Below are 261,096 nucleotides of genomic sequence, written 5' to 3'. Positions count from 1 at the left end.
GAAAGAGAGAGGGGAAGAGGAGGGAGGCGACTGGGGGGAAGAGAGAGAGCGACTGGGGGGAAGAGAGAGAGAGAGCGACTGGGGGGGGAAGAGAGAGAGAGAGCGACTGGGGGGGAAGAGAGAGAGAGAGCGACTGGGGGGGAAGAGAAGAGAGAGCGACTGGGGGGGAAGAGAGAGGAGAGCGACTGGGGGGGAAGAGAGAGAGAGCGACTGGGGGGGAAGAGAGAGAGAGAGCGACTGGGGGGGAAGAGAGAGAGAGAGCGACTGGGGGGAAGAGAGAGAGAGAGCGACTGGGGGGGAAGAGAGAGAGAGAGCGACTGGGGGGGAAGAGAGAGAGAGAGCGACTGGGGGGGAAGAGAGAGAGAGAGCGACGGGGGGGGAGAGAGAGAGAGCGACTGGGGGGGAAGAGAGAGAGAGAGCGACTGGGGGGGAGAGAGAGAGCGACTGGGGGGGAAGGAGAGAGAGCGACTGGGGGGAAGGGAGAGAGAGAGCGACTGGGGGGGAAGAGAGAGAGAGAGCGACTGGGGGGAAGAGAGAGAGAGAGCGACTGGGGGGGAAGAGAGAGAGAGAGCGACTGGGGGGAAGAGAGAGAGAGCGACGGGGGGGGAGTGGAGGGGGGACGGGGGGGGAGTGGAGGGGGGAGGGGGGGAGTGGAGGGGGGGAGGGGGCTGAGGGGGGAGTGGAGGGGGGAGGGGGGGAGGGGAGGGGGGAGAGGGAGTGGGGGAAGGGGAAAGGGGGGAGGAAGTGGGGGAAGGGGGAGGAGAGGGGGGGAGGGGGGAGTGGGGGAAGGGGGGGGAGGAGTGGGGGAAGGGGGAGGAAGAGAGGGGGAAGGGAGGGGGGAGTGGGGGAAGGGGAAGGGGGGGAGTGGGGGAAGGGGGGAGGTGTGGGGGAAGGGGAAGGGGAAGAGGGGGAGGGGGGAGGAGGGGGAGGGAGGAGGGGGAGGGAGGGGGAGGGGGGAGTGGGGAAGGGGAAGGGGGCGATGAGGGGGGAGGGAGGAGGGGGAAGGGGAGGGAGGAGGGGGACGGGGGGAGGGAGCAGGGGGAAGGGGGGAAGGGGGGTGGAGGGGGAGGGAGGGGGGAGAGGGGAGGGAGGGAGGGGAGGGGAGGGGGGGAAGGGGAGGGGGATGTGGGGAGGGGGGGGAGGGGAGGGGAGGGGGGAAGGGGAGGGGGGGATGTGGGGAGGGGGGAGGGGGAGGGGGGGAAGGGGAGGGGGATGTGGGGAGGGGGGAGGGGAGGGGGGAGGGGAAGGGAAGGGGAGGGAGGGTGGGGAGGGGGGGAGGAAGGGGAGGGTGGAAGGGGGGAAGGGGGAGGGGAGGGGGAAGGGTGGGGAGGGGGGGGGAAGGGGGCATGGGTGGGAGGGGGGGAAGGGGTGGGGAAGGGGTGGAGGGGAGGGGGAAGGGGGGTGAGGAGGGGGGGAAGGGGTTGGGGAGGGGGAAGGGGGTGCAGGAGGGGGGGGAAGGGGGTGGGGTAGGGGGGGGAAGGGGGGGGTGGGGAGGGGGGGGAAGGGGGGGTGGGGAGGGGGGGAAGGGGTGTGGTGGGGAGGGGGGGAAGGGGGGGGTGGGGGGGAAGGGAGGTGTGGGGGGGAGGGGGTGTGGGGGATGTGGAGGGGGGAGGGTGGGTGTGGGGGGTGGAAAGGGAGGCGGGGAGATAATTAAGTACAGGAAACTTTGTGCTATCCGGCACCCACCCTCTCCAGAGTTAATGTTGAGAGATACGGAGATTCTTATCTCCGTATTTGACAACAATTCAATTCAATTCAATTCAAATCGTTTTATTGGCATGACAAGTTACATCTTATGTTGCCAAAGCATCAAAAAACATTCATGTTTGTTCACAAAAATACAGATCTATCCATACAGTGTATAAACAGATATATCCCTGAGTGTATAAATATACTTTCATATAATTTATATATACTCTTTTCTTATGTTTAGTGGTTGTCCCTCTGTTTATGGCAAGCTGTAACATAGTGTGCCGCTAGTGTTACACAATTTCTCTCTTCCCCTAGTAGGTATGGGAGTTTTTGGTCGTCATTCAAATTCCTGAATTCCGGGCATATTTTTGTGAATTTTGGGTAGAAATTCTCCCTTATGCCCTGATATTTTCTACAAGCTGTGAGGAAGTGCATCTCTGTCTCCACCACTCCCTGGGCTGCAGTGAGAGCATATCCTGTCCTCTCTTGGTAGCCGGGTCTGCCTGTCAGGTTATGTTCACTAAGTCTGTACATTGTCAAAGTTTTTTCTCAGTTTGCTATCCTTTACCATGGTCAAGGTAATCAGCCATGTTGTATTGTCTGTTTAGGGCCAAGTAGCAATTGAGTTTGCTTTGGGTTTTTGTTGTTTCTGCCCAATATGACAGATATTTTTCCTTTTGCTTAGCGACGATTGTGTTGGGTCAAATTCTTTGTGTTACGCTGTCACTGTCCTGGGGCTGGTTATTGTTAGTAGTGTTAGTAGTTACTTCACTGAGTCCCAGGACTAGTTGACTGAGGGTATTCTTCTTTATGGTCCTCTCTTGGCATTTCAGGGCTTCGTAATGATAGCATTGGGGGTTGCTAATTTCTAGGTGTTTCCAAAATTTGGTGGCTCCTTTTTGGATAGTGATTATTAATGGATATTGGCCTAGTTCTGCCCTGCATGCATTGTTTACGGTTTTCCTTTGAGTCCGGAGGATACTTTTACAGAATTCTGCATGTAGGATCTCAATTGGGTGCTTGTCCCATTTTGCAAATTCTTGTTGTGTTAGCGGTCCCCACACCTCACTGCCCACACCTCACTGCCATAGAGTGCAATTGGTTCAATTACTGATTTGAAAATTTTGAGCCAAATGCTAATTGGGATTTCTATTTGGATTGATTTTTTAATGGCATAGGAAGCCCTTCTTGCTTTCTCTTTCAGTTCATTCACAGCCAGTTTGAAATTTCCCGTAGAACTGATTTTTAAGCCCAAGTATGTGTAGTTAGTGGTTTGTTCAATTTTGGTTGTTCCTAGTGTGAAATTTATTTTGGGTCCCTGATGTCTGGATCTTTGCTGGAACACAAGGACTTTGGTTTTTTGGGGATTTATTGTCAGGGCCCAAGTCTGGCAGTACGACTCCAGCAGATCCAGGTTCTGCTGTAGACCCTCCTTAGTTGGTGACAGCAGAACCAGGTCATCTGCATAGAGGAGGAATTTAACCTTGGATTCATATAGGGTGAGGCCGGGTGCTGTAGATTGTTCAAGTAGTTTTGCCAATTCATTTATGTAAATATTAAAGAGTGTCGGTGAGATTGGTGAGCCCTGCATCACCCCCCCGCCCCTGTGGGAAGTATTTTGTTTGTTTGTCTCCAATTTTAACTGCACATTTGTTGTTTGTATACATTGATTTAATTACATCATATGTTTTTCCCCCTACCCCGCTTTCGATAAGTTTCAGGAATAAACCGTCAAACACTGTTGCTTAGCAACAGCTTCTAAACACTCGGGTGTGGCCCTAAGCCTCTGCAGCTAAAGCTGTTGCTATAGCTACAGACCTTGCACAGCTTGGCTGTTGAAACAAAGGAAAATAAACAAAGAATAAAAAACGGCTGCTGATTTTTGTGGTGGCTCCAGATTGCCGGATAGCTCACCTCCGGATAGCACAAAGTTTCCTGTACTTATAAAACATTTTTGGTAAATCTTTCTATAACATACACTTTACAACCTCACCAATCTTTTTATTAAAAAAGGGGTCCTCACCTCTCAGTGTTGTACCACAAACAATGGTCGCCGCTTGCTTTTCAGTTGGAAAGATTAGGCCCCGCCCACACAGCCGATTGTCTGTCTCGGTCACCAGGACCCGATTTGGAGCACAGAAGCCCCACCCACTCTCTGTTCCTGTACTAAGATGGCCGCGCAGGCACTCTGTTACACACTGAATCAAAATGGTGTCGCACTGAAACTTTTCGCCCTCCTTGACAAAGATGGCTGCCGTTAACCTGGGGCTGTCTGCAGAAGAAATTTCCTCAGCTGCAAACACAGGATCTTCAGATTATTATTCGGTGGCTTGCGACCTACCCCAGTTGCTTATGAAGCCTCCCCACCTACTGACCCTGGGAATGGAGCTGAGGCAGCACACCCTCTCTCCTCTGCCAGTGTTTGTCTTTGCCTAGGCCGGGAGCCTGGGTCTAGAGTTGCACTGCTGGCAGTTGGAGAAGCCTAGGCCCCGGGCCTGGAAAAACGGTGAAAGGTAGGACAATTATAGAGGTTAGAGAAAAGATTTACAAATTAATTAACTTTTTTTAAAAACAATTTGTGTTTTAAAAGCAACTTTTTTTTTGCTGGAAATGTATATTTGAAAAGAAACACGCAGAAAGCGGGAAAAATAAATGAAAAGTTTAGAATCAAGATGGCGGCGACTCACCTCGGTTCAGAACGATAAGGCCCGCCCACACATGCACCGATTGGTCGACCGTCAGGTCACCAAAGCGTAGGATTGGTCAATCGTCCCATCACTCGACCGTAGGAGGGCCCGGCCGCACGCGCCAGGAAGCCGCCGTACGATTGGTCGACCTTGACGTCACTCGATGCTAATGAGCGGATAATGAGCGGAATGTTGAACGTTTTTTGGATACCGCGGGCGCAATTTTTGTCCGGCCGAAACGTAAATACGCTTAGGACGGTTCTGGAATCGTCAGCTTTCTTTCGACGTAACACACGTGTAGGTACGCTCTATAACTTTCGAGTTAATTCAATACAGACAGACAGACGACATGACAGACAGACAGAAGAACCGTTTTATGTATATAGATACGGATACTTGTGAGTGAGTTACAACTGGAATATAATCATAGGAAAACAAGATAAATATGAACAAAAAAGGCTATTTAGCCCATCTCATCGCACCCATCTAGAAAAACAACAGTCACCAATCACAGCATCTAATTGTCTCTTAAATGATTCCAATGGTTTTACCTCCATTACTCTATTCAGAAGTCCATTCCAACTCTTGATCACACTTTATATGAAGAACTTCTTGACATCAGTCTAAACTTGCCTTTCACCTTTTCGAAACCTGTGTCCCCTTGCCATACTGCCATGGTTTTCCTTAATGTAGTGCAGATACCTGCAAATCTTTTCTTTACCTTTTACTCTTCTGTATCTCTATGAGGTCCCCTCTCAGTTGTTTCCTTTCAAGGCTGAAGAATCCAAGTTTCTCCAGTCTTACCTCATAACTCAATCCTGTGATGTTAGGAATTAGCCTTGTGGCTCTTCTCTGGATTGCCCCCAGTGCTTGAGTGTGTCTCACTGACCAAAATTAGACATGGCACTCAAAGTGCAATCTGTCCAGGGCACTGTACCATGTCCAGCTTATATTCTACTTCATTCGAACCATTTAAGAAATAACTAGATGTTGCAATGGAAAGACACTATTCGGTAAGATGAGATTCTGAAATGGCAGGTCAATGTCCTGGGTGTATGCCCTTTGTCAGAACTGAAACTGGATGATGAGTGAGCTTATCTTTCTTATATCCCAGTTTCCACTTCCGACCAAAGGTCAATACTCAAAAAACATTTGCAGTTTCTTTTTCGTTTAATCAGAACAAAGACTGGGTAGTTTACTACAGCCATCTGAACTGTTTCATGGAGTTTCTTCTTTCTTTACCAATGGCAGGTTGCGTGGTGGGCAGGAACTCCTTGTAACTGGAACATGACTTGCTGACTAAAATATTAATAATGTATAATCAATACAAAGTGGTAGTCTCCAATTCAGTAGGAAAAATAGTGAGTATATATTATAAACAGTGGAGCATATTATGCAATGACATGTTTCTTAAAACAGTGTGCCTTGCCCTCAGTTGAGTATGTGATTTACCATTTGCTAGTTATATGTGTTTCATAAATGTATACATTCTTTATATAAACAGCAATCAACACACTTTCAGAGACAGTAGTGGAGGTAGTTGTTTTTGTATCTTAATGCTTCCCTTGGAGAATAGTGTTAAGTAATGAAAAGATTCGTTGGCTGGTTAGCAGTCTGACAGGCTGCAACATGAACACTTCGTCCATGGTCATCTTTATACCAGCCAATAGGTTGGTTAGACCTAGGTGGTGGGAGGTTCTACGCACACTCACAACGCATACGAAGAGGGGGAAGCCACCCACACCTAACGGATGCAATTATCATGCTTGAGATGTCAACTCAGAATTCAGAGCCTCCACTCATTGGGGCTGTCAGCAATGTTCCTTCTTAACTTTTTTAGGGTGCACAGCCCCTTTAAGGGGCTGCGCAGCCCAATCAAAATGCCGCAAATGCGCGGTTTTTCACATTGGAAAGTCGGCTGTGTGGCCGTGCAACTTATAGAGAATATTGGCTGTTGGGAGAGCACCTTCTGACACAGAGATGGGAGTGCAGTTGAGGTGAAAACCCTACAGATAATTTGATGCTGTAATGGGGAACAAAGAAATGGCAGACCAACTAAATACATATTTTGGTTCTGTCTTCACAAAGGAGGACACAAATAACCTCCCAGAGATGCCGGGGTGGAACTGAAACAAATCTGTATTTGTAGGGAAATGGTGTTAGGAAAATTGATGGGACTGGAGGCCGATAAATCCCCAGGGCCTGATAATCTACATCCTAGGGTACTTAAGGAAGTGGCCCTAGAAATAGTAAATGCATTGCTGGTCATCTTCCAGAACTCGATAGACTCTGGAACAGTACCCATGGATTGGAGGGTAGCTAATGTTACCCCACGATTCAAAAAAGGTGGTAGAGAAAAAGCAGGGAATTATAGACCAGTAAGCCTGACATCGGTAGTGGGGAAAATGCTAGAGTCCATTATAAAAGATGTAATAGCAGAGCACTTGGAAAGCAGTGACAGGATCGGACAAAGTCAACATGGATTTACAAAAGGTAAATCATGCTTGACTAATCTACTGGAATTTTTTGAGGATGTAACTGGTAAAGTAGATAAGGGAGAACCAGTGGATGTGGTGTATTTGGACTTTCAGAAGGCTTTCGATAAGGTCCCGCATAAGAGATTAGCGTGCAAAATTAAGGCACATGGGATTGCGGGCAAGGTATTGACTTGGATAGAGAACTGGTTGGCGGACAGAAAGCAAAGAGTTGGAATAAACGGGTCATTTTCCGAGTGGCAGGCAGTGACTAGTGGGGTACCACAAGGATCGGTCCTAGGACCCTAGCTGTTCACAATATATATTAATGATCTGGACGAGGGAATTGGATGTAATATCTCCAAATTTGCAGACAACACAAAGCTGGGTGGGAGGGTATGCTGCGAGGAGGATGTCGTGAAACTCCAGTACGATTTGGACAGGTTGGGTGATTGGGCAGAAACATGGCAAATGCACTATAATGTGGATAAATGTGAGGTTATCCACTTTGGTGGCAAAAACAGGAAGGCAGATTATTATTTGAATGGCAATAGATTGGGAGAAGGGGAAGTGCAAAGAGACCTGGGTGTTATTGTGCACCAGTTGCTGAAGGTAAGCATGCAGGTGCAGCAGGCGGTTAAGAAGGCAAATGGTATGTTGGCCTTCATAGCAAGAGGGTTCGAGTACAGGAACAAGGATGTCTTGCTGCAGTTGTACAGGGCCTTGGTGAGACCGCACCTTGAGTATTGTGTGCAGTTTTGGTCGCCTTATCTGATAAAGGACGTTCTTGCCATGGAAGGAGTGCAGCGAAGATTCACCAGGCTGATACCTGGGATGGCAGGAATGACATATGAGGAGAGATTGTGTCAATTGGGCTTATACTCACTGGAGTTTAGAAGATTGAGAGGGGATCTCATCGAAACCTATAAAATTCTGTCAGGCCTGGACAGAGTAGATGCAGGAAGGATGTTTCCGATGGCCGGGGAGTCCAGAACCAGGGGTCATAGTCTAAGGATAAGGGGTAAGCCATTTAGGACTGAAATGAGGAGGAATTTCTTCACCCAGAGAGTGGTGAACCTGTGGAATTCTCTGCCACAGAGGGCGGTGGAGGCCAGTTCATTAAATATATTCAAGAAGGAGTTGGATATATTTCTTAAGGCTAAAGGGATCAAGGGATATGGGGAGAAGGCAGGGACAGGGTACTGAATTTGGATGATCAGCCATGATCTCATTGAATGGTGGAGCAGGCTCAAAGGGCTGAATGGCCTACTCCTGCTCCTATCTTCTATGTTTCTATGTTTCTATGTAATGGGGACGGGAAACTTTTTTCTTAATTTCCCATCCTTCGTTTGTTGTTCATGTTTATTTATGTACAATTTCCCAAGATGTATAACGAAAAAAAACTTGCATTTATATAGCGCCTTTAATGACCTCAAGACATCCCAAAGAGCTTTACAGTCACTGAAGTAGTTTTAAAGTGTAGTCACTGTTGTAATGTAAAAAAACGCAGCAGCCAATTTGTGCACAGCAAGGTCCCACAAACAGAAATGTGATAATGACCAGATAATCAGTTTTAGTGATGTTGGTTGAGGGATAAATATTGACCAGGACACGGGGAAAACTCCCCTGCTCTTCTTCAAAATTGCTCCATGGGATCTCTTACAACCACCTGAAAGGACAGACACTTTAACATCTCGTCCAAGAGACGGCACCCCCGGCAGTGCAGCACTCCCTCAGTGCAGTCTGGAGTATGTGCTCAAGTCTCCAGTGGGACTTGAACCCACAACTTTCTGACTCAGTGGCGAGGGCATTGCCACTGACACCCAATGAAGAATATAAAGGGGGGAAAGTAATCCCACAATACTTTTTTTAATCTGACGGCGTCTATTTGTGATCCGAGGAGTGTGCACCGTTCCTGGTGAGGCTCAGACAAAAATCCCTTCAAATTTATGAGCCCTTCGATTCATAGTAACGAGCCATAAAGCAAGGGAACGTCTCTAAATGAAAACAATCTCTGAAATGCAAGTCCACGGACGGTTTCAGCGAATGAAATGGAAGTCGTTTTAAAGGAATTAGTCTACTATTCCCTCCTTGCCTTTAACCCTCCCCGGAGATTGCAGTCAGTGATTGACAGGGAAGAGGAACTTTCGATAACCTTTACTTTTTATAGAGTCATAGGCCTAGAAATTGGGTATAGCCCCGCTTGCGGCGTTAGAATTGGCGCAGCGCAAAGTTTATAGCCAGACGCAACTTATCACCACCTGGCGCGATATTGGGTTGCATCGCCCCTAAAGGTGATTGAGACGCGAATTCAGGCGTTACACGGGACTCCTAAGGCGCTAAACTTCCAGCACAACCCAATATCGGAGCGGACGGGCGCAGCGCAGGTGCTCTCAATTACCGATGACCACGAGACTTCCAGGCACCGGCCAGCTCTTAAAGGGGTGGGTCAGTCAGCTTCAGCATCCACACTCTTCGCCTTGTAGGCCTCAGAATCGGTGCAGGCCCTTCTCTGGCGCTAAAAACTTGGACCAGATGGAGAAGGTGAGACAGAGAGCAGAGCGCTTCACCAATGAGGCTCTGGAGCAATTGGTGGCCGCAGTGGAGCGCCGGCGAGATGTTCTCTACCCAGACAATGGCAGGAGGCCGAATCATAAGGACTACCGACGAGCTTGAAGGGATGTATGCCAGACGGTCAATTCCAGCAGCATGGTGACCAGGAGCCCTGTCCAATGCAGAAAGAAATTCAACGACCTCACTCGGGTCGTGAGGGTGAGTATTGTTTCTGCAAACTTCTGCATCCCTTCATTTGCACCTGACTTTATGGCTGCAGGGTGGGCTGTGCCCCATTGGCCATCTGCCAGCAAGCACCCATGGCCCTTTCTGGGCACACACATGCACATTTGACTCAAGGCATCATGTAAGGACTCTTGCACCATGGGGGGCATGAGATGATCACTCAGGGCATCGTGTAAGGGCTCTTCCACCATGGGGGGCATGAGATGATCACTCAGGGCATCATGTAACATAACTTCCCCTCCTTTCCCCTGCAGTCCAAGCTGGCGAGGATTCGCAAAGACCAGCTTCGCACCGGTGGAGGACCTCCACAAGTGGTCACTCTCATGGATCTCGAGGAGAGAGTCCACCAGATTCTTGGAGGACGTCTGAGTGGTCCTGTAACCACTGCAGCTGCCGACCCCATTGTCGATAGTGATGGTAAGGTTCTCACCTTTTACAACTGTCTCCTTCCACTTGTTCCCCCCGCCAGCATGCTTTCTCACTGTGGACCCATGTCATAGCCTTGCCGCAATCTGGCATCCCTTGCTGCCAAGCTGTCCTTTTGCTAAAGCCACTCTTCCACCTCCCTGCTTTCAGATGCTGCATCACCAGCTCGGGAGCTGGGCCCTCAAGCTGCCAGTGCCAGTGCCTCCAAAGGCTCAATGAGAAAATTACTGTCCAACAGAAGGTCAGCAACTCTCTCCAGCAACAATCAGAATGGCCAGCCCAAATGGCTGCAGCTTTTATACTAGTGCTGTCACCTTTAAATAGCGCCCCCCCGAGTCCGAGAAGGGCCTGGGAACGCTCCATCCAACTGTCACTAATAGCGCCAGGCGGAAAGGTTGCAGGCGCCACCGAATATCCGGTCCGGGGCGCCAAAAAGGCATTGCACACTGAAATTACGTCATGATCTGCCTGCGCCCGCGGGCGTGTGCAGAGTGTTAGCGCCGGTGCTAAAAGGATACTCAATATGGGAGGTGGCGCTATATTCACTGCGCCCGCCTGAAAATTGGGTAACGCCCCAATTCTCAGGCTCTTTAGGTGCTAATTGCTGGCGCTACCAACCGGATTTCTAGGCCATTGAGTTATACAGCACAGAAAGAGGCCCTTCAGCCCATCGCGTCCGCGCCGGCCATCAAGCCCTGTCTAATCTAATTCCATTTTCCAGCATTTGGTCCGTAGCCTTGTATGCTATGGCATTTCAGGTGCTCATCCAAATGCTTCTTGAATGTTGTGAGGGTTCCTGCCTCTACCATCCTTTCAGGCAGTGAGTTCCAGATTCCAACCACCCTCTGGGTGAAAAAGTTTTTCCTCAAATCCCCTCTAAACCTCCTGCCCCTTACCTTGAATCTATGCCCCCTTGTTATTGACCCCTCTACTAAGGGGATAAGTTCCTTTCTATCCACCCTATCTATGCCCCTCATAATTTTGTATACCTCAATCAGGTCCCCCCTCAGCCTTCTCTGCTCCAAGGAAAACAACCCCAGCCTGTCCAGTCTTTCTTCATAGCTGACGCGCTCCAGCCCAGGTAACATCCTGGTAAATCTCCTCTGCACCCTCTCCAAAGCAATCACATCCTTCCTATAGTGTGGCGACCAGAACTGCACACAGTATTCCAGCTGTGGCCTTACCAGCATTTTGTACAGCTCCATCATAACCTCCCTGCTCTTATATTCTATGCCTCGGCTAATGAAGGCAAGTATCCCATATGCCTTTTTAACCACCTTATCCACCTGTTCTGCTGCCTTCAGGGATCTATGTACATGCACACCAAGGTCCCTCTGATCCTCTGTCTTTCCTAGGGTCTTAACATTCATTGTGTATTCCCTTGCTTGTTAGTCCGTCCAAAATGCATCACCTCACACTTTTCAGGGTTAAATTCCATTTGCCACTGTTCTGCCCATCTGACCAACCCATCTATATCGTCCTGTAGCCTGAGGCTTCCCGCCTCACTATTTACCACCCCACCAATTTTCGTGTCATCTGCGAACTTACTGATCATACCTTTTACATTCACATTCAAATCATTAATGTAGACCACAAACAGCAAGGGACCCAGCACCGATCCCTGCGGTACCCCACTGGACACAGGCTTCAAGTCACAAAAACAACCTTCCACCATCACCCTCTGCCTTCTGCCACTAAGCCAGTTTTGAATCCAATGTGCCTGGATGAGTGCAGCTCCAACAACACTCAAGAAGCTCGACACCATTCAGGATAAAGCAGCCCGCTTGATTGGCACTCCATCCACCACCTTCAACATTCACTCCCTCCACCACCGGCGCACTGTGGCTGCAGTGTGTACCATCTACAAGATGTACTGCAGCAACTCGCCAAAGCTCCTTCAACAGCACCTTCCAAACCCGCGACCTCTACCACTTAGAAGGACAAGGGCAGCAGACGCATGGGAACATCACCACCTACAAGTTCCCCTCCAAGCCACACACCATCCTGACTTGGACCTGTATCGCCATTCCTTCACTGTCGCTGGGCCAAAATCCTGGAACTCCCTTCCTAACAGCATTGTGGGTGTACCTACACCATATGGACTGCAGCGGTTCAAGAAGGCGGTTCACCGCCATCTTCTCAAGGGCAATTAGGGATGGGCACTAAATGCAGGCCTAGCCAGCGACGCCCACATCCCATCAGTGAATAAAAAAATTTTAAAAAAATTTAATCCCATGGGCTCTTACCTTCCTGACCAGTCTCCTATGCGGGACTTTATCAAAAGCCTTACTGAAATCCATGTAAACCACATCCACTGCACTACCCTCATCCACACACCTCGTCACCCCCTCGAAAAAGTCAATCAAATTGGTCAGACATGATCTTCCCTTGACAAAGCCATGCTGGCTATCTCTAATTAATCCCTGCCTCTCCAAGTGGAGACCAATTCTGTCCCTCAGAATTTTTTCCAATAATTTCCCTGTGATAGAATTCTTCATTAGGATGGAGAGTGAAGTAGTTGACTCGGAGACTAGGGTCCTGAATTTAAATAAAGGAAACTACGATGGTATGAGGCGCGAATTGGGTAGGATTGATTGGGGAATGTCACTCAAAGGGTTGACGGTGGATAGGCAATGGCAAACATTCAAAGACCGCATGGATGAACTACAGAAGTTGTTCATCCCAGTTTGGGATAAGAATAAAACAAAAAGGGTGACTCAACCGTGGCTAACAAGGGAAATTAGGGATAGCATAAGATCCAAGGAGAGGGCATATAAATTGGCCAGAAAAAGCAGTAACCCTGAGGATTGGGAGCAGTTTAGGATTCAACAAAGGAGGACAAAGGGATTAATTAAGAAGGGGAAAATAGAATATGAAAGTAAGCTTGCAGGGAACATAAAAACTGACTGTAAGAGCTTTTATAGATATGTGAAGAGAAAAAGATTAGTGAAATCAAGTGTAGGTCCCTTGCAGTCAGAAACAGGGGAAGTTATAATGGGGAACAAAGAAATGGCTGACCAATTAAATGCATATTTTGGTTCTGTCTTCACAAAGGAGGACACAAACAACCTCCCAGAGATGTTGGAGAACATAGGGTCTGATGAGAGGGAGGAACTGAAAGAAATCAGTATTTGTAGGGAAATGGTGTTAGGGAAATTGATGGGATTGAAGGCCGATAAATCCCCAGGGCCTGATAATCTACATCCTAGGGTACTTAAGGAGGTGGCCCTAGAAATAGTAGATGCATTGCTGATCATCTTCCAAAATTCACTGGAATCTGGAACTGTACCCATGGATTGGAGGGTAGCTAATGTTACCCCACTATTCAAAAAGGGTGGTAGAGAGAAAGCGGGGAATTACAGACCAGTAAGCCTGACATCGGTAGTGGGGAAAATGCTAGAGTCCATTATAAAGGATGTAATAGCTGAGCACTTGGAAAACAGTGACAGGATCGGACAAAGTCAACATGGATTTACAAAAGGTAAATCGTGCTTGACTAATCTACTGGAATTTTTTGAGGATGTAACTGGGAAAATAGATAAGGGAGAACCAGTAGATGTGGTGTATTTGGACTTTCAAAAGGCTTTCGATAAGGTCCTGCATAAGAGATTAGCATGTGAAGTTAAGGCACATGGGATTGGGGGCAAGGTATTGACTTGGATAGAGAACTGGTTGGCGGACAGAAAGCAGAGAGTAGGAATTAACGGGTCTTTTTCCGAGTGGCAGGCAGTGACTAGTGGGGTACTGCAGGGATCGGTCCTTGGACCCCAGCTATTCACAATATACATTAATGATCTAGATAAGGGAACTAGATGTAATATCTCTAAGTTTGCAGATGACACAAAGCTGGGTGGGCGTGTGTGCTGCGAGGAGGATACCGAGAAACTCCAGGATGATTTGGACAGGTTGGGTGATTGGGCAGGAGCGTGGCAGATGCAATATAACATGGATAAATGCGAGGTTATCCACTTTGGTGTCAAAAACAGAAAGGCAGACTATTATCTGAATGGCAATAGATTGGGAGAAGGGGAAGTGCAACGAGACCTGGGTGTCCTTGTGCACCAGTCGCTGAAGGTAAGCATGCAGGTGCAGCAGGCGGTGAAGAAGGCAAATGGTATGTTGGCCTTCATAGCGAAAGGGTTTGAGTACAGGAGCAAGGATGTCCTGCTGCAGTTATACAGGGCCTTGGTGAGACCACACCTTGAGTACTGTGTGCAGTTTTGGTCGCCTTATCTGAGGAAGGATGTTCTTGCCATAGAAGGAGTTCAGCGAAGATTCACAAGGCTGATCCCTGGGAGGGCAGGAATGACGTATGAGGAGAGATTGGGTCGATTGGGCTTATACTCGCTGGAGTTTAGAAGAATGAGAGGGGATCTCATCAAAACTTATAAAATTCTGACAGGTCTGGACAAACTAGATGCAGGTAGAATGTTCCCGATGGTCGGAGAGTCCAGAACCAGGGGTCATAGCCTAAGGATAAGGGGTAAGCCATTCAGGACAGAGATGAGGAAGAATTTCTTCACCCAGAGAGTGGTGAACCTGTGGAATTCTCTACCACAGAAGGCGGTTGAGGCCAAGTCTTTAAATATATTCAAGAATGAGTTAGATATATTTCTTAGAGCTAAAGGTATCAAGGGATATGGGGAGAAGGCAGGTACGGGGTACTGAGTTTGGATGATCAGCCATGATCTCATCGAATGGTGGAGCAGGCTCAAGGGGCCGAATGGCCTACTCCTGCTCCTATCTTCTATGTTTCTATGTTTCACTGATGTTAGGCTCACTGGCCTGTAATTCCCTGGTTTATCCCTACTACCCTTCTTGAATAATGGTACTACGTTAGCTGTTCTCCAGTCCTCTGGCACATCCCCTGTGGCCAGAGAGGTTCTGAAAATTTGTGTCAGAGCCCCTGCAATCTCCTCCTTTGCCTCACATAGTAGCCTGGGATACATCTCGTCTGGGCCTGGGGATTTATCCACTTTTAAGCCTGCTAAAACCGCTAGTACCTCCTCCCTCTCGATGCTAATATGCTCAAGTATATCACAGTCCCCCTGCCCAATTTCTATGTCCACATTGTCCTTCTCCATAGTGAACACAGATGCAAAAAATTCATTTAAAACCCCACCTACATCCTCTGGCTCTACACACAGTTTGCCACTTTGGTCCCTAATGGGCCTTACTCTTTCTCTAGTTATCCTCTTGCCCTTAATATACTTATAAAACACCTTAGGATTTTCCTTTATTTTGCTCGCCAGTATTATTTCATGGCCCCTCCTCGCTCTCCTAATTTCTTTTTTAAGTATTCCCCTGCACTTTTTATACTCCTCCAGGGCTTCCTCTGTCTTTAGTCCTTTGTATCTGCCAAAAGCCCCCCTTTTTTTCCTAATCCATTCTCGTATATCCCTTGACATCCAAGGTTCCCTGGGCTTGTTGGTCCCGCCCTTGACCTTTACGGGAACATGTTGCCATTGTACTCTCTCAATTTCCTTTCTGAAAGACTCCCATTGCTCCGATGTGGATTTTCCTTCAAGTAGCTGATCCCAGTCCACATTGGCCAGATCCTGCCTTATCATATTAAAATCGGCCTTCCCCCAATTTAGAACCTTTATTTCCGGTCCATCCTTGTCCTTTTCCATGACTACCTTAATCTCACCGAATTATGATCACTGTCACCAAAGTGCTCACCTACTAACACTTCTACCACTTGCCCAGCCACATTCCCTAGAATTAGGTCCAGTACCGCCCCCTCTCTTGTAGGACTTTCTACATGCTGGCTCAAAAAGCTCTCCTGGATGCACTTTAAGAATTCTGCACCCTCTAAGCCTTTCACACTCTGACTATCCCAGTTAATATTGGGGAAGTTGAAATCCCCCACTATAATTACCCTATTATTTGCACACTTCTCTGAGATTTGCCTACATATCTGTTCCTCTATCTCCCCCTGGCTGTTTGGGGGCCTATAGTACACTCCCAGCAAAGTGCTAGTCCCCTTATTGTTTTCTTTACAACAGAGATGGGATTCTTTTTGGAGATGTCCCCTAAACTAGTCCAGAGTCTGCCCACATTTAGGAGCCAGATATATCATTTAAAACCTCTCAACTTTCCCATAAACTGTGAGATGGTGTTTTATCTGATTGTAGGCTAATTTTGAAACACTTTTTCAACTTTGAAAAGTTAGAACAAAGGGGTTGATTATGCGGATGCTTAACTATAAAACACACCTTGATTGGCAGCAGGTTCCCTGGCACTGGTGGCACCTTTTTGCCCTCGCAGCCCAGGAGACTCCCCCAGTGATGACTGGCCGTCTTTAACTATGTTTAGAGAACGCAGGGTCCAACCAGCGGAGACTGTGCGGCCGCTTCGTCCCATCACTGTCCCGGCTCAAGGGCTTTTCAAAATCTTTTTTTACACCTCTACAATAATACTCTCTCCATTCTCTTTTCTTCTATGCAGGTCTCTTCTCATCTATTCACTTTCTCTCCGTTCTCTTTTCCTTTCCCGTTTTGTTCTCTTATCATTCTCCCCCTCATTTTCCATTCACTTTCTTTTCACTTTTCTTTACTTGATCGTTCCCTCCTTTTTTTTCTCGCCCACTCCCCATTCCATCTGCTTCCCTCTTTTCAATTTTTCAATTCAACGTTTCTTCTCCCAGCCTCATCCCTTCTTTTTTTTTCCCTTCCTACCTTGTATCCCACTACAAACTTCCCGGTCGGCACAAGGCTCTGCCACAAGCCACACTTTGATCCGCCTGGAAATACTCCGTTTGCATTAATGTGGGAATGGATGGGGCCGGTGCGTGCTTCCAGTCACGGCCGCCTGTCGCCTCCCTTCACTGCGGTGGGAGTCTCTCCACCGAAATGTATCAAAGGACTGAAATCCCCGCCGCCTAAACCAGGAGGAGACATGGCGAAACTGAAAGAGACATAACGTGTTCATTTAAATAAAATTGTGTGAGGTACATGGCCAATAACATATTCCAATAAATAAGGGGCAGCATTTGGGCATATCTAAATGTTTGTGTATATATATGTGTGAGTGTGAGTGTGTGTATATGCGTGTGTATAGAAAGAAAGACTTGCAGTTATATAGCGCCTTTCACGACCACCGGACGTCCCAAAGCGCTTTACAGCCAATGAAGTACTTTTTGAAGTGTAGTCACTGTTGTAATATATATATATAATATATGAAAAATGTGTGTGTGTATATGTATAATATGTATATTATTTTCGGATTTTTATAATTTCACGATTTTAACCCTTTGAAGTAATATATATAAATGTGTGTAAATATAAATGTGTGTGTGTGTATATATATATGTATGTATATATGCGCGTGTATATTACATATATATATGTATTATTTTCTGATTTTCATAATTTCATGATTTTAACCTTTTGGAGTAAGCAATGTATTTTAAATATTCAGTTTCTGACTATCTTCAGTTTTCCTCAATAAATGAAAGAAACAATTTCGATGTATTTCGCTGTGCAGTGGCTCTCTTGCCTGTGTCGCTTGTTCGGGGTTTTTCTGCTTTTAGTGAATTTGAGGATAAACCCACTTTAAATGCCAAGGAGAGTCTCTGGGGACAGCGATCTGGAAGCAGAGAACCGGAATTTTTATTTTTTTTAATTGTCCGCTGGGTGGATATCGTTTATCCTTTAAAGGAAATTTAACAGCAACTCCTGGCTTCGTAAATTGTGCTGAACATGTTTAAAAAATGGAGAAGTTTGGCACCGAGTCCATTCACTGGACCAAGAGCAGCAACAGTCCGTTCCCGTTGCACTGTTTGGTGGTTGCGCTGTCCCTTTAAGAACTCCTAGCTCAGCAATGCACTGAATGCGACAGTAGGTGGGTAGAATGGGATAGACACCCAGGGAAAAAAAAGGGGAAAAATATACTTGTCAGCTATCCTGACGTCACATGAGAATTAATAAAGGCTAAATTTACAGAGGGGAAATATAGGGAGGACTGCATTGCACTAACTGGGATTACGTGTTCAGTAATGCAAACTGGTGGAATTCTGAGTTTGTGAATCTGCAAAAGTCTGAACTTCAAGGTTCAATGAATTTTCAACCGTTGTACAGGAATGAAGCGGCTGCTGCTCTGGATTCTAGTGGCAAGCAACATACTTCAGGTGAATGGATGTCGGTTCTGGTTTTATTTTAGTGTGAAAAGCTTTTCTTTGTTAAAAAAAAACTGAAAGAAGCTTCTCCACAGAGAAGAGTTGTGTTTCAGTGATGGACGAGGATAACTGCGAGATTAGGTTAAAGGGGAAGAGGGAATTAAAAAAGAGTGAGCCCAAAACAAGGGGGAAAGTGAGAGAGCGAAGCGCTGAATTTAAAAAAAGGACACTTGTGTTATGAATGAGAATAAGACAGGGGGCAAGGATTTTTAGGGAGACAGCAGCAGATTGAAGAGGGAGAGGGACACATTCAACGCGGTTTGGGAATAAAAAAAAGGAAAGTAGGAAAAAAGAGAAAGGGATTTAATATCACTGGGAGAATCTGACCTGAGTGCAAGGTTGGGAAAATACAGCTGCGTTAGAACAGGCTGGCTGGAGTAATACTCCAACTCCACTAAACACGTGGCAACATTATTTGGAAAATGCTTAAATCAGGACAATTAACGAAATGACAATTCGTTTTAATGGGATTTCAAATTTAAATACTGTATCGTGAAAGCATTTGGATTCCTTGACTATTTGGGGGCTGGGGAGTGAGAGGAAGGGGGGATTTGGGGAACAAGTGTCTTGGAAACATCTGTAAAGATTTCTGTGAGGTGCCAAGTCGTGGCAGTCACAGCTGTGTACCAACTGTCTTGTTAAAACGGAAAGCCTGAACCTGCGTTTCTAATGTTTTAATGGGAATGATTTAATGTCTTAGTTACCGGGTTTGAAACGAGACTGACTTTAAAAAAAACTAATGGAAGATTCCATGGCAGGAAACAAAAGTACAGAGAAACCCCATGGAGAATAAATGATGTGGACTGTACATGCTGAGCAGATGAATTTAATCCTGATAGAGAGGGGCCTGAACACATTTTAAAGGGGCTTTGTCTTTAGTGGAAAAGCATGTATGGAAAAGTTCTGTTTTGGGAGGGACAAGAGCTTTGTGTCTTTTTATTCTGTCCCCAATGGGCTGAGGAGCTCTGAGACAAGTTGTCTAGTGATGGGCAATAAGTGGGACCTTGCCAGCCTCACCCACATCCCGAGAAGAAATATATTTGAAAAAATTATGCCGTGTTTGTAACATGATGAAAAGGGGGGGGGGTCATAAGGCATTTTTCAACAAACACGGTACCTCTTTAACAGAGTTTTGCAGTGAGTTTACTTTAGCTCGCTGCTACTGACGGTGGTGTTGCTATTGGTAACAGTGCAGTAAATAAACAAGGTGGCATAGTGCTTTTGTGGAGGGGGCGGGGGGGGGGTGTGAGTCAGAGACCCATCAAAATATCTGGTCTCTTAGGTCCCTCTTGAGGCAACATTGCCCAAAAGGAATCATAAAACTGAAGTCCTTAAACATATGCCGTGAGAATATTAGCACAATAATTGTCACGTTTGTATGAAATTCTTTTTTGTTCCTATTTGGGTTAATGGTTTTCTTTGTTAATTTTTCATATCTTCGCACTCTTCCTTTGGAGAATAGTGCAAAGTGGCGGAAAGATTCGCAGGCTGATTAGCAGTCTAACAGGCTGCAACGTGACCGCTTCTTTCGTGGCCGTGACCACCTTTTTGCCAGCCGATAGGGGGGCATAAAATGCGACGGGAGGGGCTTATGGGCTTCCACCACCCATACGATGGGGAGGGTGCCACTCACGCCCGCCAGACGGGAGTATCTCACTGGGTGCAAGCCCAGAATTCAGAGGCAGAGCTCTGGTCTCCACTCGCCAGGACTGTCTCGAGCAGGGTTCAAACCATGCACCTTCTGACTCAAAGGCTAGGAATGCTGCCACTAAGCCATGTTAAAAGAACACAGATATTTTATATGACTGCATTATTCTTTTCCTACGCTAATTTTCGTTCAGTGACATTTCAAGACCAAAAGATCATCAAAGATTGAGCAGCCGTGTTTGCTGTCTGACTACCAGCTTGTCCGAATTTTGCATCCCTGTTGGAGAAGGCATAGTGGCCATAAACAATTATCATCAATCGTAACTTAACAAGCAACTGCATGTGCATAAAACTGCTTATTCTAACTGCTGTGGGATCTGCAGTTAATATAAATAAGGTTTTTACAGCACCCAGGATGTGAGCGGGTACTGCAGAGCTGCTTCTTAAAGTGGCTCTGCATTACAAATAAACCACGCTACAAGAACAACTTGCATTTATATAGCAACTTCAATGTAGTAAAACGTCCCAAGACGCATCACAAGAGCGTTATCAAACAAAATTTGACACCGAGGCACATAAGGAGATATTGGAAAGGAGAGGGCGTTCTACTTAATACATTGGAGGCGGAGCTTAGCAATATGGACCCAGGAGAGCACATTGCCAGCTGGCAGATCACGCTAAGAGCTTTCATTTGCTTTTGATAGCACAGCATCAAAATATTTTGGTGTGCTATTTTTATTCCAACGCTTATTAAGTTTAGATTCTGAAAGACCAGTGTCTGTTAGCCTTCTCCTCGTGTTTACACAACTAAATCCGGATCCCTTATCCCAGCAGCAGAATTGTAAGCCCACAAAAAAACACCTGGACAATGCCAGGCTAAGAGCAATGTAAACATGAAGAGTTGGCTCATAAATGCCAGTCTTCCAGAGCCCAAACCAGATGAGCATCCGTATAAAAGTGGCTTTGATGTAGTTGTTGTCAATGAATTAATGATTTGACTAAAGTAGCTCACAAAGGAACTTTACACAAATGCATTTGCCATTGCACTACCAGAGGAAATCAACCCCCCAGAGTTAGTAAAACGACATTTATATAGTGCCTTTAACGTAGTAAAACAGCCTAAAGAGTTTCACAGACGTGTAGTCAGACAAAAATTGACACCAAGCCAAAGAAGGAGACATTAGGGCAGGTGACCAAAAGCTTGATCAAAGAGATAGGTTTTAAGGAGTATCTTAAAGGAGGAAAGAGATTAAATAAAGCGTAGTGATGCAATGTTATGTGCCACAAATTAAGCTTCAGCTAAATGCAAAATAAAACTCACTGGAAAAGTTTCACTGCAGGAGATGCAACTACTGCTGCAATACAATCTTACAGACCCCATCCCCATGGCAACAAGGCATCTAAGTTTTCAGTGTGGACTGTTTGAAGAATTAATTCCACCCAATTACCTCCCATTGAAGAGACAATTGGTTTTACAGTCTGATCTTTTTCTTTCTTTCAGTTGTGAGGGTTTTAAATAAAATTAAAGGCAATCCCAATACAGCTCCACAATACAAAGCTGATGTCAATTTGGCCCAAAATTGACAGTCTTATTAAGATAATAATCCATATGGCCAGTTGCTATGGAAAATGGAACAATTCCTACTGATGAGGTAGGGGCCGCTCTGCTGAGGTTATGGTTGAGGCACACTATTGGGACTTGTACAGAGAGCAAATGGTGTTCCCCAGCTCTTTTGGCATTGTTCAAACCACTCACCCATAGATTTCCCAGGGTTGAGCCACCACAATGACTTGATGTTTTTCTTGGAAAATGCTGATGATCAAATGAGCAAAGATCCTGCCAGTTCTTAAATCAAGAGGTGTACCTTCAGCTGGTTTTATGGGTCTCACTCTATCTGGCTACTTGGCCATAAATTATATTAAAGGTACCAAGAAACAGAAGGAAGATATTAGCTAGCAATTAGGCTAGTATGGTCAATAATGAAGAAGGCTTTGGTTTGGTTAATTTGCATTAGAAAACCCATGGATCTGTTCCCAATTTCATTCTGTGTCAAATTTCTTACTTTATTGTTGTGCATCAGTGTGACAGCTGCAAAATCAAGGAACTTGCAGATAATGGTGATAAAGGCATTAACTTTATTGAAAACAAGCCAAAATATGCAATCCCACAGTCTGAGGGAACTCAAGTGTATTGACTTTACTTGTGCCAACATAAACACTGGCATGGTCAATCTACTCACTGCACAGGCCCTCTCATTATTGCCTAACGATATCTAATTTCATGTATTTTTTAAACCATCTATTGTATTGCGTGTTCAAAATGTTAGGAAGATGCTTGTTGCTATTTCAATGAGATTGTATATCTAGATGGAAGCCCATTTTTTATGTAGTGGCCATATTTTGGTGAATCTTTGTGCTTTTCAAACTGAGGGATTTCAGTGCTATGAAATGGCTCTCCGTCCCACTTTTTGCACCTGGTGTCAACATGAAAGATTGTCCCGTGAGGTGTGGCATAGTTTTGGATACAGAGTACTAATCTAAAGAGGCCCACCTGATCACTGAATAACATTTGTTTTAAAGCATTCATTCCAGTTCACCTTCAGAAAGTAACTAGATTTAGGATTGAATTTTAAAGAAAAAAATAAGTAAAAGCATTTAATCTGGGAGCCTTTGAATTGCTATCAGATAACACCAGGTCAAACTGAGCTGGCTGTTCAAGTCAAGTTAGAACTGCTGTTTCTTGTTTTTGATGCAGCAAAATGCTGACAGCAAAGATTTTGAATGTAAAGGCCCAGAACGCCTTGAACAACAATTAACAATCGACCAATTGCGTTTAGGTGCTACATCATTTATTTCAACATTCCCGACTAGAGTAAATTCAGATGTACAATGTTTCCCCCAGAATTGTACTATTTGTTGATAGGGTTGTACATTTTGCTTACATTACATTTACAGTAGCGAGCTTTGATACAGTAAGCCTGTTGCCATACTTCATTTTTATTCATTCTCAGTATGTGGGTGTCACTGGCAGGGCCAGCATTTATTGGCCATCGCTGGTAGCCCTTGAGAAGGTGGTGGTAGGCCTTCTTCTTGAGCCGCTGCAGTTGTGAATACTGTTACAGTTGTACTGTTACACTACGGTCAGGGCATTTTATTGATGGTGGTCGTGGCATGCTCGGGTCACTATTCTTGTGATGTTTGGACTGGGTGGTTGTGTACTTCCATCATCCGTCTCGCATCAGCATATATCTCCGTCTGTCAGGGGGCACCACTGGTTCAGTTTATTGCGAAAAAAAACTGACACTTACTGGGCTTTTATACTTGAACACTTTTGGGAACTAATGCACCAAACCCAAGAATAGATCTAAGATCCAAGTACGGAATGCAACCAGATAATTGTGCAGTTCAGCTCACCGGGGATTGGAGATGTGATGGCATACGGTGTCTGGTTTTCAGCGCAGTACTGAGGGCAAGTTACGTTGCCAGAGGAGCTGTCCTTCGGTTGAGATATTAAACCAAGATCCCGTCTCCCTGTTCAGGCAGATGTTAAAAATCCCATCGCACTATTTGAAGAGTTCTCCCTGTATCCTGGTCAACATTCAGCCCTCTACAAAAAATGGGTTAACTGATCATTCATCACATTCTGTTTCTATGATCTTGTTGTACCATGGTTGCACTTCATTTTGTTTGTGAAACACTTTGAGATATGATAAGGTGCCATTTAAGTGCAAGTTCTTTCCTTCTTTATTTAACTATTCAATTACCAGTAAATAGAACACTAACAGAGAAGAGAGGGTTTTAAAATCCTGTAAATGAAATTTGTTGTCCATGGTTCCTTGTACTTTCACTTGGTCCAAACTAGATGTTTTAAAACACCACACTCAAAGTGGAGGTCACACCATAGACAGTAGCCCAGACTTTCTGCTTATGCAGAGTTGGGGCACGTCTTCGACATGGTGGGACCTCCGCCCACCACAAAGATGGGCCTCTTGATGGTCTTCCGTCCTTCAGGTCATTAACGTATCTTTGGCTCCACTTGCAAGTCCACCTGGATTGGAAACGGTGTTTTAATGTGGTAGTGCTCGAGGCGTTCAGCAGTGTAATGTTGCTGGTAACCTCCAAGGTACTTCAAAACCTATCATTTAAAAAACAAATTGAAATCTACCCTCTTGGCATATGAAGTTAATTTCTCTGCAATCTCAAAAGTTTTGAGATTTTAAAAATTCAAACCACTTCTCCGCTGCCAGGGCAACTTTTGGTTTGAGGAAAAAACAGTTGTGAGTATGATGTATTTCTGTAACTTACATGTATCGTATCCATGCTACTCCTTTTGACACTCCTCCATTCCGGTGGGAAATCCAAGGGTTATAGTTATTGTCAGTGATGTGGTGGAGTATTTCCATATCCGTTACCCTGCCCCTGCCCCTGCCTGTGCAAATTACACTCATAAATCATCGGATGGAGGGTGAGAAATCCCGGCCAATATGCCTGGGTAACTTCTACTGTATCTCTTTGAAGGAAGCAAAGTTATTGACCGATTATGTATTGATTAGGATGGATGGAAGAAAGAAGGTTGCTTGCTTTTTGATTGCAATTTGATCAGTTAAGTTAAAGGTGTGAATGGAACATGTTAACCATCTATTGAGAGTTGAAATTCATCAGAATTGTCAAACACAGACCATGTATGTTTACATTCCACATTAAACATCTTATGGCAATCTATCTCCCACACCAGCCAGCTTGTAGCTTTTCTGAGCGACGTTGCCAATCAGTATTGAACCACGGACAGTCTTGTACCACTAGGAACTGGATTGAGACTGCCAATACTCATTTAAGATGGGGCCATTATAGCCAACAGGCAGAGGAAACTTTCATCCAACTTGTCGAGGCTAGATTTGGAGCCAGGTCCTAGAGGTGAAAGGTCAATTTCTAACCCACCACAGCGCCCAGTTCCTTATTTATCTGGTATTTTTGCTATTTTGTTGTTGATGCTTCCTCAATACGCTTTATTTTTGTGCTTCTGTTGAGTTCCTCCTCCTGTTCAGCTGATACAAGGCAGGCATATGCTATACCCAGGCACACAGCAAATATTTACCAATTAGCCGAGGCATAGAATATAAGAGCAGGGAGGTTATGATGGAGCTGTACAAAACGCTGGTGAGGCCACAGCTGGAGTACTGTGTGCAGTTCTGGTCACCTCACTATAGGAAGGATGTGATTGCTTTGGAGAGGGTGCAGAGAAGATTCACCAGGATGTTACCTGGGATGGAGCGCCTCAGCTATGAAGAAAGACTAAACAGGCTGGGGTTGTTTTCCTTGGAGCAAAGAAGGCTGAGGGGGGACCTGATTGAGGTGTACAAAATGATGAGGGGCATAGATAGGGTAGACAAAGAGGAACTTTTCCCCTTAGTAGGGGGGTCAATAACAAGGGGGCATAGATTCAGGGTAAGGGGCAGGAGATTTAGAGGGGATTTGAGGAGGAACTTTTTCACCCAGAGGGTGGTTGGAATGTGGAACTCAATGCCTAAAAGGGTGGTAGAGGCAGGAACCCTCACAACATTCAAGAAGCATTTGGATGAGCACTTGAAATGCCATTGCATACAAGGTTATGGACCAAATGCTGGAAAATGGGATTAGACTGGACAGGGATGGATGGGCGGCGCAGACACGATGGGCCGAAGGGCCTCTTTCTGTGCTGTAAAACTCTATGACTCTATGACTCTATGACAAGAAGCATTTAAATGAACAAAGAGATCACAGAGATGTATTTGTATAAGATGAGACAGAACATGTATACATTGGATCTAAATTTGCCAGATGGTTGATGATGGAGCTGCTGAGGTTCAAGCCACACCCATTCATTGGGGATTACTTGTGGTCACTGGCAACATATTCCAAGTACTTCAGAAATGAAGACCAAAATTGGGAAGCATGTGATTCTTCTTTTATTTTCAAATTTTTGTTCATCCTCCTAAAGATGGGGGTGGTGTTTGGTTCTACAGCTGCCAGTAACACTCCTGAATGCTATTGAAACAGCCATTTTGAAATCGAGCAAGAAAAGACCATTCAATCCATCGAGCCCACCCTATTCAGAGTCCATATATGATTCTATCATAGACATCCCATCCATACCACCTGTTGATCTCCCTACTTTAGGGAATGCTAATTTCCTTCCTCAACATGCCCTGACAGTGTTCTTCATGTGCTATCCTTGACAGTGGGTGTCAGCGGGCTTTTCATCTGGGGGAGGAAAGAGGAGAGCATCAGAGTTGAACCTGATTTTGCCCTCACCTGCAATCCACATGTGGACTGTTCCAACACACAGCACTGGAATGTGATCAGGAACGGGAACCCTGCTTGATTTTGTTTTCTCCTCCTGGGCAACTTTAGCGCTACCCTGGCAGAGACTGAGATTGATAGATTTTTGTTAGGAAAGGGTATCGAAGCATATGGATTAAATGCGGACAAATGGAGTTGAGGTACAGTTCAGTCATGACCTGATTGAAAGATGGAACGGGCTCGAGGGGCTGAATGGCCTCCTCCTGTTCTTATATTCCTATATTAAAGTTGCAGAGAGCAAGCAGCTGTATCTTCTCATGGGCCAGCTGGCATCAGGGGGCGGGGGGGGCAGAAGAATATCTGCAGGGGGTTCTCCTGATCATCTGCCATTTACACTGTTCTTCCACTGAAGATACATTATATTTGCATCCTCTCGTTACCATCTCACTGACAGATAGAAACAATCTACCATTATTTATTTCATCATAAGCCCTCTTAATATTGAAAACCTCCATCAGGTCGCCCTTTCGTCTTCACAGCTCTAGTGAAAAAACCCTAACTTCACCATTCTTTCTTTATGACTGTAACCCCACATCACTACTGAATCTAACCTGCAATTTTTCTATTGCTTTGATATCCTTCCTATAATGGAATGCCCAAAACTGTATGCAATACTACAGCTGCAGCCTAACTAAGATCTTGTACAAGTTTTAAATTACCTCCTTACTTTTTCTTCTATGTCTCTAGGAAGAAAACCAAGGATTCCATTTGCCCTAGCTATGGCCTTGACTATTGCGCTCCCCTCCGAAAGAACCTGTGTCTCTGCACACAAAGCTCATCTAACTCCATTTAAAATCTTACCATTTGCAATGTATTCAAAAAGAAATCTCAAAAGAAAGATCTAAGATAGATAATGATGGTGTTATTTTAATATAACCAAAGCCCTGAGCAAGTAGGTCTTCTTCTTCTTATCGTGTCCACGGACAGTCTATACATAGCCCAGCCAGAACTGGACACATTTTTGCACCTTGTTGTTGAATTTGGCAAGATCTGCAACAGTGCAGGGTTCCTCTAACGATGGGCATTGCAGGAGATGTTGCATAGTCTGTGCCTCAGTTCCACATTCACAAGTTGTCGGGCTGGTTGAATATCCCCATTTGCTTAGTGACACCTTTGAGCAACCTACACTGGTCCTAAGTCTGTTAAGGCACTTCCAGGTTGCCCAGTTGCAATTAGCTCCTGGGGGAAGGCTTTCATCAAGTAAAATTTCCATCGCTGGGGGTTGTTCAAGACTGGCAAGCCGGTCTTTCCACAAGGCGATGCGGGCTTCAGATGAGGTTGATTGTAATGGAACAACACTCTTCATGAAGCTCTTTCTTGACTTTAAGCGGCTGGGTGTAGGTGTATGACAATGCAAAGGGTGTCTCTCATCTGATGTTTGACGGAGTCGCTCTTTCTTGCTGGCTACCGTTCTTCTTATATCAGGGGGAGCGATACCCGTCAGGATATATAGGCTGTTGGTGTTTGTTGGTTTTAAGCAACCTGTGATAAATCAGCAGCTTGCATTCAGAACGGCATCCATCTTCTTGGCATGAGTAGACCTTTCCCATGCAGGGCAGGCGTATTCGGCAGTGGAATAGCAAAGAGCAAGTGCACTGGTTCGCAATGTTTTCGGGCTTGTTCCCCATCTTGTGTTAGTAAGCTTATTCAGGATGTTGTTTCGTACGCTCACTTTTGTCTTTGTTTTCTCGATGTGGTTCTTGAAGGTGAGGCATCGGTCAAGGGTGACTCCTAAGTAGATAGGGTGCTCGCAATGCGTCAGTGTTGCTCCACACCAGGTTACTTTCAGCTGGCGTTTGGCTTCACGGTTTCTGAGGTGGAATGCACAAACTTGCGTCTTTGATGGGTTTGCGCGAAGGTGGTTTTCTTCATAGTAGGATTTTAGTCCCTCCAAGGCCTCAGAAAGCGTTTTCTCCACGGTGTTAAAATCAGTGCTTTGGGCAGTGACACATAAGTCATCAGCATATATAAAACGGCGTGTAACACCGTCTATAGGTTGGTCATTCGTGTAGATGTTGTACAGCAGCGGTGCAAGCATGCTTCCCTGAGGAAGACCATTCTTCTGAATACGCGACCTGCTGTGCTTCCCACCTAGTTCAACATAGAACCGGCGATTCTGAAGCATGCTTTCTAACAGCTCTGTTAAGTGAATCTCTTTTGTCATCTCTAGAATCTTGCAGAGGAGACGTCTATGGTTCACTGTATCGTATGCTGCTGACAGGTCTACAAAAACAGCACTTGTTACCATCCCTTGCTCAAAACCATCTTCGATGTGTTGTGTGAGGTTGAGCAGTTGGCTTGTTGTTGATTTGCCGGGGCGGAAACCTGCTTGCTCTGGAATGATCTTCTCATCTACAGTTGGTGCTATCCTATTGAGTATCAGGCGTTCAAACAGCTTATAGGTGTGGCAAATAGGTGAGTGGAGTTTATAACTTGGTTTAAACCAGCTCACCGTCTCCTGAGGGATTTGGTTTTCCTTTGTGTTTAATGTATAATGGGCAAGTTGTATTATCCATCTTTCTCATTCCAGGTCAAGTATTTTGGATCTCATCCCAAATTAGAATCTTGCAGAATGGTTTATATCACAATAGCCTGCATTATAGGGATGGGAGGCTGCGTTACAAGGAATGGGAGGCTGCATTACAGGGAATGGGAGGCTGCATTACAAGGAATGGGAGGCTGCATTACAAGGAATGGGAGGCTGCATTACAAGGAATGGGAGGCTGCATTACAAGGAATGGGAGGCTGCATTGCAAGGAATGGGAGGCTGCATTACAAGGAATGGGAGGCTGCATTACAGGGAATGGGAGGCTGCATTGCAAGGAATGGGAGGCTGCATTACAAGGAATGGGAGGCTGCATTACAAGGGATGGGAGGCTGCATTACAAGGAATGGGAGGCTGCATTACAAGGAATGGGAGGCTGCATTACAAGGAATGGGAGGCTGCATTGCAAGGAATGGGAGGCTGCATTACAGGGAATGGGAGGCTGCATTACAGGGAATGGGAGGCTGCATTACAAGGAATGGGAGGCTGCATTACAGGGAATGGGAGGCTGCATTACAGGGAATGGGAGGCTGCATTACAAGGAATGGGAGGCTGCATTGCAAGGAATGGGAGGCTGCATTGCAAGGAATGGGAGGCTGCATTACAAGGAATGGGAGGCTACATTACAAGAAATGAGAGGCTGCATTGCAAGGAATGGGAGGCTGCATTACAAGGAATGGGAGGCTACATTACAAGGAATGGGAGGCTGCAGTGCAGGGAATGGGAGGCTGTATTGCAGGGAATGGGAGGCTGTATTGCAGGGAATGGGAGGCTCCATTACAAAGGATGGGCGGCTACACTGCCCCATGGCTTAGTGAGCCATACCAGAACTCATGAGAGGAGACGCACCACGCAGTGGCCCAGGCTCCAATCTGATCTAGATATCATTATTGTTCTGATGGAAAGCCAATCAAATTCAACTCATGGATCGGAGGCACCATGGGCTAAAATGTTCCAACTGATTTTAAAGAAGAGAAAGAGGCACAGAAAATGATATGAGGAAAAACAGGGCTCATAGAGAGAAAGTGAGGGAGAGAGAGAGAGAAAGAGAGTACAGACTGACAGCCATGTTGAGACGCAGAGGGAGAGAATTTGTGAATAGTGTTTGCATGAACATTGAAATGAAAATAGAAAATAATGAAAGAGCACAGCAGGCTCATCAACAACAATAGACTACGATAGGTTAATGCTTCGATTGTGACCCTTCATCAATACCACAATCCAACTTATAGGACAGAGAAAACAATGTAAGTGGGGCCCACAGAGAGGAGTCGCTATGGGCAGGCAACACGCCAGCTTTGCACATGAGCTCAGCTTGTTTTTCTTTTAAAGTCACGATATTTTAATGGGGGCTATATTTTGCCAACAGTAGAGATATGACTGCAGTGCCTGAGCATTGCTAATGGATTATCAGACCCTGCCCCCACTGGAGTCTCCTGGTGCGACTATGAGGAAATGACCCTGGATGAGGGATCATCCCATGCTTGTTTTCCTAGGAATGATGAAACCACATCATCTGTAACATTAGACACGAAAATCTGATCACGTAGTAAAAGGTCAGTCTCTCTTCAATCCTTGAGAGATGAGTCACTGTACATGTTATGAAAGCCATTACATGATTCAGACAAGTATAGTTTAATCAATGGCTGGGACAGTGTTACATCTCATCATTAGTCTATTGCCGCAAATACTATATTGGGAACAATGGCAGTCAATATGGTCTATAATGAAGGCTTTCATGGAAAAACAAACTGAATCAGGGAATGCTCCCCACAACACTGGTACAATCCCAGAATGCCATGTAGTTTGACCTACTCAGGCACAATAAATAAGTGGCCCCATTTATAAAACCAATACACATTGACACAAGAATGGTAAACCTAGATTTTCTGATTGGTGTTATTTTAGCACCAGCTTTAACCAACAGGATGTGAAATTCATTGGAATAACACCAATAAGAAGATCCATGCCACAGAATCATAGAATGGTACAGCACAGAAACAGCCCATTCTGTGCCAGTGTTTTTTTTTTACATGACCCACCTGGTGTAATCCTTCTCTCCTGCTCGCTTTCCATTCCCTTTAATATTTCTCTTTTTGAAGCAACAGTCTAACATCATTTAGAATGTGGAATTCTCTGTCACAATAGTTTGTGTGATACTCTTAACTTAGCACTTCAAATTGCTCCAACTACCAGTGACAAACCTGTAAACTCCGGCACTCCACATTAGTATTATGTAATACAAAATACTGTCTGCAGACACAGCCAACGTTTGGGAAGAACAAATTCTATAAAGGTAGATTTTAATTACCAGGCATAGTGGAGAGGAAAGAAAAGGTGGAGGCTTATTGCTGCAGGTCTGTGCATCCACTACACTGCCCCAGAATTTCCTGGGCATCCCCAGATGGGGGCTACTGGGCCTGGAGCAGATGCAGGCCCAGTGTAAGGATTTATATTAGGCCGATGGAGTGTTCCCGGTGTTCCGCTTCAGTTTCCTCTATAACCATTGGATGCCCAAATAGAGATGGACTCAGGGAAATCTGGCATTGGGGCTTGTGCCGGGAACATCGTGGACCAGAGGATCTACAGGGGCCACAGTTTAAAGCAGGTACTAGTAAAGAGATTAATTTGGGATTCCAGGTTGATCAGTGGGCCTCAGGCAACAAAAACTACATTAATTTACCAGATAATTTGAATGAAATGACTTTGAATTAAGAGGAGTGGATTGTAATTGTTCTGTGGGATGATTTTTTTAATTAATTTGGATACTGTGATAACATTTCAACCATCTACCATTACTCATACCGAAATCCTCGTGATAATACTGCATTCTGTAATGCACTCTCTAGCCATTTGATGATGTCCTGAACTGGGGTATCCAAACTTTTTGTATGGGTGGGCTGCATAGGTGCTTCCATTGAGCCTTGGGGGCCACATACAAAATTTTAATCCATGTCCCCGCTAATTTAAATAATGGGTAATCATGTACCACTTAATTTACACAAGGGGTAATTCTACGAGTCCATCCTGCCAGCGGGGGACCACATCCATTGGCAGCGCATATCGGAAATTCGGGTAGACGCTGAACACAGTTACGATATAGACCCCGCTATCTGTGCAGGCTCATAAAATGGGCCCTTGTATCTCACATTGATGATCCCAACAAACCGTGGTGTTCTGATTTAGGATTTATCCATCACTGGCATAACAGCTAAGAACAGCCTTTCCCACAAAATTCAAACAGGTCAAAGCAGCGAGTAAGAACTGGGAGAGCAGATAGGACTCGAACTTCAGAAAATAACATTTTGGGATACAGTATATGAGTAATTTGAGACATGGCATGTGGTAAGTGTCGCATTCTTGGGAGGAACAGGTGACTTTGGTCCTATGGTTCCCAGGGCTCCTCACCACTGGGGGTTTTCCTCACATCACGTCTGAGTCTGCTGTAGACTAATTGTTAGAGATTGCTTGCTCTGATTAGCCAACAACTCCATTATTATTGTTGCATGTGACTATGGTAGAGGGTGAACTAGATAGATTTTCACATCTGCAATTCTTATGTTCCTATGAGTTGCCTGGGCTTTGAAGGCTATATTACAAGGGATGGGAGGCTGCATTACAAGGGGTGGGAGGCTGTATTACAAGGGATGGGAGGCTGTATTACAAGGGATGGGAGGCTACATTACAAGGGCTGGGAGGTTGAATTACAAGGGATGGGAGGCTGCATTACAAGGGATGGGAGGCTGTATTACAAGGGATGGGAGGCTGTATTACAAGGGATGGGAGGCTACATTACAAGGGATGGGAGGCTGCTTTACAAGGGATGGGAGGCTGTATTACAAGGGATGGGAGGCTACATTACAAGGGATGGGAGGCTGCTTTACAAGGGATGGGAGGCTACATTACAAGGGATGGGAGGCTGCTTTACAAGGGATGGGAGGCTGTATTACAAGGGATGGGAGGCTACATTACAAGGGATGGGAGGCTGCTTTACAAGGGATGGGAGGCTGTATTACAAGGGATGGGAGGCTACATTACAAGGGATGGGAGGCTGCTTTACAAGGGATGGGAGGCTATATTACAAGGGATGGGAGGCTGTATTACAAGGGATGGGAGGCTACATTACAAGGGCTGGGAGGCTGCTTTACAAGGGATGGGAGGCTACATTACAAGGGCTGGGAGGCTGCATTACAAGGGATGGGAGGCTGCATTACAAGGGATGGGAGGCTGCATTACAAGGGATGGGAGGCTGAATTACAAGGGATGGGAGGCGGAATTACAAGGGATGGGAGGCTACATTACAAGGGATGGGAGGCTACATTACAAGGGATGGGAGGCTGCTTTACAAGGGATGGGAGGCTGAATTACAAGGGATGGGAGGCTGAATTACAAGGGATGGGAGGCGGAATTACAAGGGATGGGAGGCTGAATTACAAGGGATGGGAGGCTACATTACAAGGGATGGGAGGCTACATTACAAGGGATGGGAGGCTGCTTTACAAGGGATGGGAGGCTACATTACAAGGGATGGGAGGCTACATTACAAGGGATGGGAGGCTACATTACAAGGGATGGGAGGCTACATTACAAGGGATGGGAGGCTACATTACAAGGGATGGGAGGCTGCATTACAAGGGATGGGAGGCTACATTACAAGGGATGGGAGGCTACATTACAAGGGATGGGAGGCTGCATTACAAGGGATGGGAGGCTGCATTACAAGGGATGGGAGGCTGCATTACAAGGGATGGGAGGCTACATTACAAGGGATGGGAGGCTGAATTACAAGGGATGGGAGGCTGCATTACAAGGGATGGGAGGCTGCATTACAAGGGATGGGAAGCTGCATTACAAGGGATGGGAGGCTGAATTACAAGGGATGGGAGGCTGCATTACAAGGGATGGGAGGCTGAATTACAAGGGATGAGAGGCTGCATTATAAGGGATGGGAGGCTGCATTACAAGGGATGGGAGGCTGCATTACAAGGGATGGGAGGCTGCATTATAAGGGATGGGAGGCTGCATTACAAGGGATGGGAGGCTGCATTACAAGGGAATGGGATGCTGCATTACAAGGAATGGGAGGCTACATCTACAAGGGACGGGAAGCTGCATTACAAGGGATGGGAGGCTGCATTACAGGGAATGGGAGGCTACATTACAAGGGATGGGAGGCTACATTACAAGGAATGGGAGGCTGCATTACAAGGAATGGGAGGCTACATTACAAGAGATGGGAGGCTGCATTACAAGAGATGGGAGGCTGCATTACAAGGGATGGGAGGCTACATTACAAGGAATGGGAGGCTACATTACAAGGGATGGGAGGCTGCATTACAAGGGATGGGAGGCTGCATTACAAGGGAAGGAAAGCTGAATTACAAGAGCTGCAGACAGTGGGCGAAAAATTTGTGCCCGCCAACAGAATTGCTGGTGTCACCGGTAACTCAAGTTAACGGCCACCAAAAGTGTCCGCAGCGCTAATGGTGCAAAATTGGCTCTGGAGGGTGGCGATTTGGAGCGCAGCACTAACTTACCATGCAACGCCCTCCTGGTGGCGTTAATATAGGCCTCCAACCCGAAGTTCCCGTGCACAGTTGGCATTGCTGCTTCTCACCGCCTCTGGGAGCGAGGCTGTGGAGTTCACAAGGCATTGTGGGCAATTTAAAGGAGCTATGAATTAAAGAGGCAATGCATTCAAAACTAATTAAAATTAAAATCAAGTGAAAACATGCATTTTCAGCCCTTACTGCCTTTCAAAATAAACATAAACATAAACATTAAAAAGAATTCCCATGTGGCAGTCTTCAGCTCTTAACACTGAATTGCCTTCCTCGCCTAAAAAAATGGTAAAAGTGCTTCAGCGCTAACACAAATGGCTAAGCAAGCCAGGGAAGGGGCACCCAGGGTCTCGCGCACAGCACTCCAGCTTTGTGCAGGAGAGGTCCTCTACCCACAGGGGCCAGGAGGCCCTCCAGAAAGAACGATATGGGACCACATCAACGAGGCTGTCACTGCCAACAGTGTCGCCCCCACCACCTGGCTCCAGTGCCCAATGAAGCTTCATGACCTCAGACCACTGGTCAAGGTCAGTGAATGCATCTTCAAAAGCCGTCTCCTACCAACTGCATCACTAACCTCACACGCTGCTCAATGCATGACTCCCCCGCAAGCACTCACCTACCAACAGTCTGTACCAATCACGAGGCACATCTCCCATTCCTAGCCTCACCTCACCCCCTTGGAGGAGACGGTGCAGGCCATTCTTGGCAGGGGCATGACTCAGCACTTGGGCAGTGGCGGGGCTGAAAGAATACAAGATGCCAGTATCCTCATACGTTATCCTCCTTCTCGCATGCACCCCATGCTTTCCCGCCCTCCCCCCAGCACAACTGCACCCTTGAGCCTTCCTCATTTCATACACCCAAGAAATGCAGCCTGCCCAGCCAGTGGTTGACCAAGAAGAGGGAGAGGAGAGTGAAGAAGAAGAGGATTGATTTGACACTCCCAGCCACCTCTGCCAGCAGATGCTGTAAATCTGAAGTGCCAGCATAAAATGCTGGAAATACTCAGCATGTCAGGCAACATCTCGACCTGAGACTTGAACTCTGTTTCTCTCTCCACGGATGTTGCCTGACCTGCTGAGTATTTGCAGCATTTCTGTCTTCTCAGAGGCTTTCCTTTACCATCCGAGGCTTTTCAAGCATCCAGCAGCAATCCCTACACACTTAAAAAACTTTTAACATCTATTACTGCAAGCCACTACTTCAATAAAATCATAAAAACCCAGTCCAAAAGCTTAAATCCAAATTTACCTGAATGATGCATGTGTCCCTTTAAGAGATGCTGTCATCGCCACTGTCAGCCTGCTTGAATGCTAAGTTTACCTGACATGCTTAGGACCCAGCACTGAATTCAGCGCTAGGGTCGAAGTTCGGATTGGTGGCGTTAAGTTGGCATTGCATGCCGATTGACATCACCACGCTGCCATTTTGTTCTCCAGGGCGTTGCCAATTACCGGGAGCGCAAAGGGAACGTCAAAAATGGAGGACACCACGGGACCCGCCACCAGCTGGCAAAAGAGCAACGGCCGCCGCTCTTTTGCCACTTTTTGCCAGTAACGGGTGGCGTAAAGCCCCCGAATTTTACGCTTAGTTTGTATACCCATGTTCTAAATCATGTAATCAAACTGAGGGAATGTGCTTAAAAGAAGAAAGCAATACTTGAATTTATATAACAGGTCTCAAAGTGTACTTAGTATTGTTACATGGGCCTGAAACATTTGCAGCTTTTTTTCTCTTATTGGAAATGCTACAGTACTGTTGCCTCATTGCTCCTTCCTATTGCTCCTTCCTGCTGGGCTTTCATGCTGGTGCTCACCTGGCCCCTTTTTGGCATGACCCAGATCTACACCACGCAAAAAACAACCATAGGCAATTACTTCGACAGCAAAATACTGCGGATGCTGTATTCCTCAACTGAGGATTCCCCTCTACTGTGGTTGACACGGCCCTCGACCGTGTCCATTCTATCTCCCGCACTTCTGCCCTCACTCCTGCCCCTCCCTCCCAGAACCACGATAGAGTTCCCCTTGTCCTCACCTTTCACCCCACCAGCCTCCATATTCAACGGATCATCCTCTGCCATTTCCACCACCTCCAGCATGATCCCACCACCAAACGCATCTTCCCCTCACCTCCCCTTTCAGCATTCCGTAGGGACCGCTCCCTCTGTGACACCCTAGTCCACTCCTCTACCACCCCCAGCACCCCTTCCCCTTCGCCCGGCACCTTCCCATGCAAGCACAGGAGATGCAACACATGCCCTTATACCTCCCTCCTTCCCACTGTCCAGGGCCCCAAACACCCCTTCCAGGTGAAACAGTGATTTACTTGTACTTCTTGCAATCTAGTATACTGTATTCGCTGCTCATGATGTGGTCTCCTCTACATTGGGGAGACCAAACGCAGATTGGGTGACCGCTTTGCGGAACACCTCTGTTCAGTCCGTAAGGGGGACCCCGAGCTCCCGGTGGCCTGTCACTTTAATTCTCCGCTCCATTCCCACTCAGACCTCACCGTCCTCGGCCTCTTGCATTGTTCCACGGAAGCTCAGCGTAAGCTCGAGGAACAGCACCTCATCTTCCGATTAGGCACTCTACAGCCCTCTGGATTCAACATAGAGTTCAATAATTTCAGATCATAACCTCGGCCCCTATCACATATAGATATTTTCTTTTTTTTATCCACACTTTCTGTTTGTGCCTTTTGTTCTTCCCTTCCACATGGCAGCTGTCCTTCATTCTGCCAGCGCAATTCACACCTCATCTAGAGCCATCCTTTGTTCCTTAACCTGTCCCATTACCACCTCCTCTTGCCTTGTATATCTCTTAATGTCTCTCAATGTCTCTCAATCTCTCCTGCTTTCTATCCAATCACTGACCTTCCCTTTTGTTCTTTCATCCCCTCCTCCTTTTCCCAGTCCCTAAACTTGCTTTAAAATCTATTTCATTTCCTGCTTTTTTCCAGTTCTGATGAAAGGTCATCGACCTGAAACGTTAACTCTGTTTCTCTCTCCACGGATGCTGCCTGGCCTGCTGAGCTTTTCCAGCATTTTCTGTTGTTATACAGGCAATTACTTCATTTGTTGTGTTTTTGAAATTGCCTTCCAGAAAATCGCAAAATTGTTCTGTTTACAGTGTTCGGTGCAGGAAGTTCACCTCAATCCGCAGACAGTTAATAGTTTGTTATAGAGATGGGTACATTTAGCTACATAGGATTACATAGGATATATGGCACAGAAACAGGCCATTCAGCCGAACAAGCCCATGCCGGCATTTATGCTCCACTCGAGCCTCTTCCCATCTTTCCTCATCTAAATATATCAGCATAACCCTCTATTCCCTTCTCCCTCATATGCTTGTCTAGCCTCCCCTTAAATGCATCCCTATTCGCTTCAACCACTCTCGGCAGCAGCGACTTCCACATTCTCACCACTCTTTGGGTAAAGACGTTTCTTCTGAATTCCCCATTGGATTTCTTGGTGACTATTATATTGATGGCCTCTACTTATGCTCTTCCCCACAAGTGGAAACACTCTCTCTGTATCCACTCTATCAAAACCTTTCATGATTTTAAAGACCTCTACTAGGTCACCCCTCAGCCTTCTTTTTTCAAGAGAAAAGAGACCCAGCCTGTTCATCCTTTCCTGATAGGTATAACCTCGCATTTCTAGTATAATCCTTATAAATCTTCTCTGCACCCTCTCCAGTGCCTCTATATCCTTTTTATAATATGGCGACCAGAACTGTACGCAGTACTCTAAGCGCGGTCTAACCAAGGTTCGATACAGGTTTAGCATAACTGTAAAGTCTGTGGGTTGTGCAGTTAATAAATACACAGACTTCAGAAGTAACAAACAAACAGGTCTTTACTATTCGAAGGTCAGGGCGAATCTGCCCCAGCAATCCTGCCACAACACTTATATACTGGTGTGGTCACTATCGGTATTACAGTATACAGAAGCCAACAAGTAGTGCCACCCCTAAAGTAGTTCTCTTAAAGGTGAACGGTTACATACAATAGTTTCCTTAAAGGTAGACGGGTACATACACTACAATCCTCCCTTTTTAGCTTTCAACATACTAAGTCCATAGTGAACATACATTCTAACATATATACAGGTTTATGTAAGACAGTTCATAGATTCAGTCTTTCTGGGGGTTTCCGGATTCTGTCCGGATAACACCGCAGTGGTGTCGTCATTTCAGGCGGGCTAGGAGGTGCTTCTGGCAAGTTCGATTCGGCTTGAAAAGCCGTGTCAGGTTCAGCTGACTCCAGTATCACTAGATCGGAAGTAGGTGTTCTGGGTATCTCAGTCTCAACCTTACCCGGAGAAAGTGGTGAAGTCGGTTGCCCATTTGTGGCGGACCCTATGATTTGGTCAACATGACGCCTTATTATATTGTCTCCAATGTCCACGGTGTACATCAACGGCCCCAGCCTTTTCCCAATAGTTCCAGGCTGCCATTTCTCAGTACGGTAGTCCCGGGCCAAAACTCGTTGACCGATCTGGAAAGATCTAGTGACCCTGTCGTTCATGCCCTGGAATTGCCGGTTCTCTACGTCTCTTCTGACGTTTGGTTTTAGTAAATCCAGCCGGCATCTTAGGCGTCTATTACAAAACATCATTGCGGGAGTTTGATTTGTGACCGCATGTGTTGCATTTCGGTATGCCAACAAAAAGCTATCCACCTTATGTTGTAGACTTATGTTTTCATTACTCATGGCCTTTACGGCCTTCTTGAAGGTCTGGACAAACCTTTCAGCCAATCCATTGGAGGCGGGATGGTATGGGGCTGACGTGTAATGTTTAACCCCATTGCTCTTTAAGAACTTCTTGAATTCTTCGGACACAAATTGTGGTCCATTATCAGAACAGATCTGTTCCGGCAGGCCATTCCGAGCAAACATAGTCCTTAACACTGTGGTGGTTTTTTCCGTTGTGGTGGTGGTCATCTTAATTACTTCCGGCCACTTGGAGTGGGCATCCACCGCTATTAGAAACATCGAGTCCATAAATGGACCAGCAAAGTCGATGTGTACTCTTTGCCAAGGCGATGAGGGCCACTCCCATGGATGCAGAGGAGCCTGGGGTGGCGCGTTCTGAACCCTCTGACATCCTAGGCAGTTCTTCGTGATCTCCTCTATGTCTCCATCAATGCCTGGCCACCACACAAACGCTCTTGCTAGATTCTTCATCTTTACTCCACCCAGATGTCCTTCGTGCAGCTCCTTTAGCACTTTCTTTTGGAGTTTGGGTGGAATCACCACTCTAGATCCACACATCAGGGTTCCTCGACACACTGACAGTTGTTCTTTCCTCTGTGCAAATGCTTGCAGTGTTGGTTCGCTCTGTGCTGGCCATCCCTCCACCGTTACATCATAGACTCGTGAAAGAGTCGGGTCATTCCTTGTCTCATTCTCAATCATTGAGTTTGTTATCGGTAGACACTCCACTATGGATGAGTGGAACAACTCTACTGGGTCCACTATACTCGCTTCTTCTACCATCGGCAATGGCAAGCGGGACAACCCATCAGCATTTCCATGCTGTTTAGACCTTTTGTACTCAATTTCGTATTGGTGTGCCCCAAGTAACACGGACCACCTTTGTAACCTTTGTGCTGTCATGGTGGAAACGGCCTTATTTGGGTTGAATATGGACACCAACGGCTGGTGGTCTGTCAGCAATGTGAACTTTTTACATTGTAGGTAATGGTTGAATTTCTTCACGCCCCACACAAGACTGAGGGCCTCCCTATCTATTTGGGCGTAATTTCGCTCCGCGGGTGTCAATGATCGGGACGCGAAAGCCACTGGCCTTTCCGAGCCATTTGGTAGCCTGTGCGAGAGTACTGCCCCAATTCCGTACGGGGAAGCATCGCAAGCTAGACGAAGGGGTAATGCCGGGTTGAAATGAGCCAACACTTCTTCAGAGGTAATCAACTCCTTGCTTCTGCGAAAAGCCTTTTTGCATTCTTCACTCCACTTCCATGGTGTTTCTTTCCGCAACAGGTCATTCAGCGGATGCAGCACCGTGGATAAATTTGGCAGAAACTTGTGATAGTAATTAATCAACCCCAAGAATGATCTTAACTGTGATACGTTTCCTGGAGCGGGGGCCTTCACGACCGCTTCTATCTTTTCAGGTGACTTATGCAGTCCCTCTCGGTCAATGACATGACCGCAGTATGAGATCCGTTTTTGGAAGAACTCACACTTCTTGCGATTAACCCGAAGGCCATACTCCTTCAACCTGGTGAGTACCAGTTTCAAATTCGTGAGGTGTTCTTCCTCATCTTTTCCCGTGATTAAAATGTCATCTAAGTAGCACTGCGTGCTTGGAATTCCTTGTAACACCTGTTCCATGGCCCTCTGCCAAATTGCTGGCGCCGAAGCTACCCCAAAGACCAGTCTATTGTAGCGATACAAGCCTCTGTGGGTGTTGATGGTGGGGTACTGGCGTGACTCTTCCTTGACCTCCATCTGTAGATATGCTTGAGCCAGATCTATTTTCGTGAAATGCTTCCCTCCAGCCAACGAAGCAAAGATATCTTCAATCCGCGGAAGCGGGTATTGTACCGTGTGAAGCACCGGATTCACAGTGATCTTGAAATCTCCGCAGATACGGACCTTCCCCGGTCCCCCTGGCTTATTACTTGGTGAGGACTTCATGACGGGAACAATGGGCGTGGCCCACTCACTCCAGTCCACTTTTGACAGAACCCCTGATCGTTCAAGTTCTTCCAGTTCTGCCTCCACAGCTGGTCGTATTGCGTAAGGTACCGATCTGGCCTTAAAAAACTTTGGGCTTGCATTTTCTGCAATCTTAACCTTTGCTTTAATTCCTCGCAGTGTTCCCAGTCCTTGCTGGAATACCTCCTTAGCTTCGTCCAATATTCTGGACAACCGTTCAGGTTTGACATCCTCTTTTCCGGAATCCACCGTCATGGTGTTTAGTGACTGCCAGTCCAACTTTATTTTTCGGATCCACTCCCGTCCCAGAAGTGATGGTCCTCCCTCAGGCAATACATACAGGTCCAACCGGTGATGATCTTTATCCTTGTATCTCACCTTGACTTCTATCTTTCCGATGGGGAATACTTTGTGCCCCGTGTATGTCTGTAGTACTAGTTCCGTATCCCGTAGTGGAATATGCTTGAAATTTTTTTTATAGTCATGCTTATTCATGACCGTCAACGCCGATCCGGTGTCCACTTCCATTTTTACTTGGACCTTTGCAATCTGTAGCGTTATCCAGATAGTTTGTCGGTCAGCTTCATTGCTCACGTTGTGAATTCTCAGACTGTCCAGTCCTTTGCATTTGGAGTGTGAGACCGACTTCTGTTCCCTCAGACTCTTCTTAGTCACCTCTTGCACCTTCCCGTACCATTTTTGTGGTGACTCCTTATTGTTGTGCGTTGCTCCTGACCGGCATACCTTAGCTATGTGCCCGATCTTGCCACATTTCCTGCATTCTTGGTTTTTAAACCAGCATTGATTCTGGTCGTGTGTTGTCTTCCCACAACGGTAGCATTTTATTGTGCTCGAAGTAACTTGGTCCACCCCTAGTGCCGCCGCCTTTAGCTGCATTTCCGCCGTTCCTTTCGCTGCGGCTTCGTGCGATGCAGCTATGAGGACAGCCCTGTCCAGTGTGAGGTCATTTTCTTCCAGTAGTCGCTTCTGCGTTCCTTCTTTGGACAATCCGCATACGAACTTGTCACGCAGTGCCTCTGTCAGATTCCCTCCGAACTGGCAGTATTTCGCTAGCCTACGCAGTTCGACCAAGTATTCCGCATTGCTTTCGTCTTTTCTCTGCGTTCTTGCGTAGAATTTGAATCGTTCAGCCAGCATCAACGGTGTGGGGTTCAAGTGATCCTTCAGCGCTGCTACAATATCATCGAAAGTCTGATCTGCCGGTTTAGCTGGTGAGAGAAGATGCTTCAACAACCCGAATGTTTTCGCCCCCATCATGTTAAGTAAGGTTAAAGCTTTTTCATCCTTAGCTATTTTGTTAGCCTTACAATGTATCTCAATACGTTCTACGTACGTGGCCCAGTCTTCTATCTCCGAATTTAACTCGTTGATGTCCGCCCGCTTAGGCATCTTCCTTTCCTTGGGTACAACACAAGTATTTCTTTAAGTATTCTTATTTATTTGTTTATTTCTAAGATGGCGGTTTTCCCCGCGAAAATGGCGGTTTCCCGCTCTTTCCTTCTCGCCCCGCCCACTTCACTGGCGGTTTCCCGCTTCTGTCGTCTTCTCCGCCTAATGGCGGCTTCCCGCGTTTCTTCCCTGGTGGAAGGGGTACGCTTTCCCCACAGCGGACAGGTTCAGCCGCTGGGCTGGCTTCCGCACAGCTCCCCTTACTCGGCTCTGTCTTTTCCTCCCGCCCGCACGGCTCTACCGGCGCTGGGTACACCCCGTTAACGGAGGACAGTTCAGCCGCTGGACTGGCTCTCGCGCAGTCTCTCTCTCCGTACCCGGCTCTGTCGCTCTCTCTCCCGCACGTTCGGTTCCACCAGCTCTGGGTACCCCGTTGGTGGAGAACAGCTCAGCCGCTGGACTGGCTCTCGCGCAGTCTCTCTCTCCTTGCTCAGCTCTGTCTCTCTCTCCCACCTGCACGGTTCCTGTTCGCCTCCCAGCCCTCTCGCAGACCGGTATTTCCCTCCCCGGCTGCGGCTGGGTTTCTCTTCCCGCGCCTACTCCCAGTCTCAGCGCTTCGTGGCTGCGGTCGCTGCCCGGCTTTTCCCGCCGATCGAGGTCCGACTGTCTCACGACGCCGTTGGACCCGACTTTCTGACCGGCTCCGTTCCCCCTCGACCGTGGTCGAGTGCACAGCCCTTATCCTCCGGATATTCTCTACACCTTCCCCTACTCACAGTCTCCGCGGCCGCCTTGTTTCCAGCTGATCGGCTCACTCCGCACCGTGGTAGAAGGGTAGTCAGTGCCTGTTGCTAATGGAAGCTTTTGTTGCTAAAGTCTTCCTCCTTCCTCCTGCTGCAGCCTCGTGTTTTCTTTCAGCAGCATGCCGAGGGCGGTTGCCTCTCTTCGATGCTCTTCGTTGCTTTGGTAGTCTTGCCGCAGGGTACGATCGGACTCGTCGCCACTGTAAAGTCTGTGGGTTGTGCAGTTAATAAATACACAGACTTCAGAAGTAACAAACAAACAGGTCTTTACTATTCGAAGGTCAGGGCGAATCTGCCCCAGCAATCCTGCTACAACACTTATATACTGGTGTGGTCACTATCGGTATTACAGTATACAGAAGCCAACAAGTAGTGCCACCCCTAAAGTAGTTCTCTTAAAGGTGAACGGTTACATTCAATAGTTCCCTTAAAGGTAGACGGGTACATACACTACAATAACTAACTTACTTTTCAATTCTATACCTCTAGAAATAAACCCTAGTGCTTGGTTTACTTTTTTTATGGCCTTGCTAACCTATGTCGCAACTTTTAGTGATTTGTGTATTTGTACTCCGAGATCCCTTTGTTCCTCTGCACCACCAAGGCTGACACCCTCCAAGTGATAAGTGACCTCCCTATTTTTCCTACCAAAATGTAATACCTCTCATTTATCTGTGTTGAACTTCATTTGCCAATTATATGCCCACTCTGCAATGTTTACTTTACCGAAAAAGTCGCTAAGTGTAACGTGGTATTACCTGCTTTATACCCACATTAAATTGGTGAACAGATGAAAATATAGTCCTAAATCCAATTAAAATGTTTGGCTCTTGGATCCCATTCAGCGCTAAGTCAACATCGCCCTCTGCTGGCACAATCTGCAAGTTAGGTCTAGAATTCGAGAGCGGGAAACGAATGAATGAGTGATTGATTCCTCTTCTGAAATCATCCTTTAATTATATTTTCCCACTTTTCCTCCCTTTCTTTTTTTGCCACAATGCTGTAATTCTGTAAGCCTGAACAGCCCTCTGATACCGCTCCCAAGTGGCCATTCCACATTTGTCATTGAATGCCGGCAGACTATTCAACTGCCGGTGACATCACAGCCGAGACTGATTCTCTTCCCGCCCACACCCACAATCAAGCCTGGAGTTTCCGCTTTGGGGAACATTTCCGGTGTAGCGCCACTCCTAGTTGCCCCAATGATGCTCCCCTTGACCCCAGAAGTTCTTCCAGACTTGAGGTCATTAACATATTTTCAGCGGGGTCCTTGGAGTCCGCCGAGAAGTGCGGCTAGAGTGGGGGCAGAGTTTTTTTGCTGCAGCCCTCAGTGGCCAGAACTGGAAGGGGGGGAAAATGTGGTGATTGATTCCGCAGGCTTCTGGACCATTTGAATTTTAAATGGCCCCAGCACCATCCACAGTAACACTAGGGCATTCTTCAATACAGAACAGTGAGGATTACCAGGAGTGCTGCATGTTGCCTAACTTTGCCCACAACCAGGCATCATTATGGAGGCAGTGAAGTAAGAAGGCCCCAAGTGCAGCAAGGAGACCATCAGGCGGAGCTGGATGAACATCAAGAAGTAGCAGGAGAGAACCTTTTGCCAATAGCTAGAGAAATTCGTGCAGCTCTTGTACAGGAGACCTGCGCACAGCCTGATAATATGCTGACTGTATTGACATCTTTCCCCTGTCCTCTGCATGTCTTCAGTGACAGTCGCCTCCTTTTTCAGCTCAACTCACAACCCTGCTGCTCATACCACCTGCTGAAACCTGATCAGCAACCTTGTCACAAATCTGTCTACTATTTGCCACTACGGTGCTTCCCCTTGGGTGACAGTGTGTGAAGTAAAAGGAAAGTAAGACTTGCATTTATACATCACAACCTCAGGACATTGCAAAACGCTTTACAGCCAATGAAATACTTTTGAAGTGTAGTCACTATTGTAAAGTACGAAAACGCAGCGGCCAATTTGCACACAAGTTCCCACAAACAGCAAGGAGATAATGACAAGATACTCTTTTTGCTGTGATATTGGCTGAAGGGTGCACAGGAACAACATAGGAACAGAAGTAGGCCATTCAGCTCCTTGAGCCTGTTTTAAGTTGATCGTGGCTGATCTGTATCTTAACTCTGTGGTGTATGTGCCTTTAAGAGCAATTGGGGTGTATGTGCCTTGAAGAGCCCCAGGTGTGCGTAATGCCGGTAATTGCCACTTGGGCTATATAAGCCTGTGTATTGTGTATACCCTTTAGCACCCCCCCCCGCAGACTTGCTTAGTAAATACCTATGAACCAACTCCTGTCTTCAGTGTCTTTATCTACACATGGACACTACAAACTCCATCTACCCGTCTTGGTTCCATAATCCTTAATACTCTTGCCCAACAAAAATCCATTAACCTCGGTTTTGAAATTTTCAATTGACCCAGCCTCATTCGCTTTTTGGGAGAGAAAATTCCAAGTTTTCACTACCCTTTGTATGAAGAAGTGCTTCCAACATCGCCCCTGAACTGCCTAGCTCTAATTTTAAGGTTATTCTCCTTTGAGCTGGACTCCTCCATTAGGAGAAATAGTTTCCCTCTATCTACCCTATCAAATTCTTTAATCATCTTAAACACTTAGAACACCCCTTAATCTCCTATATACAAAGGAATACAAGCCTCTTCTATGCAACATGTCCTCATAATTTGACTCTTTTATCCCAGGTATCATTCTGTTGCATTTGCTCTGCACTCCCTCCAAGGCCAATATATTCTTCCTGAGTTGCCGTGCCCAGAACTGAATGCAGTACACCAGATGTGTTCAAACCAAACCTCTGAACAGCTGTAACATATCTTCTACCTTTTGTAGCCAAGCCCTCTTAAGATAAAGGCCAACATTCCATTAGCCTTTTAAATGATTTTTTGTAACTGTCCACTAAGTGAATTCTGTACTTGGACCCCTCTGCTCCTCCACAGTTCCACAGTTCTCGCCATTTAGAAAATCTATCTTTCTTAGGTCCAAAGTGGATGACCTCACACTTTCCCACATTGAACTCCAGCTGCCGCTAGTCACATCCTGCCAATTTGAGTACATAGCCATTATCCCTACTTTCTGTCTCCTAACCAATTCCCTATCCAAGCCAATAGGTTGCCTCCAATTCCATGTGCTCTCATTTGGTAAATGTTGACCAAGACACCAGGGAGAACTTCCTTGTTCTTCTTTGAATAGTGTCATGGGATTTTGTACGTCCACCTGAGAGGGCAGATGGGGTCTCGATTTAATGTCTCATCTGAAAAACAGCTCCTCCAACAGTGCAGTACCCTCTCGGTACCAAAGTGTCAGCCTTCGTGTTCAATTCTCTGGAGTGGCATTTGAACCTACATGCCTCTGACTCAGAAGCGACAGTGCTAGGCTGATAATGACCCTAATTTGGAGCTTTTTCTAAGTGCTACCTCCTGGCAGGAGTATGTGAGGAGGCTGCCTGCTGGGCATTGGGATTGAGGTGGCATCTGAGCCCTAAGATGGACGCTGTAGAATTCAGCAGTTCCATGATTTCTTTCTACTACCTATACGGGCATTGGAGGGGCTGATGGGAGAGATCAGATGTGCTCTTGTCTTGAAAGACATCACCATTATTGATGCCCCATTTCCTTTGGGCAGCTCATTTTGGGGCCCTTCGTCTGTCTGTGCCAACAATGGCCCCCCTACTTTGTCTAACTTCTAGTACAACCCCATCAGGAAACTTGGCTGATCTTGGGCACCTTCCAGGCACTATCAATATGAACTAATGTGATGTCTGCCCCTTTCAGCTGGCTGCTGCAGGGCTTACAGCAGCATGCAATATCCTCCTGCCATTGGACTATCTTCCAATCAGGGGCATTTCTTGTGTCTGAAGTTTTCCATAAAATATTTTAGTGAGGCTGACCCCGTAAACTCCGTGGGACCAGCGCTCAAAGTGTTGAGCAGTTTCAAATCCTGTATTGCTCTGCTTCCAGTCAGACTCACGCGATTGATAAATCAAGGCTAGCGTCTTTGAAATGTTGAATGTAACAAGATATTTCCTGTTGAATTGAAGGGCATGGAGGAGATCAAGAAATAGTGATCCAGTCAGCGCACTTAGAGTGTCTGAAGGTTGTGGGCACTGAGGGTCTGTGAGTGAGCACAATTAGATGATAAGTGGCGGGAGTTATTGATATGAAGAAGGAACAGAGTGCGAGAGGGGAGAAAGTCCTGCGGAACCCTTAAGTTAATGGAAAAAGAGACAAGAGAGAACGATCCATCAACTTATTTCGAAGTGCAATGTCCTCACCCAACATCGACATAGCTGCACTTTTCCAGCAAGAATCACTAGACTACGATCAAGTGCAGGCAGCCTGGATGAGTTTTGCAGTCCCTAGCCTAGGGGCACTGAGGCCAACTGTAATGCCATTACTTCCATCCTGACTTGGATGAGCTTACTCAACACAGATCAAACCTATTCCATTTTATTTTAAACATAGAGTATTGAGTTATGGTTCTGACTAAGGACAACACACCAAAATAGCCAGATATTTTTAGTTAGTGTACATTTATTTGACTGAAGCCACAACAGAAAGTCCAAGCTACTTTCCAAGAATGCTTTATTCATTGAGCAATTTGAACCTTACATCAACCAATTTAAAACATACTGTGCTTCTTTCTTTAAATTTGAAACGTTTACTTGGTGCATTCCTAAACTGATATTTACCTCTTTAATATTCAATAAACACAGACAGAGCAGAGTTTAGGACACATGGTATAAGTAAAGTATGTTACAATTATAAACAAATAAATATTTTGTATGCAATAATTCCTGAAAGAGATCACACCAAAATTCCAGAAACTATTCGGGGCTCTGTTTTCCTCTCTTTCTTGCTCACTACTTCCACTAGGGAGGTCTCTTTGTCATCACTTCCACTTAAGCAGATATTCTTGAGCTCAACCAAGCTCCAACTGAAACCTTTCTAAGTGGAAATGATGATGAGATGACTTCCCTAAGTGGGGTAGATGATAAAAGGATCTGGTAAAGTGGGAGTAGTGATGAGAAGACCTCTCAAAGTGGGATAGGCATTAAGAGGTCTGTCTAAATGGGAGTGTTGATAAGAAGACCTGCCTAAATGGGAGTGGTGATCTTGAGTAGGTGAAAATATTTAACAAAAACCCACAAAGAGAAGCAACTGAACCCTGCTGGACCAACATTCTATTTCTTTAATTTTTGCCCTAAATTTCCCCTTCCTCTCCAGAACACACTGACTGACAATGGGATATGGTTTCATAGGAGCCTGTAGCTTTCCAGGACATCACCCGAGTTGAATATTGTGAATATTGCACAAAAGATTAACCCACCTCCACTTTAAAATGCCCCAATGTCCTTAGGAACAGAAGACTTCACAGGACCAGGAAAGATAGCCGCTGTCCATTGGGCCAGTTCCAAAAGAATTAGATTTCCTAACCCACTTTCTCTCTCATACTCTCGATAGCCCCAGCTGCCAAAAATCTCCTTCTTGAAAATGATAACATTCTTTGCTTCCTTTACATTCCAGGGTAGGTTATTCCACATATTCACTTTTGCGTGAAGTTATATTTCATATTTTATTAGGAAAGTACGGTCTCCTCAGTGGGAACCCAGCTCCCAGTAACACACAGACAAGAACAAAAACACAAGCCCACTGCAGTGTTTCCAATTGACACACGGGGGGTGAAATTCCTCTTTTAATAAAAAGCAAGAGAATGTACTATAACTAATACCCTGTTAATAAAATTGCATTCTTACGAATCATCCATTCCAAAGCCCCTCATTCTTGCAATTTTGTGAGTAAACTTTTAATAATGGAGAAATAACGGGCACTCTCTTGTTTGTCATTAAAAGAATCTCATCCCCTTTAATTACCTTGTTGGTCTGACTGAATTTATGTGCATAACTAATGCCAATGTACTGTTAAATTATGGAATGTTTTGTTGAACTGAGGCCTTTAGGGTCCCAAACTCAATAACTAGTCTCCCAAGAACCCTTTCATCTCGCCAATGGGTTGGATTCAAACCAAGCTTATTTCATGTATTTTCCTTGGACTCTTCAAATCTTCATTGGCTTCCATCTATTTCAGCTATAACTTTAAAACCAAGCAATAGGGATTTGGAACAGAAATTAAACTGTATTGGATCTTTGTGGGAATGAGCCCAAAAAGTAAAAAGGCCCCTAATTCAACATTAATTGGTATTCATTTCAAACTGATTGGATAAAAATTTCCTGTCTGCCAGCTTTAAGAATCTGAAGTAAAGTAAATGAATTTGGCCAGTCTTAAATCCAGTCCCCTTGTTTGTGCAGCACTGTCCATAATTAAATACTAATGGGCACAGGATTGTCAATCTCACACAGAAAAGCCACTAAGAAATATGCAGAGCGGGGGGTGGGGGGGGGGCGGCTGTTTATTCCATACTGCTGGTGCTCTTTGTGGATCTAGGATAAGTTTTTGCCATCAGATATTTTCACATTTTCACTAGCAGTAGCATATGAAGGAATTCTTCCCACTTTGTTGCGAACAGATAGCATTCTGAGGTCAAAGCTTTTTTAGCAATCATGGACCAGAGCTTCACATACCAGAAGCACGTTTCACCATTTGGTGGCACACCTCACAGTCTGCCATCCAAACATTTTAAAAAGACAGGCACATGCCCAGCCACCACCTTAAATATCCACTCCCTCCCCCATAGGCGTATTGTGGCGGTAGTGTGTATTATCTGCAGGGTGCGTTGCAGCAAGTCGCCAAGTCCTCTTCGACAGCACCTCCCAAACTCGTGACCTCCCCCACCTAGAAGGACAAGGTATAGAGTATAAGAGCAGGGAGGTTATGATGGAGCTGTACAAAACTCTGGTAAGGCCACAGCTGGAGTACTGTGTGCAGTTCTGGTCGCCTCACTATAGGAAGGATGTGATTGCATTGGAGAGGGTGCAGAGGAGATTTACCAGGATGTTACCTGGGCTGGAGTGCCTCAGCTATGAAGAAAGACTGAACAGGCTGGGGTTGTTTTCCTTGGAGCAAAGAAGGCTGAGGGGGGACCTGATTGAGGTGTACAAAATGATGAGGGGCATAGATAGGGTAGATAAAGAGGAACTTTTCCCCTTAGTAGGGGTGTCAATAACAAGGGGGCATAGATTCAAGGTAAGGGGCAGGAGGTTTAGAGGGGATTTGAGGAGGAACTTTTTCACCCAGAGGGTGGTTGGAGTCTGGAACTCACTGCCTGAAAGGGTGGTAGAGGCAGGAACCCTCACAACATTCAAGAAGCATTTGGATGAGCACTTGAAATGCCATTGCATACAAGGCTATGGACCAAATGCTGGAAAATGGGATTAGATTGGACAGGGCTTGATGGATGGCGCAGACACGATGGGCCGAAGGGCCTCTTTCTGTGCTGTATAATTCTATGACTCTATGACTCTAAGGGCAGCAGATATATGGGAACATCGTCACCTGCAAGTTCACCTCCAAGTCACATACTATCCCGATATGGATATATGTCATTGTTCCTTCATCGTCGCTGGGTCAAAATCCTTCAACTCTCTACCTAACAGCATTGTGGGAGTACCTTCACTGCATGGACTGCAGTGGTTCAAGAAGAATGCACCTTTAAAAGGACAACTAGGGATGGGCAATAAATGCTGGCCTTGTAGCAATGCCCACAACCCCAAGAATGAATTCGAAAAAATGCGAAGGTGGCGAAGCTTGGTGCCGGGGGCGCTAAAGACAAAATTTTACCTCATGGGTACCAGAAAGAATCTTCCTACATCTCTGTGCCACAATATAGGAAGCTTCACTTTGAAGATACTCGGTGCCCTACCCTATCCGAAGCTGCTTGATGCTGATATTAGGAACAAAAACTGTAAAAATAAAAACGTCTCACTTGTGAAATCTTTTGCGCGGACCTGCAATCTGCGGTCATTTCACCGTTGAAACTGACCACAACTTCAGGATGTAGCGCACGTGCAGCCTAACGTGGAAATCCTGAAGTTGCGGTCTGTCATTCACTGCTCCGCCACAGGCTGCGCTCTGTGACCCACACCATCGCCACCCCCCACCCAGCCCCACTCCCCCCACCCCCCACACAGAGCCAGCAATCAGTGAAATCTCTCAAATCATGGAAACTGAAGACAACTTTGGCTCCTTCGCAGTAATTACGCTGTTAAATACCCCATTAAAAGTTAAACCCAAAGGGATCAGGTGTAACTGGGGTTTTAACAACGTATTATCTGGTAAACAAAGGTTATGGTCATGAAAAAATGAATTTTAATTTTGTGCAGTGTCAAATTTATTCATTTTAATAAAAATTTTAATTTTTAAGAAACTGTTTTAAAAACGAATTATTCTTTATTTCAGGTTTGCCTTTTCCCCATGTGAGAGCCCTAATCTTTGTTTTGCTCGCTCTAATATTTAGAATTTTTGGAGCTTACCCACTTCCTGGTTCACTGTCTGTGAGAATTCTGCATTTTGATTGGCTGCTTAGACAGCTTGTTTACATCGTGGCAGTTCTTCGCTGGGAATCCCCATTAACTTTCGTCAGTTTGAATTACGTGTCGGAAAGCCCAAAATTCTCAGCACAGAGGTCACAAGATCTTTATGCAAAGCTGACCACAAATTCCAGGCCATAACTCAGCAACAAATAGGTTTCCTTTTTTCAAAGGTGTGATGCACTATTAGATGAAACCTTAAATATATAGCCGCAGAAAATACTGGAAACACGCAGCAGGTCAGGCACAATCTGTGGCGAGAGGACCCAAGGTAATGTTTCAGGTCAATGGCCTCTCATCAGAACTGGTCATTAGAAAGGTCATCTTCGCTCAGGCTTTACTATCATTTAATTAAAAGCAAATTATCTCACGTCGATACAATGTGATGTAAAGCAGCTGTGATGGGAGAAGCTCCAGGTGAATTGTAAAGGGTTCAGCTGGTGATTTGACAGGAATGTCTGACGAGAGAGCCAGGCAGAAACCATAAATGTCAAGTCCTGTAGTTAATATGGGGAGCAGATGAGTCAGTTCTGTGCAAGCAAGCAGTGAGGGAAAGGACAGCATGAGATTCCTTGGAATTTTTTTTAACTGATTTGTTATTTTAATTGAGGTCTTCACTTCTACTTTCCTGAGAAAACATAGATGATTTGCGTGATACTGTATCTTTTTCCAATTTGCTGTCCTGCTGTTCTTCATTCTGCTCTCAAGACCTTTGATCCCCAGCTACTATAAAAATGTAAGAGTTTGTCATATTTTATACGTTCTATTTTGGAAAAGAAAAGCCAGAATTTAGAGAGATAATTTATTATACTTTTGTTTTTTCCAAGACAGATTCAATCCTTGGCTTAACAATGCAGAAAACTCTTCACTAACGTAGGCTAACAGAGAAGCTACATTTAAAAAATTTTTGTACTCGAGTCTCTTAAAGGCAGGCTGGGCCCAGGGCACAGAGGGAGCGGGGGCTGGGCCCAGGGCAATGTAACCGGTTTTTGCGGTGGCCAACTTCCTATGGCCCCTGCCGCAATCGCCAATTATTGTAAGTGGTTTTGCCCCGCCCGTAGCGAGCACGCAAACCCCCTTACTACAAGTTCTGGACGATAGGGATTACTGAGGACAGATTTGAACATGGACAGTGTTTTCGGGCTCACCCGTACAGTGTTTATTAAGGTTGTCAAAAACCACTCCACTCGCATACAGTACGAGCAGTGTGAACACTACAGTACAGTTTAAAACAGTACAACCCTGAATTGTCCAACAAACCCCTGCCATGCTGATTTACCACAGCCTAAAAACACCCTCCCGTGAACTAAACTTTCACAGGACCCTTCCAACGCTAAATCCCCTCTGGTTTGGTAGGAACATACAGGCACCCCCTCATACAGCTAAGTGATCTTGTGGGTGTGTAGGCTTGGCAATGCTCACCTAGCTTGCCCTTTTGATCTTGCTTGCAGCTTTCTCCCATATGTTTCGGCTACCTGGTTCCGTACCGGCCTTGCGGAATGCGAGTCCCAGCCTTAGGCGAAGTCCGTCTCGGTTGGAAGAGCAAGGCTCTGCTTCTCTTGATGTTCCATTGTGTGGAGGGGAGGAGAGAGAGAGAGACCTATTCAAACTGTTCTCTAAATATACCCCTCCAATACACAGACCGCTGTCTGTGGGTTTAATGGACATAAGGCCTCAGGGAATGGTCCTCAAGCTTCCTTAATGGTTTTTGATCGCATTTCGATTTTCCAGCCGATTAACTTAACGAGTTCATCTTGACCAGAACAATGAATCGTTAGCCTTGTTAATCATAGAAACATAGAAACATAGCAGATAGGAGCAGGAGTAGGCCATTCGGCCCTTCGAGCCTGCTCCGCCATTCAATGAGATCATGGCTGATCATCCAAATTCAGTACCCTGTCCCTGCCTTCTCCCCATATCCCTTGATCCCTTTAGCCTTAAGAAATATATCCAACTCTCTCTTGAATATATTAAATGAACTGGCCTCCACCGCCCTCTGTGGCAGAGAATTCCACAGGTTCACCACTCTCTGGGTGAAGAAATTCCTCCTCATTTCAGTCCTAAATGTCCTACCCCTTATCCTTAGACTATGAACATAAGAACATAAGAAGTAGGAGCAGGAGTAGGCCATACGGCCCCTCGGGCCTGCTCCGCCATTCAATAGGATCATGGCTGATCTGAATCTAGACTCACGTCCACTTCCCTGCCCTCTCCCCGTAACCCCTAATTCCTTTATCTGCTAGGAAACTGTCTATCTCCATTTTAAATTTATTTAATGTTGCAGCTTCCACAGCTCTCTGGGGTAGCAAATTCCATAGATTTACTACCCTCTGAGTGAAGAAGTTTCTCCTCATCTCAGTTTTGAAAGGGCAGCCCCTTATTCTTAGATTATGCCCCCTAGTTCTAGTCTCACCCATCAGTGGAAACATCCTCCCCGCATCCACCCGATCAAGCCCCCTCACAATCTTATATGTTTCGATAAGATCACCTCTCACCCCTGGTTCTGGACTCCCCAACCATCGGGAACATCCTTCCAGCATCTAGTCTGTCCAGGCCTGACAGAATTTTATAGGTTTCGATGAGATCCCCTCTCAATCTTCTAAACTCCAGTGAGTATAAGCCCAATCGACACAATCTCTCCTCATACGTCATTCCTGCCATCCCAGGTATCAGCCTGGTGAATCTTCGCTGCACTCCTTCCATGGCAAGAACGTCCTTCCTCAGATAAGGCGACCAAAACTGCACACAATACTCAAGGTGCGGTCTCACCAAGGCCCTGTACAACTGTAGCAAGACATCCTTGTTCCTGTACTCGAACCCTCTTGCTACGAAGGCCAACATACCATTTGCTTTCTTAACCGCCTGCTGCACCTGCATGCTTACCTTCAGCGACTGGTGCACAAGAACACCCAGGTCTCTTTGCACTTCCCCTTCTCCCAATCTATTGCCATTCAAATAATAATCTGCCTTCCTGTTTTTGCCACCAAAGTGGATAACCTCACATTTATCCACATTATAGTGCATTTGCCATGTTTCTGCCCAATCACCTAACCTGTCCAAATCGTACTGGAGTTTCATGACATCCTCCTCACAGCATACCCTCCCACCCAGCTTTGTGTCATCTGCAAATTTGGAGATATTACATCCAATTCCCTCGTCCAGATCATTAATATATATTGTGAACAGCTGGGGTCCTAGGACCGATCCTTGCGGTACCCCACTAGTCACTGCCTGCCACTCGGAAAATGACCCGTTTATTCCAACTCTTTGCTTTCTGTCCGCCAACCAGTTCTCTATCCAAGTCAATACCTTGCCCCCAATCCCATGTGCCTTAATTTTGCATGATAATCTCTTATGCGGGACCTTATCGAAAGCCTTCTGAAAGTCCAAATACACCACATCCACTGGTTCTCCCTTATCTATTTTACCAGTTACATCCTCAAAAAATTCCAGTAGATTAGTCAAGCATGATTTACCTTTTGCAAATCCATGTTGACTTTGTCCGATCCTGTCACTGCTTTCCAAGTGCTCTGCTATTACATCTTTTATAATGGACTCCAGCATTTTCCCCACTACCAATGTCAGGCTTACCTGTCTATAATTCCCCGCTTTTTCTCTGCCACCTTTTTTGAATAGTGGGGTAACATTAGCTACCCTCCAATCCATGGGTGCTGTTCCAGAGTCTATTGAGTTCTGGAAGATGACCAGCAATGCATCTACTATTTCTAGGGCCACTTCCTTAAGTACCCTGGGATGTAGATTATCAGGCCCTGGGGATTTATCGGCCTTCAGTCCCATCAATTTTCCTAACACCATTTCCCTACAACTACTGATTTCTTTCAGTTCCACCCTTTCATCAGACCCTATGTTCCCCGGCATCTCTGGGAGGTTATTTGTGTCCTCCTTTGTGAAGACAGAACCAAAATATATATTTAATTGGTCTGCCGTTTCTTTGTTCCCCATTATAAATTCCCCCGATTCTGACTGCAAGGGACCTACGCTTGACTTCACCAATCTTTTTCTTTTCACATATCTATAAAAGCTTTTACTGTCAGTTTTAATGTTCCCTGCAAACTTACTCTCATATTCTATTTTCCCTTTCTTAATTAATCCCTTTGTCCTCCTTTGTTGAATCCTAAACTGCTCCCAATCCTCAGGATTGTTGCTTTTTCTGGCCAATTTGTATTTCCTCTCCTTGGACCTTATGCTATCCCTAATTTCCCTTGTTAGCCACGGTTGAGTCACCTTTTTTGTTTTATTTTTATGCCAAACTGGAATGAACAACTTCTGTAGTTCATCCATTCGGTCTTTGAATGTTTGCCATTGCCTATCCACCGTCAACCCTTTGAGTGCCATTCCCCAATCAATCCTACCGAACTCGCTCCTCAGGCCATCGTAGTTCCCTTTATTTAAATTGAGGACCCTAGTTTCTGAGTCAACTACTTCATTCTCCATCTTAATGAAGAATTCGATCATATTATGATCGCTCCGACCCAAGGGGCCTCTTACAACAAGATTGCTAATTAATCCTTTCTCGTTACATAATACCCAGTCTAAGATGGCCTGATCTCTGGTTGGTTCCTCGACATATTGGTCCAGGAAACCATCCCGTAAACACTCCAGGAGTTCCTCCTCCACAGTATTGTTACTAAATTGGTTAGCCCAATCTATATGTAGATTAAAGTCACCCATGATGACTGCTGTGCCCTTATTGCAAGACTTGGGAGTGGGCCTCTAGGGCCATTGTTCCCAAGGACAGTTCATTTCCATACGAATGAGTCATCTCCAGCTTGAGTGTTTTTTCACTGCTTCCCCTGTCGGGGGTGGTGTTTGGGGTCAGCTTCGCCTCTGACTTATGAGCGGTTCGAATCGCTCCTACTCCCTTGGTCCTAGACCTTGGACTTATTTGGGGGTTGTAATGAAATTGCAGCAGACAACTGAATTTTGGTGAAGGAACTTTGATCTTTATTTGAGAAAGAAAATACACAACACAATAATCTTAACACTCTAAATTGGGGGAACACTTCGGAATATATGAGGGAAAATAACAACAGACAGAATACTTCACCCCTCCCAATCCCACTTCACTAGCTAAGTTGGGCTCCAGAGGACCAGGGATAATGCTCACCAAAATGACTTCTTTTGACAGTTGTAGATGTTCACGATTTCAGGGTTCTCTAGATGTGGCAGTTGGGGCCTGCCGTACCCCGGACGCGGTAGAGGACTTCACCTACGTTGCTGGTCAGTCTTCGCGTGTCTGCTGATGCGGTCGGGTGCGTATTGGATCTATCAGTACCCAATTTCTTTTGGTTAGAAGTAGGGTTTAGAGTCTTTTCAGTAAAATCTTACCCAGGGGTAAGTCAGGATAGTTTGTAGAGTGGAAAAACTTGCGGATCTTCGGTTTCTTCCAAGTTGGTTTCTTGTTGGTCACGGTGGCCCAATATTACCCGGTTGCTGGTAATATTTTTGGTTGTTTGTTTCTTGGGGCCCTGGTCTGCCGCGATGGTGTGTTACTTCTTCGAGAGGGAGAACTGCTTCAAGATGGGCTTCTTGATCCCGATGTTGGTGGATCTCTTCTGGGTCGACGAATCTTCTTACTCGAACTTGAACCCTTTCCAACTGGACCCTGGACTCCCTAACAAACAGACCCCAGTCTGTCAAATTAGGTAACCACACCTCCCCTCCCCTGACCCTGAACATGGGGGCCCCACAAGGTTGTGTGCTGAGCCCCCTCCTCTACTCCCTCTTCACCCACGACTGTGTGGCTGTTCATGGTTCCAACACCATCATCAAGTTTGCGGATGATACCACAGTGGTAGGCCAGATCACCAACAACGATGAGTCAGCCTACAGGGAGGAGGTCCAGCATCTCGTGAAGTGGTGCGCCGATAACAACCTGGCCCTTAACATCAAGAAAACCAAGGAAATCATTGTGAACTTCAGGAAGTCTAAAGGCGGAAGTCACACCCCCATCCACATCCATGGGGCTGTGGTGGAAAGGGTGGACAGCTTTAAGTTCCTCGGAGTCCACATCACGGAAGACCTCTCCTGGTCCCTCAATACCTCCTCTTTGGTGAAGAAGGCCCAGCAGCGCCTACATTTCCTAAGGAGGCTGAAGGGATGTAACCTGTCACCCCTGATCCTCTCTAACTTTTACCGCTGCACAATAGAGAGCATCCTGACGAGCTGTATCACAGTGTGGTATGGCAGCTGTAGCTCCTATGACCGGAAAGCCCTGCAGCGGGTAGTCAAAACTGCCCAACGCATTACCGGCACCCGGCTACCGACCATAGAGAACATCTACCAGAAACGCTGTTTACGGAGGTCACTGACCATCATCAAAGACCCTACCCATCCCAGCCACAGTTTGTTCACCCCCCTGCCATCTGGGAGACGCTACAGATGCATTCGCACCCGAACGACCAGATTTAGGAACAGCTTCTTTCCCAGGGCTGTCATCCTACTGAACTCCACAAATAAACTCTAAAGCCTGCACATCTGCCAATGCACTTTATTATGTTTATGTTTATGTATTACAAGCCAAATGAATGTTGAATGTTAAATGTCTTAATCAAAATGTACACTCTCGGGAGCTGCAAGCCTACATTTTGTTGTACTGCACTTGTGCACTAACAATGACAATAAAGTTGATTATTATTATTATTATTATTATTAACTAACGTCCTCTTGGACTGCTTTCTTGAACTCTTTTCTGTGAGAAACAGGCCTTCAATTATACTGATTGAGGCCTGCTAATCTGCACGCCAAATCAGTTCTGGCTTATTGTTAGTTTTGGCGGGCTCGTTAATTTTGATTGGTTTGAATTGTTTAATTGGTTTCGGGATGGTCCCATCGATCTTAAGTTGTTTTAAGAACGTGTGAAGTGGTTTCAGGATGGTCCCATCGATTGTTTAACATCTTGTTTAATTGCAGTAAAGTTGTCTTTTCCTGTGGGGCCAAGGCTCCTTTGTTGGTTGGTGGCATGTTTTGCATTATGCAAGGTTTTGGATGGTTCTGTAATTTTGGCAGGAACTGCTTTTCCATTGGACTATTGTCAGTATGTAAAATGACTGAGGCAGTCTAGATAGTCCCCAGACAGCTCGGTTAATGCCAATACCCAAAACTGTCCATTTACAGAGGCCAATCCCAATTCCTTTGCTGCAGCCTTTTTCCCTTCCACAGGCTCGAACATGCCTTTTTAAAAATACCAAAATGCTGGGGCTTTTGATTTTAAATCTCCCTTAGGCCCAATATTCTTATACCATTCTGACATGGTTTATTAACAGTCCAAAAATCCCTTCTTTAGGGTAATATTCTTGGTTTTGGGGGGGATCTGCTGAATTTTGCGAATCTTACACTCCCCCTCCAAGCAGCCTGTCCAGTTTTTAATAGGGGTTAAAAATTCAAAAATCCATGGAGTCTGTGCCGACTGCTATAGGCCCTCCTTTGATATTTCAACTTTTCCCAAACAGAAATATCATCAAAAGTTCTGTCGTCTTCCGCTGCGGGAGGCGCACTGTATATCCCAACCAAACCGTACATCAACTTTTACCCCAGGGTCCTGTATCTCACACTTCATATAACAAATCACATCACAGTTACAGGTATATATACAAACAGACAGTCAACTCCGGGCTATTCCTTAATCAAAGCTGCCACCGGTTTCAGAGTGTTTTACTTCACTTTCTGCATGATAACCGGAGAAGGTAAAACAGTAACACACATTGCACGACTACAATCACATGAGAAATCATATGAATTCATGGGGGAATCTCGATATTCAGACCGATGTCCCACCATGGTGGAGAAAACAGTTCTTTTATCTCCCGTTTCCCTGTTTTAGTTTGGGCAACTCTGCTACCATGGCTTGCAACTGCGGGGTGGTGAATGGGACCATGTAACCGCTCTGCAGTGGGCCCTGGTCGCCGTTTGGTGTGGGTGGACCATACTTTTGCTGCCCCAGAGGATACATTGGTCTCGGTGGCGCTACCGGCGCTGGTGGGACTTCCCTGTCCTGAACCTTCTCCTCTGCTTTTTGACCCTCCTCGTCCCACTCCACCCGGGTTTCCCCTGGTGCCATTAAACAGACCATGCCTCTGGCCCCTGACAAGGCTTGGGTCAATTTTTTAATCCTTCGCAGGGACAGTGATCAGAGTCTTCATAGCCCCTACTTCTAGCTACCTTATGAGCTATTTTAATGTCCCTTAGCTGACCCTCCAAACCGTCAGCTCTCGTTGTTAATCTTGCGTTCTCCTCCTGTAAGGCCTGCTCATTTAACCTGGCCTCCGTAACCTGGCACCGCAGGTATTCCCCCATATTACGGGAGGTCTCCTCCTGTGCACGTCTTTCCTGTCTTTCCTCGCGCAACTCCTCCACTAGTCTACTCCCGACTAGCCCCCTCGCGTCTGACTTGTCTTCAGACTCCTTCAGCTCGTTTTTGAGCTTTTCAACCTGCGCCCGGAGTATTGAACTTGCTTTTGGAAGCACAGGAGCTAAATCTCCTTCTCTTTGGACTTCCTGTGCTCCTTGCTCCCTGCCCACTCTGCGGCCCTATCCTGGGGACTCTCAGAGCGCAACATCTCCAGCACCCATTGCTGGGATACGTTAACCATTTTAAACACATAGGAGGAAGTTCTGTCTTCCATTCCGGATCTCTTGCCCTCCAAACTGTCCATATCTAATCCACAACCTATCGTCCTGCCAGCGGTCACCAATTCTGTAACCGGTTTTTGTGATGGCCAATTTCCTATGGCCCCTGCCGCAATCGCCAATTATTGTAAGTGGTTTCGCCCCGCCCGTAGCGAGCACGCTGCGATAGAACAAAAGAAGTAAAGAGACATTAAGAGGTATTCAAAACCAGACGAGATGGTAATAGGACAGTGGAGACAAAAGACGGCTCAGATTAGGTGTGAAGTGTACTGGCAGAATGAGAGACAGCTGCCATGTGGGAGAGAGAAAAAAAAGGAAAGGGGGGGGGAAGGTATCGCAGCCCTGCCTTTGACCTATTTCATTTCCTTTCCAGTTTTGAAAAAGGGTTCACCCGAAACGTCAACTCTAATTTCTCTCCACGGATGTTGCCTGGCCTGCTGAGTTTTTCCAGCATTTTCTGTTGTTATTTCGGATTTCCAGCATCTGCAGTATTTTGCTATCGTACAATGAGTCGTCAGCCTGTTAATCAAAACTTGGGAGTGGGCCTCTCGGGCCATTGTTCCCAGGACAGTTCATTTCCATACGAAAGAGTCATCTCCAGCTTGAGTGGGTTTTCACTGCTCCCCCACGCCCCACCCCCCCGCACCCCCCACCACCTCCCCCCCCCCCCATTCTAAGCAGCCTGTCCAGTTTTTAATAGGGGTTAAAAATCCAAAAATCCATGGAGTCTGCGCGCCGACTGCTACAGCACAGAGTGAGAGGAGGCTGGGCCCAGGGCACAGGGGGAGAGGAGGCTGAGTCCAGGGCACAGGGGGAGAGAGGGCTGGGTCCAGGGTAGAGAGGGAGAGGGGGCTGGGTCCAGGGCAGAGAGGGAGAGGGGACTGGGTCCAGGGCACAGGGGGAGAGAGGGCTGGGTCCAGGGTAGAGAGGGAGAGGGGGCTGGGTCCAGGGCAGAGAGGGAGAGGGGGCTGGGCCCAGGGCACAGGGGGAGAGGGGGCTGGGCCCAGGGCACAGGGGGAGAGGGGGCTGGGCCTAGGGCAGAGAGGGAGAGGAGGCTCGGCCCAGGGCACAGGGGGAGAGAGGGCTGGGTCCAGGGCAGAGAGGGAGAGGAGGCTGGGCCCAGGGCACAGGGGGAGAGGGGGCTGGGCCCAGGGCACAGGGGGAGAGGGGGCTGGGCCTAGGGCAGAGAGGGAGAGGGGGCTGGGCCCAGGGCACAGGGGGAGAGGGGGCTGGGCCTAGGGCAGAGAGGGAGAGGAGGCTCGGCCCAGGGCACAGGGGGAGAGGGGGCTGGGCCCAGGGCACAGGGGGAGAGAGGGCTGGGTCCAGGGTAGAGAGGGAGAGGAGGCTGGGTCCAGGGCAGAGAGGGAGAGGGGGCTGGGTCCAGGGCAGAGAGGGAGAGGGGGCTGGGCCCAGGAGGAGAGGGGGCTGGGCCCAGGGCAGAGAGGGAGAGGAGGCTCGGCCCAGGGCACAGGGGGAGAGGAGGCTCGGCCCAGGGCACAGAGGGAGAGAGGGCTGGGCCCAGGGCACAGGGGGAGAGGGGGCTGGGCCCAGGGCACAGGGGGAGAAGGGGCTGGGCCCAGGGCACAGAGGGAGAGAGGGCTGGGTCCAGGGTAGAGAGGGAGAGGGGGCTGGGTCCAGGGCAGAGAGGGAGAGGGGGCTGGGCCCAGGGCACAGGGGGAGTGAAGGGCTGGGTCCAGGGCACAGAGGGAGAGGGGGCTGGGCCCAGGTCACAGGGGGAGAGGGGGCTGGGCCCAAGTCAAAGGGGGAGAGGGGGCTGGGCCCAGGTCACAGGGGGAGAGGGGGCTGGGCCCAGGTCACAGGGGGAGAGGGGGCTGGGCCCAGGTCACAGGGGGAGAGAGGGCTGGGCCCAGGGCAGAAAGGGAGAGAGGGAGAGAGAGCTGGGCCCAGCCCTCACTCCCTCTGTGCCCTGGGCCCAGCCTCCTCTCCCGCTCTGCCCTGGACCCAGCCCCCTCTCCCCCTGTGACCTGGGCCCAGCACGCTCTCCCTCTCTGCCCTGGACCCAGCCCTTCACTCCCTCGGTGCCCTGGGCCCAGCCCCCTCTCCCCCTGTGACCTGGGCCCAGCCCCCTCTCCTCCTGTGACCTGGGCCCAGCCCCCTCTCCCTCTCTGCCCTGGACCCAGCCCCTTCACTCTCTCTGTGCCCTGGGCCCAGCCCCCGCTCCACCTGCCCAGGGCACAGAGCGATCGGGGTCTGGGCCCAGGGTGCAAAGGGAGCAAAGGCTGGGTGGGGGTGGGGGTGAGGGGATGCTTGCTGGGTGTGACGTTTTTCAGCACTCGGCTCGCTCAGGTTGGTTGTCGACCCTGAAGGAGAAGTTGGCTGGGTACCATAATAGCCTTTTTCTCTTTGCCAGTCTGGTTGGTCCCTGCTAAGCAAATGACCAATAATGTCATGTAGTTACCATGGACCGAAAGAAGGAAACACGGACTCTGTTATGCTACATTAATTCATAGAGACACAAATGCCCCGAATTTCCAGGGAGTTCCACTGGATTTCATGACAGGAGACCAGCAGAACCCACCAGAAAACTGTGGGAACATAGAAATTGCTAGACAAAAAAGATTCAAGTCCATCTGGTTTGCTGTCCTGGTAGTCACATGATATAACAATAATGAAGTTGTCGACTAATCAGAGCAATCAATCTCTATCAATTAATCTACAACAGACTCAGGCTTGAGGTGCGGAAAATTCCCAGTGGTGGAGAGCTTTGGGAACCATAGATCCAAAGTCATCCTTTTCCTCACAAGCATTACCACATGTCAGGTCTCAAATTACTCATATACAGTATCCCAAAAAGTTATTTTCTGAAAGAAGCCTGCCTAATTTGCATTTGAATTAATCAATACAAACTGATTTCACCGCCTTCCTAGGGATTTCCTGAGTTGCCTTTTATTTTATTTGTTCATGGAATGTGGGTGTCACTGGCATAAATTCATAGAATCAGAGAAATTTATAGCACAGTAGGAGGCCATTCGACCGGTCAAAAAAGTGCTATCCAGCCTAAACCCACTTTCCAGCTCTTGGCTCGGAGCCTTGTAGGTTACGGCAGTTCAAGGGCATTTCCAAGTACTTTTTAAATGTGTTGAGAGTTTCTACCTCTACCACCCTTTCAGGCAGTGAGTTCGAGACCCCCACCACCCTCTGGGTGAAAAAAATTCTCCTCAACTCCCCTCTAATCCTTCTACCAGTTACTTTAAATCTAGGCTCCCTGGTTATTGACCTCTCTGCTAGGAGAAATAGGTCCTTCCTATCCACTCTATCCAGGCCCCTCATAATTTTATACACCTCAATCAAGTCTCCCCTCAGCCTCCTCTGTTCCAAAAAAAAACAACCCCAGCCTATCCAATCTTTCCTCATAGATAAAATTCTCCAGACCTGGCAACACCCCCATAAATCTCCTCTGTACCCTCTCCAGAGCAATCACATCTTTCCTGTAATGTGGTGACCAGAACTGTACACAGTACATTAGGTGTGGCCTGACTAGTGTTTTATAAAGTTCAAGCATAACCTCCCTGCTCTTATATTCTATGCCTCGGCTAATAAAGGAAAGTGTTCCGTATGCCTCCTTAACCACCTTATCTACCTGTCCTGCTACCTTCAGGGATCTGTGGACATGCACTCCAAGGTCCCTCTGTTCCTCTACACTTTTCAGTATACTACCATTTATTGTGTAGTCCCCAAATGCATTACCTCACACTTCTCTGGATTGAATTCCATTTGCCACTTTTCTGCCCACCTGACCAGTCCATTGATATCTTCTTGCAGTCTACTTCTTTCTTCCTCACTATCAACCACATGGCTAATTTTTGTATCATCTACAAACTTCATCATTATGCCTCCTACATTAAAGTCTAAATCATTGATATATACCACAAAAAGCAAGGGACCTAGTACTGAGCCTCGCAGAACCCCATTGGAACAGCTTTCCAGTCACCAAAACATTTGCCAACCATTATCCTTTGCTTCCTGCCACTGAGCCAATTTTGGATCCAACTTGCCACTTTCCCTTGGATCCCATGGGCTTTTACTTTCCTGACCAATCTGCCATGTGGGACCTTATCAAAAGCCTTGCTAAAATCCATATAGACTACATCAAATGCACTACCCTCATCAATCCTCCTTGTTACCTCTTCAAAAAATTCAATCAAGTTAGTCAGACATGACCTTCCCTTAACAAATCCATGCTGACTGTCCTTGATTAATCCATGCCTTTCTAAATGATGATTAATACTGTCCCTCAGAATGTTTTCCGATAATTTGCCCACCACCAAGGTTAGACTGACTGGCCTGTAATTACTCGGTCTATCCTTTTCTCCCTTTTTAAACAATGGTACAACGTTAGCAGTCCTGCAGTCCTCCGGCACCACACCTGTAGCCAGAGAGGATTGAACAATGATGGTCGGAGCTGCTGCTATTTCCTCCCTTGCTTCTCTTAACAGCCTGGGATACATTTTATCTGGGCCTGGTGATTTATCTACTTTCAAAAATGCTAAACCCATTAATACTTCCTCTCTCACTATTACAATAGCAAAATACTGCGGATGCTGGAAATCCGAAATAACAACAGAAAACGCTGGAAAAACTCAGCAGGCCAGGGCAGCATCCATGGAAAGAGAAACAGGGTCAACGTTTCAGGTCAAAGACCCTTTGTCAGAACTGGAAAAAAAGGCAGGAAAAGGGATAGATTTTAAAGCAAATGGGGGCTGGGAAAAGGGGGAGGGGATGAAAGAACAAAAGGGAAGGTCAGAGATAGAATAGAAAGCAGGAGAGATTAAGATCAGGAGAGATTAATCTTTCCATTAGGCACCCTACAGCCCTCTGGACTCAACATAGAGTTCAACAATTTCAAATCATAACCTTGGCCCCTATCATATATATATTTTCCCTTTCTTTTTTTTTTAATCCCCACTTTTGTCTGAGCTTTTTTCTTCCCCCCCACATGGCAGCGGTCCTTCATTCTGCCAGAGCCATTCACACTTCATCTAGAGCCATCCTTTATTCCTTGAATATCTCTTAATGTCTCTCAATGTCTCTCAATCTCTCCTGCTTTCTATCCTATCACTGATCTTCCCTTTTGTTCTTTCATCCCCTCCCCCTTTTCCCAGCCCCCACTTGCTTTAAAATCTATCCCTTTTCCTGCTTTTTTTTCCAGTTCTGACGAAGGGTCTTCGACCTGAAACGTTGACTCCGTTTCTCTCTCCACGGATGCTACCCTGGCCTGCTGAGTTTTTCCAGCATTTTCTGTTGTTATTTCCTCTCTCACTATGTTTATCTCATCTAATATTTCACACTCCTGCACGGTGGCATAGTGGTTAGCACCATAGTGGTTCAAATCCAGCCTCGGGTGACTGTCTGTGTGGAGTTTGCACATTCTCCCCGTGTTTGCGTGGGTTTCCTCCGGGTGCTCCGATTTCCTCCCACAGTCCAAAGATGTGCGGGTTAGGTTGATTGGCCATGATAAAAATTGACGCTTAGTGTTAGGGGGGATTAAATACGTGGGGTTACGGGGATAGGGCTTGGGTGGGATGGCTGTCGGTGTAGGGACCGGGTGCTAGGGTTTGGATGATCAGCCATGATCTCATTGAATGGCGGAGAATGGCCTACTCCTGCTCCTATCTTCTATGTTTCTTAACTGCATTGTCCCTCTATTTTGTGAAGACAGACGCAAAATATTCTGCCTCCACACCTAAGCTACCTATTTGGTCTCTAATAGGCCCGACTCTTTCTTTAGTTATCCTCTTGCTCTTTATGTATTTATCAAACATCTTTGGGTTTTCCTTGATTTTACTTGCCAATCTTTTTTCATGCCCTTTTTCAATGCTTTCCTAATTTCCTTTTTAATTTCACCTCTGCACTTTATATACTCCTCTAGACTTTCTGCAGTATTTCGCTCTCAGTATCTGACAGCATTTATTGCCCATCCCTAATTGCCCTTGAGAAGGTGGTGGTTAGCCGCCTCCTTGAACCGCTGCAGTGCGTGTGCCTTGTAAGAGATAGAACCTCTGCCTGTCCCTCATAAGACAGACGTTGTCAGTGGGGCAGAACTGGGGATATGGGTTCCCTATTCTGGGGGTTCCCTCTTCTTTGGCTCATTCTTAACCCAATGCTGGAGTCGGTACACATAGTGAGATGAAGGGTACTAGCCTCTAGAAGGGTGTGGGTGGGTCCCTTGGGGGACGAGGGGGGGACGGGGGTGTCCAGACCAATCAAATGGACTGAACCTCAGAAGAATGGATAAATGAATTGATAACCTTACACAGGGGCCTGTAGGGGTGTATTCTGGGAGGAGCCTGGGCAAGTCCACCACCTCCCCAATGGTGAGCAGGCACCAGATTTTCCAGCTGCATGGGCCAGCTGGGCATTGGAGTGGTGGGGTGCCCTTCTATGGAAATTAGGTGCCCTCCCATTGATGGAACTGCCAGGAATTCAGCTAGCAGATTGTCAGTGGCAAACCTTTTAATAGTTGCCCATAGTTGATTTGATGAATATAATTCATTTTACACACATGGAGTAGAGAAAGACTCCAGAAACTTGCAGTACAACACCACCCATTGGCCAGAGCCTGCAACAGCATTATCACAAGCAACTGTTAACATATATAGGGACCGCTAAATCTGGCCTATTTTCAGGCGCTAACTGGCCTACTAAGCCCCAATATGGTGGGGACGAAAGTGCGCCACCAGCCACATTGGAACAGGACAATAAAGATGTTGTGCGGTGACCACGCCTAAGACAGGCATTCGGCGCTTTGCATATGAAAATAAGGGGCTGCCCGTTTCAGGCCTCCACTGCAAGACTGGTTTGTTCTGAGGCAGTGGGTTGGGCCTTTTTATCCATGCATTGGCCCTCAATGAGGAGCTTGATTTTAATAACAGTATACTTTCTAGGTCCTAGCAAAGAGTTCCATCAGCGAAGAGCCCATCCCGATATAAATTATTAAATATATAATTAATTTTTTTTAAATTAGTGTGTGTATGTATTATAGTTTAGAATGCGGTCTTAGAACATTATTCTTCCTGACCCAGTTCTCAATTCTGGCAGCCAGAAGCTGCACCCCTCAAATGTAACACAATCTGACAACTCCTCCCCACCAAAATAAATGTGGACCAAACACCTAGAGGACATCTACTAATCTGAGCAAGTTAAAAATTAGTGCTGCGTAGAACTAAGGAAATCACATGAAACTTGAGATGCCTTTCTGTTGTTTCTCACCTTGGTCAAAGCAATCCCTGGTTCATCAAATGACCAGATCTCAGATGACCTTATGATGAAGGAAAGGCCATTGATACAGCAGCTGAAGATAGCTGTGCTGATTGCGCTGCCTGAGGAACCTTCGCAGTGATGTCCTGGGCCTGTGATGACTGGCCTCTAACAACTACAGTCATCTTGTGTGTCAGTCGTGGCTCAGTGGTAGCACTCTCATCTCTGAGTCAGAAGATGTGGGTTCTCAAGCTCCCCTTTCCAGGCTTAAGCACATAATCTAGGCTGACACTTCAGTGCAGTACTATACTGTCGGAAGGGCAGTCTTTTGGATCAGTTGTTAAACTGAGGCCCCACCTGTTCTTTCAGGTGGACGTGAAATATCCCATGGATATAATGAAGAAGAGCAGGAACATTATCTTGGTGACTTGGCCAACATTCATCCCACACCCAATATCACTATCTGATCATTTATCTCAAATCTGTTTGTGGGAATACCAACGTGACTGTACTTCATTGGCTGTCTATTGCTTTGGGACATTTTGAGGGTGTCAGAGGTGCTATATAAATGCAATCTCTTTCTTTATCTTCCTTTGTGTCAGGTAAGACTCCAGCCACTGGAGGGTTTTCCCTTTGGCCCCCATTGACTTCCAATTTTGCTAGGGCCCCTGAGATCCATATTTGGTCGAATGCTGGCTTGACATCAAGTGCTGTGACTCTCACCTCACCTCTTGTGATTCAGCTCTTGTGTCCATGTTTGGATCAAGGTCTGGAGCCAGGTAGTTCTAGCAGAACCAGAACTGTGCTTCGGTGAGCAGATTATTGGTGTATAGGTGTCGCTTCATGGCACTATTGATAACTGCTTCTATTACATTACTAATGATTGGGAGGAGGCAGATAGGGTGGTTATTGGTCTGTTTAGATTTATCATGTGTTGATAGGAAACATCATCAGAGCAATTCCACTGAGCCACTTTTAGTAGCGGATGCGTAAGTCCCTTATCCAGAATACATTCTGTGCCTTTACTTCCTGCTGAGCTTCCTTCAAGTAATGTGCAACATGGAAGAGTACTAATTCATCAATTGAAGGGGGAGAGGGGTAGGTTTCTTTGACTTTGTTTGACCTGATCCATAAGACTTCATTGGGTCCGGAGTCAATGTTGAGGACTCCTAGAGCCACTCTCAGACTACCATATATCATTGTGCCCTGCCTATGGTGGGTCTTCCTGTCAGTGTGACGGGACATATTCTGATACAAGGCCTGGATCTGACTGATTTTCATCTTATTATTGAATTTTGTAGTGATTGTTTACAAATGAGGACACTAAAAGTCAACCATGTAGCATTTGACTGAAGTGAACCAGTTCGGCTTTTACAACAATCTATGGTGGAGTTTAAACCATCTGGGTCTTTAGTCCACCAGGCTACAATTTTCTCTGTATCTGCTTTATAAACATTTAATTACAAAGGAATCCTTTTCCCAATATCCTTTCACCTATGAGGCCTAAGTTTGAATCATGCAGACTAATGTGATGAAACTCTCTATTGGATAGTTGTAAGGCTTTTCAGTGAAATGGGGCAGTTTCAATTCACTCCTTAATGAACATGAATCCACAGAGCACAAAGTTGCCCTTAGTCCAACGCAGCTCCTCCTGAGCCAATAATCTATCTGAGAGGAATTCCTAAAATTGGGCAGCTAAGCATTAAGTAACACTTACTAGAACGCAGAGAATTGCCTCGTACTTTCCATCCACAACAACTGGAATTAATTTATCATAAGTTGCAAAGCCCTCATGTCTAATTCTGGTAAATTGATGTTTCTAGCTGGCAGGATCCAAGCCTTGACCTGATGTGTTTGAGGGGAAGGTGGGGAGAGAGGGATTTCACACGGCCCTGATTTATACACTTTTCTGATGCTAAGAAATTTAGCCAAACACCCGAACCACATCAATCACTGTGAACACTAAAACAGCTGTTTATCTGGGCAAGCTGTCAAGCCTTCATTTACACCACACCTGCATTAACCACAAAATTGTGGGTCCAAGCCTGATTAGGCCAATTTGGTTAAAGCAGAATTCAAGTTCAATTTTGATGTTTCAGTCACTTTGTGGCATTGTTTTTTGCCATCATCTTCAAGGGCAGTTTCAACCATGGCTCAATAGTAGTACTCTGGCCTCTGAGTCGGAAAGTTGTTGTAGTGTATGTACTTTGCAGAAGGAACTATATTCTGCAGCCCCTGTATACTGCAGTACCAGTAGTGACCACCCCTGTATATAAGCCTGTGTAGTAACTTTTGCATAGTAGTTCCAGGTTGTCTCCACTCAGTAAAGACCTGTTATAATCAACTCCTGTAGTCCGTGTCTCAATTACACACGGACATAATACTGGCGACGAGCAGATCCGAACTTACCTACAGTCTGCACCTCCTCATGGGGATCCATCCCTGAAGCGAAGTTATCAGAGGTCGAGGCCAGAAGAAAGAAAAAAAAAGAAAAAAATCAAACGAACAGAAGAAACGGGCGTCGACCATGGGCATCCGCCTCTGATTCATCGGAGTTGAAGATTTGCAGGAGAGGCTGTCAAGAGCGGGGCTTGGTTATCCTGTTGATGGTGTTTCAGCTAATCGGGCTGGTGGCAGGTAGTACACTGATCCTTCCTGGGCTGCGGCGGTCTAGAGCTCGATCGGGTGGCTTTTCAACGGGGCCGAGCAGCGTTGTCGGGAAGAGGAGAGAGAGAGAGGGTGGAGCACACAGGACGCGGCCGGTGCTACGAAGCCGGGCAGCGTACAGACCTGAGAAGAGGGAGGCAAGTGTTCCACAGGGTTGCTCCGACGACGGGGAAATAATTTTTAAAAATTAGAAGCGCAGAAAGCCGCGAGGAGCTGCAGTTTGCTACGGGAACCGCAGAGAGCGGCGTTAGCAGCAGCGCAGGGGGAAGTGCGCGATGACCATAGGGCGTCGCCATCAAGGCATAAAACGCCAGCAACAGCGCTAGCAGCAGCGGAGAAGGCAGAAAGTGCGGGAGGCACCATCTTAATCCAGCGGGGAAGAAGGCAAAGTGCGGGAGGCGCCATTTTGTAAATCGGGGAAGAAGGCAAAGCGCGGGAGGCGCCATCTTAGTTTTCCAAGTTGCCAAAGACTGGCAATATCACTGCCTTCGATAATGCAATGGAAGACTGGACCACGTATGTGGAAAGAGTCGAGGTATATTGCGAGGCAAACGAAGTAGCCGATGAGAAAAAGGCATCGGTACTACTAAACTTAATGGGCGCAAGAACGTACGGCCTATTGCGGAACCTGATTACTCCAGCCAAACCGAAGGCGAAGAGTTTTAACGAAATTTTTGATATCCTACAGGAACACCTAAATCCTACACCGCTGCTGATAGCAGAAAGATTTAAATTCCACAGGAGAAATCAGCATAAAGATGAGAGCAATGCTGATTACCTTACGGACCTACGCAAGCTATCAAAGCACTGCCAGTTCGGAGCAGGACTGGCAGATACCCTACGGGACAAATTTGTCTGTGAACTCCTGAGTGAAGGAACCCAGAAGAGGTTACTCTCAGAGAAAGAGCTGACGCTAGATAAGGCTTTCAGCGTGGCAGTATCGTACGAAGCAGCAGCAAGGGGAGCTGCGGAAATACAGCAAAAGCCACAGGAATACGGCACCCACGAAAAGACACGGGGATCTGAAAAATGTTATCGCTGTGGCAGAACAACCCATGTCCAAGGACAAAATATGCAGGCAATGCGGAAAGATGGGACACATTGCACGAGTTTGCAGGTCTGGGAAGAAGACTAACGACAACAAAAAGGCTACTAAGGAACAGTACAGGAAAGTACAAAAGATGACGGACAGTAGTTCCGAAGACCAGATGAGCGATAGTGAATCCGGGAACAAGAGACTAAGCTGTCTCAAACTTCACAACGTAATCGCAAAAGAGGATCACCGAACCATTTGGGTCACCCTCACGATAGCAGGGTCCCAAGTCAAAATGGAATTGGATACAGGATCAGCTCTGACCGTCATGAATCGACGAGACTACGAGCGGCTATTCTCACACATACCCTTGAAAGGGACATCCATTGTCATGAAGACGTATACGGGGCAAAAAGTATACTCCAGAGGAAAAATAAGGGTGCCTGTCGAATACAACGGCAAGGAAACTCAGAAATTGTATCTGTACATACTGCAAGATGGTGGACCACTGTTATTGGGACGTGAATGGATCAGAAAGATAAGTTTAGACTGGCACTCCATTCAGGCACTGACGGTGGCTGGTAAAAAGGATGATGACGTCACTCCTGGACGATTGTCAACAATCTTAGCTAACGCCAAAGAGGTATTTCAACAAGAACTGGGAACTCTTAAAGGCGTAACCGCCTCGATAAAAATAGAAGAGAATGCAATTCCCAAGTTTTTTAAAGCAAGACCGGTACCATATGCAATTCGCCCAGCAGTCGAGGCAGAGCTGGAGAATCTGGAGAATGCAGGCGTGTTATCTAAGGTAGACTGGAGCGAGTGGGCGACACCCATTGTTCCTGTCATGAAGAAAACGTTGAACAATAAGTCTGAGGAGCCAAGGAAGGTTCGCATCTGTGGGGACTTCAAGGTGACGGTGAACCCAGTCCTTCACACAGTACAATATCCTCTTCCGAGGATAGAAGATATTTTCGCCTCACTATCTGGAGGGAAGCGTTTTACAAAAATTGACCTAGCACAAGCATATTTGCAGATGGAGGTTGATGAATCCTCTAGGAAGTATCTCACGATAAACACTCACAAAGGTCTTTACCAGTATAATCGACTGGTATTCGGAGTAGCATCAGCTCCGGCGATATGGCAAAGAGCGATGGAACAAGTCCTGCAAGGGATTCCGGGGACTCAGTGTTACTTGGACGATATCCTAGTGACAGGTGAAAATAACAGTGAACACCTTGCCAACCTAGAGCAGGTGCTCACTAGACTAAGAGAACATGAGCTACGAGCCAATCGCCCCAAGTGCGAGTTTTTTAAGAAACAGATATCGTATTGTGGCCACGTGATTGATGAAGAGGGGTTACATAAGTCCCCTGACAAAATTGAAGCGGTAGTTAAGGCTCCAGCGCCTGAAAATGTGTCGCAACTGAGGTCATTCCTCGGATTGGTGAATTACTACCATAAATTTTTGCCGAATTTGTCCACAATTCTGCACCCACTGAACGCCCTACCACAAACCGGAGTAGCATGGAAATGGAGCGATGAATGTAAGCGGGCCTTTCAGAAGAGTAAGGACCTCATCACTTCAAGGGAAGTATTGGCTCACTACAACCCATCACTACCAATAAGACTGGTGTGATGCGTCTCCCTACGGCATTGGAGCGGTACTGTCACGTAAATTCCTTGATGGTTCAGAGAGGCCGATAGGTTTTGCGTCACGCTCGTTAACTTCAGCCGAGCGTAACTACGCCCAGATTGACAGAGAGGTGAAGAAGTTCAATCACTACCTGCACGGTCAGAAATTTACTCTAGTAACTGATCATCAACCTCTTGTCTCCATTTTCAACCCTCAGAAGGGCGTACCGATAATGACAGTACAACGGCTACAGAGGTGGTCCCTTTTCCTAGGGCACACCAATATGACATCGAGTACAAAGGAACTAAACAGCATGGGAATGCTGATGGATTGTCGTGCCTACCGTTGCAGACGGTGGAAGAAGCACCTGCAGTGGATCCGGTGGAGATATTCCACTCGACCATAGTCGAATGTCTCCCTGTGACGAATGCAAACATAGAAAAGTTAACACGAAATGACCCGACACTCTCCTGGGTCTATGATTTAACGGTGAAGGGATGGCCAGCACATGGCGAACCACTGCTGCCAGCATTCTCGCCGAGAAGAGAACAGCTGTCAGTGTGCAGAGGAACCTTGATGTGTGGATCCAGAGTAGTAATTCCACCCAAATTGAAGGATAGAGTGCTCAATGAGCTTCATGAGGGTCATCTGGGAGGGGTAAAAATGAAGAACTTAGCCAGAGCGTTTGTGTGGTGGCCGGGAATCGATAGAGAAATCGAAGAGATGACCAAGAGCTGTACAGGATGCCAGAAGGTCCAAAACGCCCCACCACAAGCCCCTCTACATCCATGGGAGTGGCCCTCATCTCCATTGCAAAGGGTGCACATTGATTTTGCTGTTCCATTTATGGACTCGATGTTTTTAATTGCGGTGGATGCACATTCAAAGTGGCCAGAGGTAATAAAAATGTCCTCAACCACCACAGAAAAAACTATCACAGTCTTACGAACCATATTCACCAGAAATGGGCTGCCTGAACAGATTTGCTCCGACAATGGACCACAGTTTGTGTCTGAAGAGTTCCGGAGGTTCTTAAAGAACAATGGTGTTAAACATTACACATCCACCCCATATCATCCAGCCACCAATGGATTGGCTGAGAGGTTTGTTCAAACATTCAAGAAGGCTATCAAGGCAATGTGTAATGAAGACATACCCCTACAACACAAGGTGGACAACTTCTTTTTTGCCTACCGGAATGTGACACATGCGGTTACCAACCAAACTCCAGCCATGATGTTCTTCAATCGAAGACTACGGTGCCGCTTGGATTTGGTTAAGCCAAACATCAGAAGAGATGTGGAGAACAGGCAGTTTCAGAATATGAATGAAAGGCCGACCAGGAGTTTTAAGATAGGTCAACCAGTTTTGGCCCGGGACTACCGCACAGAGAAATGGCAGCCAGGAACGATCTGTACACGGCAAGGACCTCTAATGTATACAGTGGACATTGGAGAGAGCATTGTAAGACGCCATGCTGACCAGATTCTAGAGTCACTGGAAAACTTCAACTCCACACCACGATCCGATACACCTGGTGATGAAACCGAAGTACCAATTGCATCTACCTCAGAATCGGTGACATTGGAAGCAGACGAACCAAACAACGACGTTGATTCCGAATCAACTTTGCCAGAAGAACCCGATACCCTAAAGAGGCGTTATCCAGACAGAATCAGGAAGCCTCCTCAAAGACTGAACTTATAATTGCTTAACTTCAACTAATGTATCTAGCAACTGTAATTGTAAATATGTTATTTAATTATGAATCGAATGTTATGTACTGTTTAGCTAAAAGGGGAGGAATTGTAGTGTATGTACTTTGCAGAAGGAACTATATTCTGCAGCCCCTGTATACTGCATTACCAGTAGTGACCACCCCTCTATATAAGCATGTGTAGTAACTTTTACATAGATACATAGAAGATAGGAGCAGGAGTAGGCCATTCGGCCCTTCGAGCCTGCTCCGCCATTCAATGAGATCATGGCTGATCATCCAAATTCAGTACCTGGTCCCTGCCTTCTCCCCATATCCCTTGATCCCTTTAGCCTTAAGAAATATATCCAACTCTTTCTTGAATATACTTAATGAACTGGCCTCCACCACCCTCTGTGGCAGAGAATTCCACAGGTTCACCACTCTCTGGGTGAAGAAATTCCTCCTCATTTCAGTCCTAAATGGCTTACCCCTTATCCTTAGACTATGACCCCTGGTTCTGGACTCCCCAGCCATCGGAAACATCCTTCCTGCATCTAGTCTGTCCAGGCCTGACAGAATTGTATAGGTTTCGATGAGATCCCCTCTCAATCTTCTAAACTCCAGTGAGTATAAGCCCAATCAACACAATCTCTCCCCATACGTCATTACTGCAATCCCAGGTATCAGCCTGGTGAATCTTCGCTGCACTCCTTCCATGGCAAGAACGTCCTTCCTCAGGTAAGGCGACTAAAACTGCACACAATACTCAAGGTGTGGTCTCACCAAGGCCCTGTACAACTGCAGCAAGACATCCTTGTTCTTGTACTCGAACCCTCTTGCTACGAAGGCCAACATACCATTTGCCTTCTTAACCGCCTGCTGCACCTGCATGCTTACCTTCAGCGACTGGTGTACAAGAACACCCAGGTCTCTTTGCACTTCCCCTTCTCCCAATCTATTACCATTCAAATAATAATCTGCCTCCCTGTTTTTGCCACCAAAGTGGATAACCTCACATTTATCCACATTATAGTGCATTTGCCATGTTTCTGCCCAATCAACCAACCTGCCCAAATCGTGCTGGAGTTTCACGACATCCTCCTCACAGCATATCCTCCCCCCAGCTTTGTGTCGTCTGCAAATTTGGAGATATTACATCCAATTCCCTCGTCCAGATCATTAATATATATTGTGAACAGCTGGGGTCCTAGGACCGATCCTTGCGGTACCCCACTAGTCACTGCCTGCCACTCAGAAAATGACCCGTTTATTCCAACTCTTTGCTTTCTGTCCGCCAACCAGTTCTCTATCCAAGTCAATACCTTGCCCCCAATCCCATGTACCTTAATTTTGCATGCTAATCTCTTATGCGGGACCTTATCAAAAGCCTTCTGAAAGTCCAAATACACCACATCCACTGGTTCTCCCTTATCTATTTTACCAGTTACATCCTCAAAAAATTCCAGTAGATTAGTCAAGCATGATTTACCTTTTGCAAATCCATGTTGACTTTGTCCGATCCTGTCACTGCTTTCCAAGTGCTCTGCTATTACATCTTTTATAATGGACTCCAGCATTTTCCCCACTACCGATGTCAAGCTTACCGGTCTATAATTCCCCGCCTTTTCTCTACCACCTTTTTTGAATAGTGGGGTAACATTAGCTACCCGCCAATCCATGGGTACCGTTCCAGAGTCTATCGAGTTCTGGAAGATGACCAGCAATGCATCTACTATTTCTAGGGCCACTTCCTTAAGTACCCTGGGATGTAGATTATCAGGCCCTGGGGATTTATCGGCCTTCAGTCCCATCAATTTTCCTAACACCATTTCCCTACAAATACTGATTTCTTTCAGTTCCACACTTTCATCAGACCCTATGTTCCCCAGCATCTCTGGGAGGTTATTTGTGTCCTCCTTTGTGAAGACAGAACCAAAATATGTATTTAGTTGGTCTGCCATTTCTTTGTTCCCCATTATAAATTCCCCCGATTCTGACTGCAAGGGAGCTACGCTTGACTTCACCAATCTTTTTCTCTTCACATATCTATAAAAGCTTTTACAGTCAGTTTTTATGTTCTCTGCAAGCTTACTCTCATATTCTATTTTCCCTTTCTTAATTAATCCCTTTGTCCTCCTTTGTGGAATCCTAAACTGCTCCCAATCCTCAGGATTATTGCTTTTTCTGGCCAATTTATATGTCCTCTCCTTGGACCTTATGCTATCCCTAATTTCCCTTGTTAGCCGCGGTTGGGTCACCTTTTTTGTTTTATTTTTATGCCAAACTGGGATGTACAAATTCTGTAGTTCATCCATTCGGCCTTTGAATGTTTGCCATTGCCTATCCACCGTCAACCCTTTGAGTGCCATTCCCCAATCAATCCTACCCAACTCGCTCCTCAGACCATCATAGTTTCCTTTATTTAAATTGAGGACCCTAGTCTCCGAGTCAACTACTTCATTCTCCATCTTAATGAAGAATTCGATCATATTATGATCGCTTCGACCCAAGGGGCCCCTTACAACAAGATTGCTAATTAATCCTTTCTCGTTACATAATACCCAGTCTAAGATGGCCTGATCTCTGGTTGGTTCCTCGACATATTGGTCCAGGAAACCATCCCGTAAACACTCCAGGAATTCCTCCTCCACAGTATTGTTACTCATTTGGTTGGCCCAATCTATATGTAGATTAAAGTCACCCATGATGACTGCTGTGCCCTTATTGCACGCTTCTTTAATTTCTCTTTTAATGCCATCCCCAACCTCCGCCTTACTGTTTGGAGGTCTATAAACCACTGCCACTAACGTTTTTTTCCCCTTAGTATTTCTCAATTCTACCCATACAGATTCCACCTCATCAGAGCTAATATCCTTCATTACAATTGTGTTAATCCCTTCTTTAACCAGCAATGCTACCCCACCTCCCTTTCCTTTTTGCCTATCTTTCCTGAATATCGAATACCCCTGGATGTTGAGTTCCCAGTCCTGGCCTTCCTTGAGCCACGTTTCCGTAATCCCAGCCAAATTGTATTTGTTTACTTCTATTTGCGCAGCCAATTCATCCACCTTATTACAAATGCTCCGCGCATTAAGACACAAAACCTTCAGGCTTGTTTTTTTAACGCTCTTAGACCTATTAGAATTATTATTTACTGTGGCCATGTTTGATTTAAACTGTTGTTTTCTCTGACTGCCACTTTTGTTTTTCTCCTTCCTATCTTTTGCTTTTATCCTTGTTTCCCTTTCCTCTGTCTCCCTGCTCAGGTTCCCAACCCCCTGCCATTTTAGTTTAAACCCTCCCCCACAGCACTAGCAAACACTCCCCCTAGGACATTGGTTCCAGCCCTGCCCAGGTGCAAACCGTCCGGTTTGAACTGGTCCCACCTCCCCCAGAACCGGTTCCAATGTCCCAGGAACTTGAATCCCTCCCCCTGGCACCATTCCTCTAGCCACGTATTCATCTGAAGTATCCTTCTATTTCTACTCTGACTAGCACGTGGCACTGGTAGCAATCCTGAGATTACTACCTTTGAGTTCGTGTTTTTTAATTTATCTCCTAACTCCCTATACTCCGCTTTTAGGACCTCATCCCGCTTTTTACCTATATCGTTGGTGCCTATATGCACCATGACAACTGGCTGTTCACCCTCCCCTTCCAAGATGTTCTGGAGTCGCTCGGAGACATCCTTGATCTTGCACCAGGGAGGCAACACACCATCCTGGAGTCTCGTTTGCGGCCGCAGAACCGCCTATCTATTCCCCTTACAATTGAATCCCCTATTACTATAGCTCTACCCCTCTTTTTCCTCCCATTCTGTGCAGCAGAGCCACCCCTGGTGCCAGGAAGTTGGCTGCTGCTGCCTTCCTCTGATAAGCCATCCCCCCCAACAGTACTCAAAGTGGTGTATCTGTTGGAGAGGGGGATGGCCACAGGGGACCCCTGCACTACCTGCCTGCGCCTAGTACTCTGCCTGTTGGTCACCCGTTCCCTTTCTTCCTGTCCAGCCTCTACCTGCGGTGTGTCCAACTCCGTAAATGTGCTATTCACATTGTCCTGAGCATTGTGAACACTCCAGTATGTGTCCAATCGCAGCTCCAGTGCCGCAATGCGGTCTGTCAGTAGCTGCAGCTGGACGCACTTCCTGCACATGTAGTTGTCAGGGACACAGGAAGTGTCCCTGAGTTCCCACATATCGCAGGAGGAGCAGATCACGGGGCCCGGCTGTCCTGCCATGACTTACCCTTTAATTAATTGAATTTAAATTAAATCAATCAATCCCACTAATTACACTACAGTTAACTGGTTTACCAACAGTCTCTGCTACACCAGAGAGACCTTAGAAACTATAAACCAGAGTTAAAGTTTAAAAAAAAAGAGAAGAGAAATACTCACCAACCAAATACTCACCAATCAATCACTTGCCTGCTTCCTGGTGACGTCACACTTTGATTACTTTTTACCTCTCTCCCCTGCTGTTGAACTAGTCGGGCTTCGCCTCGCTCACTGCCGCCGATGCTGTGTACCCACACAGGCCCGCTCTAGTCGGGCTGCTCGCTGACTCGCTGCCGCCGATGCTGTGTTCCCACACAGGCCCGCTCTAGTCGGGCTGCTCCTGACTCACTGCCGCCGATGCTGTGTTCCCACACAGGCCCGCTCTAGTCGGGCTGCTTGCTGACTCACTGCCGCCGATGCTGTGTTCCCACACAGGCCCGCTCTAGTCGGGCTGCTCGCTGACTCACTGCCGCCGATACTGTGTTCCCACACAGGCCCGCTCTAGTCGGGCTGCTCGCTGACTCACTGCCGCCGATGCTGTGTTCCCACACAGGCCCGCTCTAGTCGGGCTGCTCGCTGACTCACTGCCGCCGATGCTGTGTTCCCACACAGGCCCGCTCTAGTCGGGCTGCTCGTTGCATAGTAGTTCCAGGTTGTCTCCACTCAGTAAAGACCTGTTATAATCAACTCCTGTAGTCCGTGTCTCAATTACACACGGACATAATAGTTGTGAGCTCAAGTCCTGCTCCAGAGACCTGAGCAAAACAATCTAGGCTGACACTCCGATGTAGTACTAAGGGACAGCTGAACTGTCAGAGGTGCCGTCTTTCGGATGAGACAGTAAACTGAGGTCTCGTCTGCCCTCTCAGCTGGGCGTAAGAGAGCCCATGGCACTGTTCAAAGAAAAGCAAGGGAGTTCTCCATGGTGTCCTGGCCAATATTAATCCCTCAATCAACATCACTAGAACAGACTATCTGGTCATTGCTTTTTGTGGGACCTTACTGTGAGCAAATTGGCTACTGCTTTTCCTACATTACACCAGTGACTACATTTCAAAAGTACTTAAGTAAAAGACTTTGGAAAATCCTGAGATGTGTAAGTTCCTTCTTTGAAGGTCAATCCCCCTCCCTGTTGATAGTTATAATAAGTCACAGAGCTGATAGTGCCGTTAAAACAAAGCTGCTACAGTCCACCAGTGGCTCAGTGAGTTTACCCGGTGAGTTGATAAACCCTTCAGATCAGTAAGGACCCAGTTTCAGTTGTGCTAAGCTAGCTGATTTCAGCCAGAGTGGTTAAAGGTTCTACGATTGACCACAGCCTGTGTGTGTTAGCAAGAGGGGAATTGGCCACAGTTCCTGCTCCTAATCTCTGCACAGTGATCCCTGCTGGAAAGAGGTTATGTATAGACATAAAATATGGTTTGCCCACCAAAGCTGCATGCCTGCTGATACTCACTGTCTCACACAGGAAGAATGTGTGAAATATTAGACAACAGCTGGTTCCTGTGGAACCATACTGCAGCAAGGCGTTAGCAACTTCAAGAAGGGGAGAATACTGGAGGAAAACGTGACCTTGTGGCGGAGCCACCAAAGGACTCAGAGCGGTTGTACATAATTCCTTTAACAGCAATGTAGTTACTGTCTGTGCCTGTACCTTTAATTACACTGTTTGACTGTACAATGCCAGTTACCTTTACAGCACGTGAAGACATCATGCCGTTAGTCACGTGATGCCCCAACGGCGGGAAGAACCTGATGACGTCATGACGTCACTCTCCTGATCAGGGGATAAGTCCTCATGGAGTCCTCAGAGAGAATAGACCTGTTATTGATGTGTCCTAGCAGTTTCCAGTTTAAACTCGTTTGTTTTCATTAAAGTTCATTAATTTAATTATCTGAGTCGAACTCAGTCTTTTGATAGGATCCTCTGTTCCTACATTGGTGACCCCGATTTCTACGAACGATTTTCATGGAAGATTCGACATGGACATGAACGCCGTCACGCTGAAGCTGCCACAGTTCTGGGAGCAACAACCAGACACCTGGTTCATCCAGGCTGAAGCCCAGTTCGCCATCCGGAACATCAACGTGGATCAGACCCGTTATTATTGCGTGGTCTCATCCCTCGACAGCGCAACTGCATCTCAGATCATCAGCCTCATCGGTAGTCCTCCTACTGACAGCAAGCATGATGCAATTAAGGCGCGGTTGCTTCAGGTTTTTGGGCTATCAAAGTCGGAGCGTGCTCGCCGGCTCATCACGCTGCCCGGCCTCGGGGATTCCAAACCGTCCGAGCTCATGATCCAAATGCTCACGCTCTTGGGTGTTGAACCGGAATGTTTCATCTTCAGGAGCTTTTCCTCTACCAACTGCCTGAACAGGTTCAGGCTGCCCTGGCCAGCTCCGACATTACTGACTGCGCCAAGCTTGCGGCCAAAGCCGATAAGATTTTCACAGTTACCCAGCAGTGTTGTGCGGCCATGAGGTGCCCACCCCCCACAGATGCGGTCCCGGCTTCTTCTACAGCGGGCTGGTGCTCCTAACACACCCGTTTTGGCGCGAAAGCACGATGCTGCCGTTCCCCGTGCAGTTTTTCGCCAAAAAAAAAAACAAGAAGGCGCAGGCGGCGTCCCTGGCGACGGATGACCAAATCTAACGGGCGTTCCGCGGTGGCGATGGCCGTTGGTTCTACGGGGAAACTCCGCTATATCACCGATTCCCTCTCGGGCCGCCGTTTCCTTTGTGACACCGGGGCGCAGTGTAGCATTCTACCTGCGTCGAAGCTCGACACGCAGACTGGGAACCTCGGTTTTTCCCTCATAGCGGCTAATGGCGCAGCTATTCGAACATTCCGAAAGCGGCAGGTCGAAGTCTGTTTCGGCGGTCAGCGCTTCTTTTGGGATTTCGTCACAGCTACAGTCTCACAGCCTATCCTAGGGGCAGATTTTCTGTGTGCCAACAGCCTGCTAATCGATGTCCGACACCGCCAGCTGATCAACGCGGCCACCTTCCACTCAATCCCGTGCTTCCACGGTACCTCCGTGGCCCGTTCCATTGCCTGTGCTTTTCCTCCTCCAGATGATTTCACGCGGCTGCTCGGGGAGTTTCCGGAGCTGACAAAGCCCACCTTCTCCTCTTCAGCGACGAAACATGGTGTTGAACATCACATCACCACTACTGGCACCCCGGTTTATGCACGGGCTAGAAGGCTCGAACCCGGCACACTTGCAGCTGCGAAGGCGGAGTTCGCCACAATGGAGCGGCTCGGCATCATTAGGCGATCGAACAGTCCCTGGTCTTCGCCTCTCCACATCGTGCCGAAACCAGGCGGCGGCTGGCGGCCATGCGGTGACTACCGACGCCTCAACGACGCCACCACTCCGGATCGGTACCCGATCCTGCATATCCAGGACTTCTCGGCCCACTTGGCGGGAAATACTATCTTCTCTAAAGTCGACCTCACCTGTGGATATCACCAGGTTCCAGTGCACCCACAAGACGTTCCGAAAACCGCGATCATCACCCCTTTTGGCCTCTTTGAGTTCCTGCGGATGCCGTTTGGCTTAAAGAACGCAGCATAGACGTTCCAGCGTTTAATGGACTCCGTTCTACGGGACCTGCGTTTCCTTTTCGTCTACCTGGATGACATACTCATCGCCAGTGCCAGCAAGGAGGAGCACATCTCCCATTTGCATTCCCTCTTTACGCGGCTCAGCCAGCACGGGTTAATCATCAACCCGGCCAAGTGCCAGTTCGGCCTGCAACAAATCGACTTCCTGGGACACCGCACAACATCGGATGGCGCCGTCCCTTTGGCGACGAAGGTTGAGGCGGTTACTTCTTTCCCGCGGCCGTCGACAGTCAAGGCCTTGCAGGAGTTCCTGGGGATGGTCAATTTCTACCACCGTTTCGTCCCCAAGGCGGCTCAACTCATGCGACCCTTGTTCAGGGCCCTCAAGGGCAAGTCCGGTAAAGACCCAATCAGCTGGACAGCTGAAATGATCCAGGCATTCGGTGACACCAAGAATGCTTTGGCCAACGCAACCATGCTGGCACACCCACTTCCAGGTGCTACCATCGCCCTTACCACCGACGCGTCAGACTACGCCATTGGTGTAAAGTCTGTGGGTTGTTTAGTTAATTAATACACAGACTACCAGAGTAACTTAAAACAGGACTTTACTATTCGAAGGTCCGGGCGAATCTGCCCAATAAATCCTGACACAGCACTTATATACCGGTGTGGTCACCGTCGGTATTACAGTATACAGAAGCCAACAAAGTAGTGCAACACCTAAAGTAGTTCTCTTAAAGGTGGACGGGTACATACACTACAATCCTCCCTTTTTAGCTTACAACATACTGATTCCCCATTAAACATACATTATAACATATATACAACTTTATGCAAGACAGTTCACAGATTCAGTCTCTCTGGAGGTTTCCGGACTCTGTCCGGATAACGCCTCGGTGGTGTCGTAACTCCCGGCGGGGTAGTAGGTGCTTCTGGCAAGGTCGATTCGGCTTGAAGGACAGTGTCAGGTTCATCTGATTCCAGTATTACCAGATCGGAGGTAGGTGTTCTGGGTATCTCTGTCTCAACATTAACCGTGTAAGGTGGTGGAGTAGGTTGGCCATTTGTGGCTGACCCTATGATCTGGTCAACATGGCGCCTTATTATACTGTCCCCAATGTCCACCGTATACATCAACAGCCCTAGCCTTTTTCCAATAGTTCCAGGCTGCCATTTCTCGGTACGGTAGTCCCGGGCCAAAACTTGTTGACCTATCTGAAAAGATCTAGTTGGCCTTTCATTCATGCCCTGGAATTGCCGGTTCTCTACGTCCCTTCTGACGTTTGGCTTAAGCAAATCCAGCCGGCATCTTAGTCGTCTATTAAAAAACATCATGGCGGGAGTTTGATTTGTGACCGCATGTGTTGCATTCCTGTACGCCAACAAGAAGCTATCCACCTTATGTTGTAAGTTAATGGCTTCATTACCCATGGCCTTTATGGCCTTCTTGAAGGTCTGGACAAACCTTTCAGCCAATCCATTGGAGGCGGGATGGTATGGGGCTGACGTGTAGTGCTTAACCCCATTGCTCTTTAAGAATTTCTTGAATTCTTCGGACACAAATTGCGGTCCATTATCAGAACAGATCTGTTCCGGCAGCCCATTCCTAGCAAACATGGTCCTTAACACTGTGATGGTTTTTTCCGTGGTGGTGGTGGACATCTTTATTACCTCCGGCCACTTGGAGTGTGCATCCACCGCTATTAGAAACATTGAGTCCATAAATGGACCAGCAAAGTCGATGTGTACCCTTTGCCAAGGAGATGAGGGCCACTCCCATGGATGCAGAGGAGCCTGTGGTGGCGCGTTTTGGACCTTCTGGCATCCTAGACAGCTCTTAGTGATTTCTTCGATGTCCCCATCAATGCCTGGCCACCACACAAACGCTCTTGCTAGGTTCTTCATTTTCACTCCACCCAGATGTCCCTCGTGCAGCTCCTTTAACACCTTCTGTTGAAGTTTGGGTGGAATCGCCACTCTAGATCCACACATCAGGGTTCCTCGACACACTGACAGCTGTTCTTTTCTCTGCGAAAATGCTGGCAGCGTTGGTTCGCCCTGTGCTGGCCATCCCTCCACCGTTAAATCATAGACTCGTGAGAGAGTCGGGTCATTTCTTGTTTTGTTTTCGATCATCGAATTTGTTACTGGTAGACATTCCACTATGGATGAGTGGAACATCTCTACCGGGTCCACTGTAGTCGCTTCTTCTACTATCGGCAACGGCAAGCGCGATAACCCATCAGCATTTCCATGCTGTTTGGACCTTTTGTATTCGATGTCATATTGGTGTGCCCCAAGTAACACGGACCACCTCTGTAACCTTTGCGCTGTCATGGTGGAAACGGCCTTGTTAGGGTTGAATATGGACACCAACGGCTGGTGGTCTGTCAGTAATGTGAACTTCTTGCCCTGCAGGTAATGATTGAATTTCTTTACGCCCCACACAAGGCTGAGGGCCTCCCTATCTATTTGAGCATAATTTCACTCCGCGGAGGCCAATGATCGGGACGCGAATGCCACTGGCCTTTCCGAGCCATTTGGTAACTTGTGTGAAAGTACTGCTCCAATTCCATAGGGGGAAGCATCACAAGCTAGACGAAGGGGTAACGTTGGGTTGAAATGAGCCAACACTTCTTCAGAGGTAATCAACGCCTTGCTTCTGCGAAAGGCCTTTTTACATTCCTCACTCCACTTCCATGGTACTTCTTTCCGCAACAGAGCGTTCAGCGGATGCAGCACCGTGGATAGATTCGGAAGAAACTTGTGATAATAATTAATCAACCCCAAGAATGATCTTAACTGTGATACGTTTTCCGGAGCGGGGCCCTTCACGACAGCTTCTATCTTGTCAGGTGACTTGTGCAGCCCCTCTCGGTCAATGACATGACCGCAGTACGAGATCCATTTTTGGAAGAACTCACATTTCTTGCGATTAACTCGAAGGCCATATTCCTTCAACCTAGTGAGCACCAGTTTCAAATTTGTGAGGTGTTCTTCCTCGTCTTCTCCCGTAATCAGGATATCGTCTAAGTAACACTGCGTGCTTGGAACTCCTTGTAATACCTGCTCCATGGCCCTCTGCCAAATTGCTGGAGCCGAAGCTACCCCAAAAACCAGTCTATTATAACGATACAAGCCTCTGTGTGTGTTGATGGTGAGGTACTGACGCGACTCTTCCTCGACTTCCATTTGTAAGTATGCCTGTGCCAGGTCTATCTTGGTGAAGTGTTTCCCTCCAGCCAACGAAGCAAAGATGTCTTCAATCCGCGGAAGCGGGTATTGTACCGTGTGAAGCACCGGATTCACTGTGATCTTGAAGTCTCCGCAGGTGCGGACCTTCCCCGGTCCCCCTGGCTTGTTACTTGGTGAAGACTTCATGACGGGAACAATGGGCGTGGCCCACTCACTCCAGTCCACTTTTGACAGTACCCCTGGTCGTTCAAGTTCTTCCAGTTCTGCCTCCACAGCAGGTCGTATCGCGTAAGGTACCGATCTGGCTTTGAAAAATTTTGGGCTTGCATGTTCTGCAATCTTAACCTTTGCTTTAATTCCTCGCAGTGTTCCCAGTCCTTGCTGGAATACCTCTTTAGCTTCGTCCAATATTCTGGACAACCGTTCAGGTTTGACATCTTCCTTTCCGGAATCTACCGTCATGGTGTTTAGTGAATGCCAGTCTATCTTTATTTTCCTGATCCACTCCCGTCCCAGAAGTGGTGGACCTCCCTCAGGCAACACATACAGGTCCATCCTTTGGTGATCTTTGTCCTTGTATCTCACCTTGACTTCTATCTTTCCGATGGGGTATACTTTGTGCCCCGTGTATGTCTGCAATACTAGTTCCGTATCCCGTAGGGGAATATGCTTGAATAACTTTTTATAATCATGCTTATTCATGACCGTCAACGCCGATCCGGTGTCCACTTCCATTTTCACTTGGACTTTTGCAATCTGTAGTGTGATCCAGATAGCTTGTCGGTCAGCTTCTTTACTCACATTATGACTGCTCAGACTACCCAGTGCCTTGCTGTTGGAGTCTGAGTCCGAATTCTGTTCATCTGGACTCTTCCTAGTCACCTCATGTACCTTCCTGTACCTCTTTTGTGGTGACTCATTATTGTTGGTCTTCTTTCCTGACCGGCATACCTTAGCTATGTGACCGAGCTTGCCACATTTCCTACATTCCTGGTTTTTAAACCAGCATTGGTTCTGGTCGTGTGTTGTCTTCCCACAACGATAGCATTTCGTTGTACCCGAAGTAATTTGCTGCACACTGAGTGCCGCTGCCTTTAGCTGCATTTCCGCCATTCCTTTCGCTGTGGCTTCGTTCGATGCAGCAATAAGGACAGCCTTGTCAAGTGTAAGGTCGTTCTCTTCGAGTAGTCGCTTTTGCGTTCCTTCCTTTGACAACCCGCACACGAACTTGTCTCGCAATGCCTCTGTCAGATTCCCTCCAAACTGGCAGTGTTTCGCTAGTCTACGCAGTTCGACCAAGTATTCTGCGTTGCTTTCGTCTTTCCTTTGCGTTCTCGCATAGAATTTGAATCGTTCCGCCAACATCAACGGTGTGGGGTTCAAGTGATCCTTCAGAACAGTCACAATATCATCGAAAGTCTGATCCGCCGGTTTAGCTGGTGCTAGTAGATGCTTCAAGAGCCCGTATGTCTTCGCGCCCATCGAGTTTAGCAAGGTTATAGCTTTGTCATCTTCTTCTATTTTATTGGCCTCACCATAGATCTCAATGCGTTCCACGTACGTGGCCCAGTCTTCTACCTCGGAATTAAAATCGTTGATGTTACCACGCTTAGGCATCTTCCTCTCTTCCTGATAACACCACGGATTATTTCTTTAAATTTTCTTTTTTTTTTTCAAGATGGCGGTTCCCGCGAAAAATGGCGGTTTCCCGCGCTTATCGTCTAAGTAACACTGCGTGCTTGGAACTCCTTGTAATACCTGCTCCATGGCCCTCTGCCAAATTGCTGGAGCCGAAGCTACCCCAAAAACCAGTCTATTATAACGATACAAGCCTCTGTGTGTGTTGATGGTGAGGTACTGACGCGACTCTTCCTCGACTTCCATTTGTAAGTATGCCTGTGCCAGGTCTATCTTGGTGAAGTGTTTCCCTCCAGCCAACGAAGCAAAGATGTCTTCAATCCGCGGAAGCGGGTATTGTACCGTGTGAAGCACCGGATTCACTGTGATCTTGAAGTCTCCGCAGGTGCGGACCTTCCCCGGTCCCCCTGGCTTGTTACTTGGTGAAGACTTCATGACAGGAACAATGGGCGTGGCCCACTCACTCCAGTCCACTTTTGACAGTACCCCTGGTCGTTCAAGTTCTTCCAGTTCTGCCTCCACAGCAGGTCGTATCGCGTAAGGTACCGATCTGGCTTTGAAAAATTTTGGGCTTGCATGTTCTGCAATCTTAACCTTTGCTTTAATTCCTCGCAGTGTTCCCAGTCCTTGCTGGAATACCTCTTTAGCTTCGTCCAATATTCTGGACAACCGTTCAGGTTTGACATCTTCCTTTCCGGAATCTACCGTCATGGTGTTTAGTGAATGCCAGTCTATCTTTATTTTCCTGATCCACTCCCGTCCCAGAAGTGGTGGACCTCCCTCAGGCAACACATACAGGTCCATCCTTTGGTGATCTTTGTCCTTGTATCTCACCTTGACTTCTATCTTTCCGATGGGGTATACTTTGTGCCCCGTGTATGTCTGCAATACTAGTTCCGTATCCCGTAGGGGAATATGCTTGAATAACTTTTTATAATCATGCTTATTCATGACCGTCAACGCCGATCCGGTGTCCACTTCCATTTTCACTTGGACTTTTGCAATCTGTAGTGTGATCCAGATAGCTTGTCGGTCAGCTTCTTTACTCACATTATGACTGCTCAGACTACCCAGTGCCTTGCTGTTGGAGTCTGAGTCCGAATTCTGTTCATCTGGACTCTTCCTAGTCACCTCATGTACCTTCCTGTACCTCTTTTGTGGTGACTCATTATTGTTGGTCTTCTTTCCTGACCGGCATACCTTAGCTATGTGACCGAGCTTGCCACATTTCCTACATTCCTGGTTTTTAAACCAGCATTGGTTCTGGTCGTGTGTTGTCTTCCCACAACGATAGCATTTTGTTGTACCCGAAGTAATTTGCTGCACACTGAGTGCCGCTGCCTTTAGCTGCATTTCCGCCATTCCTTTCGCTGTGGCTTCGTTCGATGCAGCAATAAGGACAGCCTTGTCAAGTGTAAGGTCGTTCTCTTCGAGTAGTCGCTTTTGCGTTCCTTCCTTTGACAACCCGCACACGAACTTGTCTCGCAATGCCTCTGTCAGATTCCCTCCAAACTGGCAGTGTTTCGCTAGTCTACGCAGTTCGACCAAGTATTCTGCGTTGCTTTCGTCTTTCCTTTGCGTTCTCGCATAGAATTTGAATCGTTCCGCCAACATCAACGGTGTGGGGTTCAAGTGATCCTTCAGAACAGTCACAATATCATCGAAAGTCTGATCCGCCGGTTTAGCTGGTGCTAGTAGATGCTTCAAGAGCCCGTATGTCTTCGCGCCCATCGAGTTTAGCAAGGTTATAGCTTTGTCATCTTCTTCTATTTTATTGGCCTCACCATAGATCTCAATGCGTTCCACATACGTGGCCCAGTCTTCTACCTCAGAATTAAAATCGTTGATGTTACCACACTTAGGCATCTTCCTCTCTTCCTGATAACACCACGGATTATTTCTTTAAATTTTCTTTTTTTTTTTCAAGATGGCGGTTCCCGCGAAAAATGGCGGTTTCCCGCGCTTATCTTCTCTCCCCGCCCACTTCAATGGCGGTTCCCCGCTTCTGTCTTCTTCTCCGCCTAATGGCGGCTTCCCGCGTTTCATCCCCTGGCGGGAGGGGTACACTTTCCCCACGGGCGACGGCCGCTGGCTTTCAGGTTCACAGCCTGCGCGTCGGCTTCAGTGCTTTCCCTTTTCTCAGCAGGGCAACCGGCGCTGGGTACACCCCGTTGACGGCGAACAGTTTCAGCCGCTGGGCTGGCTCTCGCTCAGTTCCCCTTGCTCGGGCTCTGTCTCTCTCCCGCTCGCTCGGCTCTACCGGCGCTGGGTACACCCCGTTGACGGAGAACAGTTTCAGCCGCTGGACTGGCTCTCGCTCAGCCTCCCTTGCTCGGGCTCTGTCTCTCTCCCGCTCGCTCGGCTCTACCGGCGCTGGGTACACCCCGTTGACGGAGAACAGTTTCAGCCGCTGGACTGGCTCTCGCTCAGTCTCCCTTGGTCGGCTCTGCCTCTCCCGCTCGCTCGGCTCCCAATCGCGCCTCCCAGCCCTCTCACAGTCCGGTGCTTCCCTCCCCGGCTGCGGCTGAGTTTTTATATCTTCCCGCGCCTACGCTCCCGGTCGCAGCGCTTCGTGGCTTCGGTCGCTGCCCGGCCTTTTTCGCCGGTCGCGGTCTAGCTGTCTCACGACGCCGTTGCCTCCCCAGCCTGTCTGTACCGCGGCTTCCTTGCTCCACGCTGCCCCAGTCTCAGCACCTCTGGGCCCGACTTCTGTCCGGCTCCTTTCCCCCTCGACCGTGGTCGAGTGCACCGCCCTTATCCTCCGGTTATTCTTTTTACTTTTCCCTTACTCACAGTCACCGTGGCCGGCTTGCTTCTCGTGCTGATCGGCTCACTCCTCACTGTGGCAGAAGGGACAGTCAGTGCCTGTTGCTGATGGAAGTCTTTGTCTCTGAATTCTTCCTCCTTTCCAGCTCTGCAGACTCGAGTTTTCTCCCAGCAGAATGACGAGGGCGGTTGCCTCTTCTCGACGCTCGTTAACTGCTTCGGAAGTATTGTTGCCGCAGGGTACGATCGGACTCATCGCCACTGTAAAGTCTGTGGGTTGTTTAGTTAATTAATACACAGACTACCAGAGTAACTTAAAACAGGACTTTACTATTCGAAGGTCCGGGCGAATCTGCCCAATTAATCCTGACACAGCACTTATATACCGGTGTGGTCACCGTCGGTATTACAGTATACAGAAGCCAACAAAGTAGTGCAACACCTAAAGTAGTTCTCTTAAAGGTGGACGGGTACATACACTACAATTGGTGCGGTGCAAGAGCAATGGGTCAACGGCACGTGGCAACCGCTGGCGTTTTTCAGCCGTCAATTGCGAACAAATGAGAAAAAGTACAGCACCTTTGATAGGGAACTACTGGCCCTTTTCCTCGCCATTCGCCATTTCCGGTTTTTATTGGAGGGGCGCCCCTTCACGGCTTTTGTCGACCACAAACCTTTTACGTTCGCTATGGCCAAGACCACTGAACCGTGGTCCACTCGTTAACAACGTCACTTGACGTTCATTTCCGAATTTACTACGGACATTCAACATGTGTCTGGTAAGGACAACCTGGTGGCAGATTGCCTCTCCCGTGCGACGGGGATCGACTACGCCCTCATGGTGAAAGATCAGGTTTCGGATTCGGAGGTCCAATCATATCGAACCATTCCCTCCAGCTTCCAAGCGACCGACGTCGTCTTCCAGGACGCAGGTGCCACGCTCCTTTGCGACGTTTCCATGGGAGTCCCTCGTCCCATAGTGCCAGTCGAATGGCGCCGGAAGGTTTTTGATGCCACACACGGGTTGTCGCACCCAGGGATGAAGGCTTCGCAATGGCTTATGTCAGCCAAGTTCGTCTGGAAGGGGATGCACATCGATGTCCGTGACTGGGCTAATACCTGCGTCATATGCCAGAAGGCCAAAGTCCAGCGTCATGTCAAGGCTCCAGTAGCTGCGTTCACTGTTCCGGAGCGTCGTTTCGACCACGTGCATGTGGACCTCATGGGGCCGCTTCCGCCTTCTCAGGGTTATACTCACCTCCTTACCATAGTGGACTGCACCACTAGGTGGCCAGAGGCAATTCCTTTGGTTTCCACCACGTCAGCAGACATCGCTAGAGCTTTCATCTCCTGTTGGGTCGCCCGTTTCAGAGTACTGGCGGACATTTCCTCTGACCGCGGGCCGCAGTTTTCCTCGGATCGTTGGAATGCTGTGGCTCAGGGGCTCGGTACCAAGCTTCATCGCACCACCGCCTACCATCCTCAGGCAAACGGCCTTTGCGAGCGATCCCACAGGTCACTTAAAGCCTCTCTGCGGGCCAGTCTTCAAGGCGCAGGATGGGTGGACAGACCCTCATGGGTCCTGTTGGGTCTCCGTACGGCGCCCAAAGATGATCTACAATCGTCTTCAGCTGAACTCGTCTATGGCCAGCCGCTCCGGGTACCAGGAGATTTCCTCCCTTCGCCCACAGAGCCATGGTCCACCTCCCGGCAACTTGTTCGCCACCAAGAAGCGGCCAGATGCTTTGCCCCGATCCCTACGTCCAATCACGGTTTGCAGACCTCTTACGTGCCACCAGGGCTGAAGACTGTGGAGTATGTATTCATCCGACACGACACTCACTGGGACCCGCTCAAGCCTCCTTACACTGATCCTTTCCGTGTCATCGAACCGGGTGACAAATCCTTTTTGGTCGACGTCGGAGGGAAACCGGATCACATCTCAGTGGACTGCTTGAAGCCGGCTCACCTGGACCTGGATCACCCTGTCGTAGTCGCTCAACCACCCAAGCGTGGCCGACCGCCCATGGCCGCCGCACCTGATCAACCAAAGCCGCCTGACATCCCGCCTGCGCTCGCCGCGCCTGCTCAGCCGCCACCGTCTGCCAACACGTCCACCGGTCGTCAGCTTCCTCTACCAGGGTATCGAAGTCGATCGGACAGGCTCATCAGGCCTCCTCCTCGCCTCACCTTTTCTGTTAAAGACAATTCTGGGGGGGGCGCATGTGGCGGAGCCACCAAAGGACTCAGAGCAGTTGTACATAATTCCTTTAACAGCAATGTAGTTACTGTCTGTGCCTGTACCTTTAATTACACTGTTTGATTGTACAATGCCAGTTACCTTTACAGCACGTGATGACGTCATGCCGTTAGTCACGTGATGCCCCAATGGCAGGAAGAACGTGATGACGTCATGACGTCACTCTCCTGATCAGGGGATCAGTCCTCGTGGAGTCCTCAGAGAGAATAGACCTGTTATTGATGTGTCCTAGCAGTTTCCAGTTTAAACTCGTTTGTTTTCATTAAAGTTCATTAATTTAATTATCTGAGTCGAACTCAGTCTTTTGATAGGAACCTCCATTCCTACAATCTGCAGAATTTTATTTTGAAATTTAATTTCTTTCACTATGAGAGCCAGATGTACTGCTTCACCTATTTTTTAGTACTGGTGTTTGTTATTAATTTTCTCAGAAAGTCAGATGAAAAAAAAGACACATTGCGAAAGTTCACGCTATAGGAGGTGCTGCATTGGGCACAACACAAACTCTCCCCAACAGATCAATACAGTGGATGTTAAACAGAGTTTTCAAGGCAGATAACTGAACTTGTCCAAAAGCTCTCCAATCAAAGAAAAGGACCCACTGAGGGAGCAACCAGAACCTAAACCGAGTCCTGATCTAGCGCAGAAGAATCCAGAAAGCCTTTGTGGGGTTGGAGCCTCTGCCCACCCCTTTCAAGACCATAATTGTAAGGGAAGGCGGAGCTGGAGGCGGGGACTTTGTATGGTATGCCTCCAGATAGAAAGGCTGATGCGACTACACCTCAAGGCGCACGTACACACTCACTTGACTTGTAATTACTGACCCAGATAGTCCTTCCTGGGTTTGTCAAAGAAGGTTTGCCTTTGGCACTTTTACTTCATGAGGGAGGCTGTCACATAGCTAAGACATCTCCTGGAGTCTGACCTGCAGACAACTTTTACCTCAAGGCGGGCTCATCCTGTGCTGATGAAGAGCACTAGTACATTAACCTTTCACACCATCAGATCTATCCAAAGAGCCACCCAAGGCATATGCCAAGTCAATTGGTCAGCTGTCCACAGGTGCAGCAGTTTTATTTGCAAGGGGCAGCACATTCATCACTTCACCCTAGGGAATGTTGCCATTAATGCAACAGGGGATAGGATGTCTTGTAGTCGTAGGGTACCCTAGAGTGTAGAGAATTTACATAGCAACCATTGTGGTCATCCAGGCACTAATCCGATGGCCTACATGAACTGAAGGGGCTTCTACTCTATCATTACCATCTGTTGTACAACTTTGCAATACGAGTTACCACGTAGCATCAGGGTGAGGAATCTTAGAGCCAACTAGTGCCAGAGAAGTGAATTGGAGTAGGAAGAAATGGGTGGAAACTCAGAGCTTGATGGCTGTGTTGCACGTTGATGTTGTGGGAGAAATAAACTTGGGGGCAGTGGGCAAGTTTAATCAGCATTGGGTTGCAGGGTCTGATAGAAAGTGCGCTCAGTGATGACCACTTGCACACATTTTCACGTTTTTTTTATGTAATATAGGTTGATCTGAATAAACTACCATTTCAGTCTTCAGAATCAGCTTTAAAGCCCAGTTTTCCAGCCTATCAGAATTTGATTGGCTAGAAAACTAGCCTTTAAATCCAGTTTTCAACCAATGAAAGCCTTTCGTTTAAAATAAAAATGCCTCCACCGCTAAAACAGATATTGGGAGGGGAGAGGCAGATAATAAATACCCATTAAAGCTAACAGAGGGGCAGTTCAAAATTGGTAAAAATAGCGAATATTAATTAGAATTAAAGTGATAATTAAAACTAGGAGAGAGAATTGAGAACAGAAGGAAAAAGAGATAAAGTGAACATATACAGTATGTATATACTGTAGTTTTATTTCAGTTTGGTAAAATCATGTGCTGGGTGTTTACTTTAGTAGTTCAGTGTTAATATTAAGGCAAGGTTATTCCTGATACCTGAATGTTACTGTAATATTTGAGTAGTCTTATTAGTGTTTATTTTGAGTGTTTTTACCAATGTAATATTAATGTTGAGTAGTTTTATTACTGTAATATTGACATTTGAGTATTTTAAATTGCTGTAATAGTGGTTAAGTAGTTTTATTACTGTAGTATTAGTGTTGGTTTATGTCATCTCTGTTAAGTCCGTGAATGATTGAGACACGGACTAGCAGGAGAGAAACAAACAAGTCTTTACTGGTGAAAGGCATAAACGAAACTAACCAACAGAGGCTCTCTAGCGCCTTTTATACAGGGGTGGTCACTGCCGGTACTGCAGTCTGAGACCAGTTATTCTCTTAAAGGTACATACACAACAATTCCTCCCCTTTTAGATAAACAGTACATAACATTCATTTAACAACTAATGATAACGAATTACAATCACAATTACTGTTGCTAGATACATTGGTTAAGTTTAAGCAATTATAAGTTCAGTCTTTGAGGAGGCTTCCTTATTCTGTCTGGATAACGCCTCTTTGGAGTATCAGGTTCTTCTGGCAATGTTGAGTCGGAGTCAATGTCGTTGTTTGGTTCATCTGCTTCCAATATTACCGGTTCTGCGGTAGCTGCAATTGGAACGTCGATTTCATTACCAGGTGTATCAGATCGTGGTGTGGAGTTGACGTTTTCCAGTGGCTCTAGAATCTGGTCAGCATGGCGTCTTACAATGCTCTCCCCAACGTCCACGGTATACATGAGAGGTCCTTGTCGTGTACAAATCGTTCCTGGCTGCCATTTCTCAGTGCGGTAGTCCCGGGCCAAAACTGGTTGACCTATCTTAAAACTCCTGGTCGGCCTTTCATTCATATTCTGAAACTGCCTGTTCTCCACATCTCTTCGGACGTTTGGCTTAACCAAATCCAAGCGGCATCGTAGTCTTCGATTGAAGAACATCATGGCTGGAGTTTGGTTGGTAACCGCATGTGTCGCATTCCGGTAGGCAAACAAGAAGTTGTCCACCTTGTGTTGTAGGGGTATATCTTCATTACACATTGCCTTGATAGCCTTCTTGAATGTTTGGACAAACCTCTCGGCCAATCCATTAGTGGCTGGATGATATGGGGCAGATGTGTAATGCTTAACACCATTGTTCTTTAAGAACCTCCGGAACTCTTCAGACGCAACTGTGGTCCATTGTCAGAGCAAATCTGTTCAGGCAGCCCATTCCTGGCGAATATGGTTCGTAAAACTGCGATAGTTTTTTCCGTGGTGGTTGAGGACATTTTTATTACCTCTGGCCACTTTGAATGTGCATCCACCGCAATTAAAAACATCGAGTCCATGAAGGGACCAGCAAAATCAATGTGCACCCTTTGCCATGGAGATGAGGGCCACTCCCATGGATGCAGAGGAGCTTGTGGTGGGGCATTTTGGACCTTCTGGCATCCTGCACAGCTCTTGGTCATCTCTTCGATTTCTCTATCGATTCCCGGCCACCGCACAAACGCTCTGGCTAAGCTCTTCATTTTTACCCCACCCAGATGACCCTCATGAAGCTCATTGAGCACTCTATCTGTCAACTTAGGTGGAATTACTACTCTGGATCCACACATCAAGGTTCCTCTGCACACTGACAGCTGTTCTCTTCTTGGCGAAAATGCTGGCAGCAGTGGTTCGCCATGTGCTGGCCATCCCTTCACCGTTAAATCATAGACCCGTGATAGTGTCGGGTCATTCCGTGTTTCCTTTTCTATGTTTGCATTCGTCACAGGGAGACATTCGACTATGGTCGAGTGGAATAACTCCATTGGATCCACTGCAAGGTCTTCTTCTTCCACCGTCGGCAACGGTAGACGTGACAATCCATCAGCATTTCCATGCTGTTTAGTTCCCCTGTACTCAATGTCATATTGGTGTGCCCCTAGGAAAAGGGACCATCTCTGCAGCCGTTGTGCTGTCATTATCGGTACGCCCTTCTGAGGGTTGATGATCGGTTAGTAGAGTAAATTTTTGACCGTGCAGATAGTGATTGAACTTCTTCACCCCCCACACTAGGCTGAGGGCCTCTCTGTCAATCTGGGCATAGTTACGCTCGGCAGAAGTTAACGAGCGTGACGCAAAAGCTATCGGCCTCTCCAAACCATCAAGGAATTTATGTGACAGTACCGCCCCAATGCCGTAGGGAGACGCATCACACGCCAGCCTGATTGGCAGTGCTGGGTTGTAGTGAGCCAATACTTCCTTCGAAGTGATTAAGTCCTTACTCTTCTGAAAAGCACGTTTACAATCATCGCTCCATTTCCATGCTACCCCCGTTCGTAGCAGGGCGTTCAGTGGATGCAGAATTGTCGACAAATTCGGCAAAAACTTATGATAGTAATTCACCAACCCGAGGAATGACCTCAGTTGTGACACATTTTCAGGCGCTGGGGCCTTAACAACCGCTTCAATTTTGTCAGGGGACTTATGTAACCCCTCTTCATCAATCACGTGGCCACAATACGATATCTGTTTCTTAAAAAACTCGCACTTGGGGCGATTGGCTCGTAGCTCATGTTCTCTTAGTCTAGTGAGCACCTGCTCTAGGTTGGCAAGGTGTTCACTGTTATTTTCACCTGTCACTAGGATGTCGTCCAAGTAACACTGAGTCCCCGGAATCCCTTGCAGGACTTGTTCCATCGCTCTTTGCCATATCGCCAGAGCCGATGCTACTCCGAATACCAATCGATGATACTGGTAAAGACCTTTGTGAGTGTTTATCGTGAGATACTTCCTAGAGGACTCTTCAACCTCCATCTGCAAATATGCTTGTGCTAGGTCAATTTTTGTAAAATGCTTCCCTCCAGACAGTGAGGCGAAGATGTCTTCTATCCTTGGAAGAGGATATTGTACTGTGTGAAGGACAGGGTTCACCGTCACCTTGAAATCCCCACAGATGCGAATCTTCCTTGGCTCTCCAGACTTATTGCTTAACGTTTTCTTCATGACAGGAACGATGGGTGTCGCCCACTCGCTCCAGTCGACCTTAGACAACACGCCCACCTTCTCCAGATTCTCCAGCTCTGCCTCGACGGCTGGATGAATTGCATATGGTACCGGTCTCGCTTTGAAAAACTTGGGAACTGCATTCTCTTCTATTTTTAACGAGGCGGTTACGCCTTTAAGCGTGCCCAGTTCTTGTTGAAATACCTCTTTGGCGTTAGCTAAGATTGTTGACAATCGTCCAGGAGTGACGTCTTCATCTTTTTTACCATCCACCGTCATTGCATGAATGGAATGCCAATCTAAGTTTATCTTCCTGATCCATTCCCGTCCCAATAACGGTGGTCCACCATTTGGCAGTATGTAGAGATACAATTTCCGTATTTTCTTGCCATTGTATTCGACAGGCACCCTTATTTTTCCTCTGGGGTAGACTTTTTGCCCCGTATACGTCGTCAAGACGATGGATGTCTCTCTCAAGGGTATGTGTGAAAATAGCCGCTCATAGTCGTGTCGATTCATGACGGTTAGCGCTGATCCTGTATCCAATTCCATTTTAACTTGGGACCCTGCTATCGTGAGGGTGACCCAAATGGTTCGGTGATCCTCTTTTGCGATTACATTGTGAAGTTTGAGACAGCTTAATCTCCTGTTCTCGGATTCACTATCGCTCATCTGGTCTTCGGAACTACTGTCCGTCATCTTTTGTACTTTCTTGTACGGTTCCTTAGTAGCCTTTTTGTTGTTGCTGGTCTTCTTCCCAGACCTACAAACTCATGCAATGTGTCCAATCTTCCCGCATTGTCTGCATATTTTGTCTTTGGACCAGCAGTCCTTCTGGTCATGGTTAGTTCTGCCGCAGCGATAACATTTTGCAAATCCCCGTGTCATTTCGTGGGTGCCGTATTCCTGTGGTTTTTGTTGAATTTCTGCAGCTCCCCTGGCTGCTGCTTCATATGATACTGCCACGCTGAAAGCCTTATCTAGCATCAGCTCTTTTTCTGCAAGTAACTTCTTCTGTGTTCCTTTACTCAGGAGTCCACAGACAAATTTGTCCCGTAGGGTATCTGCCAGTCCTGCTCCGAACTGGCAGTGCTTTGATAGCTTGCCTAGTTCAGTAAGATACTCAGCATTGCTCTCATCTTTGTGCTGAGTTCTCCTGTGGAATTTAAATCTTTCTGCTATCAACAGCGGTGCAGGGTTTAAGTGCTCCTGTAGAACAGCAACAATTTCGTTAAAACTCTTCACCTTCGGTTTGGCTGGAGTAATCAGATCCCGCAATAGGCCGTACGTTCTAGCGCCCATTACGTTTAGCAATATTGATGCCTTTTTCCCCTCCGCTATTTCATTTGCCTCGAAATATACCTCGACTCTTTCCACATACGTGGTCCAGTCCTCTAATGTATTATCAAAAGCAGTGATACAGCCAGTCTTCGGCATCTTGCAAATCTAAAATGGCGCCTCCCGTGCTTTGCCTTCTTCTCCGATTTAACAAAATGGCGCCTCCCGCGCTTTTCCTTCTTCCCCGCTGTTGTTAGCGCTGCTTTCCACGGTTTCTTGCGCGTATTCTTTTTCTTTTATTATTTTCCCATCGTGGAGCGGACCCTCTGGAACACTTCCCTCCCTCTTCTGAGGTCCGAACGCTGCCCAGCTTCGAAATACCAGCCACGCCCTGCATGCTCCACCCTCTCTCTCTCTCCTTGCTTCCCGACTCGCTGCCCGGCCCCGTTGCAGCCCAGGAAGGATCAGAGCACTACCTGCCACCAGCCCGATTAGCTGGGAAACCCCGGACCGAGGAACCCAGCCTGGCTCTGGACAGTCTCTCCTGCAAGTTTTGAAATCGATGATTGACGGTCAACGCCCGTTTCTCGAGTTTCAATGGCCTATTTTTTTTTTCTTCTTTCTTCTGGCTCCGACCTTCAACACATCGTCGGAGCTGCTGCTGAGTTGCAGGTAAGTTCGTTTCTAACTCGTCGCCAGTGTTAAGTCTGTGAATGATTGAGACACGGACTAGCAGGAGAGAAACAAACAAGTCTTTATTGGTGAAAGGCATAAACGAAACTAACCAACAGAGGCTCTCTAGCGCCTTTTATACAGGGGTGGTCACTGCCGGTACTGCAGTCTGAGACCAGTTATTCTCTTAAAGGTAGATACACAACAATCTCATTACTATAATAATAGTGTTTGAGTAATTTTATTAAATATTATATTTGAAAGCCTTCTAGCACCTAGCACGTGTCTTTATGAGCACAAAAGAACTAAATGAAAACATATTATTGCTGGTAACCAGATAATGGTGGAATGTCTGTGCTGGTGGGGACCAATCACTGGCTTGTCTGCTCAGATATACTGTCACTTTCATTCTTTCTTCCCGTCTGGTTGAAGTTTTGTGCTGGCATTATCATAAAACATGGAAGACCTCTGAGTGAAATGACGCTGCAGGCCGCTAATGGATTTCACTGCAGGCTTAGTTCTGTCATCACCCACCTCTCCACCCCACCTTCAAAGTACTTTTTTTTCCTGTCTGTGTTTAATTTTATTGCACGCCACACGCTAACCCTGTGAGTGTTTTAGATTTATGGCCCTGGGGCTCACTTTCAAGGTGTCTCCTCTTCATTTCTGGCATAGAATTGCATATAATTACTGCCTCTGGGCCTGCATTCATGGCTTGCATGACAGCAGGATGTTTGCTGAGCTATGTAACAATCAGGGAGGTAATCCAGGCCGGGTGCTTCTTTTTTCCCTCTCTAGTCTGGGGAGATTCTGGTCAATTCTAGTACCCACTATACTATCCCAGCCAAGATTGTATAACTCAGCAAATACCATGTATGTAATATATATGTACCTTCAATTTATATACAGTAAATGTAAATTCTATGCAATATATAGTGATTATGTCATTTTTATTTTCAGATTATATAGTTTATTATCTGCAATAACTATATCATTTCAAATAATATGAATGAACTGCAATTTATATTATATAAACTGCGTGAACTCTATGTAACATATATCAGGACAAACTCTACTCAATCGCTATAGAGCATGTACTCTACTATGGACAGGGGATCACTAATGGCCCATCTTCTCCTTACTGGTAGTGTTGAATAACTTTAAGATAAATGGCTGCATAGGGGTCTGCAAAATGTCTGATTTAGTCTTGAAGAGGGAGCGACAAGAAATCTTGAGGTGTTCTTGCCAAGTGCATTTGAGCTTTCGACCCACAGATGGTGGAACCAGAGGTAGCTGTTGAATCAGGAAAAACAACGGGAGATAGAGACAATCTGGGATCTAATGGGGAGGCAAGGTAGCAATGGAAGCACCAATATCATTAAAGGTAAAAGGGGAAGGTTGAGTTTGAGAAGGTTACTGAGAGTTAGAGGGCATTTTTTCCCCAAGGAATCAGGATCAAAGTAGAGGGGATTTGGTTGTCAGTGTGATTTGTATAACACAGGAGATGAGAAAGTCAGTGCTATTGCACAGTATTGTACAAGGTATTCACAATCACTACATTTATCAGACCAGTGTTACATAATCTAAAGTGTGAAACCCATATTACAAATCCACAGCCCTGAGAGAACTTTGCCAGTCATAGAGTTCTTGGAGATTTCAATCTCCTGTATCTTGATGAGATCAAGGGGGTATGCATGTGCATGGACAGGGAGTAGATGTGGAAGATGAAGTTCAGGGAAACAAAGAGGGCAAGGAAGTCATTGGAGGTTAGATGGAAGTCAAAACCATCAGGGATAAGAAGTCACTTAGCGCCAAGTCACAGGGCAGGCAGAGATCTCAGTGAAGAAAACACCCAAGGACTTGTGTGGGAACACCTTCAAGAAGAAGGCATACCCACCATCTTCTCAAGGTAAACTAGGGATGGGCAATAAATGCTGGTTTTGCCAGCGATGCCCACATCCCAACAATTTTTTTTAATGTAAGCTGATGATGATAGATGAGGAGAACTTTGAAGGAATGGTGGGAATTGTGATAATAGATGATCTGTTCAAAGGTAGAGATGGAGAGGAGGAGTAGAGCGATACGTAAGGTGGTATTAGGAGATAATGGCCACACTTATGCCACTGCAGTTTGTGTGGGGGTTGTGGTGGAGTGAGAAAGCAGGGAAGAGCAATCTACATTTAGCTGACGTGTGTTACGTAAAGTAAGGAACGCAAACCATGTTAGGACTTACTGTTTTAACCAACTGTTTTTATTACAATTATAAACACAGCTTATAATTTTCAGATTCTGCCTTACAGTTTCTTCTATGTGTCCTTCATGATATCAAGTGTCATCGTCCCAAAATTCCTACTATTTCTTGGTGAGGAAATCACATAATCTGGATCGGGGCGGGGGGGGGAAGAGGGAGGAATTTGTGTCAGAACTTGGTTCCACAGGATATCTCCCCTTTCATGCACCGATGCACCGATCCAGAATTTCAACAGTGTGAAGTCAATGTAAGAGGAGACACTGGCAGGATGATGTTCACAGGAAATCCAACGTATAGTACAACCAACGTTTAGTATGCCTGCATTATGCAAGCTTACTTTCCGTACAACAAGCATAAGTGGGGCCCACAATTCTGCTTCCTAACAGTAATTGATCTCAGTGAGGTTAATTATAGTATCATCCTTTCAGGCAGTGCATTCCAGATCATAACAACTCGCTGTGTAAAAAAATTCTTCTCATCTCCCCTCTGGTTCTTTTGCCAATTAGTTTAAATCTGTGTCCTCTGGTTACTGACTCTCTGTTATGTATTGTGTGTTCTAGTGTGTGTTCTCCTCCCACCTGTGGTGGCGCTGTCACAGGAGATAAATGGTTGGGTATTCTCTCGGTTAAGTTTAGCTCTCTTTGTTCGGAACTTTCCAGAACTTCCTTTCCTTCCAATAAAGCACTTCATGTTTGAAACTCTGAGTTCTGAGTCCTAAATTGTGTCTAGGTAGAAAGGTACCGACACAACAAGTGGCAACGAGGAGCGGATGAATCTGCGTACGTTACAGGTGCAGTGAGTAAACAGAAAATTTAATTTGGAACATGAGATGGCTACTATATTAGGAAACATCGGTGATTTTGATGAAAATGTGGAGCAATGGAGCGCATATACGGAACATTTTGACTATTTTGTATTGGCGAATGCGGTGGCAAATGAAAAGGTCGTGCCTACCTTTTTGAGTGTAATCGAGCCGAAGACTTTCAATTTACTTCGCAGCCTCGTGCAGCCAGATAAGCCAGGAACTAAAACATATAAGCAACTAGTGGAAATTCTTGGAGCACATTTTTCACCAAAACCTCTGGTTATTGCTGAGAGATTTAGATTTCACAAACAGAATCAAGAGGAGGGGGAATCAGTGACGATGTTTATTGCTGCTTTAAAAAGGTTGTCGGAACACTGCCAGTTCAAGGAGGTGCTGAATGACACCATTAGAGACAGACTTGTGTGTGGTCTGCAAAATGCAGCCACACAGAAGCGCCTTCTTACTGAGGACAACCTTACTCTTGAAAAGGCCATTGAAGTTAGTGTCTCCATGGAGATGGCGGAAAAGGAGGCTCACCAGTTGAGTTCAACAGGGAGAGTTCACAAGGTGTCGTCTGAGCCTAAAGGTGCGTGGAACGGCACATGTTACCGTTGTGGGAAAACGGGCCATCACGCTAATGACTGCTGGTGTACGGAGCTGGAATGCCGAAATTGTGGCAAAAAGGGTCACATTGAACGCGCCTGTAGAGGTAAAAAAAAGAACAGACAGAGCTGGGAAGCATGGAAGCAAAATGTCTGTATTTGGACAAGAGAGGAAAAAGAGTGTTCATTCAGTGCAGTATGATGGAACATGCAAAACAGAGGGGAGCGACACCTCTGAGGAGGAAGAGGTGCATATACTGACGGTTGCAGGTGGTTCAAATGGCTACTGGGTGTCACCACTGGTGGAGGGACAATCAGTGCGGATGGAGGTGGACACAGGCGCGGCTGTGTCCCTTGTTTCAGACACTGTCTACAACAAAATGCTAAAGCATCTTACCCTTCAGCCAACAAACATTGTGCTAAAGACGTATATCGGCGAACCTGTGGCCATGAGAGGCGTCACTGAGGTGACAGTTAAATTGAACGGACAGACTGCAAAACTGCCACTATATGTGGTAAAGGGAAATTACCCATCGCTACTGGGAGGTGCGTGGCTAGAGAAAATCACGCTGGACTGGCCTGCAGTCCGCATGATGTCAAAAAGGGAGTCATGTCTGACTGCAGTGTTAAACAAACATGCAGAACTCTTCAATGGGGAACTTGGGAGCATGAAAAAGATCAGCGTGAGACTGGACATTAAACCTGACAGCAAGCCGAAGTTTCACAAAGCCCGACCTGTACCCTATGCAATTAGGCCAAAAGTTGAGGCTAACTTGGAGGGCTTAGTCGAGAATGGAGTCCTGGAGCCTGTGAGCGTGAGCAAATGGGCCACACCCATTGTTCCTGTCCTGAAAAAGGATGGATCTGTTCGAATCTGCGGGGATTTTAAAGTGACTATTAACCCGGTGCTGTCTGTGGAACAGTACCCTCTTCCCCTCATTGATGATCTTTTTATGGGCCTGGCCGGAGGGCAAATGTTCAGCAAAATAGACTTATGCCAGGCTTATCTACAAATGCATGTCGATGACAAATCAAAGGAGCTGCTGACAATTGTGACACACAAGGGGCTATACAGGTACTGCCGCCTTCCGTTTGGAATTACGTCGGCCCCTGCTCTATTCCAAAGGGCAATGGATCAGATTTTGAGTGGACTGCCAGGAGTCCAGTGCTACCTGGACGACATCCTTGTCACTGGGACAAATGAGGAGGATCATCTTCTGAACTTGGATGCGACACTACAACGACTGAAAGAGTACGGACTCAGAGTTCGTAAAGACAAATGTGAATTCTTTCAGTCTTCAGTTGAGTACCTCGGGCATGTGATTGACGCTACTGGCCTGCATAAGGCGCCGCCAAAGGTCAAGGCGATCGTGGAGGCCCCAGCACCCCAGAATGTGAGCCAGTTACGTTCATTTCTGGGGCTACTTAACTACTATGGGAAGTTTATTCCAGACTTAGCAACATTGCTGAAGCCGTTACATCAGTTGCTATGTCAAGGCAAAACATGGAAATGGACTGAACTGTGCAACGAAGCTTTCGCCCAAGCAAAGAAAGCATTGCTGAATTCGGAGGTCCTGACACACTTCGACCCAAAGCTACCCGTGCAGCTAGCATGTGATGCATCACCATATGGTGTGGGAGCAGTCATATCCCACATCATGCCTTCGGGTGAAGAGAAACCTATCGCCTTCGCATCACGTACCTTGAACAAGGCCGAGAGTAACTATGCGCAGATCGAGCGCAAGGCCTTGGGAATCGTTTTTGGAATTCGAAAATTTCATCAGTACCTGTTTGGGAGAAGGTTCACACTCCTGACAGACCACCGTCCATTGACTTCAATCTTTGGGCCCCACACCGGAATTCCATCTCTCGCTGCAAGCAGGATGCGAAGGTGGGCTTTACTGTTGTCAGGACACACATACGACATCAAATATTGCAAATCAGACTTGCACGGCAACGCAGACGGTCTCTCGAGGCTACCCTTGCCTGTTACTCCCCCAGAGCCTCGTCAGATAGACATCTTCTACTTTAGACAAGTGGAGGGAGCACCTGTCACTGCAGTTCAGGTGCGAAGGTACACCCGCAACGATCCAGTCCTGTCTGAGGTAATGGACGATGTCATTCGAGGGAGAGCGATAGGAGATTCTCCTAGTTTGAAACCTTACGTTTCAAAAAGAAATGAGCTCTCCGTCCAGGCAGGTTGTCTTCTTTGGGGACGCCGTGTCATCATTCCGCCACCTCTGAGGGAACCTATACTGCAACAACTTCATACAGGCCACAGTGGGATGGTTCGGATGAAGGAAATGGCAAGAAGCTACTTCTGGTGGCCAGGTCTCAATGGGAATATTGAGGAGAAAGCCAAAACATGTTCCCCATGTCAAAGGGTCCGGAATGTTCCACAGCTGGCAACCCTACACCCCTGGGATTGGCCTGCAGAAGTGTGGCAGCGAGTACATGTGGACCTCACCGGTCCTTTCGAAGGGAAGATGTTTATGGTGGTTGTGGACGCTCGTTGCAAGTGGCCGGAGGTCGCTGTGATGAGGTCTACCACGGCAGAGAAAATAATTGAGAAACTTGGTGAGATGTTCAGCCGCTATGGCTCACCGGAACAACTCGTAAGTGACAATGGTCCACAATTTGTATCACAGGAGTTTGCAACCTTCCTGCATGTGAATGGTGTCCAACACATCAGGTCTGCGCCCTATCATCCCTCTACTAACGGCCAGGCAGAAAGGTTCATGCAAACTTTGAAGCACGCCTTGAAGGCATCGCAAGGTCAGGGCTCAATCCACCAACGTCTGAACAGCTTCCTGTTGTCCTACAGGAACGAGCCGCATGCCACAACCAAAACTTCCCCCGCTTCGCTCATGATGAAGAGGCAGTTGTGGACAAGTTTTGACTTACTCAAACCTCCAAGGGCAGAGCAGGTTGTCCATCGTCAACAACAAGCTCAAGTTGAAAAGAGAGAGAAAAGAGCCAAGGAGAGACGGTTTCATCCAGGAGAGCACGTCCTAGCTCGAAATTACAACACTGGACCGAAATGGGTTCCTGCTACGGTGACCGCACAGACGGGCCCTGTGTCTTAAACGGTTGAGACTGCTGAGGACGTCGTCTGGAGAAGACACACAGATCAACTGTTGCTAGGAGCAGAGACAGCCACAGAGGCTCCAACGGCTGGTTGGCCTGAACTGTTTCCGAATGATACCACAAACCAGCATCCTTTGCCACAGTGCTCTTCTCCAACACAGGAAGTCAAAGAGACTGTTCCACCTGTGCAAACTCCTGACTTTCAACTGACACAGGCACCTTCTCCATCCAGGCCTGTGTCAATGCCTACTGCTGTGGAAGCCAGCGATGACTGCCGGTATCCTGTCAGAGAGCGGCGGCCTCCAAGACGCTTGGATCTGTAGGCTTAGTGACTTACCCACAAGACTGGGGCAGAATAAACCCCAGGGTAAAGTCAGGGTTTGAGGCAGTCTACCTCTACCTTAGGTTAGTTGAGTGTATTGAAAGTAACTTACCTATTGAGGAATAATGTGGACCTTCCTTTTAAGAGGGGAGGAAATGTTATGTATTGTGTGTTCTATTGTGTGTTCTCCTCCCACCTGTGGTGGCGCTGTCACAGGAGATAAATGGTTGGGCATTCTCTCGGTTAAGTTTAGCTCTCTTTGTTCGGAACTTTCCAGAACTTCCTTCCCTTCCAATAAAGCACTTCATGTTTGAAACTCTGAGTTCTGAGTCCTAAATTGTGTCTAGGTAGAAAGGTACTGACACAACACTCTCTGCCAGTGGAAACAGTTTCTCCTTATTTACTGTACCAAGACCCCTCATAATTTTGAACATCTCTATTAAACCTTCCCTTAACCTTCTCTACTCTAAGGAGAACAATCCCAGCATCTCTAGTCTATCCACCTAACTGAAGTCCCATATCCCTGGTACCATTCTAAAACCTTGACATCCTTCCTAAAGTGTGGTGTGCAGAATTGGACACAATACTCCAGCTGAAGCCGAACCAGGTTTTTTTAAGGTTTAGCATAACTTCCTTGCTTTTGATTTCTATGCCATTATGAAAGAAGCAACCACGTATGACTTCAGGAGATAAAAATAATTGTTCTCCGACCAGTTCGACCAATCTCCAACTCCTCTCACCAACAGAGCAGCAAGGTATCACTCTGAAATTCTATGGGCAGACACTTCCACCCATCAGGCTTCCCCCGGGTTGCCCATTTTAAATCTATGACCCTGTCCCTGGGATTTGGGATGGGGTCAGCACCAGGGACAGCCTGATGGGCGGAAGTTGGTGGCACACCAACCTACAAGGAATTGCCAAGCCCATGAGTTGAGCAAAACCAATACATTTTGATAATTATATTTCCTTTCAAAATTTTCCTGATAGAGGTTGATCACAGCAGCTCCCTATCTAAAGTGCCAGATGGACAAATCCCATCATTACGTTTAACCTGACTTGCTGACTGTCATGGGAGTCTGCAGCTTGCCCTAAGGTGGCTTGTTTCTCCCTGAGCTCCCTTCAAAGTTGGCATTTTAAGATCTTTTGTTCATCTCCTCCTGTCTTGCTGAAGTGAAGTTCCTCATGTGTCTTCACCGAGATGCCTCAATTCAAGAAAAAAACTGGAGTTCTGAAAGCCATTTTGGCACTAACTGAGCATCTATACAGCTCCAAAAACCAAATGACTTGCCCTAGTTTCCAGTCAGATACAGGATCTGGAGGCAAGTTACTGTTCACTTGCAATAGTTCAAAGTATAAAAGCTAGGATCAAATGTCAACATATTGGATTTCTTGATTCCTCCTGATAAATCCCCTTTTCTTTGAAAGTCAAGTAAACAGAGATCAGCACACTGTGTTTAACTGTTCAAATAACCAGGTACTGCATATATTGAGATGCCAAATATTTTCTCATCAATCAAAGCAATCTAAAGGGTGCACAGTGGAGAGAAGGGACCCAGGTGCAGCAAATATGATTGGCATCGAAAATGTGTGCTTATCTTTTTTGGAGTCGAAGGTGGTGCCTGGAGGTTTGACTCCGTCATGGTTACAGTGAGACGGTATTGATTGATGGGAGCAGATGCTGTACTGATGCTTTTTCTCTCTGAGCCTGTAAAAATGTAATCTATGAAAATAATTCCAGGGGCTGTATCATCACGCTGTGGGAATGTTCGGGAGGAGGGGCTGGAAGGGACGGCCATTTTGTTCATGGTACAGACACAGAATACAAACCTTAATTTGCCATTGACATTACCCATTTTTTAAGGAGGGGTGGGGTGCAGAAATAGCTCAAAATGAACCCGTCCACATGGCTCCAATCTAAGCCTGATATTTCAGGTTCTTTTAACAAAGAGTTGAAGAAGGTAAAAATACAGTAATTAACCTCAGTGTGTGTGCCGTCCACAGTACATATGGAGCCAGGTGCCCTTCAGTATCTTGCCCAATAGGCCATTCTGCATTTATGAGCCTGGACATGGAGCGTCAGCTATTTGGCCTTGGAACGGCCATTACAGTTAAGGCCTATCCTATTCCTACCAGACATATTGACATGGTCTCTGCTTCAATCACTTACTCTGGTACTACATTTCACGGCCTCACAACCCTCTGCATAAAAAGAATTCTCCTGCTGTTGGTCCTAAATCTCTTACATTTAAGCCCAAGGCGGAGAAGCCCGAGGACCAACCTAAATTTGCCCTCGGACCCATCATAATAATTGTAGTGAACTGCAAGCACCAATTGAGTGTCCCAACGCAGCACGCCGGTCCGTGGCCTTTGAATTTCAACCGGCCCGGATGTCGGCCAAGGCACACAGGTGAGTCTGGGGAGTATGCCTGCTCCTCCTGACTTTACATTAAGGTAAGTTGTTTTTTATTCGTTCTTGGGATGTGGGCGTCACTGGCAAAGCCAGCATTTATTGCCCATCCCTAATTGCCCTTGAGAAGGTGGTGGTGAGCCGCCGCCTTGAGCCGCTGCAGTCCGTGTGGTGAAGGGAGTCCCACAGTGCTGTTAGGTAGGGAGTTCCAGGATTTTGGCCCAGCGACAGTGAAGGAACGGCGATACAGGTCCAAGTCAGGATGGTGTGTGGCTTGGAGGGGAACTTGTAGGTGGTGATGTTCCCATGCGTCTGCGACGATGAAGGATCGGCGATATACTTCTAAGTCAGGATGTGTGACTTGGAGGGGAACTTGGAGGTGGTGGTGTTCCCATGCGCCTGCTGCCCTTGTCCTTGTGGTAGAGGTCGCGGGTTTGGGAGGTGCTGCCTAAGAAGCTTCAGTGAGTTGCTGCACTGCATCTTGTAGATGGTACACACTGCAGCCACTGTACGATGGTGGTGGAGGGAGTGAATGTTTAAGGTAGTGGATGGGGTGCCAATCAAGCAGGCTGCTTTGTCCTGGATGGTGTCGTTAAAAACAACCTACCTGCAGGCTTCCTCTGTGGACTCCAGCGGGTCTTAAAAGGACTGTTGATAAAGCAGCTGTCGAGTCTGAAAAATTAGTCAGAGCTTGCGGCAACACAAGCTGTGACTACTTTTCACCAATATTGGTAGCGAGTCTGGAAATAGGCACAGGAGCCTTATCGTGTTTAATGTTTTCATCTTTAATTGAATATTCCAAAATTTTCTCTACCGCACATGTATTCTTAGCTTTATTTGCAAAACACAAGGCTGCTTGACCCTTGCTTCTTTCTGGTTTTAATATTCAAGCTCCATTTGGGCAGCATAAAGTTGAGGATTGTTAGATTTATTGCTCCTCTGAGGGTGCTGAGTTCTGGTATGCCTCCCCACCCCTCCTCCCACCTCCCATCCGTAACTTGGTCCCAAAACTAGGCTCTGTAACTTCTAACCCGTGACATTCTCAGTTGATGAGAGGGAATGATTGGTATTCCAGCCCTCTGTCTGCGTTTCCCGGTTTCCTGTTGTGTCCTCAAAATATTTGCCATCTAATTGTATAACTGGTCATGGTGTTTGTGCCAGGGTGCATCTAAAGTGCATTGGATTGTGAATAAAAAGTGTTAAGAGAAAGTGCTGGAAATTCGTGGCAGGTCCGTCAGCATCTGAAAGAGAAAAAAACAGGTTAATGTTTTAAGTGTCTTTTGGCTTTGACCAACATTTGCAGTTTTCTTTTTATCTCCCAGAATTTTATTCATGTAAGTAGTTGGGTGACAGGCAATTGGCCTAAGGCCCAGTGGGACTTGGGTCCCTCTGTGTGATTTCCCTCTTCCCCCTCCTCAGTCACCCCTGAATTCTCGATCTCAGCGGGCTCTCCAGTACTGGTGGTGCAAGTAGGGCTTAAGTGCTCCTGAGGAGTATCGGCAAACCAGCCCATGCACTTAGTGCTCTGCTACAACCCAGGACTGCCAGAGGCCTAGAAGCAGGCTGTTTTCCTCTCTTGCATCTTTCTTTCTCTCTTTCTCTCCCTCTTTATTCTCTCTTCACGTCTCCCTTCTTTCTCTCTCTGTTTGAATATGTGCTGCATATTAGGGTAGAACTGAAGCAAGGGGGAAATATGTTTTGAAACAGGGGGATGAAATAACAGCAATAATTATTACATAATAAAAGAAGTGTTATTTCATTTTTTTTAATGATTTGTTGGTGAATTATTTTTTTGCACACATCAAGTTTAAGGAGGCTGAGGGTACGGAATGGGACACTTTCCAATTTGGACACCAGATGTCACTATCAAGCACTCCCAGGGCAGGAATGGCAATATGGCTTAATTCCAGCCTCAGAAAAGTACTACCTACTGCAGCAGCTATACATTTCCACTTCCCACATGAGAAGTCCTTGTGACGTCTCAATGCTTATGCTTTTTAATGCCGGTACTGAGTGGTTTAATGCTGCATACTCGTACCCACTGGATTAGAAGAGTACCCAAGCATAGGGCCATCAGTCAGGGCTAAAGTGAAATATAAATCTAATCCACCATGGACCAATAGCTTCACAATTATACTGAGAGACTGTATCGTATTTTATTGGAAAGTTCTAAAAGTAGTCACAGAATTCACGATGACTTGGCAGACCACTAAGGGGCCACTAAGGGGAAGTATTATGCTGGTGCTCTTCTGAGTTCATGGCTTAGCCGCATTGTAAGAATAAAGTCGAGGGAGCTTTACTCTGCAGCTAATTTATGCTGTACTTGACCTAGAAGTGCTCAATTCTGACACTGAGTGCAGAAACTGAGAAAACATTTCATTCCCCCAGCACCGATATCCCCACCTTGATGAGCACAACATTCTCCAGCCTGTTTTGTGTTTAAATTTCTGCCCTGTGGACACGTTTACACAAAAGGAGCTCCTGGCTAATATGCCATTCCTTACCAACGCTCTTAAAGTGGAGCAGGAAGGAGTGCCACCTGTTTTTTGTGCATGACGGTGTTCTTTGAATAGTGCCATGGGATCTTTTTACATAGGATTACATAGGATATACGGCACAGAAACAGACCATTCAGCCCAACCAGTCCATGCCGGCGTTAATGCTCCACTCGAGTCTCCGCCTGTCTTTCCCCATCTAAATCTATCAGAATAACCCTCAATTCCCTTCTCCCTTATATGCTTATCTAGCTTCCCCTTAAATGCATCTGTACTATTCGCTTCAACCACTCCCTGTGGTAGCGAGTTCCACATTCTCACCACTCTCTGGGTGAAGAAGTTTCTTCTGAATTCCCTGTTTGACTTCTTGACTATCTTATATTGATGGTCTCTAGTTTTGATCTTCCCCACAAGTGGAAACACTCTCTCTGTGTCTACTCTTACACCCACCTGAGAAGTTTAATGTCCCAGCTGAAAGACGGCACCTCTGACAATGTAGCACTCCCACAGTACCGCACTGAAGAGCCTGGATTATCTGCTCAAGTCCTGGAAAGTAATTGAGAGTTAGGAGAGATAGTGTAGTTTATGAGATTTTTAAAAACTATTTCAAGATTGGCCAGGGTCCTCTTTTCCAGTCCTGTATATTCCTATGTACTTGAATGATTCTCTGTTGTTACAGCCATGTTCACCATTCCTCAGTGCATGGTATTTCTCTCTTTCATCAATATAGTCAGTAATTGCTAGGTTCAAGTCTGGGTTTTAATCATTTCTTTTTCTCCTTTGTACTTATGTGTCTTATTTATGCACATTAAGCTGGTGACTTCTTTTCCTGACTGAACTCACTGACTTATCATGTCCTCATTCAAAATCAACATGATATCAATCAGAGACAGGAGCTCTGAATTTTGTTTCTCTCTCCTCTGTAGCCCAGAGACACTGAGACCAGTTGTTGTGACCCAAATGCAACCTGGATGAGGTCACCTTACTCAGTACAGATAAGGAGCCAAAGCCAGAATGATTTGGTAAAAGAATGAAATGATGACCCAAAGATATCAGAGTGTTGCCAATTGTGTTGATGCACATCTCCACCATTTATATCTGTCAAGTCAGAGGAGTACTTGATCAAATAAAATGCTCACTATTTTATTGGGATAATTCTAATTCAAACAGAAGTTGGTGTCATGGACCCTCCCTAATGACTCAGCCAGTTTATCCAGTGATAGCTGAGCCATACAAAGCGCAAGGCCCCAGATTCTGTCCCCTGGTTTGTGCTGGCTTAGGTGATCTCAGGTAGTGTGACAATAGGGAGGGGACAATCGGCCAGAGTTCCAACTCCTAACTGAGATCCAACAACCTCTGCTGGACATGCACTGTGTGACATCAGGTGAGGATAGGATAGCCTTGTGACATTCAACGTCAAGAACCACAGATGAAATAAGGCCACTTGGGAGAGTTACTGGGGGTAAAGTAGGCAACAGGCGATGCCACATCAGCAAAGGGTCAAAGTCTTGAGGAGAGAAGTAAAAGGGGGAAAATGAACAGAAAGTGGTACCCCAGAGCCTCAGTGCAGTGCTGAGTGATGACCAGAGGCAAGCATTACCCCTGGTGCGACATTACTTTAAGGTATTGAGCAGGTGTTAACAGACACATTCCATTCACATTGGAGTTCTAGCTGAACTTTTATGCTTATCAAGATGATACTTGCTTTTCTGATCATTTACTGCGCTTCTTTTTAGTGGAAGAGGCAGAATGTTGCCCGTCCTGCTTGGCAAGTTGGTCCTGCTTGCTGGACAGCATGACTGGAGTGCGTCCCATGTAGATGTTAGACTGATACTCATCAGGTTCCATGTTTTCAAGATGCTGGGGAATGGAAATTCTGACATTTTAGTATCAGCATTAAACATTCCCAGGTCAGGCATAGTACAGTAGCACCTTTATATTTAACGCAGAATAAAGCTCTCCCACTGCCCCGGCTGTCTTAATCCCGAACTCAGAAAAGTGCCCACAACTGCACCAATTGGACATTTGCAGTTTCCACATCAGCCTAACTGACTCAGACTGACTGGTCTGGGAAATCACACTGGCACAATAGGGATGGTCATCTGAGATTATATATTCCTTGAAACAGCTCCAGTGTCAAATTAAGGACAGTTTTGTGATGTGAAGACTGGATGGAGATTGCACAAAGTCATTTAACATAGGAGGAAGTCAGGGCTGGATTCTGAACTCCGAAGTGAAAGGACAATGTAGTAACCCAGTGTGCCACCCTGTCCATCCCACATGGAAAAGGGAACACACATGTTGGTTGAGAGATAAATATTGGCCTGGACACCGGGGAGAGCTCCCCACTCTTCTCGAAATAGTGTCATGGGATCTTTTATGTCCACCTGAGAGGGTAGACAGGGCCTCGGTTTAACATCTAACCCAAAAGGCAACACCTCTGATAGTGCAGCACTCCCTCAGTACTGCACTGGAGTGTCAGCCTGGATTTTGTGCTCAAGGCTCTGGAATGGAACTTGAACCCACAACCTCTTGACTCAGAGGAGAGAATGCTACTCACTGGCCATGGCTGAGCACTGGGCCCTATATGTAATTGAGATACTCAGTCTTATTTTTGTTCCCATTCCAATTGTCTCCCCTCTTCTCTAGGTGCAGGGTCATGCTGGCGAGAATCGCCAACCACTTTCTGGTACTTCAGCTAAATGATCATTCTTTCCATGTGAGCCTCAACAGGATAATCGGCTGGGAAAGTGTCACAGCAGAAACTGATCCCATCTTCACTCGACTCGTGGCACTTGCCAGCAGAGGCCGCTGGATTGTGATCAGGAGCAGTCATCCTACCTGATTTCCCCTCCTTGTTCCCAGTCCAAGGGACCTAAGGTCAAGTTGCTGCACCCAACTGATATTAGTTAACTTGCAAAGGCCAGGGATGCAACCTGGGACGTTTCTGGTGTCATACATTTTATAGACTGAGCGATGACTGATGGGTCAGTGGCAGCTCACCACTGCCCCTTTTCTAACACTGCTATCTCTTCTTCACAGGGCCTCACCCAGGATTCCAAGGCAGCTTCAGAGGGGGACGAGAACTCAACGGATTTCGTCCACCCGTATAACCGCACGCAGTACTGCCACTGGCCCTGCCAGTGTCCGAAGCGCATGCCCAGGTGCCCTCCCGGAATTAGCTTGGTGATGGATGGCTGCGAGTGCTGTAAGGCATGTGCCAAGCAGCTGGGAGCGAACTGCACGGAGGCAGACACCTGTGATTATCACAAAGGACTGTACTGCGACTATAGTGGGGACGCCCCTAGGTACGAAGTAGGAATATGTGCATGTAAGTGAAATATATATTTTGGTAACTTACACAAAATAAATACATTTGTGAGAGATTTAAAGGGACACATCACTTTTGGAGGACAAGGGCTGCTCATCCAATCTAAAGTACTCAATACAATACAATACAAATCGCTTTATTGGCATGATAAGGTACATCTTATGTTGCCAAAGCATCAAAATACATTTATGGTTGAACACATAAACGCGGTTCCATTCATACAGTGTATAAACAGGTATATCCCTGAGTTTATAAATATATTTTCGCCTTGTTTATATATACTCTTGTCTTAGTTTACTGGTTGTCCCTCTGTTCATGGCAAGCTGTAACATAGTGTGCCGCCAGTGTTACACAGCTTCTCTCCTCCCCCAGTAGGAATGGGAGTTTTTGGTTGTCAGTCAGATTTCTGAATTCAGGGCATATTTGTGAGAATTTTTGATAGAAATTCTCTCTGATGCCCTGATATTTTCCACAGGCTGTGAGGAAGTGCATCTCTGTCTCAACCACTCCCTGACTGCAGTGAGAGCATATCCTGTCTTCTCTTGGCAGCCTGGTCTGCCTGTGTCTGCCTTTTTCGATCGCTAGGCTATGTTCGCTAAGTACTCACTAGAAATGTTGTGGCAACTATCAATTACTTCGCAACGTTCAATAAGTGCCACATGAAAGGCTTGCTACACTGCTTAAGGCAATGAGTATACCAGGTAAAACGTGTAGATGGATAAAGAATTCATTGAACGAGAGGAAGCAGGATTAGGGGTGTGATTTCAGGCTGGGGAGCTGCACTGAGTAGAAGGCCCCAGGAATCGGTGCCGCAGCTCCTACTGTTCCTGTTCTACATAAACAACCAGGATTCAGAAACACATTGGAAGGAAAAATGGGGTGCAGACTTGCTGAATAACGTTCAACTAATTAGGGCAGAGGCTGAAAGAGATCTGGGAGTGATAGGAGAGTCACAGCAGTCAGGTGTGAACTGAATAGAATTACATAGAAGTTACAGCACAGAAACAAACCATTCAGCCTATCTGGTTTATGCTGGTATTTATGCTCCACACAAGCCTTCTCCCACTCCTCTTCATCTAACCCTATCAGCATATCCTTCTATTCCTTTCTCTTGTGCTTATCCAGCTTCCTCTTAAATGCATCTATGCTATTCACCTCAACTACTCCTTGTGGTACAGGAAACTTTTTTTTATCCGGCACGGACGGGACCGACGTGGTGCCGGTTCATCAAAAATTCCGGATAACCGAACACTATAGTAAAAGATAGGGAGAGCTAACAGCTCCGTATAAAGCAACAAACCCTGTTGTTTAGCAACAAGTGTAGAACAATGGCCACAAGTTCCAAGCGTCTCTGTAGCTTAGCAACAGCTGCAGCCACACCCTTGCACAGCAACAAATGGAGGAAGGCAAGTACAATATGAAGTAAAACCTACTCCTGAATTTTGCCGGTTAACCGAGATTTCCGGTTATTTAGGTGCCGGTAAATCGAAAGTTTCCTGTAGTGAGTTCCAAATTTCTACCACTCTTTGGGTAAAGAGATTTCTCCTGAATTCCCTATTGGATTTATTGGTGACTATCTTATATTTATGGCCCTTAGTCCCCCCCACAAGTGGAAATATCTTCTCTGCGTCTTCCCTATCAAAGCCCTTCATCAGTTTTTTCCCCCAAAGTTACTACTCTTTATTGCTGAAGCTGCTGACTGCTACTGGAGTACAGCTCTCGTAGCCCTCAGATACAGCACCAAAGCAACATGCCTAAGCAATGACTATTAGCAGGCTATTTAACCATAGAAAGCATCACACTCAAGCTCAATCATGTCCTTAATGTTCACATGCATACACATTTTCCAACAACGGTCATTGGATAGCAATCAATAGCAGGAGTCCGGCCTGATCCTTTTTTCCCCGACCCTACCCCAGTGATGAAAGTAACAGTAGGGCTGTCCTGGGTAAGATTATCTAACTCAGCTCAGACCAGGGGTTGAACCTGGTTACATGTTTATCCTATCACTGGGCTGGTCAAATTTACTTTCATCTCTCTGTTACCAGTGTTCATTGGGCTGGCTGCATGCCACGTGACTTCCTTAGGTGTTTTACTGGATCTTTCAAACCACTAACCTTAGTGAAACTCGCACCAAGTCCCATTCACCCCTGTGCTCGCTGACCTACATTGACTCCCGGTTAAGCAATGCCTCAATTTCAAAACTCTCATCCTTGTTTTCAAATCCCTCCATGGCCTCGCCCCTCCCTACCTCTATAATCTCCTCCAGCCCCACAACCCCCCGAGATCTCGGCGCTCCTCTAATTCTGACCTCTTGAGCATTCCTGATTATAATTGCTCAACCACTGGTGGCCGTGCCTTCTGTTGCCTAGGCCCTAAGCTCTGGAATTCCCTGCCTAAACCTCTCCGCCTCGCTACCTCTCTTTCCTCCTTTAAGACGCTCCTTAAAACCTACCACTTTGACCAAGCTTTTGGCCACCTGCACTAATTTCTCCTTATGTGGCTCGGTGTAAAAATTTTTGCCTTTTAATACTCCTGTGAAGCGCCTTGGGATGTTTTACTACGTTAAAGGCACTATATAAATACAAGTTGCTGTTGTTGTTGTTGTTTATTAACAACTTGCAGTTAAGTGTGCAAGACCCATGTGCCAGCAGCATGCAGCACTGGCATGCTATTAAACCCAATATAAAAACAGATATACAGCACCTTTAACCCAACTGCTTCACTAATGTCCTTTACCTGTCCTTACCTGGTCTGACCTGTAGTGACCCCACACTAATGTATTTGACTCTGAACTGACCTAGCAAGCCACTCAGTTGTATCAAACCAGAACATCTGAAGAAGGACTACCACCACCTTCTCAGGGCAATTAGGGATGGGCAATAAATGCCGGCCTCACCCAAATCCCGAGAGTAAAAGAAAGAGAAATATTATATCTGAAAACATACTAGGAAATCTCTCGTGGCATTGCTCACGGTTAGCCAAATTAAATGGTGACCCTGATATTACTCTCCTACGTACCTGGGGACATGCAGTTCCCATACACAAAGGAACAGACAAGGTGGCAGAGACCCATGACAGCAGCTCTCCTCCCCCCAGTCCCTGAAGGTAAGCATGCAGGTGCAGCAGGCGGTTAAGAAGGCAAATGGTATGTTGGCCTTCGTAGCAAGAGGGTTCGAGTACAGGAACAAGGATGTCTTGCTACAGTTGTACAGGGCCTTGGTGAGACCGCACCTTGAGTATTGTGTGCAGTTTTGGTCGCCTTACCTGAGGAAGGACGTTCTTGCCATGGAGGGAGTGCAGCGAAGATTCACCAGGCTGATACCTGGGATGGCAGGAATGACGTATGAGGAGAGATTGTGTCGATTGGGATTATACTCACTGGAGTTTAGAAGATTTAGAGGGGATCTCATCGAAACCTATAAAATTCTGTCAGGCCTGGACAGACTAGATGCAGGAAGGATGTTTATGATGGCCGGGGAGTCCAGAACCAGGGGTCATAGCCTAAGGATAAGGGGTAAGCCATTTAGGACTGAAATGAGGAGGAATTTCTTCACCCAGAGAGTGGTGAACCTGTGGAATTCTCTGCCACAGAGGGCGGTGGAGGCCAGTTCATTAAATATATTCAAAAAAGAGTTGGATATATTTCTTAAGGCTAAAGGGATCAAGGGATATGGGGAGAAGGCAGGGACAGGGTACTGAATTTGGATGATCAGCCATGATCTCATTGAATGGCGGAGCAGGCTCGAAGGGCCGAATAGCCTACTCCTGCTCCTATCTTCTATGTTTCTATGTTTCTATGTTTCACACTAGTACTTCTGAGGCTTCCCCCAAGGGTACAACCATAACAGGTGCCGCATTGTAAAAGGATAGAAATGTGACTCCTCCCACCTCATTTTCCTGTCAGAACGCTGTTAGGTCTCTCGTTTGGAGGGCCCCTGAAGAAATTGGTGGTAGTTGTTATGCCCTCTGTCTCCCCTCACATTGGAGAATCTGAGAAGGACAGCCTGCAAGGCAAAGGGACCTAAAAGAGTGAATGGCCTTTTCTCCAACAGGGACCCATTGGATCCTCAGGTCTGGAGGCCCTTTCACTGCTGTTTTTGTTAAGCCCCTTACAGAGGCTGTCTTTGTGCTCCCCAATTCTGGGCCCAGGCTCCTCCCAGATGGTGGGCCTGTCAGGGCTAATGATCTGAATCTGCAAATATTTGCAGGTCCGGGCCAGGTCAGGTGACTTGACCTTCATGGTGCACTGTGGTTGAATAAAGCTTCAGCACAGGGGAAGGAAAGAAATATCAGGGACAATATGACTTTTAGGTGTGTTTGTTGTAACAGGCTGAGGGGGTTATAGTGCCACCTGTAGAGCATGTAAGAATAACAGGTGTTCATGGAGTATTGGAATATTTTTAAGGTAACAGTGTCATCCTCTGAAGGAAGTAAGAATAGCAGGAATTAGTATTATTGTTACCATTGATTTGAATGGACTGATGTCACTATCATGGCAAAGCAAACAAATTGTTTTCCTATATTAAAGATTAAATAATATTATGAGCTTGCTTCATAGGTTTGGAATGAATCTTTCATTTTGTTACTTTTAGATCTGGTTGGAATAGGATGTGAGCTCAATGGAGCCATATATTCCAATGGCCAAAGCTTTCAACCCAACTGCAAGTACAAATGTACATGTTTGAATGGTGCTATTGGCTGCATCCCTGTGTGCAGGCAGTCCCGACCTCCGCTCGTCTGGTGTCAGAACCCCAAGCGTATTAAAATGCCAGGAAAATGCTGCGAGAAGTGGATCTGTGACGAGTCGAAGAAGCTCAGGAAGACTGCCCCTCGCCATGTGTCCATGTCAGGTAGGAGAACGTGAGCGTAAAGAGGAATACTCATGTTCTGGTTCAGTTGAGGTTTCTGGAGATCTTTGTAAATTGAGGCACTGCCTGAAAGGGTGGTGGAAGCAGATTCAATAATAACTTTCAAAAGGGAATTGGATAAATACTTGAAGGGGAAAAATTTGCAGGGCTATGGGGCAGATAAGTGAGACTAATTGGATAGCTCTTTCAAAGAGCCGGCACAGGCACAATGGGTCAAATGGCCTCCTTCTATGCTGTATCATTCTATGATTCAATGAGGCGCTGTTGCTTGCTGGAGTGTGTTCTCAGCCTCTAATACCTTGCCCAAGTGACATTTCTTCATTTGTGAACTATGACAGTTTTTCTCAGCAGGCTAATTGACAGTAGGTGTGGGGAATCACAGCCAACTTGAGTGTGTACTCAGCGACACATGCACGCATGCCAGCAACAGTCACTGGATGCCAATCACAAGTGGGAATCCTGGATGGTTTCCCGTCTCTAGCCCAGGGGCACTGAAGCCAATTTTGCCACCCCTTCCTCTATCCCAGCTGAGATCAGCTAACTTAGCACAGACCAGATATCGAACCTGGGACCGTCCCAGTCTGTGTGCCTTAGTTTCACATTCCACGGGAGTACGACCACTGAGAAACGGGACAGTTTAGTCATTTTTGACATAATTGATGTCAGTGACAGATGTGCATATGTGGAACAGATTCCCTGCAAAAGTAATTAATTCTAGGTCAATTGATGCCTTTAAAAAGGTCTGGCCTAATACTTGTCAAAAAAGGAGTTTGAGGTTGGTAGATATGTTACTATAGCTGCTTGCTTCATGTAAGGGTTGGGAAGAGAGTATGGACATCTTGGATAGGGTGGAGAATCAATCATTGATGTAGTCATGCAGCAGATTGTGAAAGGAGCAGATTTGAATATCCAAATGGCCTTTTCTCATTCAAACCCTTCTTATGTTATGATGTTGCCTACATGATCACCCCTCCAAATCTCAATTGACCACTTTACCTTCTAAAAAGACCCACACTTAAATACTTTGTCCATATATTTCAGTTGTGTGAGATGTACACGTTTCATTATTAAATTTGTCATCTTCTCCCTTTGGTAACATAATTTCAAAAGTTAATGAGAGATTCCTCAGACCTTCTTCTTGTGTCCTCTTCTCCATCAGGCACAGGCAGTCCTAATAGGCCTGACTTAGGAGAATAGCATTCAAAAGGGAATTGGATAAATACTTGAAGGGGGAAAAAAATTGCAGGGCTGTGGGGAAAGAGCAGGGGAATCGGACTAATTGGATAGCTCTTTCAAAGAACCAGCACAGGCACAATGGGCAAAATGGCCTCCTCCTATGCTGTATGATTCTATAATTCTATCATCATTTGGCTTTGAATCAGCACAAATTCACCCTATAATGCAGCTCTAAATTGCCACAAAGATGGCCTATATTTCAGCAGGCAGGTTACTGTAGAGGAAGTGTTACACGTTGTGCCGCCAATTGTGCCATATGTTGAACCTAGTAAATGTCTTGTTGCTACGTTTTTGAATATTTGGGAAGCAGAGAAGAGAAATGGCCATGGCGGTTTTAGCAGGACTGGGTTGACAATGATGCTAACTCAGTTGTCGATTCTCCCGTGTTCCAGCTTACACAGGCGAATCGGAAGTGTGGCGCCAGAACTGCTTGGTGCAAACTACGCCTTGGAGCACCTGCTCAAAATCTTGCGGAATGGGAATATCGACAAGGATTTCAAATGAAAACAACCGGTGCAAACTGGCGAATGAAAGGCGCCTTTGCTACTTACGGCCCTGCGACATTGACATTACGAAGCATATCAAGGTAACATTCTCAGTCTTATTTGACATTATTAAATTTGTACTCCCAGGGCCATCCCAGCGACTCGCTGAATAAATGCAGTGTGGTACCAAGCCATACAGACCAGTAAGTTTCCTGTTTCGTCCTCTGGTCTGTGTTGAATCAGCTGTCTGAGCCGGACCCCTGTCTTCAGAAGGGAAAACAATCAGACAGGGTTCATGCTCAATTGCTGCCCAGTGATTCCTGCTGGAATCAAAGTCCATCCTGATACCCTCCCAGGTCCCCCAGCTCCCCCAGCATGGTCAAACACTTTGGGGGAGAAATTGGGTATGTAGCGCCACCTGTTAGCGCCTAAAGAGGGCAGTCAGTGGCTGTAGCGCCACTGGCCGCGCCTCCCGCAATATTCAGCGGGGGCGCTAATGGTGGCGTTAGCCTGTTGCGCTGTGCCACCGCCAATGACATCATTGGTGTGCGCAGCGCCCCATTAGCGCCCCGATCACGATATTTGGTAGCGAACACCGCTGTAGCGCCGTTCGCTACCCGCGCCCGGTTCACGGGGCCTTGCTGTGCCGGCAGTGGCGCAAGTTAATGTGGAGGTGCGGGGCAGCCGCTTTTTTCGGCGGCCGCCTGCCAGCACCTCCGTCCCCGGCCTCCTGATCCCCCCCCCCCGCGGCATTGCCGGCTGTTTCCCGAGAGCCCGGCACTTCTCCTTGGTGCCGGGCTCTTTTGCCGGCACTCGCGATCAGGGATCGCGCTGTTGCAGGCCCCTCACCCTTAACAATGGGAGGAAGGCCTGCAGTACCGCAGTGCGCCGTGTCGCAGCGTGTGGCGCTGCAGCACGTTGCGCTGCGATATTCAGTTTCAACGCCCTAAGAGGGACGCGGAGCACCTCGAGCCTCGCCCCGTCTCCCTCTAGGGGTGCTGAAACTGAATTTCTGGCGATCGGTATTACTCCGAACGCTGCGCAAAAATCAGCGCCCAGGCGAACTTGGCGCCACTTTGGCGCCTCAACCGAATTTCTAGGCCTTTGTCAGTACTTACTGCCCAGGTTTTCACATGAAGAATGGTTACCTAGACTAGATACTAGAGGGCTTGCAGTAGCAGCGGAGCAATCATGAGGCAATGCCTTCAGCAGAGGAGGGAAGAAAGGGGCTGAATATTGGGGGAAGGGGGAAACCCATATTCCTTTCCTGATGGAGTCCATACAGGAAAGATGGGGCACTAGGAATACTCAGAGTGGAATAAAATCATCAAATCACAGCAATTTCTCAATCTAAAAGAAATAATTTTGGTGGACAAGATCAACTCTGTCAAAAGCAAAATACTGTGGATGCTGGAAATCTGAAATAAAAACAGAAAATACTGGAAATACTCAACAGGTCAGGCAGCATCTGTGGAGAGAGAAACAGTTAATGTTTCAGGTCAAAGACCTTTCGTCAGATCAACTTTGTAACAACCATGGTCAGATCTGAGATTCTGAAACTCCATCCAAACCCCCAAAATCTAATTTCCAAGAGTCAAGCACTGGATTTACGGAGTCAAAAAGAAGAAAGATTTAGCAGAAGATTTTGTCTGGTTGCTATGGTCCTGATTTTGCAAGGCTTGGCTGGCAGTGCAGGGCCTCATTAAAAGCAAGCAGGGCTGTGTGCCTGATTTGTAGCGTGATGGTTTTAAGGCAAAGTATTGGCTAAGCAAATAGAGGCTGCGCTGGTGTATACCCCAAGCCCTGTTTCAAGTGTGAGTTATGTAAATTTCTCAGTATTCTGGTCAGCTGCACTCCTGGGCAAACAGTCCCCATCAAACCTGACACCACTGATTCCTGTGCTGCTGTTTAGGTGCCATCAGCTTTAAGGCACTGGTTGGGATTGTCAAGATAGGTCATTAAATTTGACTTTTTGAATAAGAAACAGTTTTTCTGCTTGAGGGTCTGTTGCAGAATGCTGTTAGTAATGTATACTTAGTGATTGAGGCAATGTTCACTATTATACTATAATAATCTATCAATAGGCACACTGTTGTAAAAAACTCCACTGGTTCACTAGTGTCCTTTAGGGAGGGAAATCTACCGTCCTTACTTGGTCTGGCGTACGTGGTTAACTTTTAACTGCCCTCTGAAGTAGTCTAATGAGCTACTCAGTCAGGGAAACTAGGGACGGGCAATAAATGCCAGCCTTGCCAGCGACGCCCATATTCCGAGAATGAATAATTTTTATAAATCCCCTTGACAGTTGCTGAAGTTATTCACCTGGGTCGTTATCGCCACACAGGGTAGAAATGCCCCCCTCTTCGTGACCATTCACCTGCCCCATGCCATCAAAAGAGAAGTCTCACGGTCAAACTAGTGCAATATAACGGGTTATTTTAGCCCAACCTGTCCAGCAGGAAACTGACGGGATCAGGTCAGTTGCCTGTTTTATGCCCCTTCTGATTTTGCTTTCCATTGAGAGGAAAATCAGGCAGGTGTAACACGGGGGTCTGATCCAGTCCGACAGTTTTCTTCCCAGTGGGTTTGGTTGAAAATACCCCCGCTCGCCTGTTACGTCCGTGTATAATCAGACACAGACTGCGGAGAACGGTACAAACGGTGTTTACTCAACGTGGCTCAGACTGCAACTGATCTGTACAGATTACTACTCAACGTTATATACAGGTGTGGTCACTGCCGGTACTACAGTATACATGAGCTGTAAAAAGTAGTTCCCCCCCTTAAAGGTACATACATTACAATTCCTCCCCTTTTAGATTAACAGTACCATAACACTCATTTAACAATTAACACTTTTAACATGCAACATTAGCTGAAAATAGTCTATTTATTAATTCAGTCTTTGGGGAGGCTTCCTGATCCTTTCTGGATAGCGCCTTTCCCGAGTGTCTTGCTCTTGGTGCGGAGGCGATTCTGGCCCCCTGTCGTCAGTTGGTTCATCAGCTTCCGATGCTACTGTTTCTGGGGTAGATGCTACCTGTACATTGGGTTCATCACCAGGTACGTATGGGCGAGGCACGGGGTTGACTTGTTCCTGTGACTCTAGGATCTGGTCAGCATGGCGTCTCACGATGCTCTCCCCAACGTCCACTGTGTACATTAGTGGGCCCTGCCGTGTGCATATCGTTCCTGGCTGCCATTTTTCTGTTCGGTAGTCGCGGGCCAAGACTGGTTGCCCTACATTGAAGCTCCTTGTTGGCTTCTCGTGGATGTGCTGGAATTGCTTACTCTCAACATCTCTTCGTACATTTGGTCTGAGCAAATACAGGCGAGATCTTAACCTTCAGTTAAAGAACATCATGGCTGGGGCCTGGTTGGTGACTGCATGTGTCGCATTCTGGTAGGCGAACAGAAAATTGTCCACCTTGTGCTGCAGCGGAATGTTGTCATTGTACATAGCCTTTATTGCCTTTTTAAAGGTTTGTACGAACCTCTCAGCCAATCCATTTGTGGCTGGATGATACGGGGCGGATGTGTAATGCCTTACCCCATTCTTTTCCAAGAACCTCCGGAACTCTTCGTACACAAACTGTGGTCTGTTGTCGGAGCAAATCTGTTCTGGCAAGCCATTCCTGGCAAAAATGGTCCGTAGGACTGCAATAGTTTTCTCCGTGGTGGTGGAGGACATTTTGATGACCTCAGGCAATTTCGAGTGCGCATCCGCGGCTATTAAAAACATTGAGTCCATGAATGGACCAGCAAAATCAATATGCACCCGTTGCCATGGAGATGAGGGCCACTCCCATGGGTGTAGAGGGGCCTGTGGTGGTGCATTTTGGACTTTCTGGCATCCTGAGCAACTCTTGGTCAAGTCCTCGATTTGTTTATCGATTCCCGGCCACCACACATAAGCCCTGGCTAGGCTTTTCATTTTTACCCCTCCCAGATGACCCTCATGAAGCTCATTGAGCACTCTCTCCCTTAACTTGGGTGGAATTACCACTCGGGATCCACACATCAAGGCCCCCTGGCACACTGACAGCTGTTCTCTCCTTGTCAAGAATGCTGGCAACAGCGAGTCGCCATGTGCTGGCCATCCCTTCACCGTCAAATCATATACCCGAGACAGTGTCGGGTCATTTCGGGTTTCCTTTTCGATACAAGCGTTAGTTACCGGTAGGTATTCAACTATAGTAGAATGGAATATTTCGACAGGATCCACTGCTGGTGCTTCCTCCGCAGTAGGCAGTGGCAGGCGTGATAGCCCATCAGCATTTCCATGCTGTTTCGTGCCCTTATATTCAATCTCATAGTGGTGCGCCGCTAGAAAAAGTGACCATCTTTGTAGTCATTGCGCAGTCATCACCGGAACGCCCTTCTTTGGATTAAAAACGGAGACAAGAGGCTGGTGATCAGTCAGCAAGGTGAATTTCTGCCCGTGCAGATAGTGATTGAACTTTTTCACTCCCCACACTAGGCTGAGGGCCTCCCTGTCAATCTGGGCATAGTTACGCTCGGCTGAGGTTAGTGATCGTGACGCAAAGGCTATTGGCCTCTCTGAGCCGTCCGAGAATTTGTGCGACAGCACCGCTCCAATGCCGTAGGGTGACGCATCACATGCCAACCAAATTGGTAATGCTGGGTTGTAATGGGCCAATACCTCTTTCGATGTGATTAGTGTTTTGCTCTTCTGGAAAGCTCATCTACATTCGTCACTCCACTTCCATGGCACCCCAGTTTGCAGTAGGGTGTTCAGTGGGTGTAGTATTGTAGACAAATTTGGCAAGAACTTATGGTAGTAGTTTACCAGCCCGAGGAACGACCTCAGTTGTGACACATTTTCCGGTGCTGGAGCCTTGACTACTGCCTCAATCTTCTCTGGGGACTTATGTAACCCCTCTTTATCGATAACGTGGCCACAATACGAGATCTGTTTTCTAAAAAACTCGCATTTGGGGCGGTTAGCTCGGAGCCCATATTCCTGCAATCTAGTGAGCACCTGCTCCAGGTTGGCAAGGTGATCACTGTCATTTTCGCCCGTGACCAGGATGTCGTCCAAATAACACTGGGTCCCTGGGATCCCTTGCAGGACTTGTTCCATTGCCCTCTGCCAAATAGCCGCAGCTGATGCTACCCCGAATACCAGCCGGTTGTATTGGTAGAGACCTTTATGGGTGTTGATTGTGAGGTATTTTTTTGATGCTTCTTCTACCTCCATTTGCAGATACGCCTGGGCCAGATCAATCTTAGTGAAGCGTTTCCCTCCAGATAGCGAGGCGAAAATATCTTCAATCCGCGGAAGTGGATATTGTACGGTGTGAAGGTTCGGGTTCACTGTTACCTTAAAGTCCCCACAGATGCGAACCTTCCTTGGTTCCCCAGGCGTGCTGCTCAATGACTTTTTCATCACAGGGACGATGGGTGTAGCCCACTCGCTCCAGTCTACCTTAGACAGTACACCTGAACGTTCCAGACTCTCCAGCTCTGCTTCGACGGCTGGGCGGATCGCATAAGGTACCGGTCTGGCCTTAAAAAATTTTGGGCTTGCATTTTCTTCAATTTTAATCGTCGCTGTCATGCTTTTTAGTGTTCCGAGTCCTTGCTGGAACACTTCTTTCGTGTCAGTTAGGATCTTTGACAGTCGCCCAGGTGTGACATCATCATCCTTTTTGTCAGCCACAGTCAGTGCCTGTATGGAATGCCGATCCAGTTGTATTTTCCGGATCCATTCACGTCCCAGTAATGGTGGTCCTCCATCTTGCAATACATACAGGTCTAGTTTTGGTGTTTCCTTACCGTTATATATAACGGTCACCCTTATTTTTCCTTTGGGGTAGACTTTTTGCCCCGTGTACGTCTTCAAAATAATTTTTGTGTCTCTCAAGGGTATGTGTGAGAATAGCCGCGCATAGTCCCATCAGTTTATGACTGTTAGGGCTGATCCTGTGTCCAATTCCATCTTTACCTGGACTCCTGCTATCTTGAGAGTGACCCAAATGGTTCGGTGATCCTCTGTTGTGATCACATTATGTAGTTTCAGACAACTCAGTTCCCTGCTTTCGGAGTCGTTATCACTCTTTTGTTCGTCTGAACTATTCTCCGTTATCTTATGTACCTTCTTGTACTTTCCTTTGGTCGGTTTCTTATTGCTGGTTTTCTTTCCCGACCTGCAGACTCGTGGTATGTGTCCTACTTTTCCACACTGTCTACACACTTTGTCTTTGAACCAGCAGTCATTCTGGTCGTGTGTTGTTCTGCCGCAGCAATAGCACTTCTCTGTTCCATATGACATTTTGTTTGTGCCATATTCTTGCGGTCTCTGTTGTATCTCTGTTGTATCTCTGCAGCACCCCGTGCTGCTGCTTCATATGATACCGCAATGCTGAAAGCCTTTTCCAGCGTAAGGTCCTTTTCAGATAAAAGCCGTTTCTGGGTTCCTTCACTTTGAAGCCCACACATAAACTTGTCCCTTAAGGTATCTGCTAGTCCCGTTCCAAACTGGCAGGGTTTCGATAGCTTGCGCAGTTCCGTTAAATACTCAGCATTACTTTCATCTTTATGCTGGTTCCTTTTGTGAAACTTAAATCTTTCTGCTATCAGCAGCGGTGTGGGGCTTAAGTGGTCCTGTAGGATTGACACTATGTTTTCAAAATCCTTTTCTACTGGCTTCTCTGGGGTTACTAGGTTTCGTAGTAAGCCATACGTTTTTGCATCCATTGAATTCAACAATACCAGCGCTTTCTTGTCATCTGGCACTTCATTCGCCTTGCAGTATACTTCTATGCGATCGACATATGTCGTCCAAACTTCAACTTCATTGTCGAATGCTGTGATACTGCCACTCTTCGGCATTTTTGGGTGTGGTTAGACTGGCTTAAAATGGCGTCTCCCGCGCTTTCCTTTCTTCCCCGCTGCGGCTTAAAATGGCATCTCCTGCGCTGCTGCCAACGCTGCTCTCGGTGGTCCTCGTGGCAAATGGCGATGCCCTGTGGGTTTCGCGCGCTGCTCCTGCGCTGCTGCCAACGCCGCTCTCTGCAGTCCTCGTGGCAATGGCAGCGCCTCGCGTTTTCCTGCGCGCCTCTCTCCCCCGTTGACGCTGCTCGGCCCTTGAACACCGGCTGCACTCTGCTCTCTCTCGTCTCTCTCCCCCATTGACGCCGCTTGGTCCTGAACACTGGCTGCGCCCTGTGCGCTCTGCCCTCTCTCTCTCGCTCCCCGTCGACGCTGCTCGGCCTTTTTCTGTGCCGCTCGGTCAGGCTCTAGCCCGCCGCTGCCCGGGAAGGGTCTGCGCAGTACCTGTTGCCAGCCCGTTTCGCTGGACCACCGTGACTGGAAAGCCAAGCCTGGCTCTCGACAGCCTCCCCTGCGATGCTCAAATCTCCGCTGGATGACTGGGCGGTTGCCCGTGGTCGACGCCCGTGCTTCTGGACTCGACCTCCTTCCACTGTTCTCCAGGAGCGAATTCCTGGGAGGTGATGCAGAGTTGCAGGTGGGTTCAAATCTGCCTCGTCGCCAATGTTACGTCCGTGCATAATCAGACACAGACTGCGGAGAACGGTACAAACGGTGTTTACTCAACATGGCTCAGACTGCAACTGATCTGTACAGATTACTACTCAACGCTATATACAGGTGTGGTCACTGCCGGTACTACAGTATACATGAGCTGTAAAATGTAGTTCCCCCCCTTAAAGGTACATACATTACATCGCCCTATTCACATACCATCATTTTACATTGTGGACCCTGTTCCTCCACTTACTGCTGGGCACAAAAAGCATATTTGTGATTTTGTTACAAATTGTGATCAGAGAAAACCCTCCAACTTTGTTTATGTCACTAACACATAAGCCTAGAAACTACTGTTGCCCATATTATTTACTTAACATGTTCCTTGGCACTCCTCTGTCTGTTATTTTTACGGAGGTGTTAGCTCCTTTGAATTAATGCCTTATTGCCCACGCTAAAATAACAGACAGAGGAATGTCATACAAAGGCTTTGAGATAATATCACCAACCATAATAACCAGGCTATAGTGCGCTGAGGGACTCTTCTCTGTTGGTGTGATAAATGACCAGCAGCCTCGAGGTGTCCTCAGCACAAACCAGATATGAGGTAGGATATTGGTGTTTAACGCATGTACTGAGGACGTCTGGTGGCAGAACCTCAATACTGCACCTTCATTTTTACTATGCATATATAGATATCTTTGATTTTCTATAGTTTGCAAATGGAATGTAAACCATACACTGGTTAACTGGACCTATTGCTCCATCTAGCACTGATATTGTTTATTGGCTCAAACTTGAACTGGCGTGAAGGTGTCATGTGTCCATAAACGCCAACTTGTCTGATCTAAATATCATCACTGTGTATTCACAAAACAGAAACTCCGTGCAAATAGCCAAAAAAATCATGTCACCAAAACATGCTTGCAATGCGCTGTCATCCTGAAGATAAAACAGAAGTTGACCAATGCTTTCCAATGGCCCATTACTTTGAAAGTAATTAGTCTTGTCAGTTCAGTCATGTTTACGTCGCTAAGCTGGACTAAACAGGAGACACCCCTGATGCTCTCTGGATGGAAAACATAAAATAAAAAATAATATCACTTTCAATTCTTTCACTTCAGGACCACTGCAGTGAGAAGTTAAGGAAGCTGGCCATATTTCCTTGGGGAAAGGGAAAACGTTGAAGTGATCTAATTGAGATCTTCCTGATTGTGAAGGGAACTGACAAAGTGTATTCAACCAAGTTGCTCACTACAGCGGTTTCTCTTTTTGCAGGAAGGAAAGAAGTGCCTCAGCGTGCTGAAGCAGGCAGAACCCATGAACTTCACCTTGTCCGGCTGTGTGAGCCGGCGCACATATCGGCCCAAGTACTGCGGTGTCTGCACGGACGACCGATGCTGCACTCCCCAGAAGTCAAAGACCATCGAGGTGAACTTCGACTGCCCTGACGGCCTGGGCTTCTCCAAGAACCTGATGTGGATAAACTCCTGTTTCTGCAACTTGAGGTGCAAGAACCCCAATGACATTTTTGCAGATCTGTCCTATTATCCCGACTACTCTGAAATTTCAAATTAAATTTTAAAAATTGATGCCCTTCGATTGACTGACAACAGAATTAGTGGGAAGGCTGGAAAATATATATATTTTTACCCTGGAGTAATGAAGGCAATCTCACACCTGTCATCAGTGAATGAATTGTCTAAAAAATATGAGTTCCCTATCTCAGCTCTAAGGAATTATTATTTTCTACAAAAAAAGATAAATTTATTTCATTTATGAAAATATCCAACAGTAAATGTTAGAAAAATATTATTTACTGTGATGTCACTTTAATACTTAGGTCAACCTCCAGATTCAGCGTTCCCATGGTTGCATTTCAAGCCAGTAATCTGTCTTAAAAGAGAAGTACATTCTACTGACTAGCCCTATAATTACTAAATTTTTGGTACTGGTGTCTTAAAGCCACTTTCTCAGTTTTGCTCAGTTGGTAGCAATCTCACCTCTGCGGTACAAGGCTATGGGTACAAACTCCTCCAAAACCTATTCAGGCGGAAACTTCCATGCATTGCCAAGGCAGTTCTGTACCGTTCTGCTGAGAATTTAATCTGTGTTCTTGTCTTCCCATTCACGTAAAGGATTAAGACCCAATGGTACTATTAACATCCAATGGTGTTAGCTGTGGCTCAGTGGTAGCACTTTTACCTCTGAGATAGAAGGTCATGGGTTCAAGTCGCACTCCAGAGACCTGCGTATGTAATCCAGGCTGCCACTTCAGAACAATACTGAGGGAGAGTGGCACTGTCAGAGGTGCTATCTTCCGGATGAGACGTTAAACTCTTACGTGGATGTGAAAGATCCCATAGCACTATTTTAAAGAAGAGCAGGGATGTCCCGGCTAATATTTATCCCTCAACAAACATCACTAAAAAACAGATTATCTAGTCATTGCTGTTTCGGAGATTTTGCTGTGTGCAAATTGGCTGCTGCGTTTCCTACATTACAACAGTGATTGCACTTCAAAAGTACTTCATTGACTGTAAAGCATTTTGGGATAGCCTGAAGTTGTGAAAGGTGCTACATAAATGCAAGTTTTCTTTCTTTTATTTGAAGAAGAGCAGGGACTTCTCCCAATGTCCTGGCCAACATTCCTCCCTCTACCAGTATCATCAAAAGCACACATTATTATCCAGTCATTCATCTCATTGCCGTTTGTTCAACATTGCAGACTTAGGACTGCTGTTACAGTTATCTACATAACAACAGTCAATGTACTTCAAAAATTATTAATTGGGAAGTGCTTTAAGATAGTTTACACTGAGGTCTACTGTAGCATCCAATTTGAAAGGGCCGTGCAGATCTGTCCAGACTGCGCAGGAGGCAGTGCAGTTTACGGGGGACATTGCTGTCTAGCCAAGCTCACTGAGATCAACTACGTAATTCAGCACAGACCTATAACCGTAGAATCCATAAATTCAGTATATATAGTGCAATGGGAACTTTCACATCCACCTAAGAGTTGCTTTTAACACATTATTTTATGATTTACAAATGCTAATTAGGGGCAGTTTTGGAGTGGACATTACGGCCTTCTATCTCCTGTCCCCCCTGCCTCCAATTCCCCTCCCCAGCCTCCGATTCCCCTCTCTGGTTTCCGATCCCCCTCCCTAACCTCCTATCTCTTGATCCTCGGCTTCCGATGCCCCTTCCCGGCCTCCTATCTCCCAATCACCCTGCCTCTGATTTCTCTCCCTGGCTTCTGATCCCACTCCACTTACCTGAGGTGCCATTGTGACGGTAGCAATGGCCCAGTCTTATTTTATTCTTCGCGGGTTGGTTGCTCACTCCATGCCAGCTTGATGTAATTGAGGCCTGAGGCCCAATATCATGGGAACATGGGCCTCACCATTCAGGCGCAGGGATTTTACGTCATTCTCCCCCCCTCCCCCCCCCCCCCCCCCCCCCCGGTGTGTCCAAAATTGGCGCGCCCAAATTTCTACCCTATCGTGTCCAATTCCCAGCTCCAGCATCACCATAAAAGGAAATTTTGAAGAATGCTCCTGCCCTCAATCCTCCACCCCCCAAAAAAAAATCTCTCCTCTTTTTAAGGTGCTTTCTCATACTGCGTCTAGCTCCACAAGCACCAGCAGCCTCAAATACTTCACTCAGGTTGTAGTTCTTCATGTCAGAATGCTCCCTAGACCAGGGCACCAAGAGCAACTGTAGCATCTATGCACCCTCCTTAGCCTATGGAACTGACGTCAACTATAACATTACTGTAACTGTAGCAATTAGGAAGGCAAATGGTATGTTAGCCTTTATTGCAAGGGGGTTGCAGTATAAAAGTAAAGAAGCCTTGCTGCAATTATATAGGGTTTTGGTGAGACCACACCTGGCGAATTGTGCACAGTTTGGGTCTCCTTACCTAAGGAAGGATATACTTGCATTAGAGGGAGTGCAACAAAGGTTCACTGGATTGATTCCTGGGATGAGAGGGCTGTCCTATGAGGAGAGATTGAGTAGAATGGGCCTATACTCTCTGGAGTTTAGAAGAATGAGAGGTGATCTCATTGAAACATATAAAATTATTAGAGGGCTTGACAGGGAAGATGCTGAGAGGCTGCTTCCCCTGGCTGGTGAGTTTAGAACTAGGGGTCATAGTCTCAGGATAAGAGGTTGGCCATTTGGAACTGATCTTTGAAATTCTCTAACCCAGAGGGCTGTGGATGCTCAGTCATTGAGTATATTCAACAATGAGATCGATAGATCTTTGGTCATTAAGGGAATCAAGGGATATGGACATAGGGTGAGAAAGTGGAGTTGATGTAAAGGTTTAGCCACGATCTTATTGAATGGCAGAGCAGGCTCGAGGGGCCTTATGGCCTACTCCTTCTCCTATTTCTTATGTTCGTATGTTCTAACACTGCTGTCCCAATTGAGATCAACTAGTTCAGCACAGATCTTTGATCATAGAATCCAAAAATGTAGTGAAACATAATTCCTCTTTAACAATCAAGGTTGTTCTTGGCTGTAGTGTTCTGTGGCTTGTTTTGTTCCCAGGATTAAATTCCTGTGGGGGCTTTCCTGCTGATGAGGATAGAAACATAGAAGATAGGAGCAGGAGTAGGCCATTTGGCCCCTCGAGCCTGCTCCACCATTCAATGAGATCATGGCTGATCATCCAAGTTCAGTACCCTGTCCCTGCCTTCTCCCCATATCCCTTGATCCCTTTAGCCCTAAGAAATATATCTAACTCCTTCTTGAATATATTTAATGAATTACTCCTGGCCTCAGCTGAGGATGGTCCCAAATTTTCCACTGGGGAATGGATCATAAGACAGAGATGAGGAGAATTTTTTTCTCACAGAGGGTCGTGAGTCTCTTCCTCAGAGGGCGGTGGAAGTAGAGTCTTTGAATATTTTTAAGGCAGAGGTAGATAGATTCTTGGTAAGCAAGGGGGTGAAAAGTTATCGAGGGTAGGTGGGAATGTGGAGTAATCGGATCAGCCATGATCTTAGTGAATGGCGGAGCAGGCTCGAAGGGCCGAGTGGCCTACTCCTGCTCCTAATTCGTATGCCTAAGGAGAAACTCGAGCCTGTCACTGAACCCTGCACAGCCCTTCACCTCAGTACATTTCTCACCATGCGCCTTAACTATGTCCAGACGCTCAGCTCTTAACAGGTCTGCGTAAAATTGCTTGCCCATTTTTTTGAAGGGATCCTTAACCCGCTTAAAATAAATGGGACAGTGGCTGAATTGAAATAGAACCCAAAGGAACTTGCTGCAAATACTCAGCAGGTCAGGCAGCCTCCGTGGAGAGAGAAAAACAGAGTTAACGTTTCAGATCTGTGACCCTTCATCAGTTCTGACGAAGGGTCACATACCTGAAACGTTAACACTGTTTTTCCCTCTCCACGGATGCTGCCTGACCTGCTGAGTGTTTCCAGCATTTTCTGTTGTTATTTCAGATTTCCAACATCTGCAGTATTTTGCTATTGACCCAAAGGAACTTACAACAAATGCTTTTAGCAGTGTGCCCAGATGAGATCAACCTCCTTTGAGTTTAAAAAGGGAAAAAAGCTTTCAATTACATAGCACTTTGTCACCCTGAAGTGTCACAGCCAGTGCATTAGTTTGAAGTGAGTGACTGTTTTCTGGACAAACATTTATAAAGGTCAGATTTTTTATCTTTATAGGAGCTTCTCATTTACAGATAAGTCATCTAGAGGAGAACTAAAAAAAAGTAATATCTATATATTTTCCTCTAGCCACTTGCAACGTGTCCTGAAGTGAATCCCTGCAGCTAAAATGACATGATTTGGTCACAAGATCATGCCTTCAGCCATGACACCAGCAACTTGCAAAACTAAAGGGAGATACAAACAGAATAAAATTGTCCATTATCCCCATGAACCCTTAGCTATGCGTAATATAAAGAATAATATGTGTTGGAAAGGGTCAAGAGAGTTGCAGAGTTCAGACAATGTTATCAAAGTATACATGAGAAAGCACAGAATGAGAAAAGACCTTGCAGTCCATTAAGGTCCTATTTGCCATGGTCTGCAAGGACATTTTCTGCAACATGCTCACCTCACAAAGCACCTCTTCCTTTAAAGTGACATCCATTAGGGATTTGCACGAACCAGTAATCTCCTCTCCTTGACAAAAAGCCAACTTTCACCAGGGTTGCTTTAGTCCATGGCCAAAGCCAGCACTGAATAATAAATAACTAAAATGTGTGCAGTTGAGACATATAGGACTTTCGGTAAACGTGAGATGGTGTCTCCTATAGATGAACAGTGATGTGCATTGTTATTCCTATAATAAAGGTGCTGTATGATTCATTATTTTAGATTTTAAGGTACAACATGGTGCTGATCAATCACTTCTTTACTTTTGAAGAAAGTAACTCCTTGGGCAAGTGCTTTAGCCCCAGTTCATGTCCTGGTGGATTTTTTGGAGATAGTGGAGGCAGTAATACAATTATTGCTAAAGACATAAACAGCATATGGAATAACCACCCAAAGAAACCTCCTTGGTGCTGTCACCTTGATAAGTGTGATCCATCTTTTGGCCCAAACAATCCCTATGTCTGTGATTTCCTACAGGATGCCAAAAAGTCTAATCTTTAACATAGAAGGTACCCTCCTCCCCCAAGTCTCGCAATGGGGTGACAATAATGACTAGATTTTTCAGTTGAGTTTTATAGTGGGCAACCCAAACTTCAAGCTTGAGCCACGATTTCCACCACTCACCCCCAGTAAAAGATGACAATCTAAGAATGGACAGCACCCAGCGATCGATAGCACAGTGGTAAACAAAAAAAAAACATTTTGTTGAAAATAAAATAATGAATGTGAGTTGTGGGTGAAAGCTGATCATACATGGTGCTTCTTTCCCCCTCCCCTCAATTACCTTCTCCTTAAAGCCCATGTGGTGAATTAGTTGCACTGCTCAATATCATGGTGCTGCAACACAGAATGAAAGAGAAATGAAACAAAAAAAGTGTATAATTTTTGTTATCAGGGATACAGTACTATATATGTAAAGGAATGCTTTAATGAAGAAAATCTATTTAATTCCACTTATAAGAGTCCTTATGATATTAAAGATACAATTTGAAAAGTAACGTGTGAGATTTTGTTATTTTAAGGTACTTAAGAACATATGAATTCTCAAAAATAGGAAAAGGTCCTTAAAGTTTAGTCCTTATTTAGTGATTAACTTGACTTGCCCTTTCATCATAACCCCAATGCTAACTCTCGCCAGAAATGCATAAAACTGTCGCTTGAACCCATTTATACTGCACCCTGCAGTGACTTACCCTGGTAACACATTCAACAGTTCCATTACCGTTCGGGTGCCTAAATTCTGTCCAATTTCCCTCCTTTCTTCTAACTCCCAGATTTTTAAACTTGTGTTCCCTGGTACTTCAAACTGTCAATATAGTGAACAATTTCCTTCACAATCCTGGAAAATTAAATAGATCACAAAGTCTCTTTTCCAAAGCTCAACTCCCTTAAGTTTTCTTCAGCACTTACACACACTTGTTAACAGGTCCATCTTTGTTGTTTATCTCGGTACCTTCTGAATGACATTCATATCCTGCCTATGATTATTCAAAAAGCATTTGATAAGGTGCCACACAAGAGGTTATTACACAAAATAAGTGATCATGAGATTTGGGGTAATATGTTAACATGGATTGAGGATTGGTTAACGGACAGAAAACAGAGAGTAGGAGTAAATGGGTCATTTTCGGGTTGGCAGGCTGTAACTAGTGGGGTACTGCAAGGATCAGTGATTTGGGCCTCAGCTATTTACAATCTATGTCAATGTCTTAGATGAGGGGACTGTGTGTAATGTATCCAAGTTTGCTGATGATACAAAATTAAGTGGGAAAGTAAGCTGTGAGGAGGACGCAAGGAAACTGCAAAGGGATTTAGACAGTTTAAGTGATTGGGCAAGGACGTGGCAGATGGAATGTAATGTGGAGAAGTGTGAAGTTATCCATTTTGGTAGGAAAAATAGAAAAGCAGAATATTTTTTAAATGGTGAGAGACTGGGAAATGTTAGCATTCAGAAGGACCTGGGTGTTCTTGTACACAAATCACAGAATGTTAACATGCAGGTACAGCAAGCAATTAGGAAAGCAAATGGTATGTTAACCTTTATTACAAAGGGATTAGGGTATGAGCTAAGAAGTCTTACTACAATTATATAGGGCCTTGGTGAGACCACACCTGGAGTACTATGTACAGATTTGGTCTCCTTACCTAAAGAAGGAAATACTTGCCTTAGAGGGAGTGCAGCCTAGGTTTACCAGGCTGATTCCAGGGATGGGGGGATTGTCCCATGAGGAGAGATTGAGTAGAATAGGCCTATTTTCCATAGAGTTTAGAAGAATGAGAGGTGATCTCATTGAAAAGTAGAATAATCGTAAGGGGTTTGACAGCGTAGATGCTGGGAGGATGTTTCCCCTGGCTGGGGTGTCTAGAACCAGGGGTCACAGTCTCAGAATAAGGGGTCGGCCATTTAGGACTGAGATGAGGAGAAATTTCTTCACTTAAAGGGTTGTGAATCTTTGGAATTCTTTACCCCAGAGGGCTGTGGATGCTCAGTCGTTGAGTATATTCAATACAGAGATCGATAGATTTTTGATACTAAGGGAATCAAGGGATATGGGGATAGTGCAGGAATGTGGAGTTAAGCTAGAAGATCAGTCTTGATCTTATTGAATGGCGGAGCAAGCTCGAAGCAACAACTGGCCTATTCCTGCTCCTATTTCTTATGTACTTAGGTTCTTATTAGGCAACCAGAACTGCTCACAGTAGTTTTGGTGGCATCCCACGATCACCACATATAACTACAATATTTAGATGTGTGCTCGATCCCTCTGTTAATGTATTCAGTACCTTAATTGACTTTTCCATTGAAGCGAAGCAATGAAGTGATGGTATCAGACTTATCCACTATAACCAGCTCCTCTTGACATTCAATGGCATTAGCATCGCCGAGTCCCTTACCGTCATTATCCTGGGAGGAGTGTGATGGAATATTCTGCACTTACCTGGATGCGTACAGCTGCAATAACACTCAAGAAGCTTATCACCATCCAGGTCAAAGCAATCCACTGGATTGACACCTCATCCACTAGCCTAAACATCCACTCCCTCCACCACTAGCGTACCGTGGCTGCAGTGTGTACTATCTACAGGATACACTACAGCAACTCACCAATGCTTCTTCAGCAGCACCTCCCAACACATGGCCTTCACCAGCTCGAAGGATAAGGGCAGCAGGTGCATGGGATCACTGTCATAGAATCATAGAATCGTTACAGTAGGAGGCCATTTGGCCCATTGAGCCCATGCCGGCTCTCTGCAAAAGCACTTCAGCTAGTCCCAATCCCCCACCCTTTCTCCATAGCCTTGTAAAGTTTTTTCTTTCAGGTACTTATCTAATTCCCTTTTGAAAGCCACGATTGAATCTGCCTCCATCACCCTTTCAGGCAGTGCATTCCAGATCATGACCACTCGCTGCATAAAAAAGTTTTCTCTCATGTCGCTTTTCGACCTTCTACCAATCACCTTAAATCTGTGTCCTCTGGTTCACGACCCTTCCGCCAATGTTTCTATCTACTCTGTCTAGACCCCTCATGATTTTGAACACCTCTATCAAATCTCCTCTCAACCTTCTCTTCTCTAAGGAGAACCTAATTTTCTCCAGTGTAGCCATGTAACTGAAGTCCCTCATCCCTGGAATCATTCTCTTAAATCTTTTCTGCACTTCTAAAGCCATCACATCCTTCCTAAAGTGTGGTGCCCAGAATTGGACACAATACTCGAGTTGTGGCCGAACCAGTGTTTTATAAAGGTTCATTATAATTTCCTTGTTTTTGTACTCTTTGCCTCTATTTATAAAGCCCAGGATCCCGTATGGTTTTATAACTGCTTTCTCAACATGTCCTGTCACCTTCAATGATTTGTGTACATATACCCCAGGTCTCTCTGTTCTTGCACCCCCTTTAGAATTGTATCTTTTAGTTTATATTGCCTCTCCTCGTTCTTCCTACCAAAATGTATCACTTCACACTTTTCTGCATTAAACTTCATCTACCACATGCCTGCCCATTCCACCAGCCTGTCTATGTCCTCTTGAAGTCTATCACTATCCTCCTCACTGTTCACTATACTTCCAAGTTTTGTGTCATCTGCAAATTTTGAAATAGTGTCCTTTACACCTAAGTCCAAATCATTAATATATATCAAGAAAAGCAGTGGTCCTAGAACCAATCCCTGAGGAACACCACTGTATATCTTGCTTCAGTCCGAAAAACAACCGTTCACCACTACTCTGTTTTCTGTCACTTAGCCAATTTCGTATCCATGCTGCCACTGTCCCTTTTATTACATGGGCTTCAACTTTGCTGCCAAGCCTATTATGTGGCACGTTATCAAATGCCTTTTGGAAGTCCATGTATACCACATCAACTGCATTGCTCTTATCAACCCTCTCTGATACCTCATCAAAAAATTCAATTAAGTTGGTTAAACACGATTTGCCTTTAACAAATCCTTGCTGACTTCCCTTAATTAATCCACACTTGTCCAAGTGACTGTTAATTTTGTCGTTATCATTTCTAAAAGCTTCCCCACTACCGAGGTTAAGCTGACTGGCCTGTCACCTCTAACTTCCCCTCCAAGTCACATACCATCCCAACTTGGATATACATCGTTGTTCCTTCATCGTCACTGGGTCAAAATTAGGAACTCCCTATGTAACGGCAATGTGGGAGCAGCTTTACCACACAGACTGCAGTGGTTCAAGTACAAGGCCCACCACCACGTTCTCAGGGCAACTAGAGACGGGCAATAAATGCCAGCCTTGCCAGTGACGCCCACATCAGAAGAATGAATTTTTAATAAGCCTAGATCTCTTTCTTGATCAGCATTGTTCTATTTAAACAAGCTTCCTTTTTAGGTTCCTTGCTCCCATACTAATTATTTTACACTTATCAATGAACTGCATTTGCCACCTACTGTCCCAATAACCCAGCAGATCCAAATATTCTGAATATGGTTGCATTCTTCCTCATTATTTGCTGTCTCCTATTTTGCTATCTGGAAATTTGACAATTTCATACCCTGTTCCAAGTCATAGTAGGTGTCAGCTGTGGCTCAATGGTAGCACTCTTGCTTCCGAATCGGCTGGTTGTGGGTTCAAGAGTCACTTCAATGACTTGCAGTACTGAGGAAATGCTGCACTGTTGGAAAGGCCATCTTTCAGAAGAAATGTTAAATCAAGGCCCCAGTTGCCCGCTCAGACTGGACATAAAAGATTCCATAGCACTATTCAATAATGAGCAGAGGGCTTCTCCCTAGTGTCCTGGCCACTATTATCCCTCAACCAACATCACTAAAACAGATTATCTGGTAATTTGTCGTTAGTTTGTGGGACCTTGCTGTGCTCAAATAAGCTGCCACATTTCCTACATTACAACAGTAGCTACACTTCAAAAGTACTAGATTGGCTGTAAAGCACTTTGGGATGTCCTGAGGTCGTGAAAGGTGCTATATAAATGCAATCTTTCTTTTAATGCTGCATTTGAAAACATTTTGCAAGTTTTCCACTTGCAAAGCCACAAGTAACCCATTTGATTTAATGGATTGCTGTTTGCATTACAGTTGGAAAACCTAGGTCTGCATGTCATAATGCACCACGTCCACAGTCACATGTCATTTGTCACTTTGATTAGGGCTGTTTCAGTGCAGGGACAGAAAACTGGTGGGAGATTCAAAGATGGAATTACAGGAAAGATAGACACTGATTTGAGAAGCAACAAGTTCAAGAACTTGAGAGGAAGGGGTGGTTGGAGATGGGGCGGTAGTTTGCAAGGAGTCGAGGTTGGGTTTTTTGAGGAGGTGGTGATGATGTTTTTGAAAGTGAGACGGACAGTACCAGAGGTGAGGGAACCATTTACAACATGAGCTAGCATGGGGGACAGGAGCCAATGGAGCACAAGTCTCATGGACAAGATGCGCTCAGATAGGGCGTGAGGAGAGATAGGAGAGAAGCTGGAGATTGTAGACAGGTCTAGGATTTGTAAGGGTTAATTTTCAAAGATCCAGCATCATTTTTGACATCTTCAGAGAGGGCAGGTTGGTGTCATTGAAACAAGGAGGGGGTTGACACTGACCAGTGATCTCAATGGAAATAAAAATCGGGAGATGTAAAATGGGCTGCTGATTCGCTATCTCTCGTATTACATACACTATTGCACAAAGTCAAAATTACTCTGTGAATGAGACTGAGCAAGAATTGCAGGAGTTATTTTTATTTACAGTAATAGCACAATAAATTGATTAGTAAATTTGCAAATCCTTATTGTTACTTGACATTGCAACAATCTTGCAATCAGTATCTTGACTTTTCACAGCTTTTGCTCATCTTTATCATTATCCAATCCTCCTACTGACTAGGTCCATTAAATGTTTTAAAAACCCACTGCTTATACTAACCTTTTCATCCTCATTAACCACAATAGACACTTTTGCCTTTTAACTGCTTCTGATTAGCTTTGAATTAATTTTATTAGCAGTCACATCAACATTTCCCCACCTTTCTACTGTAAATCTTCCAACCATAGAATCAGAGCGCAGAAGGCCATTCGGCCCATTATGACTGTGCCGGCTCTGTGAAAGAGCTATCCAATTAGTCCCACTCCCCGTTCCCCAAAAGCCCTGCAAATAATTCCTTTTCAAGTATGTATCTATTACTCTTTTGAAAGTTACTATTGAAACTGCTATACCACCCTTTCAGTAGTGATTTTCCCTCTTTTAATCATTTTTTAAGTCCCTTAAAATCTGCTATTCAGAATCCAATAATTTTGTGTCAGTCTCCTTTCCTTTTCGTAGAACCTCATAAATGTGTCAGTTCTAATGATATGACCACAGATCGAGGTAGTCTCCTACTTTTACTATATTTGGAATTGTTTTTTATTCTTATCCTGAAAATTTCAGTTTCTGTATTTCAGATTACTTTCGCAGGAGTACTCTTAGCTGCTTACAATCTTGAAAGTATATTCACTGGCCCCACAATCTAGATGATATTGTGCCCAGAAACAAAACAGAAAAGTTTGTGCATCCATAGGATGTTTCGTGTCTTTGGAAAGCAGTAATGTCACATCAGACCTCATTTCAAGCTTTAACCATCAACTGAATTTGAGTAGAAGAACTGAATAACTACAACATTTACAGATAACTATGCTAATCTCTATGAAGTGAACCTTAGCTCAGTGGTAATATTCCCACCTTTTGAGTTGTAAAGTTATGGGTTCAAATCCCACTCCAGACAACCCTGACAAGTGGAATTGAGAGTTCTGGACTCTGAATTTTGGGTTGACATCCAGCGGGGTACTTGAGTCCAATATGACAGGAGTGCCCACCCCATCGAGCAGATTAGAGGTCAGGTCTCAGGATACAGGGTTAACATCCAGTGGAGTACTCAGATTTGATGGGAGTGGAAGAGTAGAGACGGTGCTCCCACAATGGCGTTAGGTAGGAAATTTCAGGATATAAACCCAGTGATATACCTATCAATTCATCCAATGAAAAGCGACGAGTTAAGAAAGTAACTATAGGTTTTTATTGGCTAAATAACAGAGCCCACCCTCGTGGGTGATCGGATACAACAAGGAGGAATGCCAGCCAGTCGACTACCTTTATACCTGGGCAGGTAGGTGGAGTCATGGGCGGAGTCAGCAGTGGTCAGCCCAGGTATAGCAGCGTGACAAGAGGCGACCTCGTATAGTGATACAACAGTGTGAACAGTGATAACCATAGAGTAACGATATAACAGTGATAACTATAGTGTAACGATAGTGAACGATAAAAGTGGTTTACCACATTCACCCCTTGTTTAGATTTGAGTCCGGCGGGGTGAAGTGTACTACCAGTTCTGGTATGTCAGTCTGTCCGGAGGCCTCATAAGCCTTTCTGATCGTCGCAGCGGCGGTGTTGCATTATCCGGTGTTAATGCTGGTGTCTGCGTGGTCGGCGAAGGCTCGTGGGGTTCCGGCATGCCGTCTACCTGGTCTGGAATTGGGGGGGTGGTGGGGGGGGGGTGAAGGAGGTGTCTCCGGAGTGCCCGAGGGTGCGAGGTCTCGTAAGGAGACTGTGTCCTCCCGCCCGTCTGGGTATGCCACATAGGCGTACTGAGGGTTGGCGTGCAGGAGGTCCACCCTCTCGACCAGGGGGTCCGTTTTATGGGCCCTCACGTGCTTTCGCAGCAAGACGGGCCCCGGAGAGGTCAGCCAGGTTGGTAGCGTGGTTCCCGTAGTCGACTTCCTGGGGAAAGCAAACATTCGTTCATGGGGGGTGGCGTTGATGGCAGTGCAAAGTAGTGACCGGGTGGAATGCAGCGCTGCCGGGAGGACTTCCTGACAGCGGGATGTTGGGAGGCCCTTAGACTTTAAGGCTAAGAGGACGGCCTTCCATAGCGTCGCGTTCTCTCTTTCTACCTGGCCGTTCCCTCGGGGGTTGTAGCTGGTGGTCCTGCTTGCAGCAATACCTCTCGCTAGTAGGAACTGACGGAGTTCCTCGCTCATGAAGGAGGAGCCCCGGTCACTATGTATATAGTTTGGGAACCCGAACAAGGCGAAAAGGTCGTTCAGGCATTTAATGACCGTGGTACTGGTCATGTCTGGGCAGGGGAAGGCAAAGGGGAAACGGGAGTACTCATCAACAATGTTGAGGAAGTACACATTACGGTCAGAGGACGGGAGGGGCCCCTTAAAGTCGATGCTCAGGCGCTCGAAGGGGCGGGTGGCCTTGATCAGGCTTGCTCTGTCCGGCCTAAAGAAGTGCGGTTTGCACTCGGCACAGGTCTGGCAGTTCCTGGTCATGGTCCTGACCTCCTCGATGGAGTAGGGCAGGTTGCGGACCTTAATGAAGTGGTAAAGTCTGGTGACCCCGGGGTGGCAGAGGTCGTTGTGGAGGGTCTGAAGTCTATCACTTTGCGCGCTGGCGCATGTAATTCGTGACAGAGCATCAGGGGGTTCGTTCAGCCTACCTGGCCGGTACAAGATATCATAATCGTAGGTGGAGAGCTCGATTCTCCACCTCAAGATCTTGTCATTCTTGATTTTGCCCCTCAGCTTGTTATTAAACATAAAAGCGACCGAACGTTGGTTGGGAAGGAGGGTAAATCGTTTGCCTGCCAGGTAGTGCCTCCAGTGTCGTACCGCCTCCACAATCGCCTGGGCCTCCTTCTCGACCGACGAGTGTCGGATCTCAGGGCCCTGTAGGGTCCTTGAGAAGAAGGCCACCGGTCTCCCCTCCTGGTTAAGGGTGGCGGCTAGGGTGAAGTCGGATGCATCGCTCTCGACTTGGAAGGGGATGGACTCATCCACTGCGTGCATAGTGGCCTTGGCAATGTCTCCCTTAATGAGGGAGAAGGCTGCGCACGCTTCCTCCGTAAGGGGGAAGGATGTGGACTTCATGAGGGGTCTGGCTTTGTCCGCATAATTGGGCACCCATTGGGCATAGTAGGCGAATAGCCCCAGGGTTCTCTTCAGTGCCTTTGGACAGTGGGGGAGGGGTAGCTCCATGAGGGGGCGCATTCTTTCGGGGTCGGGGCCGATGACTCCGTTCTCTACTACACAGCCGAGGATGGCAAGGCGCGAGGTGTTAAACACACATTTATCCTTATTGTAGGTGAGGTTCAGCCGTTGGGCCGTACGGAGGAATCTCTCCAGATTAACGTCGTGGTCCTGCCGGTCGCGGCCGCAGATGGTGACGTTATCTAGATAGGGGAACGTGGCGTGCAGCCCGTTCTGGTCAACCATCCGGTCCATCTCCCTTTGGAAGACCGAAACCCCGTTGGTGACGCCGAAGGGAACCCTAAGGAAGTGGTAGAGGCGGCCGTTCGCCTCGAAGGCTGTATACTGGCGGTCCTCAGGGCGGATAGGGAGTTGGTGATAGGCCGACTTAAGGTCGATGGTGGAGAATACCCGGTACTGCGCAATCTGATTGACCATATCAGATATGCGGGGAAGGGGGTATGCGTCCAGCTGGGTGTACCTGTTTATGGTCTGGCTGTAGTCGATGACCAGGCGGTTTTTACTGCCGGTCTTAACGACCACGACCTGGGCACGCCAGGGGCTGGTGCTCCCCTCGATGATGTCCTCCTTCAGGAGACGCTGCACCTCAGAGCTAATGAAAGCTCTGTCCCCGGCGCTGTACCGCCTGCTCTTGGTAGCGACGGGTTTGCAGTCGGGGGTGAGGTTAGCGAACAGGGAAGGTGGCGGGCCCTTGAGGGTGGATAGGCCGCAGGTGTTACGCGGTGGGCGGTTTAAAATCTGCTGGTTGTCGACTGTGAGTGGGGGGGAGGGGTCCGCCGTATGCTAGCGTGACGCTTTGGAGGTGGGATTGGAAGTCTAGGCCTAGTAGGACGGCAGCGCATAGCTGGGGCAGGACGAGGAGTTTAAAATTTTTATACTCCGTACCCTTAACCGACAGGGTCACAACACAGCAGCCGCTGATGTCTGTGGCGTGTGACCTCGATGCCATCGAGATCCGGTTGCGCGTTGGCAGGACAGGGAGGGAGTAGTGGCTCACCGTGTCTGGGTGGATGAAGCTCTCCGTGCTTCCGCTGTCGAACAGGCAGGTCGTGGCGTGGCCGTTTACTTTGATGTCCATCATCGACTTGGACAGGTGATGCGGGCGGGCCTGGTCCAGTGTGACGGAGGCTAGTGTATAGCTGAGCGAGTTGTTGTAGTCTGTGGTTGAGGCGGTAGTCGGGTCTAGAGGCACGGTGGCGGTCGGGCGTGGTGGGTAAAATGGCGTCTCCCACGAGGTTGGACAAAATGGCGGAGAAGATGGCTGCCCCCATAACTCACATGAGGCACTGCTGGTGTCGGTTGCCTGTATCAAAGATGGCCGCCCCATGACTCACATGTGGGGATGCTGGCCTCTGTTGTCTTGAAGGAAGATGGCCGCCCCCACAGCTCGCATGAGGCACTGCTGGCCTCTGATGATCCACCTCTGCAGGCCTTAGCGAAGTGGCCTTTCTTCATGCAGTTTGAGCAGGTAGAGTTCCTGGCTGGGCAGCGCGACCTCGGGTGTTTCGCCTGGCCGCAGAAGAAGCAGCCGGCGACCCGATCGCGGGGGTCCGATGTCGGAGCCGGTACCGGGGGTGGCGGTCTCGATCGGGTCCGGGACGCCGACGCTGAGGTAGGTCCCAGGGGGGTTGCTGCGGGGGGTATCGCGGTCGGGGTCGGTCCCAAGTCCCAGGGTTGCGAGTTACAGTACCTTGAGTATGCCTCGAGGTCCCGATGGGCCACCTCTAGAGAGAGAGCGAGGGCTGCAGCTTTGTCCAGGTCGAGGTCCCTTGCTTCCAGTAGTCTTTACCGTGAGTAGTCGGACCGCAGGCCTTTCACGAAGGCATCGCGGACATTGTCTTCAGTATTTTCTGCCGCCGTTACCGCTTTAAAGTTACAGTCTCTGCCGAGTGCTTGTAGCACCCGTAAAAATTCCTCCACGGGCTCTCCTGGCTGTTGCGGGCGGGATCTTAGGAGGTGTCTGGCATACATGGAATTTACCGGGGTTTGGTACTGTCTTTTCAGCCAGTTGATGGCGTCCTCGTATGTTTTAAGGTCCCGGATGAGTGCGAATACTTTAGGGCTCACTTGGGCGTTCAGAACTCTTAGCATGGATTTCTGAGGCACGCCGGATTCTCCCAGGTAGGCTTTGAAGCAGCTCAGCCAGTGTTCGAAGTCGCGGGCTGAGTTTGCTGCCTGTGGGTTTAGATCCAGGTACGGTGGTCTGAGGGCTCGCAGCCAGGCCGGCTGCTGTGGCTGTTGTAGCTGGGCATCTGGCTGGTCGCTTGGCTGGTCGTTTGACTGCTCAGGTGTCGACATTTTAAAATTTAGCCAATAAAATTGATATACCTATCAATTCATCCAATGAAAAGCGACGAGTTAAGAAAGTAACTATAGGTTTTTATTGGCTAAATAACAGAGCCCACCCTCGTGGGTGATCGGATACAACAAGGAGGAATGCCAGCCAGTCGACTACCTTTATACCTGGGCAGGTAGGTGGAGTCATGGGCGGAGTCAGCAGTGGTCAGCCCAGGTATAGCAGCGTGACAAGAGGCGACCTCGTATAGTGATACAACAGTGTGAACAGTGATAACCATAGAGTAACGATATAACAGTGATAACTATAGTGTAACGATAGTGAACGATAAAAGTGGTTTACCACACCCAGTGACAATGAACTAACAGCAATAATATGCCCAAGTCTCTTCCTTGTTGCAGCCACAGTGTCAATATAGCTGGCCCTATTCAGCTTCTGGTTAATGGGGATCCCTCAAATGTTGATGGTGGGGAAACTCTGATGTTGGTGCCACTGAAAGTCATGGGGAAATGCCTGGACTTCCCTCTTGTTGGAGATGGTCACTACTCAGCCATTATCTGCTAATTATGCCCACTACTGGCCAGCCTAAGCCTGGATATTATCCTGCTGTTGGCTATCATGGGCTGCTTCTTTATCAGAGGAATGGTCAGTGAACAGCACAACTCCTGACCTTATGACGGAAGGAAGGTCATTGATGAAGCAGCTGAGGATGATTGGGCCGAGAATACTTTCCAGAGGAACTTTTGACAGGATGCCCTGAGGTCACAATGGCGAGTCTTTTGTCAAATACCTCCCTTTACATCAGATACAATCCAGTGGCTTAAGACAGTATAACTGGCAACTTTGAAATTGACAATGCAAATAGTTAGCACTTTTTGGCTGATATAAACGACTGTGCATTTTAAGCGTGGATGTTTAAGTGGTGGGGATTGTACCACTACCTTCTAGATTCTATGTCAACCAATTCAGATTCAGATTAGATTTATTTGCCATATGTAACAAGTACAATGGAATGCTTGTTCCCCGTAGGGACGCGTCAGCTATACATACAGCTTCCCGGATGTATGTTGTAAAATATTTCCGGATACAAGCTTTATTTTCAGTACCAGCCTTTCCCAAGGAACTGCATCAAAGTCTTTACTGAAATCCAAGTAGATCACATGCACTGACTTACCTCAATCAAGGTCCTTTGTCACACCTTATAAGGAAGCCACCAAGTTAAGATTGGCAAGACTTCCCTTTCATCAACCCATATTTTCTTTTTGGTGTGGTCAGAATCATTTGCTCATCACCCCAATAGTGTGCTAGATAGTCACAAAGTGGTAACATTCTTAAAAAACACTATTGTAGGGTTTGTTGCATATCCTGGTCTATTCAGTCTTGTAGTTCCTCCCCCAACCACTTTGCATTGCCGCTGTGAACTCCTATTGCAGTATCTGTGCTATCTCAGATATAACCTCAATCTTATTCAGAGTGCTCTCAAGACCTCTTTGGTTCAAACAAGAAGTGTTTATATAGCGCCTTTAATGTAGTAAAACGTCCCAAGGCGCTTCACGGGAGTGTTATAAGACAAAAAATGTGACACCAAGCCACATAATGAGAAATTAGGGCAGGTGACTAAAATTACTCTTCGACCAAGCTTTTGAAGGAGCGACTTAAAGGAGGAAAGAGAGGTATAGATGTTTAGGAAGGGAATTCCAGAGCTATTCACAATATATATTAAAGGATCTGGACGAGGGAACTAGATGCAGTATCTCCAAGTTTGCAGACGACACAAAGCTGGGTGGGCGTGTGTGCCGTGAGGAGGCTGCAGAGAAACTCCAGTATGATTTGGACAGGTTGGGTGATTGGGCAGAAGCATGGCAGATGCAATATAACATGGATAAATGCGAGGTTATGCACTTTGGTGTCAAAAACAGGAAGGCAGATTATCTGAATGGCAATAGATTGGGAGAAGGGCAAGTGCAACGAGACCTGGGCGTCCTTGTGCACCAGTCGCTGAAAGTAAGCATGCAGGTGCAGCAAGCGGTTAAGGCGGCAAATGGTATGTTGGCCTTCATAGCAAGAGGATTTGAGTACAGGAACAAGGATGTCTTGCTGCAGTTGTACAGGGCCTTGGTGAGACCACATTGTGTGCAGTTTTGGTTGCCTTATCCGAGGATGTTCTTGCCATGGAAGGAGTGCTGATACTTGGGATGGCAGGAATGACGTATGAGGAGAGATTGAGTCAATTGGGCTTGTACTTGCTGGAGTTTAGAAGAATGAGCGGGGATCTCATCGAAACCTATAAAATTCTAACAGGACTAGACGCTGGAAGGATGTTCCCGATGGTCAGGGAGTCCAGAACCAGGGGTCACAGTCTAAGGATAAGGGGTAAGCCATTTAGTATAGAGATGAGGAATTTCTTCACCCAGAGTGGTGAACCTGTGGAATTCTCTACCAAAGGCAGCAGTAGAGGCCAATTCATTAAATATATTCAAGAAAGGAGTTGGATATATTTCTTAAGGCTAAAGGGATCAAGGGATATGGAGAAGGCAGGAACAGGGTACTGAATTTGGATGATCAGCTATGATCTCATTGAATGGCGGAGCAGGCTCGAGGGGCCAAATGGCCTACTCCTGCTCCTATCTTCTATTTGGATGATCAGCCATGATCTCATTCAATGGCGGAGCAGGCTCAAGGGGCCGAATGGCCTACTCCTGCTCCTATTTTCTATGTTAAGGCCTAGGCAACAGAAGGCATGGCCACCACTGGTTGAGCGATTATAATCAGGGATGCTCAAGAGGGCAGAATTAAAAGAGCACAGATAACTCCATGGGCTGTAGTAGATTAGAGATAGGGAGGGTTGAGGCCATGGGGTGATTTGAAAACAAGGATAAGGATTTTGAAAGCTTTGGGCATATTTATGATTTGTGGTGGGGCTTTAAAAACATATTATTCAAACATTATCCCACTTCACAAGAAATGGAAACATGCTCTTCCTGGCACCTGATTCAGCAGGTTTGGTTAAGCCATATATACCAGGCTCAATCAACAGTTTGTGTCTAGTTAATTGAGTGGTCATGATTCCACCTCCTCTTGGTCTGCTGAGACTTACCTTCCAGGATCCAATGTGCATGGCTCATGGCATTTGATGCCCTTGGAAGTGTCAGTGTTTATATACTTAATCAAATTTAGAATTCAACAACCTAATCATAAAAAAAGTGACACAAATTTTGCAAAGTTTCAAAAATTTATTTTCAAAATAAATATAAATGTGCATGTCAATTAAACTTTTCAAATGGATTTCAATCTGTTTGTTCAGTATTGCCCTTTACAGGATCAAAAAAGGGTCATAGCCAATACTGTCTTTAAAGCAAAGATTTGTTGATATAAATTGGATCTGCAGTTGATTGAGAATCTATTAGGAAACAATTTTAATTTAACATAGGTAGCAAAAGCCTGGCCCCTGAACATCAGCATGTCCCAAAACAGTGCAAGGCTGTTAACAGTATTCCCCCCTGCCCTTTCAACTTTAAGCATTTCCCCCCCCTGCCCTTTCAACTTTAAGCAAATACAATGAAAGAATGTCATCCTTGCCACCCCCCTATAAAATCACTGCATTTGATACCCAATTTATTACTGCCTGTATACGGCAAGGAAAGGGGCCCTTGTAGCCAAAATTTAAATAGCAAACCCAACACCTCCTACCAGCAATTTACCTTTGTTATCATACTTTAAAAATCAATGCCACGCAGTGTAATCTTTCAACAAGGAATTCAGTACTTCTGGCACTAGGTCATGCCCATGCAGGGTTACCTCTGGCCAAGTTTGCTGTTGGAGGCAACCTTGTAAGGCAAGTCCTCTCTGGTGCAGATTGTGGCCATTGCTGCTGCACTAACGAGCTTTCTTGATGCAAATGTTTAATTGGGCTCTGGTGTGTGTTCTTCAGGGCACCACAAGAAGAAATCATACTGGGACAGCATTCTGTTATTAAAGCCTAGTCTACAATTTAAACATTGTAAGATCAAGTTAAAATGACACAAACTCTTCATCTGCTGGGGACAGGAAGATATGGGTCGAGGTTTATTGCAGAACCGGTGTTGAAATGGTAACCTCAAACCCCTATAGCTTTCTTCTACCCTCATTTGCAATTTCCAAATTCAACATTGTTGATGGAGGCGAGATGAAGTAAGGTGGGAGGAGGCTCGTGTGGAGCACAAACACAGGTATAGATGGCCTGTTTCTGTGTGATAAAATTTGATGTAATTTGTAACTTCAGATATCGGGACTGGGGGGGGGGGGGGGGGAAAAAGAAAGGAAGATACTTTTTTGGGCTAAGAAACAGAAGTGTGAGGCCACATGGTGACACCTCGTTAGATGCTGATAAGGTGACAGTATATTTTCAAGTTATAAAGATCACCCTGAAATTCCTGCTTGTCCACACATTTCAGGACAGTGCAGAGTGGATGATGCCCTGAAAGAACTCTTGTTAAAGAAAAAGCATGAATACTGGAAATGTACACCACATCAGTCAGCAGCTGAAAGGGAACTCTCTGAGTTCATGTCTTGGGTATAACTATCAGAACTCTTCTGAAAAAGAGTTCCAGCTGAAATGCACAATGGCTGCTAGGGATCATCATTTGTCATTCAAGGGAAACTCAAAGAAAATCCAAATTTCTGTAGTACAACAATATAAAATGCATATTTTGGAATAATCAGATTACACAACCAGGAACTATGAAACAAACTTCTAAGCATTTTAGCACAACTTTTTGAAAAGGAACATCAAAAATCTTACTTGCCTAGTCATAAATCCAAGCAGATTAGAAAAAGGCAAGGTTATACCAGGAAGCAATATCAATCTACGTACATGCCTAACAGGAATATTTTTCTTTTTAAAAAGCAATATGTATGCTTCTGGTTTAAAAGCAACAGCATGTCAACAAAGGGGAAAAAAAAGTCAACAGCCAATTGAAGTTAGACAAAAAGTTACACAAACTAACAAGAGATTTAATATTTTTCATTAAGAAAATGAATTAAACTATATACATCTCAACATTCAACTCTAGCTTCACGTGACTCGTGTGACTAATGGGCAAGTAATGCTTGGAGAATGGTGTTACCCATAATACACTGCTCCCAAAAAAGGTGCAAGAAAAAAACTTTAGTTTTTCCATCAAATCTTGTGTGGACCTTTGCATTCAATTATGGCACTAATTAGAAGAGTCCCAAACGAGAGCGTGCACAAAGAGTAGATTTTAGTCTGTGCACCATATTCATTTTTAATCTTTTAAGTCCTTTTTTCCCCCAAAAAAACTTTTATTTTTAGGACATGCCCACACAATGCATCAAGGGTAACGTTACACTTGGTATGATTTTTTCTTGGGGTTGAAGGGAAGAAAGGTTCTCAACATGAAATTTCTGCTGATTGAGGGCCAGAGTGTTCAACACCTCCCACATTGGCATTCGAGTTAGTGTTCGGGTTCAACCCCATAGCTGGGTGGCTATAAAACTTCGCAGCTTCCCCGGTGTGAGATCGGCTCCTGTTGCCTTCTAGGGACACGACGCTGGATCCGGATGCTGAACGGGATCTCATAAGACGAGTCATGCTGGCTGCAGGCACTTCAGATTAAAGAACAGGGCAAAAAGAGAGAACACATGGTTAACCAGGTACAATGATAGTGTGCTACTATTGTACCGAACTCACATCTAAGGAAAATGGTTTCTACTTACTGTAGCCCATTCCTTGCACAAAGTATTTAAAAGCCTCTGTAAGCTTTGCTGGCTGCAAGAGAAAAAAACAAAACAAGAGAGTGAAACCTCTGAAAAGTTTAACCTGTTTTAAATTCTATCCTACAAAAATTATCTATCTTGCTCACGAGAGAATACTTCCATAATGCTGTCCCTGTCATTTGGCAGGTGGCTGTGTGTGCCAGAGTGCATGATCGAACTCCGCTCTATTCTCATCTACCCACCCGCTTCCCCCCCCAAAAAATCTACAGATGCAAGACAAAGCCAGTCCTTATATTTGGATGGAGCCCTCACAGGAAGAAACCTCCTTTAAAGAAAACAAAATTGTAACCAGTTATGTTAAGCAGTCCATTTTACACAGCAAGTTTCAAACATACCTGAACAACTTGTGGCTGTCCTCCACAGTCAGACATCTATTGCAAATAAAAGGAGAGAATGGTTAAGTCAAAATCTCACATCTAAATTGTGGCCCATTGTTTAATGGCTTCATTATTTTCTGAATGAACAGCTAGAATTGGATTTACCACATTAAGGAGTCATTTATTTAATTTGCTCATTTTGATAAGTTGGGAGTGAATGCCAATTTTTGGGAAACATTGCTGTTCACCGTTGCTCTATCCTATTTTACTGGAAGTAGTCACTTTAGTTTCAAAATGTCTATACACATTGTAACGATTTGCAAGGTTCACTTTCTTCATAAAAGCATTACTCTCAGGCCCCAAATCCATGCCCAGCTGTTATCAAGGAGACCAGCTGCAAAGCTACGTCAGAGCCATTGCAACTGCACCGTGATGTGCATGACGCCACCTGGTTCATCTTATGAATTCCCCTCCCTTCCCTGTGGGCACATGTGGCTTTCACTCAGCTATCTAGGTGTATGGCTGAAATCAGGAACGATCATGGGAAAATTATAGTTATAAACCCACCGCCTACTCTCAGGCACATCATTGGTTTCATCAAATGGCCCAGTGGTAAACAGAAGGTTGTAGGTACAAGCCCTACTTCAAGGTTTTGAACATGTAATCTAGGCTGACACTTGGTGCAGGAGTGCTGTATTGTTGGGGTAGAATCTTTGGGCAGAAATGTTAAACCAAGGCCCTTTCTGTGGATGTAAAAGATCCCATGACACTGCAAACAGGAGAATTCTCCAAGTGTTCTGTCCAACATTTAACATTCAAAACACCACCTCCCAAAATAGATTAACTGGTCTTTATCTCATTCTCACTCATGGGACCTTGCTGTGCACAAATTGAATGATGTGTTTATTTACACAACCGTAAGTACACTGCAAAAACAATTAATTGGCTGTGAAGCAGTTAGAGATGTGAAAGGCACTACATAGTGTTTTATTTTTCCTTTTATCTGTCTCCACCTAACTTTCGTTCCCTCACCACCACCATCCCCCCCCAAAACACATCAACAGGAGGATCGAAAAATACTGGGATATCGTTCTAATGAGCATCAGCACCTCACCCAAACTGAGCCTAGGCCAAGTGCCAATTGGCTATTTGATTGCAGAGGACATCATAGCCAAGCCCAATTCTATCCTTACCAGGGCATCCACACACATTTTCCCCACAAAAAGAAATGGTATGTTTACCTTTATTACAAGAGGATTTGAGTACAAGAGTAAAGACATCTTACTGCAATTATATAGGGCCCTGGTGAGACCACACCTGGAGTATCGTGTACAGTTTCGGTCTCCTTACCTATGGAAGGATATCCTTGCCATCGAGGGAGTGCAACGAAGGTTTACCAGACTGGTTCCTGGGATGGGGGGGATTACCCTATGAGGAGATTGAGCAGACTAGGCCTATATTCTCTAGAGTTTAGAAGAATGAGAGGTGATCTCATTGAAACTTACAAAATTCTTACAGGGCTCGACAGGGTAGATGCAGGGAGGATGGTTCCCCTGGCTGGGGAGTCTAGAACCAGGGGTCACAGTCTCAGAATAAGGAGTCGGCTATTTAGGACTGAGATGAGGAGAAATTTCTTCACTCGGAGGGTGGTGAATCTTTGGAATTCTCTACCCCAGAGGGCTGTGGAGGCTCAGTTGTTGAGTATATTCAAGACAGAGATCGATAGATTTTTGAATATTAAGGGAATCAAGCGATATGGGGATAGTGCAGGAAAGTGGAGATGAGGTAGAAGATCAACCATGATCTTATTGAATGGCAAAGCAGGCTCAAAGGGCCAAATAGCCGACTCCTGCTCCTATTTATGTTCTTGTGTACACCTGCCTCACCAAAGGGACCACACAGACAAACCAACAGCTTAGGCATAATGCAGGGCTTCTGGTCTATACAGCTTACTGCATTTTCCCACTACGAACACTCGAAAAGGAGTAGCAGGAAGAGACCAGCTGGTCCATCAAGGCTGCCCCACACTTTTTTGTTCAATTATTTAACAGAAATGAATTGGAACATGAGGAATTTCAAGACACATTTATTCTGGTTGTCTGAAGGATAGGACAAGATGCACATTTATAAATTGAAAAATGTTTAAAACAGATGATCGAAAAATAATTTGAAATGATTCGTTCAGCAATTTTGAAGTACACAATGAATGACAAGAAACAATGATGCTTAAAAACTACCTCAATGGAAGAGAAAAGCCATGGTAACAAAGGGACTGGCTTTGGGTAAAGTGTTAAAAGGACAAAAACAACACCAATAATGCCAGTGCTGGTTGTAAAACAGAACTAGTAATAATTTTTTTTTTTATTAGTTGCTGGAACATTTGGTACATTTCCTACTACACTGGCATGTGTCTTGCAGTGGGCATTAAAGCAGCAGCTTTTTGCTGTACTCTGCCAACTACTAGCACTTCCAAACACCGTTCAGTTACTGGCATAATAACTCAAACGCCACTTACTTTTTAAATAAGTTGTAGGTTTATTGGTGTAAGCCACACAGCAAAATGTTTGTGCACCATGCAAGGCATCTATTTTCCTGCAGGCTTACAACTGTTGAAACACAAATACCTGGTGAAAAATTGCAAGGCCTGTGAAGTTTAAAGGGTAGGAAATTCAGTACCTTCTGTTTACAGGATAAGGTACAAAGTGCTTCATTATTGTAGACTCTTTCAAAAAAAGTTAGTAGAACAATTACAAAAACTGAAAATATTACCAAGGGAAGTTATTATAGGTATTGAAGTTTGAGTCGACAGCTGGATATTGAAGCTTATTAAAATTCAGTGGCTTCTAAACCTAAAAGGTTGGACAAATAGGTCACACTGACTGAGCAGGTTCACTCCAAGTCTCACTTTTGACATTATTGCACTGCACGTAAGCAATCAAGCGCTAGGTGCAATCTTAAAATTCTGCACAAACCATTACTTGCAGGATCATTTTTTGTGCATTTCCGAAAGGACATCCCCGTTACCCTATTCTATCTTGTCCTCCCTAAAGATTGGGTTTGGAGGCCAACACAAAAACTGAATTTTTTTTAATTTATTTATTTTTTTATAAACTTTAGGTTCATACACATTCTGGTTCAAACTGCAAGCGACAATGGCTTCCTGTAAACTTTTCTTTTGGCAGCAATGAACGCTTCAGTATTCTCAAACTAGTTCGACAGCCATTTAAAACAGTATGCCAACATTTTGCCTATGTGCAGTTACATTGCATTACCTTTAGCAGAGTAGTCTTTGTTGGATCAAGCTTAGTATTACATTCAACCTGAAAGAGATAATCAATATTTTACCATTAAGCACTTTTACATAGATAAGTGATCAGCGTCATACCCAGCCAGGAGAGTCCCAATTTAAATAAATACATCTTGCACAATCTGAACAATGGATGAGAATAACCCACACGGTTTAAATTTCAATTTTAGAGTCATAGGGTTATACAGCACAGAAAGAGGCCCTTCGGCCCATCGTGTCCACGCCAGCCATCAAGCCCTGTCTATTCTAATCCCATTTTCCAGCACTTGGTCCATAGCCTTGTAATGCTATGGCGTTTCAAGTGCTCATCTAAATGCTTCTTGAATGTTGAGGGTTCTTGCCTCTACCACCCTTTCAGGCAGTGAGTTCCAGATTCTAACCACCCTCTGGGTGAAAGTTTTTCCTCAAATCCCCTCTAAACCTCCTGCCCCTTAACTTGAAACTATGCCCCCTGGTTATTGACCCCTCTACTAAGGGGAAAAGTTCCTTTCTATCTACCCTATCTATGCCCCTCATAATTTTGTACACCTCAGTCAGGTCCCCTCTCAGCTCTAAGGAAAACAACCCCAGCCTGTCCAGTCTCCATAGCTGAAGCGCTCCAGCCCAGGTAACATCCTGGGGAAATCTCCTCTGCACCCTCTCCAATGTAATCACATCCTTCCTATAGTGTGGCAACCAGAACTGCACACAGTATTCCAGCTGTGGCCTAACTAGCGTTTTGTACAGCTCCATCATAACCTTCCTGCTCTTATATTCTATGCCTTGGCTAATGAAGGCAAGTATCCCATGTGCCTTTTTAACCACCTTATCTACCTGTCCTGCTGCCTTCAGGGATCTATGTACATGCACACCAAGGTCCCTCTGATCCTCTGTCCTTCCTAGGGTCCTACCATTCATTGTGTATTCCCTTGCCTCGTTAGTCCTCCCAAAATGCATCACCTCACACTTTTCAGGGTTAAATTCCATTTGCCACTGTTCTGCCCAACTAACCAACCTGTCCTGTAGCCAGGAGGCTTCCCTCCTCGCTATTTACCATTCCACCAATTTTCGTGTCATCTGCGAACTTACTGATCATCTCCTACATTCATATCTAAATCATTAATGTACACTACTAACAGCAAAGGACCCAGCACCGATCCCTGCGGTACCCCACTGGACACAGGCTTCCAGTCACAAAAACAACCTTCGACCATCACCCTCTGCCTCCTACCACTAAGCCAATTTTGGATCCAATGTGCCAAATTGCCCTCGATCCCATGGGCTCTTACCTTCTTGACCAGTCTCCCATGCGGGACTTTGTCAAAAGCCTTACTGAAGTCAACTGCACTACCCTCATCCACACACCTAGTCACCCCCTCGAAAAAATTCAATCAAATTGGTTAGACATGATCTCCCCCTGACAAAGCAAGGCTGACTATCTTTGATTAATCCTTGCCTCTCCAAGTGGAGACTAATTCTGTCCCTCAGAATTGATAGAGAAGCTGCTTTGTGTAACAGACCGGATTATCCCCAGGATTAGTGTATCGGAACACAATTTAAGTAAAGTAAATTCTACCTAAAATCAATAGTTTGTTGCCAATTTTCGCTCAAGGTACCGACTCCTTGCACTAACGGCACACACCCGCTAGTGACTTACTCACAAAGCAATTATTTAAGTGTGAATCGTGCCGGCAGCTGTTAGCGAGTTATCCAAACTTATGGAGGGAAGACCTCGAACTCCAAGAGAAAAGGGCATAATAGACAAGTCCATTTTCACCAACATCTGTATTCATTATTGGAGCCTTCCTGGTCTGTATGGCTCAGCAACTCACTGGATAAATCCACTAATCTATTGGGGAAAATCGCACTCAATACATTTTAATGTTGTAGGACACATTCCTAATATAAGTTTTAATTCATTATCTCAAACTGCTGCATTACCACTCACGACTTGCAGCTACCAAGACTTCGCCCAACTGCTTTGCAACGTATCATGTTTCAAGTTTGAAAGGACAAAAACCTAAAATTGTACAGCAAGGTGCTTTTTACAGTTCAAACAGTATGAAAATTTCACATGCCTAGTATAATGATTTAGTGTAATTCTAGTGACACTACATTCCTTGTACAGAAATCAATTTTTATTTGGTGTTTCAGGAGTCATGCCAATTTAATTTCCTCCATCTTTTCACCACATAGTGGAGTTCACTGCTCCCTCGGGTCAGCTATCCCAGTTCAAGCCAATCAAGAGGACAAAAGTGACCTGAAGCAATCTACCTCACTCCATGGTACGAGTTCCTGGTCTCCATTAAGCACCTCTCAAATGGCAGTGAAGATTATGAATTTGTGGGTGCAAACACAATCACACATCTTGTTCTACCACCTTAGTGGTAGATTTCTGAACATTCATGGACAAGTATTAAAGGGCACTACCATTATACCAAGGATTATTTTGAGTCTCTAAATGATTGATTGCCACACGTTATACAGGAAACTTTGTTATATCTGGCACCGACGGGACCGAGCTGTTGCCAATCTATCAAAACTGCCGGACATACCAGCGTTAATGTTGAAGCATACGGAGGTTTTCATCTCCGTATCTGACAACAAACACTGTTGCTTAGCAACAGCTTCAAACAGTCGGCCCGTACCTTGGAAGCGTTTCTGTAGCTTAGCAACAGCTTCAGAGAACTTTCCAGAGCCTGGCTGTTGGAAAAAAAACCTGACAAAACGGCTCCTGGTTTCTGCCGGTAGATAGAGGTTTCCGGACATACAACCTCCGGATAAACCAAAGTCTCCTGTAATCTTTAAAGGATATTCTTGCAGTACAGATTATTTTGCAACTAGTAAAGGCATCAACAAGGCTTATGCTAGGATTTGAGTAGTCAGGCCACTTTGGTCTATTATTCCAGCAAGAGTTAGAAGAGGTTCAGTTAACTTCAAGAACTTGCGTTTCACGAATAGCCACTTGTAATTAAAACCACTGAACTTCAGTACAGACTCCAAGAAAGCCAGATCATGTATTAGCCATTAGAAATTATTTCAGGCATTTATTATTTTGATGACTTGTTAACAGAGATAAAGTACAAGTTAGCACTGGGGAATGGAATCCATTTCATTCAGCTTCTTAGCCACAAGAGTACCTAAATATTGATATTTGTGCAAAATAAAACTCCTTCGAGGAGATCCCCCATAATTTAACTGAAATGTGAGCACTCCCTACTACCACCAACTTAAATGGCACTCAAAATTAAACAACTGCAGTTTCCATTTTTGTGGTTAAGTAAAGGCAAAGGGGGTTAGCACACAGGGGAATGAGCAAAAGCTCAAATGGGCAACATGGTTGCCATGTCCTCAATAAACAGTTATCTTTATAAAAACAAAGTTTGAACAAGAAATTCATGTACTGTAATCTGGATAGTAATCTTAACATACCACAGCATCCACTGCAGGTGAACTGTCTCCAACCACTAGCAAAGTGGGACATCTACAAACAAAACAAAATATTGATCAACACAACTGATGGTGAATACCTGGACTATATGGTCTCACCAGTACTTGGTGCATTAAGAAATCTTTCCACAAGAAAGTCTAACTGGTTGGCCTGTGCAAGTAAGTTTTGGAAATAGATATTTAAAAAAGCTGTTTTAATCATGGCTGGAAAAGGCTGCAATACATTTGGACTTCTAATGACTAGCCCAACTCAATGTTTCATTTTTTTATTGCACCACCCCAAATATTCTTCACTGCCATTATAAATTTCAAAACAAAATCAGACTAGTTTCTACCAAACATTTCCAAATTCATCTTCTGGGAGTTATAAAAGGACTTCTAAATAAATCAAACTCACTGTAAAGTAGGAATGTTGTGATGTGTTCCAGGAAGCGGGCGCTCAATATTCATGTCTCTTCGGCTGCAAAAAGGAAAAACACATCTTTAAGTGGGTCAGTTTGAGAGTTGTCCCCTTGTCCAGTCTCTTCCCACCTACATCCGCGACTCTTCCGACACTAACAGTTTCCCGGCCCCAACCGCCTCCTTTTCACTATGGACGTACAATCCCTCTACACCTCCATCCCCCACCAGGATGGCCTGAGGGCGCTCCGCTTCTTCCTTGAACAGAGGTCCAACCAGTCCCCATCTACCACCAGCCTCCTCCGTCTGGCTGAACTTGTTCTCACATTGAACAACTTCTCCTTTGACTCCACTCATTTCCTCCAAATCAAAGGTGGTGCTATGGGTCCTAGCTATGCCTGCCTTTTCGTGGGATATGTGGAACACTTTGTTCCAGTCCTACTCGGGTCCCCTCCCTCACCTCTTTTGCCGGTACATTGATAACTATCGGTGCCGTCTCCTGCTCTCGCCTTGAACTAGAAAATTTCATTCACTTTGCTTCCAATTTCCACCCTTCCCTCACCTTCACATGGTCCATCTCCAACTCTTCCCTTCCTCGACTTCAGTCTCCATCTCTGGGGATAGGTTATTGACAAACATTCACTACAAGCCCACTGGACTACACTTCCTCCCACCCCGCCTCCTGTAAGGACTCTATTCCATTCTCCCAGTTTCTCAGTCTCCGCTGCATCTGCTCTGACGATGCCACCTTCCATACTAGTGCTTCCGATATATCTTTTTTCCTCAACCAAGGATCCCCCTCTCCTGTGGGTGACATGGCCTTCGACCGTGTCCGTTCTATCTCCCGCACTTCTGCCCTCATCCCTGCCCCTCCCTCCTGGAATCACGATAGAGTTCCCCTTGTCCTCACTTTTCACCCCACCAGCCTCCACATTCAACGGATCATCCGCCGCCATTTCCACCACCTCCAGCGTGATCCACCACCAAACACATCTTCCCCTCACCACCTCTTTCAGCATTCCGTAGGGACCGCTCCCTCAGAGACACCCTAGTCCACTCCTCTACCACCCCCAGCACCCCTGCCCCCTTCCCATGCAAGCGCAGGAGATGCAACACATGCCCTTATACCTCCCCCCTCCCCACTGTCCAGGGCCCCAAACACCCCTTCCAGGTGAAACAGCGATTTTCTTGTACTTCCTGCAATTTAGTATACTGTATTCACTGCTCACGATGTGGTCTCCTCTACATTGGGGAGACCAAACGCAGATTGGGGGACCGCTTTGCGGAACACCTCCGTTCAGTCCGTAAGGGGGACCCCGAGCTCCCGGTGGCCTGTCACTTTAATTCACCGCTCCATTCCCACTCGGACCTCACCGTCCTCGGCCTCTTGCATTGTTCCACGGAAGCTCAGCGTAAGCTCGAGGAACAGCACCTCATCTTTCGATTAGGCACTCTACAGCCCTCTGGGCTCAACAATTTCAGATCATAACCTCGGCCCCCAACATACACATTCTCTTTTTTTTAATCCACACTTTCGTCTGAGCTTTTTTCTTCCTTCCCACATGGCAGCGGTCCTTCATTCTGCCAGAGCCATCCTTTGTTCCTTGAATGTCTCGCAATCTCTCCTGCTTTCTATCCTATCACTGATCTTCCCTTTTGTTCTTGCATCCCCTCCCCCTTTTCCCAGCCCCTACTTGCTTTCAAATCTATCCGCTTTCCATTTTTTTCCAGTTCTGACGAAAGGTCTTCGACCTGAAACGTTAACTCTGTCTCTCTCTCTCTCTCTCTCCATGGATGCTGCCTGGCCTGCTGAGTTTTTCCAGCGTTTTCTGTTGTTATTTCCAGTTTGAGTGTTAAATTGCCTATGTTAAAAAAGTCTTCCAAGAAAGTCAGTAGGAGCTTTACTTTGTTTAATTTGCATTTCCCCCTTTATAGCCTTTTCTCCTTCCTCAACCCAATATGTTCTGCCAAATCTACACTATGCAACTACACTCGTGTTTTAAACATTAAAGTCCCTCAGGCACAAGTGTATCCAACATATTTCAACTTCACAAAGCCACAGCGGGCATTCTTCTTTTGAGAGCGTGTACCCCTGAATTTCACCCCCATCCCCCCGCCTTCTGACAACCTGAGGTTGAGATGGTTAACGACCTAGACTTGAAGTAATGCCGCTTTGAACAAGCAGCCAGGGTATGCGAGAGGGGTCCATGACTACTGCTTCTGGTAATTTTCCCCCCTCCACCATGTCTGCTTGAGATGCAGTGCCTGATCTATACTCACTCTCCATTAACTGGTGCAGCGACAGAAAAACAGAGTGAGGATTTGACAACTGGTTGCAATGGCTAAAAGTTTAATGGGGTTTACCCACACAGGTTCGAACTCTGCTCAAATGAGTCATCTCAAGTGGAATAGAAAAGGTTAATCCGAACTGATACACTACTTGAAGTAACTGTAGGACAATAAAGGTACTAATGAGCAAACGGCAAGATCAGGACTAAAGTCAGGAAGCACTTCCTTGCACAAGTGATTAATAACTGGATTAGTTTTCTCCATAGGGTAGTGGAGGCAAAACCTGGAGTGATTCAAGAGGCAGTTGGATGCTGTGATGGGGTGGGAGCAAGGGAAGAAGTGGGAAAACTGAAGGTTTCTTTGCAAGGATGAGCTCGGTAGGTCAATGGTCCATAATCTGTACTGTTCTTTAGAATTAACAATGTTCCACCATACCTTGGCCTGCACACTGGTGCTCCAACACATTATACCACCAACTAGGGAATATTTTAATTTGGCTCCACAGAGTTTACCATTGTAATCTAACAGACTTGTGTAGTCCACAGGTAGCTAGTACCTATTGGCCAAAGCTGTATGACAAAAAAAAATACCAAATCTACTTTCCAGGGAGTTAGTGAGGACATACAGTTCTTGGGCTGGAAGAAAAAGCTCCCAATACCAACGTAATCAGCTATTGTGAACCTGGTAACAACCTAGGTCTGTATGGCCCTGTGCTTCACAGGACAGTGCCTTTACCCAAGACATGTGATTTAATTTTTGTGAAATTAATAAAGAAAATGAAAAGGGATCCAGTGCTACTTTACCTGTTGTATGAATCAACAAAAAGCTGCAGATTGTTGTGATTAAGCTCACTAGAAATGTGAGTGCGGTACAACTGGATCAAACTGGGATTAGCGGTCATTTCATCCTAAAAAGAGATTGCAAATATATTAGACAATGTTAATTGCAATATCATAACACACCTAATTACAGGAGATACTCGAGCAAAATTTTAAAAATGGCAGTGGGCAAAGATTTTACTTGTAAAAATCAACCATGTTATTGTACACATTATAATAATCACTTAAAAACTATTACAAATCTACAGTTGCTACAAACTTGGCTAAGCTTCCTAGGTTTGCTTCCCCCTCTCCCTCAAATCTGCCGTCATCACACCTCTCCTCAAAAAAAACCTTGATCCCTCCATTCTTGCAAACTACCGCCCCATCTCCAACCTTCCTTTCCTCTCCAAAGTCCTTGAACGTGTTGTCGCCTCCCAAATCCGTGCCCATCTTCCCCAGAATTCCATGTTTGAATCCCTCCAATCAGGTTTCCGCCCTTGCCACAGTACCAAAACGGCTCTCAAAGTCACAAATGACATCCTTTGTGACTGTGACAAAAGTAAACTATCCCTCCTCTTCCTTCTTGACTTGTCTGCAGCCTTTGACATGGTTGACCACTCCATCCTTCAATGCCTCTCCACCGTGGTCCAGCTGGGTGGGACTGCACTCGCCTGGTTCCATTCTTGTCTATCTAATCGTAACCAGAGAATCACCTGCAACAGCTTCTCTTCCCGCTCCTGCATCATTACCGCTGGTGTCCCCCAAGGATCTATCCTTGGCCCCCTCCTATTTCTCATCTACATGTTGCCCCTTGGTGACATCATCCGAAAACACAGCGTCAGTTTCCACATGTACGCTGACGACACCCAGCTCCACCTCACTACCTCCTCTCGACTCCTCCACGGTGTCCAAATTGTCAGACTGCTTGTCCAACATACTGGATGAGCAAAAATGTCCTCCCATTAAATATTGGGAAGACCGAAGCCTTTGTTTTCGGTCCCACCCACAAACGCTGTTCCCTGGCCACTGACTCATCCCTCTCCCCAACATCTGTCTGAGGCTGAACCACACTGTTCGCAACCTTGGTGTCATATTTGACCCTGAAATGAGCTTCCAACCACATATCCACAGCATAACAAAGACCGCCTACTTCCACCTTGGTAACATCGCCCGCCTCCGCCCTTGCCTCAGCTCACCCGCTGCTGAAACCTTCATCCATGCCTTGGTTACCTCTAGACTTGACTATTCCAATGCACTCCAGGCTGGCCTCCCACATTCCACCATACGTAAACTTGAGGTCATCCAAAACTCGGCTGCCCGTGTCCTAACCCGCACAAAGTCCCGGTCGCCCATCACCCCTGTGCTCGCTGACCTACATTGGCTCCCGGTTAAGCAGCACCTCAATTTCAAAATTCTCATCCTTGTTTTCAAATCCCTCCATGGCCTCACCCCTTCCTATCCCTCTTGAGCATCCGATTATAAATTTTTTTTTAAAAAAGCGCTCAACTTTTGGTGGCTGTGCCTTCTGTTGCCTAGGCCCTAAACTCTGGGATTCCCTCTCTAAACCCATCAGCCTCGATACCTCTCTTTCCTCCTTTAAGACACTCCTTAAAAACTACCTCTTTGACCAAGCTTTTGGTCACCTGCCCTAATTTATCCTTATGTGGATCTGTGTCAAATTTGTTGTCTTAAAATACTCCTGTGCAGCGCCTTGGGACGTTTTACTACGTTAAAGGCACTATAGAAATACAAGTTATTGTTGTTGCTTACCAAGGGTACATCTATTCAAAATTGATAGCATTTCTTTACAATATTCAAATTTTAAAATCCAATGACAATTTTACATTTTGTTTTTACACCAATGACCTGGGAGCCAATATTTTTTTTAATTTTTTAAACTTGTTCTTGGGAAGTGCGTGATGCTGACAAGATCACATTTATTGAGCATCCCTAGTTGCTCCAAGGTGGTAGCGAGCCTTCAACCCTCAGGTATTTTGTAGTGATAACCATCAAGGGAGCAGCCCAATATTGAGCCAGCAAATATGACAGAACAGCAATAGATGCCGAAGTGGGGCTAGCATGCAACTTGGATGGTATCCCCACAATATTGTGGTTCTTGTTCTTCAGTGGTAGAAGTCACAAGGCAGCAACATGCCGTCAAAGTAACTTTGGTGAGTTACTGCTTTGGCATTCTGTAGATCATGTATGCAGCAAGTAGATTTTGAATCCAGTTTCAAGAGTGCCAATCATGCTGAACGCTCTGTTCTACAGGATGTCAATCTTAGTGCTGTTGCAGTGCTCCCATCCAGGCGAGTGGTTAAGTATTGGCAGTGCCATTGTAGATCAGGAGGAAGATGTTGGAGTTAGTCATTACCTGACAAATTGTACCTGCCACTTGTCATCAAAAGTCTGCTTGTTATCCAGGTCTTATTGTAAGCTGACATGGGCTGTTTCATAATCAGGAGTGAATGAAGCTGAACACTGAAATCATCAGCAAACAGCTCGATGGTTGTTTAATAGTACCACCCAGATTAAATTCTGTGCCCTTGCTTCCCCCCCAGAGCTTCCTCCAAACAAAAATTCATCAACTGAAGGGTGGGGAAGGAATGAAAAGGTGATAATCAGCTGGTTTCTTTCCATTCAAATCAAACGTCATGAGACTGCATGGGGTAGAAAGACAATGTTGAGGATTCCAGGGAGACTCAAATTATGTAACCCCTACCCTACTTGGTAGAGGACCGAACCAAGCTGAAATCAGCACTAATCTCATGATGGAATAATGCTCTAACCACATCACAGTATGAATGAGATACATAAATGCTGACTTCACCTTTCCAAACAGATGAGAGATCACAACGTCTGCCAGGTTAGAGGTCCAACCAGTAATCTAGGAGAAAACAAAAAATGATTTTACTAACTGAACTCATTACACAGCACCTCCTTTTTTCTCTCCTCTGAAAACCAACCACATCTTGCAGCTCGTTGTGTTATGTTACATAACACAAATGAGGAGGATAGTAGCAGACTTCAGGAGGACAGACAGACAGACTGGTTAAATAGGCAGATGAAATTTAATGCAGATCAAGTGTGAAGTTATGCATTGTGGAAGGAAAAGTGAGGAGGGGGGTTCACATACATAAATCTTTGAAGGTGGCAGGACAAGTTGATTAAGTTGTTAAAAAAGCATACAGGAACCTTACTTTATAAATAGAAGCATAGAGTACAAAAGCAAGAAAGCTATGCTAAACCTTTATAAATCACTGGTTAGGCCTCAGTTAGAGTACTGTGTCCAATTCTGGGCACCACACTTCAGGAAAAATGTCAAGGCTTTGAAGAGGAGATTTACCAGAATAATGCCAAGGATGAGGGACTTCAGTTGTGTGGAAAGACAAGAGAAGCTGGGATTGCTCTCCTTCGAGCAGAGAAGGTTAAGGGGAGATTTAATAGGGGGGTTCAAAATTACGAGGGGTTTGGATAGGGAAGCCACAGTTTCTACTGGCAGAAGGGTCAGTAACTAGAGGACACAATGAAGATAATTGGCAAAAAAGCAGGAGGGGAAGAGGAGAAGAAATGCAGCGAGTTATAATGATCTGAAATGCACTGCCTGGAAGGTTGATGGAAGCAGGTTCAATAGTAACTTTTAAAAGGGAATTGGATATATACTTCAAAAGCAGAAATTTGCAGGGCTATAGGGAATGAGCTGGAGAGTGGTACTAATTGGATAGCTCTATCAAACCTTCTGTGCTGTATGAATCTATAACATAGGGCATTGCAGGGGGCTGGGGAGCGAAAGGACAAAATTCTTGTAAGGATGACCAAGTCTGGGAATTCAACATTCAGGTATTCAATATTCAGGAAGGGCAGGAAAAGAAGAAAAGGAGGTGGGGTAGCATTGCTGGTTAAAGAGGAGATTAACACAATAGTAAGGAAGGATATTAGCTCTGTTGATGTGGAATCTGTATGGGCAGAGCGGAGAAATACCGTGGGGCAGAAAACGTTAGTGGGAGTTATATACAGACCCCCAAACAGTAATGCTGAGGTTGGGGATGGCATTAAACGGGAAATTAGAGACGCGTGCAATAAGGGCACAGCAGTCATCATGGGTGACTTTAATCTATATATAGATTGGGCTAACCAAATTAGTAACAATACTGTGGAGGAGGAATTCCTAGAGTGTATACGGGATGGTTTCCTGGACCAATATGTCGAGGAGCCAACTAGAGATCAGGCCATCTTAGACTAGGTATTATGTCATGAGAAAGGATTAATTAGCAATCTTGTTGTGAGAGGCCCCTTGGGGAGGAGCAATCGAATTCTTCATTAAAATGGAGAGAGTGAAGTAGTTGACTCAGACTAGGGTCCTGAATTTAAATAAAGGAAACTACGATGGTATGAGGCGCAAGTTGGCTAGGGTGGATTGGGGAACCTTAAAGGGTTGACGGTGGATAGGCAATGGCAAACATTTAAAGATCGCATGGATGAACTACAGAATTTGTTCATCCCTGTTTGGCATAAAAATAAAACAAAAAAGGTGACTCAACCGTGGCTAACAAGAGAAATTAGGGATAGCATAAGATCCAAGGAGAGGACATATAATTTGGCCAGAAAAAGCAGCAAACCTGAGGATTGGGAGCAGTTTAGGATTCAGCAAAGGAGGACAAAGGGATTAATTAAGAGGGGGGAAATAGAGTAGGAGAGTAAGCTTTCAGGGAACATAAAAACTGACTGCAAAAGCTTCTATAGATATGTGAACAGAAAAAGATTGGTGAAGTCAAGCATAGGTCCCTTGCAGTCAGAATCAGGGGAATTTATAATGGGGAACAAAGAAATGGCAGACCAATTAAATACATACTTTGGTTCTGTCTTCACAAAAGGAGGACACAAATAACCTCCCAGAGATGTCAGGGAACATAGGGTCTAATGAGAGGGAGGAATTGAAAGAAATCAGTATTTGTAGGGAAATTGACGGGATTGAAGGCCGATAAATCCCCAGGGCCTGATAATCTACATCCTAGGGTACTTAAGGAAGTGGCCCTAGAAATAGTAGATGCATTGTCGGTCATCTTCCAAAATTCTATAGACTCTGGAAGGTAAATTAAAAAATAGGACCTCAAAAAGGTAGTAATCTCAGGATTGCTACCAGTGCCACGTGCTAGTCAGAGTAGAAATAAAAGGATATTTCAGATGAATACGTGGCTAGAGGAATGGTGCCGGGGGAGGGATTAAAGTTCCTGGGACATTGGAACCGGTTCTGGGGGTGGTGGGACCAGTTCAAACCGGACGGTTTGCACCTGGGCAGGGCTAGAACTGATGTCCTAGGGGGTGTGTTTGCTAGTGCTCTGGGGGGAGGGTTTAAACTAAGATGGCAGGGGGTTGGGAACCTGAGCAGGGGGACTGAGGAAAGGGAAACGAGGATAAAAGCAAAAGAAAGGAAGGAGAAAAACAAAAGTGGCAGTCAGAGAAATCAACGGTTTAAATCAAACATGGCCACAGTAAATAATAATTCTAATAAGTCTAAGAGCATTAAAAAAATAAGCCTGAAGGCTTTGTGTCTTAATGCGAGGAGCATTCATAATAAGGTGGATGAATTGGCTGCGCAAATAAAGGTAAACGAATATGATTTGGTTGGGATTACGGAAACGTGGCTCAAGGATGGCCAAGGCTGGGAACTCAACATCCAAGGGTATTCGATGTTCAGGAAAGATAGGCAAAAAAGGAAGGTGGGGTAGCATTATTGGTTAAAGAAGGGATTAACACAATTGTAAGGAAGGATATTAGCTCTGATGTGGAATCTGTATGGGTAGAACTGAGAAATATCATGGGGCAGAAAACGTTAGTGGGAGTGGTATATAGACCTCCAAACAGTAAGGCGGAGGTTGGGGATGGCATTAAAAAGGGAAATTAAAGAAGCGTGCAATAAGGTGACTTTAATCTACATATAGATTGGGCCAACCAAATTAGTAACAATACTGTGGAGGAGGAATTCCTGGAGTGTTTACGGGATGGTTTCCTGGACCAATATGTCGAGGAACCAACCAGAGATCAGGCCATCTTAGACTGGGTATTATGTAACGAGAAAGGATTAATTAGCAATCTTGTTGTACGAGGCCCCTTGGGTCGGAGCAATCATAATATGATCGAATTCTTCATTAAGATGGAGAATGAAGTAGTTGACTCAGAGACTAGGGTCCTAAATTTAAATAAAAAGGAAACTACGATGGTCTGAGGCGCGAGTTGGGTAGGATTAATTGGGGAATGTCACTCAAAGGGTTGACAGTAGATAGGCAATGGCAAACATTCAAAGACCGCATGGATGAACTACAGAAAATGTTCATCCCAGTTTGGCACAAAAATAAAAAAGTGACTCAACCGTGGCTAACAAGGGAAATTAGGGATAGCATAAGATCCAAGGAGAGGACATATAAATTGGCCAGAAAAAGCAATAATCCTGAGGATTGGGAGCAATTTAGGATTCAACAAAGGAGGACAAAGGGATTAATTAAGGGGAAAATAGAATGAGAGTAGGCTTGCAGGGAACATAAAAAAACTGACTGTAAAAGCTTTTATAGATATGTGAAGCGAAAAAGATTGGTGAAGTCAAGCGTAGGTCCCTTGCAGTCAGAATCAGGGGAATTTATAATGAGAAATGGCGGACCAACTAAATACATATTTTGGTTCTGTCTTCACAAAGGAGGACACAAATAACCTCCTAGAGATGCTGGGGAACATAGGGTCTGATGAAAGGGAGGAACTGAAAGAAATCAGTATTTGTAGGGAAATGGTGTTAGGGAAATTGATGGGATTGAAGGCCAATAAATCCCCAGGGCCTGATAATCTACATCCTAGGGTACTTAAGGAAGTGGCCCTAGAAATAGTAGATGCATTGCTGATCATCTTCCAACATTCGATGGAATCTGGAACAGTACCCATGGATTGGAGGGTAGCTAATGTTACCCCACTATTCAAAAAAGGTGGTAAGCCTGACATCGGTAGTGGGGAAAATGCTAGAGTCCATTATAAAAGATGCAATAGCAGAGCACTTGGAAAACAGTGACAGGATCGGACAAAGTCAACATGGATTTACAAAAGGTAAATCGTGCTTGACTAATCTACTGGAATTTTTTTGAGGATGTAACTGGTAAAATAGATAAGGGAGAACCAGTGGATGTGGTGTATCTGGACTTTCAGAAGGCCTTCGATAAGGTCCCGCATAAGAGATTAGCGTGTAAAGTTAAGGCACATGGGATTGGGGGCAAGGTATTGGCTTGGATAGAGAACTGGTTGGCAGACAGAAAGCAAAGAGTTGGAATAAACGGGTCCTTTTCCGAGTGGCAGGCAGTGACGAGTGGGGTACCGCAGGGTTCGGTCCTTGGACCCCAACTATTCACAATATATATTAATGATCTAGACAAGGGAACTAGATGTAATATCTCCAAATTTGCAGACGACACAAAGCTGGGTGGGCGTGTGAGGAGGATGTCGAGAAACTCCAGGATGATTTGAACATGTTGGGTGATTGGGCAGAAACATGGCAGATGCAATATAACATGGATAAATGTGAGGTTGTCCACTTTGGCGGCAAAAACAGGAAGGCAGATTATCTAAATGGCAATAGATTGGGAGAAGGGGAAGTGCAACGAGATCTGGGTGTCCTTGTGCACCAGTCGCTGAAGGTAAGCATGCAGGTGCAGCAGGCGGTTAAGAAGGCAAATGGTATGTTGGCCTTCATAGCGAGGGGATTAGAGTACAGGAGCAAGGAGGTCTTGCTGCAGTTGTACAGGGCCTTGGTGAGACCACACCTTGAATATTGTGTGCAGTTTTGGTCACCTTATCTGAGGAAGGATGTTCTTGCCACGGAGAGTGCAGCGAAGATTCACCAGGCTGATACCTGGGATGGCAGGAATGACTTATGAGGAGAGATTGGGTCGATTAGGCTTGTATTCGCTAGAGTTTAGAAGAATGAGAGGGGATCTCATTGAAACTTATAAAATTCTAACAGGACAAGACAGACCAGATGCAGGAAGGATGTTCCCGATGGCGGGGGAGTCCAGAACCATGGGTCACAGTCTAAGGATAAGGGGTAAGCCATTTAGGACAGAGATGAGGAGGAATTTCTTCACCCAGAGAGTGGTGAACCTGTGGAATTCTTTACCACAAGGCAGTTGAGGCCAATTCATTAAATATATTCAAGAAGAAGGAGTTAGATATATTTTTTAAGGCTAAAGGAATCAAGGGATATGGGGAGAAAGCAGGGACAGGGTACTGAATTTGGATGATCAGCCATGATTTCATTAAATGGCGGAACAGGCTCGAGGGGCCAAATGGCCTACTCCTATCTTCTAAGTTTATGTTTCTATGTATAGTGAACAGCGTGGGGGATAGTGATAGACTTTAGGAAGGCAGACAGGCTGGTGAAATGCGTAGACACGTGGCAGATAAAATTTAACGCAGAAAAGTGTGAAGTGATGCATTTTGGTAGGAAGAATGAGGAGAGACAACATAAACTAAAGCGTACAATCCTAAAGGGGGTGCATGAACAGGAGACCTAGGGGTTTATGCGCACAAATCGTTGAAGGTGGCAGGGCAGGTTGAGAAAGCGGTTAAAAAAAAGCATACAGGATCCTGGGCTTCATAAATAGAGACATGGAGTACAAAAGCAAGGAAGTTATGAACCACCTTTCTAAAACGCTGGTTCGGCCTCAACTGGAGTATGGTGTCCAATTCTGGGCAACGCACTTTATGAAGGATGCGAAGGCCTTAGCAAGGGTGCAGAAAAGATTTACGAGAATGAATCCAGGGATGACGGACTTCAGTTACGTGGATAGACTGGAGAAGCTGGGGTTGTTCTCCTTAGAGCAGAGAAGATTGACAGAGGTGTTCAAAATCATGGAGGGGTCTAGACAGAGTAAAGAGAGTGCAACAGGTCCCATTGGCAGAAGGATCGAGAACCAGAGGACACAGATTTAAGATGACTGGCAAAAGAACCAAGACGACATGAGGAAAATATTTTTTACGCAGCGAGTGGTTAGGATCTGGAATGCACTGCCTGAAAAGGGTGGTGGAGGCAGACTCAATCGTGGCTTTCAAGAGGGAACTGGATAAGTACCTGAAGGAAAAGAATTTGCAGGGCTACAGGGAAAGAGTGGGGGAGTGGGACTAGCGGAAGTGCTCTTGCAGAGGGCTGGCATGGGCTTGACGGGCCGAATGGCTTCCTTCTGTGCTGTAACCATTCTATGATAATCCACAATTCATCAGACTGGTCAATATACCATCAAAATGTGCTATTGGACCTTGGGTTATTACAGATGATCAATTAATTAAAATATATAAAATACACAAAAGTCAGTCAGCAGCTATAAAAAGAAAAGATGAACTAATACATCAGATGCAGACCATTTATCAGAGAAATTATGGTCAACACCAGAAATAAAGGTCTCGATTTTAACCGGGGGGGGGGGGGGGGGGAAGCGGTGTACAGAGCACGGGCATTGAACCTGTAGACATGAAGGTCTGGTTGATATTAACAGCTAGGCCTTATTGCCATAAATTTTCCAAGAGACCTGCCCAATCCACTACCTGGGCAGTGGGTGGGAGCAGGATTTCAGCAGCAGGAGGCTACAGCTGAGGACCCATGGGTATGGTCCCTGGCAGTCAGTTGAGGAGTCTGGACAGGGTGGATGTGGAGAGGATGTTTCCTCTTATGGGAGAATCTAGAACTAGGGGTCACTGTTTAAAAATAAGGGGTCGCCCATTTAAGACAGATGAGGAGAAATTTTTTCACAGAGGGTCGTGAGTCTTTGGAACTCTCTTCCTCAGAGGGCGGTGAAAGCAGAGTCTTTGAATATTTTTAAGGCAGAGGTAGTTAGATTCTTGGTAAGCAAAGGGGTGAAAAGTTATCGGGGGGTAGGCAGGAATGTGGAGTAATTGGATCAGCCATGATCTTATTGAATGGCGGAGCAGGCTCGAAGGGCCGAGTGGCCTACTCCTGCTCCTAATTCGTATTCATATATTGAAGGAGGAGCACAAGTCATTGGAGCAGAAATTACACATCAAGGAAAGTTTAAAATGAAACATCTGCTTACAAGTTGCCTTTAAATCAGTAGTTTAAGAACCTACCATAGTAACAGGGGACAACTGAGACACACCAATAGTGTCTGTGTTGTCACTAGTGAAAGTGAAACTTTCCTACTAGGTCTACCTGAATTGTGAAGAAAGGCTTTCAAATCCAGTTTGTGCCTGGAAGCAGTTGAATTGATGCAATACAAAGATGAAATACTGGCAGTGGTACAAAAGTGAGCAGATTCAGAGAGAGCAGTGTATTGGCAACCACATGCCTACCTGCTGGGTCCTCCCTCAAGAGCTTATGGGTCCTCCTCATGCAAGTCGCCAGAAGATTTATCCTTTGGTATGACAAGACCTCACCCCCTCCTCCACCACAAACCTAAATTAAATGTCGATGGGACGAATGCCAGTTGGATTGAGTGATGTATGGTCTCTTCCTGGGACTGGAGACCACCAAGCTGTTTAGATCGCATTCCTAGAAGTCTATGCAATTCCCCAACACACCATGCAGAGGGGTGGGTACTAGAGGAAAAATCCCAGTAACTACCTGATCCAAGCACCACAAGAATCATGATTCAAACTAGTGACACTCCAACAGAGGTAGGACAACTCCTATGTAGCCCCTTCTGACACTTCTCCCTGAGCTACCCTAATCCTTAAGTGCTGAAGGCTAATAACCAATTTGGACAATTATATGAAACTACTTACATAAATGTAAGCTTTTGAAAATTCCCATATAAACAAAAATATACAACTACATGAAAACCAGTGTATGACTATTTTTGATGTGTAATGGTTTAAGTGTGGAATTCTCCCAAGTGTATTGATAAATGAAATAAACCTGGTGATAACACTACTTCCATTATAACATTTGGGATAATGTAACAATTCAGTAGAACAAGCTTCATCAAGCAAGCAGTTAGAATGTATTGCTGAATTGCTTGCTGTCTTATTTAATAGAATGCTTCCAGCATTGCATTACCTTGGTTGCTGCCCAGTCCATCCATCCTTCAGCACAGGAATTAACATTAATGAGACATAGTCCCTCAACAAGATCAGGAAAAGCCAACTGAAAGAGAAAAGATATGGAAGTGTTTAGGTTATTTGTGGCACCCTCACTTCAGTACGACAGAAGTAAATTTAAAATTATGAGTCCATTCATGCATGAATTTTTAATGTGCACTGCTGGTGAATGAGGCTCTCTACTGGCAGCAAACCTCTAGAGTATTAAAATGGACAAAAGAAGTTCTGTCAAACTTACAGCAAATTTAGTCAGGATATATGCACCAGCTCCAATTCCTATTCCAATAATGCTCTTCAAACTGAAAGGCAAATCAGACCATTTTAGCCAGCTGCACCAGAGCAGGTGAGATGCAATGATCATACAATTTTCGGCCAAAAAAGGTCAAAAATAGAGAGACCCAGTTTGTAAAGTTCGGACCAGTGTAGTAGACAAATGCTTCTACATTTATTTCAGCAAATATATGATAGTTTACATGGATGTCTTCTAGTATTAGGAAAAATACACTGCAACCTTATTAATAGTATTCAAACCTTTATAGAGGGTCTGAGAAACTAAGTCAGAAAGAACATAAAACAAATTTTCACTTAAAAAAAAAGCAACAGGAAGTGAAAATATTTCTCTGAATGGTGGTTGTTCTGTTTGATGGGATTGTTCAGTGCATAGACAGTCTCATCCAATACCAAACCATACAGACAAGATTGTCCCAGGTCTCTCCAGAGTTAGCTTATCTCACTTATGTAGCAATTGGGAGTACTACAACTGGTTTCAATGGTGCTGCGCTTGGAAAAAAGTAGTGGAGAAGAATGGAGGGGAAAAAAATCATTTAGGATCACTTGCTCAATTCTTATGAAGTGATCGCCACTCAAGCATGTACTCTTGTGAATATCGGGTGAGAACAGAACAGGATTGGGCTCAGCAAAAGTTGGCACCTTCAGGACAAGTGGAAAGAGAATTGGGGTGGCAAAAAGTTACATAATCAGTAAATTGTAACTGAGCATATAACATTTGTAGCACCTGCATCTCAATTGTTTAGTCTGTTAGTTAGGTTCTTAAGAGTGCATATAATAACACTGGCAAACTCAAGTACTATGGTTCATGAAAACAGAATATCTACCAATCAATCAGACACAGGTTGAGAATTGCAGCACATTACTAGGTTGAAGTCTTGCTAAATGGATCATTGAGGTCTGTAATATGAAAATTTTAGATTTGGAAACCTTACCCAAAATGCTTCAAAATAGCTGGAAGCATCTCAGCCAATTGGTCCATTGATGGGTACTGGTATCTGCAAATCAGATGCAAAAACATTAACACTATTTTCTTCAAAGTAATTTCAAAACAGTACTACAGGAAACTTTGAGATATCCAGCACCGACGGGGCCGGCGTGTTGCCGATCTATCAAAACTGCCGGACATACAAAAGTTAATGTTGAAGCATACGGAGGTTTTCATCTCCGTATCTGACAACAAACACTGTTGCTTAGCAACAGCTTCTAAAGAGTCGGTTCAGCTGCAAGCGTCTCTAGCTGAAGCTGTTGCTATAGCTACAGACCTTGCAGTGGCTGGCTGGGGAAAAAAAAACAAACGAGATCTAAAAAAACTTACAGAAAACGGCTCCTGATTTTTGCCGTTAGATCGAGTATTCCGGACATACAACCTCAAATCAAATCAACTTTTGTCATTGTTAGTGCACAAGTGCAGTACAACGAAATGTAGGCTTGCAGCTCCCGAGAGTGTACATTTAGATTAAGACATTTAAACATTCAACATACATTTGGCTTGTAATACATTAACATAAACATAACCATAATAAAGTGCATTGGCAGATGTGCAGGCTTGAGAGTTTATTTGTGGAGTTCAGTAGGATGACAGCCCTGGGAAAGAAGCTGTTCCTAAATCTGGTCGTACGGGTGCGAATGCATCTGTAGCGTCTCCCAGATGGCAGGAGGGCGAACAGACTGTGGCTGGGGTGGGTAGGGTCTTTGATGATGGACCGTGACCTCCGTAAACAGCGTTTCTGGTATATGTGCTCTATGGTCGGTAGCCGGTAATGCGTTGGGCAGTAGTCAAACTCCGGATAAACCAAAGTTTCCTGTATTTGATTCTCATCAAAAACACTTAAATCACTAAATAATCCTTTATCAAAATTATGGATTATTAAAAACAATGTGTCACATTGGAGGTAGCAAACAGAAAGCGTGCATCGAGAACCAGTTGATTTGACTCAGTCATTGCAGAACAGTGATGTGAAATGAAAATATTTCACCCTACAAGCCTGCTATAAAATCCAGACTGGAATATTTGCTTAAATATTATGTAACTGCTCAAAACTAAGCATTCTCCTTAATCTATAGATTTGTCCAGTCACAATTTGGTCACCTATTGTCACAGTAGTTCAAGCAAATTTGATGAAGTGACAAAAGCAATAACCAAATCTGGCTACCAAGTTATGAGACAAAAATAGATTAGTTGCTGAAAACAAGAATATGGGGTTTTCGGAAGAAACCCTTGCACTCGTGAACAGTTTGCTGAGCATGGTACTGAAGATAATATGCATTGCATCATTTCAGCTGGTTAGGATAGTGAATAGTGAAGCGAAAGAGACCAGGAAGGTCTCAGGCCTGAGTTAAGTGATATCAGCTGTAATGCAGTAAAATTGACCTCAGCGCCCGGGATTAGGAAATGAGGATCAAAATCAGCCAGTACTCCCATATGTAATCGGTAACTCTGAGAGAATTGCAGGTTACGAAAATGTGGGGAGAGGACAGGACTCTGCCTAGGCTTATGCTTGGTAACTATATAAGTGGGAAGGATCTGTTCCCACAGGAATCAATGCCTTCAGGGACAGAGGAAAAAGGAAGAAGACTGAAGGGGGGGTTGATGGAAGATATATTTTGTCAGAGATGCTCCTGTAGCAATTCATATTCCAGATGAGCAGTGGAATAAGGTACAAGAAATATCACGGTTTACCTCAAATAAAAAGTCAGTCACTGAAGTTGGCCACAGGAATCCCCAACAACTAGCCATTACAACGCTGCAGTTGAAAAAGGTCAGGCTGGCTAGTTATCTTTTGTTTGCTTCTATACTACTAGAAGCTATAAATTCAGAAGCCTGTAACTATATTACACACTCAGGTACTGGTTTGGAATGGTCATCCTTACCCAGGTGGAAAAGATGGAGCTCCCTCTTGCTGGCCAGGTGCATCAATGTGAAAAACTGCAAAATGAAGTGTAATTTCTTGCATGTCTTCAGAATTGAAGAGCGCGTCAAAGCAGGATTTGTCTATATAAAAAAAGGAAACACTTTAGAAGTTTGTACCAAATGGTTAAGTGAACACTCAGAAGGCTTACAGATGATGGGGACAATTTTTCATGTGCACACGACCAACGGTGAGCCTCATCTGGTGGCCACCTACATTAGGAAGTCACTTGCAAACTGCAAACGGTTTTCCATCCATTAGCATAAAGGGATGGAAAAAAAAGACAGTGCGTCTGTAATTTTCTTAAATACGAGGCCAGCTGCAAGTACATTCATAAAAAGTAGATTTAACAAATAAAGAAGGCTACAGTTAGGATAAGTGCTAGAATAGTTTTAGTTTTATTTTCCTTTAAAGCTCAACTCAATGAAGTTCCTTACTTGGCATCCAGGTCAACCTATGCATGAGCTTCAAAAAGAGAGGTTATCTTGATATGCAAGGCAAAAAAAGCTGGAGTTTTAAAACTTAGAATCTGCCATGCTCAAAGTATAAAACATTTCCCTAATCTATTTCTTGAAACTATTCTACACCTTATAGCTTTTCTAATTTATATACAGCTCCTAATTAATCTCTAAGCTATGTTGTAACTTATAGTGCAAGATCAAAGCTCACACAGTTAAAATGTACTATGTTCAAAGTGTGCTGCTACCAACAGGTTTAACATCAAACCCATAAGGCTTTGCATACAAGTCTTAGCCTGCAAGGCAAGAATTCGGACTGCATATTTGAACAGATTCATGTTACTAGCATGCTTCAAACATGATCTTACTGTAAAATCCAAATTAATTTAGAAGCTCCAACTGAGGAAGCTTTAATTTACTCATTATGAAAAACAGATGATTACCTACAAAGATGATACAGGAAACTTCGTTATATCCGGCACCGACGGGACCGAGCTGTTGCTGATCTATCAAAACTGCCGGACATACCAGCGTTAATGTTGAAGCATACGGAGGTTTTCATCTCCGTATCGGACAACAAACACTGTTGCTTAGCAACAGCTTAAAACAGTCAGCCCGTACCTTGGAAGCGTCTCTGTAGCTTAGCAACAGCTTCAGAGAGACTTTCCAGAGCCTGACTGTTGGAAAAACAAAGCCACGAGAAGAAAAAAAACCTAACAAAACAGCTCCTGATTTCTGCTGGTAGATCGAGGTTTCTGGACATACAACCTCCGGATAAACCAAAGTCTCCTGTACAGAACAAGAATTTTCTTTTGCAAGTAAAGAATCATATAAATGCTCACCACAAAAGAGCAGACGATAACCTGCGTTCGTTTTGGAGCTTTTCAACAGCATCCCAGATTTGGAGGAAGGAAATGGGAAAATGCTGTTGCACTTTAAAATGATTTGACAAACCTGGATGACAGGCAATATGGTCATTAAATTAACATAGAATGGATGCATATTGTAAAAAAATGGAAGATTATGGCCTAGAAATTCAGTGGGTTGCGCCACCAGTTAGCGCCCAAAGAGGGCACTCAGTGGCTTTAGCGCCACTGGCCACACCTCCCGCGATATTTAGCGGGGCGCTAATGGCGGCGTTAGCCTGTAGCGCTGCGCCGCCACCGATGACGTCATCGGTGTGCGCAGCGCCCCGCTCCCACCCCGATCACATTTGGTCGCGCCCGCCTCTAACGCCGGTTGCAAATCGCGACCGGTTCACAGGGCCTACCTGTGGCGGTAGTGGCGCAAATTAAGGTGGAGGTGCGGGGCGGCCTTTTTTTCGGCGGCCGCCTGCCAGCACCTCCGCCCCCGGCCTCCTTAAACCCCCACCCCCCCCCCGCGGCATTGCCGGCTGTCTCCAGAGAGCCCGGCACTTCTCCTTGGTGCCGGGCTCATTTGCCGGCACTCGCGAGCGGGGATCGCGCTGTTGCAGGCACCTCCCCCTTAACAGTGGGAGGAAGGCCTGCAGTACCGCAGCGTGCCATGCCGCAGCGCGCTGCGATAATCAGTTTCAGCGCCCCAAGCGGGACGCGGGGAGCCTCGAGTAGCGGCCCGCTTCCGTTTGGGGCGCTGAAACTGAATATCGGGATGGCGCTAGTGGCTCCGCTCGCAGCGGTAATTCCGGCGCCCAGGCGAGCTTGGCGCCCCAAACGGGGCCCAGGCGAGCTTGGCGCCCCAAACGGGGCCCAACTGAATTTCTAGGCCTATGTATTTAAAGATCAAGAGGAAGACAGGAAAATTGAAACATGTAATGACCACAATTAGGATCACCCATGCTACACTTTCCTGTAAACCCCCCCCTCCCCAATTCAAGGGGGGTGCAAGAACAGAGAAACCTGGGAGTGCATATTCAGAAATCTTCGAAGCTGGCAGGGCAAGTTGATAAGGTGGTTAAGAAAGCATACAAGATACTTGGCTTTGTAAATAGGGGCACTGAATACAAAAACAAGGAAGTCATGCTAAAACTTCACAAATTATTGGCTACGCATTAGCTGGAATATTGTACACAATTCTGGGCACCACACTTTAGGAAGGCTGTCAAGGCCTTGGCGAATGTACAGAGGTGGTTTCCAGGATGATACCAGGTTTGAAGGACTCCACTTATGTGGAGAGATTGGAGAAGCTGGAATTGTTCTTAGAGCAGAGGTGTATTCAAAATCATAAGGGGTTGAGAAAGTAGGGAGAAACTGTTTCCTCTGGCAAGTGGGTCGGTAACCAGAGGTCATAGATTTAAAATAATTGGCAAAAGAAGTAGGAGCAATTTCCCCCTCTACACAGAGGGTTGTTAAGATTTGGAACACACTACCTGAAAGGGCGGTGGAAGCAGATTCCATTAGGAGCCTTCTTAGAATGATACAGCACAGAAGGCGGCCATTCGGCCCATTGTGCCTGTGCTTTTGAAAGAGCTATCCAATTAGTCCCACTCCCCTGCTCTTTCCCCATAGCCCTGCAAATGTTTCCACTTCAAGTATGCATTCAATTCCCTTTTGATAGTTATTATTGAGCCTGCTTCCACCATGCCTTCAGGCAGGGCATTCCAGATCATAACAACTCACTGCATAATTCTTTTCCCCCCCTCATGTCGCCTCTGGTTCTTTTGCCAATTACCTTAAATCTGCGTCCTCTGGTTACCGACTCTTCTGCCGCTGGAAACAGTTTCTCTTTATTTACTCTATCAAAACCAGTCATCATGATTGGAACACCTCCAACAAATATCCCCTTAACCTTCTCTGCTCCAAGGAGAACTAACTCAGTTTCTCTAGTGTCTCCACGTAACTGAAGTCTTTCATCCCTGGTAAATCTCCTCTGCACCCTCTCCAAAGCCGTGACATCTTTCCTAAATGTGGTGCCCAGAATTGGACATAATACTCCAGCTGGGGCCTGACCAGTGTTTTGTAAAGGTATAGCAGAACTCCCTTGCTTTTGTACTCATGCCTCCATTTATAAACTCAAGTATCCCATATACCTTTTTAACAGCCTTCTCAACTTGTACTGCCACCTTCAAAGACTTGTGTACGTACATCTCTGGGTCGCTGTTCCAGCATCCCCTTTAAAATTACACCATTTAGTTTATATTGCTTCTCTTCATTCTTCCCATCAAAGTGAATCACTTCACACTTTTCCAGCCCTTCGCCTCATTTTACCTGCAGATTTTTCCAAGGCACAGGAAACCTGGCCGAAATTAAAGATAAAAAGATTAAAAATGGAGCTACGCAACCTCCTTAAAAGCAGTTACCAACCATCCTGTCTCAGTTAAAACCGTAACTGGGCGTGTTTGAAATCTCAACTTCTTGCCCGATCCAAACTCACCTGTTTTTGGGGGTTAAAATTACCCCCCTCATGTCTCTAACTGTTTCCCACCACCGACATTAGGCTGACTGGCCTGTAGTTGCTGGGTTTATCCCTCTCCCCTTTTTGAACAGGGGTGTAACATTTGCAATCCTCCAGTCCTCTGGCACCATTCCCATAGCCAAGGAGGATTGGAAGATTGTGGCCAGAGCCACCAGTTTCCACCCTTACTTCCCTCCACAATCTAGGATGCATCTCATCTGGACGCGGTGACTTTTCTACTTTTGAGCACTGCCAATCTTTTTAGTACCTGTGTTTAAAACTATATGATTCTGTCCACGAGTGTGAGATGCCTCCCCAGATAAGACAGAAGTATCAAATGCTTTGGCTCGATTTGAATTGTATTAAAAAAGTAACTTAATAAATTGCAGACAGATCCTGCACATAATTATGTTTTTAGATACCAGGCATCAAATCAATCAGTTTTTATTTTGTGCACTGTACCTTTAGCTGTTCAAGATATGCAGCTAGTGTGCGCAAAGCTAGTAATAGGTTTCAGTATTATATGTTTTCAGGTTACCCATTGTGGTGATTATTCTCTATGTTTAGTAAGAAGTATTGTGATTGGTTGTTTGTTTCCTGCCTTGGGATATATGCTGTAATCTCATTGGTAGTTGATGTCATGTGATTTGTGGTGGCCATCTTAAATTCAGTTCTTTCCAGCCTTTAGTTGGGACTGGGTGTTGAAGATGTGCTACAGGATTTTTAAGTTAATAAAGCCTAGATTAGAAAGGCAAATCTATTCTTTATTTCAATTTATTAACTTTATGTCAGAATGGAGCGATATCTTCAACCAGAACGATTCAATGCTGACCCTAATTCTGCAGGAGTGGATGATAAATGGAAACATTGGTATTGTACATTTAAAAACTTTTTGGGCGTGTTGGATCAAGAGTCTCTAAATAAGCTGAATATGCTGATCAACTACATTGCTCCGGATGTGTATAAGTATATTTTGGACTGTAAAACTTACGAAGTGGCTATTTCTACATTGGAAAAGATTTTTGTTAAACCAAAGAATGAGGTATTTGCACGTCACCTTCTATCTGCCCGTAGGCAGCAGGTGGGAGAATCTTTGGATACTTATTTACAAGCACTTCGGTGCCTTAGTGTTAACTGTAATTATAAGGCCGTGACGGCTGAAGAATAGAAGGAAGAATCGGTACAAGATGCTTTTATTAATGGATTACTGTCTAGATCAATTCGTCAGCGGTTGTTAGAAAATAAGACTTTGGATCTTAAAAGTGCTTTTGAGCAAGCTTCTACATTGGATGTGGCTCAGAGAAGTTCGGATTCTTATGCTCTTTTTAATCGGCCTGTGACTGTGGTTTCGGGAGTTCTGGATGAAAAGGAATTATGTGGACTTAATAGGAGTGGTTTACTAGATTCTGAAACAGTTTCTACTTCAGCGGCTGTTGCCTCTAGGATTCAGAAGTGTTATTTTTGTGGGAACGTCCGGCACCCTCGTCTGAAGTGTCCTGCTCGGGAGGCTGTGTGTAGTAAATGCGGCGAGAGAGAGGTCATTACGCACGTGTGTGTAAATCATCAGGTTCAATTACCTCCTCTGTGACTATTCAGCCTTTAGATAGGGCGTTTATTGCATCAATTTCTGCTGCATTTGCTCATGGCCTAAACAAAGCTATAGTTACGGCCCAAGTTGATGGGTTGGAAGTGAAGGCCCTTATAAAACTGTCGGTACTGCCCGTATCTATAGGTCTTCAGTTTGCAAAGGAGAAGCATTTGAAAATTTTGCCTGTTTCCCCATCAGGTGTGTATGGCTCAGACGACTCTCACTTCACAAGTAGCTGGTTGTTGCCATGTGAAATTGATTCTTCTAGGTAATACGTATACCGATATACGCCTATCTGTTTTGCCTAATCTCTGCGGATATTTTGATTGGTCATGATGTGCTTCAGTTACACGAGTCTCTTAGTCTTTCATTTGGAGGGACTAAGCCACCTTTATCTATTTGTGGATTAACCTCTTTATCCATTTCTCCATTATCACTTTTTTCCAATTTGATGCCGGATTGTAAGCCAATTGCTACCAAGTCAAGAAGGTATAGCAGTCAGGATAGAGAATTTATTAATTCTGAAGTTCAACGTCTCTTATTGGAAGGAATCATTGAACCTAGTTGTTCGCCTTGGCGGGCACAGGTAGTTGTCACGACTAACGAGAGACATAAGAAACGAATGGTGATAGACTATTCCCAAACTATTAATAGGTATACTCAATTAGATGCGTACCCTTTGCCTAAGATTGATGAGCTTATCAATAAAGTATCTCAGTATAAGGTTTTTAGCACTATTGACCTAAAGAGTGCTTATCATCAGATTCCTATTGTTAAGGATCAACCATATACGGCCTTTGAGGCTGGTGGAAAGCTGTATCAGTTTTGCCGAATACCATTTGGTGTTACTAATGGTGTTGCTTGTTTTCAACGGGCAATGGATGCTTTTATAAGTGATAACTCTCTCTGACACCTTTTCATACTTAGATGACATCACGGTGTGTGGCAAATCAAGGGTGGAGCATGATTCTAATTTAGAAAGATTCCTTCAAGCTGCGGAAAAAGTTGGTTTAACTTTCAATAAAGAGAAAAGTGTACCTTTTCGACCACTGAGGTAAATCTACTGGGGTACATTATCTCGGGAAACAAGATTAAACCAGACCCAGAACGTCTGCGACCATTGATTGATTTACCTTGTCCTACTAATTCTAAGGCTTTGCAACGAGTTGTTGGACTGTTTTCTTACTATTCTAATTGGATTGCAAATTTTTCACAGAAGATCCGGCCTCTTAGTTGGGTTGCGACATATCCTCTATCATGGGAGGCCAGGACGTGTTTTGCTAATTTTAAAAAGGATATCCTTGGAGCAGTTGTGCATTCTATTGATGAGCAGGTTCCTTTTGTGATTGAGACGGACACTTCTGATTTTGCAATTGGGGCTACTCTGAACCAAAATGGAAGACCTGTGGCCTTTTTCCTCACGTACCTTGAACAAGTGAAAAAAGGCATTCTTCAATAGAGAAAGAGGCGTATGCAATAGTAGAAGCACTGCGTAAATGGAGACATTATTTTATCGGGGCAACATTTTACATTGGTAACTGATCAAAAGTCTGTGTCCTTTATGTTTGATGTCAAACATTTTGGAAAGATTAAGAATGATAAAATAATGAGGTGGAGGATTGAGTTGGCATGTTACCATTTTGATATAGTTTATCGTCCGGGGAAGGATAACGTTGCTGCTGATGCGCTGTCGAGGGCTTATTGTTCTGCGATTCACGGAGATACGCTTATTAATCTTCACAATGCCTTATGCCATCCTGGGGTTACAAGGATGATACACTTCGTACGCAGTAAGAATTTGCCCTTTTCAGTTGAAGACGTCAAACGGATGACTTCATCATGTTCTATCTGTGCTCGGTGTAAACCGAATTTCTTTAAGCCTCAACGAGCTCATCTTATAAAGGCTACTTCTCCTTTTGAACGTCGATTTCAAGGGGCCTCTTCCTTCAACTACTCAAAACCGATATATATTTACTGTTGTGGATGAGTTTTCAAGGTTCCCTTTTGCTTTTCCTTGCGCAGATGTATCAGCTGCTAGTTATCAAATGTCTGACTCAACTTTTTGTCATCTTTGGGATGCCTGCGTATATCCATTCGGATCAGGGAAGTTCTTATGTCTTCCCAGTTGAAGGAATACCTTCAGAGTCGGGGAATTTCTACTAGCAGAACTACCCCGTATAATCCCCAGGGTAATGGACAGTGCGAACGATACAATGGGGTGATCTGGAAGGCAGTTATGTTGGCTTTGACATCCCGGAACCTTAAGCATACACAGTGGGAAATGGTACTGCCTGATGCCCTGCATTCCATTAGATCATTGCTTTCAGCGACTACTAATGTGACCCCCCATGAAAGGCTCTTTAACTATCCGCGGAGATCTACTACGGGATATTCGGTACCTTCATGGCTTACTATGCAGGGACCTGTGCTGCTTCGACGCAATGTTAGATTGTCAAAATATGATCTTTTAGTGGAGGAGGTGGAGCTGTTGGAGGCAAATTCCCAATATGCTCATATTCGATTCCAAGATGGGAAAGAAAGTACCGTTTCAATTAAAGACTTGGCTCCTTGTGGTGGCCAGCCCTCTTCTGAGGATATTAACAATAGTCATGATTCAGATAATGTGGATGCTGTTAGATACTACGAATATTTCCAATCCGACTGCAGATAATTATACTTCTATTAGTCAGCCCTCGATGGATGTTCATGACCGTCCCAGTTTACCTCCTGATGGGATTTCTAATCCGGAAACCGTTGAAAATCAGGAGATGGATAGCCTTCCTGCAGAAGATACTTCTGTGTCTCCTGGTGTGGGAGGGCAAGGATTTTCACCAAGGTTAAGAAGGTCGACACGAACAAGATATCCGGTCGACCGATTGAAAATGGACTTTTAAATTGATAATGTTTTAAAATTGTTGAAATATTATATTATATTGTTTTAGTTGAGAGATACTTAAGTGCAATGTTACTATTTGTTGTTGCTCACTTAGTATTGTGTCATGTTGAATAGTTTTATTTTGTCTGTGCAGTTTTAGTTGTAAATAATTATAAATTGTAAAGGTTATTTAGGTTGGAGTATATTTTAAAAGGAGGGGTGAATGTGGTGATTATTCTCTATGTTTAGTAAGAAGTATTGTGATTGGTTGTTTGTTTCCTGCCTTGGGATATATGCTGTAATCTCATTGGTAGTTGATGTCATGTGATTTGTGGTGGCCATCTTAAATTCAGTTCTTTCCAGCCTTTAGTTGGGACTGGGTGTTGAAGATGTGCTACAGGATTTTTAAGTTAATAAAGCCTAGATTAGAAAGGCAAATCTAGTCTTTATTTCACCCATTAATAGCATCACTGCATGGTAAAGTAGTTTTTTTTTTTTTTAAACTATACATTAACAGGAAATCTATTCAGTTCATGCAAGTTTATGGAAAAAAAAATCAATGTGACGATCTAAGGCTCAAACACTCTACAAGGTTGGAGAGAGGAGAGATGATGTTCAGATAAACGAAGTAGTAGTAGTCAGGCAAAGCCAAGTGTGGACTTTAAATGTTTGAAAATTGTAGGAGGAAAGGTAATGGGAGACAAAGCAGCACAACTTAGATTGCCGAAAGAACACAGGAATAGAAAGCAACTACGGTAGAAGAGCAATTGGCCCATTTAATCAGAGCAAAATTAAAGGATGTGCAATAATACATTAAAAAATGAAAAGTAGTGGAGAATCAAAAAGTGAGCAAATCCAAAAGCACCACAACTTAAATTTATTTAGTGCCTTCAAAATAGAAAAACCATCCCACAGCATTTCAGAGTTGTAATCAACTAAAAAAAAGTGCTAAACTCAACAGGTTTACAGTGCTCAGCTTGCTTGAAAGGCACATAATACATTTAAAAAGCATCTGGCTAAACAATTAAAAGATTATAAAGGACTAGATTAATCCCAGATTAGAGTACTACTAAATGGTATTAGATTGAACTAGTATTTGTGACCCATTTACATCTAGCTGTTACAGTAACCTGGCCAGGAACCTACTACTGACTTGCTGCTTTAAAATATACATAAGCTGCATTAGAAACCTCCAACATTGCCAATATCAAAGTCTAGAGGCTTAGCAATTTGATTATATTAGGCTAAGCTAGTGAGCTAAATCCAATTGCCCCATCCCATTGAAGTTACAATTTAGAGACAGACATACCTCTATTTTAACCCAGCCCCGGCCTCAACCTTCCTTTCCCCACCCCCGCAAAGTAATCCCCAGCCCTCCCTGATCTTGAATACGACGCTAGGGAAATCCCCAGCCCTCCCAGACTGCTCTGGAATCCCTCCTCACCGACTGCTGGGGGACCGTTCCTGCCCTCTTGCCCATAAATAGCATGCAAACTCAAGGAGAAGAAAGATCTTTAATGGGTCTTCCCCTCAAATTCTGGTCTTACTTATTTGAGGACTAACTGCAAGCAGCATGCAGAAGATGCTCATGATTGGCAATGCAATCAATATATTGAGATTATGTAAGAATTGTTAACACTACTACTTACGATTCATCCCAATGTCATGAAACGTGAGTATGACTGGCTGACTTCCTTTAGGTGTCCCACGCACTGCGACGCGAACAACACCAAATGGAGTTTCAAGATCATGCTCCTGAGGAAGAGATCAGCATTAGCAGTTAGTCATCACATGCTTTTCCATAGATATGTGCAATAGCAAATTTGAACAAAATCAAATTGTTAAGATAGATGGAGATTTAGACAGTAGTTTCAATTTGTCCAAAAAGCGAGTGCCTGTGTACTGCCAATAGGTCAACACGGTTTGTGAAGGACAAAAAAAGTTAGGTTGCTACATTTAATTAGGGTGCAAAAAATATAACCAAGGTGATATAACTAACTCACACCAGCTTCAAAGCAGGACTGCAATCTAAATGTCCAGAAGGTGGTAATCACAAACTCAAGGTAAATTAATTTACTTACTAATTGTGCAAGGTTTTATTTTCTTCATCAATTCACTAACATACAAGCTGCTTAGGTCAGCTTGGCTCAGTTGCTCGCACTCTTGCCAGAGTCCGAAATTGAAGATTCAAGTTCTGGAGCACATAATCTAGCCTGCTACTCCAGTGCAGTACTAATGAAATGCTGCATTGTCAGAGGTGCTAAATCAAATATTAAACTTAGATCCCATTTGCCTCTAATCTGGTAATGTCTGACAATCACATGGCACTATTCAAAGAGGAGCAGAAAGTTCCTCCAGTGTTCTGACCAACATTTTCCCTTCAATCCTAACCAAAACCCAGACCAACTAGTCAGTCAGTCAGTCAGTCATTCAGCTCTGCTATTTCTGGTATGTTATACACATTATGATGCCTTGTTCATCTGTACATGTCATTACACAACATAGTTCATCGTATGTGAAGAATTATGAAATGCAAGCAAAAGTTTTTTTTTTTTTTTTTTTAAATTAAATGATCTGTACAACAGGCCCAGTCCCCAAAAGGCAATTGAGCAAAAACTTCATTGTCAAAAGGAACAATTATAACGTAGTGAAACCTGTAAATTAGGGACGCCCAAAGGACTTGCATCAGGTGTCCTTACTTTCAAAATGGTAATTCCAAACTGGATGAGCCAAATATCCTGGACTGACCATCTCCTGCAGTGTCTTTTTTATTCAAACTCACCCGGGATTGTGCCAAATTCTGGATCCTTGACAGCGGGATGCGATTTCAGTTCATTTTCTGTTTGTTGGGTTTTCCAGTTCATTGAAAAAGGACCCCGGGATGCCAATGAGAGAGGATTGTCCTGATCCTGCAATCTGTTACACTGGCAGCCTCCACAGGGAAAGGTGGCTGCTGTGGAGTGCCTGAGAGATTCTAGCCAAATTTGAGGGCGGTGATTAATGTTCTGCATATTCGTGTCTGGGACCCGCTTCCTCTGTGCGTTGCAGTTACTTGAAGTGTTGGTTTAGGTGGGGGAGCGGTTAGCTGCTCATCAGTACTTCATGTACTGGTGGAATAAGTTGCCAAGTCTGGTTGGAGGCATTCTTGGTGGTTTGACCACACCTACAAATGTTATTGATTTACCTTATAGGTTGAGTCCCCTGCAGTTGTGGTATTCATTTGTGGTTTTTGCATCAGCAGCTGTTGTGTGAAAAGTTCTAAGAACCAGGAGGCCATCCGTGAGCAGGCAAAGAATGGGAAAAATGGGAAACCATTCTCTCCCAAACACACACCCACCCCAAAATCTTCACCTCCACAATTTGGACCTTCTCATGGCAACTAGAGATAGGCAATAAATGCATCCTTGCCGATGTGCTAACAACATAAGAAATAGGAGCAGGAGTAGGCCATTTGGCCTGTCGAGCCTGCTCCGCCATTCAATGAGATCATGGCTGATCTTCTACCTCAACTTCACCTTCCCGCACTATCTCCATATCCCTGGATTACCTTAGTATCCAAAGATCTATCAATCTCAGTCTTGATTATACTCCACAACTGAGCAGCCACAGCTCACTGGGGGAGAGAATTGCAAAGATTCACAACAGTCTGAGCTTCAGATACTGCGGATACTGCGACACATCAGGGAGGGGGAGAAGTACCTGGACTCTATCAGGAGGTGGTCACACCTATGAAGTTAACTAATTCAGATGTAGCCCATGGTCAGGGACAGGACGGTGTGACTACGAGTGAGGCAGGTACGGGGATCCAGAAGGTAGTAGCCGCAGCCCTTGCTCTTGTCCAACAGGTTAGAGCTTCTTACTCCCTGTGGGGACGGAAGCAGGGGCTGCAGGGAGGATGAGCATCCTGGCCACAGCACTGTGGAGAGGGGGGCCATTCAAGAGGGGGGAGTAAATAGAAATGTTGTAGTGGTAGGGGATAGTATTATTAGGGGGATAGATAGAGTTCTCTGCAGCCAAGAGCGAGAGTCCCGTAGGCTGTGTTGCCTACCCGGTGCCAGGGTTAAGGACATCTCCTCTGGGCTGGAGAGAGGGCTGGAGTGGGAGGGGGAGGATCCAGTTGTCGTGGTCCATGTTGGTACCAACGACATAGATAGGACAAGGAAGGAGGTTCTGCTGAGGGAGTTTGAGCAGCTAGGGGCCAAATTAAAAAGCAGAACCACAAGGGTAATAATCTCTGGGTTATTACCTGAGCCACGTGCGAATTTGGCTAGGACAAATAAAATTAGAGAGAGTTAAATGCGTGGCTCAAAGACTGGTGTGGGAGAAATGGGTTTTGCTTCCTGGGACACTGGCACTAGTACTGGGACAGGAGGGAGCTGTTCCGTTGGGACGGGCTTCACTTGGCCAGTGCTGGGACTAGAGTCCTGGCGGATCATATAACTAGGCTGTAGAGAGGGCTTTAAACTAACTAGTGGGGGGGGGGGGGGGGGGAGCTTTCTCGAGAACAAATAATAAAAATGACAACAGAGAAGGTCAAAGACTTAGGTAGCAGTGGGGAAATTAAAAACCAGAGCGTGTCAGGAAGGGGCAGAAGGTGTGGAGTAAAAGGTAAAGTAATAAAAAGGGCAAAAGCAGGAACTAAGTGTCACAAAACATATTTGAAAGTTCTCTATCTGAATGCACGTAGCATTCGTAACAAAATAGACGAGTTAAAGGCACAAATAGCTACATATGGGTATGATCTTGTGGCCATTACAGAAACATGGCTACAGGGTGACAATGCCTGGGAATTAAACATACCAGGTTATTTAACAATCAGGAAGGACAGGCAGGAAGGAAGGGGAGGTGGGGTGGCTATGTTAACAAAGGAAGGAATCACTAATACGGAGAAATGATATTGGGTCAAAAGATCAGGATAATGAAACAGTTTGGGTGGAGATAAGGAATAATAAGGGGAAAAAAACACTAGTGGGCGTAGTATATAGGCCTCCGAACAGTCGCAACTCGGTTGGACGGAGTATCAATCAGGAAATAGTTGAGGCTTGTAATAAGGGAACATCTATAATTATGGGGGATTTTAACTATCATATAAATTGGATGAATCAAATTGGGCAGGGCTGCCTTGAGGATGAGTTCATTGAGTGTATTAGGGATGGGTTTCTTGAGCAGTATGTAACTGAACCAACCAGGGGGCAAGCAACCTTAGATCTGGTCCTGTGTAACGAGACAGGATTAATTAAAAATGTCCTAGTAAAGGATCCCCTTGGAATGAGTGACCATAACATGGTTGAATTCCATATTCAGTTAGAGGGTGAGGAGGTTGGATCTCAAACAAGCGTGCTAAGCTTGAATAAAGGAGACTATGAAGGTATGAGAGCGGAATTGAGTAAAGTGGATTGGGAAAATAGGTTAAAAGGATAAGACGATACATGATCAGTGGTGTACATTTAAAAAGAGTTATTTTACAACTTCCAAAAAAAGTATATTCCACTGAGGAAAAAAAGGGTGTAAAAGAAAAGACAGCCATCCGTGGCTAAGTAAAGAAATTAAGGATAGTATTCGACTAAAAACAAGGGCATATAAGGTAGCCAAATCTAGTGGGAGGATAGAGGATTGGGAAAACTTTAAAAGACAGCAAAAAAGAACAAAAACATTGATTAAGAAAGGGAAGATAGATTGTGAAAGTAAATTAGCAAAAAATATAAAGACAGATAGTAAGAGTTTTTATAGTTATATAAAAAGAAAAAAGGGTGGCTAAAGTAAATGTTGGTCCCTTAGAGGATGAGACCGGGAAATTAATGGTGGGAAATATGGAGATGGCAAAAACACCGAATGAATATTTTGTATCAGTCTTTACAGTAGAGGACACCAAGAATATCCCAACACTTGACAAGCAGGGGGCTATAGGAGGGGAGGGAGGGAAGGGGAAGGGGGGGGGGGGGGGGATAAACACGATCAAAATCACTAAGGAAGTGGTACTCAGTAAAATAATGGGACTCAAGGCGGATAAATCACCTGGACCTGATGGCTTACATCCTAGGGTCTTGAGGGAAGTGGCGGTAGGGATTGTGGATGCATTGGTAATAATCTTCCAAAACTCCCTGGACTCAGCAAAGGTCCCGGCAGACTGGAAAACTGCTAATGTAACACCCTTATTTAAAAAGGGCAGCAGACAGAAGGCTGGAAACTATAGACCGGTTAGCCTAACATCTGTGGTAGGTAAAATTTTGGAGTCCATTATTAAGGAGACAGTAACAGGACATTTGGATAATCATAATTTAATAGGACAAAGTCAGCATGGTTTTATGAAGGGGAAGTCATGTTTGACAAATTTGCTGGAGTTCTTTGAGGAAGTAACGTATAGGGTGGATAAAGGGGAACCAGTGGACGTAGTGTATTTAGACTTCCAAAAGGCATTTGACAAGGTGCCACACAAAAGATTATTGCTTAAGATAAAAAAATCACAGGATTGGGGGTAATATTCTGGCATGGATAGAGGATTGGCTATCTAACAGAAGGCAGAGAGTTGGGATAAATGGTTCATTCTCAGACTGGCAATCAGTAACCAGTGGTGTTCCGCAGGGGTCAGTGCTGGGTCCCCAACTCTTTACAATCTATATTAACGATTTGGAGGAGGGGACCGAGTGTAACACATCAAAGTTTGCAGATGATACTAAGATGGGAGGGAAAGTAGTGTGTGAGGAGGACATAAAAAACCTGCAAGGGGACATAGACAGGCTAAGTAAGTGGGCAGAGATTTGGCAGATGGAATACAATACTGGAAAGTGTGAGGTTATGCACTTTGGCAGGAAAAATCATAGAGCAAGTTATTATCTTAATGGCAAGAAACTGGAAAGTACTGAAGCACAAAGGGATCTGGGGGTCCTGGTGCATGAAACTCAAAAGGTTAGTCTGCAGGTGCAGCAAGTGATTAAACATAGAAACATAGAGATAGGAACAGGAGTAGGCCATTCGGCCCTTCGAGCCTGCTCCGCCATTCAATGAGATCATGGCTGATCTTTAAGAAGGCCAATGGAATGTTGGCTTTCATTGCTAGGGGATAGAATATAAAAATAGGGAGGTATTGCTTCAGTTGTACAAGGTATTGGTGAGACCGCACCTGGAATATTGCGTACAGTTTTGGTGTCCATACTTAAGAAAGGACATACTTGCTCTCGAGTCAGTACAAAGAAGGTTCACTCGGTTAATCCCGGGGATGAGGGGATGGACATATGAGGAGAGATTGAGTAGATTGGGACTCTACTCATTGGAGTTCAGAAGAATGAGAGGCGATCTTATTGAAACATAAAAGATTATGAAGGGGTTGGATCGGGTGGATGTTCCAGATGATGGGTGAAACTAGAACTAGGGGGCATAGTCTTAGAATAAGGGGCTGCTCTTTCAAAACTGAGATGAGGAGGAACTACTTCACTCAGGGTGGTAGGTCCATGGAATATGCTGCCCCAAAAAGCTGTATCATTACATAAATTTAAAACAGAAATAGACAGTTTCCTAGAAGAAAAGGGAATTAAGGGTTACGGGGAGCGGGCAGGAATTTGGAGATGAGTCTCGGTTCGGATCGGTCATGGCCCTGTGGGTAGCGGAGCGGGCCCAGGGGCCGTGTAGCCTGATCCTGCTCCTGTTTCATGTGTCTAATTCTGTTCGATTCAGGAGATAGTCCTGTCATAGTGGATTGGCGGTTAGGATCAGATCAGCCATGATATTATTGAATGGCGGAGCAGGCTCGAGGGGCCAATTGGCCTACTCCTGCTCCTATTTCTTATGTTCTTATAAAAAGAAACCTGGCAAAGTAGAACAAATTGGATTCCCATATACTGGACACCATGAAATCTCAGAAGAAATGGGTCAAAGTCATTTGAAATGTACAACATACTTTCACAGGGTAAAGCTATTTGAATGGTCTCCAGTGGTGGAGAGTATTCTAAACATGGGGGGAGGTTTATTTCCCGTTTCCAAGTGTGCTAACATTAATTTCCATGGCACAGGGTGCACTAGAAAATATTTTTAAAAGTACCAACAACAGACTTTGCAGGTGTCCACAACCCAAAACAAGACTCATTAGCCATAAAAACTAAGAGTCATACAAACACTGGCAGGTGGTCTCTCCAGTTACATTTCCCCCACTCATTATGGACCCAGAATTAAAGGAATACCATCCTTCTTATCAAGTACTTCACAAAACAAAAATGCAATTTGCATGGTTTGGTAAATATCAGAATGAATCACTGTTACTGCAACACCACGGTGACCCAGGAGGCACACATCTGTTCTCCCAGTCAGCAGCTTACAATACACCAGGTGGTATTTTTTTGGAAAACCAAAGAATTTTATGGCACACTATATCCATTACAATTAAAACTTGTGCAGAAGATGCAGTGTAGAATTGTACATTATACGCACAATAGTAATTTGGCCCTGATCCACTCATGTCAAACCCCCCCCCCCCCCCGCTCGCTTTCTTCCTCTCCTCCTCCCTCTCTTCCCCCCCCCCCCCCACGCTCGCTTTCTTCCTCTCGTCCTTCCCCCCCCCCCCCCCCCCAAAATTTCATTAACAGCCCGGCCCTCACGGGAACCCTCTCCCTCCTCTGTCCAGTCGCAGGCCTATACAGATTGAGAGGCTGGCTGGCTGCGGGCAGGAAACTGAGGCCTCACCTCCAGGTCAGGCCCTGCGTTAAAGTCGGCAGGGCCTACGCGACACCCGGCCTCCCACAGGCCCTGCTGCCTTTAACGGAGCACCCCCGACAAAATTTTGGCCTTATTCTCTGAATTAACATCTATTGAAAGGAATAGGAAAGGAGTGTTATAGTGCAAGAGGCGAAGATCCACGATTAGTGCCAATAGACAATAGGGAATGCAAATTAGTATTAGGATGTATAACTAAGACAATACAATACAAAGAGCACCATATTGCCTCTATACAAGGCCTTGGTTAGGTCCCATCTCGAACACTCTGCCCAGTTCTGGTCCCCTCACATGGTGGGAGATAGAGGCCCTAGAAAAGCTTCAGAGGAGAGCCACAAGATTAATACCTAGTCTAAAAACTTTTAACAATCATGATCGGCTCAAAGAGCTGGATCACTTTACTTGCGAGCATAGACTTCAGGATACTTGGTTGAAGCACTTTAAATGATGAAGGAACTAAACTGTGTACATGTGAACAAAATATTTAAATTAGAAGTTAGGGACAATGAGGGGGACATGAGTATAACACCTTTTTTCTAGCCCAACAAATGCAGTTGAAATGCTTTTAGCATACATACAAGAACTTGTAACACAATCCCTTTAGTTTGAGAGAGAAAATGAGAAACCAAAATGGGTTGATTTCTATTTTTGCCACTTTGGGGAAGATTGTCAGCCTCTCGCCCGCCTCAAACTAACTTGTCCAAATCTTGTGTACTCAGCCCTATTTTGCTCATCACCCACCTCCTCACTAGCCTACACCATCCCCAACCCAAAATTAATTATATTTTTTGTCCTCCTCCAGCCTATATATATGGCTACTGACCATAGAGCACATATACCAGAAACGCTGTTTACGGAGGTCACGGTCCATCATCAAAGACCCTACCCACCCCAGCCACAGTCTGTTCGCCCTCCTGCCATCTGGGAGACGCTACAGATGCATTCGCACCCGTACGACCAGATTTAGGAACAGCTTCTTTCCCAGGGCTGTCATCCTACTGAACTCCACAAATAAACTCTCAAGCCTGCACATCTGCCAATGCACTTTATTATGGTTATGTTTATGTTAATGTATTACAAGCCAAATGTATGTTGAATGTTTAAATGTCTTAATCTAAATGTACACTCTCAGGAGCCGCAAGCCTACATTTCGTTGTACTGCACTTGTGCACTAACAATGACAATAAAAGTTGATTTGATTTGATTTATTCCCCTCCCACGCCCTTAGTTATTCTGCCTCAGGCCTTCTCCACCATCTATGATAGAGCCTTCAGCTCCCTCAGCCCTTGACAACTGACCTCAGCCCTACACAACTGCCCTGACCCAGCTCCTTTCTTTCTCCACTCTTAAAAGCCTCCTTAAAAACCCATTTTTCTTTGGACGGATTATGATCACCTCGCTCATGGGTTTGACATTGGTTCATTCTTTGCATTCTGTAAAGCGCCCAAATAAAAAAGGCATATGAATAGAAGTAGTTGTTGTTTACTACTGAACATAAAATATGCAGCTTAAGCTTCCTATACAGAACATACTGTAATCACACAAGTACTTAACTCAGTGTTGGCTGTCTGTATCAATTAAGGATCTGTAGGTTTTGCATCCCTGCTCCTCTCCCTCCCCCCACTCCACAAAAACAGCTTACAACACTTAATCTCTTTACTGAATTGTAGTCTACGTGTTGTGCACATACAAGGGAGGGTGAACATATGGTGGTCATTTACACAAACGTCAGCTGTGTGTCAGTCAGGCTGTTTACCACACTGATCAATATTAAGTACTATCTGGGTGGGGGGGTGGGGGGGGGGGCGGGGAGTGCATTTCCATAGGCAGTAAGCCAATGTAAAGATCACCAAGCGTTATTCTCTTCCCCCATCTGTTGCGGAAATCCTCTCAAGATTCAAGTATTATATACTAGAGCCAAAGTTGTAGGTAGAGACTTCCAAAATGGGACATTGTTGGAAAGCCAACTGGATTGCAGTTAACACCAGCAATAGACAGAAATAAGTCCGTCCAGTCACAAACAGTCCAAAAAATCATTTAAGATTGGTTATTTCTTCAGTTTTCCAGAGTTTAAACAGATACAAATCAAGTGTTTGTTAAGCTATAGGTTATAAAGAGCAGTGCTGGATCAGCAATGAGGCTGCTAAGAGAGACTACCACTTTTCTTTTCTTGCGAATTTCACATCTATAAGGAAGTAACAAATTTATGGTGGAAACCTCTTCTACTCTACAATGTTCCCATCTTACAATATGGCCAATATCCATCAAAGCTAACTTAATGTGAAAAATGTGCCTTGATCAACTTCATCAAACCCCTTCATAAATCTGGACATTTGTATTAGGTTACCTGAAAATCTCTTCCCAAAACACATCATCTCTCCCTTAACTTAGATATCTACTATTAGACATTAACTTTATAACTCTTTGTCCTTAGACTTCCAGTTTAAAAAAAAAGGTTCCTTGCAAAAGGTTGCTGGATAACTCAAGTGGGTGGGGATATATGGCAAAAATCTGGAAATGGACAAGTAATTGACTGAAAAAAAAGCAGTAGGTGTTTGAGTGGGGTTGGAAGTACTAAATGAAGCACCTTGATGCGGAGGCCTCAACCATTTCTAAATTTAGAACCACCTGGACTCAATCTTGCCAAGTTGGAGATTAAAAAGGTTGATTCCGACAAAAATAACCACATAGACTTAAGGAGTTAGGTAGAAATCTGTAAATGAGCAGAACAGTGCAAATAACATTTAATGCAGTGACGAAAAAAGGTATGGTACAACATATGGGGAAAAAAGTATTGCATACAAGCAAGGCAGAAATACGCAGAGGGGAGGTCAAGAGAGATCTGGAGAAGTTAGTAGGTTTGGCATGTCAAAGCACCGTCTGTAGAGCAGCAATTAAAAGCAAACAATGCTAAACTAGTGCCAAAATTAGTAGGGTACCAATCGGAGGATGTTGTGCTATAACTTCATTATGTTCTAGTTAGAGGACACCTAAACTAGTGTCCAGTTTTGATCACCAAGACACGAGAAATATTCAAGTCCTGGACACTGTTAAGGGCCATAAAAGGTTGATGGCCAGCATCTAAAGACTGAGCTATGAAGATAAATTAAAGAAACTGGGTTTCATCAGATTCAAAAAAGTCAGCAACAGGTGAAGATGGGGAGGAGGAACCATAGAAGCATCCAAGTTATTAAACATTTCACCTACTGTAGAACAGGGGTCACAGGTTTGAAATAATGAAGGCCAAAACTTTAAAAATTCAAAAGCTTATTAATCTTTTTGGAAAGACAAGCTAAGGAGAGCCAAATGGCTTGCTCATTCATAGTTTTCTTGTGATCTCATTGTCCTGTCCTTGTTGCACAAAGCAAGGAGCACAATATAATTTCCATTGTATATAGTGACCAGTACTGCACACAATACATGGAAACTAGCTCAGGGTTACTGGGACTGGAATGGAATCACAGCCAAAATGCTGCATTAATCAACTCAATCTCAAACTCAGTAATTAAGTTGGTTCATGGAGGAGATCAACAACTTTCACTGTTTAAAATCAAAGGCACATCCTCATTTTGTAACGATTTGATAGAAAAGGATTCAAGGAAATAGGAAAGGATCATGAAAAGCTCCCCTCTTCAAAATGACAGCTTATATTTTTCCAACAATATCAGATTTGGCAAGATCAGTCCCAAAACATGAGGAATATAGAAAAATATTCCATAAATATATTTTTGAGGGGGAAAGGAGAAAGAAACAAGTTCGTTCGACTGGAGGAGAATTAAAATTCCTCAACTCTAAATACCCATGAAGTCCCAGCTGTTTACAAGTTCGCCCTACACCTTTACAGTGACACCAGCTTCACAAGCCTTATATCAGCAAAGTGATGGAAGGTGTTGTCGACAGTGCTATCAAGCGACACTTACTCACCAATAACCTGCTCAGACGCCCAGTTTGGGTTCCTTCAGGACCAATCTGCTCCCGACCTCATTACAGCCTTGGTCCAAACACGGACAAAGTAGCTGAATTCCAGGCGAGGTGAGACTGACTGCCCTGGACATCAAAGCAGCATTTAAGCGAGTGTGGCATCAAGAGCCTAGTAAAACTGAAGTCAATGGGAATCGGGGGGGGGGGGGGGGAAAAGGAAGAGAAGAGAGGAGAAGAACTCTCACTGGCTGGAGTCATACCTAGCACAAAAGGAAGATGGTTGGAGATCAGTCATCACAGCCCCAGGACATCATCCTAGGCCCAACCATCTTCAGCTGCTTCATGAATGACCTTCCCTCCAACACAAGGTCAGAAATGGGGGATGTGCGCTGATGACTTGTGTTCAGTGCCATTCGCAACTCCTCAGATAATGAAGCAGTCCATGCCCGCATGCAACAAGACCTGGACAACCTTCAGGTTTGGGCTGATCAGTGGCAGGTAACATTTGCACCAAAGTAGTGCCAGGCAATGAACATCAACAAGCGAGAGTCTAACCACCGCCCCTTGACATTCAACGACATTACCATCGCCAAATCCCCCACCATCAACATCCTGGGGATCACCATTGACCAGAAACTTAACTGGACCAGCCACAAATACTGTGGCAACAAGAGCAGGTCAGAGGCTAGGTATTCTGCGGCGAGTGTCTCACCTCCGGACTCCCCAAAGCCTTTCCGCCATCTACAAGGCACAAGTAAGGAGTGAGAGAATACTCTCCACTTGCCTGGATGAGTGCAGCTCCAACAACACAAGAAGTTCGACACCATCCAGGACAAAGCAGCCTGCTTGATTGGCACCCAGCCACCACCTTAAGCATTCACTCCCTCCACCACTGCTGCAGGGTGTACCATCTACAAGATGCACTGCAACAACTCACCAAGGCTTCTTCAGCAGCACCTCCCAGACCCGCAGCCTCTACCACCTAGAAGAACAAGGGCAGCAGGTGCATGGGAACACCACCACCTCCAAGTCACACACCATCTTGACTTGGAAATTTATCGCCGTTCCTTCATCGTCACTGGATCAAAATCCTGGAACTCCCTCCCTAACAGCACTGTGGGAGTACCTTCACCACACAGACTGCAGTGGTTCAAGAAAGCGGCTCACCACCACCTTCTCAAGGGCAACTAGGGATGGGCAATAAATGCTGGCCTTGCCAGTGACGCCGATCACATGATTGCAATGTGGTCAGATGGAAATGTCCAGGGCTATCCAATACATGCTTTTGTAAAAGTAGACCAGCTTACGAGGCAAGATAAATTTGGCTGGCTTTCAGGATCTGTGTAATAGCACTCAATTACAAATCAAGACAGGTGCGATAAGAGCACAGCTGTCATCATGGGTGACTTTAATTTACATATTGATTGGACTACCCAAATTAGTAAAAATTCTGAGGAGGAGGAATTCCTGGAATGTTTTCGGGACGGTTATCTGGACCAATATGTCGAGGAGCCGACTCGAGATCAGGCCATTTTAGACTGGGTATTGTGCAATGAGAAGGGACTTATCAACAATCTTCTTGTACGAGGCCCCTTGGGTCAGAGCGATCATAATATGATCGAGCTCTCAGTCGAGATGGAGAGTGAGGAAATTGAATCAGAGACTAAGGTCCAGAACTTAAATAAAGGGAATTACGAGGGTATGAGACGGGAATTGGGTAAGATTGATTGGGTGGTGTTTCTGGGGGGATTGACAGTGGATAGACAATGGCAAGCATTCAAAGATAGAATGGAAGAATTCCAGAACATGTTTATACCGGTTTGGCATAAAAATAAACCTAAAAAGGTGGCTCAACCGTGGATAACGAGGGAAATTAGGGACAGCATAAAATCAAAAAAAAGGGCATATCAACTGGCAAAAAAAAGCAGCAGACCGGAAGATTGGGGGCAGTACAGGATACAGCAAAAGAGGACAAAGGGATTAATCAGGAAGGGGAAAATAGAATACGAAAGTAAACTTGCAGCAAACATAAAGACAGACTGCAAAAGCTTTTATCGGTATATCAGGAGGAAAAGACTGGTAAAATCCCAAGTCGGTCCCTTGCAGTCCGATTCGGGAGAATATATAATGGAGAATAAGGAAATGGCAGACCAATTAAACTCATACTTTGGTTCTGTATTCACAAAGGAGGACACAAATAACCTCCCAGGAATATCGGCAAACATAGGGACTAATGAGAGGGAGGAGCTGACAGAAATTAGTATCTCTAGGGATATGGTGTTGGGTAAGTTGAGGGGACTGAAGGCCGACAAATCCCCGGAGCCTGATAAACTACATCCTAGGGTACTTAAGGAGGTGGCCCTGGAGATAGCAGATGCTCTAAGGATCATCTTCCGGAACTCCATTGACTCGGGAACAGTACCCGTGGATTGGAGGGTAGCTAATGTTACCCCAATATTTAAAAAGGGGGGGTAGAGAGAAAGCAGGGAATTATAGACCAGTAAGCCTTACATCGGTTGTGGGCAAAATGCTAGAGTCCATTATTAAGGATAAAATAGCGGAGCACTTGACAAATGGGGAAAGGATCGGACAGAGTCAACATGGATTTACAAAGGGTAAATCGTGTTTGACTAATCTGCTGGAATTTTTTGAGGAAGTAACTGGTAAAATAGATGGGGGAGAGCCAGTGGATGTGGTGTACCTTGACTTCCAGAAAGCCTTCGATAAGGTTCCACACAAAAGATTATCATGCAAAATTAAGGCTCATGGGATTGGGGGCAAAGTATTAACGTGGATAGAGAACTGGCTGGCGGATAGAAAACAGAGAGTTGGAATAAACGGCTCGTTTTCGGAGTGGCAGGCAGTGACCAGCGGGGTGCCGCAAGGATCTGTCCTGGGACCCCAGCTGTTCACAATATATATATAAATGATCTGGATCAGGGAATTGGATGCAATATTTCCAAATTCGCTGACGACACTAAACTAGGAGGAGGGGTGGGCTCTGATGAGGATGTCAGGAGGCTACAGTGCGATTTGGACAGGTTGGGGGAATGGGCGGATACGTGGCAGATGCACTATAATGTGCATAAATGCGAGGTTATCCACTTTGGGGGTAAAAACAGGAGGGTAGATTATTATCTAAATGGCAATAGATTGGGAGATGGGGAAGTGCAGAGGGACCTGGGTGTTCTTGTGCACCAGTCACTGAAGGAGAGCATGCAGGTGCAACAGGCGATTAAGAAGGCAAATGGTATGTTGGCCTTCATATCAAGGGGGTTCGAGTATAGGAATAGGGATACCTTACTACAGCTGTACAAGGTGCTGGTGAGACCGCATCTGGAGTATTGTGTACAGTTTTGGTCGCCCCATCTGCGGAAGGATGTTCTTGCCATGGAAAGAGTGCAGCGGCGATTCACCAGGCTGATACCTGGAATGGCGGGAATGACCTACGAGGAGAGATTGAATAGTTTGGGCTTGTACTCACTGGAGTTTAGAAGATTGAGAGGGGATCTCATCGAAACATATAAAATTATGGCAGGCCTGGACAGGCTGAATTCAGAGAGAATGTTTCCAATGGCAGGGGAGCACAGAACCAGGGGCCACAGTCTAAAAATAGCAGGCAAATCATTTAAAACAGAGATGAGGAAGAATTTCTTCACTCAAAGAGTGGTGAGCCTGTGGAATTCCCTGCCACAGAGGGCTGTGAAGGCTAATTCAATAAATATTTTCAAGAGAGAATTGGATATATTTCTGAAGGCTAAGGGGATTAAGGGTTACGGAGAAAAGGCGGGGACGGGGTACTGAACTGGTAAGATCAGCTAAGATCTCAGACGAAGATCAGCCATGATCTCATTGAATGGCGGAGCAGGCTCGAAGGGCCGAATGGCCTACTCCTGTTCCTATCTCTATGTTTCTATGTTTCTATGAAATGCAACTGGGAGTGTATGATGCAACCACTCCTTCAGCAGCTGGTACACAGTCTACAAGAGAGAGAGAGACTTGCATTTATATAGTGCTTTTCATGACCTCAGGACGTCTCAAAGCGTTTTACAGCCAATGAAGCACTTTTTGAAGTGTAGTAACTCTAGTAATGTTGGAAACGTGACCGCCAATTTGTGCACAGCAAGCTCCCAGAAACAGCAATGTGATGATGACCAGATAATCTGTTTTAGTGATGTTGATTGAGAGATAAATATTGGCCAGGACACCAGGGATAACTCCCCTGCTCTTTTAATTAATGGCAAGGGAATCTTTTACATCCACCCGAGTGATTAGACGGAGCCTCGGTTTAACATCTCATCTGAAAGACGGCACCTCAGACAGTGCAGCACTCACTCAGTACTGCACTGGAGTGTCAGCCTAGATTTTTGTGTTCAATTCTCTGGAGTGGGACTTGAACCCACGACCTTCTGACTCAGAAGACAGCGTGCTACCAACTGAGCCACAACTGATCCACTTGAACTGCAGATGCGTATTTGGTTAAAGTCATACAGGCATTAGAACCCTCCTTAATTTTCTTGGCAGCACACGTACAGGCCATCACCATAAAACTGCTTCACCGTCTTGTATGAAGCAGAACTAAATTACAGGGTTGTGTGGAAAAAGCAGAGCAGAGACTAAATTGGATAGCTCTTTCAAAAAGCCAGCAGACACAAATGGCCTCCTTCTGTGCTGCAAGATCTATAAACCAGAGCGCGGTGGAGGCAGTCATTGAATATATTCAAGGCGGAGGTACAGATATTTGAGCTACAGGGGAGTCAAGGGTTATGGGGAGCGGGCGGGAAAGTGGACTTGAGGCCAAGATCAGATCAGCTATGATCTAATTGAATGGCGGAGCAGGCTTGAGGGGCCAAATGGCCTACTCCCATTTCTTATGTTTTTATAAACGGAAGTGCTTTAGGTGTTCAATCTGCCCAGTGGCCAAGAAATAAGTCAGCAACAGTTTAACAGGAGGAGAGCATGCCAGGGGATCTCAGACGCCGTAATTGTGACCATCGTCAAGAAAGGTGACAAGTCCTATTGCGGTAATTACAGAGGAGTCTCCCTGCTGTCTGCCACAGGGAAAGTCATCGCAAGTGTCCGCCTCAATTGTCTTCTCCCAGTGGCCGAAGAGCTCCTCCCAGAGTCGTAATGCGGATTCTGCCCACTAAGGGGCACAATGGACATGATCTTCACCACGTGTCAATTACAAGAGAAAGGCAGGGAACAGCACCAACTGCTGTACATGGCCTTCTTTGATCTCAAAGGCCTTCAACACGGTAAACTGAGAGGGATTATGGAGTGTCCTCCTCAAATTCGGCTGCCCTCAAAAGTTTGTCACCACCCTCCGCCTGCTTCACGACGACATGCAAGCCGTGATCCTGACCAACGGTTCCACCACAGACCCAATTCACGTACGGTCCGGGGTCAAGCAAGGCTGTGTCATCGCACCAATGCGCTTCTTGATCTTCCTTGCTGCAATGCTCCATCTCACCCTCAGTAAGCTCCCTGCTGGAGTGGAGCTAATTTACAGAACAAACGGGAAACCGTTCAACCTCCGTCACCTCCAGTCCAGATCCAAGGTCATCCCATCCTCTGTCGTCGAATTACAGTATGCAGATGACGCTTGCGTCTGCGCTCACTCGGAGGCCGAACTTCAAAACATCGTCAACACCTTCACCGAAGTGTACGAGAACATGGGCCTTTGTAAGACAAAGGTCCTCTACCAACCTGCCCCCGCCACATAGTACTGCCCCCCAATTATCAAAATCCACGACAAGGCCTTGGACAACGTGGACCACTTTCCATACCTCGGGAGCCTACTGTCGGCAAGGGCAGACGTCGATGACGAAGTCCAACACCGCCTTCAGTGTGCCAGTGCAGCCTTTGGTCGCCTGAGGGAGAGTGTTTGAAGACCAGGACCTCAAACCTGGCACATGGGTCTCTTGATCCACAGAGCAGCAGTGATACCACCCTGCTGTATGCCTCAGAGACATGGACCATGTACAGCAGGCACCTCAAAGCACGGGAGAGGTAGCACCAACGCTGCCTCCGCAAGATCCTGCAAATCCATTGGCAGGATAGGCGCACCAATGTTAGTGTTCTCGCTCAGGCCAACATGCCCAGCATTGAAGCTTTGACCACGCTCGATCAGCTCCGATGGACAGGTCACATTGTCCGCATGCCCGATACGAGACTCCCAAAACAAGCGCTCTACTTGGAGCTCTGACACGGCGAGAGCCCCAGGTGGGCAGAGGAAACGCTTCAAGGACCCCCTCAAAACCGCCTTGAAAAAGTGCAACATCCCCTCTGACACCTGGGAATCCCTGGCCCAAGGCCGCACAAAGTGGAGGAGAAGCAACTGGTAAGGTGCTGAACACCGAGTCGCTTCGCCAGGAGCAAGCGGAAGCCAAGAGCAAGGAACGCACGTCAACCCAAGCACCCCACCCACCCGCCCCTTCAACCACCATCTGCCCCACCTGAGAGAGACTGTACGTCCCGCATTGGACTCAGTCGCCTGAGAACTAATTTTTAATGTGAAAGCAAGTCATCCTCGGTTCCAAGGGACTGCCTCAGAAGCAGCAGCAGCTTTAGGTGTTCAATCTGCCCAGTGGCCAAGAAATGCGTCAGCAACAGTTTATGGGGGGTGGGGCGGGGGGGGGAAGGAAATCATCCAGGGTTTCCAGTCCCGAGCTCCATCCAGTGAACCCTTCTTGGGAGGAGGGGGTAGGGTTTGGTTGCAAAGCCTTCAGTGGTCAAATATCCTGCTGATGTGGGCTCACATGAAGAATAGCCACGTGGGCAAAGTACTGAATAGAAGCAAAGACCCATGGAAACAGATCATAACAAAGGTGAGGAAAGAAAGGTAAACTGTAGTTTGTGCATTAGTTGCCCTACAGTCATGCAAGTTACTGGCATGTTCAACATTTGTCTGGTTTATTTTTTCAAAAAAAAAATCACATAACCGCTACATAATAGTCAGCAAATTTTTAGAATCATTACCTGCGTTTTTGATTTAAGATACTATAGAGATTTAAAACTGAAAATTTACCTTAGTGTCAAGTCCTTGGAAGCTTCTGGCATTTGCCTGTTATAAAAGAAAAATGTAGAATTTGTAAGAGAAAAGTAACTGAGTTCCTTGATTTAGTACATAACTGGGCTCCTTGATTTAGTACATAACTGGGCTATGGTCCTGGATTCGTCTCCTGGTCTGAGCTGTAATTGATGGTTCTGCATCTGACCGATTCTGTAAAAAGGTTTTCCAGAGCTCGGTTTTCTCCTGTTCTTCACATCAGTAACTTCACTTATCTACTCTTTTGCTGATGATTCCATTCTACATTACTTAATCTTCCTTCACATCGCATGCCTTCAGTGCTCATAGCTGCCATTCATGTTGTGATGCACCAGCTGAATCACTATTTTGACAACATTCATATTCAACAGAGCAATGAAAATCTTCTTTCAATTCTTGCCTCTGATGACTCCACTTTAAGTGCTCCATTTATTAACATTCTTGGCCTTGCCATTTCCTTTATCCTTTCCTAGAGTGCCTCCATTTCTAAATGTGCCTTTAAGAAGCCTGGCTTCCTCTCCTCCTTCCCCCTCAGCTTTAACTCTCGAAAAAGTAGAGCTTAGTAGCAGTCATCCAAATTTGAAAACTCTTCCCGAATATAGAAAATGTTCTTCTAGCACTTCAGGCCAAGGATACAACATTTTTTTTATTTTAAAAAGCTAGTTCTCTGGTTCATTTCTTTCTTCTCAATCTTTCTGGTCTTACCATTTTATTGTCAGTGCTTCTCTGAAGTTTCTCATTTTTTCAGAGCTTTAAATGCATTTCTTGATCTTCATTATCCCTACAAACCCAAGTGCTAAAATGGCACCTTCTTCTATAATTAATTTATTCCCCCAGGACATCAAAACTGCAGAATATCTTTCCTACTCCAATGTTTCCTTCCTCTTACTGTTCACGTCTTTTAAACCCCAAGGTTGGCATCACCTAACCATTACTTCTTGATTGTGTGCATCAAGAAAAGCAATGGTCCTAGAACCAATGACTTGGATGTGGGTGTACAAAATTTGCAGATGACACAAAACTTGGAAGTATAGTGAACAGTGAGGATACTAATAGACTTCAAGGAGGCCATAGACAGGCTGGTGGAATGGGCGGACATGTGGCAAATTAAATTTAATGCAGAAAAGTGCAAAGTGATTAATGAAGAGAGGAAGTATAAACTGAAGGGTACAATCCTAAATGGGGTGCATGAACAGAGAGACCTAGGGGTTTATGTGCACAAATTGTTGAAGGCGGCAGGGCAGGTTGAGAAAGCAGTTAAAAAAGCTTACGGGATATCCTGGGCTTCAGAAAGAGGTACAAAAGCGTGGAAATTATGATGAACCTGTATAAAACACTGGAGTAGTGTGTCCAATTCTGGGCACCGCACAGGGTGCAGAAAAGATTTACGAGAATGATTCCAGGGATGAGGGTCTTCAGTTATGTGGATATACTGGAGAAGCTGGGGTTGTTCTCCTTAGAGAAGAGAAAGTTGAGAGGAGATTTAATAGAGGTGTTCAAAATCATGAGGGATCTAGACAGAAAGAAACTGTTCCCACTGGCAGAAGGGTCGAGAACCAGAGGACACAGATTTAAAGTGATTGGCAGAAGAACCAAAAGGCGACATGAGGAAAAACCTTTTTACGCAGCGAGTGGTTAGGATCTGGAATGCAATGCCATGCCTGAAAGGGTAGTGGAGGCAGACTCAATCACAGCTTTCAAACAGGAAATTGGATAAGTACCTGAAGGAAAAAAAATTGCAGGGCTATGGGGAAAGGGCGGGGGGAAGTGTGACTAGCTGAAGTGCCCTTGCAGAGAGCTGGCACGAGCGCGACGGGCCAAATGGCCGCCTTCTGTGCTGTAACCATTCCATATCAACTCCTCTTTCTGATTTGTGGTGCCTTCCACTTCAAGCCTTTGCGCTTCTTCAATATGCTTGCCCAATCTTTGCGTGATTGTTTTATTTACATCATAAATCTATCCACTGCCTCAAATAGATAAAAGCACTTTCATAAAGAAAGCCTATAGATACACTTTGAAAATTATTCTAAAATGAAAAACATGAATCATATACTTCAGGGTTTCTAGTCACAAAGCACATTAACTTGCAGCAGAGAGTTAAAAAGGTCATTCAGAAATGGGGAAAGTCCATCTGCTTCACAGATTTAAGAAAAGGTGTTTATAAACATTTTTTTTCCCCCATTTCCTTCAGCCACTCAATTTTTCTCTATGTGAGCCTTTAGATCCAGTTACACCTCTTCCCTACCACACTAATTAATTTCTTGGTTGCACTAAAATGGAGCAATTTATTCCTTTTTATATTGAAGTTTGTTGAGTGAGACTGTAAATAGTTAAATTAGTCAGATTTGCCAAGTAATATTGAAAACAAATTTCTAGCAGTGCTGGGATGCTACCACTGTACAAAGAAACAAAAACTTGATTGTTTGCCAAGGGCCAGTAACGTGGCCTGAACCAAACTTTCAAAGTTAAAATATTAAGGGGGAAAAATTGAATCGCACCCCCTTTGGGGCACTAACTTCACTGGGGCACTACTTTTAGCGGCCCGAAAAAATTAGCGCCCCCGCAGCCGAAATTCAATCGGTAGCGCCCCAAGAAGGACACTCCCCACTTCCCTCTTGGGGCGCTGTGAGGGAATATCGCGGCACAATGTGCCGCAGTGCCACTCGCTGCAGCACATCGTGCTGCTGCAGGCCAGCCTCCCCTTCTTAAAGGGGAGGGGCATTGTGCAGCGTGACCCGGGGCCCAGCTGGGCCACCAGGGATCGGAGAGCTGGCAAGAGAGCCCGGCACGTGCCGTGCTCACGGAGTGTAGCCGGCACTCCGCGGGGGGGGGGGGGGCGGGGCTGAAGAGGAGGTCAGGGACGACAATGGGGGCAGGTGGCCAGCAACAAAAATGGCCACCCAGCACCTCACCTTTAATTAGCACCGCCCTGGCCGCAGGTAGGCCCTCCTGATCCCGTCAGTGTCTGGCGGCAAGTCAGGGGCGCTACTGAAAATCGCAGCTGGGGCACTGTGATGACGTAATCGCTGGCGGCACAGCGCCGCAGGGCGTTAACTGTTACCTCCCGTGAAATTCTGCGTGAGGTTAGTGGCGGCGGTGTTGGCGGCACCGCACTCTGGCGCCCTTTTAGGGCGCTGATGGGAGGCGCAAAGCAACCAAATTTCCCCCCCCCCCCAAAAGTTTCATATCCTGTGCCAGAAATAAAGGTTAACAATCCTAGCCATCACTAACTGGGCAAAAGCTATGGAATGCAAGTGAACAATTATCCCATCGGACAGATCCAGTATTTCAGGTTTGAAATGTTACTCACAGGCTGCATAGTTTCTTTCCCTGTGATGTGTTATCCAAACCTTGTAATATTATGGCACACGATACCATGTCATTACCTTTTTTCAAGCATTAACAGTGAAAGAAACATAACACTGGTGAAAGGCCAATAGTGAAAAATAGAAACCATATGAAAAATTTAATTCAATTTAAGACCAAGGGGACGATATTATCCCCATCTACCCAGTGGAAACAGAGTGGGTGGGCAGTTCAAATACCCCGGGTTACTTATCTGCCGGAAAGTTGCCCAGATCCCACAGACTGCTAATTTCACTCAGGCTTCTAGACTAATGGTAAGGCCACCCACCCAAAGGCGGTGCCGGTCTTCTTTAAATATGCAGATCGGCCCCGACTGCAATTTTAACAGCAGCCTGATCAGAGTAGCTACCGCGGCTTTCTCGCCAAATGAAGGGCAGTCAGGGTCTGCTAGGAAGAGAAGGCCACAAAAGGCAAGTATTACACTTTCTTGTGTGGGGCTACAAAAGTTTAGGCCTCCCATGCCCTGTACTCTCAGCCCCACCAACACCCCCTCCCAGCCCTGCCCTGCCCCCTTCTCTATCCCGAACACCCCAGAAACTCCTTTCCCACACTTAGAGTGCTAGCAGGTAGCCCCTGGCTGCCTGCTGTTCTGGAGGCTGTTGTGGGCAGGAACTGAACTGGCATTATGTTAAGGCTCAGGAGTGAAAATACTTCAAATCTGTTTTCTGCTTCAGTGGGCTAGTTTCTAACTCATTCCACCACCTACACGCCCAAAGATAAAATTGGGGCACAAGCAATGGCACAACATGGTGGTCTCTACTAGAGATCAAAATGGGGCCAACCATGTCCCCACTGAGGAGAATGGAAAATTGGGTGAAGCTAACCAGAGACTCTCTGAATAGGCAACTTGGTGCTATGCCCCATTCTAGCAAGTGGGGCATAGCACCACTGCCTATTCAGCAAGGGATGGCAACAGATTCCAAAATGGTAAGAAAAGGTTCATCTAAAAACAAAAATTAAGTGGGGGAAATTGAGTCACGCCCCCTTTGGGGCACTAACTTCGCCGGGGCAAAATTGAATAGTAGCACCCCAAGAGGGAAGCAGGGCGCTTCCAGTAGCGCTCCGCTTCCCCCTTGGGGCGCTGCGAGGGAATATCGCAGCGTTACGTGCCCCAGCGCTACGTCACACCGTGGTACTGCAGGCCTTCATCCCCTTCTTAAAGGGGAGGGCCTTGTGCAGCACGACTCGGGGCCTAGCTGGGCCACCAGGGGTCGGAGCGCCGGCAAAAGAGCCCGACACTCGAGAAGTGCTGGGCTCACGGAGCACAGCCGGCACTCTGCGGGGGCTTCACAGAAGGCAGGGGCTGGCAAGTGGCCAGCAACAAAAATGGCCGCCCGGCACCTCGCCTTTAATTAGCGTCGCCCCGGCCACAGGTAGGCCCCCCTGACCCCGTCAGACATAGCGTCCGGTGGTAAGTCAGGGGGCGCCACCGAAGATCGTGGCTGGAGTGCTGCGCACAGCGAGGAGGTCATCGCCTGTGGCACAGCGCCACGGGGCACTGTTATCGTCGCTGCTAACCTCCTGCGGGAGGCGTTGGCGGCGCCGTGCCCAGGCGCTTGTTGCTTTTAGGGGGCGAACGGGTTGCGCAAAGCCACCGAATTTCCCCCCCCCCCCCCCCAGACACCATCTTTGGACTTAAACTATAGTTTAGATCAACGGTGGGGTTGACATTTTTGCCATCTATAAAAGGGCTATTTAACTGCACGCTGTTGCTGTGGTATCCACTCTGAGAATGGGCCAGCTAGTTCGCCGTTCAGTCTCCTTCTGAAGTGGAAGCACACCACTTCAAGTCCTCATCAATATACAGCATTCTACTTAGTGTGGAGTAGAAATCCTAGTGTGGAGTAGAAATCCTAGCACTAATAAGCTTAGCCTCTTAAAAGCTGGTCAAGCAGCAAGATGAAAGGTTTGCAGAGGTCTCTGCCTGGCATAGTGTGTCCAATGACAGTAATTAGACAAGTATTTAAGTTTAGTTAGCATGGCACTTGCCATCTGCCACTGTACAATTGCAAAGCTTTATAAAGACCTCTGCACAAATCATCACACTAGCTTCTCTACTTTGATTTCTAGAATCAAATATTGGTACTTTGCAGCTTCCAATGTCACTTTTCTCAAGACTCAAGGCACCCCATCCACCACCTTAAACATTCACTCCCTCCACCACCGGCGTACCGTGGCTAGTGTGTACCATCTGCTAGATGCACTGCAGCAACTCACCAAGGCTTCTTCGGCAGCACCTCCCAAACCCGGTGACCTCTTCCATCTAGAAGGACAAGGGCAGCAGGCGCATGGGAACACCACCACCTCCAAGTCACACACCATCCTGACTTGGAAGTATATAGCCGTTCCTTCATCGTCGCTGGGTCAAAATCCTGGAACTCCCTCCCTAACAGCACTGTGGGACCTTCACCACATGGACTGGTTGTAATGTGGGAAACGCGGCAGCCAAATTGCGCACAACAAGCTCCCACAAACTAATGTGTAGCAGTTCACCACCACCTTCTCAATGCCAATTAGGGATGGGCAATAAATGCTGGCCTTTACAGCGACACCCACATTCCATAAACAAATTTTTAAAAACTCAACCATATCTCCTCATACCACAGGCTTCATCTGGAGAAGATGTAGAAAGGAACTAAGTTCCATCGGGTTGAGGGAAGGGAAGAAAATGATCTCAGGGTTCACCTGCATTTACAAGAGAACAAACTGGAATTTATTTCCCCACCTCCCCCCACCTTTGTATGGAGTTCATTGCTTTTCAATGCTATCCCTCTAGAAATGAAGAGAAGCCGAACCTTGGTTAGACCACACTTGGGAGTACTGTGCATAGTTCTGGTTTCCTTATTACAAAAAAAGGATAGAGGCACTGGAGAAAGTGCAAAAAAGATTCATAAGGAGGATACCAGAACTGAGAGTATATACAGATCAGGAAAAGCTGAACTGGCTGGGGCTCTTTTCTCTTTAAAAAAAAAACAGAAGGCGGAGGGGTGACCTAATAGAGGTCTTAAGATTGTGAAGGGGTTTGATAGGGTAGACAGAGATGTTGCCACTTGTGGGGAGCCCAAAACTAGGGGCCATAAATAGAAGATAGTCACCAATAAATCCAATAGGGAATTCAGGAGAAACTTCTTTGCCCAGAGAGTGGTTAGAATATGGAACTCACTAGCACACGGAGTAGTTCAGACGAATAGTATAGATGTATTTAAGGGGAAGCTAGATAACCACATGAGGAAGAAAGGAATACAAAGATATGCTGATAGGGTTAGATGAAGAGGGGTGGGAGGAGTCTTGTGTGGAGCATAAACTGCACCATAGGCCAGTTGGACTGAATGGGTTTCTGTGCTGTAAATTCTACATAAAAAGGTAAGAATACAGAGTGTCTAGATTGTTAATTACTTGCATCAACTTCAGAGGAGGAATCACTTGCATAGTGTACAGGACATTATCTTTTTAATTACAGCTTTAATCACAATACAAGCCAAACTGGTTTGTTTACACAAAATAGCTCTGTCAAAACACTTAAAAAGGCTTGCTTACCACCTCTGCGAACCCTGCATTATCCACTAGTAGTTTTCGGACTTCGGAGAGAGTGATGTCGTGTAGAGCCATAGTGCACTGTGTAGGTTAGCTACAAAAGAACAAATGAGTATCACTAAGAATTAATCACAAGGATGACAATTATTATAAATAGAAATTAGAAAACCTCCATTTTTTTAAATTTTTTTTATATATAAACATTTTGATTCCTGACCAAATCCACTTTTAAATTCCCTTCATGAAGTTGTAAGGTAGCAAAGGAATCACCAATGTAAATGTATTGAATTAGAAACCCATTGCAAAACCTCTCAACCTTGTTGTTGACCATCGCCCTTTACTCTAGATGCTATAAAATAGTCCATGGGCTTCAGGCACAACAGTACAATGTGGGTTACTTTTACACATTAAAATGTCAGCAAATAAATTCAGTGGCTCTTTGTTGGGAGACAGATTAAAAGAAGCTTTAGTTCAAGTCTGGCTCATTGCCATAAATTGGCTATGATTTAAAAAACAGTAAAAGTTAGCACCAAAGGCGTCAACCTAATAGAATGGACTGATTCAGAAAAACTCAAGATATTGATTTCACATGATATTCCCCCCTATCTTAACAAAATCCAAACTATTTGTGCCACCAGTAATCTGCGCTAGCTGGTCGTTAGCTTCTGGGTCCGTCAGAATGATGATTTATTAGAAACAGAAGATCTTAAGAAAAGGAAGCTAGGCCCAACAAGCCTGCCTTTTTTCTTCATACATCAATCTCACCTATCCATACTCCTCTCCATAAATGGATTGTCAACTAGGAAATAGTAGAAATGATGAAAACCTTCGTTTTAAAGAGGGTCTTAAAAAGGAGTAGGTGGAGGGCTTTAGGGAGGAAAGTCCAGAGTGTGGAGCTCAGACGCCTGAAGCCACGACTGTCAATGTGTGGGGGGGGGGGGGGGGGGGGGGGGGGTGGTGAACAAGAGGCCAGAGCTGAAGGAAGAGAGAGAGAGAGAGTTCCAGGGAAGGGTGTGTGGTTTAGGGTTAAAGATCAGCAGCAGCAAGGCCATGAAGGAATTTAAACAGGAGAGGGGAGAAATTCGGTATCGCCCCATTTGGGGCACAATTATCGGCCGGGCGCAAAATTTAGCACCTGGCACAAATTATCGCCGCAGACTGCAAACTTGGCTTCTATCGCCCCTAGAGGTGATTGGAGGCGCTACACACCTGTGTTAAGGCACAAAGGCTGAGGAGCAAGGCGCTAACTCAAGAGCGCTGGCGAAGCTCATGTGATGTCAGTCAGCAATAGAACAGACACACCGGCACGGTCAGTTCTTAAAAGGGGAGAGTCGATCTTGCTCTCCATCCACACCCTGCTCATTGCAGCCTTGAATCTCGGCTGGAGAGGCCTGTACATCAAATCTGCTAGAAAGAACAATGGCGAGGCCCAGGGAAAGAGCTCAGAGTGCAGCCCCCATAGTCTCTTCTAAATCGATGCGAGGAAAGTCAAATCAAAATTTGCCTGCAAAGTGCTGCTCAGTACCCAAAACTCCTTCACACAGCATTGAATCTCTCCAGAAGTCAGTCTCTCTCTCAATGCATGGTGCAAAAATGTCACCGACAAAAAAAGGCAGGAAGCGGCCGCCTTTAAGTGCGCTCCCCCAGTCCCTTCCCGACTGCAAAATGCTGCCCTCAACCTGTCGTTGCTAGTGGCAGGCGGCAAGGCAGGGGGTGCCACTCAATAGCCAGTCCGGGGCACTACATGCTCGACTGATGTCACGATCTGTGGGCGCAGGAGATCGTAGCGGTAGTGTTTAGTGCCACTGCAAAATGTCTGGTCAATTTCGTGAGCGGCGCAAACATCACCGTGCCCGGGCACTAGTTGCTTTGCGCTTCGGGCGCTAACGGGAGGCGCAAAGCAACCGAATCTCTCTTCCTTCCCCCCCACCCCGCGAGTTTTAAAGTTGGAAGCATTGGGCAACCAGGAGCCACATCGAGCCTGCTGTCCACCAAATCTGAAATCGCAACTGTCTTGCTGTAAGGAAGTGCAGCACCACGGAGGGGGCCAGGCATTTTCTCAAGGATACAGAAAAATATGACAGCTACATTCTCTTACAACAGTCAGCTCAAGGGAGCATTGCTGGAGGCAGCTTACTCATCCTCTCATTTAGGCACGATGTGGAAGAAAAATACATTTTACACTCAAAATGATAACAATTAAAAGTAAAAAAGTCAATGCATTTAATGTGACTTAATTAATCATGATGTATTTAATTGGATTTCAACACAAGGAATTTTGGTTAAACATTTAAATGGGTTATATCCACAGCTGCATGCAAGAGAGGTGGGGAAGCCAAAAGTTTCCTCATTTATTTTTTGCACAGTGAAAACCAAGTGGCACTTGATTCAATTAACTACCCTCAACCACAAAATTTAAACAAATAAAAAGATGGGGGAAAAGTAGGCCAGTAGGTGAAGTAGCCAGCTTTGCTGTGATGCAAACAAGTAACTGCAGTACCCAATGGTCTGGGAAGTCTTGCTAAGCTTAGAATCATCCTGCTTTTGTTCAAAATCCTCTGCACATAGCATCTTACTGCAACAATCAAAAGTTACGGTTATTTTTCTTGCCATGGTAGAAGAAAGTGAAATAAATTACAGAACAGATAATTTACTGAAACATAGGACAGTAGAGCTACTAGTTAAATGCTAGTGTGAATTTCCATTCATTTTATTCAAATTTACTTCATTACTTGCTGTTTGTGGTCTACATTAATGACTTGGATATGAATGTAAAAGGTATGATCAGCAAGTTCACGGATGATACAAAAATTGGTAGGGTGGTGAATAGCGAGGAGGGTAGCCTCAGTCTGCAGGACGATATAGATGGGTTGGTCAGATGGGCGGAACAGTGGCAAATGGAATTTAACCCGGAAAAGTGCGAGGTGATGCACTTTGGGGGGGACTAACAAGGCAAGGGAATACACAATGAATGGAAAGACCCTAGGCAAGACGGAGGGTCAGAGGGATCTGGGTGTGCAAGTACACAGATCCCTGAAGGCGGTGGAACAGGTGGATAAGGTGGTAAAAAAAGGCATATGGGATACTTGCCTTCATTAGCCGAGGCATTGAATATAAGAGCAAGGAGGTTATGATGGAGCTGTATAAAACACTGGTTAGGCCACAGCTGGAATACTGTGTGCAGTTCTGGTCACCACACTACAGGAAGGATGTGAACGCGTTCGAGAGGGTGCAGAGGAGGTTCACCAGGATGTTACCAGGGCTGGAGCGCTTCAGCTATGAAGAGAGACTGGGCAGATTGGGTTTGTTTTCCTTGGAGCAGAGGAGGCTGAGGGGGGACATGATTGAGGTGTACAAAATTATGAGGGGCATAGATAGGATGGATGCCGAGGAGCTTTTTCCCTTAGTAGAGGGGTCAATAACTAGGGGGCATAGATTCAAGGTAAAGGGCGGGAGGTTTAGAGGGGATTTGAGAAAGAACTTTTTCCACCCAGAGGGTGGTTGGAGTCTGGAACTCCCTGCCCGAAAGGGTTGTGGAGGCAGGAACCCTCAACATTGAAGCAGCATTTGGAATGAGCACTTGAAATGCCATAGCATACAAGGCTACGGACCAAATGCTGGAATATGGGATTAGATTAGACAGGGCTTGATGGCCGGCGCGGACACGATGGGCCGAAGGGCCTCTATCCGTGCTGTATTACTCTATGACTCCATCACTTCAAAACAGCTATAGGGGGAGACTACTTAAAAAGGTAGATGCTCCTGGTGGTTAATGAGAGCAGAGAGAAATTGCACTGTGGGAAAGAAAGTGTACACATGTGGATGTTAAATTCCAACTGCAATTGGTTAGGCTGTGATAGCAGAATAGCCCACATGTGTTTACTCTGGTTTGGAGGGCTTCTGCCAACAGCTTGCACATCCAAGGAGAAGGAAAGAAAATTGGGGGAATAAATAAAGCCTCAGTTTAGGCAGCAAAAGTGCTCATCTAAAAAACTCAATTGTGCTGACAGAGGAAATGCAGTTAGCCACAGCACAACAGTACTTGGAGCAAACCTCCATTTCAGCACAAGTGAATCACTGCTAGTCATTTAAAGAATACCAGTCTCCTGCACAAATTCTTATGCAATAGATTTACGACTTTATTTTATTTTATATTTTTTTAAATACGGGAAATGGGTGTCACTGGCAAGCCCAGCATTTATTTCCCATTCCCAATTGCCCTCGAGGAAGTGGTGGTGAGCTGCCACCTTGAACTGAGGCAGTCTGTGTGGCGATAGTACTGCCACAGTGCTGTTAGGTAGGAAGTTCCTGGGTTTTGACCCAGCAACGATGAAGAAATGGCGATATATTTCCAAGACAGGATGGTGTGCGAGTTGGAGGGGAACTTGGGAGGTGGTGGTGGTTCCATGCAACTGCTGCCCTGGTCCTTCTAGGTGGTAGAGGTCGTGGATTTGAGGTGTGTCGGCTGTGCTTTTTAAAAAAAAAGAGGGTAGTAATACAGCTAGAACAAGATAAGCAATTCCTTTGAGACAGTTGTCAAAAAGTGCCAAACATTGTTCTTTAGTGAGCCTTTAATGTGCTGAGATGGCAATCTCAAAACAATTAAACTAGAAAAGTAGGTGGTAAGTGTATGAATTGTTCCTGTCCTCAAAAAAAAAAATAGGTCAGTCCTGGCACTTTATAACTGACTACTAAATATATTTAACTATATAATAGATTAGGTAAATGAAGTCTAGAACACTGAATACATACTTGACTACAATATCATGCAGCCCACCTACTGGCACTCAATTAACAAGTGATAAATTCTGGCTTCTGCAAGTCACAAAATACTCCAAAACACTTATGGTAGTCCTGAATTAGGAGTGTAATGCAGCTCTGCTACTTTGAAATTTGTTCAAAAGAAATATTTTCAAAACAATTATGGAACGCAATCTAAAAGGACTTAAATAGTCAGGATACATAAAAATGTTAATGTTAGGAGAAAAAAATGACAAAGTCAGATGGGACTCTTTCCATGCACCCACGTTTCCAGGAAGTGAAGCAGAATTGGTTCAAGGTACATTGTGTGTAGAGAGGGGATTGAATGGAGGTAGGTGGTGTTGATCCATCACAAAGGTGATGGACACGTTGGGCTTTATTCAATGCCACTAAATATATTAAAAAAAGAGAAACTAATTTGTTCTCTTCAATAAATGGCCTTTCAAAAAGGTGGAATTGTAAGTAGAGAATTCTGCACTCCACAGTAAGCACCTTAAATGAAGGGTAAACTGGTCACTGTTAGATTGACAGTTTACATGAGATGCTGTCAGATCCTTCCTTAAATTTACCCCAATTTAGTATAATTAGCAAACTTTGATCTGTACCTGAAAACATTGTGTTCTGCTGGGTGCTTTGCAGATTAGATTAGTACAAAATTTACCAAATGCCATCATGTTTTAGTGAAAGCGTGGAGAGAACACAAGAGTTTCCATCTTTTGTTTTGAACAGCAGGTGCCATGGCCAATAACAGTCTCCTACTACTGAATCAAACCCATGTAATTTGAATTTTAGGCAGTATGCTTTATTTCTACACAATGGGGAAAGCAGCATAGCTGGTTAGTCTATAACCACTATTGGCACTGCATTTATTTCGGGGTAGGGAGGAAAGGGATGTGCAAACTCTTACCGCTACTCGAGAACAAGCATTGGAGCAAGTTTTCCTTCAAGCAATCCTTAACATAATACTGAGATAATGCACAATGACTCATGTTGCCTAAACATGCTCCAGCCTTCTGATTCTGTTTACAAGACAGATTCCATTTAAACTTAATGAGTAGTCACCATTAAAACACTCATTAATTTAATACTGAAATATACACCTTAGCATAAACATCAGGCAAATCAGTGTTTAATTCAGTCTTTATGCTAAGCAACCAGATGCAATTTGGGATGTTTTCTATGTTAAAGGTGCTATATAAAATGCAAGTTCTTGATTTGATGGTGGGGAATAGGATACAGAGAGCAAGCACTTTGAGATGTCAGAGCAGAATAATACAAGGATTGGGATAAATGTTGAAGGCCAAATGCCAAAGTTTTTCATTGCTCAGAGGGCAATTAATAGCTGGAACAGGTCATTAGCTGGAACAAGTCATTCGGTCATCTTGGCATTTGGATTAATTTAAAGAACAAACGAATTATATACTGCAATAGAAAGATTTGTCGAGCTGGTAATCTGAAAAGAAAAAAATTAAATGGACTGAAGAGTGTTCTTCCTCTGAATTTTAACCCCCAAGGTCAGGTGGGCGAGGTGGTTAAAATTTTAAATTCTCAAACCCAAACTCAACCCGCCCACAGTTTTAACAGAGACAGGTCAGGGGGCAGGCGATCAGACCCCTCGCAGGAGGCAGGTCGGTCACTAAAATCTTGAGGCTGCGTGCCTCCATTTTAACTAAACTTTGTTTAAAAAAAAAAAAAAGGTTGGGATTCCTGGGCCTTGGGAAGCCCAACAGGTAAAAGGAAGTGAGAATGGCCGGTTCCATGAGGGAAGTGCCTTTATTGCACTGCTTGTGGGCCAGGAGGAGCTGGAGTTTCCCCCCCAGGCCCAACAAGCTTACCTCCACACGATGGCCAACACTGGCTCCTCCACCCCCTGACAATGTCAGATTTAGCAGACATCCCTTCTTCGCTGCTTTCCCGCCCGACAGGCAACCTGTCAGTCGGGTGGGAAACCTGTTGAAAAAATTTAGAAGATGTCCTGCGGTTAATTGAGACACAGGCTTCCCATCTGAAAATCCTCCCCACACTCTTCCCGGCCCAGAATAAATATCGGGGCCAATGGTTAGGAAAATGGAAATGGGCTGCCAATAGACATTCTGTAATTTGTCCCAGGTTCAAAGTGGTGGCCTCATCCCAAGTTCTACAAGTACACTAGCAATATTTAAAATACGACATGTAGTTATATGGGTGCCTGAGTGTAGTAGCGGGCAATATACAGGAAACTCTCATTTAAACGGCACCTAAACTTCCGGAATTCTCTATTAACCGGCAAAATTCATACTCCGAAAACACCACCTCAATAACCGGAAATGTTGCAGTGGCCGAGTCAGTCAGTGGGGGTAGTTCTCCAAACTGCCACCACTCGGCTTCTTGGTGCTGTCGGAAGTCCGAACACCTCAATAACAGGAGTCGGACTCTCCCGCGCTGCCGGTGGGTGGTCTCTTCCGATCTGCCATTTTCTATTTACTGTATAAGTTTTGTTTTACTGTGGATTACCCTCAACTGGCAGTACTGTACTTAATCAAGTATCTTCCACCATCCATTTAACAGCATTCTGTAGCCGAGTACCCAATTACTGTATACTGCACATTTCTTGATTTTTTAATTTTTGTTTCTTAAAAATAGCCTCGGTAGATAACCCTCTCCGTCATCCGGAAATTTTAATCAACCGGCACCATCCCAGTCCAGTCAGTGCCAGATACCAAAGAGTTTCCTGTAACTAGGAATGTTCAATCCATGGTCTGTGCCGAGTGGCGATGACAGCCAAGATTGACAACCCATAATCTGTGATTGAAGCTGCACAAATACATGTCAGCCTCAGGCTCCATGATGCCCCACAAAGTTGAATAATTTGCTGACACCTGCCATCTAGGGTCAGAAGACAGACTACTTGGGGGAGGTTCTGCAAGAACACATTAATAAGCCCAAGAAGACATTAATAAATTTGCAGAATGGGCATATAATTTCAACATAGACAGGAGTATTAAAATTAAGGAGGTAACAAATTACCTGGAAAAGAAGAATCTAAATGGGGTAGAGGAGCAGAGAGATCTGGGAGTACAAATACACAAATCACAAAGTAGTGCACAGGTTAATAAGGTCAAAGGAAAAGCAAACCAAGCACGAGGGATTATTTCTAGAGGGATAGAATTGAAAAGTAGAGAAGTTATGTTAAAGTTGTATTGAACCTTGGTTAGACTACACTTGGGAGTGCTGTATACACATCTGGCAGTCATACTATAAAAAGGATTAGGCACTGGAGAGGGTGCAAAAAAGATTCAGGTAAATGGGCGCCTGCACCGGTGGTGGCCGCGCAACCGGGGCGCCTGCACCGGTGGTGGCCGCGCAACCGGGGCGCCTGCACCGGTGGTGGCCACGCAACCGGGGCGCCTGCACCGGTGGTGGCCGCGCAACCGGGGCGCCTGCACCGGTGGTGGCCGCGCAACCGGGGCGCCTGCACCGGTGGTGGCCGCGCAACCGGGGCTCTCGTACTTTGGCAAGTATACCTCTCTGTAATCCGGACTTTTTGATCAGCCAGCACCACGCCGGTCCAGTCGGTGCCGGATTAAAAAAAAAAGTTTCTTGTATATGGAAGATATCAAAAATGTGTTTAAACCCATCAGGAGCAGCAGGGAGCAGCGAGGAGGAGCCCGGCTTAAAAACCGGCGGCAGTTGCGAGGCCCGACCACTCGGAGCAGCAGGGAGCAGCGAGGAGGAGCCCGGCTTAAAAACCGGCGGCAGTTGCGAGGCCCGACCACTCGGAGCAGCAGGGAGCAGCGAGGAGGAGCCCGGCTTAAAAACCGGCGGCAGTTGCGAGGCGTACCAAATCAACAGCAGAGGAGAGAGGTAAAAAGTAATCAGTGTGTGACGTCACCAGGGAGCAGCTGGTGCAGTCGGGAGAGCAGGAGGCCAGTAACTCTTATATAGGTGGAGCTGTTGCTAAACCCGAAACACTACAGTGTAGTGTCTCCCACCCTTCCACCTCCTCTAACCTTTTAGGGGTTAGGGGAAGTTGAAAAGGTAGGTTAAATTTATTTTATTTCAGGAGCCTAACCTAGGTGGAAAAGGTTCCAGGACAGGAGGCGGCAGTGAAAATACAACACCAGAAAACAGGTAGGTGACTGGTTGGTGAGTACTTTCACAAACTTATTCTAAGTAGAATTCAATAATTAAGCTAAATCGTAGTAAATAAAAGGGTATTGTAAGGGTTAAGTCATGGAAGGGCAGCTCGGACCCGTGTCATGCTCCTCCTGTGCCATGTGGGAAATCAGGGACACTGTCCCTGACAACTATGTGTGCAGGAAGTGTGTCCAGCTGCAGCTCCTAGCGGACCGCATGGCGGCGCTGGAGCTGCGAATGGACTCACTCTGGAGCATACGCGATGTTGTGGATAGCACATTCAGTGAGTTGGTCACACCGCAGGTAAAGGCTAGCTCAGACAGTAAATGGGTGACCAAAAGGCAGGGTAAAGGCAGGAAGGTAGTGCAGGAGTCACCTGCGGTCATCTCCCTCCAAAACAGGTTTACCGTTTTGGGTACTGTTGGGGGAGATGACTTATCAGGGGAAGGCACCAGCAGCCAGGTTCAGGGCACCATGACTGGCTCTGCTGCACAGAAGGGCGGGAAAAAGAGGGATAGGGCTATACTGATAGGGGATTCAATTGTAAGGGGGATAGATAGGAGTTTCTGTGGCCGAGACCGAGACTCCAAGATGGTATGTTGCCTCCCTGGTGCAAGGGTCAAGGATGTCTCGGAGCGGGTGCAGAGCATTCTGAAGGGGGAGGGGGATCAGCCAGTTGTCGTGGTACATGTAGGTACCAACGATGTAGGTAAAAAGAGGGAGGAGGTCCTACAAGCTGAATTTAGGGAGTTAGGAGCTAAATTGAAAAGTAGGACCTCAAAGGTAGTAATCTCTGGATTGCTACCAGTGCCACGAGCTAATAAGTTTAGAGAGAGTAAGATAGATAAGCTAAATACGTGGCTTGAGCAGTGGTGCAAGGGAGAGGGATTTAAATTCTTGAGGCATTGGAACCAGTTCTTGGGGAGGAGTGACCTGTACCAAGGGGACGGTCTACACCTGAACTGTGAGGGAGCCGATGTCCTCGGGGTAATATTTTCTAGGGCGGTTCGGGAGGATTTAAACTAATTTGGCAGGGGGATGGGAACCTAGGTAGTGGAAAAGAGGGAAGTCATATGAAGTCAGAAATAGATGGTAGAAAGGTGAGAAGCAATAAGCAAAGGAGAGAAACACAAAGGGCCAAACTAATTCATAATGAGAGTGTGAAAAAAGCAAGCCTGAAGGCTTTGTATCTTAATGCTAGAAGCATTAGGAACAAGGTGGATGAATTAGTTGTGGAAATAGAGGTAAACAAGTATGATTTGATTGGGATTACAGAAACGTGGCTGCAGGGTGGGCAAGGCTGGGAACTTAACATCCAGGGATATACAATATTTAGGAAGGATCGGCAAAAAGGTAGGGGAGGTGGGGTAGCATTGCTGGTAAAGGAGGGGATTAATGCAATGGAAAGGAAGGATATTAACTCGGATGAAACGGAATCTGTATGGGTAGAAATGAGAAATAGCAAGGGGAGGAAAACGTTAGTGAGTGTGATATATAGGCCTCCAAATAGTAATATGGAGGTGAGGGAAGGCATAAAAAGGGAAATTAGAGAAGCGTGCGATAAGAGCACAGCTGTCATCATGGGTGACTTTAATTTACATATTGATTGGACTACCCAAATTAGTAAAAATTCTGAGGAGGAGGAATTCCTGGAATGTTTTCGGGACGGTTATCTGGACCAATATGTCGAGGAGCCGACTCGAGATCAGGCCATTTTAGACTGGGTATTGTGCAATGAGAAGGGACTTATCAGCAATCTTCTTGTACGAGGCCCCTTGGGTCAGAGCGATCATAATATGATCGAGCTCTCAGTCGAGATGGAGAGTGAGGAAATTGAATCAGAGACTAAGGTCCAGAACTTAAATAAAGGGAATTACGAGGGTATGAGACGGGAATTGGGTAAGATTGATTGGGTGGTGTTTCTGGGGGGATTGACAGTGGATAGACAATGGCAAGCATTCAAAGATAGAATGGAAGAATTCCAGAACATGTTTATACCGGTTTGGCATAAAAATAAACCTAAAAAGGTGACTCAACCGTGGATAACGAGGGAAATTAGGGACAGCATAAAATCAAAAAAAAGGGCATATCAACTGGCAAAAAAAAGCACCAGACCGGAAGATTGGGGGCAGTACAGGATACAGCAAAAGAGGACAAAGGGATTAATCAGGAAGGGGAAAATAGAATACGAAAGTAAACTTGCAGCAAACATAAAGACAGACTGCAAAAGCTTTTATCGGTATATCAGGAGGAAAAGACTGGTAAAATCCCAAGTCGGTCCCTTGCAGTCCGATTCGGGAGAATATATAATGGAGAATAAGGAAATGGCAGACCAATTAAACTCATACTTTGGCTCTGTATTCACAAAGGAGGGCACAAATAACCTCCCAGGAATATCGGCAAACATAGGGACTAATGAGAGGGAGGAGCTGACAGAAATTAGTATCTCTAGGGATATGGTGTTGGGTAAGTTGAGGGGACTGAAGGCCGACAAATCCCCGGGGCCTGATAAACTACATCCTAGGGTACTTAAGGAGGTGGCCCTGGAGATAGCAGATGCTCCAAGGATCATCTTCCGGAACTCCATTGACTCGGGAACAGTACCCGTGGATTGGAGGGTAGCTAATGTTACCCCAATATTTAAAAAGGGGGGTAGAGAGAAAGCAGGGAATTATAGACCAGTAAGCCTTACATCGGTTGTGGGCAAAATGCTAGAGTCCATTAAGGAGGATAAAATAGCGGAGCACTTGACAAATGGGGAAAGGATCGGACAGAGTCAACATGGATTTACAAAGGGTAAATCGTGTTTGACTAATCTGCTGGAATTTTTTGAGGAAGTAACTGGTAAAATAGATGGGGGAGAGCCAGTGGATGTGGTGTACCTTGACTTCCAGAAAGCCTTCGATAAGGTTCCACACAAAAGATTATCATGCAAAATTAAGGCTCATGGGATTGGGGGCAAAGTATTAACGTGGATAGAGAACTGGCTGGCGGATAGAAAACAGAGAGTTGGAATAAACGGCTCGTTTTCGGAGTGGCAGGCAGTGACCAGCGGGGTGCCGCAAGGATCTGTCCTGGGACCCCAGCTGTTCACAATATATATATAAATGATCTGGATCAGGGAATTGGATGCAATATTTCCAAATTCGCTGACGACACTAAACTAGGAGGAGGGGTGGGCTCTGATGAGGATGTCAGGAGGCTACAGTGCGATTTGGACAGGTTGGGGGAATGGGCGGATACGTGGCAGATGCACTATAATGTGCATAAATGCGAGGTTATCCACTTTGGGGGTAAAAACAGGAGGGTAGATTATTATCTAAACGGCAATAGATTGGGAGATGGGGGAAGTGCAGAGGGACCTGGGTGTTCTTGTGCACCAGTCACTGAAGGAGAGCATGCAGGTGCAACAGGCGATTAAGAAGGCAAATGGTATGTTGGCCTTCATATCAAGGGGGTTCGAGTATAGGAATAGGGATACCTTACTACAGCTGTACAAGGTGCTGGTGAGACCGCATCTGGAGTATTGTGTACAGTTTTGGTCGCCCCATCTGCGGAAGGATGTTCTTGCCATGGAAAGAGTGCAACGGCGATTCACCAGGCTGATACCTGGAATGGCGGGAATGACCTACGAGGAGAGATTGAATAGTTTGGGCTTGTACTCACTGGAGTTTAGAAGATTGAGAGGGGATCTCATCGAAACATATAAAATTATGGCAGGCCTGGACAGGCTGAATTCAGAGAGAATGTTTCCAATGGCCGGGGAGCACAGAACCAGGGGCCACAGTCTAAAAATAGCGGGCAAATCATTTAAAACAGAGATGAGGAAGAATTTCTTCACTCAAAGAGTGGTGAGCCTGTGGAATTCCCTGCCACAGAGGGCTGCGAAGGCTAATTCAATAAATATTTTCAAGAGAGAATTGGATATATTTCTGAAGGCTAAGGGGATTAAGGGTTACGGAGAAAAGGCGGGGACGGGGTACTGAACTGGTAAGATCAGCTATGATCTCAGACGAAGATCAGCCATGATCTCATTGAATGGCGGAGCAGGCTCGAAGGGCCGAATGGCCTACTCCTGTTCCTATCTCTATGTTTCTATGAAAGGATTAACAGGCTGGGTCTCTTTTCTCTTCAAAATAGAAGGCCGAGGGGCAACCCATTAAAGATCCTTAAAAATATGAAAGGTTTTGACAGTAGACAGAGTGTTCCACTTGTGGGGAAGAGCAAAACTAGAGACCATCAATACAAGATAGTCACCAAGAAATCAAATAGGGAATTCAGAAGAAGCTTCTTTACCAAGAGTGGTGAGAATGTGGAACTCACTACTACAGTGAGCGGTTGAGGCAAATAGCATAGATGCATTTAAGGGGAGGCTAGATAAGCATATAAGGGAGAAGGGAATAGAGGGTTATGCTGTTAAGAGTTAGATGAGGAAGACTGGGAGGAGGCTCGAGTGGAGCGTAAACACTGGCATGGACTCGCTGGGCTGAATGGCCTGTTTCTGTGCTGTATATTCTACGTAATTCTTTGTAAGTTTGTATATGCCCATAGAATCTTATCCCAGCACAAGTCACCCCCTTTAGGATATATAGGGAGCAAGTTAGTATGGTAGAAGCAGAAGAACATCATAAAATTAGGCAATTTCCTCCCCCCCAAATCGCTAATGAAACCAATTAACTACTGTAAATTTTCCACATCGGTGACAATTTCCAAATGTACAGGAAGGGATTGCAAATTTTTCTCAAGCTAAAAACCATACATTTCTCACATCAAAAATCTCAGGTCTCTAGTGGCTTCACAACGCGAGGTTTCGTTTTTTATTAAAATTCCAATGAGCAAGATACTAGCTTTCAATTGCAGCCAATGCAGACAGCAACATTTAGAAACATCATCTGCAGAAGTTAATCAATGGGATCACCCAGAGGATAAAATGGCCAAAAGTTTTTTGTTCTTAAAAAAAAAAGCACAATACTCATTGTATATAGCACCAGTTTTGATCATTAAAAAGTAGTAACATTCCTAACTTGCATCAACGTCTGAAGAGCTTTTTACTGGTTGTAAATATTATTTTTAAATGTCAGCCTTGGCTCAGTGGTAGTATTCGCACCCGAGTAAAAAGGTTATGGGTTCAAGCCCCACTCCAGAGACACGGGCACATAATACAGGCTGACGCTTCAGTGAGGTACTGTGAAGTACTGGGGGCAAAATTCGGTTGATTTGCGCCTCCCGTTGGTGCAAATCATCTAGCACCTGGGCACAGCGCCGCAAACGCCTCCCATGAAATTCAGCGGGAGGTTAGTGGTGGCGCTGATCAGTAGTGCCGCCGGCGATGAAGTCATTGCCGTGCGCAGCGCCCCGGCTGTAGTATTGGGTGGTGCCCCCCGAACTTACCGCCGGACGCTATGTCCGCCAGGGTCAGGGGGGCCTACCTGCGGCCGGGGCAGCGCTAGTTAAAGGGAGGTGCCGGGCAGCCATTTTTGTTGCTGGTCGCCTGCCAGCACCTGCCCCCCCCCCCCCGGCAGGGTGCCGGTTGCTCTCCGTGAGCCCAGCACTCCTCCAGAGTGCCGGGCTCGTTTGCCGGCACTGCTGATCCCTAGTGGCCCAGCTGGGCACCAGGACGTGCTGCGCCAGGCCCCTCCCCTTTAATAAGGGGAGTAAGGCCTGCAGCACTGTGATATTGGCTCGCAGCGCCCCAAGAGGGACGTGGGGCGTTTCCAGTAGTGCCCCACCTCGGGCGTTACCTGGGAAAATCGGCCACGGGGCGCTAACTTTTTCAGGATGCTAAAATGAACACTCCAGCAAAAGTAGTGCCTCAAAGGGGGCGCTACCCAATTTTTACCCCACTATAGAGTCAGAGTTTTACAGCACAGAAAGAGGCCCTTCGGCCCATCGTGTCTGCGCCGCCCATCCATCCCTGTCCAGTCTAATCCCATTTTCCAGCATTTGGTCCATAGCCTTGTATGCAATGGCATTTCAAGTGCTCATCCAAATGCTTCTTGAATGTTGTGAGGGTTCCTGCCTCTACCACCCTTTCAGGCAGTGAGTTCCACATTCCAACCACCCTCTGGGTGAAAAAGTTCCTCCTCAAATCCCCTCTAAATCTCCTGCCCCTTACCCTGAATCTATGCCCCCTCGTTTTTAACATTAAACCAAGGTCCAGTCTTCCTCCTCAGGTGGACGCAAAAGATCCAATGGACTATTCAAAGAGCAGCCGGGGCGTGCTCCCAGTGTCCTGGCCAATATTATTCCCTCAACCAACATTAACACAAAACAAAATCTGGTGCCTGCCTTGTTTCCATGCATTACAATAGTGACCAACACTTCAAAACTACTTCATTGGCTGTGAAGTGCTTTGGGACATTGACTAACTTGGAATGCACATGTACGCTGGAAAAAAAAGCCACAATCTGCAATTTGCATTTACAAAATATATCTCGCTCCTTGGCATTCTCAGATTCAAACGGTCAGTGGTGAATTTGATGGGGGAGTGACGAAGACCCCACTTTGAAGGTGAAACATTGAATAATTTCTCAACTCCCTTGCTGGAAGGTTGATGCATTTTCAAAACATTCAATAAACACATTACAGTAACCCAATATTAGTTACAATAATAGGAAGAGTGGCAAATGCTAGAAGTGCACAGATCCTCCTATAGTTCCCACTGCATACTTAGTTTAATGTCAGGTTTACAACCACTGTTCTGTGGGTGAATCAACTATTAAACAAGAGTCAGAAATGGTCCACTGATCTTGTAAAGTAATCCCTCCGTTTATTTATTGGAGAATCTAGACAAAGAACCAAAACCTTTGGAAAAATCTTTAAAAAGTCAAAATATTAACAGTGTTAAGAGAAGCTAGGTTAAGAACTAGCTGTGACAGGATGCCAAGATTGGGGTTTAAAAGCCTACAGATAGTAACAAGAAGGGTAAACAGAGGAAACTAAAGCATTCTGTGGTATCATTCCTGAAATGATAACTTGTTGGTTCTCAGCACAGATGTAGACTGACCTGCTGAGTGTTTTCAGAATTTCTGCTTTTGTTCCAGATTTCCAGCACCTAGTTTTTTTTAAAATAAACTTTTTGATCAACACATGGAATGGAATTTCAGGTAAATTGGAGGCGAAAACTCGAAGCTTTTTTTTTTAAAGAAACAGTTGTGTGGATAACTAAATTATTTCTGGACCCATCACAAATGTCTGAACAACCTGTTGGGAGGCAGACCCCAACCGAGAGCAGTAGGTAATAGGGGATTACTTCAGATAAAAGGAAACCACCTGGACTATACTGCAAGAAAACAGTAAAACAGATAACCTGACTGAGTACTTGTTTGTTCAGATCTACTGAAAGTGGTAGGAGTATATTAAAAAACCACATCCCTTCACTCAAATAGATTTCTTAAGGCACAAATTCCTTCCTCAACAACCCCATCCTGGCAGAAAACAATAGGCTCACCAGCTGCGTGCTGTCTGGGGAAACTAGGTCAGGCACCAAGTTTGTGGGGACACATAGCAGCAGCCTATCCACGTACAAAGTGGCATCCCTGGTGAGGCAAGTACAGCCATTTGTACATGTACAGGAAACTTTGGTTTATCCGGAGGTTAACTGTCCGGAATGCTCGAGCCACCGGCAAAATTCAGGAGTCGGTTCAGTAAGTTTGTTTTCTTTTCATTGCTTCTTTTTCCACCAGTCAGGCTCTGCAAGGTCTAGCTAAAGCTGTTGCTTAGCTACAGAGACGCTTGCAAGCTACGGCCGACTGTTTAGAAGCTGTCAACAGGGTTTGTTGCTAGATACGGAGCTCAAAAGCTGCTGTATGTTTTAACATTAGCGCTGGTTTGTCCAGCAGTTTTGATGGGACGGCAACAGCTCGGTCCCGTCGGTGCCGGATATCACAAAGTTTCCTGTATATGAAGTAGCACAACCTTTTCTAAAAATTATACATGACTGCCTATGGTAGAATCCACCACAAAGGCACTTCACTTTGGTGATGCACCACCTAAATGCATATTATTTAAATCCAGAAGTTCTGCAATATGATGGTATTAAAAAAAAACACCTCTCACATAATATATTCACGCAAGTTTTAAAAAGCCACCTAGACAGAAAGGTAGTTTCTGATCTAAGGTGCACTGCAGCGGATTTCTAACACTTCCCATTTTGGCTGTGAACAGCAGAAGACAGACACAGGATTACAAGTAGTCAGGTTTTCAAAACAAAGTTATGAAGTTGCAAAAGCAGAGACCAGAATTCTGGAGAACAGTTAGGAATCAGGACGGTAGCATAGCGGTTATGTTACTGGACTAGTAACTCCAGATTATCCGGTAGATGGCAATTTAAATAAATCTGGAATAAAGCTAATAATGGTGACCATCTTCAGCCAGAAGCAGCAAGTGGATGATCCATATCAGCCTCCCAGAGGTCCGCACCACCACAGAAGCCAGTCTTAGAAACAGAAGATAGGAGCAGGAGTAGGCCATTCGGCCCCTCGAGCCTGCTCTGCCATTTAATGAGATCATGGCTGATCATCCAAATTCAGTACCATCCCTGCTTTCTCCCCATATCCCTTTAGCCTTAAGAAATATATCTTAACTCCTCCTTGAATATATTTAATGAATGAATTGGCCTCAACTGCCTTGTGTGGTAGGGAATTCCACAGGTTCACCACTCTCTGGGTGAAGAAATTCCTCATCAGTCCTAAAAGGCTTACCCCCTTATCTTTAGACTGTGACCCTTGGTTCTGGACTCCCCCCGCCATCGGGAACATCCTTCCTGCTTCTAGTCTGTCTAGTCCTGTTAGAATTTTATAAGTTTCAATGAGATCCCCTCATTCTTCTAAACTCCAGCGAATATAAGCCCAATCGACCCAATCTCTCCTCATACGTCATTCCTGCCATCCCAGGTATCAGTCTGGTGAATCTTCGCTGAACTCCCTCCATGGCAAGAACATCCTTCCTCAGATAAGGTGACCAAAACTGCACACAATACTCAAGGTGTGGTCTCACCAAGGCCCTGTACAACTGCAGCAAGACATCCTTGCTCCTGTACTCGAATCCTCTCACTATGAAGGCTATTATGCCATTTGCCTTCTTAACCGCCTGCTGCACCTGCATGCTTACCTTCAGCGACTGGTGCACAAGGACACCCAGGTCTGGTTGCACTTCCTCTTCTCCCAATCTATTGCCGTTCAGATAATAATCTGCCTTCCTGTTTTTGCCACCAAAGTGGATAACCTCTCATTTATCCACATTATACTGCATCTGCCCAATCACCCAACCTGTCCAAATCATACTGGAGTATCTCGGCATTCTCCTCACAACACACGCCCACCCAGTTTTGTGTCGTCTGCAAACTTGGCGATATTACATCTAGTTCCCTCGTCTAGATCATTAATATATAGTGAATAGCTGGGGTCCTAGCACCGATCCCTACGGTACCCCACTAGTCACTGCCTGCCACTCGGAAAAAGACCCGTTTATTCCAACTCTTTGCTTCCTGTCTGCCAACCAGTTCTCTATCCAAGACAGTACCTTGCCCCCAATCCCATGTGCCTTAACTTTACACGCTAATCTTTTATGCGGGACCTTATCGAAAGCCTTCTGAAAGTCCAAATACACCACATCCACTGGTTCTCCCTTATCCTACCAGTTACATCTTCAAAAAATTCCAGTAGATTAGTCGAGCACGATTTACCTTTTCTAAAATCCATGTCAACTTTGTCCGATCCTGTCAATGTTTTCCAAGTGCTCTGCTATTACATCTTTTATAGTGGACTCTAGCATTTTCCCCACTACCGAGGTCAGGCCTACCAGTCTATAATTCCCAGTTTTCTCTCTACCACCTTTTTAAATAGTGGGGTTACATTAGCTACCCTCCAAACCATGGGAACTGTGCCAGAGTCTATAGAATTTTGAAAGATGACCAGCAATGCAACTATTTCTAGGGCCACTTCTTTAAGTACCCTAGGATGTAGATTATCAGGCCCTGGGGATTTATCGGCCTTCAATCCCGTTAATTTCCCTACAATTACTGATTTCATTCAGTTCCTCCCTCTCATTAGACCCTATGATCCCCGACCTCTCTGGGAGGTTATTTGTGTCCTCCTTTGTGAAGACAGAACCAAAGTATGTATTTAATTGGTCAGCCATTTCTTTGTTCCCCATTATGAATTCCCCTGATTCTGACTGCAAGGGACCTACGCTTGACTTCACCAATCTTTTTCTCTTCACATATCTATAGAAGCTTTTAATCAGTTTTTATGTTCCCTGCAAGCTTACTCTCACTCTTATTTTCCCCCCTCTTAATTAATCCTTTTGTCCTCCTTTGCAGAATCCAAAACTGCTCCCAATCTTCAGGTTTGCTGCATATTCTGGCCAATTTATATGTCCTCTCTGGATCTTATGCTATCCCTAATTTCCCTCAGCCACGGTTGCGCCACCTTTGTTATTTTTACGCCAGACAGGGATGAACAAATTCTGCAGTTCATCCATGCGATCTTTAAATGTTTGCCAATTTGATTCACTCCAAGTGAAATCAAGAAACGCACTGGATACAGCAAAGGCTATGGGCCCCGACAACATCATGGCTGTCGTGCTGAAGACTTGTGCTCCAGAACTAGCCATGCCTCTAGCCAAGCTGTACTAGTACAGCTACAACACTGGCATCTATCAGACAATGTGGCAAACTGCCCAGGTATGTCCATTCCACAAAAAGCAGGACAAATCCAATCCAGCCAATTACCGCTCCAGCCAATTACCGCTCCATCAGTCCACTCTCAATCATCAGCAAAGTGATGGAAGGTGTCGTTGACAGTGCTATCAAGCAGCACTTACTCACCAAAAACTTGCTCACTAATGCCCAGTTCGGGTTCCGATTGGACCACTCGGCTCCAGACCGCATTACAGCCTTGGTCCAAACATGGACAAAGAGAGCTGAATTCCAGGAGGGGAGGAGAGAGTAACTGCCCTCGACATCAAGGCTGCATTTGACAAAGTGTGGCATCAAGGAGCCCTAGTAAAACTGAAGTCAATGGGAATCAAGGGGAAAACTCTACTGGCTGGAGTCATACCTAGCACAAAGGAAGATGGTTGTTGTGGTTGGAGGTCAATCATCACAGCCCCAGGACATTGCTGCCAGAGTTCCTCAGGGCAGTGTCCTAGGCCCAATCATCTTCAGCTGCTTCATCAATGACCTTCCCTCCATCATAAGGTCAGAAATGGGGATGTTCACTGATGATTGCAGTGTTCAGTGCCATTCGCAACTCCTTGGATAATGAAGCAGTCAATGCCTGCATACAGCAAGACCTGGACGACATTCAGGCTTGGGCTGATGTGTGGCGCAAATATTACTTGCCACTTAAGTGCAGGCAATGACTGTGGTAAACCACTGTTATACCTGCCTCTGTGTGTGTTTGTATTCCACTGTGTACATGTCTGTACATGCCTCGGCTGACTCCTCCCACGAGTCCAGGTATAAAGGTGACTGCTCCACAGTCCCTCTGTATTCTGGACTGGTCGACCACTCGAGGCACACCTTCATTCTCTTGTTAATAAAAGCCTGTTAGTTACTCGCTTAACCTCAGTCTTTTGAGTAATTGATAGCGCATCAATGACCATCTCCAACAAGCGAGCATCTAACCACCGCCTCTTGACATTCAACGGCATTACCATCGCCGAAACCCCCATCAATATCTTGGGGGGGGGGGGGGGGGGTCACCATTGAGCAGAAACTTAACTGGACCAGCCACAAATACTGTGGCAACAAGAGCAGGTCAGAGGCTGGATATTCTGCAGCGAGTGTCTCACCTCCTGACTCCCCAAAGCCTTTCCACCATCTACAAGGCACAAGTCAGGAGTGTGATGGAATATTCTCCGCTTGCCTGGATGAGTGCAGCTCCATCCAAGACAAAGCAGCCTGCTTGATTGGTGCCCCATCCACCACCTTAAACATTCACTCCCTCCACCACCAGCATACCGTGGCTGCAGGGTGTACCATCTACAAGATGCACTGCAGCAGTTCGAAAAAGGCTTCTTCCGCAGCACCTCCCAAACCTGCGATCTCTACCACCTAGACGGACAAGGGCAGCAGGCGCATGGGAACACCACCTCAAAATTCCCCTCCAAGTCACACACCACCCTGACTTGGAAGTATATCGCCATTCTTTCATAGTTGCCCAGCTGGGTGGGACCGCACTCGCCTGGTTTCATTCTTATCGAACCAGTTGTAGACAGAGAATCACCTGCAATGACTTCTCTTCCCACTCCCGTACAGTCCCACAAGAATCTATCTGTGCCCCCTCCTATTTCTCAATATACATATTGCCCTTCGGCGACATCATCCGAAAACAAAGTCAGGTTCCACATGTATGCGGACGACACCCAACTCTACTGCACCACCACCTTTCTCGACCCCTCCACGGTCTCTAAATTTGTCACACTGGTCGTCAGGCATCCAGTACTGGAGAAGCAGAAATTTCCTCCAACTAAATATTGGGAAGACCAAAGTCTTCGGTCCCTGCCACAAACTCTGTTCCCTGGCTGTTGATTCCATTCCTCTCCCTGGCAACTTTGAGGCTGAACTGGACTGTTCACAACCTCGGTGTTTTATTTGATTACATATCCACACCGTTGCCAAGACCGCCTACTTCCACCTCCGTAGCATATCCGCCCCTGCCTCAGCTCATCAGCAGCTGAAACCATCATCATGCCTTTGTTACCTCTAGACTCGACTATTCCAACACTCTCTTGGCCGGCCTCCCATCTTCCACCCTCCGTAAACTTGAGCTGATCCAAAACCAAGTCCCGTTCACCCATCACCCTTGTGCTCGCTGACCGACATTGGCTCCCGGTCTGGCAACACCTCCATTTTAAAATTCACATCCAGGTTTTCAAATCCCTCCATGGCCTCACCCCTTCCCATCTCAACTCCTCCAGCCCTACAACTCAGATCGCTGTGCTTCCCCAATTCTGGTCTCTTGCGCATCCCCGATTTTAAATCTCTCCACCATTGGCAGCTATGCTTTCAGCTGCCTAGGCTCCAAACTCAAATTCCTAAACCTCGCCGCCTCTCTACCTTCTCCTTTAAGATGCTCCTTAAAACCTACCTCTTTGACCAAGCTTTTGGTCATCTGCCCCAATATCTCCTTATGTGGCTCAAGTGTCAAATTTTGTTTGAGAACACTCCTGTGAAACACCTTAGCGCATTTTACTATGTTAAAAAGGTGCTAAATAAATTCCAGTTGTTGATGTTGAAATAAAAAACAGATAATGCTGGAAATACTCAGCAGGTCAGGCAGCACCTGTGGAGAGGGGAACAGAGTTATCGTTTCAGGTCAATGAATGATGAAAGGTTATCGACCTGAAACATTAACCCCATAAAAAACAAGCAGACTGCTTAAAGAGTGCAACAGATGCCGCTGAATCAGTGAAGGTATCTACAGCAGAGCTGAATTTTCATGGAGGTGCAATTATTGCTCCAAATTCAAATCACAGGCAAATTCACAGCACCAGCAACACCATTAGCAACTGCACACATACAAGATTTGCAGACATATTGTTGTTCCAAAGTAGTGTTCACAACTTTACATTACTGGCTGCAGACCTTACAAGCCTGTGGCGTATCTGTACAGGCCAATAATATTAACTGTTTTGCCTGGATAGGAAGAGAAACCGCTGCAAGGCAGTGCTTGGTGCCTCTGAAACATTATAGCAATGAAACATTAACAGAGCCTAGGTTAGTCTAATCAGTATGTCGGGTACCATATTTGCACAATGCTGCAAACTATTGTGGACCAAATCCCCTATCTTATTGAAACAAATTTATCAGAGCCAGTGCACGGTACAATGAAAGGGAGATTAAATTCCAAAGAAACAATGCACTAACAAATGCATGACTGTGTTTCACAGACCTAAATAAATCCCAAGCCTGTATATTACTGGTTGCAAACTAGAGTCTACAGTTAGACTGAATAATAGGTATGAATGAAAAACATTTTGGCTAATTTTTTTCCCCATTGAAGAAGCATGGTAAAGGTGAGGCCCTTGTGCAGGACACATGATGTATAAATGCATAAATTTAGTAAGGAAAGCAACGGCAAGTTAGGGTTTAAAAAAAACAGAAGACTGCAAGAGGAGGGAAAAACTGAGGCAGGTACAATTCTGAGTTTCAGGAAAATTAAACTAGAAGCCTGCCATACTGAAGTCTGAATTTCAACACAGCGGTGTTGAAGGGAAGAGGAGGAATATATTGTATGCCATATTTGGAATGGAGGAGAACACAGGAAGGAAAGGAGGAGCACTAGTCAGTTAGCAAGAGAACACTAGTCACAGTATTAGCAAGAAAAAACCAAGACGTCTTTATTAGAGGGTGAAGGCTAGCAAGGAATTGCCTATAAATATGAGACTTTTTTTTCCCCTTAGTCTGTCCAGATGCTAAAACATGTTCCCCATATATCAGAACAGTAAGTGAAGTCTTGGACAAACATGTATTTAAGATGTTGAGGGAAAATGTTTTTAGCATTAAAGAGAAATCTACGCTTCTTCGAGACAGCTTTAACAATCAAGATGCGATAGTGTCACTAAGTTGGTTATCAGTAGGCAGCAAGAACAATCACCTTCTGGGCCTAGATGCGTAAATGGGTATTTCAGCAATGTAACAGAGGGCAACCACGGAACTGTGCCTCAGCCGTCAGGAGATGGGAAAGATAATTGGGTGGGGTCGGGGAAAAGAACCACTAGGTGACTGGAGTAAAAAAGTGGGACAATAAGTAGTAATTTTTTTTATACTTCATCAGACAGGCTGCATTTATACTGTTTTTCTTGTGAAGCTAGAGTAGTACAGATTATCCCTGCAGATGTTCTCACACATCCTGCCAAGGTACACATCAGAAGCTTTCAAAACTGAATTAGTTTGAATCGATGATTTTTCACTGGTAAATGCATCTGGTCCTATTATAGTTACAGAGCCCAGAATAAAGTGTTAATCAACAGACACTCTCAACCCAATGACTACTCAGTGATATGGAAAATGTACTTACTGTGCACAGATCAGGTGGTCAAGAACAATACCTAGCCACCATTTCTGCTTAAATATTGTACTGCAAGGTGCAGTTGTTAGCTAACTGCAAGAGATAGAAACTTGTGTGTGCAATCAGTTGAACAATGCAAACTCAACATCCAGTGTTGATAAAACTGATAAAAAAGAGTTTGGTTTGGGCCACTGACATTCTCTTGGCAACAAAAACACTATTGCCAATATATTCAAGGCAAGAGACATTAATAAACCAACAAATCAAAAAGGTCAGTCTTGCACTCAAATGCTGAAACTCAAAAAAAAAAGTTTGTTTAATTTCATCACAACTGCATATGCTGAATCACCAACATGTGAATGGCCTACATTTAACCTTACTTCCCAACAGTTTATTTTTTCTAACTAAAATGCAATGCTACGTGGGTTTGCCAAGATAGAAAAGTCTCTAAAACATGAATGAGTAGAAATTAATCTTGTTTGGTGGTGCAAGATGAGCAGTATTGCATCTGCTGCTCAATATTCAGTTCCACGGACTTCATACGAACAGAAGTCCCTGGAGCCTGTCCCACCATTCAGCTGGATCATGCCTAATCTGTACTTCGACTCTATTTACCTGCCTTTGATCCATATCCCTTGATACTCTTACCTAACAAAAATCGATCAATCCCAGTCTTGAAAATTTCAATTGACCCAGCATCAACAGCTTTCCAGGAGAGAGAATTCAATTTTTCCCATTATCCTCATGTGAAAATTCGTATGTAAATCTTTTTTGCACTCTCCAGTGCCTCTAGATCAGTGGTTCTCAAACTCTTTTGGTTCCAAAGTCTAAATCATGAATATAAATTCTGAACATTGGTTCCAGCACTGATCCTTGTGGGGCCCCATTTTCATCGTCTGCTACCCTGAATAGCTACCTTTTACCCCTACTCTCGGCTTTGTTTTGAAGCCAGCTAGCTATCCATTCTGCTACGTCCCTTGGCTCCACGTGCTCAGACTTAATTAGTCTACAATGTGGCACCTTATCAAAGGCCTTTCGGAAATCTAGATAAATTACATCTACTGCATTACCCTAGTCTGCTCTCTGTTACCAAGAATTTAATGAGGTTGGTCAAGCAAGACCTTTTGAAATCCATGCCGACTCTTCATTATATTTTTGGTTTCTAAATGTTTTTCTATTTTCTCCTTTAGTAGGGATTCCATTATTTTCCTACCACCAATGTTAAGCTGACTAGTCTATAGTTCCCTGGACATGTTCTATCGCCCTTCTTAAATATAGGTATTATTACATTAGTTACCTGCCAGTCCACTGGCACTACATTATTTCTAACAAATTATTAAATATGCAATAGTGCCACCACTATCTCTTCCCGAGATTCTTTTAAAATGCACGGATGCAATCTATCCGGACCGGGGTTTTATCCTCTTTGAGCTTGATTAGTTTATTTAATATTTCTCCTCTTTTTATTATAAATGCAGTTATATCATTTCTAATATCATCTTAAGAACTAGGAGGAGTAGGCCATTTTGTGCCTTGAGCCTGCTCCGCCATTCAATAAGATCATGGCTGATCGGATCTTGACCTCAACTCCACTTTCCCATCCACTCCCCATAACCCTCGACTCCCCTTTAGCTCAAATATCTATCCCCGCCTTGAATATATTCAACGACAGCCTCCACAGCTCTCTGGGGTCGTGAATCTTTGGAATTCTGTTTCAAGAAGATCAACTCTCATTCATCTAAACTCCAATGAGTATCGGCCTAACCTGCTCAACTTTTCTTCATAAGACAACCGCTTCATCTCCAGAATCAACCTCGTGAACCTTCTCTGAACTGCCTCCAATGCAAGTAGATCCTTCCTTAAATGAGACCAAAACTGCACGACGTACTCCAGATGTGGTCTCCAGTGCCTTGTACAGTTGTAGCAAGACTTCCCTACTTTTATACTCCAGCCCCCTTGCATTAAGGGCCAACATTCCATTTGCCTTCCTAATTACTTGCATGCTAACTTTTTGTGTTTCATGTACGAGGACCCCCCAGATCCCTCTGTACCGCAGAATTTTGTAGTCTCTCGCCATTTAAATAATATAAATTTGCTTTTTTATTCTTCCTACCAAAGTGGATAACTTCATTTTCCCACATTATACTCCATCTGCCAAATTTTTTCCCCCACTCACTTAACCTATCTATATCCCTTTGCAGACTCTGTCCTTCTCACAGCTTGCTTTCCCATCTATCTTTGTATCATCAGCAAATTTGGCTACAGTACACTCAGTCCCTTCATCCAAGTCATTAATATAGATTGTAAATAGTGGAGGCCCCAGCACTGATCTGTGGCACCCCACTAGTTACATCTTCTGATGTCGTCATGTCCACCTGATCCGTCTCCCTGGTAAGTACTGAAGCAAAGTAATTATTTAATATTTCTGCCATTGCTCTGATTTTATCCTGTTCATCCCTTCATGACCCGATTCCCATCCCAACCTTCCTTTATTTTTTAAATTTATGTGCCTGTAGAATATTTTATTATGTTTCATGTTCCTTGATAATTTAATTGCATAGTTCCTCTTTGCCATCCTGATTTTTTTTTTTTTTTTACTTCTCTCATCTTTGTATTCTCCCTTGTCATGCTCTCCCCTGCTGTCCATGTACTTAATATATGCCTCTTTCCTTAACCTCAATTTTTCCCTTATGTCTTTATTCATCCATGGTGTCTCATTAGTGTTTAGTTTGTTCTTTTTTTTTTAAAAAGCAGAATATATTTTTCCTGGACTCTGTTGGACAGTTTTAAATGTTTCCCATTGCTGTTCTACATCATTGTTTGCCAATATTGTTGTCCATTTTATTTTCCCCAAGTTGTATTCTCAGCCCTTCAAAAATCAGCTTTTCTCCAATGTATTACTCTGATTTTCATCATACTTATGCCCTTCATTGCCTGGATGCTTCCTCTACTATGTATGTCTGTATTATTCCAATTTGTATTTCTTTGTTCCAAAGTGAATAACCTCAGTGATCTCCATCTGCCAGTTTTGCCCTCTGATTTAATGGGCCGATTTCTTTTTAAAGTTAGTTTATGGGACGTGGGCGTCGCTGGCAAGGCCAGCATTTATTGTCCATCCCTGGAGAAGGTGGTGGTGAGCCACCTTCTTGAACCACTGCAGTCCGTTTGGTGAAGGTACTCACCTAACCTACCGGGAAACTGACAGGATTGGGTGCAACGCTGGTTTTACACCCTGTCCAATTTTACCCCTTTTGAAAGGCAATGGAGTGTAATATTGGACAGGGTGTAAAACTAGTGTTCCACCCGATCCCATGGGTTTCCAGCTGGCGTGTTGGTTTAAATTAATCCCAATGCCCCTTTGTAACTTCCTGCTCCCATCTACACAATTTACTATGCCTCCTACAAACGTGGAAATACAAGGTCATTTATATACACATGGTGAAAATATGAGGCACCAGAACAGATGCCTGGGGAACACCACTTGTCACATTCTGACAACAGAGTACATCCCCTTTATCCCCACTATCTCCTACCTCACAACCAATTGCCAACCCCATCTACATCTCAGATTCTGTGCATAACCTTATCAAATGCCTTCTGGAAGTCTTGATAGCCAACACACTCCCCTGTCCACTATGTTAGTGACCTCCTCAAAATTCAACTACATTAGTCAGACATGAGCTACCATTCACAAATCCATGCTGGCTCTCCATGATCACCTCATACTTGTCCAAATACTCCAGCCTTCATAGATTCCAGTAGCTTCCCCAAACTGACAGGTCTGTAGTTTCTGGTTTTCTTCTTCCCTCCTTTCTTAACTAATGGAGGGCCATTTGCAATTTTCCAATCAAAAGACAATTTCCAAATCTAGAGCACTATGTTAAATTAAGACCAACACATCTGCCATTTTCCCCATCTGTTTCCTTTAATACCCTAGGGTGGAAGCCATCTCAAGTCCCATTATTTTCTCCATTACCATTTTCTCACATATTAAATCCAGTAAGTTCCTCCCATTGACATTTTTAGGTTCCCTTGTACAGCTGGCATTTTATCCTCTTTGTGAAAACATAAGAAGTACAGGTATTCATTTAACAAGTCTGCAATTTCATACAGATGAAAAATTAGTCAGGAAAAGACCTACTGGTAAACCCAGCCTGTCCAATACAATTGTGATGCTCTATGCATCATAATACTTCCCACTCCACCATGTAATCCCCGGGAGATAATTTTAAAAAAAAGATAAAACCCAAAGCCATTTGCCGGGGGGGGGGGGGGGGGGGGGGGGAAACATCGGGATCTTGAAAATTCCTCTCTGGACCCCGCCCCCCGGCGATCAAAATTATTCCACAAGTTAACGTTAAAATACCTAGCTCTTGTACGAGATGATCTCCTGCCCAACCAGAGGCTGGTCCAGCTCTTGTTTGAAGAAATTCAGCAAATCAGCATTCACCGCACAAGCCGGCAAACTGTTCCATTAGGTCCACTATTCTCTGGAACAAGAAAAGCCGAACATCTAACCTAGTTCTGACCATAACTCGAGTGCGACCCCTGGTCGTCTTCGGTTGAAACAATTTGTCTACAGAAACACAATCCCTCTTAATCAAATCATCCCCAAGTCTACGCTTCTCTGAACCTATTGGGATAACCTACAGCTTTAAACTGGGAATTAAACTTGTGGCCATCCTCTGCACCTTGTCAAAAGAATAATCACCAAACATGTGAAGAAGCCAAAACTGAACACTATATTTTAACTGAAGCCCAACAAGGATCTTGTACAAGGAGAAAATGGTATGCTTTGTTTTATAGTTTATTGTCCTGTAAATACACTAGCACCCTATTTGCTCTAGTTATATCTTTATTGCACTGGTCATGAATCTTTAGAGATTTATGCACTGAACACAGAACAGTAGCACAGTGGTTATGTTACAGGACTAGTAATCCAGAGGCCTGGGCTAATAATCCAGCAACATGTGCGCAAATCCCACAATTGCAATTGCAGATTTTAAATTCAGTTAATTAAATAATTCTGGAATAAAAAGCTAACATCAGTAATCAGCTCAAAGAATACAATCAAATCACTAAGACAGCACCTTGTTTTTTAAAAGCTATGTTCGGTGTCCCAGATATGCCTTCTCTGTCTAAGTAGTCATATAGGGCCTCCCTAATGATTCCCTCAAGCATTTTCCCTATTCCCAACATCAAGTTAAGGGGCTTAGTTACCGGATCTGCCATAGTCCCCTTATTAATTGGAATGTTAGCCTCCTTACAGTCCAAGGGAACAGACTCAGACGAGCTAGAGTTTCGCATAGCACCTGTCCAATCTCGCGGGTAGCGATCATGAGACCTACCTATTTTGAGGTTCCTAATTCTTTCTAAAACAATATGTTCATCTATTTTAATATTAACTTAACTGCTAAAAACATTTAATTCTGTCAGTCGAGCATCATCTTCAAGAGTAACGACTGATGCAAAGTACTCGTTTAGTACCTCCACCATATCCCAAGAGTCCTTTCTAACCCGTCATTTAATGACCCAATACAGTTTGACAGTCCTGCCTTTTCGCACAGCTGAAAAAGCTTTTCCCATTGCTACCAGTTGTCTACGATCCTCTTTTCTATTAACCTTTTAAACAACTAATGTTGCTGATCAAGTAAAAGAAACTGTTCCCAGTACCCATCTTTATTTTCTTGTTCATCATGTGCTCTCAATTTTAAAAATATTTTTGGTTACTTTTTTTATTTCATCATTTATAATATCACCTGCTTCTGTCTTTGATGGGCCCACATATCCCCTTACCACTCAATATATTTATAAAAAGCTTTTACTTTTAGCTTGGATATTCCTTGCAAAAAAATTTCACTCCTTTTTTGTACCTCATTACTTCCTTTGTATCCCTTTGTTGCTTTTTATAGTGGAGTCTGCTGGATTTCCACTTTTCCTTGCATTTGTGCAAGCCTTTTCTTTTAGCCTAATACAGTCTGCTACCTCGTTTGTTGACCATGGTAGCTTAACTGCACTGTACTGGTTTTGTATTGTACCAAACACTTCTTTGAATACTTCCCACTGCTCGTCTGTAGGTTTATGCATTAACAGCTCAGCCCAGTTTGCTGCGATCAATTTATTTCTCATCCCTCCAAACTTTGCTGTACTTAATTTAAAACCTTGGCTTGTGACTCTCACTTCTCCCTCTCAAACCCAAGATCAAATTCAGCCCACTATCTGCAAGATGTTCCATTACAGTCAGATTGTTAACTAATTCTCGTTAGTTACTCACTTAAATCTAGTTTGGCCTTACCCATCATCAGTTCCAGAAAACATTCTTGAAATTGAGTAGTTCTGCTTCTCCGAGACACTGAAAATTTAAATCTCCCATTATAACCACATTGTTTCTGCTACATGCTTCCACGATCTTTGTGTTTATACATTTCTCCTCCACACCCTTCCCCAACTAAATCACTTACTGTCAGGAGGTCTGTAGATAACTCCCACTGAAATCTTGCTTCCTTTAATAACAACCGAAAATGCTGGAAATACTCAGCGGGCCAGGCAGTATCCGTGGAGAGAGAAACAGAGTTAACGTTTCAGGTCTGGGACCCTTGATCAGAACTTCATCTGATGAAGGGTCCCAGACCTGAAAGGTTAACTCTGTTTCTCTCTCCACGGATGCTGCCTGGCCTGCTGAGTATTTCCAGCATTTTCTGTTGTTATTTCAGATTTCCAGCATCTGCAGTATTTTGCTATTGTCTTGCATCCTTTACCTTGGTTTAGTTCTACTCATACGGTTTACACTACCTGTTGACTCTTATTGAAGTCCTTTCCACTGCTGTAATCACTCTTTTAATCAATATTGAAACAGAACACAAGGCAGGGTGTAGAACAGGTGCCCAGGACGAATTTCGACCCGCAAGTCTTCCAGTAAAGCACAAATATTCCTGGTTTAAAAGAAATTGTAAACTTACTATCTGTAATTAGAATTTGAAACCTCAATGATAATTCCATATTTTTAAACTTAACAACCACCAATTCATAAGTGTAAATCCCGATGAGTATTCAACCTTCCGCAACACTTTGTTTTGCATGCCACTGCCAGAGTTTGCCACTTTTTCAGGATGTTAAATTAACATACCGTGGAAAACTGTTGATGAAAAAGAGTTAGTGCTAAAAAAACAAATATGCCACAAAAACCTCAATATAAAAATGGCAGATTAATGATGTCATTAGCAATGTGATATAAATAAACAAAAATATACCAGCCCCAAGATTTTTTAATAAATGCAGGTGAAGTCAAGTGATGGATTTACGAAGATGCAGTCCAAGTTTCTGGGGATTCCGAAGCCACCTTCTGCTTGATACACAACACATAAGCAAACTAAATAACTGGTACATAGTTTGAATTTTATTAAATTATCTATTGGAGTGACACCCTCAAATTGAGGGCAAATTGGAAAATCATATAATGTCCTAGACATGGGAAGATGAAACTTATCTGTCAAAGGACATCATGTAGCTATCATACCAGCTAGTGTTTTTTCAAAAAATTTGATGACATAACAGGGTACAAAAAAAAGTCTTGGTCAGAGGTGGAAACTATATAATTTGAACTTTTAATTTAAGACATCAGCCTTGGCTCACTGGTAGTAACCTTCTGACTCTGAGGGGAGTGTGTGGGGTTCAAGCCACACTCCAGAGACTTGAGCACATAATGCGACTGCACTGTCAAGAGGTGCCGTCTTTCTGATGAGATGTTAAACCAATGCCTGTCCTCTTGGGTAAACGTGAAAGATTCCGTGGCACAGTTCAAAGAGCAGGGGAGCTCTCCCGGTGTCCTGACAATATATATCCCTTAACCAACAACACAAACAGGTTGTCTGAACATTATCACCTTGCTGTTTGTGAAAGCTTGTTGTGTGCATATTAACTGCCCACATTTCTGACATTACAATTAGTATTTCATTGGCTGTAAGGTACTTTGGGGCATCCTGAGAGCATGAAAGCCGCTATAGAAATGCCATGGAAAGGCCATCGACCTGAAACTCGGTTTCTCTTGCCAGCATTTTCTGGTTTTATATTATATAAATGCAAGTCTTTCAATTTCAAATCACTGCACTTTAATTTTTGAAATATAGTTATTTGACTATGAAGTGCAGCAGTAGCTTTTTTAATTTCCTCCTCCTTGATTCTCCAATATAAGACGACACAATCGCCACACAAGGTGCCTTGTTGCCGCCTGCCAGCTCAGGTGATCTGCTTACCTTTGAAAACACGAGCTCCCAGGCGGAGGCGGGAAACCTACTGATTGACCCTTTATCGCGCCGTTCCCCCGCAACCACCAATTAGAGAGTGAAGCACCGTGCGGTGGGCGGGGCTTGCATTTGATTGACAATTTGAGCTCGGGCTTGCTGCGCCTTTAATTTTGCCCCAACAATCGACGGCGGTTAAACACGGTTGGAGGCGGGACTCGGGCCAAACGGATTGGCGGCTGGCATTTGATTGACGTTTTACTCGACCAGTCAGAGCTCTATTTTGTAAAATCAACAACTTGTATTGATAGCAAAAATCAAAACAAGTCCACGCACACTCGCGCGGACGACTCCTTCAAATTAAAAAACTTTTAAAAAAGTAGCATTTTAAATATTGAATACATGCTTTTTGTTGTCAATAAAACGGAAAGCTTACCCGACCCAATTTGTTTTAAAAGCTCACCAGCTGGAAGTCGGGCTGGGCCCGAGGCCTCGGGCTTTGGTGCACAGTTGCGCCGCCCGTTGAGAGCAAGCAGCTAATAGGGCTGCGTTTACCCGCAAATCTGCGCTTGCTGACAGCTAATGTTAGAAGCTGCTTCAACGGACTCGATTGCTATAATTGGGAATGACACCCTCCCAAAAAAAAAAGCCCACCACAGATTTGCAGATGGGGGCAACAGGTTAGATGGAGATGTTGGGAATCTGAATCCACTAAACTGGCAGCAAGGGAGGGTGCGGCTTGTGCTGCCTTCGAGCTATCGTACCCCATGGCTCCTCATTGCTTCCCCTCGAGGCTACTTTCAAAATGGGAACTGAACCGTTGCTTGTTTGAAAGAGATAAATGAGAGAGGGAACCCTTCTCGAATTATCACAGGCTCCCAATGTAATTTCCGTGCGCCACATTTTTCGCAATTGTGAACAGACCCCGCTGAGGGGAAAAAGGAGGTTCAGTTTACCCCCCCCGATATCGTCAGCTAAACCTTCTGGAGAAGAGGATGATCAGCATCCCATCTTTCCAAGGATAGTAAGACCAACCCTCCCTCTTGCTCAAGTTGCATTCTTGAGAAAGAGCTGGCTATGGGAGAGCAAGAGGAGGAGACGACGAAGATAAACCATACAAAGACCTGGAGAGAATCATAGAATGGTTACAGCACAGGAGGCCGCCATTCAGCCCGTCGAGCCTGTGCCGTCTCTCTGCAAGAGCACTTCGGCTAGTCCTACTCCCCCGCCCTTTCCCTGTAGCCCTGCAATTTTTTTTCCTTCAGGTACTTATCCAATTTCCTTTTGAAAGCCACGATTAAGTCGGTCTCCACCACCCTTTCAGGCAGTGCAGACCAGATCCTAACCACTCGCTACGTTACTTTTTTTCCTCATATCGCCTTTAGTTAATTTTCCAATCACCTTAAATCTGTGTCCTCTGGTTCTCGACCCTTCCGCCAATGGGAACAGTTTCTCTCTATCTACTCTGTCCAGTTCCCTCATGATTTTGAGCACCTCTATCATGGAGGGAAAAGAACATCCCGAACCCACTCTCCAACACTCCCAAGTTTAATATTCTCAACAAAAATACATTACACTATGTTCTGATTTCAGATTTCCAGCACTGGCGATTTTATTCTGAAGAGTTTTCATTTTAATTACATCAACATAATACACAATAAAAGATAAGATGGTGACGCCAACTGCACCTCAACAAGTCAACCCACTCCCTGTTGTGGGTGGTGGTTGGCAGTGCATTGCAAGCAATCCAATGGGGAAGATAGGAGGGGTTCAAATAACATCTGAAGCTGTAACAGCTAAACTCCAGTGGATTAGAACTCTATCCAAACCTTAAAGATGAATCACCATGTAGTGTACTCGCAGTCATCTAGCTTTCGTTTTTGGAAAAAAAATACCAGCTGTTCACCATTTCTCCAACTGTTGTTTGGCCACATAAGCACAATTGTATTGGGTTCTTTTGAGTTGTTATTTACATCTAAATTACGCCTGGGATTAATGATTTACAGGGAATAAACTGCTGAGTGGCACCTGTAACACTAACTGGCGTGCCCTAGTAACTCTCAGGAGGTCTATTTTGTTTACACAACAGACATAAATTAGTTAATGTTTTGTAGATTTGGATATTTTATTTTAAATACAAGTGGTTTATCACCTTTTTGGGGCGCACTCACTGTTGGAGCAACAGGTGGTGAAAGCCACGTCGTATTTACGGTCTTTAAAAAAAATAATTACATTTACAGGTATTGTTGCATAATGCAGAATGTTCTACTTGGGGGTGGGAGGTCAACAACCAGAAATCGGGAATAAAACATTTTCGTATTGTATAAAACGGGAAGATGAGACGGTAGGCTATCTAAACTTAGTACATACAGTAAATATAGTTGAATCCATCAAGAACGCTGCGAAGAGAACTAACTTTACAAAGACGAGGATGTCAACTGACGAGGCTTTCCATGTGGTTGCAACTCCAAGATACAGAGACAAGCAGTGGAATAGTTATATTTTATTCCCAATCTTTTACAGTTTCTAAATATTACCATGCTAGCCCCTTGAGACCTCAGGAGAATAAGTATCTCATCTGTTGCACTCGACAGAAGTTATACAATTCAATACACTTTAATGATTTTAACAAAATAATCAGTGCTTTATTTCAAAATCGTCTACACAAAAATAAATCAAAATTGACACGACACGTTGAAACAAGCCCTGTCAAAACAAAAAGACAAAACTGTTTAAAACTTACCTCGAATTAAAGAAATATCTCGCAGTTAGCGAAGCTTGTTGGGTAATCACAGCCCCTTTGTTTTTTAAAAAAAAATGATCTTTTAAAGTTCAGCACTTTCTTTCCGTATATTTTTCTCGTCGTACTGTTTTGATATGAGCGGATGTAGGAGGTTTTATAAAGCCTCCAGTTACAGCCCTGCCCACTTTTTTTCATCTTACAGACACGTGTTTTTTATTAGAAAGAAAAAACACTTAATTTAAAGCTGTTACTTTGCAAACAAAAGGACATTTATTTATTTACAAAGTCAACGTTTTGAAAAAATAAAATGAAAAAAGACAAGGAACAAATCTACGAAAAATGCATTTTTAAACTGTCAATTTTTAAAAAAAATCTGGAGCTAGTTGCAATGGCGTATGTGCTGCCGAGCACATCCACGTACTTGGGCAATTAAGGCTGTTAGGAGGCAAAAAAAAATCAAAACAAATTTTCATCGTCTCAACCTAGAAAGAATTACTCTCAGATTACAGCAGCCACTACGTGATTACGTGCATACACACCATAACATTACACCAGCAGACAGGATGATGCAATTTAGAACAGATAAGGAGTAAATCCTAGGACGATTATTCAGTGAACCTATCACGTGTGTTTATCTCGCATACAAGAAAACCTTTAGCACACAATGAGAGAGGCAGTTACTTCGCAAATACGGAGTTCTTGCATTGAAGTGTTGTTACGAGGTCCAAAAAACTCCCTCGTTTCGGATGTGTGTAGCTGTATAAGATGGATATTTCTACCCATCTCCCCTTTCAGATTTGAGAAGGTTTGTCACCACTTAAAAATACTTTACAGCACAGCAACAGCCATTCAGCCCAACTGGTCTATACTGGTGTTTGTACTCCGCACGATCCTCCTCCCTCATTCTAATTACCTCTTCCTATCCGTTTCCCTCTATTCCCTTCTCCCTAATGTATGTATCAAGCCTCCCCTTAAATGAATCAATGTTCTCTGTTAAATCCGTGAATCTTGATGTATGGTGTCCTTCAATAAATCGGCAGAGACTGCAGAGGAACAATCAACAGGTGTTTACTAGATGAGGGTTCCTCTAAAACTAAACAGTACAGATCCCTACTCAGGGTTTATATACAGGTGTGGTCACTGCCGGTACTACAGTATACAGGAGCTGTAAAAAGTAGTTCTCCCCTTCGGTACATACGCAACAATTCCTCCCCTTTTAGATTAACAATACCATAACATTCATTTAACAGTTAACACTTTTAACATGCAACATTAACTGAAAATAGTCCATTTATAAATTCAGTCTTTGGGGCGGCTTCCTGATCCTTTCTGGATAGCGCCTTTCCTGAGTGTCTTGCTCTTGGTGCGGAGGCAATTCTGGCCCCCTGTCGTCAGTTGGTTCATCAGCTTCCGATGCTACTGTTCCTGGGGTATGTCGGGTTCATCACCAGGTACGCGAGACATGGGGTTGACTCGTTCCTGTGACTCTAGGATCTGGTCAAAATGGCGTCTCACAATGTTCTCCCCAACATCCACTATGTACATTAGTGGCCCCTGCCGTGTGCATATCGTTCCTGGTTGCCATTTCTCTGTTCGGTAGTCGCGGGCCAAGACTGGTTGCCCTACATTGAAGCTCCTTGTCGGCTTCTCATTGATGTGCTGGAATTGCTTATTCTCAACATCTTTTCGTACATTTGGTCTGAGCAAATCCAGACGAGATCTCAACCTTCGGTTAAAGAACATCATGGCCGGGGTCTGGTTGGTGACTGCATGTGTCGCATTTCTGTAGGCTAACAGGAAATGGTCCACCTTGTGCTGCAGTGGAATGTCATCATCGCACATGGCCCTTACTGCTTTCTTAAAGGTTTGTATGAACCTCTCAGCCAATCCATTTGTGGCTGGATGATACGGGGCGGATGTGTAATGCTTTACCCCATTCCTCTTCATAAATCTTCGAAACTCCTCGGACACAAACTGTGGTCCGCTATCAGAGCAAATCTGCTCTGGCAAGCCGTTCCTGGCAAATATGGTCCGTAGGACTGCAATAGTTTTCTCCGTGGTGGTGGAGGACATTTTGATCACCTCAGGCCATTTCGAGTGCGCATCCACGGCTATTAAAAACATTGAGTCCATGAATGGACCAGCAAAATCAATATGCACCCGTTGCCATGGAGATGAGGGCCACTCCCATGGGTGTAGAGGGGCATGTGGTGGTGCATTTTGGACCTTCTGGCATCCTGAGCAGCTCTTTGTCAGGTCCTCGATTTGCTGATCGATCCCCGGCCACCACATATAAGCCCTAGCAAGGCTTTTCATTTTCACCCCTCCCAGATGGCCTTCCTGAAGCTCATTGAGCACTCTCTCCCTTAACTTGGGTGGAATTACCACTCGGGATCCACACATCAAGGTCCCCATGCATACTGACAGCTGTTCTCTTCTGGATGAGAATGCAGGCAACAGTGAGTTGACATGTGTTGGCCATCCATTCACCGTCAAGTCATATACCCGAGACAGTGTCGGGTCATTTCGGGTCTCCTTCTCTATATCAGCGTTAGTTACAGGCAAGCGTTCAATTATAGTCGAATGAAATATTTTGACAGGGTCCACTGCTGGCGCTTCCTCCGCAGTAGGCAGTGGCAGGCGTGATAGCCCATCAGCGTTTCCATGCTGTTTCGTGCCCTTATACTCGATTTCATATTGGTTCGCCCCTAGAAAAAGGGACCATCTTTGTAGCCGTTGCGCAGTCATCACCGGAATGCCTTTCTTTGGATTAAAGATGGAGATGAGTGGTTGGTGGTCAGTCAGCAAGGTGAACTTCTGCCCGTGCAGATAGTGGTTGAACTTTTTCACTCCCCACACTAGGCTGAGGGTCTCCCTGTCAATCTGGGCGTAGTTACGCTCGGCTGAGGTTAGTGATTGTGACGCAAAGGCTATTGGCCTCTCTGAGCCGTCCGAGAATTTGTGCGACAGCACCGCTCCAATGCCATAGGGTGATGCATCACACGCCAACCTAATTGGTAGTGCTGGGTTGAAATGAGCCAACACCTCTTTTGATGTGATCAATTCTTTGCTCTTCTGGAAAGCTCGTTTACATTCATCATTCCACTTCCATGGTACCCCCGTTTGCAGTAGGGTGTTCAGTGGGTGTAGTACGGTAGACAAATTTGGCAAGAACTTATGGTAGTAGTTCACCAGCCCGAGGAACGACCTCAGTTGTGACACATTTTCCGGTGCTGGAGCCTTGACTACTGCCTCAATCTTTTCAGGGGACTTATGTAACCCCTCTTCATCAATAACGTGGCCACAATACGAGATCCGCTTCTGGAAAAACTCGCATTTGTGGCAATTAGTTCGGAGCCCATATTTCTTCAATCTAGTGAGCACCTGCTCCAGGTTGGCGAGGTGATCACTGTCATTTTTGCCTGTGACCAGGGTGTCATCCAAATAACACTGGGTCCCTGGAATCCCTTGCAGGACTTGATCCATTGCCCTTTGCCAAATAGCCGGAGCTGATGCTACCCCGAACACCAGCCGGTTGTATTGGTAGAGACCTTTATGAGTGTTGATCGTGAGGTACTGTTTCAAGGCTTCTTCTACCTCCATTTGCAGGTACGCCTGGGCCAGATCAATCTTAGTGAAGCATTTCCCTCCAGATAGCGAGGCGAAAATATCTTCAATCCGCGGAAGCGGATATTGTACTGTGTGAAGGGCTGGGTTCACTGTCACCTTAAAGTCCCCACAGATGCGAACCTTCTTTGGTTCCCCAGGCATATTACTCAATGACCTCTTCATTACAGGAACGATGGGTGTAGCCCACTCGCTCCAGTCCACTTTGGACAGTACTCCTGAACGTTCCAAACCTTCCAGCTCTGCTTCGACGGCTGGGCGGATCGCATAGGGCACCGGTCTGGCCTTTAAAAACTTTCGGCTTGCATTTTCCTCTATTTTGATCGTCGCTGTTATGCCTTTTAGTGTTCCGAGTTCCTCCTGGAACACTTCTTGTGCGTCAGTTAGCATTTTTGACAGTTGTCCAGGTGTGACGTCGTCATCCTTTTTGGCATCTACAGTCAGTGCTTGTATGGAATGCCAATCTAGCTGTATCTTCCAGATCCATTCACGTCCTAGTAGTGGTGGTCCTCCCTCTGGCAATACATATAGGTCCATTTTTGGTGTTTCCTTGCCGTTATATATAACGTTCACCCTTATTTTTCCTTTGGGGTAGACTTTTTGCCCCGTGTACATCTTCAAGACGATCTCTGTATCTCTCAAGGGTATATGTGAGAATAGCCGCTTGTAGTCCCTTCGGTTTATGACTGTTAGGGCTGATCCTGTGTCCAATTCCATTTTCACTTAGACTCCGGCTATCTTGAGCGTGACCCAGATAGTTTGGTGATCCTCCGTTTTGATCACATTATGTAGTTTCAGACAACCCAGCTCCTAGCTTCCGGAGCCTGTATCCCTTTTCTGTTCGTCTGAACTACTCTCCGTCACCTTATGCACCTTCTTGTACTTCTCCTGTGGAGATTTCTTGCTGCTGGTTTTCTTTTCCAACCTGCAGACTCTTGCTATGTGTCCTACTTTTCCACACTGTCTGCACACTTGGTCCTTGAACCAGCAATCCTTATGGTCGTGTGTTGTTCTGCCGCAGCGATAGCACTTCACTGTTCCGTATGCCATTTCATTTGTGCCATATTCTTGCGGTCTCCGTTGTATCTCAGCCGCGCCCCGTGCTGCTGCTTCGTGTGATACTGCCATGCTGAAAGCCTTGTCCAGCGTAAGATCCTTTTCTGATAGAAGCCGTTCCTGGGTTCCTTCACTTTGAAGCCCACGCACGAACTTGCCCCTTAAAGTATCTGCTAGTCCCGTTCCAAACTGGCAGTGTTTCGATAGCTTGCGCAGTTCCGTTAAATACTCAGCATTACTTTCATCTTTATGCTGGTTCCTTTTGTGAAACTTAAATCTTTCTGCTATCAGCAGCGGTGTGGGGTTTAAGTGGTCCCGTAGGATTGACACTATGTTTTCAAAATTCTTTTCCGCTGGTTTCTCTGGGGTTACTAGGTTTCGCAGTAAGCCATATATTTTTGCACCCATTGAATTCAACAATACCAGCGCTTTCTTGTCATCTGGCACTTCATTCGCCTTGCAGTACACTTCAATGTGTTCGACATATGTCGTCCAATCTTCGACTTCATTGTCGAACGCTGTGATACTGCCACTCTTCGGCATTTTTTTTTTTTTTTCGGTGTAGTTAGACCGGCTCAAAATTGCGTCTCCCGCGCTCTCCCTTCTTCTCCGCTGGCTCAAAATGGCGTCTCCCGCGCTTTCCTTTCTTCCCGCGCTCTCCCTTCTTCTCCGCTGCGGCTAAAAAAAAATGGCGTCTCCCTTTGTCTCCGCAGACGCTGCTCGGCCCTTGAACACTGATGTGCTCTGCGCGTATTCCTGCGCGCCTCTCTCATTGACGCCGCTCGGTCCTGAACCCCGGCTGCGCCCTGTGCGCTTTACCCTCTCTCGTTGACGCCGCTCGGTCTTCAACCCCGGCTGCGCCCTGTGCGCTTTACCCTCTCTCTTACCCCGTCGACGCTGCTCGGCCTTTTTCTGTGCCGTCAGTCGGCTCCCGCCGCCGCTGTCTGGGAAGTGTCTGCGCCGTACCTGCTGCCAGCCCGCTGCGCTGGATCGTCGCGACTGGAGAACCAAGGCCAGCTCTCCACAGCCTCCTCTGCGATGTTCAAGTCCTCTCTGGATGGTCGACGCCTGCACTTCTGGACTCGGCCTTCCCCTTTCACTGCTCTCCAGGAGCGAATCCCTGGGAGGTGATGCAGAGTTGCAGGTAGGTTTGAATCCACTCGTCGCCACTGTTAAATCCATGAATCTTGATGTATGGTGTCCTTCAATAAATCAACAGAGACTGCAGAGGAACAATCAACAGGTGTTTACTGGATGAGGGTTACTCTAAAACTAAACAGTTCAGATCCCTACTCAGGGTTTATATACAGGTGTGGTCACTGCCGGTACTACAGTATACAGGAGCTGTAAAAAGTAGTTCTCCCCTTAAAGGTACACTCTGCTTCAACCACTACACATTCTCAACACTCTGTGTAAAGAAATTCCTCCTTAATTCTTCATTTGATCTGTTAGTGGCTATATTATATTGCTGCCCCTTGTTCTGGACTCACCCACAAGTGGAAACAGTTTTTTGACATTCACCCTTTTAAAGAATTCTAATTAGGTTTTCTCCTAGTTTCTTTTCCAGATAAAAACGCCCAGCCTATTCAAACTTTCCTGATAGTTGCTTAGTGAACCATTTGGACTGGTGTTTGCATACACGCATAACAGAAGCAAAGTCTTGTCTTTGATGGAATGACATCATTCAAGTCACTTAGCTTGTATATAGGGAAAAAAATTTTTTTTTAAAGATTCTTAAAATAATGGCATAACAGCCAGAATGTAAAAAGTCTCACTGCAACTGACGTTGGGGTCAATTTTCTTGTCCATTATGCCTGGGAAATACTCTGTTCCCGGCCCAAAGGAGAGGAAGAGGGGATGGAGACCAGGAACCAGTGATAGCAGGTCTCCACCAGCTTTACATTGCCTTTGAATTTCCAGGTGAAGGACCGTGGAGTGCCTACACCCATAATGGCTGCAGGCAAAGCACAGCCACGATAATTAGATAAAAAGGGTGTTCCTGGGTGTCCCATCTTATTTTGTTCAAGGTTTGCTGGAAGGGTGCACAATTAAACATGTGCCAGAAGAAGCTGGCAGTCAGGCAAGAAAGGCTGAAAAAATGGTGCTACCTTTTTGATTCAGCCTCTCTATGGATCAGAGAGTAGGGGCTTAAAGGTAGTTACCCAGGCTGGTGGAAAGTGGTGTTCCACAGGGATTGGTGCTGGGATCACTGTTGTTCATCATTTACATAAACGATTTCGGGCAGCACGGTGGCATAGTGGTTAGCACTGTTGCCTCACAGCGCCAGGGACCCGGGTTCGAATCCGGCCTCGGGCGACTGTCTGTGTGGAGTTTGCACATTCTCCCCGTGTTTGCGTGGGTTTCCTCCGGGTGCTCCGGTTTCCTCCCACAGTCCAAAGATGTGTGAGTTAGGTTGATTGGCTATGATAAATTGACCCTTAGTGTTAGGGGGATTAAATACGTGGGGTTACGGGGATAGGGTGGGATATGTGTTGGTGTAGGGGTTACGGGGATCGGGTGGGATATGTGTCGGTGCAGGCTCGATGGGCCGAAATGGCCTCCATCTGCACTGTGGGGTTTCTGTGATTCTGTGATTTGGACTCGGGAATCAGAAGTGCAATGTCAAAATTTGCGATGACATTAAATTGTGGGGTATAGTTAGTGCTGAAGAAGACTATGATAAAATACAAGAAGAATTTAATAAACTTGCAGAATTAGCATGTAAATGGCAAATTAATTGCAATATAGTGTGAGGTGATGCATTTTGGTAGGAGGAATAATGAGGCCACATACTCCTTGGGAACTAAGAATCTAAATGGCAAAGGGACCTAGGGGTACAGATTATAAATCATTAAAAGTAGCAAGACAGGTTAACAAGGCCATAAAAATGCAAACAAAGCACTGGGGTTCACTTCTAGAGGAACAGAATTGAAAAGCAGAGAGATGTTAAACTTGTATAGAACCTTGGTTAGACCACACTTGGAATACTGTGCCCAGTTCTGGCCTACATATTACAAAAAGGATATAGAGGCACTGGCGAAGGTGTAATTTTTTTTTACAAGACATACCAGAACTGAGAGTTAAATAGAGTTAGATTATGAGGAGAGATTACATAAACTCGGCTTGTATTCTTTGGAATATAGAAGTTTAAGGGGTGATTTGATTGTGGCTTTTAGGATTTTGAAAATAATTGATAGAACAGACAGAGAGAAACTTTTTCCACTGGTGTGGAGTCTAAGACAAGGAGACATAACCTTAAAATCAGAGCCAGGCCATTAATGAGAGGACTTAAGAAACACTTCTTCATGCAAAGGGTGGTAGAAGTGGGAACTCCAACAAAAAGCAATAGATGCTAGCTCAATTAATAATTTTAAATCTGAGATTGATAGATTTTTGCTAGACAAGGGTATAAAAAGGAAGCTTGTGTGGGGCATAAACACCGGTACAGACCAGTTGGGCCGAATAGCCTGTTTCTGTGTTGTAAATTGTATGTAATATAAACTCCCCCGCCCATATCCTTGGGCACCCCATCAACCTTTACATCACTCTTGTCGTTTCTGCCCCTGAGCTCTCAATCACTGTAAAGGTAAAGAAAGAACTTGCGTAGGTAACCCCTGACCATTTCTTTTTCTCCCTTTCACCAATCTCATCTCTTTACAGCCCTCACCGTTCATCCATGGAGAAATCTCTGCTTTCGCTCCTTCATAAAATGCCATTTTCCTCGCCTTTGGTGTGGATCTGGGTGAGCTGAACGGATTTCTCGGTTAGCCTCGGAACGCCCTCAGAAAAGCCTCTAATTTGCTGCTAGGACATGGGGGCATGGTTGGAAGATGTGCCTGGCCCCCCAATCGGGCTTTCAGACACTATGCAAATGGAATGGAAAACCAACGGATCCAGCGAATGTTCAAAATTCTCTCTGAACACCAAGATTTAATAGTTTCTCACCATTTAAAAAATATTCTGTTTTTCTATTCTTCCTACCAAAGTGAATAACCTTACATTTCCTGACATTATACTCCATCTGCCACCTTATTGCCCACTTCTATGAAACCGTCTACATCCCTTTGCAGGCTCTTTGTGTCCTCCTCACAGCTTACTTTCCCACCTAGCTTTGTATCGTGAGCAAACTTGGATACATTACACTTGGTCCCTTCATCTAAGTCATTAATATAGATTGTAAATAGCTGAGGCCCAAGCACTGATCCTTGTGGCACCCCACTAGTTACAGCCAGCCAAACTGAAAATGACCCGTTTATTCCTACTCTGTCCGTTAACCAATCCTCTATCCATGTTAAGATATTACCTGCAACCCCATGAGCCCTTAACTTGTGTAACAACCTTTTATGTGGCACCTTCTCGAATGCCTTTTGGAAATCCAAATATACTACATCCACTGGTTCCCCTTTATCTACCCTGCTAGTTACATCCTCAAAAAACTCTAATAGATTTGCCAAACATGATTTCCCTTTCATAAATCTGTGTTGACTCTGCCCAATCCTATTATTATTTTCTAAGTGCCCGGTTACCACATCTTTAATAATAGATTCCAGCATTTTCCCTACTACTGATGTCAGGCTAACTGGTCTGTAGTTCAACGTTTGCTCTCTCCCTTCTTTCTTAAATAGTGGTGTTACATTTGCTACCTTCCAATCCACGGGAACCGTTCTAGAATCTATGGAATTTTGGAAAATGACAGCCAATAAGCCCATTATCTCTATAGCCAACTCTTTCAAAACCCTAGGATGTAGGCCATCAGGTCCAGGGGATTTATTGGCTTTCAGTCTCATTAATTTCTCCAGTACTACTTTTTTACTAATATTAATATCTTGCAGTTCCTCATTCTCGCTAGACCCTTGGTTGTCCACTATTTCCGGGAAGTTGTTTGTGTCTTCTGCCATGAAGACAGACACAAAGTATTTGTTTAATTTCTCTGCCATTTCCTTATTCCCCATTATAATTTCTCTTGTCTTAGCCTGTAAGGGCCCCACATCCTCAGGCTTACTAATCTTTTGGGCAGCATTATAAGCATCTTCCTTTGATCTAATACTATCTTTAAGTTCTCTTGTTAGCCATGGTTGGACCACTTTTCCTGTGGGGTTTTTGTGCCTTAAAGGAATGTATATTTGTTGTAAATTATGTATTTATTCTTTAAATGCTAGCCATTGCTCATCTACTGTTCTACATTTTAATGTAATTTCCCAATCTACCTTAGCCAACTCGCTGCTCATACCTACGTAGTTTGCTTTGTTTAGATTTAAGACCCTAGTTTCGGATTTAACTAAGTCACTTTCAAACTCATTATAAAATTCTTTCATATTGTGGTCACTCTTCCCTAAAGTCCCCTTTACTACAAGGCTATTAATTAACTCTTTCTCGTTGCACAATACTAGATCTAAAATAGCCTGTTCCCTAGTTGGCTCCTCAACATACTGATCGAGAAAACTATCTTGCATACATTCTATGAATTCGTCCTCCACACTATTACAGCAAATTTGGTTTGCCCAGTCTATATGTAGATTAAAGTCCCCCATGATTACTGTATTACCCTTGTTACATGTGACTCTAATTTACTGATTTATACTCTGTCCTACATTCCAACTACTGTTTGGGGGCCTATAAACAACTTCCACCAATGTTTTTTGCCCCTTGCTGTTTCTTAACTCCACCCAAACTGATTCTACTTCTTGATTTTCGGAGCTAAGATCCTTTTTCTCTACTGTCTTTATCCCATCCTTTATTATCAGGGCTACCCCTCCTACTTTTCCATTTTGCCTATCCCTTCTAAAAGTTATGTATCCTGGAATATTTAGTTCCCAACCTTGGCTACTTTGCAACCACATCTCCATTATGGCTATTAGATCAAACCTATTCATTTCTATCTGCGCTATTAATTCATCTGTTTTGTTGTGAATGCTTCGTGCATTCAGATATAGTGCCTTTAGTTTTGACTTATTTCTCTTTTTCCCTGATGTCACCTGATGGGCCTCCAATAACCACAAAACTAGAAGTTATAGACTTAAACAAGTTGGCTTTTAATCACTAAGATCAGAGCTAACATCTCAACACGCCGACTGGTTCACAGGAATGAGTCATACAGATCCTGGGATCTTTATGTAAGAGAAGTCAGGGGCGGAGCCAAGAGCCAAGACCTGGAACCTCCCAGGTTAGTCGGGAAAGAGGAAGTGAAACTATACACAGTGGGGGAGGGTAATATACATGAGTGCAAAACGTATACAGGATCAAGACAAACAGATTTCATTACATTCACCCCTTCTATAGATTTAGTCCATCGGAGTGATGTTTCTTAAAAGTTGGTATAAGTGAGTCTGTCAGGAGGTTTTGCAGTTCTCAGTGATCGGTGCAAAGCCGGTTGGGGTGCCTCTAGGGGAGTGGATTCTGGTTCCTCCGCTGTCCGGGCCTCCGCAGTGTCTTCCAGGTTATCTGCAGTGTCCTCCAGGTTAAAGTTGGGTATTGATACCTCTGGGCGTCCTGTCTCTTTGTAGTGTAGGTCTTCATCGGGTAGTCTCCCATCGTTCTCTCTGCTCCCCGAGGGAGCGAGGTCTTTTATGGAAACAGTGTCCTCTCGCCCGTCAGAGTATTCGATATAGGCGTACTGAGGGTTTGCATGGAGGAGCTGTACCTTTTCCACAAGGGGGTCCGTTTTATGGCCTCTCATGTGCTTCCGCAATAGTACTGTCCCCGGAGACGTCAGCCACGCGGGTAGAGATATGCCCGAGGTGGATTTCCGGGGGAAAACGAACATCTTTTCGTGAGGGGTAGCGTTAGTGGCAGTACATAACAGAGACCTTATGGAGTGGAGCACGTCTGGGAGGACTTCCTGCCAGTGGGAGGTCGGAAGGCCTTTTGACTTTAAGGCTAACGTGACAGCCTTCCAAACAGTAGCATTCTCCCTTTCCACTTGCCCATTACCCCAGGAGTTGTAGCTAGTGGTTCTGCTAGTGGCTATCCCCTTCGAGAGCAAGAACTGGCGCAGCTCGTCACTCATGAATGACGTCCCCCTATCGCTGTGTATGTAGTTCGGCATGCCAAACATGCAGAATAGATTACAGAGACACTTGATGACCATGGCACTGGTCATGTCTGGGCAGGGAATGGCAAAGGGGAAGCGGGAATATTCATCAATGATATTGAGGAAGTATACGTTACAGTCGGCAGAGGGAAGGGGTCCCTTGAAGTCCAGACTTAGGCGCTCGAATGGCCGTGTGGCTTTGATAAGGTGTGCACGGTCAGGCCTGTAGAAACGAGGCTTGCATTCCGCACAGATGCGGCAGGCTCTGGTCATTGCCCTGACCTCCTCGATGGAGTGGGGCAGATTGCGGGACTTTATAAAATGGTATAGTCGGGTGACCCCTGGGTGACAGAGGTCATTGTGGAGACCCTGTAATTTGTCCGTATGAATGCTGGCACACATTCCCCGCGATAGGGCGTCTGGGGGTTCATTAAGGGCTCCCGGCCTGTACATAATATCATAGTCGAACGTGGACAGTTCGATCCTCCACCTGAGTATTTTGTCATTCTTGATTTTCCCCCTTTGTTTGTTATTAAACATGAAAGCCACCGACCGCTGGTCGGTGAGCAGGGTGAAACGTTTGCCGGCTAGGTAGTGTCTCCAGTGCCGCACTGCCTCCACTATAGCCTGTGCCTCCTTCTCGACAGAAGAGTGCCTGATTTCAGGTCCCTGAAGGGTTCGGGAGAAGAAGGCCACAGGTCTCCCAGCCTGATTGAGGGTCGCAGCTAAGGCAAAGTCTGACACCTCGCTTTCGACTTGAAAGGGAATGCATTCGTCCACTGCACACACTGCAGCCCTTTCAATGTCCTGTTTAATACTGGTGAAAGCCTCCTGAGCTTCAGCTGATAGTGGGAAGGACGTCGATTTAATGAGGGGTCGGGCCTTATCAGAGTAATTGGGCACCCATTGGGCATAATATGAAAAAAGTCCCAGGCACCTTTTTAAAGCTTTGGGATTGTGTGGCAGGGGCAGTTCCTTTAGGGGGCGTAATCGGTCAGGGTCCGGTCCAATTACCCCATCTTCCACCACACAGCCGAGGATACAGAGACGGGTTGTGTTGAAGACACATTTGTCTTCGTTGTAGGTTAGATTCAGCTTTAGGGCAGTTTTAAAAAATCTCGCAAGATTTAGATCGTGGTCTTGCTGGTTGTGCCCGCAGATAGTGACATTGTCCAGATAGGGGTAGGTAGCTTGTAGTTTATTCTCGTCAACCATGCGGTCCATCTCACGTTGGAAGACCGAGACCCCATTTGTTACCCCGAAGGGCACTCTGAGAAAATGGTAGAGGCGCCCGTTCGCCTCGAAGGCGGTGTATGGGCGGTCCTCCGTTCTAATGGGGAGCTGGTGATACGCGGATTTGAGGTCGATAGTCGAGAAGACTCGGTATTGCGCAATCTGGTTGACCATTTCTGATATGCGGGGTAAAGGGTAGGCGTCCAGCTGGGTATAAATATTAACAGTCTGGCTGTAGTCAATTACCATCCGTTTCTTTTCGCTATTTTTAACTATGACTACTTGGGCACGCCACGGGTTGGTACTGCATTCAATAATGCCTTCCCGCAGGAGTCTGTCCACTTACGCCTTGATAAAGTGTCTGTCTTCCAGACTGTACCGTCTACTTTTGGTCGCTGTGGGCCTACAGTTCGGAGCGAGGTTAGCGAACAAAGAGGGCGGGCTGATTTTTAAGGTTGATAGGCCACAGACTGTGAGTGGCGGCTGGGACCCGCCATATGCTAGCGTGACACTTTCGTGGTGGCACTGGAAGTCCAGGCCCAAGATTACATTAACACAGAGTTCTGGCATCACGAGGAGTTTAAAATCCTTGTAGTCCGTGCCTTTTACAGTCAGTGTTACCACACAGTAGCCCAAAATGTCCGAAGTGTGGGGCTTAGCAGCCATAGCAATTCTGCTCCGTGTAGGGGTTACCGTTAATGAGTGCCGCCGTACCAGGCTAGGGTGGATAAAACTCTCGGTACTCCCACAGTCAATTAAACATTTCGTTAATTTTCCATTTACCTGTATGTCCATCATGGATTTTGTCAACGGGTGTGGCCTGGATTGATCCACCGTGATCGAAGCCACTGTTGGGTCCTGGGCGGCCGTTGAGTCGGGAAAAGATGGCGGATCCCAAGATGGCGGCCCGCACGGCACGCACGAGGCGGTGACGGAGTTGGAAATCGGATTCCCCTGCAGACTTTGCTAAAATGCCCCTTTTTCTTACATTTGAAGCATGTAGCGTCCTTCGCTGGGCATCGTTGTCTGGGGTGCTTGGCCTGGCCGCAGAAGTAGCATTTCGGGCCTCGAGACATTGCCGCTGTAGTAGGACTCCTGGGTGAACTTCTGTGTGGGGACTCCGGCGGCGTAGAGCTGGTCTGAGACCTGGATGGGGAAGATGGCTGATTCCAAGATGGCGGCCCCCTCGGCCCGCATGAGGCGGT

General features: G+C 45.6%; 2 protein-coding genes across 7 annotated transcripts; one reads left to right on the top strand and one right to left on the bottom strand.

Annotated features, from left to right (window-relative positions):
• Positions 1–17,889: 17,889 nt before the first annotated feature.
• Positions 17,890–135,785, top strand: ccn4b (cellular communication network factor 4b). The gene is made up of 5 exons (XM_085992481.1): positions 17,890–18,209; positions 114,268–114,556; positions 119,152–119,409; positions 121,056–121,249; positions 129,939–135,785. The coding sequence occupies exons 1-5, from the start codon at positions 18,162–18,164 to the stop codon at positions 130,236–130,238; spliced, it is 1,089 nt and encodes a 362-aa protein (XP_085848607.1). The 5' UTR covers positions 17,890–18,161; the 3' UTR covers positions 130,239–135,785.
• Positions 135,786–149,791: 14,006 nt separating this feature from the next.
• LOC147114643 (protein NDRG1-like) lies at positions 149,792–247,086 on the bottom strand. Of its 6 annotated transcripts, XM_085992474.1 has the most exons (18): positions 246,946–247,086; positions 242,755–242,894; positions 240,329–240,452; positions 212,072–212,162; positions 205,148–205,183; positions 187,143–187,248; positions 177,163–177,283; positions 175,224–175,286; positions 174,239–174,299; positions 173,960–174,046; positions 165,746–165,802; positions 162,898–163,001; positions 159,804–159,866; positions 159,389–159,440; positions 155,943–155,990; positions 152,689–152,724; positions 152,294–152,345; positions 149,792–152,182 (listed from the first exon to the last, which is right to left on the bottom strand). In XM_085992474.1, the coding sequence occupies exons 4-18, from the start codon at positions 212,141–212,143 to the stop codon at positions 151,968–151,970; spliced, it is 1,173 nt and encodes a 390-aa protein (XP_085848600.1). In that variant the 5' UTR covers positions 212,144–212,162; positions 240,329–240,452; positions 242,755–242,894; positions 246,946–247,086; the 3' UTR covers positions 149,792–151,967. The 6 variants fall into 6 exon arrangements, with proteins under 6 accessions (XP_085848600.1, XP_085848605.1, XP_085848601.1 ...); XM_085992479.1 differs by lacking the exon at positions 205,148–205,183; XM_085992475.1 differs by lacking the exon at positions 240,329–240,452.
• Positions 247,087–261,096: the final 14,010 nt, after the last annotated feature.

The sequence above is a fragment of the Somniosus microcephalus genome, chromosome 7 (assembly GCF_052327205.1).
Source record: "Somniosus microcephalus isolate GS21.2 chromosome 7, FLI_Smic_1.0, whole genome shotgun sequence".
Classification (NCBI taxonomy): Eukaryota; Metazoa; Chordata; class Chondrichthyes; order Squaliformes; family Somniosidae; genus Somniosus; species Somniosus microcephalus.
The sequence above is the reverse complement of the archived record's forward strand: the minus strand, read 5'-3'. Positions and strand labels throughout refer to the sequence as shown.

Excerpts from the sequence above, each read along its gene's own strand:
- ccn4b (XM_085992481.1), top strand. The coding sequence starts at position 18,162 with ATGAAGCGGCTGCTGCTCTGGATTCTAGTGGCAAGCAACATACTTCAG. Across the intron at positions 114,557-119,151 it reads CGAAGTAGGAATATGTGCAT|ATCTGGTTGGAATAGGATGT; the intron begins GTAAGTGAAATA and ends TGTTACTTTTAG. Across the intron at positions 119,410-121,055 it reads TCGCCATGTGTCCATGTCAG|CTTACACAGGCGAATCGGAA; the intron begins GTAGGAGAACGT and ends CCCGTGTTCCAG.
- LOC147114643 (XM_085992474.1), bottom strand. The coding sequence starts at position 212,143 with ATGGCTCTACACGACATCACTCTCTCCGAAGTCCGAAAACTACTAGTG. Across the intron at positions 177,284-187,142 it reads TCATGACATTGGGATGAATC|ACAAATCCTGCTTTGACGCG; the intron begins GTAAGTAGTAGT and ends TTTTTTATATAG. Across the intron at positions 174,047-174,238 it reads ATATCCTGACTAAATTTGCT|TTGGCTTTTCCTGATCTTGT; the intron begins GTAAGTTTGACA and ends TTTCTCTTTCAG.